This window comes from Stegodyphus dumicola, chromosome X2 (assembly GCF_044657685.1).
Source record: "Stegodyphus dumicola isolate Sdum_Otavi_A_Nest chromosome X2, ASM4465768v1".
In the NCBI taxonomy this organism is placed as follows: Eukaryota; Metazoa; Arthropoda; class Arachnida; order Araneae; family Eresidae; genus Stegodyphus; species Stegodyphus dumicola.
In genome coordinates, this window is record NC_140781.1 from 7,962,012 (window position 1) to 8,250,369 (window position 288,358).

Consider the following 288,358-nt stretch of genomic DNA (forward strand, 5'->3'; position numbering starts at 1 on the left):
TAAAAGTACCACAGCATTCCTTAAAAAAGTGAAGACTGATACAGGTACTGCATATGTACCTTTTCAACATATTCCTAATGTTTCACCTATGGACTGTTGTGCCTTTGGTCTTTTGAAAAGAGCTGTTTCTATGTGCAAACCCATCATGATTGATGGACTCTGGAATGTAGTGGAAGAGGCATAGAAATCCATATGCCTGGTAATTTTATATAAAGCTCTTCTATCATGGAAATTATGATGCAAAATTATAGCCCTCCCCAAAAAGCAATCAGATCGAATATTAAAAAAAATTACATTTTATACTTACATTAAACAAGACAGAAATTGTTTTAAAAATATGAAAACACCATCTGTATTTCTTCTTAGTATTACAATTAATTATAAAATTGAAATATTTTTGGAAAACTAAGCAATAAAAAAACTTTATTTAAACTTCCATAAAATCAAGCCTAAAATACAGCCACTATTATACACAGACATGCAGTGGTGGTCTTAACAAAAGCAGACAGGAAATTATTCTGTTGATTAATATTTGATAGCAGAAAAAGCATTAAAACCATTCATTATCATTCAACATAGCAAGAAAAAATAACTAGAGAAAGTAACAATGACACAAAGTCATACACAGCAGATTAGTATTTCTACAACCTTTCAATTTAAAAATTGTCTGTTTTTCTGAATTACTGTACAAGTCTTTAAAAAAGTAACTTTCAGAAATGCTACTAATTTCTACTCAATTTTGTTGTCTAAAATTACACAATACCTAACTCTATGAACCAAAGTTCACCATTTCTCTTGGGAGGTTAAAAATTTGAATGAGAAAAGACGTAATTTCCAGGCACTGTTTAATGGGTGAAATTCCAGTAAGTTTTGGCTGGGAAATTCCAAAATGATGAAACATGTTAATTAAAAACATTAATTTCATTAATATAAGATTGAAATTTTTTGTATCCGTGCAGTGAGATAAATCAGAATCTGAAGCTTTTCATCTGCACCAAAAAACTTCTAAATTGAGTCTTATTCATCTCTTTTCTTGGCAGATTTTGATTTACTAAATTGAATATGGAGTAGAGAATATGTTTGTCTGTGAATGGGTTAAAAGAAGTGGATCTGAAAAGTAAGATATTAACTATATGAAATTTCTACAGAATTTTCTTGAACTATAGTTATGAAGTAAACAAAAATTAGTGTTTTTAAAAATTTTATCTAAATAAAAGTGAAAGCAAACTACATCTTTCATATGATTCCTATTTATAAACTCTCAGTTTCATTAACTTTTTAGTGATCTGTACAAGTTCATAAAATCGCGAGTCCACCGAAATTCTGATACAGATTAAATGGTGTATGCCCATTTAAAGTGATAATAGAAATTAATAAAATGTTTTCTTTGCGTTCAGACAATTTTGTTTCCCAACAGCAGATATATCACATAAACATAAGGAGCAAACAATGTAACAAAATCATTTCAAACGTACTTTGATTTCTAAGAAACGGGGGGGGGGGGGGGGAAGGGCATATCAGTTACATCCTGTGTTCAATTTTGAATATGAAACAAAATTAGGAAAAGTCTCTGAATAAATAGTACCCCCGATCAAAATATTTAATTTTTAAAGCTTATAAAAAAATCTAAATACTAGTTTTTCTCAGATGTAAGGGTTTTATTTTCCCACCCAAGAAGTCTTACATTATCCATATGTATATATACCTTACGGAATTTTTATTTATAAATTTCATAAAGTTAAACACTTCCAATGTTCAACTTTATTTAAAATAAATTGACTACCCCTTGCTGTCTAACTATTCAGCAGTTGCATGACTTGAATGATACAATTTTATAAGTGAACATGAAATTGTGCGTATCTGTAACACAAAAAACAAAACTGATTAAACAACTTGAAAGATAAATTTAATAATTGAAAGATATATTTAATAAAACAAAATAAATGAGAACATTGAGCTTTTGTAAACTCTGCTTTATGTGAGGTCACAGAAATGTTTCTTTTCACAAACAGCTATTTTATATTTCTACATTTTATCTTACCACATTTAATATAATGATCCAATATCCAGAAAGATCTGAAATCAGAAGTCCCAATGATTCCTGATCTCTGACCTTGTACTATAACAACACAGTTTGTAACAGAAAAACTGTAAAAATGGTAAGTGGCCTCTTTTAATGCTTTTAAACAGTTATTAATTTACTCAAGATATTTTATTGCTAATTTTAATGCAGGGAAAATGTTCAGAAGTATAAAAGTGTGAATTTCCTTATAATCATTTATGTACTCACATGCAATTTTCTGCTTTAGAAGAATATTTGCAATGAAAGACAAAATATAACACCTAGATTAAAATGATCTTCAGCATCTCCAAATGTTCATTTTTGTTAATCCGTTACACTTTTATTACATTTAATATCTTTTAGCTTTGCTTAGTAAAACGAATATGCTTAAAAAAAAAATGATGGATTTAAAAAGGTTCATTGCTTTACATATGTAAACTAATGGTATGTATTCTAATAGACTTGCTGTGAAATTTTCACCTTAGAAATTTGTCTAGAAACTTTTAAAAACAGAACTTGGTTGTCGTGTAAAGCAACTTGTGGAGTATCAAGAAGTATTAGCATATTAGAAGCACAGAAATATGAAAATGCCACATTGTATCCTCTACTTAATATAGACTTTGCAATATAATCAATGTGTTGAGCCCAGAGTGTGTTACAATTTCCTCTTTCTTTTAATCTTTTTTTTTTTTTTAAACGAGAAAGTTGCTAAGCAAGGGAGATAGTTAATAATAAAATGATACAGCCGAACTTTTTCCATTTAAAGCATGCAAATAACTTGCTCAGCAGACAGGGTAACAATTAAAGGACACAACTAATACCCTTTTTAATGAAAATGTCTGGACGAAGGTAAAAATATGCAAGGGAAAGGACATTTTCAACAACAACTGTTCTACATACCTTAAAAACATAACACATTAGTTGAGCCCCCACACTGAATGTTTCCCAGATAATTCTCAGCAGTTCCAGAGCCTAGACATCAGAAAGTTGCTTTGAAGACTAATGTAGGCCACTTCTAATGCAGCTGCTCCAGTATATAATTTCAAATTCTGAGTTGATAGTGATGAGATTTGGTTGCATTTTATGATCAATTTAATCCTACCATGAAAACCAACTGGTTCCAAAAAGCTTGCTTTCATATATGTCCAGATTATTTACGAAGAAAGACTATGTGAAGTAGACAAATGCGACATAGAGGATGATGTGTGCAAGATGAGTGAGTGAGATATCATGCAAGGAAAATATTAATGAAAATGGAACATATGAAAATTTTATTTATCTGAATGAAAATATATTAGAGATGTGAATAACTGAACAACTCTGAACAGAGGACCACCACGAGATGAAGAGATTTTACAATAATACTAGACATACCCAGTCCTTATTTTGAGCATTTATTGTCAAAACTGTAGCTTAAAGGAGGTAATTTTTTTTTTTTTTTCAAAATTGACACATTTTATCTGTTTATATAAAAATGAGGTGAATTTGTCACTATTTCATGACAATATGTACAAATTACAATTTTATTGCTTTTAATTATAATGATTTCTACTTGCCTTCCTATACTAGAAATTCTCAACTCTTGGGTAATTTCTTAACAGGATTCTACTGTTATTTTTACATAAAATGCATAACACATTCAGAATGCCTGAAATAAGTCCCTTAAAATGGGCATTTGTTTAGATATTATTAGTAGTATGTTTTAGTATACAGTTTTGGAAGTGTTTATTTTTTAAAAACATTCCAGAAATACACAAGTTTTTATAGTTAACAGGTCACAAATTCAATTTTTTTCTTCTTCAGACTCATGTTTAACATATTTTTAGGCTATGTTTATAAATTTTAAACCTCTAAGTGGCATGACAAGCTTTATCCAGTCAAGAGATTTTGTCACTTGGTACATTATAAGTTTATATTTTGCTGAATTACATTCTTTGATAATGTTGATGTCATCTTAATGAATGGAAGTTTTATGGAAATAGACTAAAATATGTAATTACACAAATTTAGCAAATAAATTACGTTTAAATACAGGTTTTCACAAGTAGATCTCCAAACACATGCCACTCAGAGGATTAAGAAACAAATCTAAACATAATAAACCACTGCCTTTTAGAGACAGGTAAGCAAATGACCACACACACATACACACACAAACAAACAAAAATATAAATCACAACAAATCAGGTGTAATAAATACTACACAAACAGATCAAACATGGTAACTACCACTGTAAAAATTAAGACATCACATACACAGAAATGCAATGAATAAATTTAAACTCAAGAATATCACAGTGGTGGAAGTTAATTTCAAGTACACATTTTCCTGCTTATATTGATACACAAAAATAATTATTATTTCAAATGAAAAATAATTCATAACAAAACTTTTCCTGAAGTACAAATTGAACAGCAGCTGATTAAGGTTGCTGGTGGTAGAACAAATCTAATAGTACTTTTTGGCTTTCAACTTTTCAATCAAATTGCATATTTTCAAAGCAGGCCCCAATTTCAGACCCATGTATTTCATCATCATATCACTATTTAATAACAAAAGAGCTTTCCCATCTATTTCCTGTAATAAAGAAAAAAAAATACATATAAATGGAGATAAGTAAACTGTCATAAATATTTAAATTACAAGGGATCAATATTTCACGACAAATAACTTACATGACGTCGAAAAAGTTCTGCATGTGATATCATGGTTTGGTCTGTAGCACAAATGTGGTGAATAACATCATCAATAGTCCATTCTGTCGGTTTAGAATTAAATTTTTCAAGAATAAGTGTTGTAGAACAGTCTAAAATTTAAAAAATATAGCATTATTGAAAATATATACCAGAAGATTACTCAAATGTAAATCTCTAAATATATCATACACCTGCTTTTTTTATAAGAAATTTGAATGCTAATTTTTATCATTTTCGCTTTACATGCGGTAAAATTTTTGGTTTGTTAAAAGCTTTTAAAACAGAAAATACTAAATGGTACTTTTCTGCATGCCTCTGAGCTCATTTAAGTCGATGAACATTTGGAGGTAGTCAACAAGATAAACCAATTTTACCCTTTTTTAGTTCAATAAATTATATTTTGCTATTATCATTATTCTGGAAGTGAGTAAGCATCTACTAGCATGGATGAAGGAAGTTATAAGCTTATGTGGTACAGCAAATGTTTTTCCATGGCATGACTTCAGATCTCTCTAAAAAATGAAACTAAACTGCACTTGGAATATTTGAAAAAGATTTATTCCGATTTTAAAAGCTTGACTCAAAGATATCATGATGATACTAAGAAACTAACATAAACTTCAATATTTACTATTTTACATTACTACAGTTGAAAGCACCTATTTTAACGAGTAATTTCAATGAGCGGATGAATTTTATTGATGTAATTGCTGCAATATTGCCTATTACACCATTTTCAGATATTCTGAAATTTCAGTATTTGATAGTGTTACATACACCATTTTCAGATATTCTGAAATTTCAGTATTTGATAGTGTTACATACAACTCCCACTGTCAGAGAGGCCTTTTCAGGAAGTATGAGTGAAATTGTTAAATGTAAAAGAATGATGCAGATTGTGAAATGGTTAATAAAGCTTCTTTTTGGTCCAAAAAATATTTGGAAGAAAACATTATTAAGGTAGTTAACTGATACTTACAATGTAGTTGTTAAAGACTCAAAAGTACTTATGCTTAAGCAATACTTACAGACCAATTTGATTTTCAAGCTTTCTAAAAAAGTAGACATAGCAATATATTGCCCTAGACTGGAATTATAACTTAGACTTTTAAATTTGCAGTTTTATATTCCTAAAATGATTATATATAATTAAACCAAAATGGATTCTAATGTTAAAATAATTTTTTCATTTCTAAACCACCCCAAAATTCTAAACATAATAATAATGAGCATATATGGTAAATTAGAACTCAGTCTGTGTATAAACGTATGAAACACAAGAACACACATAGGAAAATTAAATATTGTGTTTTATATGTTTCACCTCATATTTTATAAAAGGTTATAATTCTCAGTCAAAACATATACAATATAAAGATATCCAGTAATTCACTGCAAAAAGATATTAAACCTTGGAAAATTATAAATTTCCACATGTTACTATTTGGCAATATGCAGGATACTGACAATGAAGCAGATATGTCCAACAATATTGTTCAGGATCACTATATTTTGTTATGAGAATGATTTCATAAGCTGGCTTTATAATTTCAAGGTTGTGACACTATGCTGCTTTAGCATACAGTTCTGTTTGGGAATATTCTCAAGAGGTCTTGTTCTGCTTATTGTCACACTTCAATAGGTAAAAAAAACTTTTACTTGTTGCCAATCAGATTGCAGAAGTCCAGGATTTAACATTACCAGACATTTTTGTCTTCTAAGCAGAATCCCACTTACTCGGATGAGGGTCTGACCGCAATTCTAAGGTTACACTTATGCCCACAAGTTAAAGAGTTTATCTGAATTTAACGAAGTTTAATAATATGATGGGTATTACAAAAGACATCAACATGCAGAAATGGAAAGAAAATGATCAGTAAATAATTAAATAATAGTGGCAAACAAAAATACAGGATTTTTAATGGGTGAAAAGTTTGGTGGATGTGTACCTGTATGAAATGTCATGTCGCTGTAGAAACATACACTGACTCTTGTCGATTCTTGCCAAAAATAAGATCAGCTATGGTGGTTTTTAAATGTGTATGTTCATTTATACAATAGATAAATTTTTAGTTTGTAATCAATCAAGGGAGAGTCATGGTTAGAAATCAAATGTCATACATGTTCAAAGAGATTCAAGTTCGTGATTTCAATAGGTGCTCCGTTTTGAAATTGTGTTTAAAGAATTGGCCGGAATGTGTACTCATTAACTCAAACTTTATCTTCCCATCATAATGGCCTTCAGCCACACAGTCACGAAAAATTAGTGAACATACAGAGCTATCTTTATAAATGCACTGCAGTCACAGCACTAGGAGAGATGTGGAGATTATTATGGCTGTTGACAGAAATAAGTGCCCTATCTTAGAACCATCACCTCTGTATGAGTGCATTTCATTAATGCTTCAGTGAGTTCTAGTCATTCTTCAATTCAATAACAAGAAATCAATTTAGACAAAACCCTGACTCATCTCTTTCATGTAGAATTCAGTTGAGGGGATACCAAGACCAGTTTAAGTGGGGCTATCTGAGCAAAGATGCCAATGGAATGCAAACCACTGATCATCTTGCATACAAATAAATGACCAGCATGTAGCTGTCTGTAAGGAGTTTATGGAAGTAAACTCTTCCTGTTGATTATGCAAAGTTGGAAGCAGGTTGATTTTAATGACTGATAGGCGGCATTGTGTTTGCAGTAGCAGTCATTCTGAGTAGTTACAATCACTGGACATTGAATTTCTGGTCTTCATAACAGACCTCTTTTAGTTAGGTACCAGTTGCACAGGCAGCAAATGACAAAAAAGTTTATAATTGGGCTTTTACTGACCCTTTTTGTGATGTCTATTACTTATTTTTGAAAATTTGGCTGCTTCAAGTTTTCTACTGTAGTCTATAACATTAGAGTCATAGGCTAGTTGTTTTTATACCCAAAATGTTTCCTTGTTAAAAAATCACAACATGCAAAAAATTTTTCCATTGGCAAAGATCCATTGGCTGTGTATATGTACACTGCTCAAAAAAAAAAAAAAAAAAAAAAAAAAAAAAAGGAAGGGGGGGGGACAGTGTTATATCTCCCGTTCTACTGGGGCGATTCACGAAATTCAAATTGCGTTCTTCATGTCTCGAAAGCGCGACTTAGGATATATATTAGATTTATATATAGCACTATTCTAACATAGGTATTTTGACACAAAATCGGACTTTTTCTGAAATAACATACCATTTTTTTTACATATTTCGATTCTACGACTCAAATTATGCCAGAATACCAAGTTTTGTAAAAATCATACGGGTAGTTTTTGAAATATTAGCTCTCAAAATTTTAGTTCCTCAATGTTAATTGAATTTGGAAAATATTTATTTATATCTCTTTTTTTATTAAACTTTTTCGATTTTTCTCTCACATTTCGAAATTTAGGTTCATTCCAAATAAAATTTACCAATTTTTTGTGTTTTATTTTTTAAATTTCTATTTTTAAATAATTTTTATAAATTTTTCGAAAAAAATTTTGAATTATAACCTATAAAATTTTTACCATCATCTTAAAGTAGGTATATTTTTAAGCATATCTGCAAAAAATTAGACTTTTTTATTCAAAATTTTCTAAGATATACACAAATTTACATATTTTCGCGTTTTGAAATTTGGCATCTTTTTTTTTGAGCGATAATAACGCCAAATGTGGTCTATGGATTTTTGTTACGCTGTATTGCCACAGCTATTTTTAACCTTAAATTTCAAGTAAAATTTTACGGAGAATTAATTATATGACATTTTTTCCCTCAATGATGCGTAATAAATATTTATTAATACTATATGAAAAGCTATTTTTTTAAATAAATTTTTAAATATTTTTTTAAATTTCACTCTATCTTTTTTCTTTTTTTTTTTAAATAAGAGTAAATTTTTACCTTCGGCGTTTTATCGTCTGCTACTTTACTTCGTTTAAATCGAATTGTCTAAAACTGAGAATTTTCGTTTGATGTTTATTTGAATTTTATGACATTAACTGCACAATTTATTTTTAAACAAACTGATGCTTTTGAAGTGGCTGAAAGAGCGGCTGGTACTATCATCCATATTTTTAAAGCACAGTATATTTTTATAGAAACAAAACATTTAGAATAATCATTTTTATAAAAGTCAAATTATGATATAAATATACAACCCTCTAGAGACTGAATTTATGGAAGTTCAATGGTTATATAGAAATGATCAGCAGCTACTTAATCACTGGATTTCCGTGAACAAGTAAGAATAATTATATAAACGACACCCAACATTCTGAATTCAATTAACAACGAGGATACGATGTTTATTAAATGAATTCAAGAAGTTTTAAAACATAAAAAATCAACTCATTTTTTAACCTAAAATGTATTTTTGTGCGTAGCGTATTTTCATTATTCTAATTTAAATTTCTAATAATTCTTAAAATTCTAATTTAGAATGTAATTGTCAAGAACTGATTCCTAATCATCAGTAATATAATAAGTAATTATTACGGTTATTAATAAATCCTTCTCATAAAGTAATTGCAAATATTTCAAAAAACTTTCTGTCTGAATGCAAATATTTTTAATTTTATATTAATCAAGATTGCACACGATATTATTTATTTGCACTTCAATTCTTAACGTCAGTTCTAGTAGAAGTTACAAATCAATTATATTTAATTAAGGATTGGATTATTTAATTATGGCAAAGCACACGAGGGCTATCTGCCTAAAGGGAGGGATACCTTCGTGGAGGACTTTCTAAGGGAAACTGGCTCGTATACATGTTACACATCGGGAAAACCACGAAAACACCCATGCAACCAGCCCATTTGCGGGATTCGAACCTCGGACCGAACTACCAGTGATCAGCGTCTTTACCGCTCGGCCGTTTGTGGGCCTTAATGAAATGGAAGGCGATAACTTTATTTAAAATGATTGTCAGAAATACCAAAATGTTTCGAAAAGTTGGATACTTTTTAATATACTTTCAGAATGCTTAAAGAAAAAGAGAAGAAAAATAAATTTTTTCGTAAAATTTAGTATTTGTATTTTTTTTTAATTTAAAACTTTTCAATGTAATGATATTTGATTCTTGCGATTTCAAAAATAAAATATTTGACTAAAATATGAATAACATTTTAAGAAACCAAATGTAGGATAAAATTGTGTAAAGCAATGGGCACAATGACAAAACTGTTTAAAGCAGTGTATGCAAGTCATCCTAAGTTAAAATGTCGGTTATACATCTCTCTTATTTATATATATCTTTTCTGAACGGAATATTGAAAGGCGTGTAAAACTGTGCGTTACTGTATTTTCTCTTTTAATATAGTATGCAGTTTTCAAACTCATCGTAGTCTGGGTTACAAAGTATTCCGAAAGAAACGCAGTTCAAATAAATAAAATCAAATTCTGGAAAATTGATATTAATAAATATATTTAAAATGCTCAGTTCGAAGGAATAAATAGAAAATTTTAAAACAATTATCCGAAGAGACAATGCAACACAAACAATTAAAATAAAAGTATAAAAATTTAAAAATTACCTAAAATAATAACTATGACGAAAAATATATATAAAGAAAACTATTTGAAAAAAAATAAACGCTGCACCTTTATTTACGCAGTTCGAATAGGTAAATAGAAAATTTTAAAACAGTTATTCGGGGGGGGGAAAAAAAAAGTGCAACTTAAACAATTAAAATGAAATTCGAAAAAGAAAAAATTACTTAAAATAATAAGATATAATTAAAAATATAATATAAAGAATATTATTTGGAAAAAAGGAACGATGGTGACTTTTTTCCTCTCACGGGAAAGGAAACTAGGTTGCCATATATTAAGAAGTTCGCCAAGTGAAGTATTCTTGGCGCAAACTGACAAAAAAGTGCGAACATAAATTTGTGAATTTCTCCGTAAATTTCGCTTCAAATTTTACAAAATTTCATATTTAGGCGTAATTTGAGTCGTAGAATCGAAATATGTAAAAAAATTGGTATGTTATTTCAGAAAAAGTCCGATTTTGTGTCAAAATACCTATGTTAGAATAGTGCTATATATAAATCTAATATATATCCTAAGTCGCGCTTTCGAGACATGAAGAACGCAATTTGAATTTTGTCAATCGGCCCAGTAGATCGGGAGATATAGGACTGTCCCATTTTTTTTTTTGAGCAGTGTACACGTTTTACAAATATAAATTTCGCAGCTGTATGTTATCTTTCCTTGAATATATATTTTAGATTTTTGATCAACTCCGACCACTAGTATAGTTATGAAAGGCAAATATTAGCACTTAGTGTAACCTTATTCAACACATTATGGTATAGAAACATATTATAAACATTTAAGTATGCAGTACTAGATTTATAGGAGAATGTAAAGAAAAATAGAAAATTCGGTAGCAAGGATCATAAGTATGCTATAATAAGTACACCCGAGATGAAAAGACATCATAAGATGATGACATATTTTGTTCAAAATAATACTTTACTAAAGAACTGCAATTTTTGAAAGATAAAAACCGATTAAAAGAGGACTAGCCTACTTCATTTTTATGCCTGTTTATTGATTCTGATAACCTACTATGGTCAAGAGGACACATTCAAATTATATTAGTTCAGTGCATCTTCAGTATAAATGAAGAATATGTTGATTAAAAAACTCCACCCATTAAAAGAAAAGGGCTGAAAAAATATACTTTCAGTAATTTTTATTGCAGTGTCACAGAACTTTCAAAGTGACTTTAATACTTTTGATTAATTGTGTAGGTTTCAGGCTGATAAATTTTTGGAAAGGCATGCAGCTGCAGGGTTATTAATTTACTAATATTATTAACTGTTTCCACATTTAAATACATGGGAAAGCAGAAAATAAGTAAAATCTGCTGATATAATGAAAAACCACGAGTAGTTTTAAAAATATGGCAACACAGTTATACTTTGCACTGAATCAATAAATAATGCTACAAATTCCTAACAGTAAACCAGAACACAGTAGAAATTTGTAAGTTGGTTTAAACTCATCAGATCAAGTAAAAAGACCTATCGTAAAATTCTAATCTCTATCACTCCATCAAGATTAGAATTCATGATGTTTCAAGATATTTGACATTTTCAGATATTCTTTTGCAATGCCTACTTTAACACCCCAAGGGGATAATGATTTAGTAGTCATATTTTGGATCTAATTGTGGATTAAAAAATGCCAAGTATGCTTGAGTAGTTGCTTTTTTTTTTTAATGAATTAGAATTAGTTAAATGTTACAAGCATGCTTTAATATGGCATGTTGTGTTTAGTAAGTTTTCATTGTATTATTTTTAACACATTTCTATCTTACATTTAAAATAATTATTTAAATTTTAAAACAGAAAAATATTAGAGATTTTGAAATTTCTCTGCCAGTATCTTAGGAATATCAACATACATTTATATGTGTACACACATGGAAATATCTTTCCATAATCATCAAGCATATCGGTGCAGTTTCTTTCTTCTCTAACATTAACTACACTGATGGAAAATGAAATCTCAAAAAAAAAAAAAAAAAAAAAAGAGTTCAAAATTTGGGAGGTGTGTCTGCACACCTGAAATATGAAGTCTTCAAATTTCCCACTTAACGAACAAGTTTGGCACCAGTAGAACCACTACTCGCTCCTGACTCCAAATTAATCTTTATAATTAGAACTCCTTTTCTTTAAATAACGTTAATCCCCATTTTTTAATTCAAAAATAACCTTTATTAAAGCTCTTAGCAACCATAAACAATTTTTTTAGAACAACAAAACTGAATAATCTTTTCGTTGCCATTCTAAAAACAACAAAAACAAAACGATATTAACCATTATTTTTAAACAATGGTTAACATCATTTTACTTGTTAACGATTATAATGGTTAACATCATTTTATTTAAACTTATGATATCCCAGATGTTCTCAACATATTTGGGTTCTAACTGTAATACTAAGTAGTTAAATTTGATTTCCTCCGAAACAATTTCATTTATCTTACACTGTGCCTCAACCTGAAAAAACCAGATTTATGTGCAATCATCCAAAGTGGAGGAATTTTAACACTTACTCTACACAGTTCGTGTGTAGTAATATTTGACAGTTTTATGGTCTTCAGCCATATTCACTTTAAAATCAAAATTCCGGGTCACCAATTATTGGCTTCTGAATCCAAACTAATCTTTATACAGTCAAAAGGCGTTAATTCGGAATGATCTATAATCTGGACGTCAAAACTAAAAACTTTCTGCACATGCACATAGGCGTTTACCTGTGCGCGTAAGACCTTTTACGACTACGCATATGAGTGTGCGCAAGTGCAAAATACGTTTTTGCGTGCGCGTTTTATGTACAATGGACGTATATGCTAAAATTATCTAATTATCTATTTCAGTTAATGTTGATGATTGCGTTGTTCCTTAATTTTCGAATTGGATCCGGCTTATTATTTTTTGCAGACTGTAAGAGCAATTTTATAAAAGTAAGCTTAAACTTTCGATTATATCAAATAGAATTTCTGATATATATTTGTTAATATGTAAAGGATCTAAAGCGAAAGTATGTTTTGAAATCCGAAATCTGTTTATCAATTTCACGCTGCTCGGCGGGGGGAACGCCGCAGCGGGCGCGTAATGAATTGGAAGTTGATCTGTCAGCACTATCCTTATCTTCAGGGCAGATGCTTTTATTTTATTTGGCTTATAATTCCTTACCAAATTAGTATTTCATCTCGATGTGCTCCGTCTTTGATATGATTTAAAACAAGTTCCTCGTCATTATAATTCGCTTCCGATAGTGAAGAAAGTGACAGAGGTTAGTGAAAACGAAAAAATTTTGATTGACAAATTAGTCGGTGTTCTCGACACAGCAATTATAGAACTTGAACAGCGGAACTTTGTAACTGAACAAGAAATTATGTCTGTTTAATAGAATTAAAGAGAAAGTATTATCACATGAAATGAAGCAAAACTTAAACAACTTACATTGAAAGAAATGTTTAATAAAGTAAAATAAATATTAAGCTTTTTCTTTTTGCAAATTTTGATACCCTTTAGATCATAATTGTTCTTTATTTCATAAATTACGGTTTCATATTTTTAATTTTAGAATTTCTGCATGCCATCTTACGAGATTTAAACTGATGATCTATAATCCGGAATCGCCGAAGTCCCGACGAGTCCGGATTAACGACTTTTGACTGTAATTAGAACTCCGTTGTTTTTTTAGAACAACTAAACTGAATAATCTTTTTGTTGGCACTCCAAAAACAACAAAACTGAATAATCTTTTCAATGCCCTTCCCCCCCCAAAAAAGCAACCAAAACCATGACTTAAAATTTATGTATAAATTCAAGCCAAAACACCACTATGAACATGCAAATCACGTTTGCTTTAAATATGCAAAGCAAACTTTATATTCTGTATTATCTTACAGATTAGGTGCTGTGAGTGAGATTTGACTTGAGAATGCCTTTAATGCTTTTTCAAGCTTTGTTTGGCATCAGAGTGACACAGCGAACTGTAGCAAATCAATTACTTGAGAGACAGCTCCAAGCCAGACACTCTGCAGTGACAATATCACTAATTCCAAATCTTAACAATCTGCAACTTCGATGCAATCAAAGCCAGCTGCCATTCTTCAGCAATATTCCAGGAGACATTTTGTAGCAGGATAACGCTTGTTCACCCAACATTCTCTATAGTGTCAACATGCTAGCTTTCCCTTTAAGATCACGAGATCTTTCAGCTAGCACAAGACGGACATGACTGGATGACAAATCTACCATTATCCACAGCCAGCATGGACCAATGCAAATTTGAACTATCATATCAAGTGCAACTGGCATGGAACTCCATCCCCGAAAATTACATATAGCACCCGCACAAGATAATGCGTGGATGTCGGCATGCTTGCATTAACATCATGGTGACTACAGCAGTTATTAAATACTATAACCTGTGACCTTGAAACAATCAACTATTTATGCTACCTAAACAAAAGCTTTGCTTATGCATTTCGCTCCTCTACACTAATTTCTTCTTGGTGCTAAAATTTCATTTTCCATTGATCCCTAATGTACATACTAGGAGGTCACATCAACTGTTGGTGCTCATTGTACTGATGAGTTAGAAGACTGCATTTAATTTTTAACTACATTTTTATTTCCTTGTAGAAAAAATTTGCTAAATTAAAACAGCTTGGGAATTTTTCCATCTTGACTCTTGCAAACATATATCATAAGTATGAAATATTACTTGAACTGTACAATAATAAAAAAAACTTATTTTGAAAAATGTAAATACCAAAGTGTAATACATACAATACTGTATAATAATACATAGGGAAGAAAAACATTTAAAAAATATTTTTTTATCAATATAACAAATTTTTTGTAAAACTATTTTACTTGCTATGCTGCATTTCATACATCTGATTATACAGACCTAATTAAAAAAAATTACACATAAAATATTAATACGGCTTACCCTCTGATTCACTTCTACAACTTAATCGAGGTTGTTTATTTGGTTTTAAAATAGGAAGAGAATTCCTAGAACTTGTTTCAGATGAATCTGAAGACCAGCGTCTTTTTTCCAAAACAATGTGTTCAGAACTTGGTAAGCAATCTTCAGAGGCTAAACAAATAAAAAGGTAAAGAAAAGGACACATTAAAAAGTGCTGCACGAAAGATTTTTATTATTAAGAGAGGCATTAGGGGCTCGACAACTACTAAATTTATTCCAAGAAACTCACACTTGAGATCAGATATGCTCTAATTATAGTCACTGACACCTTAAATAACTGATTTAAAGTGGGCTGCTTAAGAGAAATATGGACTAATCTAGAAAATGTAAAAAGTTAAATCCAACATTCTCACATTTTAACCTAAAATTTTGTTGCCATTGTCATACATTAGGAAACAGTGAAATCAAATAATTGGTGAAATGAAGGAGTTTTCTAAATATGCTTCCACTGCTACCCTGACTAGCTGATTTGTATTAAATCAATTCTGAACACAGTGATACAAGTGTTGCAAATAACCTTTACCCTTTCAAGAAGGATACCCCCCTAGAAGGATGGTGCTACATGCAGTAATTCTAATTAGTCCATGGTGGTCATCAACAGATTTTTAACAGCCAATAAGCTGTTATTTCCTAGACTTATCACCAACAGACTACTTTTTGAGGGGTCATTTTATGAATTTGATTTAATTGTGACCAGCTGGTGATTTATATATAATATATATATATATATATCACCAGCTCTTCAGGAACTCACAATCAAATTTAACAATATTGATATAGATAAGCTACAGTGTGTATCAGCAAACATGGCAAAATGTATTTTCATAACAAGGGTGATTTCCATCACTTAATATAGTGGCCAGTCATTCTTCCACTATTAACTTTACATCAAAGATATAAATGATGCTACATCAGATAGGTATGATGCTTTGGCAGCTAGATAAGTTACCAAAGACAGTTTTAGTGTTCTTTACTGAGAGGAAAAACAGACACATTTCAAAATGGTCACCTTTCACAAAAACATTCAACAGATTTAAACATATCATTAGACAAGCACATACATATGAATTAATTTGTCATTCAATGCCTTCTCTTGTACATGCACCGTAAACTCACGTGCATCAAAACAAGGTTATGTTTGAATTTTTGTTACCTATTTTATTTGACAATAGTTATTATTAATAGCAACTTCATATTGGTAAGTAATAAAAATACTTTTTCTTATAAATCATTAATAAACAAATTCTTTTTATTAAACCTTTCAACTTTTTAAGAATGGATAAATGGTTAATCAAGAAAGCCACGGATTTAAATGATGATGATCAACCAAGCACGAGCAAAGCTGAACATTATGATTGTGAAGAAACTGTGCTTGAAGCACCTAAAGCAGATATAGAGCGCCAAAATAACAAGCGTAAAGATACTTGGACTCACAGCTATTGTGACGAATATTTACGCTTTAGGTTCATTGCCAGCAGCAGTCAAAATAATTTGCCGCTATGTGTTATTTGTAATGAGCAACTTTCAAATGAAAGTACGAAACGGTCAAAGTTGAAATGGCATTTAAACACACTCCATTCTGAGTACTCTGATAAGCCAATTAACTTTTTTACTGATAAAAATACACTCTTACCTCACCAGTCAATTAAAAACCTCACTTTGACATCTTTTGAAATTTCCAAATTAATAGCTGAAACTGGGTATCCTCATAGTGCTGGAGAAAAATTAATACTTCCCGCTTTGAAAATCGTTGCAAATGATTAATGCGGAATAAAGGAGAAATGTTTATTTTCGGCGATACCATTATCAAATAATACAGTTAAACGAAGAATTGATGATTGCATGAAACATTTAGAAGAACTAGTTGCTCAAGTAAAAAAGAGCAAGTTTTTCCCTTGCAAATAGATGAAAGCACAGATATTGAGGATACTGCAAATCTAATGTGTTTTATCAGATATATTGACGCAGACACCATACAAGAAAATTTTTTGTTTTGTAAAAGGCTACCGAAATTTTTAAGGCTTCCAATGATTTTGTCACTAGTCACGGTATTGACTGGATGAAGTGTGTTGGGCTAAGTAGCGACGGACCACGTGCAATGGCAGGCTGTCATAAAGGTTTGTTTAAACAAATTCAAGAATTAGCAATTAATTGTGTATGGGTGCACTGTAGAATCCATAAACAAGCATTGGCGGTAAAACGAATGCCTTTAAATTTAAACATGACTTTGAAAGAATGTGTCAAGTTTGTAAACTACATATAGTCTCGTCCATTAAATAGCAGACTTTTTATCAAATTATGAAAGGAAATGGGAAGTGATCAAAAACACCTCCTTTTGTATTGTAATTCCCGATGGCTTTCAAAAGAAAACATTTTAAAACGTCTGTTTGAGCATAAAGACGAAGCCTTGGTATTTCTGAATGAACACCCACCATCTAAAGAAGATTCTATTTTTCCATTTAAGGATAGATTCCACGATTTCGAGTGGTTAATAAAAGTAGCTTATTTGTGCAGCATATTTGCTACATTCAACGAATTGAATTTAAATTTGCAAGGCTTTGGTTTAAATATTTTCAAAGTATCGAAAAAAGTCGCTGCAATAATTAAAAAAATGACTCTGTGGAAACAACGACTTTCAAAAGGAAATTTTAAATCTTTTGAAACATTACATAAATTTATTGAAACCCATTCAAACTACAATGAAGATTTACATCTTGAAACACTATCAGTTTCAATTCAAGAACATCTTTCAGAGCTAATAAATAGTTTTAGAGACTATTTTCCGAATATTCCTTCAAATAAAACGTGGATTAAAGATCCTTTTTCTGATGATATTGAAAAGGAAGAAATGCTTAATCTTAATGAACAAGAAGTTGATAATTTAATTAAAATTTCATGCGACACCGATCTTAAAAAAGTGTTTGAAACTGTACCACTAATTAATTTTTGGTTGCACTGTCATAAGGAATATCCAAGCATAAACGAAAAAGGCGATACAATTTTTAATGTCTTTTGTCACCACTTATACGTGTGAAACTGCATTCTTGGCCTTGGTATACTTAAAAAATAAGTATCGAAAGATTGGATGTCGAAACTAATTTGAGAATAAAATGAACATCAAGTCCTAATTTGAAATTACTATGTGATGAAAAACAACATCATCCTTCGCACTAAGGTCAAAATATGCAAAACAAAATTTACTTTAAGTTTTAAATGAAGATAATGGATTGTCTTCAATTACTTATGTTTTGTTATATAATTATTTTGCAATTTTTGTGTATGAAATAAACAAATAACTTGAATTTTGATTTTTATTAAAAAATAAAATTTGGTTTGTAAATAAATGTTTTTTTTATAAGGTGGGTCACAAAAAAAATGTAAAATCTCATTCCGGGCAGTGGTAAAAAAAGTGTGGGAAATGCTGACATATATATAAACCCACGCCAAACTGTCACACGACCTTTAAACTTTAAAACATATTTAGTAAGCTCTAGTAATTACACACTGACTTCAATGGCCCTACTAAACCCATGGCATCATCACACATTATAATTTTTGTTTATGCACCCAAGTTGAGAGCTACAGTTATGCATCATGGAAGTATCCACTTCATATTCCACACTCCCTGAAATTTTAGTGCAATGAACATGGTTTTTAAGGAAATTAAACATCAACAATAGTTCCCTTGTTTTTCTCAATCTTACCCATGTGAATTCTCAAATACAGTCTCTTATCTTTCTTTGCAATTTGATGTGGGAAATAATTAGTTCTCTTAAAATTAAAGAAAGTACCAACAACAAGTCAAGTCAGAGAACAGATGAAGCCAGTTTTCACTTAAAATTTAATTCTCTTTCTGTTTAACCTTTCAAAATCCTGCCAATCAGATATTTATAAAAGTAACTTTTCAGATTTCTATAAATGACTACTTACTTAAAAAATAACATACTGTAAAATTTATTATATAGAATTCTGTATCTATTAATAAATGCATTTTGTTGGTTATCACTGAATTCCAAGTGTTTTCCTTTTTAAATGAAAAACATAAAAGCTCTACAGCTGACGAATTTTGAAGGAAAACCGACCATAAACCTGGAAATATTGTTTGTCACTTGAAATTTATGAAATACAGAGTGGTTTGCATGATAAGATTCAATACTTTTCTTCACATATCAGGAATTCAAGGTCTTGAAATAAATACATTACATGAAGACAAATGATAAAGAAATTAAAAATAATCCAGAAAAAATTAACAGAATATTGTGTACCTAAGACTTATATTACATATGAATGGCATTTATTCTTAACCATAGTATTGGAAACCACAAATGATCATATATCCCACTTCAAAACAGCCAAATCCTGTGAGCACAATTAATGCACAGTTTAATAAAAATTGTGGTATTACAGGTAATGCAGTGGGAACAAGATTGTTGTACTAAATAGATTTATCATTATTAAAAGCTCTTGGTAAATCATAGGAGTACAGCAATAAGTACACATCAAATGAAAATAAAAAATGAAGATACTAGTGTGAACATAGTACAAATGCACTTAAATAAATACAATAAGAATACAGCTAAATAGTCAACTATTGAGAAACAAGCAATACAATTTTGTTCTAAATGCAGAACATTTCATACATATCAGAAGTGCCCAGCATACGGAAAGATTTGTCATCAGCGAAAAAAGCCAAATAATTTTGTAAATCACAGCAAAAGCTATAAAAACAAATTATCAATGTTTACACATTAAAAAAAATAAGATGATAAAACAAAAAATACTGAATTAAAATACTCAGAAAGAACTATCATTTTATGTAGGAATATTAAAAGTTAGTTCAAATGATAAAGATAAATGGATTGTTGATATTAAAGCAAATTAAAATAAGTCTTAATTTGCAGTTTTATACTAGAATTGATGCCAAAGTCCTAAATTAAAAGCTTCTATGAGAATAATAGACACTGTATATAAAGCAGTACTTAACTATTAATATTGAAAAAAATAATAATGTTGCCAAATTTCAGGTTACAGACAAGGAAGTACTTTATCAGAATTAAAATCATGTTTATAACTATGTTTGATCAAAAAGGAAAGTCTGTTTATAATGATGTCTTACTGGAGGAATATAAAGATGCAGTTATTATTATTATATATAATATATAAGAATAAATGGATGAGGTTATTAAGATTAAGCTGTTTAAATAAACACCTATGAAATTCATATAAACTCATTTAAAACGGTGAAATGCCAGTAATTTATCTTCAAAGAAAAATACCAACAGCCATTTCAGATAAGTGCAGAAAGTGCTATAAAGACTCAAAAATTTAAATTTCATTATGAAAGAGCTATAAAGAATGGACAATTTAAATTCTATTATGAAAGAACTATAAAGAACGGACAATTTAAATTCCATTATGAAAGTAATAAATCTAAATAAATGGGTAACTTTAACGGCTCTCAAGACTAATAAAATATGTTTACATCATAGAGATTTAAATTATATAATAAAAAGAGAACACTATCATACATTAACTACAGATGCTGAAACCAAAACATTTTCTGTTTAGCTTGCTAATAGTGCATTTTCCGAAATTCAGCTCAGTCAAGAAAGTAGTATATTATAACTTATGTACACACATGCAGTACATCCTTTAGCACAACGGTGCCCAACCTTGTGCTCGCCAGCCCGATTAGGTACCATGAACCAAAAATATTTTAAAAATAACCATTTATTTATATTTCTTAATTGTTAAAATATGGTAAGCATTTATGGTCATAAATGCACTGAACAATTTTGAACTCCACTTGTCTGATTTCCATAAAGTTCAACCAATATTATTATTCATCTCAAACCCAATTTGCTGAAATTCATATTTCAGGTGTTCACATAAGATTGGAAATATGTTAAACAAAAATGCTGATGTTTTGGAAATGTGTTCACGATAGGCCAAAGGTTTGGCACCACTGCTTTAGCAAATACAAATTCAAAAGATCATGGTTTAGCATGAATTTGCCTCCAAAAATCTGTCAAAGAAATTTAAGCGAAATAGTAGAATGTTTAGGAGAAATTGAATGTATTATAGATGACATCTTAATAGGGTATCTAATGAAAGAGACAACACTGCAAAAGACTCCTTAAAGAGTATTGCAATCAGTGCAAAATAATCTGAAGTTTAGTAGGGACAAATGTAAAATAGGGCATGGGTTAGTGAAGAGAGATTAAAACTAGATTTTTCTAACACAATTGATAAAATGCCACAACCTAAAGATAAGCCTTCTTACAAATATTTTTTAAAACTGATTACATACTTGAAAACATTTTATTAACTGAAGTGCTCTGAAGTGCTATTAATGCATTATTAAGACACATTCGAAAGAAATGTCCTATGACATTGGACTGAAAAATAACAATGCTTTTGAAAAGTTTAACAAAATGATCGTAATAGAACCATGGTAAAATTCTAAGACACTTATAAAAATTGCAGGTTCCAAAGAATTAATAGCTGTTTGCCTGCAACAAAAATTTATCAATTACTTCCAGAGCTTTGATTAAGAATTAAATGAAATTATGTCCACTTTTAGCAATTACTTTCAGATGTTTTAAATTCCATCAATACATATATGGCAAATATTTGAAATTGATCAAACTTGAAACTGATCTGTAGCCATTAAAAAAGTGTAACGAATAAACCTTTTTTATGGCACACAAACAATTGCAATTTACAAAAGTATAATCTAGATGTATGCAAAAGGGAAAAGACTTACCAATAGTAGATACATTAAGTAGTTCTCCGTTTTTAGCAGATGATAATAATGAAGATACAGAAATTTGTACATTTACTCCCTCTAATGAGAAAGTTAGGCTAATTGAAAAAAGAAAGTGAACAGAGACTACACTAGAGTTTATTTCAATATATTTTAAGAGGATGGTCAGAGAAAAGAGGTCAAGTAGAACATAAAGCTATTATGAGACTATCAAGATATACTAATCATATATATATATATTTTTTTTCAAAAGTGGAAAGGGAATTATCCCTTTATCTATGCAAAGAGAGATACTGAATGTAAAACAAGGGTCATTTGGCTACAGATTAATGTGACAAAAGACCCAAGTGTATTTTGTTTAGGCCACTTGTTGACAAGAATATAGAAGATAAAATTATAAAAGTCTAACATATAATAAATATCAGAAAACTCAAGTAAGAGAACCCATGATACATCTTGATGTTCCTAATTCACCTTGGTATTAAAAACACCTTTGCAGGTTAATTTATAAATTTATACTACTGTAAATTAGCTTGGTAGAAAGAGTAACAAGTTAATTTATTTAAGAAAAAAACAAATAGGTATACTTATTAATTGTACATTATTATTTTTACATTGTGAAACTTCCAAAGTCTTGGATACTCAATGGCAGATAGCAATCAATTACATTAAATCTCTTTTGCAAAGTAACAGCATATTATGGAGTGATATCAGATAATGGACCTAAATATGTAAGTAAAGAATTTGTACAGAAATACTAATTTAAATATATTATAAGGGGTGATCAAATGAAAAGGTACGAAACGGCACGGTGGGTACAAATGTAGACTTTATTCAAAATATACACCATAGGCCTGAGCACAACGATCCCACTGATGAACAAGCCGCAGGATTCCTTGTTCCCAGGATTCCTGTGGCCGTGACGAGACCCAGTCCTTCACAGCGTCCTTGAGTACGTCGTCCGAGTTGAAGCGCTTCTCTTTCAGGTGTTTCTTCACTAGACCAAACACATGGAAATCACAGGGCGACATGTCCGGACTGTAGGGCGGATGGTCCAACGTCTCCCACTTGAACTTGGCCAGTTCCATGTGTGTGTGACTCTGGTGACTCTGGAGACGTGGGAACGCACGTTATCACGGAGCAGAACCACACCCTCCGTGAGCAGACACGGTCTTTTCTTCTTGATGGACCTGCGTAGGCATCGGAGTGTCTCACAGTACACATCGGAGTTAATGGTTTTCCTGTGCTCGAAGAATTCCACATGTAGCGGACCTTGAACGTTGAAAAATATGGTGAGCAACACCTTGCCTGCTGATGACATGGCTTTGAAATTCTTAGGGGGAGGTGATGACGCATGCTTCCACTGCATGCTGTCTCGCTTTGTCTCTGGCTTGTAGTGATGGCACCAGGTCTCCTCACCTGTGACGATCCGCTCCATGAAAGCGGGGTCTTCCTGATACCAACAGATGTTGCAGTGCTAGCCCCATACACAGTTGATTTTGCTGGTCGGTGAGCTGCTTCGGAACACAAGCGGCATACACCTTCCGATATCGCAACCTCTCTTGAACAATTGTCCACACAGTTCCATAGCTGACACCCACCTTCACCGCCAACGTTGGCAATGAGACACGCTGATCACTTCTCACTAGGTCGTACACCTTGTCGATGAGATTGCTCGTGATGACAATGTTTGCCTGGACTTGTCTCGGGTCATCACCTACACTCTCATGGCCTGCACGAAAACGGGCACTCCATTTCCTGACAGATTTGTCAGAGACACAATTCTCCCTGTAAATTGTCACCATCCGGCAATGAATAGCTGCCGGTTTCTCACCTTCCGCTGTCAGAAATCGGATAACACATCGCTGCTTCTCAGTCGTTGAATTTTGCAACGCGAATGCCATCCTGTTCTCATATGGGCTGCCGCATCATTTGGATGCCGCTTTTGATAAGAGCCTCTGCTCTTTCCTGTGCATGCGGGCAGTCGCGCATGCTCTGATACCAGTCAGAGACTTCAATCGTATCCCGAGATGTCTCGCTACGTTCTCCCATGCCGGAATATGGAAATATATTTAACTGTTATGTTTTTACGTAGTTTCGTACTTTTTCATTTAATCTCCCCTTGTATGATGGAATGAACTAATAGTGTTCAGTAGAAAGGGCAAGAAAATTCTTAAAGAAAGCTTGAGCAGATCACACTGATCCTTACTCAGTGTAATTAGCTGACAGGAACACTGCAGCTAATGAAATGCTTAGATCACCAGTTCAACAACCTTTGAGCAGAATGATTCTTTCTACATCAGAAAAATTATTAAAACTTTAAGAAAAATATAAATAGAACAATTAAACAAGAAAGAAATAAGCAAAAGTCATGACTGCTACATGTATCTTCCTTAAGCAAAGGAGGCATTTTTAAGCTATTAAATATAATCACTGGAAACCAGCTGCTGTGGAAGGTTTATCAGTTCAAGCAGACCAGTATTTAGAAAAATAGAAAAGACATTAGGGATATAAAAGAAAACATTTCTGCATTTGAACTGAATGTGGAAAGAACAAAACAAGATGTTAATGCACAAAAAACCACAAACTAACATCTAGATCTCTCCAAAAGAAATGTTTAACCTTGTAACAATGTTATAGATGCAAAATTCCACTTAAAAGGATAGCCTTCCAATTCATTATGCGTGAAAATTCCTGACAGCTCCTGATGAATCCAATTAGGGGTTAAAGGTACACTGGAAGAGAAGAAGTCAAGGTACAAAATGAGACGGTAATTTTTTAATTATAATCCCAATATTCTACTACCCAATATTCATGACATTCTGGGGAACATTAGGGTTTCAGGGTCAAACCCGCAACATTCAGAGGGTTACAGGATCAATTACCGAAATCTGCTAACTCAAAAACTCTTCACAGGCAGCAAACTAAAAGTGGGAGAGATGAAAAAGCTAGTCACATGAATTATTTAAAAAAAAAAAAAAAAAAAAAAAAAAAAAAGAAGATGAAGATGTAACATTTTAGATTTTAACACTACTTTACAATTTTGCATTACATTAATAAATAAATTTTGTAAGTTTAACCATTTTTTTTAATAACCAGCATCCTGAATTCCTGCCTGTATCAGAATTTTTTTTCAGGCAAAGCATAATTAACTAAATTCTGTCTTAGAACATATGGAATGATTTCACACATGCTCATAATTACAGGCTTACATGAAATCAGATTGATCATCAGCTGATTTCATCAATGATCGGTCAACTTTGATCGCTGTAAAAGATACACAGCAAATCATCTTCAAGTAATTTTGCAAGGACATATACTAGTTTCACTTATGAGTTTATCTGGTTTAAAAGGTATATATGGTTAATCCTTGCACACATGTATATGTGGAAGGTTATACTGAATTGTTTCATTACTGACATTCAACTTATGTATTCAAACCTAAATAATTAAAGGTTTTCAAAATGTAGCAAATTTTCACATTTCGATTTTATCACAATAAACCACAACATATAAGATTACAGTAACAAGAGTTTAACTTTGTACAATTAGTTCCATATAAATTTGTACCCAGACCGAGAAAATACTTCATAAAGAAATCTCTCATCCTAAAAGAAAGCACTGCTGCACATCTTTACAGTCTCCTTGGCTTTTGTCATTCTTAGCCTCATACTGAAGGCATTTTCATTTACTAATTTACACCAAAACTATGATTTTAAATAGAATCGATCTTGAAAATTTTGAATTAATTTATATGCTTGATTCCCCCATATCAACACTAGTGGTTAAAAGCAGTTTTAATTAAATACCAACAGTGACCACCTAGTTAAGGTCACAGACAAAGCAGATTACAGGGTTGCCACTCAAAGAGGAGAATGAAATTCCCTGACTTTTCCAGGTATGTTTCGAGAAAATTCCAGTCTATCCGCGTAATGTACGTTGGCTGTGCTAAGAGGTAAATTAATTATGGTATTACTTGTACTGTGTAGCAAATTCACTTAATTATTCAATAAATCCCAGAAGACATTTATTCTTAATTATTCTTGGTACACTTTGTTTGATAATTTTGTTTATTTTTCCGCTTAAAAAACTTAATAAAATTTAAGATATATACATTGGATAACCAACTGTACGTTTTATTTAATTATTACTCATGATCATCCCCAGTTCAACACGAGGCTAATCCGGTTCTTATAAATCACAACACAATGCTAAAAGTTAGGTTAGATTTTAGGTAAATTTAATTTGTGTGAGGTGTATTCTTAAAAGGCACCTTAACACTTGAAAACACAAATATAATTATAATAGGAGTTGTTTTCTCCACTGAAGATTGAAATTTGAATCTGCCCAATCTGGAATAAAATAAGGCTTTTTTTGCAGACATTCTGCAGCTAAACGAAAGAAAGAAATCTATTTAATCATATTTTTTTTACTAAATTGAGGTATTTTATATTTATTTCACAGCATACATAAGGAAAAAATATGTGCATTAAATTTCGTGATGTCATCATACTGCTAGAATTAATTTCAGGATTATGCCAGAGAAAATTTCCTGAAATTTGGACTATTATTTACTAATGATAAATAAATTTAGAGAGAAGAAGCAACATTAAATGATATGAATAACATAAAAATAAAGTAATTACTTAAAAATTTAATTAGAATAATCAACGATATTTTAGCGAATATAGTTACATATGGTTATCCTAGATGATTGATTACTATTTTTTTATTTTACTGCAAAATGACAAGGTATTTATTAAAAAAAAAAAAAAAAAAAAAAAAAAAAAGATTTTGCGGTAAAATCCTAGTATACGATACGGCCTTCACATGATTTTGAAAACTGTCGCCAAGAACAAAATGACCCATTTACTGCTCATCATCATGTCGCCAAATCCCGCTGTACCATACATGGAGATTATTCTGACCAAAGAATGTCTATGTAAAAACCGGAGGGAAAATTTGCCATTTGATGACGGAACGGCCAGAACTTCCCTCTCCGCGATGTGTACAGGAAATTGAGAAACACGTGTTACGAAGAAACGTTCTTTGACAAAAAAGAAAACTACGAAAATCCGTTTTTAAATTATTGTGAAAAATCCAAGAAGAAACGTTTTATCAAAGAACGTTTTTTCTGGGATTTTTCGCAATAATTTTAAAAACGGATTTTCGTAGATTTTTTCCCCCCCGTCAAAATAACTAATCCATGAATTAATTTACTTGCGCCAAAAAATATTTTCTTTTCCTTTAGAGTTTAAAGACATTTTATACGATATTCATTTTATGAACTCTTAATAACGTGACCTTCGAACTTCGACACCGGTTTCGAGCTTTGGCGTACTATATCGCGCATGCACAGCTGTTTCCCGCTATGATGGAACTGAGCCACGTCTGTTGCAGAGAGGTTTTCCTTCTTTACAATACATATTTTTTTAATTCTAACCTTCATGGTACTGTATATTAGGATTAAACCCATTTTGTTTTATACGAGAACAGGTACTTTCTTTAGTTCATGCACTGCACATGCGATTCTCGAGGTTACTGGAAACCAAAAGTTGCGTGAAACTTGCTTGCCTTTCTAAAAAGACAATCAAATTGGAGCTGCGAAAATTGGCTCTATGCGAGCTGCCCGAATGACACTCACGTGATACACAATTCGCCAAAAAAGTGATCTCTTCCGACGTCGGCGCAAAACTCGCCTTTTTTGGCGGGATCGTTGTATGAAATTCCCTGACTTTTCCAGATTTTGACTAAAACACTTAAATTCCCTGACTTTTCCCTGAATTTTTTGGTCAATTTCCGAATTCCCTGACTTTTTCCTGTTTTCCCGGTTTTCCAGGTAGCGTGGCAACCCTGAGATTATCATGAAGATAACTGTAAAAATATCAGAAGCTCAATTTTCTTATTACCAAAATCTCAACACAAGGGGGAAAATGACGTAGCTTTACATCTGGCAACATTGCTTATGCCTTTGGATTTTGAAGAAAAGGCTAGGACAATTACAGATAAGCCACACCATTCCAACAGAGAACTACATTATGTCTCAGAAATGGTGCCTTATTCCTGTTCCACATTGGATAATTCTTTGATGACAAACCCTCTTTGGCAGTTTTTCTGTATGAAAGCAAAGTTCTGATGAACACTAGCACCAAATGAACCTGTTTCCATTAAATACAAGTTAAAAATAGCAAGCAACTATATATACACTAACTCCATATGATATACTACACCACCAATTTACACATGCAATACTGGTCCAGTGCGTATTGTTCCAGCATACACTGTTATTGGACACAAGGAGCAAATTTATTTTAAGATCTTTTGGCAAAAGAGAATAGAATAATTCTCAACTTGATAGCAAAGCTCTTGCAATTTTCTTTTTAATGAATCACTTTCCGAATTATCTGTAAGGAAGCCTTTCACTCTGAATGGATACCAGACAATACAAAATTACTCCCTACGATAGGATATTTGCTTTAGTATTCTAAATTTTTACAAACATGAAGTGTACAGCATTTGATTATGAAGAGAGTTTAAAAAGTTTGAAAACTTAGATGAAGGTAGAATGCCCCGAGCTTCAGTTACTCAAGAAGAGTTGCAAAGGCATACAGTTATCAACAAGCAGATATACTAGCCATAGCATTACTTTGATAAATGATATTTCTACAGGACTGCTAAATACTGAGACATTTCAAACTACATATTCTGATGAACTCACATCTTAAAAGGGGAAACTGAAGATAATCCTAAACTTGCATCTGAATACAGTATTGAGGATGATATATTATTTGAGTGCCAGCAAATAAGCATCCCTGACTTTAGAAATGTGTATTAAGATTAGATTACAGGCTAATCAGCCTGAAATCGCTGTAAAAGATACAGAACAAATCATCATCAAGTATTTTTCCAACACTCAAAGTTTCACTTCAGTTCACTCTCCATTGAGTTTATCTGAATTAAAAGTTATATATGGTTAGACCTTGCACACATGTACATATGGCAGGTCATACTGAATTGTTTCATTACTGACATTCAATTTATACTAGCATAACAAATGCTTATTGGAAAAAGATGCTGAACATATTTTAAGGAGATGCAAAGAATGTGTTTGAATCAAAAATAACTCTTCAAACATCTCCATGCATCCACGAAAGGAGTCAAAAGAAAACTGAGACCATACACATACTTATGTTGGATGAGGCAAAAATGAAATTGTTGAAATAAAAGTGTGTAACAAATTTCCACCTACAAGTTCCTCTACTAAATTCTTGCACGACATTTTTGTCCTTCATAATTTTCCATGAATTATGATCTCAGAAGATATTGCTATTTTTGTTAGCAACCAATTCATCTGCGCAATCAATATAATTTTGGGCAAAGAACATAATTTTCCAGATGTTCACTACAAGTCATCTTACAGCTAACTGGCTTTTTAAAAACAATGTGCAGAATTGATCTACACAATAAATTTAAAATTTGGAAAACTACATAAATGTAGATAATAGTAGTAAATAAAAGTTATATGCTGATACTCAAAACTGAAATTGCATTTTTTGGCAATAATTTAAACTATATGATGTCCTGTATAATTCTGGAAATGGAAATATTAGCATCTGTTTTTCAAAAGGTTATAGATTTTAAGCAATTGTAAAAGCAAACAGTTTCTGAATCTTTGATGTGTATTCTTAGAATTATGCTTCTTGCAAGAAACATCATGAGACTGACTTATTTCAGTTAAAATGACTTCTGCAATCTTTTAAATGCCAGACTGAAATAAACAGTGGCTTGAGACTGGCTAGTCTTTAGTGGCAGTTTATGAATGACTTAAATGGGTATATGCAGATTATCGGACCAACTTCAAACTACGGTATCATTGCCAGGTTTAACCAAGGCTGCCCAAGAGTCACAATTCATGCAGAGAATTAATATATGGCATTAAATACATACACCTCTGAGAGATGGAGCAGTGACAGATCACTTCTGCATCTCTCAGGACCTCACTATGGCATTTAGAACAACGATTTCCATACAAATAGTATATAGATGCCTATCAGAATAAGACCCTTATGCTCAGCAACCAATAGTACGTGCCCTTCTCATCAGATTCCAGAAAGAGCTAGGAAACAACATTCTTGACATAGCAAGACTGGAGCTATATCCTCTTCATTGACAAATTCAAATTCATTGTACAGTGATTCTCAACAAGCTTTCATTACGGAACAAATTTTGTAGGGCCTATCACCCTTTTAAGATAATGCAATTGACCACTTTGGAGGAAGTGGAATCCTGTTATGAGGCCATATGCTGGGTGAACAAGCCCTGCGACTTCACAGTGCTATAGGGATGAGGTTCTTGGACCTTATGAGACTCACCAGCTATTGGAGAGGATTTTTTCATGGGTTATAAAGCAAAGCCATAGAAAAACAAAATAATTGATGACTTTCTGCAGAAACAGAATATTTGCTGCACAGTGTGGTCAAGAAAATTGCACATTTAGGATGCTTTGGTAGAGCCATTGCCTCATTTCATCTCTCTCCGAGGACCCTTCAAGGCATTGAAATAATTAATTTAGAACAGAATTTGTTTCCCCAAGCTATGGTTAACAAATTTTTTTGCAGTTTGACATTTCATTCTAAGGCATGAAAAGCTATGCAGCATGGCTATGTTCATTAGGCATCCCATACAAATTAGATATAATATACAAATCTTACACTATCTCTTTAATACTAGAAATCTCATAAAAAACCAGTTACTGTTCCAGATATCACATTTTATATTTGTAACTAGTTTCAGACACTAGTATATATCCAACAGGCATACGAATGAATTGAGAAACATTGATTCCATGCCAGAAATTCCAAAGAAGTTCATTTCATTCATTCCAGATGCAAGAGCTAATGAGAACAAAACGCAAATCAGACACAAGGATGATGCATGGATAATTAACCCATTCAAGACGGCACGTCTAAGCTTAACTTTAGGGGAAAAAATCATTAAAAAAAGTTTAGTCATAACATCATGATTTTAGGTACTATTTTAGATTATTACTTAAGCTATCATATAAGCTAAAATTAGCATTTAATAGTCTTTTTCTCCCTTTATTTCATATGAAAATATATTAAAAACAGAGGTTAATTTATGTGATGACATCATTTGCATTTCCGAAGCGCCATCTGTGAAACTCTTCATGGGAGATTTTTCTTTCGTAAGAGTGCCAATATTAGAAATCAAAAGAACAATGACTGATTTTCTGTTTTGTGAAATTTGATATGAATAAACTTAAATAAATGTTAATCTGATAGAAGTCAGAGCAGTGTTCATCAGCATTTTCTTCTTTAAAAAAAAGGACACTTTAAAAATAATTTTCAAATGAGCTATTCATATTATTATGAAATTCTAATTGACAAAACACATTAATAAACTTCAAATATAATTAAAAAGCACAAGAAAGACTATTTACAAGAAGTATTAGTTTGCCCAGAAAATAATGCAGGTTTTTAACCTATACCTTTAAAGTATCATAACTCAACTCAAAAACAATTTTATTAATAAAAATAAGCATCAGCCGAATCAATGCATTTTTGACAAGGAGATATAAGTTTATTTATGCCGGTAGAATAATATTCTGAAGTTCTGGACGCAATAAAGTTGTTAAAGGCATTTTTGGCCTCATTTTGGTTTCTGAAGCATTTCTTCTGCAGAATGTTTATCCAGATGCTTAAAAAGTGGTAATCGGTTGGCGAGAGGTCAGGCGAATATGGGGAAAGAGGGAGAGTCTAATATCCAAATTCGTTCAATTTCTGTAGGGTCAGTTGCAAGACGTGTGGTCAAGCATTGGCATGGAGAAGAACTGGCTCCTTTTTGTTGACCACTGCTGGGCACATTTGTTACAATTTTTGGTACATTTCATTGATTTGCTGACAGTACTTATCTGCCATAATCATTTCATCCGGATTTAGGAAGCTGTGGTGGATGAGACCGGCCGTAGACCACAAAACAATCACTATAACTTTCTTTCGGTGCAAATTTGGGTTTGGAAAGAGTTGTGGCGTCTGACCGCGGTCCAACAACTGAGCCGAACGTCACCGGTTGTTATAGAAAATACACTTTTCATCGCACGTAACAATTTGATCAAGAAAAGGGTCGTTTTTGTTGCGGAGAAGAAGAGCAGACGACACTTCAAAATAGGGATTTTTTAAAATTTTTGCTCAATTCGTGAAGCACTCACTTATGGAGCTTCTTTGACCTTCCTATAAGATTCAAGTGATCAGAAATCGTTGTTTTGCTTACGCCAAGCTTATCCACTGGCTCTAGAACAGCTGCGCACGGGTTTGTTTTGACTAAAGTCTTCAAATCGTTGGCATCAACAGCTGAAGAAGGTACACGATGCTCTTGATCTTCCAGGTCAAATTCTCCACGGCGAAACTTTTGGTACCACCATTGAACTCTATAGATTCATTAATAATTTCCTCGCCCCATATTTCATTGACATTTCAAGCTGTTTGCACTGTAGCCTAGCTTATAAAAGTAAATTTTCTGAAAATTTCGTTTTGACATCTAAACAAAAACACATAGTAAATATTTATTAAAACAATTTTGGAACAAAAAGATTATTATAGAAGTATAGAGCGAAAATAGAGCTTCATAATATAATATAAACCAATGTAATTCAAAATATTTTTGTTGCTAAAATGTATAGGAAGTATAAATAATTGCGAAAACCTGCATTATTTTCCGAACAATGTGATAACAAAATTTTTCACGGGGAGAGGAAAGCAGGCACTCAAAGAGCTCAATTTCTGACAAATGACCCTATCAGAATGACTAGAAATGTCACTTGAATCACTAATCCATATCATTAAATAGCTCATTTACTATGTGAGTATATCTTTCCTCTGATAAATAACACTTTCTTGGCATAATACATTGGAATCAAGGTTTTCCAAAATAAAAAGGGAACAACACGAAATATATCTGAAAGCAATGCAAAGCACAACAGAACATCACACAGTAACCCTAAAAGAAAATACAAAGTAGAGGGGGGAAAAATTAAAACAAAAAAAGATTCGGAGGAATATCAGAAATTTGAATGTTTATATCACGTGGTGAGTTAGAGACATTACTCTGCTTGTTTACATTATGCTTTCCTCTGCCCCCTGAGCGAGTCATGCTTCTCTCATTTCAAGTAGATAGTCAAATCTACATGCATTTCAAATCTTCTGGACATGCAATGCCATCTTGTGGTAAAAGTTACAGTTTATAAAATGTTCCAAGACACTGGCAGAAATATGCGACGGCTCGGGGGTGAACGAGAAAATGCTCTGGCACGCCAGCGGGCTGACCGGGAAATGAGTGCATTTCTTGCGAGCACATACACATGACAATAAGCACGAGAGTTAAAAGACAGGAATTCCTGATTCATTGGTTGACTCTCAGCAGCATTGTCCACCCAATAATGTTTTTGTCCAAGATGTACCGAGACCTGGAAACTCAAATGTAACAATAACTATCTTAATCTAACTTTCAATTTTGAAAACAGAGAAGGCTTTACCATCCTCCCTCTTATTTAAAAGAACTCTGTACTAAACTGATCATAATCAAATTAATCAAAATCTTGCAACACGGTAAATGAGAGAATCACACCTGGCAATACCATTTACTTTTACCTCAGACCTTATGGAAACATACATATAATTTTCAATTCATATGCAGAGTATAAACTCCTTGGTATGTTATATTTGTACTTGTCTTCAAATATAATAAAATGTGGCAATAATGAACTATTATATGACAGCATTAGTATGCTATCCTGTCAGACAAAATTCAAATTAATAATTATATGTACTTACAGGGTACCATTCTAAAAAATTACAGCTAAGAATGGATTATTTCATAAAGGTCACATATTCCAGTAATTTCAATTACAAAACAAAATGAGCAGCAACATATTTTAAAATATAGATCAGAGGTTCCCAGGGAGGTCAGTATTGGCCCTTGGGTGTTGATAGTCGAATGTGTATTGGCAACGGATCAGCGTAATCAAGATCTCATCGAATACCAAAATGTATTAATAATATTGATAATTTTTTTTACTGATATAAAGCTGAATCGTAGAGTATGGAGAAATCATGGAAAATAAATATAAGGGAAAAAATGCACCAAATTATTTAATATGTTTTTAAAATCAACAAATTTTTTAAGGACTAAGAGCATAAAAAATGCATAAAACTCTGGGAAAAACAAGAAAGCACAATAAAAAATATAAAGAAAGCAAAACTAATGAACAACAGCAAAAATCTGCTCCTATTCTTTTAGCCATGCCGGTTGTTAACAGTAGTTACACTTTAATGGCAATTAGGTAATCGATACATACACACAGCCTTTAAATTTGATAAGAATGCTACAAGCTAATTGCTGCTTCCCCCCTGATTATATATGGTATGCTCTATACCAGGGCTGGCCATAGCACGACTCAAGTCACATGTTGCTCTCATGCAAATAAAATATATGTATACCATACGTAATGGCAAACTACTGAATGTCCAAACTAATCAATCTACTTCATCTCTTTTTATGAAGTTATCAGACACTTCTTTGCATCTGAACCTATTTCACTGCTTTTAAAATGATAGAAATATGGACTTGTGGCTTTTGGAAAATCTAGTTGCAGCTCTTGTAGTTTCCTAAATTCAAATATGTAGCTTTCATTGAGAAGAAGTTTGGCTGCCTCTGCTCTATATTACAGAGAAAAATGTAAGGATCTGATGAAGAAAACTATTCTTGTAAAGAGGTGAAAGAAAGAATGGTTGGGAATCCCTGATCTAAATCTATTAAAAAAATAAACAAAAAAACTTACCACGCCTAATTGGTCCTTTGCTGGCACATTTTGTACATCCTCCTTCTAAAGGCTGACTAGTGTAAAAGTTTTCACAACACATGAGATCTTCAAATAAACTTTCAAGGTAATTCCAAAATGATGATACTTTATCAATTGGTGGTAAACGACAAGTATGTGTTCTACCATCAAAATTTGCTAAATAAAACAGAAAGAAACTTAGAATTGTTAGAATTAAAGTACTGAAAATTTTTCAATTCATAAAAATTTTTCAGATACGTTAAATATTTTTTATGATCCTAAACATTAATTTCAAGCTATTTACAAATTGTAAATGTTTTTTGGGGAAAATATGAACCTGGTATGTTTAGTGTCACCCTCCATATTCATCAGATTTTACCCCCTTAAGCTTTCATCTCTTCAAGTCATTTCAAAATTCTCTGAACAGCCTGGAGTACACCTTTTTGGAGACTGTCAAAAAACATTTTGATAACTTAATGAATAAACCCCGTGAAAAATAGTAATAATTGTTTTTGGACTAACTAAGACAAACTGTCGCAAACTACCCGTGAAGGTCACACTGAACCTTTTTCTTCTAATAGCTGAACTTTATTCCAGCCTAATAAAAGAACCAAGCAAAAACAGTGAAGAAAACAAATTGACATTCCGTCTACACTTGCACATTCATTTTTTAAAAAAAATTTGTAGATGATTTGATGCCGAAGAAGTAGCTGAGATAATAATAAGAATGTTCCAGTTAAGCAGAGTAAAAATGAAGATATTAGATATTGTGATGCAATATTACTATGAAGTTTTAAAGGAATATAGGGGTCTTTAAAAAATAATATTGTGAGAGTTACCAGTAGTTTATTAATGAATACTTTTAATTTCCTTACTATAGATATTGCATCTTTTGAAAATTGAACTTCTTCCAGAATTTTCTCTTCTTGATTTTCGGACATTAATAAAAAAAGGCTAAATATATGCAAGAAAATACGGTACATCTAAGACAAGTACGTAAAGTTTGCTGGCATTCAGAACTACAGCTTGATGAGTTGACTACTATCCTGGTTAACACATCAGGCTGTGTTTCTGATGCGTTCACTACTATCCCAGTTACAAATTTTCAAATTGTTTCAATCAATATGCAAAATAAACATATCATAGTTATCATAACATAAAGTCTGAGATCTGGAATCGTCGGGAATCAACCCGAGATCTTAGATTTTAAGTCTAAACTTAGTAAGATTACATACAGAAATTAGAAAATTAAAACTATTCTTAATTACTTCCTAAAGAGAGCGGTATATTGTATAAAGAAAGATTTATTTTCTTTTAATTATCACCATGGGAAGTTAAAATGTGATTCAAAGATGAATAGGAGGTATTTTCCGGATTTAAAACCATATTACAGATATATGGCATTTGATTGATTAATTGATGATTGAGGCATTGTTATTGCATTGTAAGACTTCAGTTCCGTTATCTTCAGAAGCATTTTTTTATATTCCATTAATCAGAAAATTTCGCTTGCGAAAAGCGAAAGTCATCAACATGAAATTTGGTAGCTAGCTATATATTAGGCTGGTAGGCACTTTAGAAAGTATCTGCAGATACATTCTCTCATGATTTTGCAATGTTCCCTACATTATATCAAAATACTGTCAGAATTTTTGAATGATATTACTAATGCATCGGTTTTTAAAGAAGTTTCTTTACATACAGCAATTTTAGTATATGCGAAATTCTGACATCCATTAGCAGATTGATGGACATATAGTTTAGGGAAAAAAAGTAAAAGAGTTCTTTCCATTTACTAAAACTGCACTTTTCATAAGATTAATAACATTAGACAGAATAAAATAATAACTGGATCAAATCAGAAAGTTAAGGAAAAGCATAATTTCTACTGCTAGCTCAGTTAATCGGAAAATAATTTTTTCTCCCTTCTTGCTGTTATGCTATCAAAAGAAAACCAGTATGAAAAACATCTCACTCAAAATAGATTAATAACAATAGAAGGAATAAAATAAGAAGATGGATCAAATCAGAAAGTTAATGAAAAGCATAATTCATACTGCTATCCGAGTTAATCATAAAATTCTTTCTTCCCTTCTTGCTGTTAGGCCAACAAAAAGTAACCAGCATGAAAAATATTCCACTAAAAATAAAACATTTTGAGGCCTCAGTTATTATTTAGGTCAGATGGAAAAATGCTACCCAATATTACTCAGGGGCCAAAAAGATTCAAAAAGGGCATGATATTTGAGAGTGACATACAAGAATCTGACTTGGATGGGAGAAACATCTTACATGGCACACCTCTTACCTTAAGTATCATATTCTTCATTCCTAGACTTAATAAGGGAGAAAAATTATTGCAGGTGATACAGAGGTCTGGATACTAGATCATTCCGGATATTGGACATTGGAATTTTGGATTGCACTATAGATAAAAATTCTTTCAAACAATAAGAATTTTCTAATATTATAAAAAAACTAAACTGCTGTCGAAGTGGGTAAAAGAATAAAATTTAATCCAATTACTTGGCCAGCCACTGCAAATGCAATGCTTACTTTTTTCATACTAATGACATGTAGCTTTCACAAAAGCATGAATTATGGTACATGGATGAAGAAAAAATGCCTTCATGTATACCTCTAGAACTCATAAACTAAGAACTCATTTATACCTCTAGAAGAATTCTTACTGGCTAACATTTCAGATTAAAATCTTAACCAATCTAGGTGAGTTTTTAAGTACGCTAAAGCAAAACAAAAAGTGTGACCCTTTGACAATAAAAATCCTAAGTGCGGTTGTGCTTAATCAATGAAGGAAGACAGCATCTGGAATGTCAGTATATCATTTCTTGAGTATTCCTCTTGTAAAAACCCAATGAGATCTGTCATTATTCTTTTAATAAAGACCTATAATAATTCTATATAGACAAGCATCTATAAAGACCAAGTTTTCTACACATTCAGCGATTTGTATGGACAAAAATAAGAAAAACTATAGAAACTGCAATAAAAGCAGTTTATAATGAACCTGTCAAACCCCCAAAATAAGAATTCATATCTGAAAGGTGGAAATTGCTGTACAGAAAGAATGCTTTTACTAAGTGTTTTCTTAAAGCTTTTGCAAACGTGTTTCAGAATTTTAGAAATGAATTTATAGAATTTGTTTCTCTTTTAAGAGTCTGTAGTGCACTTCAAATGATAATAAAGCAATTCTTCTCCTTCAAGAGAAGATAATCTTTTTTCAGATAATGCATTACCTTTACATTAATGGCAACACTAATTTAGAGTATGACACAAACAGTTTAGCTTAGAATAAATAAATAAATACAGTAAATTCTTGCCGATAGTGGGTTATGTCATTAATACATTGTGCTTATGGTGATATCGTGTTCTCTAAAGCTATCCTTCTATGGAAAAAAATGTGTTGAGTTCAGACTAAAAGAGTATTTATAATTTAAACAAGCCTAAATATTGTTGTAATTAAATGTCAATTGAATTTTTATATTACTGTTTGATAAATATGTGATGTTATTTTTTTAAAAAGCTGGTGTTTTTTTACTAGGGACAAGCAATGACTGATAAAGCTGTTTAAAAATTTCATGGTAAGTTTTCGAATGCTTCTTATAAACTGTCTTCTTTCTTTTTTATATGCGCCAATTCCACTGCAAAATCAAAACAGTTCCTGAGCCTTTTTTTTCCTAAAAATTCATTTAATTTTCTGTAAGCTGAAGGTGCTTTAACTTCGTCTTCACTTTTGCTGTTTCCACTATCAACTGATATTATAAGATCATCAAATTCTTTATTTCTTGATTAATTTCTTGACTTCTCCTCCTTTTACATTTGAAGATCTTTTCCCAACTGTTGCGTTTTGAAATTTGAAGGATTTCTCGGGCTTAATTTTTCAATTAACGGAAATCTTTTACAACTCTGAACTTCTGGCCAGAGCAGATGTCAGGAAGCATTCAGTGTTGATCAATGTATGCTGAACCACATATGAATGAAATTCTTGCAATGTACAAATTAAATGGAAACAACTAAGATAACACACATACACAAAATCGCTTTCTATAAGGAGTCAATGCAGAAAGAATGTCAAATTCTGATAATGTAAAAAATCTGGCAGCAACCTATTTTAATGCAGCATTCGGTGGAAAATTAGTCACATCATGAGTTTTATCTTGCATGAATTTCTTCACAGAATTTGCTAAAAATCTTCGTAGTTTTTACATATAAGAATTCACAAAGCAATTAAAATTAAAAATGTCAGAAAGTAAATTAAAAATTCCAAATTTAGAAAACAGTTCTTTATAAAAATTGTACATTTTCACATACCTGTTATAATAACTTTTCCTTCACCCTGCCTTAGCAAACAAAAAACATTCTTCTCATTTTCAGCACAGTCAATAAATGTCTGAACAGCTTCTCTCAATACACGATTCATGGAACCAGGTCCATACTTTACAGGTAAACTAGCTACCCTTCTTGAATTAAGGTATGGTCCACTAGTACAACCATGATTTATATAAGTGCACACTAGAAAAAAAAAAAAAAAAAAAAAAAAAAAACAACTTTACTTAAACAATAAACACAATTAAACTTTTCCCGGGGGCTGGGACATATATGTCCCGCACGTTCACTACTTTAAATGTGTCTCAAGAAATTTCAGTAAACTATGGAGATTTAAAATTTACTCCTTAATATGGATTAGGAAGTGCAATACCCTGTCGATTTGTTTTTCTGTTCCTTTCAGTTAAAATAAGTGACTAAATGGCCAAAATACATTCAAAATTGGACCCTATAGCCCACGAGAAAAGGTTAAGTAAAACTTGTACTTTTTTTACTATTAAAAAAAGAATATTTGATTTGTTTTTAATGAAATACAGAGTTCATAAGCTAAAAAATGTTGAAAGTAGTGATTTCAAGCTTAGTGGGTGACTTAAATGTTTACTGGCAATGCAAATCATGATGGCTATTATAATGGCAACACATGCCACTTTGCACCTCTTTCCATTACACAACATTGATATTTAAAGCAACACATACACACACCCACAAAAAACTGGGCAGCAGTGATGTTCAGTACTGTCCTATACAACAATCAAAAACACAAGGCATTCAGTGGTGAGTAAGCAGCTTAAGATAATTTTTTGAGTGAAAGTTATGGGTTCATGGATGCCTTTTTAAATAATCACTTCAGATGAGCATGAAGAAATTGACAATTTACTATAATTAATGATGACATACAGTGGAACAAATAATTATAAACAGGTGAAGGACAATGGAAGTACTAAGAAAATCCTCTTTAACACATAGCTGCATTCATATTGCGTTGTAGTCTTCTGGAAGCTTCACGGAAAATGGCTCCAACAGCTTCAAAACACACTCTCGAGAAACTTCTAGAAAGCCCCCAAGTTGGCAAGAAATCTCTAGATGTTGCAAAGACCCTCTGAAGCGTTTTAACCTATATCTTATATTTTAGTTGAACTACTTAGACAGTTAAAATTTTGTTGGATTGAGAATTGAAAGATCAACAATCCTATACAAGAAATAATGCTTTTGTACAAAACATATGGCCACACACAAACCCTACCACTATTACCTAAAATGCAAAAGTTAAGCAAATAAAGAAATAATATATTACACAAATACAACAATAAAATTAAATGAATTTAAATAATTCACTGCATTATCTGCCCAACTTTGATATGAATCACTGGACAAAGTCCATTCACAAGAGTCCTTGCCCAAACTTTATTTTTGCAACCGGTGATACTAGATATACACTTTCCCATAACAAAAGTGCTTTAAATGATGCAAAGATTTATGTTTTGACATTTTTAAATTTAAAGAAATGAATTTTGTAAAAATTACAAAATCTAACTTTTTACACATTCGTCTAATCCCTATAACATAGTTTTAGGAATATTTTGTACTCATTATAAGAAATAATTACACATTTATCCGATCCCCATATTTAGTTTTAGGAATATTTTGTACTTGTTACAAGAAATAATGACTTCATGACAAAATCTGAGCAATATATTTGATATAAAGATTAGAAGTCATATGTATAAAGATCAAGAATCATATTCAGGTGCCATACAAAAGTTGGAAACAAAAAGTTTTGCATCTGTAAGCAACTAAAAATAAAATATTGTTTAGAAAAATAGTTCTGATGTTAAAAGATTAATCGATGAGCCTTTCTATGCAAATTATCGATCAATATAATTTTTTTTTTCAAACAGAAGATCTTATTCACAGAATCCTATTGAATTTTATGTTTTAGAAAAGACTGGCAGGCTTCAGTATTATTGTATAGCTAACTTGTAATATTATTTGCATTATACCTGTACTTTAATGAATTGTTTTACAAGTAGATTATGATTCTGATGCAATAAAACTACCAGACAATATTAATAATGTATTATTTTCAGTATTATGTATTATAAACTTACAAATACTTGTGTAAAAATTCTTTTGACATACCAAATACAACAGAATTATATATAATCCACTTGTAAATCAGAGAAGAATATCAACCAAATCTTGAATTATCTGAATTTATTTGTTAACAAAGCAAAATTAACCCTCACAACAGAAAGGTCAAATATATAAATTTGAAATTGAATGTCTCGTTCAAGTTTTTCCATATCGGAGTCAAACTTAAATTTTATTTTTTATAACGACTAAAAAACTTTGTTAAATATAAGTTAAGGGGCTGGAGGTATATGTAAAAGGTAGATTACATTAATTTTTACAAAATGCATTTCTTTAAAGGTGCCCAAACTTGAATCTTCATGTTATTTGGAAGTATACGTGTATGACAAATGGCTCCGAAAATAAAGGACTAGTAAGGATCTGATGCACGCACACACGCAGCCACCCCCCCCACCCACAGATACTGATTATTGCTTCAAGGCTCACTTCTAGATAAACACCACGAAGAATTTTCCTTTTCTAGTTGCCCCTATAAAAATGACAGTACCACCACTGCTTATTAAACTCACAGGTTAATAAACTCAACCACTTACTAAGCTCAAATTTCTATAAATAAAAAGAAATACAATGGAAAAACATGACGTTTTAAACTCAGAGTGGTGAAATGCTGGGCAGGTAAGAGTGGAAGAGTTGTATAGCGTATATGAAATGCTGGCCCTGGAACGGGTTAAAGCCACCAAGCTGGAAGGTCAGAATACAGTCACAGCTAACTGGTACATCACTTAGTATCTTCCAGAGATTTTTTTACGAAGATAAAGAAGATATAGTAGACTCATATGCCATGACATTCTCATTCAGCAAGATTGATAATCGAGTTTCTTGAACAAAAACACATCAAAGTGGTATGACTTTTAGCTGTTTTTTAATTTAAAAAATAACTTAATGTACGTGGACATTGTTTCAATTTGAAGATAAGATAGATGATGCTGTTTCAATTTGAAGATAAGATAGATGATGCTATATAAATGCACTGTTTTCATCGATTCTAAGAAATGAATGGCTTGCACCACTTAATCTTTGGATAATTCGCCTAGAAAAAAGCACTGATGCTGGAAGAGACTACTTTGAACACATCAAAAATTTCATAAGCTTGAAATCTTATGTGTATCTAAACAAATTTCAGAGTGACCCTCACATTTGATTATGGAAAGCACACGAGGTTTATCTTACTGAATTTTATCAAGTGTGCTTGTATTCATATTACACATGGGGAAAACTATGAAAATTTCTATGCAGTCAGATTTGTGTGGAGACGAACTCAGATCAAACTACCAGTGTACTTTACTGCTTGTCTCCAGATCAGCCCCTACATTAAAGCTTCAATCTTCTAGATGTTGTTTAAGAGCAAATTTTACTAAAACTGTAAATAAGTTAGACAAACCTTTGAAAGCAGGTACAATTCTATATCTCTCGTTCTAGAAGGCTGATTGACAAAATTCAATATTTGTTTTTCATGTTTCAAAAGCGTGCTTAGGTTATGTATTTGATTTATATATAGCACTGCTGTAATACAGGTATTTCAACACAAAATTGGACTTCTCTAATAAGACATGCCAATTTTTTTCCATATTTCGATTCTACGACTAAAATTATACCAAGCTGCCAAGCTTTTAAAAAAATTGGTTCTCAAAATTTTAGCTTCTCAATGTTAATTGAATTTGATATATATTTAATAATATCTCCTTTTTTTATTAAATTTATTTGATTCTTCCTTTCATATTTCGAAATTTAGGTTCATTCCAAATAAAATTTTCCTATTTTTTATCATTTACTTTAAAAATTTGAATTTTTAAATAATTTTTCAAAAACAATTTTGAATTATAAAAAGTTTTGCCATCATCATCGAGGACGACCAATGAGTGACCTTTCTCGGGGCCTTCAGAACCACCAAGTTCATAAATTTTATACCCCCCCCCCGTGGCCGAGACTGCCTAGGTACAAATCCTAGACAGTAGCTTTGCAGAATTGTCTACGTCAACCTGGGGGGCACTAACTAACAAGCAAAACAAAACAAAAATAACTGCTTTTAAGCAAAAACAGAGAGCAATGCCATTTTTGAGGTTTTTGAACTGTACTGATAAAGACAAATTTTAGAAAGAAAGGAACTTGCATAGTTTGTGATGCGAACCATGATTCTAAAGAATGTAAATCAGTTACAAATATGTCATTAGATTAAAGAAGCAAATGTGTTTCAGGTCATTTATCTAAAGATGTCAAATACACAAAATGTTTTAACAAACACTGTTTGCTCACTAAGTAAATATGTGCCATAAAACTGAGAAATATACATGTGACCAGAAGGGGGGGGGAAAGCATACTTTGAAGAATCAAACCAGTATGACAGAACTGTTGCTAAATATGAAGCTGCAAAGAAATGGGCAGACTATATTATAAACTTGATACAGTGAAAGTTTTTAATCTGGACACGTCGGGACTTCGGTGATTCCGGATTATCGGTTTTTCCGGATTATAGATCATCAATTTAAATCTGGTAAAATGGCATGCAGAAATTATAAAATTAAAAATATGAAAACGTAATTTATGAAATAAAGAGCAATTATGATCTAAAGGGTATCAAAATTTACCAAAAAAAAAAGCTTAATGTTTCTTTGTTTACTTTATTAAACATTTCTTTCAACGCACGCATGCGTAAAGCATACATCACGCATAGTCGAAATTAGAAAATTGCAACTAGAAAACTATTTGATGTGTACTTGTGATATTTATAATGACGAGGAATTTGATTTAAATCATATCAAAGACGGAGTACATCGAGATGAAATACTACATTTAGTAAGCAATTATAAACCAAATAAAATTAAAACATCTGCCCTGAAGATAAGGATAGTGCTGACAGATAAACTTCCAGTTCATTGCGCGCCGTGATGTTTCTGCCTCCCCCCTGCAGAGTAGCTCAAAAACATAAAAAATATCAAATAATAAGAAATAGACAGAACTTACGATTTTAAAGACCAAAAACCAATTAAAGGTAATGACAGAAGAAATATGTGCCACAGCAGAAACTGTGGCAAAATGAATATGAGAATAACTTAGATGAGAAAGAATATGGACTGAGTAAAAATGATTATGATCAAAATCCTTCACGTGAATCCTTATCTAGGCATATATTGCTGGGAAGTTGATAACTAGTACAAAGAAGAATATAAATTAATTGTAACTGAACCTTGTTTAGGATGGATAGTAATGAGATGATTTACTAAATGTATACACATTAGAAGATAGCATTTCTTTTTTGTCCTTTTTGTTTAACCCCTTTGCATCGACTGTCAGGCTACGTGCCAGCATCGAACACACTTACCTACCGGCTGACACGCAGGCGTGCCAGAGCATTTTCCTGTTTACTACCGACTGTCACGTTTTAGAAACTATAATTTCTGCCACAAGATGGCACTGTATGTCCATATGGTTTTAGATACATGTACATTAGACCTTCTACTCAAAATGAGAGAAGCATGACTCACATACACGTGTTTTTGATTATATAAACAAACGGGGAACTAAATGTTTCCGAATGGCGTGATTTATGACGTCTCTTTAAATCGCACTTTATTCGCACGTGGTAGTTGTTTATTGTAAGTAGAAGTTTTATATGTGCTAAAGCGTTGAATATTTCGGTTTACAGTTCAGTTTTTAGAAAATAATTAGATCTTGTTAGACGTGAATTCTTTCTGTTTTTACCGTTGCAATGTCGAAGCGTCGAAAATATTTAACAGAGCATGAAATAGAAATGGTGCAAAATATTTCAGATATTGATTCTGAAAGATTAACTGAAAGACATTTTCCAAAACTTTGTTCAGAAGAGACTGATAAGAAAATGAGACGACGATGCTTCGTTTGTTCACATTCCCGGAAAAATCCTCCAAAACGGCAAATGAGTTATTACGAGTTCAAGGAATGTAACGTAGGACTGTGTGTAGATCCCTGTTTTCAAATTTTTCATACGAAAAGAGAATTTTAAGTAATATATTTAGTTTTCGGATGTATAATGTTAAAAGTCATAAAATGATGAGTAATTAAAATAAAATGTGTAAAATATGCATTTAAACAAGAAATAAGGTAATTAAAGTATATAGATAAAAATATCTATAAAGCATAAGCCGTTTAAATACTTTATAGAGCATTATTAAACAATGCATTGATACTTCAGAAATTTCATGGATTTAGGCTTAGTAGCAAAAAAGCCCCAGGCCCTGGAGAGACGCTCGCGAAAGACACTGCCGGCCTCTGCGATAAGCGTGCGTTTTCGCTACCCGGCTCAAAGGGTTAATGAAAGTGCAACTGCCAGTCTTCAGAATCCAGAAGTTACCAGAATCACCAATCCTCCACAAAGCCTTCTGAAGCAAATGCAAGTGGTTATATGAAATTTTATAAAATCATAAAAACAAAGAGAAAATACTAGATACGTTGTATCACTGACGATAGGAAATAACCTCCTAGTTTTTAAGAACTTGCTGGAAAAAAGTGGTTTTCACAACTGTTTAAAAACTTTATTGTAACTCCATGAAGGGTTAACAAGAAGTTTCTAATGACAGATTCAACAAGGCATATTGGACAATATTTACTGCAGCAAACAGTTTTAATACTTTTTTCTGCTACCAAAATTAGACTAGTGACATTTTGGTCTGAGAATAGAATTTTCTTTTAATTTAAGCATGGAAGGGGACTAAATATGCTAGAACTGATGCCTCCTACATTTTTATAATTTAAATTGAAAACGTTATGAAATAACAGCTGATACACACCAAGCCTTCTTCTAAGTAACTTTGGGTCTACAAGTTACAGGTTATTTGAAGTTTTTATAGCATGAAAAAAGCAACCCCCCAAAAATGTACACGTCTACTGACACTGCAAAGTACCATTTAGAGTAACTTCTAATCCATTTTTGCCAATGCTACTACAGAAATTCACCTAGATGATATGAATAGCAGTTGCATAATATTTCAAATAGTCAAATATTCTTTGTATATGATTTAATAAAATTTGTACTGATAAAATGATAAAAATATTGGCAGTATACAATACTGGCTTACAAGGATGAGTTTCTTTGTATTAAAGAAATATGCATATGAAATACTTATGCATTTTGAAACATACAACATACATGAATGTGACTTTATAATATTTCACGGTACAAATAAAAAGTTTCAAACTGCATAAAAATCAAAGTCAGCGACTCCCCCCCCAAATCAGCTGATTTTGAGGTTAGCATTCATACAAAGTGTCTGCTTACTTAGTTTTTGACTGAAAAACATATATTACTTTGGGTGCTGCATACCAAAATGTTCATGTTGGACCTTTGTTTAGGAAGAAATTTATTGAATCAGGTACAGCAAATGAAATATTCATGCATTAGAACAAAAAATGTATATCATTCCTAATGAGATGGCAGATGTTCACCAATAAATCTAATAAGTATTTACCAAAAACCAGCCTTTTAATTGTCTGCTGATGGAAGCAATTAATCTAAATGTAAATTGCATCCAATAATTGCAACTAAGTTTAATAAGGCAAAGGTATAACACACAAACAAAATTTGCACAACAAAGCCAAATATCACATATAGTATAATATGCAGTGCCATTACAATTACAGGCCAAAAAATTACATTGCTCTGTATGCAAGATTATTAGAACACACATATGAAAATTTCATAATTTTTGATACATTGCTTTTTATGTAATAAATACCACATGCCCTTATCATTATATTTTAAGGCCAGAACATGATCTTATCTATTACTTTATATGCATGACTATTAGTATATACACCTGTATACATGACCAGATAAATTCGCAAGTGGTCAGTATAATGCATAATATCGCATATAGAATCAGGAATCAGCATAACTGCATACTGCAGAGTCCTGATTCTAAAGACTGTACCTACAAGGGATTTTACTCGAGCTATAGTTTCTTACCATATTACAATATGACTAGGATATTCTTGTAGTACAACCACAAGTGAAGAACAATATACTATTTTCTACATATCTAAAAAATTCCAGATGCAAATATTAATCAAAAACGAACTCAAGCACATACACGTACCTGAAGGGCTTGATTTAGATACAGAACTAGTATCTGGTTCCGTAACAAGAACTTTAGAAATAGCAGGTGATGGAGATCTGGAGTCTACCAGATTTTCTTCTTCATCTGAAGCAGAGCTAGCAGATGTAACTTGATCGGATGGTTGGGAATGGCTTTTCTCAGGGTTCTGGCCACCATTTGATACAGTAGTTCTAGACCTTGTACTGCTACTTGGACTTTGGGATGAACGAGGTGATGGTGGCCGCACAGCAGGAGGGGGAGGAGGAAGAGCATTAGATACAGGTACTTGAACTTTTATTTTACATTTTCCACTGGAACCGACTGAGGGGGGTGGAAAAACCTTTCATTAATATAAGAACACAGTGTTTTATACTTTAAAACAAAGAAATTCACCTAACAATGATTATAGATGGAGATTTAAGGAGGAGAAAATAGTTGATTAAATTTCCTCCTAAGAATCATACACTAATAACAGAATGATATTTAAAATGTAAACTAAGCGTAAAATTTATGCTGTTGCATTCCAACAACTCACGTTTGATCCACCAAGTCATAAAAACACAGCAAGATGGTAAAGAAAACTAATGCTTACAGAAGCTTTTAAACTATTAGACTAAGTACAGCTACGAAGAATAAAAGATGGTTCAAGTATCACAAAGATTCTCTTCCAAACTCTTGAGTTCCAAAACATTAGTTATATGTAAGGAATACCAAGGGCAAGAATACTTGAAAACAAGGTGAAATTAATCACAGAGAAATAAAGACAGTATTAACCCTCTGACCAATATATACAGCACAGTATTTTTTGCAATGCATTTAAGAAAGTATATACACTTACGTGTTGAAAAATGCCCAAGAAATTAAAGTCAATATATTCAAAGCAATTAATGTTAGTATAAAGTACCAGGTCCATTTTAGTATTAAAATCAAATAAATAATAATTTCTCATGGGAAATTTGGCGTTTCTTTGCAACTCCTTGGCTGCCTGTAGAATTAAAACTACGGAGGGTTAACTCAAAATCTAATGCGCAAAAGATCTCAATCAAAAATTTTTTGTCAAAATCAAAAGATATCTGAATGGCATGTTTTAATTTTCATTTCCCTTTTGCATGAAAAGTGTTATGGACCTTCATTAGTCCGTCCACTAATGACGAAATTTACGTTCCATGATAAAGGTCTAACACTGGCTCCACAGAAACAAGAAGAAATTTATTCCCAGCTAGGTAATAAATGTATAGAATGGGGATGTTAAAATTTCAATTTTAGATGTTTAAGAAACAAATGGCTCTTGGCAAAAATATTATATTTTAAAACAACTTCAGAAAGTTCTGCAAATTGCTGATATCACATTGTTATTGTCAGTGTTATTTTTCTACAATATTTTTAGTATTACAGAACACCTCTATGATATTCATACATGGCTCTAGACTATTTTGCTGTCTTGTGGAAATGAGTGCCTTGCAATATGACTGTTGAATTATTTGGCAATATTCATTATGGGTATTTAATTATATTTTACTACTACACAAAAATATCGTCTCTATTTTGAGAGACAGCCAGAAAAGCATTCACATATTTTTAAATCTTTCAGCGACATGACCACTTAGTGCTCTTTTACTGCTCATGAGATCTGCTGCCATGTTGCACAGCTTATTTTGTTGTTTAAAATATTTTATGCTAGCCCTCAATGATCTTATCAGTGCTCTGATGAATGGAAGGTTATAGTAACTGAGAGTTAGGTGAGCAATTGAAAAAAATTAAACTAATAACTATATGCAGTGCAAACGCATACATGCATATACATACTTTAGAATTTTCCAGCTTCTGGAGAAAATGGATTTATGTCAGATCACCCTCAAAATCAGTAAGAATTTTATTTAAAATCTATGCCAATTTAAGTTTTGAATCCCCTCCAATTTTAAATTGTTCACAAGGGAATTTGAAGTTTTGCCAATGGGAGTGTAAATAACTTGACTAATTTGATACTATATGACTTAAGTGATTGGGTCAATTGTTGCAGGCTCCAGGACTTCTGATCGATCCTGTGCAGCATTTGCAATAAACAATAGCAATTTACTTTGGCTAACAAGATTGTGATGGTCACACCAGAATAAAATCAGATTTATTCTAGATGTTGAAGCAAACAAATAAAAAATAAAAATTTTTTAAAAATTACTGCTCACGATCAGCGAAAAAAATGGTACTGCAGAGTTTTATTTAGACGATTTATCAAATTGTCCTGACAGTTATTCAAAACAGGGAGAATCTGTAGCTGAGCGGCTGGTCAGACGCGTGTATGCTGTTGAACCGCTAGAAGAGGACATTTGTAAGTTTCACTCCATGTTATATTATAGGATGTTATGGTCTTTTAATGCTGCTTTCAGAGACCTGTAAAGTTGTTCTATTTTGCCACTGCAGTGTGAATGGTACGCTGTTGCATGATTAAGCTTGATAACACAGATTCTCGAGAAGTTCTCAAATATTCAGGAAGAAAATTATGCTCCACGGTCTGTTACTATTTTATAGGGCATTCCAAATCTTTTAATCTAATTGTAGAAAGCTTTGGCAATGGTTTCTACTAATATAATATTTAACTGAATTATTTCAACCCAATTTGTAAATCTATCTTGACTTGCATAGATAGATTTACAAACTGGGTTGAAATAATTCGGTTAAATATTATATTAGTAGAAACCATTGCCAAAGCTTTCTACAACAATTAGATTAAAAATTTCCATTTAATGGTGTTAATGGCCTTATTATGTCAATATGACTTCTTTGAAATATTTCAGCAGGATCTTGATATTTTCTGAAAATTGATTTTGTGTGACGAGAAACTTTGTTTTTCTGATAGGAAATACATGCACAAGCCCATTGTTGTACATCTTTTTTATGTTTGGTCAAATTAATTTTGAAGTCATAAGCTTTATGAATGATTTTATTTCTGGATGTAAAAAATCCGTGAAAGTGAATAAATATTTTCATTCAAGATTCCATTGGAATATATGGCTTAAGTAGTATGAACAAGAAATGGCAAATTCAATTTTTTATCTTTTATAAATAAACAAAATTTGTGACAATCCTTATGTTTGCAGGAGAGCTTGTTGCCAGATCTACTGCAACATCTAGTTTTCCCGATTTTCACTTATTTGTTTTTTTCCCACTGACATGGTGCTTGCCATTTATTTCCAAATTTAAAATGAAAATAACAATATTTTCCATTAGCAATTTGGAGTGTTCTAGATCAACCATGCGAACGTGAGTGAGGGGTATTATATTTCACTCTTGATCTGACATTTTTTTTTAATACTTAATTTTGCCATTTGTTGTTCCAAAAACAAACTTCTGTTCAACAGCTCATCATGTGTTGCTTTGCTGATTTGGACAGTTTCCTCTGAGGCTTTATGCACATCACATATTTCTGTATGTGGATTCTTACCATTGATTTTATCTGCCATTACAGCAAGTTTTGAAGTATTTTCATAACTAACAGTCAGTTTTTCATTGTTTCTAGTAGGTTTTTCAAGCCGCAAAGCTTTAGATAGATTTTCTGATGCGAGTTGTAGCGAGGGATATTAATTTTAGCAACAGTTGGTTTGGTTCCAAATTTCTTTATTCAGACATTTTCAGTACCTTTAAATAGATTCGAATGTCTATTTATAGCATCTGTAAATTTGTTGTCGCTATTGCTTTTGACAATGTCCCATATGTTTTTTTATATATTTAGGCTCTAAACTTGTGAAACTAAATAATTAAACTTAGTTTCTTCAGCTTTTATACCCAAAATCTTAAATTGTGCTTCAATTTGGGGGGGGGTTCATCAATCCAAAATGGAGGTGATACATAAGCTAAGCCTTCAGTTTCATCTGTTTTTGGCATCTTTTGTGATCAGCGGGTCACCAATTTTGTAGTCGCCAAGTAATGATGACACACAAAATATAAAACAATGTTGATACTAATGGAACAATTTTATTAAAGTAAATATTTACAATTATTTACTCTTTCTTATTTTAACACATTTTACATTTATCCACCAACTTATTTCTTATAAACAATGTCACTTTCAACCGCTTGAAATTAATATTACAATAATGATATTTTCGAGTTAGGTTAAATTTAAAAAAGTTTTTTTTAAATAAGCATAGATTTAAACTATTGTTTTTAATATTACTATTAGATAACATTATTAATATTTAACTATTTTTAGAATTAACACGTTTGTTTTACCACAAACACTTTGTTTATGGACATTTCCATATACCTATATTTACACCCATGAAATTGATCAGTATAGGAAATCACGCTTCCTTAAAATAACAATTTAATTGAAAAACACCTACTATCTTAAAACTATAACTACCAATAACTGTCAATTTGACAAATTGTAAATGTTTTTATCAGTATAAAAAATGTTATGGTAGTTTTAGTGTTAACAAACTTACCATATATTGTACCAGTGCCATCTTCATTGATACTAACCACTTTCTTGAAACATACAGTATCTCTTCTTGAATTACTCATGATGACTAAAGAAGCTATTTTGTCAGAATAAAGTGAAACTAGTACACTTCCCTCTAATTCCATAATATTGATAATGCTCATAATGTAAAACTTTCTTCTCGATTTTCTACTCGCATTAACTGAGACTTTTTTAAAAATATTTTGACACACTGACTGGAACTCAATGACTGCTGAATGTTCTTTAGTCTTGAGTCTAACATTTTATGTTTATGCTTTTAGGTACATACGATTTACAGATAATTACATGACATATACCTTGCTCTGGTGAAATGCAATACATTGATACTGGGTTTGAAGCTACCAAAAGATATCTCCGTTGAATTATGGTTTTTTTATTTAGTATTTACTAACTACTTTTATATTTGTCACTAGAAAAATTAATTTCATAAAAACCGGTTTATTATGATTAACTATGAAACTTGCTTAGACGGGTATCCGCAGAGGTAGGTACACATTTTACATCAAACAAAACTTTAAAATTAAAGGACTGAAGGGAAAATAAATTTGGATATGTATTTGTCTCACTACATACATAATTCAGCATAAATTAGAAAACTCTAAAAATAATTTTTTTGTAATTTTTCTCATGAAGTCCGAATTTTGTCAAAAACACAGGTTCCATAAATCTGGTGCTAATAATTCAAAGCTTTTAGTTCTAGATAGTCTTTGTCTTATTAACTAAAAATTAAATAAATGTTAGCCTTCTTCAGGCTGTTAAGAAGCATTTACAATCACAGTGTTTTAAATCTCTCCTTTGTTGCTAAGATTACACTGGGAAGTCCACTGGTACGGTAATAGTTAATAAAATGCCAGCACTGGGAAAAGACGTGACAGATGATTGTCATGCACAATTCCTGAACTCTTGAGATTTTCAGCTATAGTGTGGTATATGCAAGTTTTTTTTTGTGCTTTTTTTTAAAATGTAGGAGGATTACAAGCATAAGATTCAAAGACTGAAAAACAATGCCTTTAACAAAATGAATCACTTGTGATAGAAACAAACATCGTACATAGTAGTCAAGAACATTATCCTGATGTCATAGCACTCGGAGATCCATCAGGAAACACAATCAGATCAGTGAAAGCATCAAGACATTCCAATCTAAACGAATACATTACTTCCTCTGTATGTCGCGTTTGCTTACTAGAACTTTACTTCCACGAACGCCCTCTGGCGAAAGAGACTAAAAGTAGTCTGTTGAACGGCTGACGCGTCTAACAGATGTATAACGATAGACCGTCTCCGTATAAATTATGCTTGTAATCATTATAACTTGTAAATATTTTGTAGATACCTTTCATACGAATTAAAATTTCTTAAAAAGTTTATAGCTGTGTTGCGCAGTGAATCGAAGTTCATCATAGAGACAGATATCGACAAGAAGGAAAGAAGGCAGTTCAGGGCAGCCCTATTTAGAAGGTAAGTGAACTTTCACTTATCTATTTAATGATCAAAAAAGTTTAATAGTACAAAGTTGATAAAATTTTTTAACATGGCGCCCGAACAGGGACTGCGGTTTTCCTAACTATTGAATCTGTCTAAATTGATATCAGTTATATAGATAATACATAAGCATAAATAATTAGTGAATTGCTGATACTTGTTGAATTGTTGAATATTAAATAATGACGGAATTCATCGATACATTGAAAAGGAAACGCGGCCACATAAGGGCTGCCGTTACAAAATTAATTGGCTGAATTGAAACTGAATTACCAAAAACAGAAGTGAATGCAGAGGAACTAGAAATTTCTTTAGAACTCTTAAATGAAAAATCGAACGAGTTAAAACAAATAGATGCCGATATAGAAACATTAATAGACATAAATTATCTTGACCAGGAATTAAACGGTGTTGACGAATATCGTGAAAGAATAACTACATTTAAATACAAAGCTAACAAAAAATTGAAAGAAATTAATATAGAACAACAAAAATTTAATGTGTTACGAAGCACTGAACAGTTAAGTGAAAGTATTATAGAAAACGTTAAAATCGAAAGTCATAATGTGAAGCTTCCTAAACTTACGATTCTGAAGTTTTATGGCGAGAGCTGCGAATGGCTGACATTTTGGAACACTTTTTCATCAGCCATACATCAAAATAAAATGCTTGACGCTATAAGCAAATTTAATTATTTGAAATCCTTTTTGGGAGGTACTGCTTATAACACCATTGACGGTTTCGATTTAACCGAAGAAAATTACGAATCTTCAGTTAAACTCCTCACAGAACGATTTGGAAATAAAGATGTACTGATAAACGCCCATATAGATAAATTACTGAAAATAAGACCTCTAAAGGATTCTAATGACATTCAAAATTTCCGTAAGTTATTCAATTATATACAGAAACATATTCGATGTCTTGAATCATTAAATATGACCTCAGAAACATATGGAGCTTTATTAACGCCTATTTTGCTTAAAACATTGCCCCCAGATTTGGTTTTGGAGTATAATAAAACAGTTCGAAAATCAAATTACGATTTGAATCACCTAGTGGAATTTCTTTCTGAACAGTTAGTTGCGCGGGAACGTACATTCCAGATGGTCCAGCCAAAGGCGGCGCCGCAAAAGCATAACAAACTGAGTGAACCCAGACCTATTGCGAAACACACAGCTTCGGAGTTAACGAACGCAAGTTTGCGGGAGGGACAAACACCATGTGTTTTCTGCGACTCTTCTGATCACGAGTCTATAACGTGTAAACAAGCATCTTTATGGTCTACTGAGAAAAAAAGGGAGAAATGCAAAGCGAAAGGGATCTGTTATCGCTGTTTACGCCCACGGCATCTTAGTTTTATTTGCACGTCTAGAATAAGGTGTGAATTATGTAAACAACGACATGCCACTATAATGTGTTTTAAAACCGAAAACGGAGAAATTAAGGAAGAACAAATTGAAAATAAGGCCTTAACGAATAATTCATCCTATGAAAGTGTAATCTTGCAAACTTTAATTGCCAATGTTTACGGAGATGGTGAAAGCAATTTTACACGAATAATTCTGGATACCGGAAGTAGCAGATCATATATCAGCACATTTCTTGCGGAGAAATTAAAACTAAAATCTTTAGGTCAGGAAAGTGTGACTCATGGGCTTTTTGGAGGAATAGAAAAAAGGGAAAATCACAACAAGTATCTGATTAAGTTAAATAATCCAGAAACAGGATTCACATGCGAAATGGAAGTTTTGAGCCAAAAAACCATATGCTCACATATTCCAAAATTGGAGGATAGGGACTGCTTAAAGAAACTAAGAGGTTACAAAATTTTTCCCAGTGATGTAACTAATGAGAATTCTTGTTTATTTGAAAAACACCCTAACGAAATACACATGCTTGTAGGAGCAGATTATGCCGGAAAACTCTTTACAGGGGAAGTAAAACACGTAACGGAGAGTTCAGTAGCGATGAATACACACCTTGGTTGGACAATATTAGGGAGAACAAGGGTAAAGGGAAAAAATTTTAATGAAGTTCTTTTATCACTACACATTAGTGACAGAAAAATTTGTGACTTGTGGTCTCTTGATTCTATCGGAATAACTGAACCAGCTCTTTCGCAAACAAAACAAGAAATACAAAAGGCTACAGAAAATTATTTTATCCGTACTTTAGAAAGAGATGACGCTGGAAGATATCAGGTGTCACTTCCGTGGCTTCAAATTCATCCTGAGTTGCCAGATAATAGAATCCTTGCAGAAAAGCGTCTGAAGTCTTGCGTGAAAACCCTTCAGACAAAGAATTCCTTAGAAGCCTACGAAACTGTTTTAAAGGATTGGGTAGAAGAGGGAATAATTGAACCTATCGATATTTCGGAGGCAGAAAAGATCAAAGGGCATTATCTGCCACATAGAGCAGTGTTTCGGGAAAATTCGACTACCAAAATTCGACCAGTGTTCGACGCATCTGCAAAGGAGAAAAATTCAGTATCTCTGAACGACTGCCTGGAAAAGGGTCCTAATTATCTTGAATTGATCCCCAAAATTTTGATAAAATTTCGAGAGGGGAAATATGGAGTAATTTCGGATATAAAAAGAGCATTTCTTCAGATAGGTGTGAACCCAGCGGATCGAGATTTCCTCCGATTCCTATGGTGGGAGAAAGGACATCCTGAAAAACTGACTATATATCGGCACCGAAGGGTTGTATTCGGCGTAAACGCCAGCCCCTTTTTACTCGCTGCCACGATTAACTACCATTTGGAAAATGTACCAAAACATCATCAGGAAATAGCTTCAAAGCTAAAGAAAGCCATGTATGTGGATAACTGCGTAGCGAGCGTGGAATCAATTGAAGAATTAAACTCATTTATCAAAGGATCTAGAGAAATAATGGCTACTGCAAAATTTGACCTAAGAGGTTGGAAACATAATAGACTTAAAAATGAAACTTCAATTCTAAACCTTTCTGATGAAAATTATGAAGATGTTGTGTCAGTATTGGGATTGAAATGGGACTTGTTTGACGATACTTTGTCTTGTCACGTAAAATATGAAGAAAACCCTATATTGAGCAAAAGATCTGTTCTTTCCGAATTGAGTAAAATCTTTGACCCAATTGGGTTTACTAGTCCAGTTACTCTCATGCCTAAACTGATTCTGCAAGAGTGCTGGAAACAGAAAATTAACTGGGATACTAATCTGCCGAATGATCTAGCAAGGAAATTTTTCACATGGTCATCTCAGTTAAAATATTTGAAAGACATCAAAATTCCTAGATTGCTTCCCAAAATAGACGAAAGTACCACTCTGCATGTATTTTCGGACGCAAGCAAGGACGCGTATGCGACCTGCATTTTTCTTAGACACAGAGGTGAGAGTGGAGTCACTTGTCAATTGATACAATCTAACGCAAGAGTTGCTCCGCTAAAAGCACTCACCATACCTCGACTAGAGATACTCGCTTGCACTATTGGAGCCAGGCTCTCTCATACAATAAGAGAAGACTTGAAATTAAAAGAGGTTCCAGTTTTTTACTGGACGGATTCCACAAATGCTCTCTTTTGGATAAAACAGAAAGAAAATTGGTCCACTTTTATAGCCAATCGAGTAAATGAGATTCGAAAATTGAGTAACCCAGATCACTGGCATCACATTCCCGGAAAGTTTAATCCTTCGGATTTGCCATCACGCGGTTGCTCTGCAAAAGAATTGAGGAAATCCGAATGGTGGAAAGGACCAGATTGGATTTATCGACCTCCAGAAGAGTGGCCTATTGCAGATGGAGAACATCCTGACTTCGATATAGTAAATGGAGAGAGAAAACGAACTGTGGTTTCAGCCAGCAATAACACGAATACAGATAAATTTAAACTTTTTGACAATATTTCAAAATTCGAAAAGATCATAAAGGTCGTATCTTGGATCTTTAGATTCATTAAAAATGCTACAGCACCACCATCTGAAAGAACTCATGGGAGAATTTCAGTCGAAGAACTAAAAGGAGCTGAAACAGTGGTTTTCCGACTCATCCAACGAGAATCTTTCGAAGGATTGAAAGATAAAAGAATACGTGCTTTAGAACCTACCATGGACTCCAATGGCCTTATAAAAGTGAAAACACGTATCTTTCAGAGAGACGATGATGCTGACTTTCGTTACCCAGTTTTACTTCCCTCAGAACATCCATTAGTATTAAAACTGATCAAATCTGAACATGAAAGGCTAAGTCACGCTGGAGTACAATTCGTTATGTGCGCTTTGCGTGAAAAATATTGGATCATAAAGAGTAGGTTCGACTCTGATTCATATAAGATTCCTCAAGCGCCACTACCTGAAGACAGAATAAGAGATGCTTTAATTTTTGAGATTATTGGTGTTGATCTGACGGGTCCCTTAATTTTAAAAGGAGGCCAAAAAACATGGATCGTCATTTTTACTTGCGCAATATATAGAGCAGTTCACTTAGAGCTAGTCTCATCTCTATCAACCGAAAGTTTCCTGCACACGTTCAGGCGATTCATCGCTCGAAGGGGTAGACCTGTCACTGTATACTCTGACAATGGAACCAATTTTGTTGGATCAAATAATTTGTTTAAGACCATAGATTGGAATTCTATCTTAGAAAATGCAACAGTTAAGAAAATTGAATGGAAATTTATTCCCCCTTCCTCGCCATGGTGGGGAGGGTGGTGGGAAAGATTAATTGGAGTACTAAAGAGAATTCTTCGAAAGGTACTAGGAAAATCTTCTCTGAACTACGAAGAATTGTTGACAATCATTTGTGACTGCGAGAGCATTATGAACAACCGTCCTCTCACGTATTTGTCAGAAGACATAAAGGATTTAAGAGCTCTCACCCCAGCAATGTTTCTAACAGAAATTCCAGAGACTGGAGTTCCTGAATTAGATCTTTTGGATTCTAAATCCATCAATAAAAGATACCTTTACAGAGCCAAATTGAGAAAAGATTTACGAAAAAGATTTCGATCAGAATATTTAGGGCAACTAAAACAAAGCTCAAAATTCATCCGCGAACCATCTTCTGTGAAAGTTGGTGATCTTGTAATAGTGTCCAACAACGAAAAAAGGATAAACTGGCCCTTAGCTAGAATCGTGGAAATTTTTCCATCCCACGACGGACACATTAGATTAGTGAAACTGAAAACTGCACAAGGGGAGATTATAAGACCTACTAAGAACCTCATACCTCTTGAACTCAACTTTACACCTGAGTCAGATATGCAAGTGAGGTACAGAACTCGACGTATGACGAAATCTCAAAAGACTTGAACTACAGGTCAGTTGAGGTCCATCCTCTGTTGATACTGGACCTCAAGGTGGGAGTGTCGCGTTTGCTTACTAGAACTTTACTTCCACGAACGCCCTCTGGCGAAAAAGACTAAAAGTAGTCTGTTGAACGGCTGACGCGTCTAACAGATGTATAACAATAGACCGTCTCCATATAAATTATGCTTGTAATCATTATAACTTGTAAATATTGTGTAGATATCTTTCATACGAATTAAAATTTCTTAAAAAGTTTATAGCTGTGTTGCGCAGTGAATCGAAGTTCATCATAGAGACGGATATCGACAAGAAAGAAAGAAGGCAGTTCAGGGCAGCCCTATTTAGAAGGTAAGTGAACTTTCACTTATCTATTTAATGATCAAAAAATTTTAATAGTACAAAGTTGATAAAATTTTTTAACATCTGTAAGTTCCTGTTTCAAGAATTGCTTTCCCAATTCAAGCTGCAAATGAAAGTCATACTTCCATAGCAATGACCTGGCACAAAAGTGACTTCACCTTAAGGAGAGTTGCTTTCTTCAAGTAAGAAACTACCACAGGAAGCCTGGATATCAGTTCCTGTGACCATTTATTAAAAAAATAATGGAGTCTTTCCAGACACCTGCTGTCACTGATGGAAAAAAATGACATCATTTAAATATGTGTCACAGCAGCTTCCGATTTCAGAACATGGAGTGCTGGAATACTCTTAGCCATGTATCACATATAACAATTCAACCTCCTAATGAAGCCACCCTTGGGACCAGGAAAAATAATTTATTATATAAAGTGATCTAATATTCGGAGTTGCAAGAACAGACTTTTTCTAACACAAAAGAGCAAAATGTTTAAGTAAATAAAATAAAATCATTTAATATTAAAATATATCTTAAAGCAATTACATGAAGGAATAATATAATAAATACCATATCAATCTAAAGATACAAATTTTCAAGTTCTCCTGATGATATTTCTTCAACAGACATCATACATATTTTAACCATGCTGAAACTCTTAAAGCATTTTTTTCATTAGTGCTTTCTAGAAACACTTTCGTGTTATCTTTTTTGGAAGCTCTACCCTACCAACAGCAACTTGCTAATTCCTTTTTGGGATATTGATGAAGAATGGCAAATTCTGAAAATGATTTCTTACCATATGCTTGGAGAGGAGCAAGCGATGAGATTACAATAAGAGATGGTATGAAAGTTGGAAACTACCTCTTTAGGGAAATGATAGCTTGTACTAATTTGTCTTCTTGACTGAGAAATGCTGTGTTATAATTTTTTTCTATGAAGGGGGAATGCATTTGAACTGTGGAGAAAAATCTGGATGAAAAGAAGCATGTTTTGAATCTGAATAATTTTGTTCATATTGTACATATGAGTGATAAATGATAACCATGGTTTATAAAATCCATATATAAAACATGTTAAAAGCTGCAGCCATTTTAATAAAAAATAGCAAAAGGATTTTTAAAAAAAAATAATCGTTATGGATCAGTCAACTGACACATCAAAGTATAGAGAAAAAAATGTTTATGCCTTTCCTGTACACTGTGATGCATCAAATTTTGGTTGATCCAGATAGATAATAATTCTTCAGCTTCTTACATATGTGTGCACATACCAGTATAAACAAGCATACATACCTTTATTTCCTGGTAATTGCAAAGGATGACCACTAGCTTTACACCATCCCACAGGAAATATATCTCTAGAATCATATTTACACCAATAATCAAAAGCTCCTCGCCATCCATCAAATGTGATAAATATCATTTCCTCCTTAACAGTTCCAACAGTTGCAGGACATATTAAATGAGGGTTTTTTCTATCTAATGCTTCTAATTTTACACCAACTTCAAACTTATTGCATTCAGGTGTAGGTGGTTCCTGCAAAAGAAAACAATATACCTCAGTAAAACATATACCCAATAAAAGTAACAAGTTATACAGTGTTTCTAAATCACACTTTTTTTCTTTTAATAATTTCAGGATAATATCGCATAATTGTTAAATCTCAGAAAATTAGTTTTGCCAGAAACCAAGATTATTTAGTTGCCTACCATCAAATAAAGCATTTAAAATACCAAAAAAATCAAAAGTTTGAGTTAAACGGCCTACATTGTTCTGTGCCTTTCGTGTTAATGAAATTTCCACATTGGGCATCATTTGCATGTTTGTTCTTTGTCTGTTCAACAGTACACACAAATAAAAATTCTTCATAACCTTAGCACTGTCAACAACTTGAGGAATTTTATGGAGACAAATATCAAGGAAATGGATCAGGCTCTATGGCCGAAATTATCTTGCAGCCTCAGCATGACTGATTACATGTCTAGTAAAGATATAATCTCTGAATCCTTTAGGAGTTTCCTTCATTTATTTTAAAAGTAATACCCCTTTTTAATATTCTCATATTCTTCATGCAATGCCAGTAAAATAAAATTTTCTGAAGGAATGAGGTTCAGCTACTATGCTTAAGAACAAAACAGCACACGAGACTATCAATAGCTAAGCAAAATAAAGATGTTTCATTATAAATGACAGAGAATTAACAGGGCCAAATCAACAACAACAAACTATTTGTTGCATATTTATAAAGATTGAAATCTGTTAACATGGCCTGATAACTAGGTAGATCCAAGTATCTGGCTCGATATACTTCAAAAAGAAATAAAGAAAACCTTAATAATTTATTTTTCAATATAATTGTGTGTTTCAATACACTTTTCATATCATTTAGTGAGCAACTTTATGCCTCTGAAAGAGTGATCTGAAAGTTCATCCTCAAAATACTCCGTCAATCCAATGTACTCTTTCATCATCATTAAATCTCTTTTCAGAAAGGTTAAAATTTCAGTTTCGAGAACAGACAATTATCTGTTTTTGCTAAATCTGAGCTATAAGGAGGCTAGTCAGGATTCTAAAACTCACATTGTGAATTGTATTAACATGTTGCTGTTTTTTAACTGCTGGACAAAGTTAAGGACTCATGTTGTAGAGACTGTTCTTGTGAAGACATCCATGTAAAATGTAAAAAACAGTTGATTTAAACAGATACAATTTTGCTGCTATCTCCTTAACTTTTCAATCACTCAATATTTCCTACTAGACTTGAGAAATATTTTTTTATGTCAGTGCTTCTAATGCTGAATGTTTATGAGACTCATCATCTATGAATTTTCAGGGGATGCAAATTTGTTTTACCCATTCCTTAACTATAAAATATAAGGGAGATGAACATCCTTACACTAAATGCTCTTTTACTTCATTGAGATTAAGAACATTTTCAGTCAAATATTTTATCAGAACCATGTGTCAAGTACGGTGCTGTAGTAATAATTTTCACATGCAGGTTGTAGCTTTTTATCATTAAAAAAAAAAAAAAAAAAAAAAAAAAAAAAAAAAAAAAAAAAAAAAAAAAACTTTTTTTTCCCCTGTTAGTCTTGACATTTAAAACATTTTATAGACATGCCTGTCTGAAAATGATGAATTTTTAAAAAATTTCATTTTATCTTATGTAATTCTAAAAACAAAAAGTTTGACTAAGCATAAAATCTCAATTCCATAAAAAGGGTAAATTCTTATCTCTAACAAGTTTCACCAAAGGTGACTTTGAGCATGCCACTACTGTAGAGGGGGAGGGGAATAAATTAACAGAATTCTATTTCTCCTGCTGTTGCAATCAGTTGTCAAAGGGAACGGTGATCGTAAACATTCCGTGTGATTTGGTGATAAGCAGATTTTCTACAGTTGATTTTAAGCTAGGTTACTCACCCTCATTCCACAATCTAAAATTTAGAAGCGTTTATGAACTTTGAATGAGTACACAATGGCAAGCCGTGATTAGAAAAAATTAAGGAAAAGTGAGATTTTTTCAAGAAAAGTGGTCAGATCTTTACATTTTTGTTGTAACATAAGGGTAAGGCAGATTGCCTTATTTGCAACAACAGTGTAGCTGTGATGAAGAAACACAACATTAAGATACTAAGCACAGTGAGAAATATTCTGCATTGGAAGGTCTTTTCGAAGTGTAAGGTGAGTGAATTAAATCCAAAACTAAATTTTTAGCCGTCTTTCTTCTCCACTGCGAATAAAGAATTTGAAAACAGTGTTCATGTTATTATATGATAGCAGAAAAAACTGCTTAGCATGGAAACCCTTTGCTGATGGAAAATTAGTAAATGAATGTCTTAAGAGTGCATTTGTTGTGCTTTGTCCATCATAGGCTCAAGTCATATCGAATATCAGCTTGCCTGGTGTGACAGTAGCAAGACACATAGAGGATCTCACAAGACATATATTCAGTAAATTAAAATCTAAATGCAAAAAAATTGAGTTTGATTCTGCAGCAATGAATGACTCAACAGATGCAATAGATACTGCACAAAAGGCCATTTTTATTCGTGGCATTGATAGAGATTTTACAATTGTAGAGGAATTAGCCAGTGTTTCATTGCACTTAAAAGTACAATATGAGGAACAGATTTGTATTCAGAGTTTGACGCAAACTTTGGATAAATATGAGTTAGACTTCAGTAATATACTATAACCACGGATGGCGCTAAATTTGACTGGAGGCAAAATAGGAGTAACAACATTACACAAATCTCATGTGAAGGCAAGAGGATAATAATACTATGATGACTTGTTTTACTATTATTACTAAATACTACTACTGTATAATCCACCAAGAAAATTTGTGCAAGTTCTCAAATTTTGAACATCTGATGAATGTTATTGTAAAAGTGGTTTATTTCATTTGATCTAAAGAACACAATCACAGGCAATTTTAACAGTGAGTCTTGAGTGATTTGGATGCTGAATATGGTGGTGATGTGTATTACGCGGAAGTACATTGGTTGAGCTGAAGAAAGCTGCTTCAGCGCCTGTTTTCTTTGAAAAGCGAAGTTAAAAAATTCATGGAATTTAAAGGGAAATCTATTCACGAGTTCAGTGATGAGAAATGGTTGAGAGACTGCATTTCTTGTCGATATTACAGGTCATCTCAATGATTTGAACTGCCGCTTACTGCGAAGAGATCTACTTGTTCATTATCTTTATTCACTTTAAGAAAGTTTTTGAAACAAAATTAATCTTGTAGGAAAGTTAGTTGCTAAATAAGAATTCCACTCACTTTCCAAAATTGAGAGTGTGTGAAGAACTCTACAAGATTGAATTGAAATAATTATGTACAATACATTTAAAATTTGAAAGAGGAATTCAAAAGCAGATTTTCTGATTTTCATGAAAATGAAATTTTCATCAGAATGTTCTCGCCATTTTCAGTAGACATTAGAAGTGCTCCACCTGAACTTAAATTAGAATTTATAGATTTACAGTGTAACTCTGCAGTAAAATGTAAGTTTCGTGAAAATCCTACATTAATTGATTTTTATTCGAAGTATGTGACCAAAGACAAGCATCCAGGAATTCGTAAACATGCACTCCTCACGTCTTCTATCTTTGGCATTACCTACACATGTGAACAGTTTTTTCGTAAAATGAAAATCCTAAGATCAAAAACAAGAACATGCTTGACAGACAGACAGACATTTGAAGGAAACTATGAATTTCAGCAACACAGATTAAACTGGATACTGAAGCTTAAATCAAACAAAAACAGTGTCAAATTTCATATTAAAACTCAAGTAACTACCATCTCCCGCCAGTAATGCAAGTTTTTTTAAACTGTAAATGCATTTTATAACATCAATTCTGTAAAATCATCTTTATACTTTTTTCATAGTTAAAAAAAGTTGCAGAACATTTTACAATAACTCTTTGCTTAGAATCTTGCAAAATAAACCTTCCCTTTTTATACAAATGATAAACACAGAGCTCAAAGACAATGAATGGGATGTAGAATATTTAAATGCTGAGAAATGTGACCTATTCCATGGTAAGATGAGTTGGGATCCAAAATACAGGTGACATGAGAGAAAACAGCCATTGTCTAAGAATGGGTTTCAGTTCAAGGAGAAAGATTTTAGCTAGAAGAGACAAATATTGGAGGATGAACTGATCCTTCTGTATATCAAAAACAGATAACTGATGGCAGTGGGGTATAAAAATGAAACCCAGAAGCATTTTTTATGTCTTTTGTTACTGCAATAGAAAAATTCTTTTGTAATTATGGGCGATTAATGTGGTCAGTGAAGTCAGTGAACATGGCAGCTTGACTCGGGTTCGAATTAAAGCCATATCTGCATGAGAGTTTTCAGGACTTTCCACATGTTTAAAGGGATACAAGCTAGTTTTCCTTAAAACATCTACACAAAGACATCCCTGCCTATAGTCAGATAGCAATCAAGCTGCTTTGCTTGGTCAATTAACCTAATTTAAATAATGCTGGAAAAAAGAATGAATGTATGCAAAGCATTAGTCAATCAGCAGGGTTGCTGATCTTAAATCGGAATGAATGTGCTAGAGACCTGAAAAGATGAAATTGTTACTACCAGTTAATCCGTCTTAACATGTAGGGATGGAAGCTTTTCAGCAGAAGTGAAAATGGTTACTAGAGCTCCTGAATAATCTCATTTTATCTACACCCTACATATCTGCTATCAAAGTTTACACAAACTGTAGAAAGTTTTTTTTTTTTTTTTAAAAGAGAGAGACACACTACTTGGCTGACTGACAAAATTCATCTAACACTTTTCCTTCGAAAGCACGTTTTAGGATATATATTATATTTATATACAGCATTGTTCTAATATGTATTTTGACACAAAATCAGACCTTTCTATGAATGACATGCTCTTTTTTTAATATTTTGATGTTACACTTAGACCTACAAACAAAATTTTGTAAAATTTCGTGAAAAACTTACACTATAATTCCAGAACACTGTTTGGTGCACTTTTTTACCACTTATTGTCAAAAAGTACAAATAATTTGCTAGACAGACCTTCTCAGTTTATGTTAATCTTTTCACTTTTCCTTTCATTTTGCACAAGCATAAAAAATGCTTGTTTCTTCTTTCTTTAAAACATTTATACCCAATATTTAATTTTTTAAATCACAGCTGTTATTTTTAGATAATTTTTCTTTGTAAATTTGACTTCAGTTACTTGTGTTGTACAAAATACGTTTCTTCAAATAATTGTTTAAAAAATTTCTATTTATTCTTTTGAGCTATATACCTTAAGCATATTTATTCACACTAATTTTTTATATGATTTGCATTTTTTTCAAAAGAATACCTTTTTACCAAGCATTCATCTTGATGCTCTAGAAAATCGCTGAATGAGAAAATACTATAAAACATGGTGTCTTTCAATGGTCCATTCAGAAAAGACACGCAAATGAGAAGGATGCATAACGAGTATTTTAATTTAAAGTGATATGCATACACACAATTTTCTACTGCTTTACACAGTTTTATCATTATGATATGTGCGCAAAAGGATTTTCAAAACAGAGACCCAGCACCAACGCTGCTAACCTTGTTATACAAAAATTAATTAATGTAAATTATAACCTAGGCAACTGAACAAAATTTAGAAATGAAATCTAAACTAAAAAATGCATAAGAATGTGTACACAGCTTTTGGCTAAGGGTGACAGTTAAATTGTAACTATGTAAAAAACATAAAAGGAAGTTAATTAAAAAACTATAACAGTTTAGAACTGACTTTTAAATATTATATTTCAAGGAAAAAATGGAAGAGGAACCCTATGATATCTAGATGAGACCTAAACAACTGTACACATAAAAAAATACATTCTTACATAATGAATCGGCCAATAAACAATACTCAGAAAACATCCATATTTCAAACTAAATATATATTACATAATCATCTCATTAAAGTACATTAGGATTTTTTGTACAGCAGAAGAGATGAAAGATGAGCAATGCCCTCACTGGGACTCGAACCACGGACCTCTCGAATAAGTGCCGAGTGTGCTGCCTATTACACCAATTAATTTAATGCTTCATTGGCATGATTAACAGTGCATGACTAAAGTGCTAATCCTCAACATATGTCATTAAAGCTACAGAAGGTAAATGACATGATGAGGTATTAACCTGACAAGACACATAAATCTTTACAGTGCCATTTTAAAATAATATATAGATATACATACCATTATTACTTTAAAAGTAAATAAATTTATATGCAATTTAAAGTTCTTCACTTGAAATGAATACTATGAAAGAGTGAGAAACAAATTAGAAATTAAATTTTAAACTAAAAATTTGAGAAACAGATTTTTCATCTTCTTTGTTTTTGCAGCTATTCATTTCATATGTGTCCAACATATTCTATAAATAATTGACCTTGGCAATCAAAGTAGACCGAGGATTCATAAATTTAAAATTTCACAGCTGCACTTTACTTTTTACTTCTGAAGACAACATTTGTATCTAATTTTCATTTTCTCTCAAATTTTACTGAAAATAAATACTGCATTCATAAACAACTTTGCCTCTGCAGGTGTGGTAAAATAAAAAAACTCAACCAAGCACTTTTCAAAATACACTCCTATTAATCCAGGACAATCAGATTTTATCATGTATGAAGGGGTGCAAAGAATAACAGAGAACTTTTCAGATGAAAACTTACATTTGCTGTATCATTTTAATAGTGTGAGTTACATATAAATTCAAAACTTCATTATTGCCATCACTCACCTGCGACTGCACGACATGATTGCTGTTATCTCAATTATTCATTTAAAAGTCACTTAAAACATTACTTCCATTTACATCAAATTCATCTCTCAAATAATTTACTATTTTTTTGAAATTTGAAAAGGGGAAAAAATTCATTTGAGAAAATGCAATGATATATTAATCTGGAAATCCAAAAATGATCTAAAAGGAAATATGAATGTAGTTGGTGCTGTGGAATAATTCTCCCCCTACAGAAGCTTTGAAACTTACAAACATACAAAGCAAAGATTATGAACAGATATTACAAGAGCTCCCTCTGTCATGCAAGAGAAACTGTAGGCTCAGTATTTTTCAAAGGATGGCAAATTTAAATGTGGTTGAACAGAACACCATATAACAACTCCATAAAAAGGTACCCATGAGGTGTGTACCGTAAAAAAGAAAAGTGCACATTGTTACATAGCAATTTCATTTGTTAAAAATCTGATGATTATATGAAAAAAAGAAAATCTTCCACACATCGAATTTCCAGTACAGATTGCCAACTAAAACAACAATGAACAAATTGCAAGTTAAAAAACAGCATAACTGAATAATCAAGAATACTGCAAAAATACAATTATTTCATTTTTACCTTATAAATAATAAATGAAAAAAATTACTGCAGAAAACAATGCATATATATGCATGATAGATAAGGCACTCAAAAATAACACTGATTTACAGATGTATTTCTTTTACTCCTTTACATCCTAATTTTTAAATTTGAAAAGAAGTTTCTATCTAATGTAAAAGACATTTGTCACTTCATTTATTGCAAACAGATGCTTATTATAAAAATTCATAGCAAGAAAAATGTTGAAACTATGGAAAATTCTTGTAACTGACTATCCATCTGTCAAGACATTTCATTTATTACCAAAAATAGTGAAACATATATTACACATCTTGAAGTATTAATAGGATTAAGAAAATCCTTACCTTCATAAAAATTTTGCTAGGTGCAATATCTGCACCGTTTAATGTTTTCAATAAAAACATAGGCCATGATGAAGCATTCATGCGAAATCCAAGAGGTGGTTGCAGCATACCCCCAGTTTTTTCACAGTGGCCTATGGGATGGATTTCTGATGAATCAACAAGTCGCCAGAAATCATTCTTGTTATCACCTCCATCTAGCCGCAATCTCAGGAGAGGACCTTGTATCCCAACTACAGTAGCAATACACGTGGATGTTACATTTCGAGGGTCAAAAGCTTCCAGTTTCATTCCAATCTTGAAATCATTCTTAGGAGGCACAGGGTGCTTAAAATTAAAAAAAAAAAAAGTCTTTTAAAACTATATAATTGTACTACAATATTATAAAACAGTTTTCATCCAAGATAAATGCTTAAACTGCAATTAAAATGGCACAATCTCACGGGCAAATTTCAAATATTTTCCTCATATTACTCATTTAAATCATACCACTATAATATTGGAAATAATAAAAATATTTCAGGGAAAAAATGCACACCAAACCAACATATACACGTTATCAGAAACTATTTAATTTCATGAAAAATAAAAACATACATCAGCTTTCTTATACAAATAATGCTTGTCAGTCCATGGTGTATTTTACTTTTCCTTCAGTCACCTATTAACTAAGATTCTGAAAATGCATGCAGGTTTGTTTGATTAAAAAAAAAATTATTTTAAGTTACATTTTATACATATTCTTTTGTGAATCTCCCCAAAACAGTAATTTTTAAATATGAATTCAAACTCAGACTTGATATCATCATCCAGAGAATTAAAAAGTAGAGGAACCTCAACTGAGGTACAAAATAATTTTAATATAAATGACCTATTGTAGATTTAATTAGAAGGAAGGATAAATATTATGCAACTGAATCCAAAGAATTACTAATACTTAAAGATGGAATTAGGTGAATGTTACAACAGAAAAGAGATTCTTAACAATTTCAAAACTAAACCTGTCTTCTATATTTATTGGACATATATGTCAATGTATAATTCTTAACAGAAGGGAACATACAAGGCATTTAAAATGATTGTAGAACTATGCATTACTTGAAAAATTGATGTCAGACATGGGACTTTTACTTAAAGATAAAATGAAATAAGGTAGACGTTTCAGATTCTAACACTGCTAGTAATGTCACAGCCTTTAGTAAAAAAATTTATGAAACTTGCATTTCTTTTACAGGCCCTTTAAGAGAAAAGTTCAAATTAATAAGTTGATTCTCCTAAAAAATCTTTTGAGATGGGAAGCTCTGAGACATGCAAAATTGGCACTAAAAGAAACTCTTAGAATTATACTAATTAATCTAAGGAAAAGAATGTCAACATAAGGAACTGTACAAAGCGGAATTTTATTAAACACAATATTTCAAATTTCAGCTTTTCTACAAATGGTAAATTCAAACAACTTTTTCCAACTTAATAGTTTTTAAACCTTTAGATTACGATAGACAAGCAGAATAAATGACCACAGTGAAAGTAGCATGCAGTACTATGGCAATGATTTTCCCCTACATTTTTCTGGATAAAAGGTTAGGGCAAACCTGATCCCTGATGACACTAGAGACTTAACCCTCCACACATTATGCTTTTGACCTTGAAATTCAAAAGTTCCCCAAAATATCACAAATGGTACTTCTTTAATTATAAATTCAAAATAACAGTTCTCATTTAATCTACTATTCAAGAGCTGGCAGAAAAGTTTCTAATGAATTGGATAGTCATCTCCCATATGGAATCCTTAGAGGTTAAATAATTTTCTATTTTAAAAAGCCAATGCAGATTATTTATTATTCCTTACATTTTCTTTTACTTTGTAAAGTATATGCATTTCTTTCAAGAAAAGTAAAGTTGCAAAGAATGCTACTGCAAACATAAATGATTTCTCAACAGAAGGTAGTATTAAGTATGAAAAATATTACACTTTTAAAGTACCTTATGTAACATTTCACATTTCAACCAACGTAAGGAAAAAAAAAAAAAAAAATAGAATTTTTCTTTACTAATAAGTAGGTGTTTTGTTGTTTGGAGTCTTTTTATATGGGATCAGGCTTTGTTTTTTTTCTTTAATAAGAAAACTGAAAGCTCTGGAGCTGATTTTGAAGGAAATCTCACGATCATCTGGAAAAGATGGTTTTTAAATACTTTTCATAAGAATTCCCAGTCTTCGAACACATCAAACACATCATACATTTTAATAAATAAATCATAAGAAAATAAAGAATTTTAAGTAGATAAAATTAGAAAAGCATCAATAAAATATTGTTTAAAAATATTACATATGAAACATTCATTCTCTACCAGTAATTGAAACTTCATCGGAAAGAATAGATGGTTATATGATTGATATTCTAGATAAAGCTAGATCATGCAAGTTTTGACAATTAATGAACAATTTAATTAAATATTAACTGTAATTATGTTGTTTTAGATGCAATGTAGTAAGAAAACCGCAGCACAAAACAGTATTAACGAAAGCTCTATATAGATTTGCAGACATAAATGAGCATCAAATCAAAATAATAGAAGAAGGAAAGAAAAGAAATGCAGGAGAAACTGACCCAATACAAATAAAATTAAAGAAGTACACATTCAAAAACAAGAGATAAAATTTTATTCTAAATGTGGAACAGCTCATAGATAATATTGAAAGTAAAAATGAAAGAATATGTTATAAGGGTAAAAAAAGGCAAAATGATTTTGTGAATCGGTGTAAAAGCTAAAAAATTCATAATAGAAATCAAATTTGGGGACTTTGTAGTAGCAGCATTGCTTGATACAGGTGCTAATTTAAGCTTGATACAGCCAGACACATTTCAGGTAATAAAAAATTATACAAAGATTCATTACTTAAGCAGATCTGTAAGAATACATATGCTAAATAATGCTACTATCCCATATTTATCTGCTGTAAACTTAAAATTTCATTTAGGAAATAAATGGCTTGCCAACCAATTTTTTGTTACATAACATAATTGGAATACAAGTTATCAAATGATTTTGGTGTATGATTTCATTCAGAAAAATAAGATCCTTATGGATGCAAATAAAAATCAGTTAATTATTGATAACACCTATTTTGATCTCCTAGACAAAAGGTAAACAAGAATAGTCAACCAGATGAGTCAGGTATTGTAGTAGTATTAAATACCAAAATTTTTCCAAACAAACTGCAGAGACAGTAAAATTCAGCATTCCAGCTAATATGCAGGAAGAACAGCAAATAATGTTTTCACCAGATAGACGAAAAATGGGCAAAATAGGTATGACTGACTCAATTCATGAGATAAGTGAGAGGCAATATATATTTTCACCATAATTGAAGAAAATTCAAATTCAAAAATTTTAAGAAAAGGTGAAAAGATTGGTAAGGTATATAAAGTAGAAGAAAAACAATTTGAAAAGCCTAGAGAGCAACAAAATTTACAAATTAATCATATAACTTTGAAAGAAATTAAAAAGTTAAGAAAGGAGGAATTAAGCCCAGATATTTTGACTTAGGTCATTTAGAAGTAGCAGAAAAAAGTAAAATGACTGAAACGTTCATGAAAAAATCAGCTGTGTTTTCAAAGTCATATACTTTGGGTGAGACAGATGCTGTAGTGCCACAATTTAATTTGTTACATAACTTTCCAATTTAGACTAGACCATACACTATTCCTTGCATTGCTAAAAAATATGCGCAAGAGGTATTAGCCAAATTGTTAGAAGCAGGTATTATTGAGCCATCAACATCGAGTTATAGCTTTCCAGTAATTTTTGTCAAAAAGAAATCACCACCTAATGCTGATCCCAGTAAATTAAAGTTTAGAATGGCAGTAGATTATAGATTGCTAAATTGCATAACTGAATCATATCAAATATGCTTACCTAAGATTTCAGACATTTTGCATAATATAGCAGGTAAAAGTTATTATTGTGTACTAGATCTTAAAACGGCATTTTTTTTCAGATAAAATTAGATCAGAAAGATAAAGAAAAACTAGCATTTTGCACAGAACTTGGCAATTTTCAACTAACTTGGTTACCCTTTGGTGCAAAGAATTCGTCTGCTTATTTCCATACTCTAATATCAAAGTGTTTAGGTTAATTGCAGGGTCCAAATTTACAATATTTTTTAGAAGACATAACTGTAGCAGCTAACAGTATAAATGAGCTAGTAATTATTTTACAAAAGGTGTTTGATAAGAAAAAGAAATTAATTAAACTTTAGACCCAGCCAAATTGCAGTTATGTAAACAAGAAATTACCTAGAATTTTCTGTTAATAAGAATGGTTTTGCTCCTTCAAAGGAAAATATTCAGAAAGTAGTTAAATTTCCTAGGCCAAGAAATTTAAAAGAGGTTCAAACGTTCATAGGTATGGTAAATTATTTTCGACACCTAATTTTTAATTATGTAGAAATTGTAAAGCCAATACTGAACTTAATGAGAAAGAATATACCATTTGTGTGGGATGACAGGTGCCAAAATGCTTTAGAGAAAATACAAGAATTTTAGAAAAACCAGCAATAAAAAATATAGACAATGATAAACCTTTGTATTTACTAACTGATGCTTCGAGATCAGCCATTTGTGACATATTAATGCAAAAGAATGATGATAAGTTTTCCCCAGTACAATTTTACTCAAAAATTTTAACACCTGCTGAGGCTAAATATTCTTCAATTAGGAGAGAACTTTATGCAATCTTCAGATCAGTAAAACAATTTCACGAACATCTCTATGGAAAAAAAATTGTAATATTAACGGATGCTAAACCTCTGACTTTTCATATCGATCTTGACAAGCAGCCAGATATTGTAGCACTCTGGTTGTTATACCTACAGGAATTTCAATACACGATGGAGCACATTCCGGGTTTCAAAAACCCAGCAGATTACTTGTCAAGATGATGTAGTAGTAAACAACGTAAATATATTTAGCACTAATGATAATTTGTCTATTCAAAACATAATTAGTAAACCGCATACATAAAAACAATTATAAAAAAATTGCAGGACTACCACAAAGATAGTGTAGAACAATATTTTATAGATAGTCATACAGATGTATTAATGATAAAATTAAAACCTGTAAATGCTAGAAGGAAATACACAAGTATCCAGAATAAAATCCTAATACCTAAGGCACTAGTAAAAGATGTATTACAGACAGTCCATGCACCTCACTTTGGTATTCAAGACATACGAGTTTGTGAAAGTAAAATACTATTGGAGACGTATGTACAGCGATACCAAAAGTTTTGTAGAAAGATGTACAGATTGCTTACAAAATAAGTCTAGACCACACAACACTCTGCCACGTCTAATTCCCAAGACAGATCTTGCTCCTGGAGAGATGATAGCCATAGATATAGTTGGTAAACTACCAAGATCCATAGATAATAAGTTTTATGTACTCACTATCGTTGATCATTATCCAGATATTTGGAAACAGTTCCATTAAACAACTGCACTTCTCAGTCCATTATAAAATCTTTAAATGATTATTTTGCCAGACTTGGCATTCCTAAAATTCTTTTGTCAGACAACAGTTCTTATATTCGTTCCACAGATCACTTATAATAGAGCACAGTAAAAGTTCTATTTATTATCCACAGTCAAATGGGTTGAGTGAAAGAGTACACAGGGTGATGAAGGAATATATTGCAGCAATATCAAACAAAATATTTAAATGGCCACAAAAATACTGATATTTAAATTGTATTACAATAATGCTAAACATTCTGTAACTCAATTTTCACCAGCAGAACTATTTTTTGGTAGAACGTTAAATACTCCCATGAATAGCAATGACTCTCTTTAACTAGCAGATTGCCAGGAATATTCCAAAAGATAAAAGTAACAATTAAGTAGAGATAAAGAACAAGTAAAATTGAATGAGGTCGAATACTTTAATTGTGAAAAAAATGTTTGAAAGGAAGAAAAATTCCAGAATTAAAATTAGGGGATAAAGTTTTTAAGTAAGAATTTACTGATAGAAGGGTTTTACATCCAAAATACAAGGGACCAAATGAAATTATTAAAAAGCTACGAAATGATAATTATGTAATACACTTAGATAACAATACTACTAAAGTTCATGTAAGCAAACTGTTTTTACAAAAGCCTTCAAGAATAGATTCGACAGAAGATGAGGATTAGGAGAATAACACTATTGTAAATTGTAGATCAGAGAATTGAATAAAAAAGTTTTAAAGAAATTGTGATTATGACAAGTATGTGTACAAACTAGACAATGAATGATGATTATGTATGGTATGAGTTAATTTAGTGTAATAAAGCGCTAATTGCACATTTTTGGTAGAATTGGCTGGTCCATATACCAGAAGAATTGATTGTACTATGCATGGTCTAATTAATTGTACTAGGTAACAAATTTAAAAAGTGTTTTAAATATCTCAGTGTCGTACTGATGAATCAAAGTAAAGGCATTTAATTTAGTAGTTGATCTAATACAAACGTAGCTTGTAAAATGTCATGACATATTGGTCTATGAAATGTATACGTGAGAAGTATTTGATCAAATGGTAAAATTAGCTATGCAATGAAAAAGTGAATGTGATCCTAGAATGTAAAGAATAAGGTAATGTAAACAATGGTTAAAAGTTGTACCATCAAAATTGATAATGCAATGTCATTACTTTAAGTGATGAATTGAATATTGTATCATATGTGAATTATAAATTATGTGTATTAAGCAGACAGTGATCTCATTTGTACAGTGATGGGACAATTTTTTCTTCAGCCGGAGGGAATGTGAGAATAGTAATTTCTCACACCACGCAGTTCGACATCATCGCAACATCGGCTGTCATGGAAGCTGCACAACGTGCGGGTTTGTGTATCTGCATATCTCGCTGATGGAGTTTCATCGTTCCTGCATACTCGCAGATGGAGTGTCGTCGTTCTTTTGCATGAAAAGAAGCAGTAGATAAAAGATTGCAAGATTTAGATGAAGATGTTAAGTTTGAAAATAAATCTGTTTTGATATCGTGATAAGGTTCTAAAACATCTGAAGTAAATTATCAAGGTGTGTACTCTGCAAAAAGTGCATTGTCAGCGGTGTGTCTCCACATGATGATTTCCGTGTGCTAAAAGAATGTGAAGATAAAAAAAAAAAAAAATAGATTATGCACGTGTGTATAATTCATGTGGTCATTGCACATAAATTATTATGAGAAAATTCCAACTGCATAGATGCACAATGTGAACAGATTGCGATTTGTTTTCTAATCATACTTACAGCGTTGGTCTACTGTTCCATTTTTAGATTCTCACATTTTGTCTTCTGAGTTATTCTATTCTGATGTTTTTATGTGCTATGTGATAAGTGTTATATATTTAAACCAGAGAATGTTTTTAAAAAATAAATGTGAGATTAAGAAAAAGAAATTTGTCTTCGCAAGTCTCATGTATGTGGGTTATTGAGTAAGAAAAATATTTTATATTTCTTGATACTAGGGTTTTATACACAATGTACTAACCAATTAGAATTCAGGCCAGCAAATATTGGGCAGATGTAAATTGATTAAGGATTTCTAGATATATATATATAGATAGATTGTCACAATACAACAAAACCTAGTAATGTACATCACTACACCCGGCTAAAGGGTTGGATTCATGCTTTTCGTTATGTGTAACGTAAATACAAGCCAGCCTCCCTTAGAAAGTCCTCAGCGAAGGCATCCCTCCTCTTATACAGATAATTGTTATGTGCTTTGATGTAATTCAGTAAGCAAACAAATTAATCCAATCACACCCGGAGAATGGGTTGATTACATGTGGAATATTCCCATCAGTAACATAAATGCGAGCAATTTTCTCTTAAGAAAGGTTTACATGAAAGCATCCATCCCCTTAAGCAGATAGCGCTTGTGTGCTTTTCCGTACTGCAATCATAATTCTCATATATTTAATAGTAAGGTGACAAACACCTTATTAAAGACAAAATAACATTCCTTTTTTAAAGATTTTTTTTTTAACTTATCTGAATTCTCTTTATCTCTTGAGGAGTGTAAGAATTTCAGCAAATAAAACTGGTTGAACTTTTATGCAAAGTAACTAATGTTTTGATTCAATTTAGAAGTTACGTTAGCTTTTATGATACTTAAATACATTCTGGGAGATGTCATCCTAAAAGAGGGTCTAAAGATAAATTGGTTTTATTTAATTTACAATGAATGAAAATCACAAAAACTGTTATGCATGCAATTGCCTCTTATTTATCTCCTCATAAATCAGGCAAAATTATATACATAATAGAAGCACTTCGAAAGAGTTAACAGTTCTTAAGCATTTTATGCACTCCAAAAAAGGGCCAAATTATTCATAAGTATAAAACGGAACTAAACGATAAAAGCGGTTTTACCTGTTTTCTAGAAGGTCATTAAATCTAAAATATTAATCTAATCTTATTTGCTAAGATTAAAAAGCAATAAATCTGGTAAGCTTAAACAGCGTGCAAAAGCGCTGAAGTTTTAATCATAGCAAAAGTTAGTACTAAAAAAGTTATCACTAAAATTATGAGAAAGTGCTCTAACATTTGAGAAAGAGATAGCTTCTATTTGATTTTCAAGTATATTGGTGCGAGACGAAACCTGCGGTTTTCGCCAAACTGATAAGAAGGAAACAATGCATAGCCAGTGGCTAATCTGAGCAGCGACAATGGACCACCCAGAGATCTGCAGATAGGCGACTACTCTAAAGTAGAGCGGGATGCTAGTACTACACTTGTACCACAGCTGGCGTTAAAGAAAGTCATTTTCTAGGTACAGCTGCTGTACTGCCAGGTTTAAAAAGTTACGTAAGAAACATTTAAATGTGATCCAAAACAGTAAACTTGTTCTCAAACATTCCCTTGAGGTTTGCATGTAAAGACTGATTTTTCCTGTTAGAAATGCCAAGTTTATAAAGTGTGGGCCATCTAACTTTTTGAATTTGAATTGGCTATATATATAAACTAATGAATATTTTTCAAAATTACGAGTTGATTAAAAAGATTGGGCATTATCATTTAAGAATAAAACACATCATTCAAATGACTGCCATGGCTGGCCTGACAGTACTTCATCTAATCAACCCAATTTTTCAGTACATTTTGGATAGTTTGGGCTTCAATCGCACAAATAGCAACTTCGATTTCAAGGCATCAATCGTCTTTGGGTGGTTAGCATAACACTTATTATTTAAGGGTTGCCCCCCCCAGAAAAACCTATCGAGGTCAGAGTGGTTTTTGGTCCGGCGGCATCATGGTCCCATTTATCTACAAACACGAGCTAGGAGCTGCCAATACCATCAATAGTGAATGTTACGGTGGAATGCTAAACGAATTTTTGTTTCCAAAAACTGAAAAGGATGACATGAATGACATATGGCTTCAACAGGATAGAGCCTCCTGCCACATAGTCAATGTAACTACTGATCTTTTGCGCACTGCTTTTGGAAATCGAATAATCAGCCAAAATGCAGATGTCAATTGGCAGCCTTGAAGCTGTGATTTGACCCCGTTGGATTTTTTTTTTTTTTGTTGGGAACCCTTAAGGATAAGTGTTATGATAACCACCCAGAGACGACTGATGCCTTGAAACATGAAATTGAAGCTGCCCTTCATGCGACTGAAGCCCAAACAATAAAAAATGTACTGAAAAACTGGGTTGATTGGATGGGATAATGTCAAGCCAGCTATGGCAGTCATTTGAATGAGGCTGTGTTTCACTTAAATGAAAATTTCAATCTTTCTAATAAACTCAGTTTTGAAATTTTGAAAAAATATACATTAGTTTAATAGCTGATTCAAATTCCAAAAGTTAGATGGCTCAACTTTTATAATGAAATGAAGCTATGGGGAGGGGGTATCAAATATTTCTTGACCTGTTTCTTTTAAAGAAAGTAGTTGTAGCTAATTTAGCTTTGAGTTTGTAAATTATAAAAGGGTTGGAACTTTAATAGTGGCAACTATTTATTGACTATGAATACAAAAGTGATTCATGTCACCATGTTTTACAGTCCTTCAATATAGTCACAAGCATTGTGTACAACCCGTTTTCAACGATGTGGGAGGTCGCAGAATACCTGTAGCAGCGCCTGTTTTGTTGATAGATTGAATGGACCGGTCTACTGCCGCAAGAATCTCAGGAACAGTTTGGAAGCGAGTGCCACGAAGTGGTTCCTTCATCTTAGGAATTAAGTCATTCTACTACATTGAAATAATAGTCACAAGGGCTTAGATCTGGGGAGTATGGTGGATGGTAAAGCACTTCCCAGCCCCATCACTTCAACAAATCAGTCACAGCTTGCGCTGCATGCAGCCGAGCATTGTCATGCAAAATGAGAGGAGCGTTCTGAAGAAAGTGTCGCCGTTTTTTTTCTTACAGCTGGTCAGAGATTGTGCTCCAAAAATGAGCAGTAATACTGCGCAGTGACGGTCTGCTGTGGGGGAACGGTATGCATTAGGATGACACCATCACAGTCGTACACGAGAACTTTCACATTGCTGGGGTTCTGACGAAGTTTTGAACATCGTGGTGACACATGATGACGCCATTCGTTTGATTGGCGTTTCAGTTCTGGCTGGTACGATCCGGCCCAAGTCTTATCCAGCGTAAAAAAGCATCTCCTTCGTGCTCATAGCGCTCCAAGTGGGTTCGGGCAGCATCATATCATAGCCATTTCTGCATCTCCGTCAATTGATGTGGAACCCATCGTGAAGCAATTTTTCTCATGGACAGGCATTCCTTCAGAATGTGCAGCACAGTCGTATGCGCTAATCCTGTTTGTCCGGCCAGCTGACGAATCGTTTGGCAGCGATCATTGTCCATTAGTACGGCAAAAGCTTGCATGTCTGCATCGCTGACACTCGGACGACCTGGCCGCAGCATGTCTGCCACGTTTTGACGTCCTTCATTGAATGCTTTCACCCATCTTGCTACGGTTCTGTAAGGCAATGCAGATTCCCCGCAAGCCTCTTGAAGCCCTTGATGACACTGTTGTGCTGTAAGACTTCTGGCACATTCAATTTTTATCCAACATTGCTGTTCTTGTTTTGAAAACATCCTGACAACACTTACTTTAGACCGCGAGCTAATACAAGGATCCGTTCTTCGTGTCACTTCGCATGCGCGTGACGTAGGCAGGACGAGTCTTTTTGCTGAGAGGTAAGGTAGGTATGTAGTTCACGTGTGGTATACGTGATATTCTTTGGTTTTGTTACGTAGCGTTTTTTCAGCTGTGTTGCCACTATTAAAGTTCCAACCCTCGTACTATTGTGGAAAATCATCTTATTTATTACTAATAAAAACACTATAATGATGTCTCAAAATATGCTTTTCTTTTCTGAGATACTGAGGCGCCATAAATTAAATAACCACTCATCTTTTACCATTAAAAAGAAGTTATGAAAAATGCAAAATGTTGCACTTTTTTAAGACACTCGTTTTCTACTACATTGAAATAATTCTCAGCTAGCAGCTGCTATGTCTCATCTGCGAGTTCAAAATCTGGATATTCACAGACTGTAGAAGGTGAAGAATGCTCTCTAAATGACTCATCAACGCATATACAACTGATAAGTGATGAAATTAGGAAATATTAGAAATTTACCCAGTCCACTTTCGAAAAGCTACTTGCAGAAGGAAAGAGGTATGCTTACTACTTTTCTTTTTAAAACCCTGCATACAATAATTATATTACAAACACATTTATATACTTTTTCAGATTTTTACATGTACTTTCTCTACCAGCCAAAATTCATCCCGCAATCAAAAAAAAAAAAAAAAAAAAAAAAAAAATACTGGATTTTGCAAGTAATAAAATAATATGCTTTAAATTATAAAACTTATCAGGAAAACTTTTTAAACAAGAAAAACCACACTTAACAATACACAATTTCTACTCTAAATTGTTATTCTCACAGCAACACACTTTTTTAAGATAAGGAATAAACGACACTAGCAGACAACTTAACACAAGAGTGATGACATATATAATAACATTTTATAGATCAGAAAGAATTTTAAATGTAAAAAAAGGTGTAAGAACGAAACAGTAGCGCAATAAATTTATGAATATACATACCTGCTTAAACCAGGAAGCAGGAGCTGCAACAGCATTACATTCCTTTAGATATATGTCCCAATCAAAGCAACCTACATGTAAAAGAAGCATTAAATGTAACTATTGAAATGAAAAGGAGAAAATAATAAATAATAGCTCTGCCAGTTAGCAAACAAGTAGTAAAATGAGACTGGACAAGTATCTGAAAATGTTAAATTTACAAAGTAAAATGTATTTTATATGCATCTTCAAAACTTCAAGCTTACTACTCAAAATCACCTTCAGACTGTACCTATAATTTATAATTAAATACAAAGTTGAACTATCTTGGCAAAATATGAATTTTATTCTTACATACAAACTGTTAAAACATATCAACACAGAAGTTTGGGTTAAGAAAAATCAAGATGTGTTCATTTACAGTTTATGCTGTAAAAATGCTGCATAAAAACTAGAAACATTGGGAAGAAAAGATGCAAAAAAGATCTTAAGCTTAAAAAAAAGTGCCCTCAAAGTTTTTCAGATTTTATCAACTCCAAAAGTTGTACTTCTTATTAAAAGAAATCTAGAATAAACTCTAAACAGAAAGTATAAGATAAGCTATAAGCCATAAGAAGGATGCTGTTTTTTAAGGCATCATATAAGTTAATTTTAAGAACATGAGGAAAAATCTAAATGCAAAAAATGCAGTAGATATGTGGAAAGAAATGTCTATTTACTATACATGAAAAAGGTAAGTCAACTTTTTCGTACCTCCCATCATCCTCATTTTTTAGTTTCTTGAAAATATTTCTTTGTAAGAAATTTTCTTTTCTTTTTATGATTTTTACCTCAACTGGATGGGATATTCTTAAGATGTTGAAAGATGTCAGAAATATTGGAATCTTTCACAAACATGGTTGCAGTCGTCATCACCATATTTTTCCCTTCACCCCTGAATGGTATTTTCCCAATCTTCCAATCAATGTCCAGCCCAGGTAAGTTTCTATGGCTACAACACCACTAGAAAGTACTCTTCTCCCAGCAAAAATTCCACCAGCTACATCTTCAAATTAAAAGATCAATAGCTCTGTTGAATCATTAGTGCCATAAAATGGTATATTTACAGACTGGAGCTTTTTAACCCATGGGCCATTTAAGGCAGAAGTTACATCATCGCAAATTGTATCTTGCTAATAAATATCAAAAGTAGAAAGAAAATTACTGTCTAGGCTCTTTAGCTTAATTTTGAAGATATTATGTAAATTTTCATGTATTCCTTTTCCCCCAAAAAGGGCATGGCTCAAAATCTGTTCTCTAAAAGGTATCAGAGGTATCATGCCTACAGTAGAAATTAAGTCCTTCTTCAAATATGTTTTTTGCAATAATCTATCATATAAAGCTCGAGAGCAAAGTAGACAATTACTTCCAGGTTCTGCAAAAGTATTGATGGTGAGTTATTAACACTAGCAAGATTCACAGAACTCTCTTCCTTGCTAGTTTCTTTCCACTGCTGTTTAAGACACACACTTCTTAATATTTGTTTTAAGTAATTCCAAACACATAATTACATTGTGATTCTTATAGCAAATGCCACATTTAATAGAACTCCTGCATTTATCTGTACAATGACCAACCTTTAAACAGGCTTTTGTCTTTCTGAAAGTGACATTTTTTTAGTTTTAACACAAGTTTTTTTTATTTTTTTTAATTTTTATTTTTATTTTTTTTTTTTTTTTAGCAGGAGAATCAGCACTTAACAAACTTGCTGCTGTTGATGGTTATTTGTGAACAGTTTTAAAAGATTTAATTCCAGAGGACATTTCATTCTTCAAACAAATCCAGCCACAGGTAAATTTATACATCCTTCGGATTCTACTTCTGATTTCCAAAGTTTTAATAAACAGTTCTGTCTATATTTTGCCTCTGGAACATGGTCAAAATTTGCGCTTATTTGATAGGCTATTAAAAAGTCCTCAGGTCAGTAAGGCTCAACTACAGAATAAAGAAGTGCAGTGCTTTTACCGGTAGTGACACCAAAGGTTTCCAGAGCCCAAATTTATTCCAAATTATCTTGTAATGCCCATAAGTTATTAGAGGAATTACTTGAATTTGCATTTCTCGTGTCCAATTTTAATAATTCTTTAAGACAAACTTCCACTTGTAAGTCATTCTTATCAAAAAAGTCTTCAAACATTGCATAGCCTTGGGATAATTAGCAGCTGTAGCGAGTACACTTTCCGTAACTTCCCTCGCATTTGAACCATCAACAGTTGCTTGTAATAAATATTTAAAATTTATCACTTTCAGAAATTGTAGTATTTTGTCAATTTTTTTCAAACTGACTCCAAAAAATAACCATCTGTTAATTTCGCTATCAAATTTTTATAATTCAAGCTTTGGAAGTTTAAATATACATTTGCATACATTCTCATTAACATATTCATTCAAAACCAAATTTGAAGTACTCACATTTTATAGATTCTGAAGAATAACTTTCACGTTAGTTTCGATTCTGATGGCCTTGCCTCGATAATCTTCAATATCCTTAAATTCTGCTTCACTTTCATTTGCGGTCAGTGTGCTGAAAAACATATGTGCGTGTTTTTCCAATGTTCAACTTTCGAAACAAAAACATTAAGTTCCGACTGTAATTCAGAAGAATCCATCTCACTTTTCTTTATAACTTTCTCTAACACATTGAAGGATTTTGTAAATGCTGCTCTGTGTATCTCTTTTTCAAGTTTAACAGCTTCTTTATACATTAGAATTTATTTTTATACATTAGAATTCCAAACAAACATCTTTCGAGTCCTGCTAAGTATACCAGAAAATATTTGCTTACACATCAAAATAAACTATCTACCAGCAAATCATGTGACTCTAGAGACTAATAAACGTACTTTAAAGCATTCATTTGTTGCTGAAAATAAGTCTAGATCTTTAATAAAACGTCACTTATGTAATAACAAAGCATTCTTTTTATAAGCCTACTTACTACACACACATATTTTCACTAGTTATGTAAGTTGTTTTGTTGCCACTTCCAAGAAACAAAACTAAGAATTATTAGTGACCAAGTGACATTAAGTAGATAACATTAACCACTTGCGCTAAAAAAAAGTGCCACGCACGTCGAGATGCTTTTGTCTCAAACCGTGAGCGATGTGAACACCACGTCGATAGGCATTTATTGCAAAAATTAAAATAACGCGGTACACACGTCTCCTAACAACGAGACTGTTTATTTCTCGAGTTACAGCTCTGAATTGCACTCACAGATGCGGAGTGGCGTAAATGAGACACTTTACCGCTTGTTATATTGTAGCGCATGGCACCGCAACTGTGAAGTTTAATCGTAGCGCAAGTGGTTAAACGAAAGTATGTATAAAATATAAAATACATGTCATATGAAATCCAACAAGCATCTCCTAGCAAGACCTGAGAGGTCACAGTTTTAATATTGAGCTGCTCATTTCCTGATAACAAAAAGGAAAGTTCAAGTTTAAAGATGACAATCTCATTTAATGTCTCTGGCAACAGAATTGTTCAGCTTTTTTTTCATGAAGGCTGGAAAAGTTGCACATTTTGTTTTAATACAAATCACAGTTGATGGGAATGTTATCAAGCATGTGCGAGAGGTTACTGTTGCAAAGTTGTTACAAGCTACAAATTATTGTCTGCATTGCAACTTTAATCCAAACAGCACTCAGATGTTTTTGTGTTTAAAATGTGGGTATTCTGTAAAGGAGCATTAAATATTGTCTGTTTTGTACATATGAAAAGGCATTGGTAAACCTGCCACACTATTATGAAACTGTTCTTAGTATTTCTAGATTTCCTAAAGTTAAGTTGAAATGTGTTTTTCAAAAAAGACATTCCACTTGTACTGTTACTAGTTCTAGCTCTTAATATCTTGGATTTAAAATAAGACAGCTCAACAGATACACAGGAAAAAGAATGCCTCAGTCATGTATTATTTGGTGGGTCGACTACTGATGTGAATATAAATTTCATACAATTTCTTTGGACCACATGCTTGCAATTTTGATATATTAATTGAATGTATTATTTGTAATGGTCTACCGTTTTTAAGTCATTAGGTTATTTTGAAGCATGAGATGAAAAATGAGCAATGCCCTCTTCAGGACCCAAAGCACTGACTTCTCGAATATGCGCCGAGTGTGCTGACCACTACACCATGAAGGCAAGCCAAGAAGGCGGGGGAAATACCATATATACTCCCTTTTTAAAGGGCGACAAGGGAGCAGGGGATCCAATCACCAAATCCTAGTGGTGGAGAATCATCATCCTACACCATTTTTAGTTTGGGTGCCACTGTATAGATATTAGGTTATTTTGAAAGCAGAAGAGATGAAAAATTAGCAATGCCCTCGCTGGGATTCAAACCCTAAACCTCTCAAATACGTGTTGAGTGTGCTGACCATTACACCAAAGGCACGCTAAGAAGGTGGGAGAAATACCTGATACATTCATTAGCCATGGTAGAAATTATCAATCACCTGGAAGAAGCTATAGAAATTCTCGAAGGCACCGAGAGTGCATGTAAATTGTTAATGGGAAGTTGCAAACAAATTGTCACACAGCTAATGAATTAAAAATAAATCAGAATGAATAATTATGGGGAAAACTACAGAAGTCAGTAGTCATAATTAAATATTTTTAATCACTTCAATGTTAAATTGAGATATATGTATATCACATTTACGGGCTTTTCACTCACTTGGTATAATACATCTGAAAAAAAAAAAAAATAAAGTGGTGCTAGCAACATTTTTTTTAGCACTTTACGATAGAAAACTAACTACTCTGCTGAGTCTTCATGAATAGAACACCTTATCTACCCTAATAATTCTAAGCTATCATTTTAAAGTTTACATAATGTACCACAGAGAAGCTTGAATAAGGCAATATTTATCAGAAATATTAGAATGTGCACAGAATGAGGAGGTGCCACTAAATGAATTAGATTTAGTCCATCATTATTTATTCCACAGGCATGTTACAAAAGAATATCATTGGTTATGGATGCTTCTTCTAAACAAAAGAGAACCTAAGTCTTAAGTTTTGAAAAGGCACTCAATTTCACTTGATGCCTATACATATATATATATATATTATGTTTCCTACAAACTGGCTTATTTCTGAAGGATAGATACTTTCTCACATTTTTTAAAGTTAATAATGAAGATACATTAAAACAGTATGGGTACTGTTGAGTTGCACTTGATAGAACAAGTAATCTCTTTTTGCTGAAGCTTGAATTTAATATTCTTCATAATCCATTTTAGATAAAAATGGTGAACATTTAAAATATTCTTCTCTCATAGTTGTTAAATTAATTAATAGTATTTATGTGCATAGCTGTGTAACCAGCATGAAATTAAATTAGCACAGCAGAATAAAAATATGAATTAAGATGACAGGCACATATAATACCAATTTAAAGACAGGAACTGTTACAAATACATTAAGATTGCATTTTGGGAAAAAAATTGATATGCTTCAGAAAAATGTAAAAATTTGAAAAATTTGTTAAAAAAATATCACCAAAAGAAGCAATTTGATGATTGCCCACAAGACTGTTAACCCTATTGGTGTAAAATGTCCTATTATATATTTAAGTTTTATTGCAGTGTACAAAGGAAATAAACTGAATGAAGAACTAGGATGAAATCCGAATTTTTGAAATGGATTCTTTATGGAACACAACAGTATTTGAAGATGAATAAAATATAAAGTAAATCAGTACTCAAAGTATATTTTTCTGTGATACCAGGGAAACAACACATGCAGCAGTTTTCATTTGTGCCGAAGGAACCAGTTCATTTGAAGTCCAATTATTTCAGGCTAGGTCTAGAGTTCCCCCTTGTGGTAAAAGAGAAACAACTATTGCCAAATTAGCAGCTACAACTGCTTCTTGTCTTGCTACAATTGTTCTAAAGGAATTCAAGACTGAGAAGGGATATTATGGAAATAATTCAATTACATCCGTTCATGGATGTGATGGATGTGAAGGGAAAAATATGGATGACATTTGTTCAAAATAAACTACAGGAAATGAGGCTTTTAATAGTTTTTGATGACTGGAGACTGTTCTCACAACCCAGATCTAACAAGGTGTTTCAGTATCTGCATTTTCCTGCTCAAACTGGTGACAGGGCACAAGATAGCTTTTAGAATTGGCAGAAAATTGACCTTGTACTAAATGCCAAACCCGTTAGGAAATGACCCACAAGAAAAAAAAGATAATGGCTCCATCTTCAGTACCTACACTGGTTCTTAATTTGCTGAGTGAGTATTCCACCAGCTCAACGTAGTGAAACTGCTCAAGTTGCTACAATTAACCGTACCACAGCAGAAAAATCTGCAGTTTCGATGATTCAACTGGAATCATTCCAAGGAACAAAAACAAAGCATTTACAAATTTCTTAGTCTAATTAAAGTAAAAGGAATAATAATTATAAAATAATTCAGTCAACAAGAATCAGCAGTAAATTTTGTAAATTTGCAGTACCAGTTTTGAAGGTTTGACCACAGAACCCTCTTCAACTGCAGGAGTGAAAATGACAAAAAGAGATGCCTGGGCTCAAACAATACCAATGAAAACAATAGACTAGAAAAGAAAAAAAAAAAAAAGAGAGAGAAAACACCATTGAAAAATTAAAAAAACAGCTACTGCTGCCATCTATTGATAAAAAAGTGAAAACAACTATGAAGTAATTTCAATAAAACCTGAGAGTATGTTCTGATTGGAATCTGGATCATTCACTAGAACTGGAAGATATTTATGATGTACAATGCCTCTAGAAAACCTAGTTGCAATGAAGATTTTAAAACAATTTTAGTCTCAGAAAAGTGGAAAATATGATTTTCTGACTCACAATGTTGGACAACAGACAATTTGAGTGTTTCTATTAACTTAACATATGATTCGTGCTCTTCAGCACACAGTTTTTAACCCGTTCGGGACAGCAGCCCACGGAAGATAGCGCTCCCTCGGGACGGGAGCTGTTACATGCGAACTGTGCTTATAGACCTGGACATTTTCTCTCGCCAAGGTTAAGATGCAATTTCGGAAAGTACACTTTATGTAAAAATGAAACCATTTTTAAATATGTGATTAAAGATATAATTTTAATCACAACAAAAAAATTTGATTAAAATAACTGATATTTAACAATAAAAACATAAATGTACTGTATTTTACTGTAACTAAAAGTACCTAAATTAAACACTAAATGTTGATACAAAATATAAAAAAATATTATGAACATTTACGCTTAATATTATGAAATACTTGAAGAAATATTATAATAATTAATATTTCAAAGCTGTATGAAAAATTTCAAAGCATGGATCACAGCAGACTAACCGACATTGCATTATTATCATGCATGTTTATTATCATCTTCTAATTCAGAAGTACTATGTGCAACTCCAATAATTCATATTTCTTTTACCCTCACCGTCGGAAAGATCCATAGATGGATCATTCATAACTTTAGATATTTTCTCAGAAACATAACGTGGTCGTTTAGCCATGGCTACACAAATGAATCTAAAAGCAAAACCTATGCTAGAGTATCTCTTATAAAATCCCATTCTAAAATAGAATAGAAACTATAAATTACTTTAAAATGAACTAAAAGGCCACACATTTCCCTTTTCACTTGCTAGCACGTGTTTATGTTTACATTCACGAAAATCCAATAAATCACAGACACTTTATGGCCCCATTCTGACCTCACAGAGAAAAATATTAACATACGAGAGCAATCTTTTGAATAGAACATGGATTAGTAATGCTATCCGTTAGTAAATATTTTGTTCCAAAAGCTCGATGCAACTGTGCGGTGATTGTCCTGCTGCATAGGATTTGCTTTTACACAAGAATACGGCATTAGGCTCTAAAGGCCATTATCTAGCGTCAACACATATTTGCGCCGTTCGTCCCTAATGGGTTAAAGCTCTCTCACTTTGAACAACATACAAGGTGTCCAAATCAAAAGTACCTATATATGCATGCATCCTCAGTTTTCGATGCAGCACATCATGAATAGTTGATCGTGGCACAGATAATTCAGAAGCTGCCTGCCTGATCGACTGACGAGGGCTCCGAAAGGAAGCTTGTTGAACATCTTCCACACGTGAATCAGAATGTGAATGCCAATCACCTCCGGATCTTTTCCGTAAACTTCCCGTTTCGAGAAATGTTTTGTGCCACTTTTTTATGCTCTTAGCCTGGGGTGGATTTCTTTTATAAGCCGTTTGAAATGTTCTTTGCCACTTTTACTATGGATTTGTGTTCTGCATACCAGAGAACAATTTGTGCCTTCTCTTGTGGTGACACTATTTTCCTGTTTGCCGGCTCAGCAAAAGCGCAAGTGAGTCAGACGTGAGAAAAAATATTGTCTCCAAACCCTAGAAATTTAGCTCCCTGCCAAGATCGCCCTCATAGCACTAAAACTTTGTTTCTAATCGACTCTTCAAAAAATAGGTACATTTGATTAAGACACCCTTTATATTAAAATACACTGACAAGGAATACCGTACAAATCCCAGGCATTCATATTCAAAATGGGATCTTTAAGTATGGAATCACGAACTTTATTGATAGAATAAAATATAAATATAAAAAATTAAAAGCTGGATTTTGGGAGTATTTAACATTTTTACTATAGGAAAGATAAAAATGCTGTTGAAGCAAGAAAAAAAAATTACTCTATGCCTATGCAGAAGATATATTGACAGAACACCAGCACAAAAACTAGTTTGCAAAATTTTGATCTGACAACTTTGACCTTGAAGATGCACCACGCTCTGGAAAGCCAGCTAAAGCTGACGAAAAAACAATAAAGGCATTAATCGATGTAAACCAGTGAATAACAAACTCACGAGATCGCTAAGAGATTAAATTTATTGAATTTGACCATTCATGATCATTTGAAAAACCTAGGTTTAATCCCAGACCTCAACAAATGGGTTCCTCCTGTTCTTACGGAAACTGTCAATTCTGTAGTGTACTGTTATCAGCTGGACAAACTGAATGATTCACTTAAGCGGAAAAGATTTGTTATGTCTCCAAAATACCAAATGGAAGAATCTGTAAGGTGTGTCATTTTATCATTTCATGACACTGCTGCCTGTGTTGGTTAGGATCCCATGAAGTCAGATGAACATGGAATTGATGGATTCAGGAGGGCCATACTGAATGCCATTTAGGGTCTTGGCAGCCACTGGCCACCAATGTCCAAGAGGACAGGAATGTTGTCTCGTCAGTCTTGAGGGATAGCCATATCAGACCCTGAATCCAGAAACTTGGGATCATGTGTTGAATGACAAGTGTCCACACAGTCAGTGTGATGAACTCTGCAGCACCAGACTGTCAATATGGCAACCTTTGTTGTGCTTATTCTTGACACTGCAGCAGGGACAGGCTCACCTACAGTGATGTGAAGAATGGTGCACTGAACACAGGAACATGTAGCATCATTAAGGATGTATCTGTGCATGGAGGCAAGGAAGAGATGAACATTGGCAGCTTTCATTTGTCATCGTCATACAGGCCCAACACCTGTTGTGCTGGCTTTGGATGATATTAGGTACACATCTCTGTCACCTTTTGTTCACATAGCCAGTAATGTGGACAACCACTGTAATAATTCTCATATGTTAAGGCTGATGGCTCGGCCCTATTTTTGAGGCCTGTAAGATGTCACTTTATAACAAGCTAATGTATGAGCAAATGTTGCCCATGCTGTCCTGACCTTCCTTGATACAGAGGATGTTCAACTGTTGCTCTAGTCAGCACAATCTTCAGATCCCACTATGAATAGTGGGTCGTGGCTTGCTGAGAGACAGACACACAACAACTGTGATTAATGAATTCCTGTAAAGAGCTGAAGACACATGGAATTAAGACCTTGTATATGTCTTAAGCTCTGTTTGATGCGATGCTTAACCAGATTATAGCTACAGGTGGCAGTTCTGTGTACTAAATTCTGCATGCTACTTTTCCCAAACAATTTGCAAATTTAATCACATCCTTCTCCCATTATACTGTATATGTACAAGAAATACATTCCTGCTAGTTCCTTTATTTCCTTGTACACCAATTTTAATGGTCAGTTAAAGGATTTGTTAGATTAAAATTTCATTCTATATTTTTTACATGGACTATCTGATAATAAGTTATTTAATTTTTTACTTTTCTTCTATAATACATGGGACATTAACACAATACAAAATGTTGATATGACTGCATTTTTACAAATGCTGCCAGTCTGTAGTATTTGTACTTCTGTATGTTCTGCAGAATTTTTTTTAGCTTAAATATTTTAACCCCTTGTGCAAGTGTATCTAAGTGCTAATTCTGGCAGAAAAAATGTGCACTTCTTTCATTAAGAACCCTGATGGTACACCTAAATGTCAAAAGTAGTAGCTCTTCTTTTTCTCAGATGAAGTAACTATGCAATGATACATGATGACAAAAGTGTCATCCAAATAAAAATTCTGTTTGAAAAATCACACAATGAAGCTGTATTATACTGCCAGCAAGCACTGAAATAGAAATACAACAGAAGATACTACAAAAGTAAGATTTATGAAGTAAACTCCTTCCAAGGTTCATGCATTCCTTCTCCAGTACCATAATTAAGCTTATTAAAAAGTATATAAAGCAGATGAATTAGCTGATGCTTGATATGCTTAATGTTTTAATGATCTTGATACTGAATAGCCATATACAAATCATTGAAACAGTGTGACACAATGTTAAATTGCGAGCTAAATGTCATAATGGCATTGAATGCCACTACTTGTATTTATACTAAATAGAATTCATATAGTTGCCCAGACGGTACAGTGGTTATGGGAGCTTACTACGGTACCGAAGGGCCCGGGTTCGAATCTCCGAGAAGACATGGATATTTGTAAATGTATAGGGTCGGTGCGGCATGGCGGCACTCTAAATATGCGACAAGCCAAAAGTAGTCGTGTGTGGATCGCTGGGAGATCCCCATATCGCCCCTTGAGTGCTCTCCCTTAAAATTTGGGGTGGAAAATAGAAGTCCAACCTCTTTGGAGCAAGGCTCTGGAAACCATTGTTTCATGTAATATGGACACGGCAACAACAGAATTCACATGGCACTAACTGCATGAGAAAATGAAAATGACTTTAGATATGTCAAGCAAAATCAGTAGTTTTACAGGTGTTCTTCATATTCTGAAATTAATATGGCTTAATTCATTTCACATTTTCTTATTTGTGAATTTGTTATTTATTTTGCTTTGGATTTAATAAAATAGTCATGCTTTTCATGAAACTGCAAGATTTCATGGCACATTTACATCTGATCTGGCATTAACCAAAAAATACTTAATACAAACAGTAGCTACTTCTTGTCATGGAAGTTTTCTTATTCATACCTTACAATATTTCTTACAGTCAGAAAATAAATAATAACCTGTAATTATTATAGAATTATGATTGGTGCTCTACTGTAAACATTATTTCATGTATAATCAGTTTACCTCTCCATAAACATATATGATGGGCTATGGATGAAAATTTATCAAACACCTTTTCAAAGATGAATATTAGCTGATTCATTTGCTGCCATATCACTGTACAATAAAGAATGATATTTTTCAAAATATTCTATACACAATTCTGGTTCATCTCTTCATCTTTACTACCTCTGTACTTGTGAGTTGGCTTGCCTCCTCCTTTACACAAAGGTGATACTCTGTTTGATATACTGGCAAAAGAATGATTATTACCACAACACATATTAGATGACATGCCAATGGAAAAAAAAAAAAAAATGCTCCTAAAGCACTTAGTAAGCAGAAGAAAACTGATTCTGAAAGAAGCCAATGATGTATGCATGGTTGTGTATGTCATTGATATCAAATGTGCTAACGATAATTGCTCTGGATCTTCCAGTATACAGTCGAAGCAGGGCTGTGGAGTCTGTAGAGAAAATGTAAGACTCCTGGAATTTTAATGACTTTGACTCCCTATAATATATATATAGGCCCTTTTTTAATATAAAATAAGTAATAAATGCTACAGAAAAAAAAAAGGTGGCATAACAAATGATTTATATTAATTAGCATTTATTATGAAATGGAAAAACTGGCAGTTATTTCTAAGAAACAGTATAGCTTTGGCAAGATCTTTGTTGGAAGACCATAGATCCAATTTGATAAACTTCAGAGCTGAAGAATCTTTCCACGCTGACCTGAGTAGGAAAAAGAGCTATTACTGTTAGGGCAACTTCTTTTAACTTTTCAGGATAGATTTTTACAAGTTCTAAAAGAGGTGTCTTGCAAAAGCAATCATATTTCTCTATTTCTTCAAAGGCCACGTAGAAATCTTGTATATATTTTTTCATTTTTATATCTAAAGGCTCATGATTCTTTATTTTCATTTGCTTTGCCTTAGCATTTTCAATATTATCCACAAGTATGTCTCAAAATCTAATTCATCACTGGAAGAGGATGCTAGACTCAGTTGCAATGTTTGCAGTTTGACTGTCTTGATTTGAATACTCCAATTGCTCTCAAAATATTCATTCTAATTGAAAGTTCATAGATGGCTTTCTTCGCATTCTTAATTTGTTTGTCATCCAAAAAAATTCAGTCTTGGATATACATTAGATGAACCCAGCAAGACCTTATTGTCTACCAAACTAGTTTCTCATTTCTTCATTGAAGAAATGATTCCTTCTGCAATAAACCTTCCATTTCAGAAGGAACAAACATCACATTCTTCCATTCTTACCTCTTAATTCTTAACATTGCAGCTTTTTTGTAGCTATATACAGTGTAGAAAGATGAGTTTTCAATTCTGGAAAGATCATTTTAGTCTTTCTGTTAGTGAAGTACCTGCTTCCAAAAAATCCTAATGTCTCTAGAGTGGTGCCCGAACTAAAAGGATGTTGGATGATGACTCTCCTCACCCAGGATTTGGCAATTGGGTTCCCCTAAAAAACCCAGTCGCCCTTTAAAAGGGGGAGTATATAAAGTATTTCTCTTTGCCTTCCTACCGTGCCTTTGTGATGTAGTGGTTCTGCACGCTGGGCTGGTATTCCAGAAGCCTGTGGTTCGATTCCCGGAGAAGGCGATTGCTCATTTTTCATTTTGCCTGCTTCCAAAAAAATCCCAAAGTCAATAAAATAGAAAAAACTATTTATTAATGTATATAATCCATAAATAAAAATAATAACTCAGTTTGTGATTAATTTTTTGAATCCACTTCAATTTCATTTCAAATTTAAACTGTTAAACAAAAACTGGAGTCAGAGTTGACCTGTTTTTAGTGACTCCAACTCAGACTCCTTTTACCCAAAAATCAGCCTAACTCCGATTTAGACTCCACGAGTCCGACTTCACAGCCCTGGGTAGAAGCCTAACAGATTCTACACTGTGGTCAGTACAATGACAGAGACTACAGCTAAAGTGCATCAGATTATTCTGAAAGACCATTTAACAGCTCATCAGTGATGTCTGCAAGTTTACTGGGCTACCTTATGCTACTTGTAAGAGAACCGGACATGGGAATTGCTACCAAATTTATACAATGACTGCAGATCACTAGAGACTAGAACTAGAGATGATATCCACAGATGACTGTCAGGAGTAGTTAAACTGTAAGTTAGAATTGATGCAAAATTTCATTCGTTTCATTATTGGTCATGCAATATGGGAGCACAACTTGAAAGCCAAACAGCTGTAATTATAATAATGGAAGCCTTCCAAATCCTCATGACTAATAAAATGCAAGCAACATCAAGTAAAGTGATGTGAATCACCACAGCTAGTGTAACAGTTCAAAAAATAATTTGTTCCAGATGTTAATGACTGAAATACCAAACTTAGCTGTGACATAATTAAGGAAGATGATCAAGAAGAAAAAACATAACAGTTACACCTTATTTAAATACTACTCATTAAAAAATTTCTTCCTTTTTTAAAACAAAAACAGTGATACAGCACAGTGAGAAAAATTCAGAAAGTATTGCTCGAAATGTAGAAATCTATATCAGAACATGACTTTGAAAATATTTTCCAGTCATGGGAATGACATTGGGATCATGCTATACATTGCAATGGAGACTTTTTTAAACATGAAAATAAAGTGTCCTGTCAATTGAATACTTTTAAATCAATTTCAAAAACTTCTGAGCAGTACCAGAAGGGCAGTATACCTAATATTAAAACCGTATATACTGCTATGAGAATTTTAAATGAATAAAAATTTTATAAGCCACAGAAATAAAATTGCAAAGGATAACAGAAAATTTAATTAGTATAACATATACATACAATACATACCTGTAATCTCATACTGATACTGAACTGTATTTGCTTGTTTTCCTTTATGTTTCTCAAGTTGAGAATTCAATTCTTTTGCTGTGTATTTCTGAAGACATGACTGATTACAGAAATCTTTAATACTAGGTTCCGTAATTACAACAGCATTCTTTGTAATTTCGTTTTCACAGAAGGCACAAGTTACCTTACAAATAAATGAAAGAAGAAAAATTGTGTACATTCAGTGAATATTAAAAAATTATGACACATTACTTACGCTACTATTATACGTACAATACGCTACCCCTTCCAATAAAAAAACATGATGGTCAGCCAACCTTGAACTCAAGATTGATTTAAAAAAATTTTGCCGATACTGTACATTAAAAAAATATGAATTACATATAGTTTCTAAATATCTATAAATAATACATAGAAATATTATTAATGATGTATGGTTTAAGCACCAACAGTGAACCTCCTGACTGGCAACATAGTGAAAATGCAACAAACTGAAATAAGTCATAAAACAGCACTATTCATGCCAAATATAGTTAGACCTAAATAGTTTTAGGTGCATTTTCAAATTTTTCTTACATACGCTATCCCAGAAGTAAAGAAAAAAAATCAAGATAAACTGATATTTTAAGTTTAATATGACCAATGCATTGCATTAAATATATATAAATATTACAATTAGAAATATAAAAAAAAATGAAATTAGCAAATCAATAAAAATAATTTGTCTCCTACTTCATGTTAAGTTTGTTACCTTCAGATTATTTTACCCCCAATTATTTTGTAAATCTGCCTAAAGGGGGGCAGTACATATTCAAAGTAGTCAAACTTACCTTGACTAGTTTATCTATGCCACTGAATATGTACTGCCCCTTTTAGACAGGTTTACAAACTAATTTTGGGTAAAATAATCTCAAGGTAATGGACTTGACATGAAGTGGAAGACAAATTACCGTATTTGACGGCATATAAGACGCACTATTTTTCCTAAATTTGGTCTCAAAAAAGTTACCTGCGTCTTATAAGTGAAGGTAATTGCATTCAATAATTGTTTATTTGGCTATTACGAAATGTGAGAACTAAAAGAAACCACACTATTGAAACTTTTTTTCCTTGTGTGTGGCCGCCTAAATAAGGGTGCATCTTATGTGCCAGTGCGTCGTATATGCCGTCAAATACAGTATTTTTCTATTGATTTGTTAAAGAAAATACCTCTGTAATTAATTTTTATCATGAATGTAGCACACTAATAGTTCATATTTAAAATAATTAAACTTTTTTATTTAAAAAATAAACTAAGTTACAAAACAAAGAGGTTGAATAACATGAGACTTGTGAGGAACAGGCATTTTTGCCTACTATCACACATTTTGATATCTAAAAAGTTTTGTTTGATTTTTTTATATTTTGAATTTCAGGAATATATTTATAGTCATCTTTATGCAATGCATTGCTCAAACAAAATTTATTTTGAATTTTCTTTCTTATGTTCTGGGACAGCATATGTAAGCAAAATTTGAAAATGGGCCTTTAACTGTCAATTTACATTAGTTTCACAGATGCTTTTAATGTTATGCACATTTAAAGTACAACTGTTTGGAATTTTTTAATCACTGCTTATTGAAAATGGGCCTTTAACTGACAATTTACATTAGTTTCACAGATGCTTTTAATGTTATGCACATTTAAAGTACAACTGTTTGGAATTTTTTAATCGATCAATTATAACAATACTTAACTGCGATAATAATAAACACTGATTAATAACAACACACTGCAATAATAACATTCTGATGAATGCAAATTATTTAATTTATTGAAAACACTACCTCAATGTTTCCCCATATTTGCAGTTAGCAGCATTTGAAGTAAAACCATTAAGCTGCTTATCATTTACTTAAGTTAGTAAATATGTAAAAGCTACCGACACCTGTTTCAACAAAAGGAAACTACTGCTATAATTAATTTCAATTTTGGCAACAAACTACAGTTTATTACAGTTCTTAAAATAGAACTTCAATTCAGTATACACAGCTGTAGTAAACTATGGTACTGTTCGTTCTGATTACAATAATAATGACTATTTCTTCACTGAATGGCCAAATATTTTGATATTTTGTGTAGTTTTATTTACATCAACCTACAGTAGTATTAAAATCACAGACTACTTTTAAATGAGCAGGCTCTAATGAGAGTTTAAGGTTGGCTACCTTCCTTGTTCTTTTACCAGCTCTACACAACTTTTTTTCATGTCAAAGTGAGTTTTTTTGTGCCCTCACTCTGTTCTGCATTTGACATGAAAAAAGATATCAGGGTAAATGTATCAGTTAAAGGCTACTTAAAAGCAAGCATTTAATAAGGTACATCAAAATTTGACATAATTCAAGAACAAGTATATGCATTAATGACAGTCTAAAATTTTATCACAATTTATGAATGAAATCTTAGTACTTTTCCATTAAGCACCAGCAGGAAAAATCTACACCAGAGATGGGCAAACTACGGCCCGCCGGAAGGTTCTACCTGGCCCATGGATAGAATTTTAATTTGCCGGTCTAAGGTAAATTAAAAGAAACATATATTTATATTATATATCCATCTCCTTTTTTTCTTCGTTTAAATATTATTTTTTCCTTCCCTTTTTTCAAAGGACTGATGATCATTTTACTTTCTATATTTTTTTCTTCAAAACATAAATTGATGAAAATAGGCATCACAGACAGCTTTCAATTGGTAAGTGTTAAAAGTGGAAAGTTCTTTGTTAGTTATAGCTGTAGACTGGCACTAACAAGCATTATCGCTTTCTCGGGGAGCAGACATATGGGAATCTAACATAGGTGAATTAGACCTCACATGTGGCAGACTGCACATAAGGCTCTAGCCAGCGGCTTTTTCTTTTGGTGCGAGTTCTAATATTATTGATTGGATATGGAAAGATTGGGGACATTAGCATCATTGTGAAGAGTGGTGAAATTAAAAGTATAGCGTAGCTAGTGCTTGTTTGAGTTATTCGTAAAATATTTCAACCTCAAAATGGCTACTAAAAACATAAAGTTGATTCAGAGTGCTGTGCTTTTAATGATGAATGGACCAGGAAATATTTTTTTACAGTTGTAAAAGATAAACCAGTGTGTCTCATCTGCAATGAAGCTGTAGCAGTCTTCAAAGAATATAGCATTTCCTGTCATTTCACATCTAAGCATAAGAATTCCAATTACAAGGCAATGTCCGAATATGAAAGAAAACAAAATGCACAAAGTCTGTAAAAAAAATTATCAGGCCAACAAAAATTTTTTAAGAAGATAAACAGTATTCAGATCTCAAGTTTTCAGTGCCATTGAAACAGAATTGGATATTTTTACCGTGCTTTTCAACGTAAATTGCGAAGCAGTGTGTTCAGATTTGCAGCTTGAATTAATCGAGTTGCAATCTAACAATCATCTCAAGCAGTTTCTAAATATGTCAAAGTTAGAGTTTTACAAATCATTATTGAAAGTAAGTTTCCCAAATTTAATATCTCACGCCCAGAAAATCAGTGCTATGTTCGCTTCATCTTATATATGTGAACAAGTGTTTAAACTATGAATCTTAGAAAGAATTATTTCAGAAGTAGAGTGACAGATAAGCATTTAGCCACGTTCCTTAGAATCAGTACATCTCACTTCGAACCTCAATAAGGAACTTTAAAAAATGAAATTGCAATTTCATTCATCTCATTAACATATTTAAATTGTAATACTTGTATATCATTTTTAAAATTTTAGAAAAATATATCTTAGCCCGCCAAACTTTTTCTTCCGATTTTTGGCCCGCGACCGAAAAGGTTTGCCCATCCGTGATCTACACAATAGAACTGAGAGGGAAAATACTTTTTTTAAAAACAAACAAACGTGGAAAAATTGCTTAATGCTAAATGAAAAAATGCCAAGTAATCATGCTCACCATGCAAAATTTTTCCCAAATTAGATTTGATCCTTGGCTGCCCAAATTTTCCTAAAAATTTCACCACCACACCAATTACTTCAAAGTTTGCGTATTATATTCTACATCTCAGCTATGCAAACTATCAAGTGTTTGAATTCAAATGAAGCTTTATCAACTTCTGATGCTATAAAAGCCATATGGATACCAGGGCCCAGAAGGATGGCATCAGCTGTATCATTCTTGGTGCCAACTACTGGCAGCTGGGCACACAGGTTTGCTTTGAAAATACAAGTTACTAATGAGTTTGTTTTTACAGTATTTCATCTATTTTTCTGCACTTTAAATCTGCTGCTTTTAATATATATTAGTAGAGAACTTTAAATAGCTTTATTTTGCAATCTGTGTAAATGCATCCTATATAATTAGATGTTTTTGTTGTGTTTGGGAATCAATGTTAATAATCACTAAGAATTTTTAATAAAATCTAAAGAACCCAGGCTAGCAACTGCATGCTCATCATTAATAAGAAATCTACAAAGCTCTTTGTTCCTGTTGCTCCAGGCCAATAAAATGTTACACAGTTGTGTTAGTTGAGTAAATTGTTATTTTAACAGGGTTCATAGCTATATTTCAGTTAAAAAAAATAAGCACATATAAGCCTTTTTCAAGAAAAAAAGTAAGCACCTGTCTAATTATACACAACTGCATAACCTTAAAAGAAAAATTAAGACTCGTAATTTAAAATATGAGAAATTCAGTATTTATTAAGAGAGAATGAGCATTACTCAACCATGGAAAACATTACATTCTTTTTTTTAAAAAATTTTAAATAACAGTTCAATTTACAGAACTAGTTTACAATGAGAGAAAAAAATTATGCAGAACTAAATTATATTACAAGATTTAATGATGAAATTTCAGTTCAAAATAGAAAATAAATAATAATAAGCCATATTTATTACATTCGCTTGGCACCTAAAAATAAACAGAACTTATTTTTCTACTCATATTGATATTTAAATAATTTAACTTTAATCAAAATTATGAACATTTTCTAAATTTTCATTGTATAACAGTTTCCCCTTAACAGATATTGCAAGCAAAGTAATTTAAGTAAAAAAAAAAAAGGAAAAAAGGAACTTTTCTGAAATCAGAAGATGTGAAATTGCTTCATGAAGTCATCCTTTAACAGTATAAGCTTAACTAACCGGCATACTTGGAAATTGCGGAATATCTGAAAATTCCGGATAGTTGAGCGTAACTGGTAAAAGACGAAGGGGGTAGATTGTAGCCGGTCTTTAGATTTTTCAGCTAAATAATGCTTTTGACATTTTGATATGTTCATCATATAAAAAATAGCCCAATGGAACTAAAAAATAATCTGCTTAGCAAGCACAGTAAAACTCTTTTATCTCTGCGAAATATAGCAAACGTTACTGCGCAACACATGCGCATTAATTCTTCTGCTCGTGACATCACACAATCGGAATCAATACCTGCTAGTATTCGGAGAATAAATAACTAAACAGGGTTCATAGCCACATTTTAGTTAAAAAAATAAGCACCTATAAGTACTTTTCAAGCACATTTTAAGAAAAAAATAAGCACCTGTCTAATTACATTATACACAACTGCATAACTTTAAAAGAAAAATTAGACATGTAATTTAAAATATGAGCAATGCAATATTTATTACGAGAATGCGCATTGCCTCAACAATGGAAAACAACTTTTTTTTTAAAATTTTAAATGACAGTTCAATTTACAGAATTAGTTTACAATGAGAGAAAAAAAAACTATGCAGAACTAAACTATATTACAAAATTTAATGATGATATTTCAGTTGAAAATATAGAAAATAAATAATAATAAGCCATATTAATTGTATTCGTTTGGCACCTAATAATAAATACAATTTATTTTTCCACTCATATTAATATTTAAATAATTTAACTTAAAACAAAATTCTGAACATTTTCTAAATTTTCATTGCATAACAGTTTTCCCTTAACATATATCCCAAGCAAAGTAATTTAAGTAAAAAAGAGGCACATTTCTGAAATCAGAAGATGGGAAATTGCTTCATTCAGTCATCCTTTAACAGTAAAAGCTTAACTAACCCGCATACTTGTAAATTCCCGAATATTCTGGATAGCAACTGGAAAAAGAGGAGTGGGGGAGATTGTAGCCGTTCATTAGATTTAAATTTAGGCTAAATAAATGATTTTGACATTTCGATATGTGAATCATATAAAAACCAACGGAACTTAGAAATATTCTGCTTAGAAAACGTAGTAAAACTCTTTTAAGTGTTCATAAACAAATCTCAGACTTAACATAAAAATTAATTATTAATGCAAAATACTGCAAACGTTATTGCGCAATACGTGCAGCGTAATTTTCCCATATGTGATATTACGCAATCGGAATCAACACCTGCCGGTATTCGGAGAATAAAGAACTAAATAAAGGAAAAGAGACTTACTAATCTGGGGTGTTTCTGATTCTAATTTTCTACAGACTGTATTAAATTTCCGGAATAGAATCAATCTTCGCTTGGGTTGGGTAGACCGCAAAAACTTTTAGTCCTATTCAATCCAGATTGGACAGTGACAAAAAAAGTCCGCTGCTTCAATATTAGAGATTTTGTGGAGAAACTCCCAACCTCCGTACTGTATAATGTATTGGCAAAGAAAATGAAATTATTTTGACTATTCGATTACTTTCCTTTTATTTAAGCCATTCCGAATATTATTCCTTTGAAAGCTAATCTGTGTAAAAACACACCCATTTTTGGAAGTTTATCTATACTTCAGCATTTACTGCAACTACATTATTATAAATATTCATACATATGCTCAGAATATAAGCATAATGATCACAATTAACACGAATATGAACTGACCACGCGGAACGAGAATGCAAATTATTAAAATCTTGACAGAAATTCAAACATTTGTAGTATTTGGGTGGGAGGAAAATAATACCGAATGTACCGGAATTTTCTACCGTTTTCACAGTTCTTTGGCCAATAGAACAATGTGCACCTGTCTGTACTCTCGCACGCACCATAGGTTACGTTAATGCAGAGAAAGGGGAGAAAGCAATTTCCAGGACTATGATTCACCATCTCACGTTGCATATAAGGAAGAAAAGTTGTTTATTTAGTTTCAGCTTTGGTACGGGGGAAAAATGCGCATTCATTAAAAACAAAGAATTAAAAAAAAAACGCACTAAAAGCAAAAAAAAAATAAGCACTAAAAACAAATAAATAAGGGCTTTAAAGAAAAAGTAAGCATCTATAAGGGCCTTTATATTTTATTTTCAAATATAAGGACTTATAAGCACTTGTAAGGACCGCTACGAACCCTGCTAAATAAAGGAAAACGCCCCTTTGCTTCGTCCAGTTTTCACCATTATGCGCCCATGTCGCATATTTATCATTGATCAGGACACTTCGCGCTCCGCACGATATCCCTCCTATATTCATATTGATTAATAAAGATTTACCAATCTGGGTGGTTTTTCATTCTAATTTTGAAAAGTCAGAGTTAAATTTCCCAAATAGAACCATTCTTTGCTTGGGTTGGTAGACCACAAAACTTTTAGTGCTATTCAATCCAAGTTGGAAAGTGACAAAAAAAGTCTGTTACTTGCTTTGCTGTGAACTGTAACAGTTTCAATATTCGAGATTTTTTAGAGAAAGGGGAGAATCACCAACTGTATAATGAATGCATTGGGGGAAAAAGTTACTATTTGATTACTTTCACTTTATTTATGCCATTCCGAATATTATTCCTTAGAAAACTAACCTGTTAAAACACACTTACCGATTTTGAAGTTTATCTATATTTCAACAGTTACTGCAAATATATTATTATTAATATTCATACATATGCTCATAATATAAGCATACCGATCATAATAAACGTGAATATTAACTGACCAGGCGGAACGAGAATGTAAATTAATAAAATTTTGATAGAAATTCAAACGTGCCTAGTATTGCGTGGGAGCAAAACAATATGGAATGTACCAGAATTTTCTACCGCTTTCGCAATTCTTTGACCAATAGAACGGCGTGCACCAAAGGTTATGTTAATGCAAAGAAAGGGGCAAAAAGCTATTTCTGGGAGTATGATTCACCATCTGATGTTCCATATCAGGAAGAAAAGTTGTTTCGGCTTTGGTACGGGGAAAAAATGTGCGTTCGTTCAAAAATAAGTACTAAAAGCAAAAAATAAGCACTAAAAAAAAAGTTCTTTAGAGAAAAAGCAAGCACCTATAAGAGCTTTTATATTTTATTTTCAAATAACATACTTATAATATATTATTTGAAGGGGTCCTTACAAGTGCTTAAGTGCTTACTTATAAGCACTTGTAAGGACTGCTAGGAACCCTGTTTAACAATCAATTTACTATATCCACGTAAGCACATTTCCATCATGCAATTTTGATTCCACAAAGCATTTAACAATTTTGTAGACTACTATTTTTTTCTGCTACACTGTGAAAGTTAAGGATATGGAACCAAAATAGTATATAAGTTTACTATCGAAACCTCAAGCTACGTCACTTTTGATACCAAAAATATAATGATCTGAAGTTTTTCCATGTCTGTACATGATTTTTATTTATTGGTCAAATATATAAGAACCACAGAATCATCAGCTAAGACTGTATATGATAGCAACTGTTGATAGTCAGCACTATGTAAACCAGACTAATGAGCAACTAAGCTACAATGAAATAAAATTATAAACTAATGGAATTAAAAGAAATAAAATTATCACTGCACTTCAAAGGAAACATGTTTTAACTTTCTGATTGCATAGGTCTAAATTAACCCCTTTTTCATGCACCTTTTGCTTTCTATCTAAGGGCATTATTAAAGATTAAGAAATTTAATGTCCAACCAAAACTAAAATTTCTTTACTGTATCCTAACCTCATATTTTGAAAGTTTAAATTTTTACTGCAGCATATACACCTAAAAAGATGATAAAAATTTCTTAGTGAAACTATTCCAAGATGATAACCCACAGTTCCAGATGACTAAGGCCTTCTGTGGAGATGTCTGGTAAGGTATGAAACAGATTCTTTTATAGTTGCATCAGTCACTCACATGCACATACACACAAATTACAATACGAAATCAATTTTAGTAAAAACCTTTAAAAAAGCTGTTTTGTACTCATGCAGACACATCTCGGAACAAAAATCCTTCTTCTGATGATCAACTGTGAGGCAATACTTCAGATCTCTCTTTTCTGAGCACCATGCACAGCATGGTTTGGTTCGGCCCTTACCAGACCCTAAAAAGAAAATACAAGTATTACAGTGAGCACTATTGTGGAATTATTATCTATTATTATTGGCAGCACTAAAACTATATCACATGGAATGGCAATAGTTATTTTTGGCTTAAATGATGTTCTTAATAATTTAGCATTTAGAGTTCTGTTTTATATGCCATTTTAGTTGATTATTGAGCTTCTTTGAGAAATTATTTACTTACTACATTTATACGCAATTTTATCAACTAGAACTAATTTGTTTTTTATTTTATTTATTTATTTATTTTAAAAACTAGAACAACTTTTGAAACCAGAAAGATTTGATATTGACATGGAATCTAAATGGAAACACCGGAAAAGAACTTTTTTAAAATTTCCTCACACACACGTGAAAGAGGTAATTGATGAAAGGACACTACAACTCTTATGTCATATCATACCTGCAAGTGTTTATCAATAAAGTAATGATTCAGAATCATATTGGTAATGCAATTAATGTTCTAGATTCATTGCATATAACTAATAGAAATATTTGCTCAGCACTTTTTAGCATCTAGATTACAACAGGTGAGTCTCTAAATTAATATTTATAAATATTAACACAACTGAGGAAGGATTCTGAATTTAAGCATGTTACTGCTAAAGAATATTAAAATGAGTATGTTAGAGATGCTGAGGTTTGAAGAATCCACATAGAGAAATTATTAGAAAATGCCACTTTTTTATTGGAAAAAGCTTATGATCAAGCTAGAGCATTAGAGCTTGCTTAATAACATTCTGCCTCATCACTACCAGTAGCTGCTGTTAAACAGTTTGAGAAGAAAAATGACGAACAATTGCCAGCAGTTGCTCCCATTCATTCTGGAAAATGTTTCTTCTGTAGAAGAGACCATCATATATGGAGTGTTTGCCCTGCTAGGGATGTGGCATGTCGAGGATGTAATAAAAAGGCCATTACCAAAAGGTGTGCAAATCCTAACTTATATGCAATACTACTAATTCCATGGCAACAGTTTACACAGTTTCAATCATTCCTCACTCTCTAAAGGTGCGTAACTAAGTTCCATTAAATGGGGTTCAGCTGAATGCCCTGAATTATACTGGCATTTCACTCAGTTTTATAAATCAGTATTTAGTAAAAAGATGTCGAATTCAAGCAAAACCATATTTTGGTAGAATAACCATGACTAACTCTTCAAGAAACTCAGAAATTACAGGTTTTTCTTTAATTACAGTTAAATTGCACACCCATGCATATACTAATGTAAAGGTACTAATTATGAAAAACCTCTGTGCAGACTTTCTTATCAGGCATCACTTTTCAAAAGACAATTCTTCTCTTGAGATAGAATTCAAAGGTGACAGACTGTAACCTCTGTGCAGACTTTCTTATCAGGCATCACTTTTCAAAAGACAATTCTTCTCTTGAGATAGAATTCAAAGGTGACAGACTGTTCATTGGCAACTACTCTCGTAGCCCATGTTCTCTAATTTAAAATCTGTAAGCAGATCCATTTTTTTTCAAAACCAAGATGCCAAACTGAAAATAAAATTCATAGCTACAGAAATATACAAATTACTTAAAGATGGTGTAATTGAACCATAAATTCGCCTTGGCAAATATAAGCATTTGTTGTGAAAGGAGAACCTTGCAGACCCATAATGGTTACAGATTCCCATTTGTATAACAAATGGAATTGCTTCTTTTCAGAGAACAACTGATGAAATAATTTCAAGTAAGAAAGTATTGGGAACCTTTCTCTATCATGGTAACTATATGTAACTATATGTAACTATAAGTAACTATATGTGGCAAGAATGAAACTGAACATAATAATAACTTAGAGATTTATGGCTGCAGCTAAGAAATATAACCGAACTCTGAATAAGAAAGAACGCACATTTTCCATGTAATCTGTAAAACTGTTGAGCTACTGTATAGCTAATAATATAATAAAACCTGATCCTAACAAACTGAAACCACTGACGGATTTACAAATCCCTAAAGATATATTTTTACAGCGTGTACTGGCAATATTTGCTCAATACTGCTGCTGGATTACTAGTTTTTCTGAAAAGATTGACCCTCTTTTGACTAAAAGACCTTTTTGCCTATCTGAAAATGCTGAGAAAGCCTTTAATTCCCTTAAGAGATGACCAAAGCTTTTCAGGTGCAATTCAGGATAATATACCATTCAGAGCTGACATTGACGTTTCTGAGTGTGCAATACAAGCAACCTAGAGTAAAGCTGGCATCCTATAGTTTTCTTCTCTAGAACATTAAACTTTATAGAATAAAAACACTCGTTCACTGAAAAAGAGGCATTTGCTATTATTGTTGAATCTCTACGAAATTGGAGACACTATTTAACCTTCCGGCACTTCTTCAGCTTCACTTTTACAGATCAAAGATCAGTGGCATTTGTATTTGATCAATGGCACTGAAGTAAAATTAAAAATGAGATCATGTATTAACAGTTAGAACTTGCTTGGCAATGAAACTACAGACACTTTATCATGAATAAATGCAACTATAAAACCTCAAAGAGATCTAAATACACTACATAATAAACTTTGTCACCCTGGAATAACTTAAATATATCACTGGATAAGATCTAAAAATTTGTCTTTTTCAGTAGAAGAAGGTAAAACTAATAATTTATGTTTACACTTAAAAACTGAATTCTATATAGCTAAAGGACACTTAATGCTACTGCACCTTTTGAAGAATTGAATCTAGATTTCAAAGGTATTTTTGCCTTCTTACTATTGTGCAAGAGTTTTCAAGATTCCTGTTTGTAATATACCCTGCACTGATATATTATCTGCAAAACATTTTCTCAATTTTTGGAATGGCAGCCTATATACATTGTGATAGAAGATCTTCGTTTATGTCTCATGAATTAAAATCAATCTCAGTTTCACTTTGTATAGCAACAAGTCACATAACTGTATATAATGCTCAAGGAAATGGCCAAGTAGAGAGGTATAATGGAAAAATCCTTCAGCTGGCACTAAAATCAAAGAAAATGGCTACTAAACATTAAAAAGAATTTCAACAGCCTGTTTCACATTTTATCTGGTAGCTCTTATGCACAGTAACTAACGGCACACCATATAAACCTATGTTCATCCATGCTAGATCCTACAATGAATGCTACATGGTTAACACATCTTGGAACCAGTTTATGCTTATGTTAAACTTTCAGATGGTCATGAAATCAATGTTTCAATACATTTGGCACCCAGAGAAGATACTTTTGTACATGTCCATGATACAAGGTTAGATGAAAACCAGCAACTTTCGAGTTTTTTTTTTTTTTTTTTTTTGTCCAACAGAATGAAGATTTAGTCACGAAAACTCCTCTAACCCATATCAAAAACTGTAAGAAAATCAACAGAAGAGGATTCCCAAGCCTGTGAATTACCATGCCCTAGCACACCTGAGGCTTTTGAAAAGACTGCAAATGACTACTTGTATAAAAATGAATCCTTGTGACCTAAAAGGCAGAGATGTCTGCATTCTGATTTGGCAGACTATATACTGATTAATGATCTTTGGGAGATGCAAAGTTGGCATTATTATTTATTATTACTGGCAGCACTAAAATTATGTTACATGGAATGGCAACAGTTATTTTGTTTAAATATGCAGTTTTAGTTCATTAAAGCTTTATTTGAGCTTCTTTTGTACATTTACAACTATTAACATCAACTACACATTAATTTGTATTTAGGAATAAATTTACGGTTTTATATACAAATGTACATTATACTTCAGTTAAAGAATTTGAAGAACAGAAACATGATACACTTGGCATGACATATTTTATACTAAAAAAGACAATTTAAAATGTTTCAATATTATCAAAAATATACTTATTAATTAAATACTTAATGTTCTACATATTTCAATGCATAAAAATGATGTTATTGAGAGCTGTTTTGCCTTCTCTGAAAGTTCACTTTAATTCCATAACTGGCTTTTGTGCTTATCTTCATTTATAAAGGACATTTCTTAAAAGAGTAAAATGAACGGAATATCTTAATATCTAGACAAAAAACATTCCCATTTGAAATGATAATTAAGAAGAAATTTTGGTTTATATTTATCCCAGTGGAATTTTAACATCCATGTTCCAGTGTTTTTCCATTAGTAGATCACTTTCTGAATTTTGCACGGTAAACCAGTCTTAATTTGACTCAATTTACACATTTCAAATAATTCATTTAGAATCCAAGTTTTTTCCTCCCCCTTTAATGAATTATATAATCACTTTATTCTTTCTTGCCAGATAAAATTTCCTATTGCTTAAAGAAAATGGCTTCATAATAAAGTATAAAAATTTACATATAATCTTATTGAACAAAATTTGTAATACCGGGGATGGTGCCTGTGGTTAAGCCAAAATCACACTCGATACATCAACAGTTTAAAAAATGGAGGAAAGAGGTCCCTATATCAAAAATGAACAGCAAAGTACTATTAACAATTTATCTTTACTTTTAAACAGTTTCATTTTAATAATAATTTCATTTGGTCACATAAATTAAATCAGCACTCGGAACAAACATTTTTGCTTATACTGCTTCAGAATTTTGATAGCAGTTAGTGGAAAGCAGATGATTGATGGCTATGGAGAGAAATTTATTTTTAATGGGTGATTTAACAATGATGATACTTCCAAATTTTATATATAATTACATACTGTTATGGATTAAAAACAATTCCTAAATAGTATATTTATAAATTATAAATAAATAGTGTATTCCTAAATAGTATATAACATCATCTGCTATCACTGCTGTTATCCGATGCAATTTCATCTCCTTCTTGAATTTCCTGTAGAAATTTTGCTTTACATTGATGGTTTGTGACAGTAATTTTTTTCAGCATTTTGCAATAAACAAATTTTGTAGACTTAAACCCATATTAATCCACAACCTACTTAGCTTGGAGTTAACAGAATTAAAAATGACATCTTGTTGTTTAATAAATGTGTAGTAATATTCGACTCACAATAATGCAATAAGCTTACAACACTAAAATAGAAAAAAAATATGGTGCCATCTATAGTGATTAAATTTTTATGGCATTATTACGAGCAAGGGAGTTTGGTTTTCTCCTTGTCATGGATTGTCAATCCTTATTCAACAATATATTTCACAAGAAGTTAAAAAATTTTGTAACTTTTTTCTTATTACTTTACGTACTGTCATGTATTTCTCCGCAGTCTACAAAACAGCTCCCTGCCAGTAAGGCAGACAGTGATTTCAGTAAAAGTGTTCACATCCAAATTTGAGTTTGGCTTTTAGCCGGTTTGTCTGATATAGTTTTCAAGGTGTTGAGGTAACATCCGAGTTAAAAACATTTAAACCTATGGTTGTCTCTTTAAACTATGTATGTTTGATTAACTTCAGTAAATATTTCTGCATATAAAGTCATGTTTACAAATAATAACAAAAAAATGTTAAAATTAGATTTATCTTGGATATATTTTTGTCATCCTGTTATTGAGAGCTGTTTGGACTTCAGCGATTCCGAATTATAGATCATAAATTTAAATCTGGCAAAATGACATGCAGAAATTATACAATTAAAAACATGAAACCGTAATTCATGAAATAAAGAGCAATTATGATCTAAAGGGTATCCAAATTTACAAAAAAAAAAAAAAAAAAAAAAAAAAAAAAAAAAAAAAAAACTTATTTTTTATTTGTTTACTTTGTTAAACATTTGTTTCATTGTATTAAGTTGCTTCGTTTTTTGAGCTAATACTTTCTCTTTAATTCTATAAACAGATATAATTTCTTGTTCAGTTATAAAGTTTCACTGTTCAAGTCCTGTAATTGCTGTGTTGAGAATACCGACTAACTTGTCAATCGAAATTCTTTCGTTTTCAATAACCTCTCTGTCACTTTCTTCACTATCGGAAGCGCACATTAAATGCACATGCATAAACGCATTACACACATGTGTAAAGCATACCAAAAAAAAAAAAGTTTGTGGCTTTGAGGTCCGGATTATAGATCATTCTGGATAAAGGACGTCTGGATTACGGACTTTGTACTGTAAAAAGTGATTGCAATTCACAGGAAGGTAGGAATTTTTGAGAAGATTGCTAATAATTATGTTCAAAGGCATATTAAAAGTGACCTCGTTTTAATGTTGAAGGAACTTGGTGAAGAAGGCAATTCCAATTTAAAAGTTGTAGAACTGAAAGATAAACTTTCAAGTTCTCAAGAGTTCTTGAAGGACAAAGATTTTGTCATTGAATATCTTAATACCAAGGTTGAAGAACGGAAAAAAAGTGGAGGAAATTTCAAAATTGCATTTGTCATTATTCGAAAGCAGTAACGAAACTAGTAACAATGTACAATTCATCAAATAAAATTTTGAAAGCTGTACAACATTATATCGATTCCTGTACCTAAAAAGAATTAAACACAGGACTTACTTTTTGATCTAACAGAAAAGGCTTTCAAAAGCTTAAGAATGTACCAAATAAACTTAAATCTGAAATTTTACTTAAATTGATAGGTGCAGATCAAATATTCTAATGTATATTAAAGTTGAAGATTTGAAAGATTATGAAAAAATTAAATCTTTTATTACTAGTGAATGTAAACCATCACCAACTATATGTTTGGAAAATTTTCACAAAGCTAAAAGGTTGAATGGGGAAACTCATTTGCAGGCTGCTTCTCTTTTAAGGTCATGTTGAATAACATTATTGTAAAAGTAGAAATGCAAATTATTTTGAGCCTTTAGTTAACATTTCAGATAAACTTTTCCAAACAATGGATAATGATTTGCAATCCCATATTGCAGTTCAACACGATTAAAGTTGGCTACATCCCCAAAAAACTGGTGAAGGAATGCGATATTTATTTCACCATAAAAAGTAGATGGTTCAATGAGATAAGAGGTGAAAAACGAGCCACTTATTGTAATTCATTCAACAAACATTCTAAATATATTCCATCAGCACTGGGAAAAGATTAAGCTGTAAATGAACAAAGATATTCACTTAAACTGGGAAAATGTTATATTTGTAATAGTAGTTTACATTTGGCTAAAGATTGTCGAAATAGTAACATAAATTTGACAGGTTAAATAAGGAAAATTATAATATACATATCACACCAACAGCTAATACTCCAGGTACACCAAAAGAGCAACTGCCATTAATGAAAATTCTAAGCATCTACAGAAACGGAAGTGTTGTGATGAAAATCTCTTGCAGAAGATTACTGTTCACATTGCAGGGAAGCAATAATAGATTTGGGTAAAAAAATACCAATTTGGAACATAGTATTAATGGCTAATTTAAAAACAGAAAGTAAGGGTAAGTTCTGCATTTGGTGACAATATCAAGGCAACATCAGTAACTCTTTCCATTTATTACAAGAAAACAAACAGCTGTCTGTATTCAGGAGTAGAATCACTTTTCACACTGAAAGATAAATGTTTAATTACATCAGAAGTGTGTGGGGTCACATATTAACAGATACTATATGTCAATCATCAACCTCCAGGACATGAAACTGGAAATGTTAAAACGAGGTTGAACAGCTGACACTACTAAACTGTCAATGGTGAATCTTTTTTACAGTTTACTTGCAAAGTGGGATGAAGAGAGACCAAACAGAACAGAGGATTATTCCATATCAAATGAATTTAAGGTCTAGCAGAGAAAATATTGAAAGTTTATGACCTCTTTTAAGGATGCAGAATTTAAAAAAATAATAATTTCTTTTCAAGGGATGAATGATTACTTCATTAAGAAAATATATGCGGTGAAACTGTAAAAAAGTTTTGTAGGAAAATGATCAAACTAGTCTTACAATTACCACATAATTGCATACTCTGAAATTATTTAGGGATGTGGAAAACCAAGGAAAGAATAAAAATTTCATTTTACTGGCTGAGAGTATCCAAACATGTAGAAAAACTACTATAAAACATGTGAAAAATGCCAATTAAAGTGTCCTAAATGGAGTCGGACAAAATTCCTATCACCCCTTTTGTTTGTGCACTATATACATTTCATACATTAAATACAGATATTACTTGTGAAATTTCATTGTTTTCAGGAAGGAAACATAAGTATTGTCTATTTTTAATAGATAAATCATTCAAAATGGCTAGAAGACATACTTTTAAAAAATCTTTCTGCTAAAGGTACATCTGATGCTCTTATAGAAATTTTTATGAAAACAGGTATTCTAGAAATTTGTAGCAATCTAAGTACTAATTGCATTACACAGCTGACTCAAAAATTTGAAAAAAAGTTAGGATTTCATCCTCTTTTTTTGACCTCATGTTACCCTGCAGCACTACAGGTGTATCTGTACTTAAGTCCATGTACGGTTGTGAAGCTAGAGGTCCCTTAGCAGTGTTAAAATCATCATGATCCGATAAAATACAATTACCTCTTAATTAAGCAATTCAGCAGTTGATTATCTAAAAGAATTTCAACAAAAATAAATTTGGAGAAAGCAGCTGATCTTGCTTCTTTACCTGCTGCAGAAAAACAAAGTTCACGCATATTATTTTAACCATTGTAAAAGTATGGAAGAATTTTAAAATGGTGATCAGAAAATTTCGCATTCAAACACAGTCTGTAAGAGTAAGTTTTTACACTTCAGAGAAATTCATCAGAATAAAAATAAAGTGAGCCGTGCAGCAACCAAAAGTGAAATTGGCCTGGATATTAGTGATTTAAAGCACAGTAAACAAAAGGTTTTACATGAGCTCTTACTCAAGCATATTACATTGCTTGTTCTCTGGTGGGCAAAAAATTTACTTGTTACCTGGAAAAGCCATATATTTATTACAAGATCCCTGAAGCTTTGAAACTCGAGGCAGACAAACTGATTTGAGCCAAGTTCAGCTGAAATAGTCGCATACCCATTTGAATGCACAGCCAAGAAAGATAGAGGTATGTAGTTATGTACTGACATCAGATTGTTGAATATACTGACCAAGCTATTTGATTTTCCAATGGAGAGTAGGACTGATCTACCAGGTAACCAAGAAAGTTCGTGTGGTTTTTGAGAACAGTTACTTTTGGTGCATTAGTGCAGTCAAATTTAAATGTCTACACTCCTTTCAAATACTATTCAGCAGAAAGTTGTTCAGTGCATCACATGTTTCGCTAGATCTGAATTGGCTAAATTTTCGTGCAGAACTGTACAACTTTATAAATCAAGTTTCCGAAGAAAATTTAGAAAATATTTCTGATTTAAATATCTTACTAACTCAATAGTGGATATCTGTAAGAAAAATAAGAAAATAAACAAATTTAAACAGAACAACGCTCTGGATAAGCACCTGCATGGTGGTCCGAAAAACTGGCTGTTTTTAAGACCAACTCGACTGCATCAGATTTCAGAGATGTTACAATCGTATAGAGAAAAATTTGTTACAGATTCAATATAAGAAGAAATTAGCTGAATATAAACGAGAAATCAACATTAATAAAAACTGTGCTTGGGAACAATTATGTGACACTTTGAATATTCATCAGCCTTTTGGCATTCCCTACTATATTGCTGTTAATAACTAGAAACCAGCTTTACAAATTTCCTCTTTGAAATATCAAGATGGGTCTTATACTACAAATATAGACGAGACAGTCAATTACCTCCTACAATATCACTTTCCTTGTGAAACTACTTATGGTGATCTAGCATGTCATTATCAATATAGACCAGATTGCCTCTTAGATCTCTGGAGCAATCAGATTGCCTCTCAGATTGCTCCAGAGACCGTAAATGATTATGATTTTACTCTGGATGAAGTGGAATTTACTCTTAAAATATTAAATAAAGGAAAAGCTCAGGGTAAAGATGGCCTGACAATGGATATTATTTTAGAAATCTTTGAATGCAATAAAAAGTTCTTTGTAGCTATTCTGAATGAATGTCTTCAGAGGGGGATTTTTCTGAATGTTGGAAAGAGGCTGATTTGGTTTTGTTCAACAAAGAAAGAAAGGATAGAGAAGATTCTTCCTCTTTTCGCCCCATTTGCTTACTGCCTTCCTGGGACAAGGTACTGGATAAACTCATGACACAACGGTTACAGTATTATTTATTATAAAATAACCTTTTAAATAAAAATCAGTTTGGTTTTATGCCAGGTAAAAGTACTACCCAGGCTATAGATAATCTAATTTCTCACATCCTTCAAAATAGAAGGAATGGTAAACATACTGCAATTTTATCCTTAGATGTAAAGAGCACTTTCAACAATGTTTTGTGGCCAATTTTATTAAAGGAATTAAAAAATATGAAATGTCCAAGAAATATCTTCTTATTAATATGTGATTTTCTGAATGAAAGAAAAGCTTGCTTTTATGATGGTAATAAGTGGCATCACAGAAATTACCAAAGGGGTTGTCCCCAAGGCTCAATATCTGGTCCACTTTTGTGGAATATTATTGCTAATATAGCTTTAAACATAACCTTACCACAAAATGTTAGTATACAAGCTTATGCTGACGATTTTGTTTTATTGGCCATGGGAAGTGGTCGCAATACTATTGATAAAGCTGTAAGTTTCACCACTCAAGAATTGGAGAAGTGGTCTTTCCATGTTAAACTCAAATAATTTGATCCAAAGAAGAGCTTTCTTTTGGGTATTGCCAAAACTAATACTAGATCAATACATCCTAGAAAGACCAATCAGGAGATTAAGTAAGGTGATGTACGGTAGCACATGCGCAGATATGCAGGTAGACGTAATGGGGGAATGTGTGAGTAGTATAAAGCATGTTGTTGGTGTAAGATCAGTATTTCTGGCAAAGAGATTGCACGCCGTATAGCAGTTAAAATCACACCGAGTTGCTGCCTCAGTGAGAAATGGCGAATAATCAATCTGTTAGACAACATCTGGATGCTTTTACCCGAGGTCGAATCATTGGGAAGTCGGAGGAAGGCCGCAGTGTGACAAGTGTGGCTGCAGAGTTCGGAATTGCTCACAGCATCGTTTCACGACTTTGGAGACAATTTCAAACTACAGGAACAGCTATCCGGGGGTTTAGTAGTGGTCGTCCACGAGGAACCACACCCGCAGATAACCGGTATATTGACTTACAGGCCAGAAGAAACAGGCGGCAGACAGCGGGAGAAATCGCTAGACACACGACACAGGCGACTGGACGACCGATATCAGGTTTTACCATGGCCAGAAGACTGCACGTTGGTGGTCTGTTTGCACGACGCCCTGTACGGTGTGTACCTCTAACGCCTGCCCATTGGAGAAGGCGTTCTCTGTGGTGCCAGGAATACCGGAATTGGAGAGACAATGAATGGGGACGAGTACTCTTTACAGATAAGAGCAGATTCAGTCTCAGTAGCGATTCTCATTGCATACTCATCTGGAGAGAGCGGGGAAGCCGCAATCATTCCTCGAAATCATTGAAAGGGACAGGTATGGAGGTGGCGGTGTTCTCGTTTGGGAAGGCATCATGCTTGGTAGTCGTACAGACCTTCACATCTTCGACGCAGGTTCAGTCAACGGGACCCGTTATTGTAACGAGATTCTTCTTCCATATGTGCGTCTTTTTAGAGGCGCTATGGGTTCGCAGTTCCTTTTCATGGACGACAATGCACCATGTCATCGCACAGTAGCTGCCGAACAGCTCTTAGAGAGTGAGGATATTGAACGTATGGATTGGCCGGCACGATCTCCGGTTTTCAATCCCATCGAGCATGTATGGGATTTTCTAGGCAGACGCTTGGCAGCTCGTACCTTACCACCAGTAACGATTCCAGAGCTTCGATTGGCGCTGCAAGACGAATGGGCAGCAATGCCTCAACAACTCATTGACACCCTCATTCTCAGCATGGGCAGACGCTGTAAAACCTGCCTAGCCAGTCAGGGGAGATCATATCCCCTATTAAAGACCGGATGTTTCTTGCTGGACACCCATCACAGGGATGTTTCGGCCTTCAGTCGCATTGCGCTCCATGCTACTTTTTCAATAAAGCTTCTTTTTATCCCTCTGATTTCTCTTTTAGAAAGTGTTGCTTACATTACTCATGTCCTTACGTATTGGGGATCTTACGGTATTAAATGTGTTGATTTGGAAAGCTTTTGTACAAAGTTATATTGAAAAAACTGTCTCGTCCTTAATTTTTGCACACCAGTGTAGAGTTTCAAAGAATATCAAATATTTGGGCATTACGATCGATGAAAAACTCACTTTTATACCTCACATAGATCAAGTAAAGATCGAATGCACCCATATTCTTAATAGATTTAGTAAAATGAATCTCCAAGGTAAAGTTCTTAAGAGTTTATATAAAAGAGCTAGGGAGAGAAAGATCTTGTATGCATGTGGCACATGGTGGACTTGAACGGTCCAAATTGTAGCAAAATTTTGCAAATTCAAAGAATCGCTTTACTGAGGATTACTAAGTGTTTTAGAACCGTTTCCACAGTAGTTCTTCAGATTTTGGCTGCATGTCCTCTGATCGATATTTTAGCGGAAAAAGAATATGCTATCTTTAAATTAAAAGCTGGTAATAAAATTGTCGATTGTTTCAGTGAGATCTCAGCTAAAGTAATGTCGATATTGAACACCTGTTGTTTAGATGCCCTTCTATGAAAAATATTGTTTTAAGATTTTTGTTTAGATGCCCTTCTATGAAAAATATTGTTCTAAGATTTATTCCAGATATTGCTAAATTTAATACTCTAAAGGATCTATGTAAAAATACAGTGACTAAATTGAAATTGTCAAATTTCATAAAATATGTATCTGTAAATGAAATGAATTTATATATTGATTGTTTTTAAAATTTCCCTGTCGGTTTAAAGGAAAACTAGAATGTTTATGATATTCTGTTATTTTATTTCTTTGTATATGTAAGTAACATATTTTTATGCATGCAAGTAACATGTGTTATATTTTACAAAGTATATAATAATGAACTTCTGTTGGTTAGCTGGTAAATCTCACCAGCTCCTAGACTTTAAGTTCATATTTTAGTTGTTTATTATATTTTAAGTTATTTCAGGTAGTAAGCTGGTAGTTCTACTGCTTAATGGGCCGCCTTGTTTCAGATCTTAATGTTTCTTTAATTAAATAGCTCGACTAAGCCCTGTTAAGCCTCTAATGGCGGTACAGGAAGTTCAACCAGTCATCCATATACACTTGACAAAGTCGAGCTGGAGGAAGGAATCAAGCAGAATCCTCATCAAGCCTGGCAGGAGCTTACACACAGGTTTGAGATATCTGATGAAACCATTCGATCACATCTTCATACTCTTAGGGTGATGCGGTAGCTAAGCAAGTGGGTTGTTCGTGTCCTGTCCAAGGAGAATAAGCTTCAACAGTTCAACATCTGCTTGCCTTTGCTGTCGTCCCCATAATAAAGCCTTGTTCCTGGACCAAATCTTGACTTGTAATGAATAACTGATCGTGCATGATAAATAGAAGAGGCAATATCACTGGTTGATTCTGGTTCGGTCTTACTGGCTACTAAACCAGACATTCAATACAAAAAGCTAATGCTGTGCATTTGGTAGACCAGCACTAGCATATTCCACTATGAATATTTAAAAAGAGGAAAACCATAACAGCTAATGTCTGCAAAGAGTTGCAGTGGTCAACAGAAGAGTTCTCGTCCACAATAATAAGTGTTCATATGGAAAAAGTGACCAAACAGGTGATTTAAACACTGGGTTGGGAAGTTCTGCCTCAGCCAACCTATTCCCTGGACAGAGTCCCATCTTACTATTACTTTTTTTTTTTTTTTTTTTTTTTGCCATGGGCCTTTGGAAACACAAGTTCTGAAAATGCGCGAATGTCACAAAAGCTGTATCACAATTTCTGGTTCCCAGAAAAAAGGATTTCTTTCAAAAAGGGCAGTTATAAGTTTGTGTCTCGTTAGGAATGTGTAACTGAAGCCAATGCTGTTATTTCAAAGAATGAAATAGGCATTTAAGACTTTCATGATCCATTTTTGATGACTGATGAAAACTGCATGAACGTTTTTGGTTACCTGATAATCAATCAAATTGACAAGCAAATATCATCATTTCACTAGACGTTTTAAAAGGTTAACTGAGAGATATCTTTGGAAGAAAAAATCATAATTTAATATCAATCAAGACACATTGTTCCCAATACTGTTGGAAGATGCCTTTTGGATTGAAAAATGCAACTGCTCCTTTCCAAAGAGTGATGAATAATGCATTAAAAGAACATAGTGAGTTTTGAAAAGCCTACAATGATGATATAGCTATGTATTCATCAGACTGGAATTCACATCTCAAATAATTAGATTGTGTGCTAACTACGTTGAGAGATCTTAAATGTTGTATCTTCGCCAAACCTGTCAAGTGCAACATATATATTTATTACTTTTACTAAGCATCCAGCCAACATAAAAATATTAACAATCTGTGAAATGTCTTAAAAATTTTTTTAAGAGTTAACTTGAGAGAGAAAGCAAACCAATATCTTAAGTATGTTAGAAAATATCTGATCCGAAAATGACTGTATATCACTGGAATGTGTCTACACAAGGTGTTTGTGGGGGGACATAATTTTTATTTCTGACAACTACTATATGTTGGATTGCCAGAAATAGCATCCATTGCTGTTTCTGGCAATCTAAGATTTGTCTCCATCAAATACTTCCCACTATTTTTAGGATGTTAGAGGACCTATTTTTGATGGCTTGGACCCAAACACAGCATTATATACACTTCAATTATATGCATCAAGATACAACAATAAAAAGGTCTTGGCAGCAAATATTAAAGGGATAACCATAAAACTCATGTAACGTCCATGATTCTACTGCTAAAAACGTTTAAACTTTCAGAATTTTTTATTATTATTTTTTTTTTATTTTGACATACTTGATACATCTTTACACTGCAGAATTGTTTATTTCTGCAAAATAAAATAATTTTTTCAAAGTTTGAACACTTGTGATAACATTATTATTCAGTTTGTTGGTTAGTTGGGTTGTGTTTTATGGCACAAAACCAGAAAACAAGTTACACTACACTAAACACAAGTAATTATTTAACCAATTACCCCCCTCAAAAATGCAAATCAGTTAAAGTGTAGTTCACAGTTAAAGCTTCAGAAACTTTAGTAAAACCAGGTATAGATTCTCACACAATACACAAATAGACAAAGCTAACACATACAAATGGTAAATACAATGTAAATAAAAATACATAAAATTTTGTAAATAAAAGGGACTAAAACACTGGATCTTATGGAAATCTTAAAAATGCATTAAGTAAAAAATGAAGAAAATAGGTAGAATAACACCAATGACTTAAAATACATTAAATCAAATCATAAAACCCGATCTCTCTCAAAAAGGGAACTATACTCAAATTGGAATTTTCCCCAATTAATGTTATAAAATATTTTCTCCCACCTACTTAGCATGCCTTTATGGTGTAGTAGTCACCCACGTTTGATGCACATTCGAGAGATCCACGGTTTGAGATCTGGCGAGGGCATTGCACATTTTTCATGTCTCCTGCTTCCAAATAACCTATGTCTCTACAATGTTAATAAAGTTAAACTCAAGGAGTTAAAATATCTCTGGTGAGCACAGCTAAAACTAGGGCACTTTATCAAAATATGTGTTGCAAAGATAATACTACATTACAACTTGTACAAAGAGGAGCAATCTCAGCTTTTAGCAAATACTGGTGTGTGACCCTTACTTGAGTTGAAAGAACATCTTCCTTCATATTCTTGGCCAAACCCCAGCTCTCTATTGTAGGTTTTATTCTTTATAATTTATTAAATTATGAAGCATAAAACCTCAATGGCAGAAGATTTGGGACAATGAGACTCCTAAATCTTCTGCCATTTATTTAGGCTTCTCTTCTTGGCTGTCTTTTTTTTTTTTTTAAACTGAAACAGGTTGGCTTGACATTTCGATAGCATTCTTTGCCATTATATCTGCTAGTTCATTCCCTTTTATGCCAATACGTCCCAGAATCCAGCAATAAAGAATTTTAAAACCTCAACTTTTCAAATTTGTCTTTTGATTCAAAATTTCAACAAATAAAGCATTGTCTTTATCAGAAGAAACTCTCAGACATTCTAATGCATTGGAAGAATCAGAGTAAATGATGAATTCTCGAGAACGCTGTTTAGATATAAAACTTATTGCATAATAAATAGCTGTTAATTCTGAAGTGAATACACAGCAAACCTGGTGAAGCTGAAAACTGACAACACAATTCTGAATTACAAAGACCGAAGCAACATACTGTCCAGCCTTTGAACCATTGGTATATGTTGAAGAATATCTGTTCTACTTACTTCTATGTCCAGCAGAGTTATCTGTAAATGACCCCACTTGCATTACTTTTGTCAAACTGACCGAAAACATCAAGACGATACACTGATGCATCATACACAACAAAGGAAATTAAAAATAATTTATTATTTGAACACTGATCCCAGATATGCAATATTCCTCAACAGAGAACGAATCCTCAACGTAAAAAAAAAGGCACACATAGATGACATGCTTTGGAATAGTAGGTCATATGAATAATTGAGCATTAGAAATCAGACAGGATGGTTGTGTCAGTGAGTGGATTCATAAATTATTGCTCCATAATCAATTTGAGAATGGACATGAGATCTGTAAATGCAAAACAGGAAAGACAAATCTGTTTTTCACATGATTTCCTCAAGTTAGAAATATCATAGAAAAATTTAACTTCTTGTTGAATATTATACCTAAGAACTTTGACTATGCAATGGGAATTAATGTACCTTCCAAACAGAATTCAGGGTGTGGATGTTGATTTCATTGGCGCAAAAATCAACACTATTGTCCTCTGGTTTGAAAATGTGAATCCATTACATTCTGTCCACTTACTAATTTTATTCAGAGCCTTTTGCAGTTATCTCTCAATAAAGAGCATGTCTGCACCTTAACAACTCATTTGTAAGTTATCAACATCATACATACAGAGGTCACTCTAAAATTTTTCATATATGTGCAGATAATAAGTGGCAGAAAAATATTAATGATTAGATATGAAAACATGAACAATTTTTTGTTAACAGACGATTTTTTATTGGCCAATTGCAAGCAGTTTAGTGCAGAATAAATTTTACGCAGAAGGAAAAATGGAGTTGGCATTTATGAGTGGTGCAGCCTGCTTTGTAGGAAAGCTTTCTTAATATCGGCAGTAACATCAACTGCATTTTGTCCAAATTGCGTCAAAAGTTTTGAAAGAAGGCAGGCATTCAAAGAATTCCCTTTTCCATGCTTTAAAGATGCATTGAATACAGGTCAGACTTGAATACTTGATGACATAGACAGTGACCAGTTTTACTATTATTTCGAGCTATTTCGATTATATCTCCTTGTCCCAGCTTTTAATAATACTATCCAAAATATTCCATCTTTTGAAGTGTTCATGTATTAATGAAAAGTCTCTTTTTTGCTTTATCTTTATTATCTCCTAGAATCTAATGACTATCCTTTAAAGGTAAACAGACTTCCGCCCTATTGTCCTTGATTAATTTGACTTTTCTCAAAAGAATTTGATGGTTTCAGTACTTAAATTCTCTTTGGTCTTCACTTCTGCCCAATCTTTTATTCCAGTTCTATCTAAATTGCACAGTTCTGTGAGATCTAAATAGCAAAGTATGATGGTTGGTAATCAAGGTAGTGTGATTTTGTACCGGATCTTGTAAGGTACAACCCAGTTTTGTTTCAAAAGTAATGAGCTTTTTTAATGATTGCATAATCGGCTCTTAATTAACAATCCGATTTTTGGAATATCTCTACCAGAATCATTGAATTTGATTTTATGTTTTCGAAATGAGGAACATATATGTTTGAATTTCACTCTAGGAATATATTCACAAATTTTGTCTTTATCTAAAACTGATTATTCATACTTCAATCCAACTTCCATATTTTGTAACTCAATATCCAAAAATATCATGGACCTGAAATTCAATTTCTACTCCTCCACAGAGATTGTGGCTCAAAGTCTCTTGATCTAATGGAACTAAATCTAGCCTCTTTATAGGAGCATTGTGACCCACTGTCACACTCATACAAGACACATATCATTATATTTTTTGTAGCAGAGATGTTTCCTTTTTTTTTTTTTTGGCTAGACGAAATTCAAAAAATTTCACTCATTTCGTTAACTAATTTAGGTTGTTTTTTTTTAGAATGTCTAGTTCTCCGCAAATCATCATTACATGATTTGTTACAAAAACATTTCACAGAACTTTTACACTTTTGGGGACCATGATCAATTTTTAAGCAGTTGACACAAGCCTTTTCTTCCTTAGTAAAGTTTTCTTATCTTTCAATGAAAGGTTGTGCAGCTTAAAGCACTTATAGGCATTATGTGTTTAGTTATCACAGCAGACACAAGAATGAAACTGTTTCTTCTTTGAAGCATCATGCATAAATACGAGCTGCAGTGGCTGGTACCGATTCAACTTTAGAGCAGAAAAACTTGTATGCGCCAACTGAAGAAGCTCCTCATTTTCAACTTCAATCCAGAGAAAATGTAATAAATTTTCCAAATTCTCAGTGTGTGCGACACATTCCTTACGCTGACCAGATCGTTACCATGCCCTCAGGATTTCTTCTGGTAATGAACACTCTACAAGGGCACAGCTACAAAAATCTCACTTTTTACTCCCAATGGCCCCAAATCTCCGAGTTGCATCCCTAACTTATCAGTTGGACAGAGTCATACATTTTTCTTTGGCAGCTTTGATAGTTTGTGAACAGATTTCAATCAGTAATTCATCACGTAAAAATCAGGATTTCAGCTGTTTGATAGCTTCTTTATAATTCACTCCTGAGGGAGGATAACTACCTATGAGCTGTCTCACTGATGATCCAACAACAGTAGCCTGTAACAGGTACTGAAATTTATCGTCATCTGTATTTACATCTTCGTAGATCTTCTTAAAACTTTCCCCAAAATACTAATCAATTTCAGGTTTCTCCATTGAATTTTTGAAGCTCCAATTTTGGTATAAATGTGAGCTCAATACTTGGAGTTGATCAAGATCAATCTCCATGTCAACCTTTAGAAATTGTGCTTCTAAATAATTGGTGGGAATTGTAAATGAATGTCTTAAAGACTTATGCTTTTGCAATAAAACTTCCATCATTTAAAAATAAATATGTTCCAGGATATATAATCAAAAATTATAAAACTCACTCGATAAATTCCAATATGAAATCGTTGCTTCATTTTCATCAAATGGCCATTCTGTCCTGTCGCGTATGCCAACTATTTTAAAATCACTTAGATTCTTAGTTTATTAATGTAAACAAATTACACAGTGAAAACCTTTTTAATTAACAATGGTAATTTTATTTAGCACTTACACATACCCACCGAACATCATCAAGTACATTATACCAAGCAAAGCCTAAATATAAACAAAAAAGCTACTGCCACAAAAAAAAAAAAAAAAAAAAAAAAAAAAAAAAAAAAAAAAAAACATTATAGTAAACATTAAATTATGTAGTATTCATTGAGTTCATGTTCCTAAGCAATTACTATTCATTGTTCATGTTCCTTACAGCAATACATAAACAAGAATTTGAAATGCAGAATCTGAAATAATAAAGAGATAATCAAGTGGTAGTATGATTAATAGCCCCCCCCCGAAAAACCCCCTCTACAGAATGAGATAAGAACTGGTCAAGAGTATCAAGAGTAAGTTTACATGCACATTGAGTAACTCATCTATCTATATCTGGAGCAATTTTATTCTAAACAGCTCTTTCCAAGATAATTTTTTTCATCTTTTCAATGTAACTTTAACCCAGGAGCATATCACTTTTGCTGATGGTGTTTCATGCATATTTCAAAATAAAATTCAGTTTTTCAACAGCAAAAGTAATTCTTTCACTTATATGCTTCTATCTTATTTTAGCAAATACACATACACACATACATACAGAGCTTCTAAACTAATATAAAATACATTAAGGGATGACACAACACACAGCAACAAATATTTTTCACCCATGAATGTATGCTCACAAGTGCCGTAGTTGTACACTACAGGATGCATTCCACTTTGGTACACACACAATCAGCTGCAAGGAAAAAACAGGACAAGCATGAAACATGAAAACAAAGCTTTAATGTAGATACATAAACATCATTAATTGCTTGACAAAACAAAATAATACAATTCGAATTGCATAAATTACAGAATAGTACAATGAGGTACAAAATACAATCAAACAGTACAAAATTACAATCAAAAGGTACACATCATCAGTAACAACTTAAATGAAGTACACCTATAAAATTGTTCAAAATAGCAAATGCTTAATTTTAATAAATGCCTTGCATTATTTAAGGATTTGCACATAGTTCAGAAAATGGAAAGCCTGGCAACAAGATTCTTATTGGATTCAGTGATGATCTCATAAATGAGGGATAAAGATACTGAGATGAGAAATATCGAATGAACATGCATGATAAGTGTTGGGTCACCTCAAACCAATTCTCTCACCTGAGAAACTAGCATGCACATACGCACGTGCTATGCTGAAATGTACTGGTGCACCGTCATGCTGGAACCACATTTTCCAGTACATGTCTGCTTCAACAGCTCTAGCAACACTTAGTGGAGTGATCTCAAATAACTTATCGCAAAGAGATGTTTTGGTAACAGATACTATCAATGAAGTAGTCATCGATGATATTCACTGTAGTCTTTGGTAGAAATGTGGAGTACAAATTGTACATTGTACAAATACAATGTGCGTGCTTACAAATGCTGTCGCATGTAAAAGAGATAATCTGTGAACAACACATGCTGGAAGTTCTAGGTCCACACTCTACTGCAAGAAACAGCATTTGAATTCAATATGCACAAGAGTGATAGATGTAGCTGTAGTGCATTGAATAGTCGACAGTGATAGAGTTGGGGTGGTTCATTGCTCAGTATGACCACCCAACGTCCCGCAACCCTACGATGCGACCATGATCGAAGTCGTTTAGTTGTAAGATCTGATATCGTTATAATGGCATCTTTAATTTCTTCTCTATGGAATTACAATGGCAGCAACAAAAAAAGAAATTTTACACCGTTACTGGTTTTATACTTTGCAAATAACGCACTATGATCGCAATTCCTGTTGTGCCGCAAACGGTGACAAGCTAAAGCCGATAATCATTTTTAAACGAAAGACTATTCCAAAGGGAGAGTTTCCTAATGACGTAATTATTTGTGCAAACGAGAACGGCTGGATGTGCGAAACAATCATGCATGAGTGGCTGCAAAAAGTTTTGCAGTGTCGTATGGGATCTTCTTTCCAACCAAAAGGGTTACTGATAATGGATTCCATGCATGCTCATTTACTTGAGTCAGTGAAAACCAGATGTCAAAAATTGTCTACGACCGAAGCAATAATTCCTGGTGGTTTAACAAAAATCTTACAACCATTACATTTATCAGGTAATATATCCTTCAAAAGCTGAAGTCCGAAAGCGGTGGGAGTGTTGGATGCGTGAAGGATTCCATATGTATACCAAAAGCGGTAAAATGCGCAGAGCATCTTATGAAGAAGTTGCAAAGTGGGTAAGAAGTGCGTGGAAATCAGTAAAAACATCATCAATAATAGCAGGGTTCAAAGAAGCTGAAATTATATCCTTAGATAAAGAGAGTGTAAACCAAGAGGATGAATGTGACGATCTGGAAGACTTGACTTAGATCAGGATTTACTAAATCTTTTTAATTCAGATAATGAGGTATCAGATTTTGACGGCTTCATGTGATGTATAGTTTGCTGTAATTCCTTTCGTAAGTAAAATTAAAAATGTCCTTTTGTCATCCAAACTTAATATTTCGTTGTTGCAACATTTTTTATAATATAGTCTGAGTATTACAAATATGGACTTCTTTAGTGGGTAAATATAAGTATATACGTGAACGTAAATATATTTTCCACATTTCTTACCTTTATTTTTTAGTTATGGTTTCATTTCATGCATTTTTGTTAACTGATATGTCATATATCACGACTTAGGTTGAGATTTTGCATCTATAAATTTAATCTATTGCGGCGTTAACGCTGATGCAGCGTTTCTGTGTAATTTTAATTTTTTCCCCGCCATTTTTCTCATGTGCAGCGTTTACGCTGATGCAGCCTTTTTTCCAGAAATCATGGTAGTCAACTTAGTACTTAAGTACTATTGCAATCATCTTAGTGCAATTTAGCGATTTTTACAAATGAAAATGTAAAAGTTACTTAGCGTGTGCAAGTTTGTAGCTTTCATGCCTTCTTTTTAAGAAAGATTCCTAAACTATCAATATTTATAGTAAGTTTGGTAAACAATATCAACATAGGAAGAGAAAACATATTTTAGCAATTTAAAATAAAAATTTGAATTATTAAATAAGAATTATCTCATACATTAAAAAAATAAAACACATTCTTCAAATCTTTGTGTAATTTTTTTTGGGGGGGGGTGGCTCTTATTCTTTTCTCGAAATAAACAGTGATCTGTTTTCACATAAAAAATCATCAGAGAATTGTGGAAATGCGGCTTCGTGTAATCCTTGGCATCAACGGCTATCTAGAAAAAATGTTTCCTGGTTGTTCCCTTTAGAACATTTTCAGCGAAATTCTGATTTAATACCAAAATTTTACCTTAATGCTTTCCAACGCTAGCGAATTCCACAAGCTTATATTTTAAAACTAAATTTAATGCAGAAAATATTATGATTTGTGTATAAAAAACGTCGGAACTTGGACTACAGCAAAGTAGAGCGTACAAAAAAAATGGTGGCATTGCTTGATTCATACGATTGTTTATATGCATGGTTGCTGGAAAAATGATTATGCACATAATTGCCAGAGTTTGGCTACTTCTACTAAGTTGGTTACGATAGTATGTAAATACCTTCAATTTTTATATTTTGGCATATTATGTAAAATGGTTAATTAAAGACATATGCTGTACAGGCACATTTTCAAAGTTGTAAAATGCCATTCAGGCATAAATCACTAACAAGTTTTGCTGTAGGTTGGAGTTTATGAATACCTGATGTATCTGTTATGCTGTTGTCTGATTTGTCCATTTGTAATAGTTTACCAGTGGATGAGACTTGGTTATGACAAGCTTGTTTTGAACTGATACATGCTTTCGAAAACAGATTTGATGCATGGGATGATGGTATAGTAGATAATGTTCCAGTGGTTTATTTCTGTTTGATTATTGCATGAATAGCATCTTTACTTCTTCAGAGATAACTGTAGAAGTGTGTTACTGATTTCCTTGGTAAGTTTTTCTACGAAGTCAGGAGGGTATCTATTGTTTGTTGCAGTTTATTTATTTTCATAAAGTTTGGGCATTGGAGAGAATTCTTTAGCTCATCTTAAGTAAAAATAAAAAGCAACTGCTTTATGAGGATAAAATTTAAAACATTTATGTGGGATTATTGTTGGGTTACTAGTTGATTAATAGTAAACTGTACTCATTTCTTGGGATCAAGAAATTGAAGCTGTAGATTTGGAAGTTTTTCTGAGATAAATGAAAAGAGTGCTCCAAGTTTGTCTTTTGCATGTTTCCATAGGTGTCGACATATCTCTTTCAAAAAATTGGTTTTAGGGGGGACTTTTGTGAAATTAAAATTTTCTGCTGGTTGAATATAAATTTCACCTGAAATAGGGGACAATGACACTTCCATAAAGAGACCTTTCTGCTGTCTTTAAGTTTGCCAACTGGCTGTAATCACTATAATGTTATAGATAAAATGGAAGGCTTTGTTGATCTTGCTAATAAATTTGAATGCAATTCTTGGTTTTTCAGTCAAGGCTTTCTTTAAAATTATTTGGGACTAAGGCAAAGATGAAAACAAAGATTTAATATTGATGGTAAACATCTTGACACTAGGATCCATTGCTCTTAGAATTTATGTATAAAACTGACTTGGAGAATGCGCACTTCATTTGTTGTTCTTTGTAAGTGTAGTACGATCTGACAAGCTTTTTCTTAAGGGTAAAAGTTCCATTTTTACTAGAGATCTATCTGGATAATCATCATCTTAATGAGTTTTGATTTATATAAAAATTTTTGGTCTTTTGTAATGTAGATCAAGCTTAATGTTTCCATGATAGTGTTTTATGTGAGAGTAATTAGCAGTTCTGCAAAATGCACTATATGATTTACCAGCATTGGTGCCTTCTCCAACAGTGCATTTAATAATAAATAAGCTGTTTTATCCAACTTGCATAAGATGGTACCGTCCACCATCTCACGGCGCTTGTCCGAGGCAGGGTTACGCTTACAAAGGCCTTTAAGATGTTTGCCTTTGACCCCACAACACCGGCGGAGCCATCTGGAGTGGCATCACAGCCGATAGTCATGGCTGCCATCGTATAGCATTCAGCGATGAATCCCGCTTCACTCTTGAAGCAGATGAGCACCATGTTTGTGTCTGGAGAGGACAGGGCCAGCCGTTCCAATCAGCCTTTGCTTTACAAAGGCATATAACCGTAACCCCTGGTGTGATGGTGTGGGAAGCTATTTCTTATGACAGCAGGTCATCTTTAGTCACCCTCCGTACATCTTCAACAGCTCAACCATATGTTGATACCATCCTGCCGCCAGTTGCATTACCCTTCATGGCACGTCATCCTGGGGCTATTTCCAACAAGATAATGCCAAGCCACATACTGCTTGCATATCTCTGGACTGTCTCCATGTGGTTGATACTCTTCCTTGGCTAGCAAGGTCACCAGACCTTTCCCCAATCGAGTATGTTTGGGACATAGTGGGCTGCCAGATTCAGACAGCACAAAATATCGCAGATCTGGAGCAACAACTGATGAACACCTGGCAGAATGTGTTGCAGGATGACATTAGGAACCTCTGCCACTCCTTACCTCAACGAATTCAAGCATGCATCTTTGCCATGGGGGTTCGACCAACTACTAATTTGAACACTCAATGGGTGATTGTGAGCCGTGAACAGGTATGACCTTGATTTTTTTAATCATTTTATCATCTGTGTATGAGCTATACACATATTCAATTTCATCAAAAACAACCAGTTCCTTCATGGTGCTTCGATTTTTTGCAAAAGAGTGTGTTTGCAATGCCAGAGTTATTGCATACCATAAGCTTCTCTAGAACTATATATTACTAGCAAATTTATCCCTATTACGATAGCTTGATGGCTGGAGAAACTAACATGGTATTAGTGATTTGAATCACAGAAATATGCCTGGCTCTGCAGACCACTTTTCCAATTCCTAACTTAGTTGCCAACCTTTCTTTAGCAATGGTTTTCTTTAGTTTCATCAACAATTCCATAATAGATTTAAGCAAGTCTTGCATTTTTTAAGCCAAGACTAATCAACAAGACCCTATAACTAAAGCTGTATATATTTTTAATGATTTATCAAATCACTGGCAAAAGTCAAATTACATTTAGACACATCAAATGAAAAATGGATATGATAAAACAACTGAGCAGTATGGAAGAGCTAAGACACTGCAAATTAGCTTTAGAGCTAAGACAGAATTAACTTGATCTATCAACATCATAATGTAAAAATTAAATATGTTCAGAAAGATTTAAAATGCCAAAAACTTTACGAAAATGCCCAATAATATTCTACAGGCATTAGGTATAAATAAAACACTATTTGAATCAATTCACTAGCTGCACCTCATATTTGACTTTTTGAAATGAGCAACATTATCTAGAAAAACAGAATTTAATTGTTAATGAAAGATTTTGTGAAATTGCAGATTCAGAAACTAGTTAAAAGTCACCAGGCTCTAAAACAATACTGCTGATCAAATCAGCCCTTATTTAAAGTTTAAAACCCAATTAACCTTATAGTAACGGGAAGCATTTCTGCAGAGAATGCAATAAATGTAAACACTGCCCAAAATGGCAATAAGAGTTCAAACCTGCTAATACAATGGATTCGCTTGTTTGGAGATTGTAACCATTCCTCATATATCGTTTTTGGTTCCTTACAATGCTGTTCATAATTCCGCATGCTGTAGCATCACACTCAACCTTCATCTTCGCATAACTAATTTATTCTTCACTTATTTACTATTACTTCATCTGGTTTCCACACTACCTTCTCTAAATTTTTAACACTGAATAGATGGAATTATTTTTGTTTCATTAAGAGGCTGTCAGAAACACAGTTGTCTGTAGTGGTGCACCTTCAAAAGAATTATTGCCTTGACATGGATACACATTTACAACAAGCAAGAGATCACCAAAGATTCTGATACCACTGATTAAGAAGCACGTGGCAAAGAGAATAACTATTATGACTGAAGAACAATAGAAATATTCATTTCTAGGCCAAGCATGGGTATTATATGCATCAGATTGCTAATCAATCTCTAAATTTCATTACTCTAACAACTGGTGCATGTAACTAATCTACTGAATCAAAAAAGTGGCCTCTCAAAATTACGAAAAGTTGGTCTTCTCAAGGAAAATCTAGCTTATCCCCTACTCGAATGCCTATTTCAATGTGAAGTTAAACATAACAGCAAGATCCATTCCAGAAAAGTATGAAGTAAATGCAAAATTATATCCTTTTAAGGTAATATATTACCAGTAATTTCCTTAACAATGCAAGCTTTTGGAAAAAAGTGAGGCCTTTTTCAGGGCTATAAAAATCTGAAAAAAGAAATGAAGTATTGCTGGATATATGTATACAATTTTTTTAAAAATCTTTTATAATAACAGAATTAATTAGAAATCTATTTCAATAATAATACTTTACTCTTTTATGCTTGTTGTTACTTACATATGCTTAAAATCATGCTTTTCTGTACACATGAATTGTACTAATTAGCATATTTAACAACCTATATTTGACTTGCATGTGCTTAACATGTTTAATCGCCTAATTTTTAGCTAAATTTCATATATGCTTAATATCATGCTTAAAACACTAAATTTGACTTATATATAGCTTTATATAATGTTTCATTTAAAAACTTAACAGTATACTGCTAAAACCATTACCATTAATGAGCTTGGCAACAAGAAAATTTACTGTTGCAAACGAGTTCTTTGTAGAAGTAAACCTTTTTAAGGCATCATACAATAAGTAAACATGCATTTACAGAATTCTTAGGCACACAAACATCTACTTTCCATTTTTTACAACACTATAAAAAATCTCTAGAACAGTCAGCATCTGCTACGTCATTTGCTGGTATAACTGATGAAAATGTACAGTGGTGAAATTTGGTATTTGCTGAGGTTATGTCAAAGAGCCTTTTCCCATACTATACTTTGAAGATATGTTTAAGAATAAAACCTTAAAATACATTAAGAGAAATTTTATTATAAAACTTCACCGATTACTGAACATCAATATTCAGTATTCAGTAACTGATTTTATATTCATACACATTTCATTATTTCACATATGAATATTGATTATATTATATTCGTGTGAAGATGAAGACATGAACATTCTGTGTGTTAGAGCATGCATTAGTCGGAATAGGTACCTGGCAATTAAACTGTACCTACATATCAGTGACAACGCTGATTTAGAAAGGATTCCACTAGGTGAACATGATAACCTCTTCAAGATTCGCCCATTGATTGACAAGCTGAATGACAAATTTCAACAATTTGGGGTGTTTTCTGAAAGTTTGAGCATTGACGAACAAATGGTTTGTTCCAATGGACATCACTACCTCAAACAATTTATACGTGGTAAGCCAGTGCGGTTTGGGTTCAAACAATGGGCTATCTGCTGTTCACAGACTGGATATTGTTATCAGACTCAAGTGTATGAAGGCAAATCAAAGAAATTAGGAGATGATGAAAGCATCAGTGGGCTTGGGACATTTGTTGTCCTTCAGATGGTATCTATTCTTCAGACACCAAATGCTCATAAAGTTTACTTCGACAATTTTTTCACAGGATTTTCTCTGATGAAACATTTGCAGGACATTGACGTTAGTGCAACAGGAACTGTTCGATTCAACAGAATGAACAAATGCCTTATTGCAACAGACAAAGAGATAAGGAAAAAAGAACGCAGGGCATATGACTACAGATTTGATTCCCGTACTGAAATTTTAGCTGTCACGTGGAATGACAACAGTTGTGTAAGGCTTCTGTCTAATCATGAAACTATCAAACCAATATCAGAGGTGAAGCCATGGAGTAGAACAGAGAAGAAAGATATTCAAGTACCACAACCCAAACTGATATCAGAATATAACAAATGCATGGGTGGAGTAGACAAGATGAACTGGAATGTTAAAAAATACAGAATCAGAATAAGGGGGGGAAATGGTATTTTCCTTTTCTTACTAATGCCATCGACGTAACACTAGTTAACACCCACGCACTGTATTGTATTTCAAATGATAAAATTCCATTGCTAGATTTTAGGAGGATGGTTGCTAGAGGATATCTTGCTTTATCTTCAGAACTCTCAGATGCAAAAAAAAAAAAAAAAAAAAAAAAAAGGGGGTAGAAGGAATTCTTTCACTAAAGCATCAATTAATCGTGTTCGTACTGTTATCAGAACATCTGGTAATCATTATATCGAACGGACCAAAAATGGTAAACAAAGAAAATGTGCACTGCGCAAAACAAATGCAAGAAAACAATGTGGAAAATGAAATGTTGGATTACATGTAGACTGCTCTGGACGCTGGCATTAAAAGTAGATAGTATCAACTATGATCCCCATTTGGGAACCGGACTTAAATTTAAAATTTCTGAAAAAAAATTGATGCATTTATGAGAAAAACATGTTTTTCTTATTATTTAGATGAACACCAACAGAAATAAAATAGAAATTTGGCAGTTAATGGATTAATAGTTAAAAATACTTTGCTTCTTTGCGTACCACCTATTTTTTTCTTGTGTACTCCCAGTTTGAGAACCCCTGATTTAGATTTTTAGTATATTCTTTTTCTTCATCAAAATCAGTAAAAATTTAGAGAACTTAAAAAAAAAGTTAAATTACCTTTTCCACTAACTCCGTTCATCTTCTACACCTCATGTGTTCTGTGTTTGCTGCATTTCATATAACCTAGAACAGAAACTATTTTATAATCTTTAATACTTAGTTTATATGAAGAACAATGGACGGGTGAAAAAATCTAATTAGTTGAAAACACAAACAAAAAAATTTTAAATGAACGAATTTTTTTACCTCAATGTACAAGATGTGCAAAAATGTAGAAATGAAACAAAAGGGTTTCACTACATTTCCTTTAATGAATTTCATGGTGGTACCGTGTGATAATTCAAGACTGAAAACTAAAAATTTCTGAGAATTGAAATTTTTTTTGCCAGGGTGCCACTCAAAAAGGAGAATGAAATTCTCTGCCTTTTCCAGGTTTACCAGGCACGTTTTAAGAAAATTCTAGTCTAGCCGCGTAGTGCACATTTGCTGTGCTGAGAGGTAAGTCAATTATGGTACAACTTGAAACACAAAAATTTGCCAATTACATACAACTTATTCCCAAAGCATTACTACTAAAACTATAATAGGAGTTGTTTTCTCCACTTAAGATTGGGATTAGAATTTGCCCAATCTGGATTAAAAAACATCTTTTTTTTGCAGACGTTTTGCAGCTAAACAAAAGAAAGAAATCTATTTAATGATATTTTAAAATAAATTCCAGTATGTTATATTTATTTAGCAGCATACATAAGCAAAAAATATGTATATTAAATTTTGTGATGGTATGTCATCATACTGATAGAATTAGTTTCAGAAGTATGCCAGAGAAAACTGTCTGAAATTTAAAAATATTATTAACTAATAATAAATAAATTTAGAAGGAATAAGCCACATTAAATGATACAAATAACATTAAAATAAAGTTAATTACTTAAAGATTAAAAATTGAATTACAATAATCGATATTTTGGCAAATATTAAATTAATGAGCATTAAATGATTAGTCTAGATGACTAGTTACTATTTTTTTTTTATTTTACTGCAAAATGACAATTAAGGCATTTATTAAAAAGAAAAAAAAAGGGGGGTTCAAAGATTTTTGTGGTAAAATCCTAGTATACGGTATGGCCTTGGCATGATTTCGAAAATTGTCGCTAACACCAGAATGATCTGTTTACTGCTCCTCATAATGTCACCGAATTCCATGCATACCGTATACTAGGATTAAACCGATTTTGTTTTATATGAGACTGGGAAGGCATTTTCTTTTGTTCAACATGCACAGCACATGCACATCTCTCGATTCTCGAGGTTACTGGAAACCAAAGTTGTTGGAAAGTTGGTTTGCCTTTTAAAAGACAATCTGACTGCAGCTGCGAAAATCGCCTCTTTGCTAGCTGCCCAAATGAAGCTCACATGATACATAATTTACCAAGAAAATGATCGCTTCCAACGTTTGCGTAAAAATTACTTTTTTTGGGTAATTCTCAGACTTTTCCAGATTTTGACAAAAATATTAAAATTCCTTGCCTTTTCCCTGATGTTTTTAGTCAATTTTTTAATTCCCTGATTTTCCCCGGGTTTTCAGTTTTCCAGGTACAGTGGCAACCCTGTAAATAGGAAAAATAATACAGTAAAAAGTCTGTGATCCAGATGTCCGATATCCTGAATAATCTAAAATCCAGTATTTTGGAGACATTCCGATATTTTGGAGTTTCGAGAAGGGGGGGAGAGAAATGAAAAATTACAATTATGAAAGTGAATTATAAAAGTTCAATGAATTACTTTTTTTGCAAAATTAATAACCATAAATTTTCAAACATATAAACTACTACATTTTATGTAAATATTTTAAATTACCTGAATTAATTCTTTAAAAAATTATCTAATTTCTGCTGCTTTTTTTTATTTTCTGATGTTTGTGGGCTTGTCTTTCTTTTGTGGTGAACTTCATAATTGCAGGAAGGTTGACTTATATTATATAAATATTTTCCTCATTTACAGTTGAAGAAATTTCCTCGAGAACTGCACATGCAGAGGTAGAAGCAATTTGCTTTTCTAATGTAGAAGGTTTTTCAGAGACTTTTATAGGTGATTCATCTGAAATACATGTTTTTAAGTCCTCTTGATATGTTTTCCAACTTCTGTTCATATTCAGTAAGAGATCTTTGTGAATTGGATCAGTCATTGGATTTTTTGAGCCATATTTTTCACATGAGGTTTCTTTAGAAGCCATTATATCATATTTAATAGTCTGCACTGCATCTAGGGAATCAATCTTAAGAGAGGTTCTATAGTCAGTGACAAGTGTATTCATTAAGTTGAATGCACTTTCCACTAATGGGCCATGGAAGCAGCTAAGGCAGGCTTTGACCAATTTAGCCAATGTAGGATACTTAGAATCATCTGTGAAATCATCTTTTAAATTAAAAACTTTAGACCAATATTTATCAATTGTACACTTGACTTGATTTCCACTTTCATCAGATGTGTAGAGCATTTCTTTGGTGATATCAATATCACTCTGGTATAACCTTATTTCAGCTTCTACTTTTGACTTTTCATTATCACTAAAAATATGAACTCTGGTAATACTGCTGAATATAATGCCATATGCAATAAAGTTTTGTTTTGCATAACAAATAACCCAGCTTTTTCCGAGCTAAAGCATCCTTTGCGAGTTGTTCGGAATGCAAGCAAGAATACATCCCTTCAACAATTTTTTTCTGAGCTGCAGAAATATTTCTTTTATTGTATACAGTTTCAACATAAGAAAAATAATCCCCTTTATCAGTTTTATCCAAGTAGTGAAAATAAAATGCAATAAGAGCATCCCACAGATCTTTGATTCTTTCTAAAACGCATAAAATGTACGCCCACCTATGGTCTGGTCTCTTCAAGGGCTTAAGTTTTTTAATGGCAAGGGTTTCACAGATTTTGAAAAAATTTTCTCTTTTACTGCAGCTTTTCATATCAAAATAGATGTCATCAAACAATTCTTCTAAGTATCTATCAAAACATGAAGCAATTTTTTTTGCATAGTTATTAGCTGTGTGACATGTGTCACCATCAATATCTAATAAGTGGGGTGCTTTGTTTGATCGTAGTCTGGTTTCAACACCCTTTTTTTTTTTTTCCATGCATGGTGTTACATGAGTCCATTAATACACTAATCAAGTTTGCCCATGGAATATTATCTTCAATAGTATTAACAACTGCTTTAAAAACAGCTTCTGAATTGCAAGATTCCATCTTTAGAGATGCAAAATTATGAACTACAACTTCATTTTGATTGTTGTCATAAAACTGCACCAATATTGCCAGTATACTTTCTTGAGCATTGCTAGTACTTTCATCCAAATTTAGAGAAAATGGAGTCTCCTTTAAAGTTTTAATGATATTTTCCTTAATAGTTTTTGTGAGCCCATATTTTATCTTATAACATGCAGTAGTCTTGGACATTTCCAATGAGTTTAGTGCCGTCTGATCGCGGCTCAACGGTTTGCAGAGTTCAATTAAATTGGGAGCTACATTGAAAGAAAGAGAATTCTCGGCGATAAACAAAGTTATTAATACCCCTTGGCGTGCTTTTCTTATCACTATATCCAATGGCCGAGCATCAGTCTCCAGTAAGTCATCAGTATTTTTTGAATTAGCATAATTACTTAAAGTCATTGAATGTCTAATGCACTTTATATATTTTATGTGTGTCACAGTTTTAGAATGATTTGTGAAAGCCTTGAATCCTTCCCCACCATACTTCAGCAGTGAGTTACAAAAAACACAATATGCTTGTCCAGCAACATTTATTTTCTTGCACCATGTGCCGATGGTATCCCCATTACCATCTCTCCGTTCAATCCAATTCCACCTAAATGCATTCCGGACACCCACCTTCTAATTGTATAATATCACTATTTATATCGAGAAATTTCATAGTGAAATTCTCTTGCGTACATAAATAAAAAATATTTCAATAAATGAAACGAAAATTTTACGCAGCGGAGAAAAAGAAGTTGAGAAGCGATCAATGACAAATAGCTAATACAGCAAAAAATCCCCCTTCTCTACTTATTGGCGCCACGCCAGGAGAGATAAGACCTTAAACCCAGAGTCACGTGATCGCACATCTGGTTGAACGAAGTCTTTCCCTTTTTTTCCTGCCGCGCCTACTTGCCGAAAAGAATCCAGAAGAGAATGTCCGAGAACCGGGGGAATGAGTCATAACTCGCAATAAGGAAAGAACAAAAAAGAAGTTTTTTCCTCCTTTTCACGCATTATCACTGCCTTTGGAGAAAGAAAGGAAAAGTTTTCACCACACACACTGACCTTGCGTTTTCTGCTTTCAAAGCAAACAAAATTACCCAGATCAAAATAAATAATTCATTATTATTCCTATTTCCTTTTGAATGACGATCCCGGAATTTCCGGGTATCAAAGTTCAAAATCCCCGGAATTCCGGGGTTTCCCCTGAGCACAAACACCCCTGGTATGCCATACGCATGCACATTTGATTCCCTCATAATAAAACATGTGGAGAGTCTCGATTCTTAATTTCACTTTGGCATTAAATAAAATACCTTATTATTGAAGAAACAATCATTTTATCATAAATTTGTGTAATCAATAATTTGACTCCATAGCTGCATATCTGCTTGGCATACATCTCAAACTGAAACAGTTTACATAGAAAGATCATTTATTTTACCCCAATTAATATTTTATATCCCTGATGCCAACCTGGTGAATGATTATTTATTATTTCTGGCTTTCATCACCTCATGTTTATCAGCACGACAACTTGCATAATGGCTGATGCAGCGACGGATAAAAAAAAATTTTTTTTATATTAGTAATTGAATAACAAAGAATATAACTGGTAAACTGGAATGGTAAACTTTTCGGTAGACATTAACACTTGGCGGTGGTTAGAGATTTAAGTTAAATGCGTTAGAAAATGTTGACTAGCAAAGGACTGATTAGGACTCAGATAAGCCTTAAGCATGTGCAAGAAATAGATGTAATATAATGAGTAACTAAAATAATACAATTCAGGACAGAAGCAAGACAAAATTTAGTGAAACAACTTGTCTTTCATTGCCAATCTCATGATAACTGATACCGAAGCTCTTGAACTAGTATTTGCAGATGAATTTCTTGAACTCACTAATAAAGAAAAGTTAAGTAAAAAAAAAAAATTACAATGCTGATGAAACTGGTCTTTTCTGGCAATATGTACCATGAAATACCTTGGCAAACTCTACAAAAAAAGGCTCCAACTGGCATCGAAGATTCCAAAGCAAGACTAACAAAGCATGTACATATGCCACAGGAATGCATAAGTGTAAGCTTTTCATTAATCAGACAAAATACACGAACTCAAACATATAAAAGAGTACAGATTTTCCCTGTTGTATATTGTGCAAATAAAAGAGCTTGGATGACAAGTGTTAATGAATGATCGATTTGAAAATCATTTCATACCCAAGGCTTGGCAACACTCAAATTCAGTTGGTTTATGTGATGATGCAAAAATTATCCTAATTGTTGACAAATGCTCGGCTCATAGCTAACTTAAAGTTTTAGTGAAAGATAAATATATCCATATTATTCTTTCCCCCAAATTAGACATCCATCATTCAGCCTATGGATATTGGAATAGTGTGCACACTGAAATGAAAATATAAAGTAGCATTTCAAAAATCCATGTTAAATTTCTTGGATTATGGCAAGACTATTCAAGAACTTCTGAAATATTTTAGCATGGAATCGTATGGAGCATCACAAGATCGAGGGAGGATGTATCTTCAAATACTTTAAAAAATACTTGGCATAATTTACGGACAGTTACTATTTTTCATGGTGAGGCTGATAAGATAACCACAAATATGAAGGTTTTTGGATATCGCAAATCAAAGGGGAAATTTTCCAGTTAATGGAATTTGTAAAGAAATGTGGAGATAATATAGTTTTTCATTGCGATAACGATACCCAATCATCAATCAATTATAACATAGTATCAGGAAACACCTCCACCGATAGTGAAGAAAGTGACAGAGAGATCATTAAAAACGAAAAAATTTCGACTGACAAGTTAGTTGGAATTCTCGACACAGCAATTACAGGACTTGAACCATGGAACTTTATAACTGAACAAGAAATTAGATCTCTCTATAGAATTAAAGAGAAAGTATATGGACAAAAAACAAAGTTACTGAAACAACTTACATTGAAAGAAATGTTTAATAAAGTAAACAAATAAATATTAAAGCCCTTTTTTTTTTATAAATTTTGATACCCTTTAGATCATAAATGCTTCATTATTTCATAAACCACAATTTCACATTTTTAATTTTATAATTTTTACATGTGATCTTAGTAGATTTAAACTGATGATTAATATCTGGAAAAATCCTGCGAAATGGGTGAAATGAATCCTGCAAAAATAGACTTAATATTGAGATATCACACAAAGTTCCTACAAAAAATTAATATATTAACACCGATCACTTTACAAATCAAAATTATGAATGGTTTGGTTCGACTTATTTCATTATGGCAAAGCACTCGAGGGTATCCACTGAAAGGAAGGGATTCCTTCATGAAGGACTTTCTAAGGGAAATTGGCTTGAAATATGTATTACACATGGGGTAAACCACGAAAATATCGCTGCAGCCAGCCTGTTTGCCAGGATTTGAAACCTGGACTAAACTACCAGTGTTCAGCAACTTTACTGCTCGGTAGCTGGTGGACAAAAAATAACATTTGTAATAAAATAAATGTTAAAACAAACCACAACTGTGAAAAGGAATAGTGGCATATCTTGGTTATTAATTTGACATATGCTTAAATAGCAGAATTAAAAACTCTACAAATGCTTAATCTGCACGACTGTAACCTGCTTTAACTTTTGGAGGGGAATTACCAGTATAGACCACTTGGCCACTAGCAAAGCCCGAATTTGATTGGACTCTTTTCTTATATACCAGGTGTTGATGAAAGTTTTCCGCCACCACAAATATCATCTGCTCAAACAGTTCGCGGTGGCGTGTTTAATCATATTTTGTAAAAAAATTTTGGTAGTTGAAAGAAAGAGACTTGCTTTAGAACACTGTTGTGAAATTTCTAAAAAAATATCGTTATCATTAAGTACAAGGCGTCTGAAATGGAACTACGCTACCAGATCAGAACCATCATTTATTTCCAGTTTTGTTGCATAAAGGCAGCTACAAAATGTCACCAAATCATGTGTATAGCTTTAGGTATTAAAGTTGTAGCACATGACACTGTGAAGGCTTGATACTGAAAGTTCAAAAACAAGGACATTCAAGAAGCAGAATGCTCTGGCCAGGTTACTGATGTTGATATGGACCACCCGCGAGAACTTGTGGAAAAAAGATAAGTATGCAACCACTCAATAGCTTGCTAAGCAGTTAGAGACAGTAGTACCGTGTCCATTAGTCATGTTACGCATCGCATAAACTTGACGTACAAGTTCAAATCTGGGTACCACATGAATTCTGGACTGGATCATCACTTGGATGAAAAGTAGATTTACTTCAACAGCATAGGCCAAAAGTGGGTTGGTCTGAGCCTGGGAAGGCCATCGGCAGCGTCGCAAAGCGTAATTTGACTAACAAATAGAAGTACTGTTCTGTTTTCAGGACCGGAATCAGTAATGTATATATGTCTGCATGTATGTGTGCTCAAGTACATATGTAAGCATGAATGTATGTATGTATATAAACATATGCATACACGCGTGCATACATTTCTGAATCCGGTCCCGATAACAGAACAGTACCCAAAAAGAACATGTTTTGTATCTGGTGAGACTGTCGTGGTATTATTCACAAAGAGTATCTGGAAAAAGGTAAAACTCTTGACAGTAAGGCGTATAGTGAGATGGTAGTCCGTGTTGATGCTGCTTTCAAAACAAATGTGAAAGTAAGTTCCGGTGCAAAAAGGTAATGTCCTATCAAGATAATACAAGACCACATGTGTCTGCATTCACCAGCTGGACTCTATATGGACTTGAAATGGATCTTTTGCACACACCCACATATAGTCCTGATATCGCTCATTTGGACCTAACTTTTTTCACACTTGCAGCTAGCTACATCTTGCTGCTGCTATCTTTCATTCTGCACAGGATGTCCAAAATGAGGCTGATTTTTGGAATCATGGTCACAAGTTTCTGGGCCAAAGGCTTTGAAAAACTACCAAAACATTGGCAGAACCGCACTAAAGATACTGCTTTTATGTTTTTTCTCTAACTTTATTAAGAACATTTTTGGCAGAAAACTTTTGTTACAACCAGATATGTATACACTAGAGGCAAACATTATGACCACCTTCTAAATAACACATTGAGCAACCTTTGGCCTGCAAACCAGCTGCAACTCACATTGGTATAAATGACACAAGTTCTTGATAGATGATTAGAGATAGGTTGTACCAAATGTTGGTTAGAGTAGAGAGAGGGGTACCCCTTCAGTGTTCGTACACATTTCTGCACACAGAAATTAAGTACTTTAAGGATCATTAATGAAACAAATTAAGGACCTGTGAGCAAATGGGAACTGAATAAATTCAATTAAAAATATTATCTATGCCTGAACTTTTGTAATACCATCCTAAAAATAAAATAGATCCGTAAGTAGGATGAATTATTATTAAACATAAATTACCAAATTATTAATAAGTTCGAGAATAAAATCACTTTATAAAATGTATCAAGTAGTATTAAATATTTTACACTTATAATAGTTGGAGACATTTGAAAGAAGATAAGTGACATTTTATTTATGTTTTACTAACAGTTAGCTTTAAGTTGATTTTTTTCCTTTTTTTTAATGTTTCATTTTTTGCCACATACTTGCTCAATTTAGAGGTTTAGTAAACAGCAGGTAGATTTTATGTTCAAGCGGCATAGATTAAAATGAGAAGTAAGATCATAATCAGCCACGATTCATAACAAAAGACTGGATGTTGTCACCACTGCTGCTTGCCTAGAGAGAGACCTGCTGATTAGAACAAACCTGAAAGGCCTGATGTAGGCACTGTTGGAAAGTTTTGATAGTTGGGCTCTGTCTGACGCAGTTAGAGGCATAGCTTCATGTAGATTTCCACCTATTGTGACTCAGTTAATATACTTCAAAGTTCCAATAAGCCATTAAAGCACCACAGGTGATGAGTTCTTTTTTAAGTCTCACAAGATGTGAAGAATAAGTTTATTAAGATTACATAATTTTTGTTTTCCATTTTTGTGTTTTATCTTGCGACAACAGTTAGGATTAATGAAAGGCAATAACTCGCTTTAATATGCAGAGATAATTTTTAAGGGTAAGCAGTTAGTTATAAATAACTAAATTAGGTAGTTAGATAACCTTAGTCATTATGAATTTGCATGGGCACTATAAAATTTTATTTTAAACTTTTTTAACAATATTTGTTAAAAAAAAAAGCCTGATTAAAATCACGATCTAACAAAATTTCAGTTTAAAATACATGTAATTTATGACATTGATTCTTAAACGATATTAGGAAAATTACACATTAAAAGCTACAAAATATTTGTTTTGTAACAACACTCAACAAAATATTTATGTGTCTTTTTTACTTGAAATCTTCCCAGACATTTTGGCTAATTTTTATTTATATAAAATAAAATTAATTTTTAGAGAAAAATTGATGCACATTCTGAGACAATTACATAGGATAATCTTTGACTATGAAAAAATTAAAAAGACATTTATAATTAATTACATAGCTAATTTTGCCTTTAGTAAGAACTGTTTCGTATATTGTGCTTTATAGCATTATACCTTGTTTATTTTTCAGATTCAAAATATTGTATAAGTTGCCAAAATGGAACTTTAAAATATAACAGCCAAAAACACGGCTAATCTTTGGAATATGGTAACAGGTAGTTTGGCGTTATTTTGGTAAGGCGATGAAGGTTACTAGCTAGGACTTTAGCAGTGTACATGGATAAAGTCAAGAGTGTGCGCAATGCCATTTTTGTGCAATTCTCGGATTTTTTTAAGTGAAAATAGGTTGACGTGTACATGGATATCATGTATGTGCAATTCTTAAAAACGCGGCAAGCAGTTTGCGATTCTGCACTTTCTCCTAATTTCGCACCTAATCTTCGTCATGATTAAGCACTTTTGTTCCATAAACGTTTTAGCATAAGCGTAATTCGGCTAGCATATTGTTGGAAAAAAATGTTGAGCAAAAAAAAAAAAAAAAACATGCCTTTACTTTGTGAAAACAAAATAGTGTCCAAAAAAAAAAAAAAACTAGCAGGTTGCCGTAGCAGGGTTGGTCGCCAAATTTTCGCCAAGTTACCATAATCCAAAGATTAACCAAAAACACAAATGTTTTATTTTAATGTTATTTCTTTAAATATAATTTCAATATATTACTATTATTTTAATGAAATTTATCAATGTTACAATGTTTTAAAAAAAATCGTGGAAAAATTCACAGATCTTGGAATAAAAAATTTTCTATACAAAATTACCTTAAAATTGCCAAAATAGTGATAAGTCAGAAAATTAGAGCCATTAAATAAAAGAATTAACATCACCAAAAGCAAAAAGTTGTTTAAGAGCTCTTCATTAGAAAAAATGAATTTCGAAATGCTTATGTTTCACTTCTTGCTTAGAAACTTGAGTATCCCACCATTTATATTAGAAATAGGAACCCATTCAAAAGATTACCATATATGTCAGTGAATCGCAAAAATATTTCTCCAAAATGCTAAATCACACTCAAAATGGCAGTTGTAAAAACAGGCAGAAATTTCAGATGATTAAAATTAAGGACATTCTGCCAATTTCAGCTGAAATTAAAGACTTTTAAGGACCAAAATTCGATTGTAAAAAACCTAAGGACTCTTAAGGACCATATGAACCCTGCCCTTGTATTATCACGAAGTTGTTGTTTCATTTATGGTAGCCTGAGTAGCTGAATGTTATGTAAACCCTATATGATAATTAGTTGCATGACTGCAGTAAATTTGTAAGGGCTTGTGGTGCGTGTATTGGTTAGAAAGTATATTGCTTGTTTTGTGGTTTAGATGATAAAATGGCTGAATGTGATAAGATTAATTTGAAGTTTCTGTATGATTTGGAAAGAAAAGAGCGTTACTTGACTGGTGTGTAAATGAAGGTTTACTTAGCAGCCATTATTAGGTGCCTTGTTTGTAAGAAGGAGATGCGTATGGTTGAACGTCGATACGGAGGATATTTTTTACTCTTATTTTGTGAATTTATGTGGCGACGCCAGTATACAGACGACGTTGTTAGCAGATAAATTTCCTTTTTTATGTTATTCATAGTTTGATTTAAAAGTTTATTGAGATTATATACTTTTTTTCTTGGTTTCTCCTTTGACTTTTTAAGTGAATATAGTTCGATGTGTACATGGACATAGTCAAGGGAGTGCACAATGCCTAGTTTCTGCAATTCTTTGATGTCTGTTAAGTGAAAATAGGTCGACGTATACATGGATAAAGTCAAAGGAGTGCGCAATGCCAAGTTTGTGCAATTCTTTGATTTTTTTTAAGTGAAAATAGGTGTACGTGGATACCGAGTTTGTGCAATTCTTTGTCTTGTTATTTTGGCTTTGTGTAGCAGGGATTTTTGGAGCAAAAAATCGCTGTTAAAATAACAAGTCAAAGAATTTCACAAACTTGGTATTCATGTACCGCCAAAAATCATCAAGGGGTACCCGTAAATATATTTTTACCCAAATGTTTAAGCAGCGGTCACGCAACGTCGACATGGTGGTGTTTGAGCTCTAAGCTGCCACTCCATGACATCCCAAATGCGTTCTATCAAGTTAAGATACAACAAGGTTAGGTAGTAAGGACATTAATTGAAATTCATCCTTATGCTCCTAGAACCACTCTAACACAATTCGAGGCTTGAGACATGGGATATTTTTCTGCTGGAAGATTCAATTTCTGGCTGGGAAGACAGATGATATGTAAGGGTGGAAGTGATCTACAATTATGTTCAGATAGTCTGTAGCTTTCATGATCTGTTCTACCATGACTAAAGATCCCACAGCTGTCCATAAGAACACCTCCCAAAGCATAATACCACCATTACCGGCCTGTGTATGAGTTTTTGTAGCGATGGCGAGCAGCTGTTCGCTTGGAAAATGAAATACCCTGACACGACCATCGATGCAATGAACGAGAAATCATGATTCATCCGACCAGGCAGAAGTCTTTCACTTATCCATTGGCTCACTGTAAGCGTAGTTGATAATGATGCTTGGTCAACAGACACACATGAATGGAACATCTGCTGTGTAGTCCCATATCCAACAATGTCTGTAGAACTGTGGGTTCCAAAGCACTTGCACCCGCATTGTATTGGGCTGTCAGCTGAGCCACTGTTTGGAGCTGATTATGCTTACCAAGCGGGACAGTCTTTGACATCCTTTTTCTTTGATGACACGTGGAAGTCCTACACCTTGGCTTCTATTGCTGGTTTCACTGTCATTTACCCACGTTGCATAAATACTAATAACAGTACATTGTGAACAACCTAGCAGTTATGCATTTTTGGAGATAATCATTCTGAGCCTTCAGCCCATTGCAATGTACCTTTTATCAAATTTTCTTAGATCAGCAGCCTTTCCTATCACTCACAAAAGAAAGCGCAAGAACAATTCCTTACTTTCTCCAACAGCATTTAAATACCATTCCCACTTAACCATGCGCTCTCTACGTCATCCAGATGAGTTCATAGAAAAATGTAGGGATGGTCATATTGTTTTGGTTCATCAGCGTATAAACAACACTGTTTTATTATGGAAATTGTTCAGCATCTGCTGTGTGCATCGGTGCTCATTTTAAAGTAAATATGGACCATGAATCTGCAAAATTTTCATTTTAGATAAATCTCTCCTTTTGGATACATATCCCACTACATTTGAAAATTAATCCCGAGTTTATGTGGTTAGTATGCATGAAGAATTGCTTTTTCCTAATGTTTCAAACCTGCATTTTAACTTATAAACATCCTGCAGTTGATTTATTTACACTCAGCAGAATAAGCAAACTTGTTTATATTAATGGCAAATGAAGATGGATTATTAAAAGCAGCACTTTTAGACTTTTATGGTGTCCAAAATGAAAAGCATTTCTAGCACTTTTGGGTATACTTCAGCATTAAAATGGTCACCACATACGTTTTGGTGAAATCTGGAAATAAGTTTGTCTGGTGTTACATACTGCTGTCACATAAATTATCCTCAATATTAATCCAAGTGTCAGTGAGAGATTCCTCTTTGTCTTTTGTTTTGTCATTAAGCTCTGCAGCTTCCTTAGAAACAATTTAATTTGTTGGCCATTTTTATACTTTTGCTCAGTATACAAAATTCTGTGCTCTTGTATGAAAACCACTGCTTGTTTTTCAGTTGACAGCAAGTTAAATATGGCCAACAATTTACAGAAAAAATTAACAACAAAGAATTTAAAAGACAGAGCGATATCATGAAGAACATAACTCTTATTTTCAAATTTACAGAAAATTAACAGTTGCCAACATTTAAAAAGAAAATATTTAACAACAGAATGATATTACACAGTCAAATGTTAGTGTGAACATAAAAAATGCAGTACATTATAAATATCACTAAAAATTACAGCATCTTTTCTAATGGGGATACTCAGATAATCGACACTGGGCGAGGTTCCTGAAATCTCATTCGCCAACTTGGGCAATACGCGCCTAACAGTGGACAGAGTATAGCTTATATGTTAACTGAGATAGGAAAAAGGAAAGGGATATTTTCTTCTTATATGTAGATACTTTGGGTTTGGTGTTGTCACTTTGCAGATAAATCTTTGTGCTGGTGATCACGACTTTGCAAGTAAACGTTTTGAATTTGATGTTTAATTACTTTCTAAATAAATTAATTACACCTGCAATTAAAATAATTTTATTTTTACACAAGAAAATTACAAAATATGCTCATTTTCTGTACTTATGGCTTATATTTACTTATACAGTAAGACCCCGCCTTGGCTTATATTTACATATACAGTAAGACCCCGCTTAAGGCGGGGGGGGGGGATATGTTAAATCAAAGTAGAGCATAATGCGAAACAGCACAAAACGAGGCTGTCCTAACATGTAAATAATGGGGTTACGGGAAAATGAATGTTTTCGTATCACCACTTGCTGCCTTCTCCCGTAATCTTTATGTTGTGAAGATTATTTTGATGTTTAAATCTATTAAACCATCCTGAAAGTTTCACTTATGTCACTTGCCTCAGCCTGAATGTAATTAAAAATTCTTCTAGCTTTTTCCATTATGATAGATTGGCTTAATGGCACATTGCGTTCAATTTCTTCATCAATCCATATAGACAGTCGTTTTTCCATTTCCTCTATAATGTTATTTCTAGAACGGGTAATTCTAGTTCCAGAGCTTGACGAAGTTGCAATTGCCGATGACAGTATTTTTTCTTTATTCTTAAGAATTGTCCTTATTGTTGAAGTTGCCAAATTCAATGCAGCACTAATTTGAGATTGATGTTCACAAGAATCTAATCTTCTTATCACTTGCATTTTAGTTTCCAGTGAAATGCTTCTTCTGGTTGCTTTCTTTTCTTGTTTTTTATTATCACCCATGATAAAAAAATAGAGATCATTATATTTGTTACTCTGTTAATCGTTATAGTATTATATAAATTTATACTTACAATAATGTCAACAAATGTTTCAAATTATAAAAATGCTTGGTTGATCTTTGGATTATGGTAACTTGGCAATTTTTTGGTGAAAATTTGGCGACCAACTCTGCTACAGCAACCCTCTATTTTTTTTCGCCGCCATTTTGTCTTCGCGAAGTAAAGACATGTTTCTTTTCTTTTTATTTACTCAACACTTTTTCCAACAATCTACTAGCAGAATTACACTGATGCTAGAAATTTTATGTAACAAAACTGCTTAATCATGACAAATATTAACTGCAAAATTGGGAAAAAGTGCAGAATCGCAAACTCCTTGCGCGTTTTTCAGAATAGCACATACACATAAACCATTTACACGTTGACTTATTTTTACTTAAAAAAACATCCCAGAATAGCACAAAAATGGCATTTCACACACTCTTAACTTTATCCATCTACACTGCTATTTTCTCATAAATTACAAAAATTTGCACGAAAATGCAGGAAAATTTTCTTAATCTTTAAACTCGATAAAAAGCACATATATGAAATTACCTGATCACGAAAAAGTACATACCCTTTCCAAATATGAACATTTCCACATATAAAATAAATAAAATATCCAAAAACTTTTACTTCTAAATCATCTATTACATTATACACGTCACCAACAAATTCATACCGCAACCATTACAAATACTTAGTGTCAGATATTTAAATTATTTCCATGCACGTTTACTTCAACTAAAATGTATACCAAATTCCTACAAACATAAAATTCACAAAATAACTATCATTTAATTAAAATATCACTAAACCATGTACACGTCGACTTATTTTTACTTAAAAAAACATCCCAGAATTGCGCAAAAATTTCATTGCGCACACTCTTCACTATATCCATGTACACTACTTTTTTTCTCATAAATTAGAAAAATTTCACGAAAATGCATGAAAACACTCAACGTATACTACTCAAACGTATTCCAAAGTACTACAAATATATAACTCACAAAATCACGATCATTAAATTAAAATATAATTAAATTAAAAAACACTACTTCAAATATAAATAAGCACATACATTAAATTAATAAAAATTAGATTACAATCCTAATTACTTTAAAATAAATCATTGCTAATAAAAATTTTCCAATAATACCACATTAATTTATTTACTCCTTACATTTAGAACAATGCATAAAAATAATATCCTCAAATGATTAAAAATACTAACTTACCTAATCTTCTTCACAATCTTCATTACGTGGCTGCAGTACTACTGCTAATTTCTAAATCCAGTAGTCAACTGGAAGTCTATTCACCAAGTAATAAGAAATTAATAAAATTTCACAACTGATCTTTAGAATATGGTAACTGGTAGTTTGGCGACATTTTGGAGGCGATAAAGGTTACTACCTAGGACTTTGGTAATAATGTGAGAAGCACTCATTTCCAATTACGCATTATTTTGTGTGAGGGAAATGAGAGATCATGAGATATGTCATGTGAAATTAATGGACGAATTTCAATTGTTTAATCGGAAAAGGGGGGGAAATCTGGAAATTTCGTATTTAGCTATATTCTGCGTTGTGTGAAACGTGACATTAATGGACGAATTACAGTTCTTTAATCGGAAAAGGGGGTTAATTTGGAAAAGCTTCATTGTGTGTTGTGTGAAATAGTGTTGATTAATTTTCGGATTGCATGGCGCTATGTAAAGTGAATTGTAAATTTTTAATGTGTTTATCTGATAATAATAATAAGTTGAGATTGTGTGAAAAGAAGGATATTACAAGTTTAAATGGCGGTGCAAGAAATATGGTGAAAATGGACATTTTGTGAAAAGGAGTGTAAGGAAGGATACGTGGTTTGCTGAAAGTAGTTTGAGTATAGGTGAAATTTTATTAATTTCTTATTACTTGGTGAATAGACTTCCAGTTGACTACTGGATTTAGGATTTAGGATTTAGAAATTAGCAGTAGTACTGCAGTGACGTAATGAAGATTCTGAAGAAGATTAGGTAAGTTAGTATTTTTAATCATTTGAGGATATTATTTTTATGCATTGTTCTAAATGTAAGGAGTAAATAAATTAAAATGGTATTATTTGAAAATTGTTATTAGCAATGATTTAGTTTAAAGTAATTAGGATTGTAATCTAATTTTTATTAATTTAATATATGTGCTTATTTATATTTGAAGTAGTGTTTTTTAATTTATTTATATTTTAATTTAATGATCGTGATTTTGTGAGTTATACATTTGTAGTATTTTGGAATATTTTTGAGTAGTATATGTTGAGTATTTTCATGCATTTTCGTGAAATTTTTCTAATTTATGAGAAAAAAGCAGTGTACATGTATATAGTGAAGAGTGCGCGCAATGCCATTTTTGCGCAATTCTGGGATTTTTTTTAAGTAAAAATAAGTCGACGTGTACATGGTTTAGTGATATTTTAATTAAATGATAGTTATTTTGTGAATTTTATGTTTGTAGGAATTTGGTATACGTTTAAGTTGAAGTAAACGTGCATGGAAATAATTTAAATATTTGATACTAAGTATTTGTAATGATTGCGGTATGAATTCGTTGGTGATATGTATAATATAATAGATAATTTAGAGGTAAAAGTTTTTGGATATTTTATTTATTTTATACGTGGAAATGTTTATATTTGGAAAGGGTATATACTTTTTCGCGATAAGATAATTTCATATATGTTCTTTTTACCGGGTTTAAAAGATTCAGAAAATTGTCATGCATTTTCGTGAAATATTTCTAATTTACGAGAAAAAAGCAGTGTACATGGATATAGTGAAGAGTGTGCGCAATGCCATTTTTGTGCAATTCTGGGATGTTTTTTTAAGTAAAAATAAGTCGACGTGTACATGGTTTATGTGTATGTGTTATTGTGAAAAACGCGCAAGGAGTTTGCGATTGTGCACTTTTTCCCAATTTTGCAGTGAATATTTGTCATGATTAAGCAGTTTTGTTAGATAAAATTTCTAGTATAAGTGTAATTTGGCCAGTAGATTGTTGGAAAAAGTGTTCAGTAAATAAAAAGAAAAGAAACATGTCTTTACTTCGTGAAGACAAAATGGCGGCGGGGAAAAAAAAATAGAGAGTTGCTGTAGCAGAGTTGGTCGCCAAATTTTCGCCAAGAAATCGCCAAGTTACCATAATCCAAAGATCAACCAATTTCACCTATACTCAAACTACTTTCAGCAAACCACGTACCCTTCCTTACACTCCTTTTCACAAAATGTCCATTTTCACCATATTTCTTGCACCGCCATTTAAACTTAACTGTAATATCCTTCCTTTCACACAATCTCAACTTATTATTATTATCAGATAAACGCATTAAAAATTTAGAATTCACTTTACATAGCGCCATGCAATCCGAAAATTAATCAGCACTATTTTACACAACACACAATGAAGCTTTTCCAAATTAACCCCCTTTTCCGATTAAAGAACTGTAATTCGTCCATTAATGTCACGTTTCACACAACGCAGAATATAGCTAAATACGAAATTTCCAGATTTCCCCCCCTTTTCCGATTAAACAATTGAAATTCGTCCATTAATTTCACATGACATATCTCATGATCTCTCATTTCCCTCACACAAAATAATGCATAATCGGAACTGAGTGCTTCTCACATTATTACCAAAGTCCTAGGTAGTAACCTTTATTGCCTCCAAAATGTCGCCAAACTACCAGTTACCATATTCCAAAGATCAGCCAAATGCTTTCTTACAGCACCGCACAAAACAAGAAACACAACTACACTGTTTCAGATATGTTATTTGGAAACCTAGCACTGCGCACAATTTCGGGGAATCCCCGGGTTAAAATAAAAGAGCGCTAAACCGAAACAGCGTTAAGCAGGGTCTTACTGTAACTAATATCTAAATAAATTAACTTTAAGTCGATAATTACTATAATTTTTAATTATGGACTTAAATAAATTAATTACACTTCTAATCAGAATAAAATGATTTTACTTTTATAGAATAAAATAATGCCCTTTTTCTAAGTTATGAGACTTCGAAATGCGAATAAGTTAGTAAACTTAATCAGAATGCTAATAAGTTAGTATAAAGTTATAAGCATATTCCACTGATTTCTTTATATAGAAGATTTTGTTGATTAAAAGTTGGGTACTTCAGTGAAAAATCTAAACCATTAGCCAGAACATGAGCAGAATTTTATTTTTTTCACAAAAAATGAATAAAAGTTAATTATATTTGTATCTTCAAATCTTAGAATAAAATTTATATTTATAGATATTTTGACATGTTACTCATGTTCATGTTTAATAGTAATGAATGTAATGTAAAGTGGAACTTCAAATAAGTAAAACAGAAATCTTTGCGTCACTGTATTTGCAACAAATACGTCGCTGAAATACATTCGCCGACCACATAAAATTGCTTCGGGGGCTGCCAGTTTGAAATCACTGTTATAGTCAAGTCAAGAGTGTGCGCAATGCCATTTTTGTGCAATTCTGGGACTTTTCTTAAGTGAAAATAGGTCGACGTGTACATGGATGATACCGTGTATGTGCAATTCTTGAAAACGCGGCAAGCAGTGGGCGATTCTGCACTTTCTCTCAATTTCGCACCTAATATTCGTCATGATTAAGCACTTTTGTTCCATAAAAGTTCTAGCATAAGCGTAATTCGGCTAGCACATTGTTGGAAAAAAATGTTGAATTTTAAAAAAAAAGCCTTTACTTTGTGAAAACAAAATAGCTTCCAAAAAAAAAAAAAAAAGCTAGCAGGGTTGGTTGCCAAATTTTCGCCAAGTTACCATAATCCAAAGATTAACTAATTAACCATATCCTATTCTATACAATCGGTCTCTATCCGAAATTTAAACAACTGCATAACATCGTGAAAAGGCATAGCAGCACGTGTTACAAATCTTATTTCCCTGCAGTTATGCAATTCAAGATTATATTTCTTTGTTTACCTACATGAAAGCTATCTTTGCACTTAAACACGAAAAAAATGAATAAAAATAACCTTCTTAATCTTGTTAAGCAAAATTATGTGCATAAAAGAATCTGGAATGTCCAATATAAACCGGACTGGCTGATAATTGAATAGTGGTTAGAGTTGACTTTAGGGTAATCCTTGTATTATCGGGAATTTGTTTTGTTTATCGCCGCCAAGTTGTTTCGTTTATGGTAACCCGAGTATTTGAATGTTACGGAAACCCTATTATGACATAATCGTTAGCATTATTCCAGGAAATTTTGAATTATGGGATGTTTTGTAAGGGCTTTTGTGGTGTGTGTTGTTAGGAAGTACACTGCTTGTTTCATTGTTTAGAGAGTAGAATAGCTGAATGTAGTAAGATTAATTTGAAGTTTCTGTATGATCTGGAACAAAAGGAGAAAATTGCACTAACTGACTGGTGTGTAAATGAAGGTTTACTTAGTAGCCATTTTCCGGACAGTCCGGAACTATGTACGATATTTCAGTGAATTTATGTGGCAAAGCCGATACAGTACAAAGTCTGTAATCCGGAATGATCTCTAATCCGGATGTCAAAGCCATAAACTTACGCATGCGCGTTTAGCACAAAAAACGAAGGAACTTAAACAACTTATATTAAAAGAAATGTTTAATAAAGTAAACAAATAAAAATTAAGCTTTTTTTTTTTTTTTTTTTTTTTTGTAAATTTTGATACAGTTTAGATTATATTTGCTCTTTATTTCATAAATTATGGTTTCATATTTTTAATTATATAATGTCTGTATGCTATCTTACCAGATTTAAATTGATAATCTATAATCCGGAAAAACCCTTAATTTGGAATCGCCTAAGTCCCAACGAGTCCGGATTACGGACTTTGTACTGTATACGGATTCGAGTTCAGATAATATTATGAAGCTTTTGGATGCTGTTAAGGAATTTTGTGTGCCACAGACTGAAGATGAAGGAATTTCTAAATAAGGTAAGTGGATATTTGCTTTGTGTAGTGCTTATATGCATAACAGGTTTTTCCTTATGTTATTTTGTTTGGTTTAAAATGTAGTTTATTGAGATTACGCAATTTTTTGTCTGCCTCTACTGTAGAATTGAGTGCTCCTTTCACTTTTTAAGTGAAAATATATCAATGTGTACATGGACAAACTCGAGGGAGTGTGCAATGCCATTTTTGTGCAATTCTGGGAAATTGTTTTTAAGTGAAAATAGGTCGATGTGTACATGGATACCAAGTTTTTGTAATTCCTTGCCTTGTTATTTTGGCTTTGTGTAGAGGCGATTTTTGGCGCAAAAATCCCCGCTACGCAAGCCAAAATTAAAAGTCAAAGAATTGCACAAACTCGGTATCCATGTACCACCAAAAATCGTCAAGGTGTAGCCTTAAGTATACTTTTACCTGAATACATTTTAGGAATGTAATATTGTTGTGAAAATACATACATATTTTATTTTTTCGAACTTTCCTCTTTAAGTATGTGATATATATTGCATTTTTGTGATCGCTGCTGCATTTATATAAAGAACATGTTTTCAAAGATATATATCCATTATTACTGACAATTGTTCAAGAATTAAAAAAAAAGAGAAGTATTAAAGTTAATAATGCTGGAGTTACATATATTATAATCTAAAATAATATAATTATAAGTGCATAGATTTACTCAATCACAATAACTAATCATTTACAGTTTGTTCTATCAGTACGGTTTATCTTCTCAATGCAAATGCTACACTTTGCCTTACGTGGTTTTCGTCTAGTAGAGCTTTTCCTCTGATATTAGGCTGAAGAGAGAATTTTTCAGAATGCGCCTTTTGATGCCATTTCCCTCTTGTGGAGAAAAAATTCCTCCCGAGGATGAGGCGATTTTTCGCGATTCAAGATGGCGGAAAAAATTAGGCCAAGGGCCGCGTATCTGAGATTTCCTTTCGATTAGTTTACTTTAGGGTACCCCTTGTATTATCGCGAAGTCGTTGTTTCATGTATGGTAATCTGAGTAATTGAATGTTATGGAAAACTTATTGTGACTTAATCGTTTGCATTATTCTGGAAAATTTTGAATCATGGGATGTTTTGTAATGGCTTTTGTGGTGTGTGTTGGTTAGAAAGTACATTGCTTGTTTCATTGTTTAGATGGTAGAACAGCTGAATGTAGTAAGATTAATTTGAAGTTTCTGTACTATTTGGAACGAAAAGGAAGAGTGCATTAATTGACTGGCATGTAAATGAAGGTTTACTTAGTAGCAATTTTTAGGACAGTGCGGAACTACATAGGATACTTTTTACTCTTATTTTTGTGAATTTATGTGGCGATGCCGATATACGGATTCTAGTTCAGATAATTTTAGAAGTTTTGGGATGCTGTGAAGAAATTTTGTGTGCCACACACTGAAGACGAAGGAATTTCTAAATAAGGTAAGTCGATATTTGCTTTGTGTAGTGCTTAAATGCATAACAGGTTTTAACTTTATATGTTATTTTATTGTTTGGTTTAAAATGTAGTTTATTGAGATTATGTATGTTTTGTTTGCCTGTACTGTAGAATTGGGTGCTCCTTTGACTTTTTAAGTGAAAAATATATCGATGTGTACATGGGCAAACTGAATAGAGTGTGCAATTCTTTGATTTTTTTAAGTCAAAATAGGTCGATGTGTACATGGATAAAGTCAAAGGAGCGCACGCCATTTTTGCGCAATTCCGGGATGATTTTTTTAAAAATGAAAATAGGTTGATGTGTACATGGATACCGAGTTTGTGCAATTCTTGTCTTGTTATTTTGGTTTTCTGTAGCGCCTATTCATGTGCCGCCAAAAATCGCCAAGGGGTACCCTTAAATATACTTTTACCTCCCTTTCTAATGATCTTAAGTTTAAGTGCTAAGCATTTTACAGGAAAAAAGAGTAACTGAATTGTGGATATCACATGGACAACACTGCAATCAAATCCGTTGACAGTCAAAATCTAGGGACCATGTTTAGCAAGCCCAATGACTAATTTTCCAGTTTTGGCAAATGACCGAGGTGGCCGCTTGAATTCTGGAGTACCCTTTTGCATTTACTATTAACTGTATTATTAATCAATTTGTATCTGTGCATTGTGCACAGGTAAAATTAAAGTAAGGATTAAATTTAAGCAGAGGTCTTTTATAATCCCTGCATTTATTTTTCTCCTTCAATTAAATGCATAAAAATTGCTTTGAAAGTAATTTAACTGATGAATATACCATTAAATGTATATGTATTTCTACACACACACTTTAAAAATGTGAGCTTTCCTTTTAACAAGAAACAGCAAAAAAAAAAAAAAAGTTACTACATAAAATAAATTGTAAATTCTGGGGGGGGGAGCAGCTTATGGCATCTGGAAGGTATTTTACAAAACTTAATGTTAGGTTCCAGATAGCAATTCCTATAACAATGAAACCACATACATACTATCAGATCTTGGTTTTTCATATAAATCAATTTGTGAACATGATTTAACCCTCTGTCAGTCCCAGCTGAGATGTATTTCTGCACCAATAGCTATGCAGATGTCCAACAAGTATCCCTAACATATTTTGAAGCTCTTTTTTAAAAACAGAATTTACTTTAGAGTTAAAAAAAACAGAATGATAAATACAAAGCTTTCAAATTGCTTAAGTATCTGCAATTTGAAAGCCATGAGAAAGAACAATAGGCAATCTTAAGTGTGATTCAGGGCAGAAATGTTTTTGCGAAAAATTGGCAAGTCACTATTTTATTTCACGGATGCGAATGTTGAATAATCCTCATCGAATACCGCATTGAAAACACTGCGAAAAAAACGTACAGTTTGTTTAGTGAACCAAGAACCTGGGAAGAACTACCAACATTCCAGTTCTTTAGCCATACTCCACTATAAACTGAATATACCAGTTGAATGCACAACAGGAATATCAATGCAATAATTCAACAATAATCACACCAATTTAAAATAACAGAATAATAAAAAAATGGTAAATGAGATAAAAACCTCTTGTCAGCACTTTACATACTTACTACTTGAGAAGTCACAAAAAGGGGGGGACAATATGCTAACAGCATGTACTATAGGCAATACAACATTGCATGCTATATTAATAAACACTTTAAACAACTAAGAATACTTCTGAGTACACATACACGTGCTGCAACAATCAGCATGTTTCCATTTCAGACAACAGCGTTAAACAAAGCAGTGAAACAGTTCAGTATTAAAATGCGTTGTTTAAGCTGATCAGCATATATAACTAGCAATTTTAATCACCTCACACTCCTTAAAACACGGCACATTCATGTCAGTAAACCGGCGTGTATTAACTGCGAAGTGGCTTAAAGAACACAAACAACAACAAACTAACGGTTAAGAGTTTCTAACCGACGCTTTCGGCTGCATACTTTCTTTACGCGCTTTTATAAAATTTGTTTTTTACCCACGCAATTTTTATTTCTACATTTAATTTTGTTGTTCATTTTGAGGCACAATGAACTCCTATAAATCGTTACATATGTAACAAAATGGCAGAACATTCTTTCATTATAAAATATTTTTTTACGATTGGACAGACTCCTGAAAAATTTATATAGATAAATGCATGATTTACTACAATAAACGCTCTGAAAGCATTATAATATTTTTTATTCAAATGACGAGCACTTGCCTATTCAACACTGGCCATTCCTAAGGCCAGAAGTGTTGGATATTTTACTGTGAAGGCGCCTAATAGGCGCCCACTGTTGCTTCTTATGAAGGGGGACAGACAGTTACAATCATGCCTTCTCCCGGATTCGAATCCGGGCCCTTTGGTACTGTAATAGGTTTCTCTCACCACTATAGCATCTGGGCAGCGCATTACAATATATACGAAATAGTTTCTCCAAACTGAGTTCTAATGAAGGTCTTCAGTCAACGTCAAATAATTTTTAAAGAGAAGTAAAGCTTTTTCAAAGCAAATGCAGCATCTAGCTTATTTTAGAGGTGCCATCTATACAAGAAAACCACGGTGTATGAAAAAAGAGGTGCAAATTCACGGCATATAAAGAAGGAGGTGCGTTTTTTTAGAAATGATCCCTTTTTGTAGTTTTCGATGCGAGTAGAAGTAATGTTAGCACCAGAGAACTCCTAGGGCCGTATCCTCCTACCATGCGAAACGTTAAGGCTTTCGCCGATCGAAAGGCTCCTCCTTCGCACCGCCCACATTTTGATGTCAAACGATAGTATAACAACCAATGAGAAGACTTGTTGAAAAATAATCGTAATTTTAATTTTTTTTTTTTTTTTTTTTTTTTTTTTTTTGGTTTTTGTAAACAGATTCGTAAACAACGTATCTTTTTCCATCTCTGTTTAGAATAAGCCGTCATCCCGGATAACTTCTCGTCAGTTAGAGACATATCTTTCATGGAAAAGCACCATGAAAGATACTATTTCATACACATCACACACATGCATATTTATGTATTACTATTTAGATTGCCGTTATTCATTTCCATCATGACTTTTCTTTCAAGGAAATTAGGATCATTAAATAACTAAATTTAGTGTAATCTTGTTCATTTGAAGCTCTTTAGGCAGTTTTAGGTTTTTTAATCTAAGATGTACATTTTTTTTTTTTTTGTACAGTTTATCATTCAAGGGAAAAATCTGCCTGATTCATACACAAATTTTTAGTTTAAGTCAGTGAATTTAGATCAGGTTTATACACTTTTTGGTTACTTAATATCTGTATATTTTTAAACAGATCTCAGAATTTAAATTCGATTATTTATAGTTTTCATTAACAGCAATATCTTGCTGAAAATCTGAAGATATATTCCAATAATTTATGTATAATTTGAATGACTAAAAAAATTGAGGCTAAAAATATAACATTTAATTATGAATTCCTTAATTGAAATGCAAGTTTTACATGTAGGGCAACCTTAATAACTCTGTTGTGGGTTGTTTGCTTGATTGCTAGAGACTGAATCTATTTGTAATCAACAAAATGATTCATGTGTTTGGACAAAACAGAAGCAGATGTTCAAGTAATATGTTATTGGAATTCGCAAATGTGAAAAAGACGATGTTATATGAAAATGTACTGAGGAAACAAGAAAATTTTAAATACTGAAGAATTAAAAAATTAGAGTAAGTGTTAGAAGATAAAGTATGTTTCTTAAATACTTTAAAAAATAACTCAAAATGTTTTCAAGGTATATCATTTTAGTTTAGTTCTTTTTCTAGTAAAATAGCTAATATAAGAGACTTATTTCATTTACATATATCTCATTAATATGTTAAAAATATAGCTTAAGTAAGTTTTATGTGCATATGGAAAGGAGGGGAAAAAACGCCTCAAATTAAAGCTTGTTTTAAAGCATTAAGTAAATAAATAAAATACACTGGTTCTATTAACACCTCAAAAAAGTATTGTTATGTACTCTAAAAACAAATCCCAAATATCGCATCATAATACATAAAACGTTCAAAAAAAAAAAAAAAAGAAAAAGAAAAAGAGAAGAAATATGTAAAGAAATTCTTCTTTAAAAGAAGAAATATGTGATAAGGAATATGCTCTTTTTATTTATTTGATAACAAAGAAGAGTAAAACATATGCAACATCACATTATGAAAAATCTTGGAAGTCTTTACAATACTATAAGACATTGATTAGCAAGGTAAACATCAGGTGAACATTCTTTTACAGTAGCAATAAATTTTTTATTCAAAATTCTTAATACGCCAAAGCAAATTTACGATCGGTGCCTCAGATGTAAGGTCACACAAAAGTAAATTTGATTTAGCAGACTATGAGAAACTTATGAACTATGTCATTTATGAACAAATTGACTCTCTTCAAAATGTACCAGCAAATTTAACAAAAGCATGCATGAAATTTAACATTAACATTTAAAGCACTAGTATTTAATTACAATTGCAGGTATTAAATGAATTTAATCACGCTTTTAAGAATGCAATTTTCTGGTAAATTTCAATTTTTATATGAAAATAGAACAAAATTAAGAAAAAGTAAGTTTGTAAAGCTACTTAAAACATATTTCCACACAATGAAAACACATTGAAAATAAATTTAAAGTAAATAAATTTATAAAGTAACTTTAGTTAAAAATACAACATGAAGATTTACTACTAGATCAAGCATGATAATGGGATTAAAATGATTTGTCAAATATTTAAATTAATATTTAACTTCTTCAAAATACCTTAAAAATACAGAATATATTTATCTTACTATAAAGAAAAAGCAAAATCATTTATAATTTAGATCATACTATCCAGTTTTTAACATTGACACCAACTAACAAATTTGTCGACAATACATCATAATCAAAACATACAATGTTACTTAAATCACCAATCGTACAGTAGAATTAAATAATAAAAAAAAAGTACATCACTTTCCTACGTGCTGTTTACAAAAATAACAATTTTACAAACAGTATAAACTATTCGTGATAATAAAAGGAACAATAACATCACAAACAGTATTAGCAATATTTTACTGCACAAACACACACATTCCATAATTGATTTTGTATTTATAAAAATCAGATGATCGTCAATAAGTGGCAGTTTTTGGTGGTCGTATGTGCTTAATGCATGATATAATTAAAGAAAATAAGAGTAGACAATCTCCTATAACAAAAGAATATATTAAGTACTAAATTACAATTTAAATTACATTGCAGAGATCAACACAGAGCTCGGAACACAGTTTATGCTACCTTCGCGTACCGTTGTGTGACGAGAAGTCTGAGTGAGTAATGATGTCGCTTTGCTGCTCCGATTAAGAACTGGATTTTACACGTGGCGCCATCTCATGAATAGAAGTTGAAGTATCTGTCGGAACGCCACAGTACTCCCCCCCAAGTACCATCGGTACGTTATAAGTACTTTGGGTTAAATTTAACCTTTCTTCCAGATCTGGTAGTTTTAGGTTGCTCTTTAATGGGATGTAAGCTTTCTTCCGGGAGTGATGTTGATGAGGAAGTTGTTGGATCTTGCACTAGAAATGCTGGTTTGAGACGATCGATTCCAATCACTGATTGTTTACCATTGCAGATGATGGTGAAATGTTTCGGTGTTCGTTTGACAACTTTGAATGGACCATCATATGAAGGTGTTAAAGTTGGCTTAATTGCATCGTTGCGCACGAATACGTGCGAAGATGTCTCAAGCGCAGGATGTACAAAATAGCTTGGCTGGTTATGCGAAGATGCTGGGGTTGGCGAGATATTGCTCATGGTCTCACGTAAACGTTGAAGGAATGTTGGAGGGTCGATAACTGGAGTAGATTCTGGGTGAAAGAATTCACCTGGCAGACGGAGGGTTGCACCACATAACATTTCAGCACAAGTGCTACCAATGTCTTCTTTGAATGCTGTGCGAAGACCAAGCAAGACTAGGGGTAAGGCTTCTGTCCAGTGTGTGCTACTGTGGCACTTCAGACCTTGTTTGAGAGATCGGTGAAAGCGTTCCACCATCCCATTTCCAGATGGATGGTATGGTGTTGTGCGAATATGGCGAATGCCAAGAAGAGAGGTGAGGGATGCGAACAAGTGACATTGAAATTGTCGGCCTTGGTCAGTAGTGATGGTGGTAGGCATGCCAAATCTTGAAAGCCACTGGGAGATGAATGCTCGAGCTACAGTTTCAGCGGATATATTTTCAATAGGAATGGCTTCAGGCCATCTTGTGTACCTATCAATACAAGTGAGGAGGTAAGTGTAACCATTTGAAGGAGGCAATGGGCCAACCAAGTCTAAGTGTACATGATCAAAGCGTCTTGCTGGAAGGTTAAATTGTTGAATGGGGCTGTGAGTGTGACGGGATACTTTACACCGTTGACATCTAATACATGAACGAGTCCATTCTGTGATGTCTTGATTCATTGCTGGCCAGACAAATCTGTCTGCGATCAGCTTTTTGGTGGCACGGATTCCAGGATGTGCCAAATTGTGCAAGGCATTAACACTTCACGTCTAAAATTGACAGGAATATAGGGACGTATTCTATTGTTGTCTATGTCACAGTAAATTTTAAGCGTTGGATCAATGTGCAACGGTTGTAACTGAAGAGAGGTTTGTGGATTTGAGATTAGGTTCTTGAGTTCCTCATCATGCAATTGAGCTTTTGCAATTTCAGAGAAATCTGGGGTAGTGAGGTTGATATCGTTTACCCGAGACAAGGCATCAGCGACACAATTATCAGTACCAGAGACATATCTGATATCTGTACTAAACTGGGCGATGAAATCCAGATGTCGAAGCTGACGAGGAGAACATGAGTCAGAGTTTTTTCTAAAAGCGAAGGTTAATGGTCGATGATCGGTGAAAATGATGAAGTCGTGTCCTTCCAAGTTGTGCCGGAAGTATTTAACAGCACAGTACACAGCAAGTAGCTCTCTGTCATATGTGCTGTATTTCCTTTCTGCAGTAGTAAGTTTTCTGGAGAAGAATGCCATTGGGGAAAGTCCTTTAGTGGTATGGGCTTGAAGCACTGCTCCTATGGCCGTGTCAGATGCATCTACCATTATAGAGAGCTGATCACTAGGTGCGTGATAAGAAAGTGTGGCTGCATTTGCCAGATCGTGTTTGCATTGCACGAATGCTGCAGATGCAGATTCAGTCCAAGGGACAGCTCGTTGATCATTTTTTTTGCTATTCTTCAGAAACTCATGTAGGCAGGCTTGTGTTTTTGCGGCATTTGGCAGAAAGCGTCGGTAGAAATTTAACATTGCTAGAAAACGCTTCAGTTCAGAGATGGTTTTGGGCTGAGGTAGGTCGTTAATTGCTTTGACTCTTTCCGGTAAAGGTTTGACTCCATTCTGGGTAATAAGACATCCAAGAAAGGAAACTGAGGGTTGACCAAGTACACATTTGGATGGATTTAGTTTTAATCCATGATCTTTAAGGCGAGTGAAAATCTGACGCAGATGTTGAAAATGTTCTTCCGCATCTGTAGATGCAACCAGGATATCATCAAAATATGGAATGCAGAAATCGAGGCCAGACAGTACTTGGTGTATGAAACGCTGAAATGTTTGGCCAGCATTGCGAAGGCCAAATGGCATATATAAGTACTCAAAGAGACCAAATGGTGTAGTCACTGCGGTCTTACGCACATCTTCAGCATGCACTGGGATCTGATGATATGCTCTGGCAAGATCGAGGGTAGAAAATATGTTTGTTCCATGAAAAAGATGGGTACAGTCTTGGATATGTGGGACTGGATATCTGTCAGGGACTGTGACGGCATTAAGTCGACGATAATCTCCACAAGGCCGCCAGTCACCATTAGACTTTTTAACCATGTGAAGTGGACTGGCCCATGGACTTTTAGATGGGCGAATGGTTCCCTGTGCTAGCATGAATTCAAATTCTTTGCGAGCAGCTTTTAGCATCTCTGGAGAAAGACGACGAGGCTTGGAAAATACAGGTGGGCCATGTATTTCAATGTGATGATACACTTCTGGCTGATGAGTATGCTGCCCTGATTTGGATGGGTTTAAAATGTCAGGGAATTCTGCTAATAACCGATGAAACCGTGTGCTGCCCGATAAAACACTTATGTTGGTAGGTACATTCGATATGTGAGAAGCTTGGCCCTGTGATGTCAGCTGAGTTGTAGCATCAATTAAGCAATTATTCTTGACATCCACTAGAAGGTGGAAATGTGTCAAGAAGTCGACACCAATAATTGCTTGAGTTACATCCGCAATAATAAAAGGCCAGTTGAAAGTCCGGCGCAAGTTTAAATCAAGTGTCAATAGTTTGGTGCCGTAGGTTGCAATTTGGGTACCATTGGCTGCATACAGTACACGTTTATTAAGTTGGTGAGCATTTGTTTTAGTTCTCGGGAGCACTGATATGTCAGCTCCAGTATCTACTAGAAAACATAACTGAGTTGAACGATCAGCCAGTACTATTCTGTCGATGTGGCGGACATTCTGTTGGCCAGCAGAAGACCGCCCATTTAGTTTCCCGCTTGTACAAAAGTGCATGGAGGGGCACACTTGCGAGCCAAAATTCATATGATAAAAACATATGCCACTTGTGGGTTCTTTGTACTGCGTTCGAGTATTATGACGAGATTGACTTCTGCTTCGGGCACGAAATTTATTACGTGGGCCCTGATTTGATCGATTGTATTTCCGTGAAGCATGAAGACTTGTAGAGAGTTCAGATACTTTTTTGGTCAATTCAGCCACTTGTTGTTCGAGGGATGAACTGGAAGGTGCAGCATTAGCAGCACTGACATAAGCTGGAGTAACAAGTTCATTAATTTTGTCAGCCATTGCTGCTAAACAGGTTAGATCTTCATTGGAAGCAGCAAGAATTATTTGTGTGTTATTAGGGAGACGCGAAAGCCATAGTGACTTCAACAAGTCGTCACTAAAATGGCTTCCTGCCAGATCACGCATTCGTGACAGCAAGTATGAAGGTCGCTGATCTCCAAGTTCAAGTCCTTGTAGTAAAGTACGTAATTTTGAAGATTCACTTTCTGAATAGATTTCAATGAGCCGCTGTTTCAGTTTGGAGTATTTATCACAATCAGGTGGTTTGAGAATTAAGTCATGCACTGAATTCAGAATATCAGACTCAATTGCTGCAACTACATGGTTGAATTTTGTAGAATCCTCACTAATGCGAGCGATAGAAAATTGTGCTTCGATCTGAGCGAACCACAATGAAGGATTATTTTTCCAGAAAGGCGGTGGCTTCACCGCAACGCGTGTGATGTGTGGCTCTGGTGGAATATCGTCGGGCATACTGATAGATAATTTTCACTTTAAATAATAAACACTTAACAGCACAAATATTGTAGCATGAAGATACACTATTGATATTTTACCATGATAACAATAAATATTTTAACCATGCAGAAAAAATTTACGTAATGATACACAAATAATACAGGGTCAGCAATTACACACACAAATAATATTTTTCGGAAATGCATTGGAAAAGAAACCCTTATTTGAGAAAAAAAATGATGCGTTCATTTTGTATTGCGCACACACAAAATCACCACTTCACACTGCTAAGGCACTTTCGAAGGAAAAAGGAAATCACTCCTGTAGCACATGGGAAAACAATTCACTACATTTGAACACTGAGAAAAGAATTTTGCCGTAGCACGTTGCACAAAAGTTACTGATGTGGCACATTTAGCGAAAATCACTGTTGTAGCACATTTGTCGTTGAATGATCGAAGAATTATTGCACGACTGGCGAAGTCAGCGGAACGGAACAGATCACATTGATGATTTGCTGAAGCTCCTTGCGATGATATGCACGACTTTGAAAAAAAAACACAAGCAATATATATCAATACTTCTAGAAATATTTGAAGGGGTACGTTGTAGCATACGTTTAATGTCCATATTCGTTGTTATTTTTAGTCAGTTCTTCAGAATGCCTTGGATGCACGTGGCTTAGGGTCGTTGAAAATCCATTGTCAGTAGCGTGCTCAGTCAAAAGGTCACCACTTTTGGTGGTCGTATGTGCTTAATGCGTGATATAATTAAAGAAAATAAGAGTAGACAATCTCCTATAACAAAAGAATATATTAAGTACTAAATTACAATTTAAATTACATTGCAGAGATACTGCACAAACACACACATTCCATAATTGATTTTGTATTTATAAAAATCAGATGATCGTCAATAAGTGGCAGTTAAATGAAAACATACATTTTGAAGAATTACGAAGAGTAATTTTTCTAACATTCTATGAAAAAATACGAAGCTGAACTCACCTCACGAATACACGCTCCTGGGCCAGGAATCTATTGAGCTCGACAAGAATTAATTATCCATTTTCTTCGTCTTTCTTCATTTCTCGGAAAACGAAATATCCTTATGCAATTTTTAGAATGACTGGAACAATTTGGTGCAGCACACCCACCCATGTTTCTCAAAATTAGATCGGAATCAATCAACAAACATGTCAACATAACAATGCTGATCCAATGGTGGATAGCAACAAGTGTTCTTTTGTTGGCTACAAAATGGACTATAAGTCAGCTCCCCTTTATAAAAGCCCCTATATAGTGTTGGGCTGTACATCAACACTCTGTGATGAGGTAGGCAACGAAACCTTGATTTATGTACACCACTGTATTTTTCCACACAGTTCCTTGCTACTGCATGCTTTTGGTTATAATTTTCTTCTATATATGAAGAGGGATTTACATGCATGGTGCCAAAAGCCAAAGTTCCAACGGATAACCTTTATCACTTGAAATACTAAAAAATAAATATATGGAAATAAAAATTCCTTGAACAGTTGGAGAAATCTAATATCAGATTTCAAAAAGAAAAAAAATTGTCACCCATTACATTGCAAAATCATTTTAAACTCATTAATCCGAAAGAAAAAATTTCATAATTTTTAAGCACAACAATTTGATACATGGAAGATAGAAGTCCATAAAGGAATTGTCTTTTATCTGCATTTATTGAGAACACACAATTTTTTAACTTGCATGTGTTTCTAAATGCATATAAATTAGGTACGTTTCATGTTTAATAAAATTTAGTAATCTGTTTCTTTCATATTCCACCAATATTTTGATTACTACTTACTGAAAAAAAAGGGTATGGGTAAATACTACTAAAGAACTAAAAATGAAATCATACTTTTATTAGCATATATCCACTCGCATGTTGATACTGATAATATAATACTTAGTATAATATACTGTATAAAAATACTAGCACATAAAAAATTACATTTATTTATTATTTCTATAACAAGATATAAATAATCCATCTATAATCTGAAAGAATAATATTATAACAAATACATTCTAAATGCAGACAAAAGTAATCAAAACTTGCTACAGACTGAAAAATTGGTACTCTGTTATCGGGACTGGATTAAGGAGTGTATAAATGTATGCATGTATGTGCCTATATGCGTACACATATACATACGTATGTACATATAATATACATATACACTCATTTCTGAATCCAGTTCCGATAACAGAAGAGTACCGAAAAATCTTATTTCAGAATTACAAGAATTGAGGAAGTATTGATAACTGATATTCAGTTTCTTCCCCTGTCCCTGAAAAATACTTATTTGTGCTTCATTTAATTTCTCAGAATAAAAATATGTTTGACAAAATGTGCTTATTTCCTTCCTGAAATAACTTTATTATAAAATTTTGGGCACATATCTATAAGCCAATAGTTTGTCCCTCCCGGCAGTCCCAAGAAGTTATGAACTGCACTGTCTCCATATGAACGTATCATGAACAGAAGAACATTTTGCATTTATTGCCAAGATCTTCATATTATAATCAGAAACCTGGAAAATATTACTGTCGTACATAAAGATCTTATCTAAAGGCTTAAACAAGAATAAAGGAACTATATGCAATCAATAACAGGAAATATGTTTATCAGGATTATAGAAATACATATGTTCGATAACTTTTGAATGCTTTGAAACTTATTAGCTAAATGATAGCAATCTACTTAATATGAAGTAATATTCTACAATATAAAATCATTGGGGAGTGTTAATTAAAATCCTTGGGTTTACTAAGAAAATAAATTACATAAGCATTATGCAACTCTTATTTCAAATTTATGGAAAGATACATGTTTATAACATTATGAAAGCTGAGTTATTATTCAAAACTAATCCTACTTTAGAAAATTCTCAATACACAGTTTTATAGTTTTACATATATGTAACAGTTATGAGTACAATCTCATAAAGTTAACATAACCTTCTCATTTGTGGTGTCAAAAATCAAGATCCGAAAGAGATTAAAATGACCTACTGACACCTAGTAATTGTTTTTATAAACTGTATTAATCTATCACATGAGAAACTTGCAATATTTTCACATGATGCTTCTAAAATAGGATAATAATATACTGGTAAAGTAAAATGGAGAAAAGAATACTCTTTTTTCAAACAATTTCATAACAACATATCCTTCATAAGAAGAAACAGGGTATTTTACATCAATAGGTAAAAAATTACAATCCCTTTTCACATGAATTTTTAAGCACTATAATTAGATAAAATATTAACAGATGACTTCAAGAATAATATCAAAATCTAAAATCCCAACAAACACTGTGCAGCAACCATGCAACGAACTTTTAAATTAAATGTTAACTTTGTTTTTTTCTTGTATAGCAGTGCTGCAACTAAACTCTGTACTTTTCTCTCAAGTGAAGTGAACTGATTTGTTGTAGTTAGTTCTTCCTCGTGCTTGTGCCGTTATCGCTAGCGTGCATATACGCTGCATGATATGTTTTTGTAGAATGTTCTTTTTTTTTCACTATGTAAATTAAAAATAAATGTGATTGATTGAATAAGTAGCTTATTTGTGAATACACAGAACGCAACCTTGCCGTAATTGGTGACCTATGGACGAAAAATAAGTTACGTTAATTGGTCACATGCTTCGCTGAGCCTTGCTGTGGTAAGCCTATCCCACTGTGGCGACTTCGCTTTCTGGATAATTACGATTATTTTGTTTCTGCTTTCCGGAACTATTTCCACATACTAGCGATGCCTCCACCCGATCAGCAGAGCCAAGTAGCGAAAGTTGCACTTCGCATTCCACCTTTCTGGAAAGCTAACGTGCGGTTGTGGATCGCACAATGTAACAATGCCTTCATTTACAGCGGAATTACGAGTGATGAAACGAAATTTTCTGCTCTTATAGCGAATATAGATGCGGAAACTCTGTCGCACGTCTCGAACATTGTACTAAACCCTCCGGACTCGGACTGTCTGAGAGGCTCATCAGTGAATTTGAAGATTCTGAACACCAGAAAATTAAAAAACTCCTCACTGAACTCCAGTTGGGGGATGAACGGCCTAGTCATCTCCTACGGAAAATGAAAGAGCTTTCTGGGAAACAGCTTAATGATGACTTTTTGCAAAATTTATGGATGCAACGGATGCCAGCCCATATCCAAACAGTTCTGTCTGCTTTTTCTGAAACACTTGATCAGCTAGCAATTATAGCTGATAAAGTCGCTGAGGTTGTTCAACCTAGTGCAATCTGTGCTACTTCTGGAGCTGGAACATCATTGGATCCCAATGCCATCACAAATGAAACCCTAGCCAGGCAGATCGAAGAACTTAAACGCCAAGTTTTTGAACTTACCCATGATCGGAGGACAACTAGGTTCCGGAGTCGCTCAACCTCTCGCTCCAGAAAAAGTAATACTTCCAGTAATGTGTGTTTCTATCATAACCGTTTTGGTGATAAGGCACGCAAGTGTGCTAAGCCTTGCGCGTACCAGCAGCAAAAAAACCTGTAACTCCCGTCATAGCTGGGATGACGGAAGTATCCAAAAAGTCCAGTCGATTATTTCTTCACGACAGGAAGACTGGTCAAAAATTTTTGATCTATTCTGGTAGTGAGATCTCAGTGTTACCTCCTTCTCCTAAAGATAAGAGAAACTGTTGTGAAACATTTGCCCTTTTTGCTGCCAACAATTCTAAAATTCCTGCATATTGATTTGTGCGCAGACAAGTCGACTTAGGTCTCCGGAAGCCCTTCTCATGGACATTTGTGATTGCTGATGTAACTTCTCCTATCATCGGTGCAGATTTTTTGAAACATTTTAATCTTCTTGTTGATTTGAAACGCCAGTGTCTTATAAATCCTGAAACTTCACTGTTTACTTATGGCAATGTTGCTCACAAAAGCCAACCTTCTATTGTCACAGTTTCTGTTAATTCAGATTATGACTCCTTGCTTTCTGAGTTTCCAGATATAACAAATCCTACTCTAATTAAGCAGACTGTTCCTCATAACACAGTGCATCATATCTTGACTCGTGGACCACCTGTGACTTCAAAACCGAGACGACTCCATCCGAAGCTGCACGAAGCAGTGAAATCTGAGTTCGAATTCCTCCTGGATCAAGGGATAATACGTCCTTCCAAGAGTCCATGGAGTTCACCATTGCATGTTGTCCCTAAGCAGGATTCTACAGTTCGTCCGGTTGGAGATTACCGCAAGCTGAATTCTGTGACTGAATTTGATAGTTATCCTATTCCGTACCTTCAAGACTTTGCTCATTCACTCTACGGTAAATCCATTTTCTCAAAAGTAGACATCTTTAAAGCATTTCACCAAATTCCTATTGCAGACGCTGACATTCCTAAAACAGCAGTGACAACCCCATGGGGTCTCTACGAGTATACTCATCTGTGTTTTGGCTTAGTGAATGCACCCCAAACCTTCATGCGCTTTATGCACGAGGTCCTAAGGGGTCTCCCGTTTTGTTATGTTTATCTTGATGATATACTGTTTTTCAAATGATGAAGTGGAGCATAAGAAGCACTTGCATGCTATATTTCAAAGACTGAGTACTTATGGTCTCAAGTTAAATGTTTCGAAATGTGTGTTTGGTGTCACTGAGTTGGAGTTTCTTGGTCACCATGTAAGGATCTTAAGTTTTACTAACGTTTATTTTATTTTAAATCTTTACTATCACTTCTTATTTTCTACTTCCGGCCAGAATTATAAGCGTGAAGGAGTTTATGCAAAGTTGTCTGGCGAACGCCAAGTATTTAAGTGTGGCCTTTTTGTCAAGCAGAAGAGAGGAAGCCGTGAGTTCGAAGCAGGCCGCTTACCTTAGAAGTTACGCAGTTGCTACTTTGCCTTCCAGGCCAGAGGTTTTAATCCTCTTGATAAATTAAACGTATTGTAGTGTTCACAGTCTCTGTGCTACATACGCTTTCTGTTATTATAAGGCCAATCTTATTCTAAAGTTAAATTAGAGTTTAGTTTTATTTTGATATCTTTTAAGTTAGACCCCGAGTGGAGGGTAATTGTATTCCGAAGTACGGAAGTCATTTTATATAAAGAAAAAAATAAAGGGTTTTGTATACCCTTCGTCTGTATCCTGTCTACTTACTACAATTAGTGAACATAGCTTTAGTAAGCTCTCTGTTCTAGTCAGGTCATTGTATGTTTCCGAAGAAGGTTAGAAGATACATTGAACCTGATAGTGGCGCCCGACGAAGAATAACCATGGCCGAGTTTCAAGAAGAACCTGTGCTGCCTGCAGAAACAGCTCAGAATCCAGAAATGCCAGCTGCCGCCCTGGAAGGATTTGGGTATATTGTCCAGACCATGCGCGCTTCGATGAAACCAGAAGCAACGTTTAATGGAAACTCACAGGTAACCAGTTTTTTGGAAAAATTGGATGACCACTTCATGCTCTACCCCGTGCACGAGTTTCAAAAATTTACCTTAGCTACCAGCGCTTTGAGGGGCCAAGCGCTTAACTGGTTCAAATGTATAGGCAGAAGTCTCTTGGGTCAAGCAGGAAGTCCCACCTATACCTACGAAAATTTCAAGACTGCCCTACTAAAAGCCTTCCCTGTTGTAAGGGATCGTGCGAAATTAGAAACAGAACTTTTCAGTATATATCAACAAAGAATGGAAAACATCTCGAGTTTTATTTTAAGAAAAATTCACGTTTTCAAGCTCTTGTATGGAAACCGTCCAGATCCTGAAATAATTCAAGTGATTTTGCCGAGGTTACTACCCCAAGTGCAAGACTTTATTGAATTGAGAAATCCGACTACACTGGAAAAATTATTTGAGCTAGCAATCCAGTTTGAAAGTAGAAGAACGGCGGACGTCGAAAGAAGACGCCAATATCAACAGCGAAACCAATTTGGTACGCCAAGACTACAGCAAACTCAAGCACATGGCTACGGAGAAAAAGCGAATCAGTGGGCAAGGAAACCCGAGCATTCAAAAACAGCCGGCGAACGTCGACAGTTCAATAGCAACCCAGGAAAAAAGTCTCAAGGCCAGTGGAGAAAGAAGGAAAGCACCGAAAGGAAAAATAATTTAAACTAAAACGGATTTCTGCTGACGAGAGGGTGCGGAAATCCGAAGGCCACGAAAACCCCTCTTCCTACAAGTTAAATACAGTAATGGTGAAAAATTTAACTCTTCCGAAGATTGAAGTCTTGGTAAATAATATCCCGGCCACCGCGCTCCTGGATACCGGCGCGCAGTGTTCCTGTGTGGCAGAAGTCTTTTTTAGAAAGTATTTTCGCAAATACCGCATATATAATGCGGATAATACAACAGTATTAGCGGCGCAAGGAGAACAATGTAAGTGCGTAGGTAAAGTACCTTTGTACATCCGTATCAAGGACGAACAAGTAAAGGTGATGTTTTTTATAGTAAAGAATTTGCAAGCACACTTAATACTAGGAATAGACTTTCTTTCAGACGCACAAGCTACACTGGATTTTAATGAAGCGTCTCTTAAGCTGACGATGAAACCAGTGCGTGTAGAAAAGGTTGAACCGCCAAGGTTAAATCTCGACCACCTGCCTAATGACGAGCAAGATACAATCCGACAAGTGGTAAGTGAATTTGCTTCCTTATTTAGTGATATTCCAGGATTTACCCAGGTTACTAACCATAGTATTGACACCGGAGATGCATTGCCGGTTCGTCAAAAACCATACCGGTATGATAAGAATAAGGAAAAAATTATAGAATGGCATATTACCGATATGCTACGTAAAAAGATCGTAACGCCTATCTCAAGTAGTTATGCTAGTCCGGTGGTTTTATGTAAGAAAAATAATGATTATCCTTTGGAGCATCCAAAAAGGTGGAGATTCGCTATTGATTACCGTAAATTAAATTCCATAACGAAATATCCGGTATATCCGTTACCGATTATAGAAGAAATTTTAAGGAACATAAAATCAACCAAATTTATGACAACTTTAGACTTAACGAATGGTTATTTTCAAATAGGGATCAGGCCTGAGGACGTGCCTAAGACTGCTTTTATAACCAAGTCTGGCACTTATGCATTTTTGCGAATGCCGTTTGGCCTTTCAGGCGCCCCAGCAACATTTCAGCGATGCATGGACATTGTGTTAAGACCTGTTCTCGGAAAGTCCACATTTATCTATTTAGACGATATCATTATTACTAGTGATAATCTAGACCAACATGTACAGGATTTAAGACAGGTGTTTTCTTTATTAAATGGGGCCGGTCTAAAAGTTAATGTCGAAAAATGCAAATTTGCAGCCCCTGAATTAAAATATTTAGGTTACAAAATATCGCAAAAAGGGATCGAGACAGATGAATCAAAAATAATCGCTGTACAAAAGTATCCGACTCCAAACACGGCAAAGAAGCTCTCTTCTTTTCTAGGACTTTGTTCATATTATAGGTCCTTTATAAAAGATTTTGCGGCTATCGCTGAGCCATTGTTAAAATTAAAAAGGAAAAAGGCAAGATTCTCGTGGACGGCCGAAGCCAATAGTGCTTTCGAAAAATTAAAACAAGCATTAACGCAAGCCCCTGTGTTGAAATTTCCTGAAAAGGATGAAAATTTAGAAATTTCAGCGGATGCTTCGGATTATGCGGTAGGAGCGGTACTTTCGCAAAATCAGCAGCCAGTAGCATTTTTTAGCCGAACTTTAAATCAAACACAAAGAAACTATTCCGCGACCGAGAGAGAGGCACTTGCAGTTCTGTTAGCAGTGCAAAAGTTCCGAGTCTATTTTGGAAAGGCGCGGATAACAGTATATTCTGATCATGCGGCGGTAACTAGATTGTACTCTGGAAAAAATTTATCCCCAAGTTAATAAGATGGGCATTCAAGCTGCAAGAATATAATCTGGTAATCAAGCATACCCCCGGAAAGGAAAATATCGTAGCAGATGCCCTGTCACGAATTAAATTAGACGAACAGGGTAATACCGTAAAAGTTGCAATGCTGACAGCGTGTACAATAAATTCCCGAGAAACTGTAATAACCGAACTCGGTAAGGATCCTGAGTTTGGAAGTATTTATGAGTATTTGAAGGATCCTGAAAATTTTAGCCACCAAGATATTGCGGCGATAAGAAATAGGGCGGCCCATTACGAACTAATAGATGGTCTATTATTTTATACAAAAACTACGAATTCCAACAACGAATTTTGACCTGTTATCCCAGCTAGTCTTAGATTAAATATCCTGCAAGAGCTCCATGACAGCCCTTTAGCTTCTCATGCTGGTATTCGAAAAACTACGCAACGCGTACGCGAGGCAGTCTACTTTCCTGAATTGCAAAAGTTAACAAGGGCGTATGTCCAGTCCTGCCCAACATGTCAAGCCGTTAATTATATTAATTTCCGCCCGGCCGGGTTTCTAAATAGTATTAAATCCGAATTTCCAAATGAAATAATCGGCATCGATTTATTGGGCCCTTTCCCAAAAAGTCAGTTAAACAAAAGTCGCTATCTCCTTGTTATAGTTGATCATTTTAGTAAATGGACCGAAATTGTTCCCTTAAAACGAGCCTCCGCGAAATTAGTTACCGATTCTATTTTAAATAAATATATTTTAAAATACGGGGCGCCCCTAAAAGTTATATCGGATAATGGTCCTCAATTTGTAAGTAATATATTTGAAGACATGTGCCAAAAACTGGGCATACGTCATTTAAAAATGGTCCCGTATCGGCCGCAATCAAATATAGCGGAACGGGTCAACAGAAATATAGTGAAAATTATCCGTAGTTATGTTAAAAATTTTCATAAAAGCTGGGATAACTACGTCAATGAATTTGCTTTCGCCCTTAGGACCGCAAAACATGATACAACGGGCAAAACTCCTGCTGAGTTATTTCTAGGCAGAAAGGTTATAACACCGTTAGATAAACTATTTTATGTGCAACAAAGAGCCCCAGAATTTAAAATGGGTGATATAGAAAAACTAATAAAAGAAGCAAAAAAGAATACGGAAGTAGCACAAAGAAAACAAAAATTGTATTATGACTTGAAACGACGGGGAGACACTTATAAAGTAGGGGATGAAGTACTAAAAATTAAGCATTCACTTTCTTCAGCACCAGAAGATAAAACTGCCAAATTTTTTCCACGCTTTGAAGGACCATATGTTATAGAAAAAATAACTCACGCTGTTGTAGTGTTAAAGGCAAGAAATGGTGAAACCTGTTCCGCAAACATTCGCCAGATAAAACCATTCTATGACCGTAATAAAATGCAAATCTTTTCAGATCTTTTGCAGGATCCGGTACGGCAGACACCGCAGGTACAAGTTCCAGAGGTGGGAAAACGACAAGTACAAGGGCAAGCCGATGAGAGACAGAAGCAAGTGAAAAGAAAATTGCCCCGCGGAAAAATTGAAGGTACAAAGAAAAAGAAGCCGTTCCACCGTCCAAAAAACAGAGTTCACGAACACCCCCAGAATGAAGAAGGGAGAAGGACGACGTATGTGGAAAAGACCGGGAGAAAGGACGGCAACTATAACCCGGCTGTGAAACGGAAGATTGACTCATCCGACAGAACTCTCCGCAGCAAAAGTCGCCGAACTGCGGAAGGGCCATCAGCGGCGGAGGAAAAAGTACAAGAAAAATTTGAACGGCCAACAACGAGGTCCAAGCAGGATCACGACAGAAGTTTCCCGGTTCCACCAAGACCAGCTGCCTTCAAACGGCCAAGACCACAAGCAGAGGACAGAAGGAAGATGTTCAAGGGTGGCCGTAGTGGTGAAAAACGGAAGCTTCCAGAGGAAAGCACTGAAGGGCGAGCCCGTACAAGAAGGAGGATCAACCAAGCTACGGTCTGCAGCACCTTTAAAGACTGGGCCCAGAAAAGGATGTCTGAATATTACAAAGATAAGTAAAATTTTATGTTACTTTACAAACTTAAGTTAATCTTTCATTCTTACTGCAAGTGGCAGATTTCAAGAAGTTTTACCTCATGCGAGGTCTACCTTTATCGCCAAAAGGGCGAGAAATGAGTTGTGACCGATTTTCTTATTATGTTTTTCAATTACTCGCGCGTAAAACTAAAGTTGATGTATAATAGCGTTGTATAAAGACTTAAATATTGTAAAAAGTTATTGTATAAATTTTATTTAAAACATTCTAACAAGAAAGAAGTTTTAGTCTGAAAGACTTTTTGAAATGTAGTATTATTTCAATGTAGAAAGAATTGGCACTTGCTTTGAAAAGAATAGAAGTTAACAATGTTCTACTAATGTATGTTTTCAAATGTGTAAAATTAACGGCATCTTGATATGTTCTTGTATACATGTGAACTGTTATTTTGAATGTTTAGAAATAACGTGATATGGTAAAAGTGAAAGTAATGTTAAAAAATTTGTTATTCGTGTGACTGTAAAGATTAAATCATGGTGAATATGTGTTAAAGGTTGAATGATGTAGTTAGGCTATCTGACGCTACACTTTAGAGTTAGCCACTTTCAGAATAGTACCTCAGGGTCTAGAGTTGAAATTAGGGTGTGTTAAGAGGTCTCGTATGTTGAATTTTAACACGTTAGTGTTTTGATTGTAGGAGGAAGTGTTGAACACATAGACAGAAACACATTCGTGTTTGGTGTTTTTACAACACATGTCAGAGAGCACGGGGAGAGATAATTAAAATAGTCATGAATGAAATAAGAATGTTAAGAAAAGTATATTCTATATGTTATTTGCAATGTCATTCTGTAACATTTCATTAAACTAGTTTTCCTTCCAGATCTGTGGAAGGAACCAGAATTGAATAAAGCTCCTGTTTTGATGCAGTACAGATGAAAAAGAAAAAAGATTGTTGTATATTCCGGGAGCTGCTATTGTAACAAATTTCTTTCTTTTAAAATTTTCTAGTTTCTAGCTAAGTTATGATTGTAAAAGTTTGGCCTCGCGTTAGTTTCTAGAGCTAAAAGTTTTCAACAAGGTCGTTTTAGACCTCAGTTTCAAACTAATTAACTCTGGCGGGAAGTATGTAAGGATCTTAAGTTTTACTAACGTTTATTTTATTTTAAATCTTTACTATCACTTCTTATTTTCTACTTCCGGCCAGAATTATAAGCGTGAAGGAGTTTATGCAAAGTTGTATGGCGAACGCCAAGTATTTAAGTGTGGCCTTTTTGCCAAGCAGAAGAGAGGAAGCCGTGAGTTCGAAGCAGGCCGCTTACCTTAGAAGTTACGCAGTTGCTACTTTGCCTTCCAGGCCAGAGGTTTTAATCCTCTTGATAAATTAAACGTATTGTAGTGTTCACAGTCTCTGTGCTACATACGCTTTCTGTTATTATAAGGCCAATCTTATTCTAAAGTTAAATTAGAGTTTAGTTTTATTTTGATATCTTTTAAGTTAGACCCCGAGTGGAGGGTCATTGTATTCCGAAGTACGGAAGTCATTGTATATAAAGAAAAAATAAAGGGTTTTGTATACCCTTCGTCTGTATCCTGTCTACTTACTACAATTAGTGAACATAGCTTTAGTAAGCTCTCTGTTCTAGTCAGGTCATTGTATGTTTCCGAAGAAGGTTAGAAGAAACATTGAACCTGATAACCATATGAGCCCAGAAGGGGTTAAACCCTTGCAAAATAAAGTCCAAGCAGTCCTAGATTTTAAGTTGCCTGAAACTATTGGTAATTTGCGTAAGTTTCTAGGCCTAATGAATTTCTATCTTAGGTTTTTGCCTCATGCAGCAGATAACCAAGCTTTGTTAAGTGACATCCTAAAGGGTTCTGGTAAGAAGAATTCGAAGAAACCAATTATTTGGACTTCGCTTGCAACAGAGGCTTTCGAAAAATGCAAACAAGCACTAGCTAATGCCACGTTACTTGCTCATCCTTCTCCAACTGCCCCACTTGCCTTGCATGTAGATGCATCTGATCATGCTATTGGTGGTGCATTGCATCAGGTTGTGGACTCCAAATTGCAGCCCTTGGGTTTTTTCTCGAGGAAGCTCAGTACAGCAGAAACTCGGTACAGTGCTTATGACCGGGAGCTCCTTGCTGCTTATGCATCCATTCGCCATTTCAGACATATGTTGGAGGCTAGAGACTTTGTTCTCTATACTGATCATAAGCCTCTGATATATGCTTTCCGTCAAAGAATGACAAGTGCTCTCCACGCCAGGTGAGGCATTTAGATTTCATCTCGCAATTCACAACTAACATACAGCACATTCCAGGGCCTGAGAATATTCCTGCAGATGTCATGTCCCGTAAAGCTGCCTTAACTCTTCCTGCAGCAGTTGATTATTCTGAAATAGCTAAAGCACAAACATTGGATGATGAGTTGAAGTCCTTATTGTCATCACACACATCCCTGCAGTTAAAAAAATTACTCTCCCGGAATCAAACATTAATCTATTCTGTGATGTATCGACTGGCAGAGTTCGTCCCTATGTCCCAACACAGTTTCGCCAGGATGTTTTTGCCTCATTACACAACATGGCTCACCCTGGTGTACGCAGAACACAACACATTGTGCGGTCACGATTTGTTTGGCCTAAAATGTTATCGGATATAGCAGAATGGACCAAGTGTTGCATCCCATGTCAAAAGGCTAAAATTCATCGCCATTCAAAAGCACCTTTGGCAAGTTTTAAGGAGCCTTCTCAAAGATTTGACCATGTTCACTTGGACCTTATAGGCCCTCTCCCTCCCTCAAATGGTTATTCTTACTGCTTGACTTTAATTGATCGTTTCTCTCGATGGCCAGAAGCTCAACCACTCAAGGATATCTCTGCTCAAACTGTTGCAGAAGCATTTTTCACATGCTGGGTCTCCAGGTATGGAGTGCCCTCTACTGTGACAACTGACCAAGGACGCCAGTTTGACGCTTCACTTTTTCGCTCTCTCACTCATCACCTGGGAATTCAGAGATCCAGGACGACTAGTTACCACCCCCAGTCGAATGGGTTAATAGAGGAATTGCATCGACCTCTTAAGACTGCTATCAAGTGCCATGCCACTGAGCGGTGAACTGAAGTCCTTCCTGTGATTCTTCTTGGGTTTCGAGCTGCTTTGAAAGAAGATTTGGGTTGCACACCAGCAGATTTGGTTTTCGGCACCACCATTCGTCTGCCTGGGGAGTTCCTGGTTCCTGTTCAACAACCGGTTGACACCACAGATTTTGTCAGCCACTTACATGCACATATGCAAACACTTCGCCCCATACCACCCAAGAGACATGGTGATAGCAAAACCTTTATACACCGTGATTTAGCCACAGCTACCCATGTTTCTCTTCGTCATGATATGGTGAGACGCCCACTTCAACCTCCTTATGATGGACCATTTTTAGTTGTTCGTAGAACAGAGAAGGTCTTTTACCTAGACATAAATGGCAAAACTGTACTTGTATCCATTGATCGTGTAAAGCCAGCTTATGTTCTGAACAGGGATAAACCAATCGCTCCACCACCAACTTCACCTCACCGTTTGCAGGGCACTCTGGTACATGATTTGCCACTTAACCCCGATACCCCATCAAATGAGTGTTCATCTGATATCACCACTTCAGCACAGCCTGCAACAAAGGTGCAACCTAAGACTACACGTTCTGGGCGTCATGTTCATTTCCCTGTACGATATCGTTGACACTGGGAGGGGAGTATGCAGCAACCATGCAACGAACTTTTAAATTAAATGTTAACTTTGTTTTTTTCTTGTATAGCAGTGCTGCAACTAAACTCTGTACTTTTCTCTCAAGTGAAGTGAACTGATTTGTTGTAGTTAGTTCCTCCTCGTGCTTGTGCCGTTATCGCTAGCGTGCATATACGCTGCATGATATGTTTTTGTAGAATGTTCTTTTTTTTTCACTATGTAAATTAAAAATAAATGTGATTGATTGAATAAGTAGCTTATTTGTGAATACACAGAACGCAACCTTGCCGTAACTGTAATTCGTTTTTAAATAATACTGCAAATGAATCCAACTAGTTATCTTTTTCAGATCCTGATTTTTGACAACAAAACACAAATGATAATGTTATGCACCAAAAATGTAATTTATTATAAAACCCAGAGAGAAATTTAACTAACATATTCTTCTCTGTATACTATTATATAATTCGGAACTTGATTCCAATTAAATTTTTAGAATGTTTCAGGTGATACATAAAGAATATTAAGCAGAAAATTATTCGTAAAGTATAGACGAATTCGTAAAAAAATGTTTCTACAATTGAAATTGATCAGAAAACCACAAATCACGAGACATGTAGAATATATAAGCATAAATTATAGAATAATTGATTAAGTTATTTACAATTTTAGACTGAAATTTCAACATTTCAAATAAGTAACTTACTCTTAGCTCAGGCGGCAATCCAGTAAAATGTAAGAGTCTTCGAACAAAAGCTGTTAGTTCAGAACAGAATACAACTGTTTATCTCCCCTAAGTAACTTCATAAACTGCTTAACATATAATGCAAACGTATCCAGTCTGCTTCGGAACATTCGTCTTTGAATTGAATTACGATGACAGATTCAGTTTAAAAGATACATCGCTAAACATTCATCCGACGCCATTACTTTTCGATCGCAAGATTTTTAAACGGTTGCACAAAGCAGCCGAAAACCCGTCATGCGTGACGTCACTCTCGTATTGAGATCTCGGCGCACACAAGGAGGATACGGCCCCTAATCCAGGTCTAACCTCTATCGAAACTGATTGATTGTTAAAAATTATTGTACAATACTTCGAGTAATTGTTGATGATAATGGGTTGCGCCACTATTCTTATATGCGCCCTCAGGTCACCAAATGCGGCGATATGTGTTGTGCTTTGGTATTTGGCGCGACTGAGTGTTCTGTGATGGTTTTGGGGTTGATGTTGGTTTCTATGGCAACCCTTTTTACGTGGAAACTTGGATTTACTAGTTGGTTCGTGTGGTATGGTATTAAGTGATTTATGAGGTGTTGGTAAAATTTCAGTCGCGTACCTGGTACAATTATTTTTTCGGGTGGCTGGAAATCCTACAAGTATTTAGAAGAAGGTTTTGAACATTTGTTTGTGAAAAATGGTATCAGTTTTCTGGATAGTGAGTCTGGCTGTCATATAAATACAATGCAGATTACGTGGCGGCATGTTAAAGCTACATTGCCTACTTATAATCGGAAATGCGATTTTGTGTTTTATTTAGTGATTTACATATTTTCCATCTTCGTTCTGAAACGCGAGAAGATGCTTTTAACAAATTTGTGGTGAAATTGTTTTGGTGAGGTTTGAAATTGATATTTCTGCTGTTCGAAGAAGCATTCATTCATGGTAAGTACATTTTATTTTATTCTTGTTCTTATTTCGTAGAATGTTATGTTCATTGCTTTTTTAGTATGAATGTCTGTCGTTATTGTTTTTTTTAATTGTTTGAAATTTATTTTAGTTATTTTAATTTATTTTGTTGATTAGTGCGCAATGCCTGGATTGGGCAATTCGTGGATGTTTTTCTAAGTTCAAATAGAAAGTTGTGTATATGGTATTCTTTGAAATTTATTGTTGTTACGTTAATTTACTTAAGCTGGGTGTGCGCAGTTCATAGATTCCTTCGCTGCGTGAGTTATGAAATTCTGTGATGATTTTTTAAGTTAAAACATATCGCTGTGTACATGAATTCTTGTCAAATATTTTTGGTTAGAAATTTTACGTTTTTGCTATCTAACTTTTGTGTTTTTGTTTCGGATTTTTAGCTTAAATTGTATGTTCTTTTGTAGGTGCGAAAACCACGTTTTTCGAGACATTTTAGGCTTAAAGTTCGAAATGTAGACAAAAATTTAGATAGTAATACAACATCGCGGAGTTTCTCGACAAAAATATTTGGTGAGAAATTTGTCGCCAAACGAGGGCGTATATAGGAGTAGTTCCGGGGTTGCTTGAGAATTAAACGAAATATAAGGCCATTGTCCCATGCAGAGGATAAAACAGGTGGTGATAAGCTGATGATATGAGATTGCCGTTAAAAGTTCATTAAGAACAAATCAAAGCACATAGTTATACAAGCAAGTGGAACAATTTTAGGCAAAATTCACGATACATTAATGCACCCCCCTCCAAAAAGTTACGAAATGTGTACGATGCAGGAAACAAAATGCAGAATCATAATGAATTATTTACAAATTTCGTAAGACTACCATTGATCGCTTCACATAATTACGAGAATTATAATCATAATTATAGATCGGAATTAGGATATTTTTTGATTTTCTAATATTTAATTGCAAATTGTGTGCCAGGTGATGGAAGTAGGCACGAAATTGGTTTAGGCCCAATTCTTCATGAATTGTATTTTCTTGACAAACCACGGGCAGCAGGAGCTTCGTCTGAGGATGCAATTCTGCACAAGTTGCTTTCAGTTGGTTTTGTAAGAGTATGCCCAAACAGGGCAGGTATGCTTGAGCATTTGACACAATATTGTTTCATAAATGTGTAACTTGTTGCTTAGAGACAAAACACATTCCTGGCGATTGAACGGGGAAAGTTTAGCTTTACGGACCCGAAACTTTTGGACAATGAGATACATTCCGGTGACGTCGGAGGTCACGTGATGTAAGAACTGCTAATGTAAACAAACAAGCTTGTGCTGCGGTAGATGTGTTGAAAATTCGGAAACTTTGTTTATTTTTAATTAGTTAAGAAATTTGCATTTCATCTTTAATTAACTGTTCATTCATTTGGTTAGTATAATTTTGGTAACTCTTATATGTTATTGTTATCTTCATGATACTCTTTTGTTCGCTGCTTTACCATGTTTTGATTGTTAATATTTATTTATGAATTCTTTCCTTGATCTGATAATTAATTAATTCGTAAAAATGAATACATAAAATCATATTTACATAGATTGCTCTTCTACACTGAAAAGAAAGTTACTATTAACATTTTTAAGTCATAATTTTATCAGCTTAACGAGAAGAACAGTAAATATAAATAGTTGGTTTCTGAAAATCGTAATACTCAAATTTCCGGAGCACTGTAAATGCAGCTGGCCCTTAAATCATGTAAGGATAACGATGCCAATGTTCTGTGCGGTTCAAAATTAATAGATAACTTTATACAACTTAAAATCTAATTTTTAGCAACTGACTATTATTCTATTGATAATATAAACTGCAAATGAACACATTTTGTACACTATAATATAAATGTCATAAAGAAAAATATAGATTTTTGCAACTGAGTTCACTGCAGTAGTAGCTGTGAAACTAATAATTTTTCATAATACATTTTTCTTCATTTTATAATAATAAATAATAAAAAAATACTATCTGTATACATTTTAAATCTTCAAAATATAAATTTGAAGTTATTTTTAATCTTGTAAGTTACATAATTTATGGGGCTTACCAGCGGCCGAGCGGTAAAGTCGCTGAATACTGGTAGCTCGGTCCGAGGCTCGAAGCCCGCGAACGGGCTGGCTGCATGGGTGCTCCCGTGGCTCTCCCCATGTGCAAGCGCATACGAGCCAGTTTCCCCTAGAAAGTCCTCCACGAAGGCATCCCCCCTTAGGCAGATAGCCCTCGTGTGCTTTGCCATAATTAAATACACCACCACACCATAATTTATGTGCAGAACTTTTTATTTTAAAATCATGTAGCTCAAACAGATTTTCAAGTGTATTTATTGAAAAGATCTACCATAGGAAATAGACTAGTGTTATTCTAATGTATATGTTATCTCAAACTATGGACTGACACAAACACTGATTTTCGAGGACTAAATATACATGCAAATTTAATATTTAAACTAAAAAACTTAGCAATCTCCCATAAAAATTTAGAATTAAGTATAAATTCTTATAAAAGCAACCTTTTATATCAAAATGTTTCAGTATTACGGATGCTTCTAATGTTACAGCTGTTGGTATCCTGAATATCTACAATGGAAGGTATTAAAAAAATTTAACATTCCGATATTTATGTGTATTCATTAAAAACAAATTACAACAGCTAAAATATGTTGATGAAATTAATAAAATTTGAACTGCATAAAATATTCTATGACACTAAGTAATAATAATAAGAGAAAATTGGCTTTGTATTTTGTTCTTGCAGATAAACAGATCTTTCACGAATTCGGCTATTTCAGTAATTTAGAACTATTTAGAACAACTATGAACTATGAATATACTAATAAAAGTTTGGAAAACGTTATTCAAGGTCTCGGGAATTGTTTTCAATTAACTGATATACACTTAATATTCTTAATGAAAACATTATTAATACTGGTAAGCATCATGCATAAGAAAAATTTATAAATCTTACCTCGTTTTCTGCAGAAATTTGCACAGATGTTTCATAATTTCGGCCTTCACACAGCTTGTTATAAGTACCGTGCTATCCGGCATTACTTTGAAACGAATATTGTTGACATAGTTTTCCTTGAATAACAAAAGACCCTTCTTGTTGACATCAAGGAAAGATAAATAATTTCCAAGCGTATTTTTTAACTTCTAGCAATAGTCATAAATTTCTAAATTCGAAAAATAATGAATTACTTTCAGCGGAATATTTGCTATCAACTCCATTGTAAACACAGAACATGCGGATGTTGTTGTTACTAGAGCACGTGACCACATTTTTCCTCTTCTTCTCTTGCGGAATGTATCTCATAGATTGTATGTGTGAGGACCATGGGAGATTTTTGTGAAGGATTACCTCGAGACAGTTGACGCGCCTAGCCCAGAGCAGAGAGGAATCACATGGTTTTACATCTCCATCAATCTTCCTTTTCCTTGCAATGAAAACAGCTGTAGATTTGTCTACATTGATTTCCATTTTCCATCTAATGAGCCAGATCTCAAGTGCGTGGATGTGGTTTTGTAATGCGGGACGAAGAAAAGCATTTCGTGAGAGGATCGCAGAATCATCAGCGTGAAATGTTAAGTCGTGTTAACTTTTGTGGAATACCGTTCACTTACAAACTGAAATGTTTAGGTCGCAGGAGCGATTCATGGGGTACAACGGCTACGATAGCATGGTAGGAGGAGAATGTGTTTGAGATCCGAAAGAAGAAGTTTCTACCTGTGAGGTAGGATTGAATCATTTTCGTGATGTCCCCTGGAAAACTCAGAGTGAGTAATTTGCGAATGAGGCCGTCCAACCATACTGCATATTTCCAAACTCTACCCACCTGTTTGAATTTTTGACATCGCGGAAGTATGGACTAGTTTCACCTGGCAAATAGAACTCAGCATATTTGTTACATTTGAAGAAACAGGAGACAAAAAATTCAGTAGTGAAATGAACATAAACAGTATGATAAATCTTGAAGATTCGACTCAGTAGTAAAGAAGATGCATTCGTCAGAAAATTCACTGAACCTAGTGAAACATACTGAATTGTTGGCAAGACTTACCCATATTTTAAATCATTGTACAAAACATTATACGCTTTTCAAAGCAGTGATTTCAACCGGTGACGGATAAGACGGAGGGCGACCGGGCAGATGCCCGATGGGCCGGAAGGATTTCGGGCCGATCAAGAAACTCGAACGATCCAATCGACACAGATGATTCGTCGAGACAGCCCTGCGCATGAATAAACGTTGTGCGTAGAATTAATACTTGCACTCAAAAGTATATCTTCTAATGATATACAAAATGCACAGATACGGCAAATGGCAAAATCTATTCTGGATAGAATATCAACTTTTAGAATAATTTTGTCTGCTAACGTATATTTGAAAATATTTAAATGTACTGAACCAGTAACGAAATATTTGCAGACGAAAGGATTAGATTACATCCTAGCTTATAATATGGTTATAGAGGTTACAATCTCTTTAAAAGCCATTTCTCGAAACTTCGGTTTAACATTTAACGCATCGAAATCGTTTGTAACGAATTGGAATAATAAACTAGAAAGGCTGGGTTGTCATATAATTACAGAGGAAGGACTACCTGCTAGAAGATGCCGAAGTGAAACAAATGGGCGACGAAGAACTATCCGATTATAATTTCAATTGCCCTATCAAACAATTCGAAGTTACTGTCTTTAATTTTATAATGAATAACACAATTTCATCAATGGAAAGTAAGTTTAAAGGGCACAGGGAGTTGTATGAAGACATATCACTTCTCGATCCCCAAAACTTTTCGAAGCCATTTTTGCCGAATTCTTTCGGCTATTTATATTATTAGAGCACTTTACAGGTGGTGTAATAGTTGATAATCTTAAGGATGAATATCAGGACGTAGTAATTAAATGGGAACTATTAAAAAATTCAATTGAAAATCATTATTTTGAATCTGATACCGAGTCAGAAAGAGAGAGTGCTCTATCTATTAATGAGCATTCATCCAAAGCTAAGTGCATCATTTGAAAAAATTGCGTCTTGTGTGTACATAAATTACTCTTAAAATATAATTTATATAGTAACGCGTGAGCCAATGTCTTTTTGACTTATAAGTTTGTACACACCTTATCTATAATGCAAGTTGAATGCCAAAGAGCTTTTTCAAAATTTAATATTATAAAAAGTATATTAAGGAGTACTATAAGGCAAGCTAGTTTGGCGTCATTGCTGTTAATGAACATAGAGGAGGATATTTTGGCTAAGGCAAAAACTGAAGATGTAATCGAGGAAATACTTGCCAGGCCTCTGGAATTAGAAAATATTTAAATGGCTAATTATGAATCAACCGCTGTTTTGTTTATATAGTTATTTAGGAACTGTTGTTTATTGTTTGTAGCTAATTTGCATATATATGAATAAATTGTTACTTTTCTACAAAGGTATATTTTTATTTTATAAAATTACATTTCATATAAGCCAACATATTTTTTCCTGCCAGGGCCGATTTCTTTGGCCAGTCCGCTACTGATTTCAGGGCTCACCAGCGGCCGAGCGGTAAAGTCGCTGCACATTGGTAGTTCCGGTCCGAGGTTCGAATCCCGCGAACGGGCTGGCTGCATGGGTGTTTTCGTGGTTTTTCCCATGTGTAACGTGTATACGAGCCAGTTTCCCTCGTAAGTTCTCCACGAAGGCATTCCTCCCCTTAGGTAGATAGCCCTAGTGTGCTTTGCCATAATTAAATACACCACACCGCTACTCATTTTAACGAAGTGCACTTGCAGATACTTCAGATAAATTCAGATCAAGGAATCAGAATTGCTGTGGGTAAAAATTATAAACATTCTCAAAATTTTCTTGCAGAAATCAAGACAAACAGTCTAATACATTTTAAGGCTTCGTTTAGAGCATGTTTTAAAAATTATTGAAATAACTTTCACAGTTCTTTGATTGTTTAAATTAATAAATTAAAGTTTACCTACAAAGAAACACAAATAACTTCATGATTATCAAAGTACTACATTGCTTAGCTGAAGCATTGCAATGTTCTAAATTACTAGACTTTATGACTCTAAATGTCTTTGTAACTGTGTCAATAAGATTCGTTTGATAAAAGCTGTCTACTTTTATTTATTTTTTATACACGAAATTGTTATGTGATTTATTTAACAAAATTACCAGAATTTTCAATGTTAAACGTCTTAAGAATTTTCATAAATGGTTTCATGAAAGAAGGAAAAATAATCCATATGATCTTAGCACAAGCATTTTACAACTGTTTCAAATTTCTGCCAAACATTGCATTTGATGGACCAGATGTGGGCACTTTTAGTGATGCGAACACAGATGTGCTCAAAAATGCAGGGAAAGTTCAGAAAATAGAGGAGAGTTGAGTATATAAAAATATAATTTATGTTAAATGAACCAAAGGAATGAAAGGAGAAATTTTTGGTCTGAAATTGTAAGAACAATTGTACTATTTGTTATCAGCTTGAATATCAGAAATCTGTATATAATGTCATGCAAAGTTTTGAAGGAAAGGCACGCAATTGATCTTTGGAATACGTATTAAGTGAATTGACTTTACTAACATATCTTACGGCAACAAAGATTCCTAGTTAATAGTCTAAAGCAGCATCTTAAAAGTTTCGAATTAATAATTAGACGTACACATGCCAGATACAGTTTTTTCTTAAAGATAGATATTTGGAACTACTTTTATTAATTTAATGAAATATGCTTCATAATTTTATTTACTATGAACCATTTTAATGTTTGCTTTAAGAACTTCATAGCTTTTTTAATGACGATTCCATAGTTGCAAATTTAGAGATAAAAAAGGAACTTATTAGTTTATAATTTAATTTATTTTAAAGTTAACTGATTATTTTATATGCACACACATATAATGCATTTCCCCCTCATTTTCGAATGCCTTCGTGATGTAATTGGAATTACACGTGACGCATATTCGCGAGATCCAAAGTTCGAATCCCGGTGAGGGCACTGCACTGCGTATTTCTTCAGTTTCCGGACATTGAAAAATTCCAAAGGACTCTGACAGTTTTGCCTGAACTAAAAACTTTACCAGGATTTAGCGATTGTGTACCCTCATCCCTAGGTGCCCCTTAAAAAGGGGAGTATGTAAGGTGTTTTCTCCCTCCTTTTCACATGCCTTCTTGATGTAACTGGAAGTACACTCAACGCTTATTTGGGCGGTTCGGTGTTCGAATCCCGGCAAGGGCTCTGCACATTTTTCACGTTCTTGTATTGATATAACCTAATGACTCTACATATATTTCACCCATGAATTACATGTCCAAATATATATAACAGCTGTATTTTTTAGCTCTTACATTTTCATACATGTTTTCACCACATTTTCATACATGTTTGTTTCTTTGATTCCCTACTTTAACCGCATTTTTGTTCAGAATTTTTCACTTGTACTAAAGCTTACTAAAATATTACGTACGTAAATTTATTCTGGAAAAACAAATTTCTGTATATATTTGCTTTGCTACTTCATTGAGCCCACTAATGGATGAGCAATTAAGTCACTGAAAACTAGTAGTTCATCTTGCGGTCGATTCCAGGCAAACAGACTGGCTGCATGGAAGTTTCCGTGGTTTAATGCGTATAACATATATACGAATTACTTTCGCTTAGAAAGTCCTTCAGAAAGGTATACCTTCCCTTGGGCAGGTATCCTTTGTGTGCTTTCTCGTACTTAAATAAACCCAAACAAACCTACTATTTCAAACTATATTTTAAAGTTTTGATCACGATTCCAGTTAATAGACATTATACAACATTTTAGCACCTGTTTTTCATCCTTATTTCAAAAGTAAAGCATTTTCATTGAGCTGAAATACTTAGAAACAAAATGGAAAAATTTTACTAGAAATATTATTAGGCAGAAAATCAAAAAGCAAACCTCATCCCCAAAACATTTGAGTTATTTTTTCTGCTAATAGTCATTTTAAAACATTTTAATATGCATTTTTCGTCTCTGAGACAAAAGTGAAGTACGTTCATTCTGTTGAAATAGTAAGAGTATGGAAAAATTCTAGTGGAAACAAAATTCAGCTTAGAATCAAAACCGGGTAAAATAGCATCAGAAGAAGTACGCTAGTCACCAAATTTCTGAAAACTGAAGATTCACCAAATATTTATTTCAGATATAAAAGCCAACATATATTGATAAGTCTATTTAAATCTCTGCGAACGTGCTGGCTGTATAGCCCTTAATAAGGGAAATTGGCTGGTATTTATATTACAGGCTTTCCCCACTGTAATATAAATACCAGCCAGTACAATTTTCGCTAAGATATGATTGTGCGTGAAGATGTATTCACGATTATAAATGGGGCGATTTTAAGAATTCCGAGAAAACGTCCAATGTTAAAAGATGTTGCATAGCCATGCATATTTAACGGCTGTCCAAAATATCTGACGGAAAATTAATGGAAAAGGAGAACGAAATATTAACACTTTTAATGGAAAACGACAAAATAAATGTTGACATAAAAATTAGAGAAACTGTGAACAAAAATACGAAATTCATTACCTATAAAAGTTCTGATGAACTGTTTGTTACTTTTTTGTCCATCTCCATGCATTTAAAAATGCTTGGTTTAATCCTAGTATACGGTACACTCGGGATTTGGCGATATTGACTTTATAAATGATTTAGCGAGCCCGATACATATTTTTTGTAAATATAATCTTATGAACATTGTTCGTAATTCTATTCAATTGAAATAATTCTTCTATGCCATTTAAAAAAGATTCTATGAAATTATCAGAAGAACCGTCGAAAGGTTTAATGCCATCGTATAAACCGCTGAAAAGTTTAGACTGAACTGCTGTTCCAGAGATTGACATTCCATGTACCTATTTACTGGATGATTATATAAACGAAGATCTGAGGTCGAGGCTTTGGCTAGCTGCCAAATTCGAACAAGTCAGTTAACGGCGCAATAATTTCAGACTCCATTTTATTTCCAGAAATATTTTCTTCACGGTTTTGTAATTCATCGTCGGAATTAAATACTGGAGAGCTTCAATACGGAAAGATAACTACGTACAAAAATATAATAATGACAGTTTATTTTGAATTGAGGAGAAATCTTCGTTCTAATGCCGAATTTCTGCTTTTTTTGTTTGTGAATATCTGCTTGGAACGTGCTAACATCGTCTATACAGTTAAATCAGTCCCGGATCTAGGGGGGGGGCAAGCCGGGGTCTGTGCCCCGGGCGGCAACTTCTGAGGGCGGCAAATTCTAGGGTGGCTCTGGATCGTATTTGGAATGTTGTGAAATTTTGATACAACATTAGTAGTTTTAAACCCAGGTTTAAAACCTCTTTTAAGAATATTTATAATTAATTACTCGGAAACCTTTTAATGGAACAAAAAGTTAAAAGTAAGCTAAGTACAACCGAATATGACACTAAAGATAAGATTAGAGAGAGGACAATTAAGGGTCTCCAGGCGTCACTGACAACGTCAGACGACCCTGCCCTTCTGCCAACCCAACATGTAACTTTATTGCAAAGGTACTCCATAAACTCCTTGGTCTTTTGTCCCTGTAAATGACGTCTGAGTCTCTCTGTTATCCTCTCTCTCTAGGCGGGGATATTCAAACGAGAAACAGAACGATAGCATAGAGGGTCTTGTTTTCATATCGACACCTCTTTCGAAATAAATGGGGAAGCATTGTAAATAGTAACTCTTTCCTAACACCCAATATAAATTAACCTTGGACCAATGAAATAATTCAAATTAATGTACGTCGAGAATATCCAAGAGAAATTAAGTAAGGTATTTTAATTTTTTGCAGCTAGTCGACAACATAGGTTTTAAAAATGGATTTATTATTCTTATAATTTTTTAAGTTTTTTTTTAGTTTGGTTTATTTTTTCTGTTCTCTCATTTTCTTTTAACATGCCTGCTTCCAGTATTCCTCACCATATTAAGTGAGACGGAACTACTTAGTTAGCGTACGCGTCCGCGACGCGACCGTAAGACTGCTGAGTGTAATTACATCGATTTTTAGCTTTTCTTATTAAGGTGTTTTCTTATTAAGGTAGACCAAGGAGTTTAAGGAGTACCTTTGCAATAAAATTACATGTTTTATACTATTTAGGGTAAAAGAAATCATGAGAGCGTCTAGAAAGAACTCTCAGGGGCAGAATATAGAAAAAGAGCAAAAGGTAGGACTGAACAGAGAAAACAAATTGCAGCTAAAATGAAAAAAAGGCTTCACAAAAAAGACGAACCGTCAGACCCTGCCACAACTTCCGATGGTGCCGAGATTCTAAAGGATATTGATATTTCTTGCAATTTGAATGACCAAGATGAAGAATCTTCATGTATCATCCTCAGACTACATTTCAACAACTGAGAGCAACCTTCTTCATCGATCTCAAACGAACATCTAGAGGACATAAAATTAGGAGATAAAGTATTTTCTCATTTAGGTGCGTGTGGGTAGCAGAAAGAAGACTTAAAAACTTTTGATTTGTCGGACCCAGGTAGTTGGACAATTACAGAAAAAAAATTAACGATCAGCAACGGTCTTTCTTAAGCAGTCAAGCTGTATTATTAGCCGAAAATTATCCAGAAAACGTAGACCTTAGGTCCACTGAACGTGGTGGAAGACACCTGATATCTTCATCGTGGCACAGAACATTAACAAATAATGAAAAGATTAACAGATCTTGGCTTATATATTTTAAACTTAAAAATGCAATTTTTTTTACACCCTGTGAGATTTACCAGAAACATGCCACTGCCGCTACATCAGCATTGTATATTACAGGATTAATTAACTGAAAAAAGCTTCAGAAAGGTTAATTGAGCACGAAGCATCTGAAATCCACAGAGAGTGCATGATTCGACATTCGAAGTGGAAAATTCGACTACAAAAAATGAAACAGTGTCAGGCATCGATCATGACATTAAGCAACTAATCCACACAGAGAAAGAAAAATGGAGAGAGATCCTACATGAGAGAGATGGATGCTGTATTGTATCTTTCAACAAACTGTCTTTCTTTCCGCGGGTGTGATGACAACCCTAGCAGACTGTTCACAAAGTATTCTCGGCTTAGTCAAGGAAATTTTTTGAATTTAATGTCTCTGCTAACCAAACGTAACTCACTTCTTAAGTACCAGTTAGAACACCTAAAAAAGGGACAAGTGTCATATTTAACAAAGATAATTCAAAATGAAATTATTGATATAATGGCGAAAACAGTTGCAATAGCATTTTAAATTATATTAAAGAAGCCAAATATTATAAAATAATGTTCGATTGCATTCCAGATGTGTCGCATACAGAACAAATGAGCCAGGTGATTCGATGCGTAAAAATATGTGGTGATGTGTGTGAACTAAAGGAGGGCTTCATTGATTTCATAGAAGTTGGTGGAAAGACAGAAGAATGTATTTTTCAACGGATTGTGGAAAAACTGATTCTTGATGGTTTGGATATTGGATAATGTGGTGGTCAATCTGACGATAACGGATCTAATGTGGCCGGTACTTATAATGGAGTACAAGCCAGGATTACAGAAATGAATCAGCTGGCCGAATATGTGCAATGTTTGGCTTACTCTTTGTGTCTTGTCGGCGTGCATTCTGCCTCATCTTGCTCCGAAGCCTAAATATTTAGCTTTTTTGTCGGATCCACTATTCGATGGGATACTACAAAAAGATGTACAAAAACCAACTTAAAAGGTAGCAGCCAGACGAGATGGTCGGCAAAATATGTGGCTGTGAGAGCTCTTCTAACGAATTTACCAGAAGTAGTAAAATCCTTGAAAGAAATTAATTATCTTTCTCTTATTGCAGAATCAAAGTACTAAGCAGGACATCTGCTACATGTTGTAAAAAATTTGAATTTATTATCAACCTGATGATTTGGGCTAATAGTCTTCGTGAAATCAATCGAATAAATATTGGAATTCAAAAGGGAGATACTATTCTTGCGCGTTCCGTCGCATCAGTGAAATGTCTGATCAAACCTTTGAAAAAGTGAGAGAAATTCCTATGGCATATTGGATAGAAGAATCTAAAGCAGCAGCTGAAAAAAATTGAGATTGAACCTATTTTGACAAATAAACGAATTCTAAAGCGCAAAAAGCAATTTGATGAGTTGTACTAGGACGAATCACGAACACTTCATCCTGTTCAGCTATTTTCTAATGCAATGAAAATTGTATTTGATCGTATCTTATCAGAAATTAAAACGAGGGTTAACAGCGCTACTACACTAAATTCAAATTTCTCATTTCTCATTGGTCGTGAAATATTGAATATGTCAACTGAAGAATTGCAAAAGAATGGAACAGATCCTGCACGAAAATATGAGCGAGATCTAAACGCATTTGAGTTCTGCCAGGAACTTGCCGTTTTTAAACACAAAGCGTCAATGTTATTCGTCGACATGAAAAAGGCTAGAATTTTTTTATCTCTTGCGACAGATGTACAACTATAATTTTCAGGATGTCTTTTACAATATTTGTATTGCCCTGCAGATTTATTCTATGCTTCCAACTACATCCGCAAGTGAGCGAAGTTTTAGCAAATTAAAACTTAATAAAAACTATCTGAGATCATCCATGAACCAGGAGCGTTTATCAAGTCACGAAGTTCTGGCAATCGAAAATCAAACAGTACATCAAGTTAATTATGACGATGCCATAGATTTATTTGCAGAGCAAAAGGCTCGCAGAGTAAAATTTTAATTCCGTAATATTTTAAATGCGTTAGGTAAGAACTTAAAATTATTAATGAAATAAGAATTATGAAAAGAAGTACAAATACTAACCTTTCCCTTTCAGCAGTAGCTCGTATTGTTGTTAAGTATAGCTAATGAAAGCTAGTTACGTAATTAATCAGCTCATCGATTGTCCCAACTTATGTTATCTATTGTTTGTAACTAAAGATTATTTTTATTACGAGTGCATATTTGATTGAACGTTAGGACTTACTTATTTAATTATGTTTGTAAGGATCTTAAGTTTTACTAACGTTTATTTTTATTTTAAATCTTTACTATCACTTCTTATTTTCTACTTCCGGCCAGAATTATAAGCGTTAAGGTTTTTATGCAAAGTTTGTCTGGCTAACGCCAAGTATTTAAGTTGTGGCCTTTTGTCAAGCGAGAGGGAGGAAGCAGTGAGTTCGAAGCAGGCCGCTTACCTTAGAAGTTACGCAGTTGCTTGTTGCCTTCCAGGCCAGAGGTTTTAATCCTCTTGATAAGTTTAAACGTATTGTAGTGTTCACAGTCTCTGTACTACATACGCTTCCTGTTAATATAAGGCCAATCTTCCCCGTTTATTATTCTAAAGTTAAATTAGAGTTTAGTTTTATTTTTATACTTTTACGTTAGACCCCGAGTAGCGGGTCGGTGTATTCCGAAGTACGGAAGTTATTGTATATAGAGAAAAATAAAGGGTTTTGTATACCCTTCGTCTGTATCCTGTCTACTTACCACAATTAGTGAACATAGCTTTAGTAAGCTCTCTGTTCCGAGTCAGGTCCTTGTATGTTCCCGAAGAAGGTAAGAAGGAACATTGAACCTGATAGTGGCGCCCAACGAAGAAGAATAACCATGGCCGAGTTTCAAGAAGAACCTGTGCTGCCTGCAGAAACGGCTCAGAATCCAGAAATGCCAGCTGCCGCCCTGGAAGGATTTGGTTACATCGTTCAGACCATGCGCGCTTCGATGAAACCAGAAGCAACATTTAAGGGAAACTCACCGGTAACCAGTTTTTTGGAAAAATTGGATGACCACTTCATGTTCTACCCCGTGCACGAGTTTCAAAAAGTTACCTTAGCTACCAGCGCTTTGAGGGGCCAAGCGCTTAACTGGTTCAAATGTATAGGCAGAAGTCTCTTGGGTCAAGCAGGTAGTCCCACCTATAATTACGAAAATTTCAAGACTGCCCTACTAAAAGCCTTCCCTGTTGTAAGGGATCGTGAGAAATTAGAAACGGAACTTTTCAGTATATATCAACAAAGAATTGAAAACCTCTCGAGCTTTATTTTAAGAAAAATTCACGTTTTCAAGCTCTTGTATGGAAACCGTCCGGATCCTGAAATAATTCAAGTGATTTTGCCGAGGTTACTGCCCCAAGTGCAAGACTTTATTGAATTAAGAAATCCGACTACACTGGAAAAGTTATTTGAGCTAGCAATCCAGTTTGAAAGTAGAAGAACGGCGGACGTCGAAAGAAGACGCCAGTATCAACAGCGAAACCAATTTGGTACGCCAAGACTACAGCAAACTCAAGCACATGGCTACGGAGAAAAAGCGAATCAGTGGGCAAGGAATCCCGAGCGTTCAAAAACAGCCGGCGAACGTCGACAGTTCAATAGCAACCCAGGAAAAAAGTCTCAAGGCCAGTGGAAAAAGAAGGAAAGCACGGAAAGGAAAAATAATTTAAACTAAAACGGATTTCCGCTGACGAGAGGGTGCGGAAATCCGAAGGCCACGAAAACCCCTCTTCCTACAAGTTAAATACAGTAATGGTGAAAAATTTGACTCTTCCGAAGATTGAAGTCTTGGTGAATAATATCCCAGCAACCGCACTCCTGGATACCGGCGCGCAGTGTTCCTGTGTGGCAGAAGTTTTTTTTAGGAAGTATTTTCGCAAATACCGCATATATAATGCGGATAATACGACAGTGTTAGCGGCGCAAGGAGAAAAATGTAAGTGCGTAGGTAAAGTACCTTTGTATATCCGTATCAAGGACGAACAAGTAAAGGTGATGTTTTTTATAGTAAAGAATCTGCAAGCACATTTAATTTTAGGAATAGATTTTCTTTCAGAAGCACAAGCTACGCTGGATTTTAATGAAGCGTCCCTTAAGCTGACAATGAAACAGTTCGTACAGAAAACGCTGAACCGCCGATGTTAAAACTTGACCACCTCCCTAATGACGAGCAAGGAAGAATCCGACAAGTGGTAAGTGAATTTGCTTCGTTATTTAGTGATATTCCAGGATTTACTCAGGTTACTAACCATAGTATTGACACCGGAGATGCAATGCCAGTTCGTCAAAAACCATACCGGTATGATAAGAATAAGGAAAAAATTATAGAATGGCATATTACCGATATGCTACGTAAAAAGATCATAACGCCCATCTCAAGTAGTTATGCTAGCCCGGTGGTTTTATGTAAGAAAGATAATGACTATCCTTTGACGCATCCAAAAAGATGGAGATTCGCTATTGATTACCGTAAATTAAACTCCATAACTAAATATCCGGTATATCCGTTACCGATTATAGAAGAAATTCTAAGGAACATAAAATCAACCAAATTTATGACGACTTTAGACTTAACGACTGGTTATTTTCAAATAGGAGTGAAGCCTGAGGACGTGCCTAAGACTGCTTTTATAACCAAGTCTGGCACTTATGCATTTTTGCGTATGCCGTTTGGCCTTTCAGGGGCCCCGGCAACATTTCAGCGATGCATGGACATTGTGTTAAGACCTGTTCTTGGAAAGTCCACATTTATCTATTTAGACGATATCATTATTACTAGTGATAATCTCTACCAACATGTACAGGATTTAAGACAGGTGTTTTCTTTATTAAATGAGGCCGGTCTAAAAGTTAATGTCGAAAAGTGCAAATTTGCAGCCCCTGAATTAAAATATTTAGGTTACAAAATATCTCAAAAAAGGATCGAGACAGATGAATCAAAAATAATCGCTGCACAAAAGTATCCGACTCCAAACACGGCAAAGAAGCTCTCTTCTTTTCTAGGACTTTGTTCATATTAAAGGTCCTTTATAAAAGATTTTGCGGCTATCGCTGAGCCATTGTTAAAATTAAAAAGGAAAAAGGCAAGATTCTCGTTGACGGCCGAAGCCAATAGTGCTTTCGAAAAATTAAAACAAGCATTAACGCAAGCCCCTGTGTTAAAATTTCCTGAAAAGGATGAAAATTTAGAAATTTCAGCGGATGCTTCGGATTATGCGGTAGGAGCGGTACTTTCGCAAAATCAGCAGCCCGTGGCATTTTTTAGCCGAACTTTAAATCAAACACAAAGAAACTATTCCGCGACCGAGAGAGAGGCACTTGCAGTTCTGTTAGCAGTGCAAAAGTTCCGAGTCTATTTTGGAAAGGCGCCGATAACAGTAGACTCTGATCATGCGGCGGTAACTAGATTGTACTCAGGAAAAAATTTATCCCCAAGGTTAATAAGATGGGCACTCAAGCTGCAAGAATATAATCTGGTAATCAAGCATACCCCCGGAAAGGAAAATATCGTAGCAGATGCCCTATCAAGAATTAAAATAGATGAACAAGGGAATACCGTAAAGGTGGCAATGCTCACAGCATGTACAATAAATTCCCGAGAAACTGTAATAACTGAACTGGGTAAGGATCCTGAGTTTGGAAGCATTTATGAGTATTTGAAGGATCCTGAAAATTTTAGCCACCAAGATATTGTGGCGATAAGAAATAGGGCGGCCCATTACGAACTAATAGATGGTCTATTATTCTATACAAAAACTACGAATTCCAACAACGAATTTCGACCTGTTATCCCATCTAGTCTTAGATTAAATATCCTGCAGGAGCTCCATGACAGCCCTTTAGCTTCTCATGCTGGTATTCGAAAAACTATCCAACGCGTACGCGAGGCAGTCTACTTTCCTGAACTGCAAAAGTTAACAAGGGCGTATGTCCAGTCCTGCCCAACATGTCAAGCAGTTAATTATATTAATTTCCGCCCGGCCGGGTTTCTAAATAGTATTGAATCCGAATTTCCAAATGAAATAATTGGCATCGATTTATTGGGCCCTTTCCCAAAAGTCAGTTAAATAAAAGTCGCTATCTCCTTGTTATGGTTGATCATTTTAGTAAATGGACCGAAATTGTTCCCTTAAAACGAGCCTCCGCGAAATTAGTTACTGATTCTATTTTAAATAAGTATATTTTAAAATACGGGGCGCCCCTAAAAGTTATATCGGATAATGGTCCTCAATTTGTAAGTAATATATTTGAAGACATGTGCCAAAAACTGGGCATACGTCATTTAAAAATGGTCCCGTATCGGCCGCAATCAAATATAGCGGAACGGGTCAATAGAAATATAGTGAAAATTATCCGTAGTTATGTTAAAAATTTTCATAAAAGCTGGGATAACTATGTCAATGAATTTGCTTTCGCCCTTAGGACCGCAAAACATGATACAACGGGCAAAACTCCTGCTGAGTTATTTCTAGGCAGAAAGATTATAACACCGTTAGATAAATTATTTTATGTGCAACAAAGAGCCCCAGAATTTAAAATGGGTGATATAGAAAAACTAATAAAAGAAGCAAAAAAGAATACGGAAGTGGCACAAAGAAAACAGAAGCTCTATTATGATTTGAAACGACGGGGAGTAACTTATAAAGTAGGGGATGAAGTTTTAAAAATTAAGCATTCAGTGTTAAAAGCCAGAAATGGTGAAACCTGTTCCTCAAACATTGATCAAATCAAGCCCTACTTCGATCGTAATAAAATGCAAATATTTTCAGATCTTTTGCAGGATCCGGCACGGCAGACAATGCAGGCACAAGCTCCAGAGGTGGAAAAACGACAAGTACAAGGGCAAGCCAATAAGAGGCAGGAGCAAGTGAAAAGAAAATTGCCCCGCGGAAAAATTGAAGGTAGCAAGAAAAAGAAGCCGTTCCACCGTCCAGAAAAGAGAGTTCACGAACACCCCCAGAATGAAGAAGGGAGAAGGACGACGTATGTGAAGAGAACCAGGAGAAATGACGGCAACTATAACCCGGCTCTAAAACGGAAGATCGACTCATCCGACAGGACTCTCCGCAGTAAATGTAGGCGAACTGCGGAAGTGCCATCAGCGGCGGAGAAAAAAGTACAAGGAAAATTTGAACGGCCAGCAACGAGGTCCAAGCAAGAACACGACAGAAGTTTCCCGGTTCCGCCAAGACCAGCTGCCATCAAACGGCCAAGACCACAAGCAGAGGAGAAAAAGAAGGTATTCAAGGGTGGCCGAACTGGTGAAAAACGGAAGCTTCCAGAGGAAAGCACTGAAGGGCGAGCCCGTACAAGAAGGAGGATAAATCAAGCTACTATCTGCAGTACCTTTAAAGACTGGGCCCAGAAGAGGATGTCCGAATATCACAAAGATAAGTAAAATTTTATGTTACTTTGCAAACTTAAGTTAATCTTTCATTGTTACTGCAAGTGGCAGATTTCAAGAAGTTTTACCTCATGCGAGGTCTACCTTTATCGCCAAAAGGGCGAGAAATGAGTTGTTACCGATTTTCGTATTATGTTTTTAAATTACTCGCGCGTAAAACTAAAGTTGATGTATAATAGCGTTGTGTAAAGACTTAAATATTGAAAAAAAAGTTATTGTATAAATTTTATTTAAAATATTCTAGAAAAAGAGAGAAGTTTTAGTCTGAAAGACTTTTTGAAATGTAGTATTTCAATGTAGAAAGAATTGGCACTTGCTTTGAAAAGAATAGAAGTTAACAATGTACTACTAATGTATGTTTTCAAATGTGTAAAATTAACGGCATGTTAATATGTTCTTATATATAATGTGAACTGTTATTTTAAATGTTAAGAAATACCGTGATATTGTAAAAGTGAATGTTAAAAATTTTTTTTTTATTCGTGTGACTGTAAAAAGACTAAAGCATGGCGAATATGTGTTAAAGGTTGAATGATGTAGTTAGGCTCTCTGACGCTACACTTTAGAGTTAGCCACTTTCAGAATAGTACCTCAGGGTTTAGAGTTGAAATTAGGGTGTGTTAAGAGGTCTTGTTATGTTGAATTTTAACACGTTAGTGTTTTGATTGTAGGAGGAAGTGTGGAACACGTAGACAGAAACACATTCGTGTTTGGTGTTCTTTTACAACACATGTCAGAGAGCACGGGGAGAGATAATTAAAATAGTCATGAATGAAATAAGAATGTTAAGAGAAGTATAATTGTATATGTTACTTGCCATTTCATTAAACTAGTTTTCCTTTCAGATCTCTGGAAGGAACCAGAATTGAATAAAAGCTCCTGTTTAGATGCAGTACAGATGAAAAAAAATTGTTGTATATCCTGGGAGCTGCTATTGTAAAAAAAAAAAAAAACAAATTTCTTTCTTTTAAATTTCTAGTTTCTAGCGAAGTATCTTTGTAAAAGATTGGCCTCGCGTTAGATTCTAGAGCTAAAAGTTTTCAACAAGGTCGTTTTAGACCTCAGTTTCAAACTAATTAACTCTGGCGGGAAGTATGTAAGGATCTTAAGTTTTACTAACGTTTATTTTTATTTTAAATCTTTACTATCACTTCTTATTTTCTACTTCCGGCCAGAATTATAAGTGTTAAGGTTTTTATGCAAAGTTTGTCTGGCTAACGCCAAGTATTTAAGTTGTGGCCTTTTGCCAAGCGAGAGGGAGGAAGCAGTGAGTTCGAAGCAGGCCGCTTACCTTAGAAGTTACGCAGTTGCTTGTTGCCTTCCAGGCCAGAGGTTTTAATCCTCTTGATAAGTTTAAACGTATTGTAGTGTTCACAGTCTCTGTACTACATACGCTTTCTGTTAATATAAGGCCAATCTTCCACGTTTATTATTCTAAAGTTAAATTAGAGTTTAGTTTTATTTTTATACTTTTACGTTAGACCCCGAGTAGCGGGTCGGTGTATTCCGAAGTACGGAAGTTATTGTATATAGAGAAAAATAAAGGGTTTTGTATACCCTTCGTCTGTATCCTGTCTACTTACCACAATTAGTGAACATAGCTTTAGTAAGCTCTCTGTTCCGAGTCAGGTCCTTGTATGTTCCCGAAGAAGGTAAGAAGGAACATTGACCCTGATATGTTATTGAAAAAAAAAAGGAATTTGATTATTCATTGCATTAGTGATTTGTGAATTGTATATATTCGTTTAAGGTTTTATTATTGGTAATGTGACATTTCCATTTTTCGTATTATGCTGAACTGCTTTAGTATTTATTACTGAATTACTTTTCATTACTATCGCTAGTTATTGTTGCAAACATTGCAAAACTACATATTTCAAAGGAAACGTAAATTTGATTATTACAGTGCAAAAATAGTCTTTTGTATGAATATGTAAATATTTATTATGTTATCGGGCTGTGTGTTTATTATGTATCGCCTTTATGTAGGCTACTCAAGAGTAGCCTACATAAAGGCGTTACAGGGAAACGGAATTTTAAACTGCCAGGTTAAAGTTGTTATTTTAGAGAATTTGGTGTGTTCATTATTGAATCTATTTCATTCGTGATTTGTAACTTATATATATATTTTTAAGATATTAATTAGTAATGTGTCAGTTCTATTTTTTGTACTATGCTGAACTGCTTTAGTATTTAGTACTGAATCATTTTCCATTGGTCTAGCCATTGTTGCAAATATTGAAAAATTGCGTATTTCAGAGAAAATGTAAATTTGATTATTACAGTACAAAAATAGTTTTTTGTCTGACTATGTAAATATTTATTATGTTATCGGGCTTTATGAGGACGATAGTAGAGTTCTTGAGTAGGCTACATGAAGGCGTTATTGTGAAATGAATTTTTAACGTGCTGGGTTAAAGTTATTGTTAGTATCGAGAAATTGGTATAAAATTATTCAATCCATTGCATTAGTTATTTGTAATTTGTTTATATTTGCTTAAATAATATTTTTTTATTACTTATTAGTGTGTGATTCCTCTTTTCGTACTGTGCTGAACTATTTTAGTATTTAATACTGAGTTGTTTTCTATTAGTATCATTTATTAGTATGAGTAGGTATTGTTGCAAATATTGATAAAAATCCCTATTTCAGGGGAAATGTAAATTTGATTATTTCAATGCACCGGAGAAGAAACTGCATTAGGAGGGTTCGCACGGGTTTTTAATTATGTAAATTTTGGTATGTATGTCGGGTCACCAGCGGCTGAATGGTAAAGTCTGAACACTAGCAGTTCGGTCGGGGGTTAGAATCAAGCGAATTAGCTGGCTGTATGGGTGTTTCCGTCGTTTCGCTCATACATAACTTGAATATGAGCCAATTACTCTTAGAAAGTCCTCAGCGATTTCTTCTCTTAGGCAGGTGTTTTGTCATAAGTAAAGAAACTAAACCATTTGTTATGTATATTTCTTTTATAACAAAAATGGCACATAAAGAATTTCTTATTATAAAATGAATTTTATATTTTATCTCAAACCCTACATATTTCTATGTTTATTCAAAGAATTAAAATTTGTTAGAGAAACTTTAAGGAAGATGGGTGAGGGCGGCAGTTTTAAGTTTTTGCCCCGCCTAGGAAAAATGCTAAATCCGACGCTGAGTTAAATAGTGTTCTGTTTTGGTTTTTTATTACTTTCCCTTGATTAAAATTATACTGTTGTTTTCCAATTTTCAGTAGCTCCACAGGTGCAATATTTGGATACACTTATTATCGTTATATTTGGATACACGGATTCGGTTATAACGTACTAAGTGCTATAGCGTATATCATTCATATTAATCGATTATTGTGTTCATGGATACAGGTTGGTGCTCAGACTTTGCGCATATGATTGAAAAAATAGTGTTAAGGAAATATTAGCATTACTATGAAATATTGTAATCTATAATTATGCCATACTTAATTGTGTAATATTTAAAAAGGACTAAATATTTTTTTATTGATTGCAAATTGCATTTTTATTACTTGTCGTTTGGTATCTATTCTTCCAAACACTGTGTAATTCGCGTTTTTTTTAAATATTGCTGTTATGTATTGTTCGAGCGTGGCGAGCTTAAGAAATGAACTCGCTATGAGGCCATGGCCTCATAGCGAATGGTGCGAAATACATTTTAAGTAGCATTCGCTATGAGTTACATTTCTTTTATGTTAATGAAGTAGATATTGAGAAATTTTTTGAAGAAAAGCAGATGCTGATACTCTTTGAAAATAAAAATGAAAGAAGTAATAAATGGTATATTTTTGGTTTGGCTTCTGGTATAAGTCACCTAAGATTAGCATAATTCAGTAGGATGTATAAAGAAAAGATCACTATATCATTGAAAATTATGTTTCTATGGACATATTACAAAAGTTGCACATTAAAATAATTATTATACAATTAAAATTAAACAAAATTTATATAGGGATGTCCTAAAAGATAGTGTAATTTTAAATTCTATTTATAGTCTTTTCAATTAAAATCTTATTGTAAAAAAGAATCCATTTGATATTTCTTTGCTGTATCCTTTCCAATCAAGACCTTGCCAAAATTATTTTTTTAAATCAGTGATGCAGAATTTGATGGGGGGGGGGAAGTTCATTAAGTGTCCTTTTTTGTGACTCTCAAAAAGTAAGGCATTGGTTTACAGTTCAAGGTAGATTAGAATGAACCTTTTATACGCTTTCTAAAACTCATACACTATGAACAAAAATTTATTTCTCATATATTTAGCAATTGTACAAGATTTCGTCTTCCTCATCATTTATATAGTCTTCTCTGGAAATACTTCCACCACGGGCTTGAGGTACCTGACTAATAAAGTTTTCAGTTCTTCTAGGAAGCTTTTGCCATGGACTGTCTTCGAAAGTGGCTAATTTCAGTTTCCCAGAAAATTCTTCTTCCGCAAGAACACTTACTAAACGATCAGGATAGTTTGTAATCATGGCATCCACTCCCATTCTGTAAGATGAAATTCGTCAAATTGGTTACTGATAAATAACAAACTTAACTTAAATTTATGCACTGGGAAAAAATTTCAGAATTTCTAAGCAAAACTATAAAACTTAAATCGCAGCTAAATCAAAACTCATATCTCAGCATTCAAAATAATAAAAAGCAGAAAAACGCGAAATATTTGACAGTTACAATCATACTAATTCTGTTTAAATCAAAGAGACCTGGGGGACGGTAACAACGAGCAGTCAAAAGCTTCTATTTTATATTAATGCATCGAAAAATTAACTTTACATTAAAAGCAAGAGAGAGATAACTTTTACAAAACTAGTTTATTAAGGGAGCATATGTATATATAATTTAACTTATATATTCATTAGATAAACGTTATTAAATTTAAAGAAGCTATCACTTAAGATTTCTAGTAACAAAAATACCATAAGATTTTAATATTCAAATACAAATGCCACCATTTTATTCTAAAACATTAATGCTGTACGTTGGTTAAATTTATTTATAGAAAGAAAAAAAAAAAAAAAAAAAAGAAATGGAGGAGAAACATTTGAGTTATTTTATTACATTTACACTAAAACATTGAACTGACTATACAGATCTCTCCGTGTGATATTTTTCTTTTAAAAGTGTGATGTTTTCTGTAACAACCTAAATGTAAAACTTCACACTGTGTCAACATGGGATATCGTATAAATAATCAAAGAATGTAGAGTATGTTTCAAATTTTGCTTGTATTACTCATCTAGCGTAGTTTTTAATTGTTTGTAAACGAGATTTTTCCAAATGCATTTATGCATTCGGAAATGCATTTTACATTCATTCAGAGAGTTTAGCAGGAATGATTAATTTAAGTATATTAAATTTTGTTTCATTAATGCTTGTAACCTAGCTTACATAGATAAATTAAAAATTAACATATATAAACTCATTTCAAAATAACCTACGCTAAATGCGCAATTAATCTTGAGAATAAAAGAGAATGACATAATTTTTACGCTTAGTATAATTTTCTCATTAAACGTTTCATCTTCTGAATGCTACTTATTCAGAAAGACTAGTGGTTTTCCCCATGTGTAACGTGTATACGAGCCAGTTTCCCTTAGAAAGTCCTCCACGAAAGGCATCCCTCCCTTTAGGCAGATAGCCCTCGAGGCTTTGCCATAATAACACACACACACACACAGAAAGACTAGAACTACTTTCGCTTTGAAATTAAAGCCAAAAGTAAGCAATCAAACTTGTGAAAACTTTTTTCTTTTGGAGATAAGAAACGGGTAACAGCTTCTCAAAGATTTGGGGGGGGGACTATCTCGATATGTGATGCAAAATTTAAAGAGGTTAATCAACAATTTTTGAAGTGAAATCGTAATGTATGACTGATAGAGCGTGTTAATTATTACATACAGATACTGAAATGATTTAATCAGAAGGCTATTTGTTGTTTAGAAAGGCTTTTCAGATTTGCACGTTTTGTAATTCGAAATTATGCTCATTAGCTTGACTATAATAATAAGCGTCATTTTTTATGTTAATTTAAAGTCATCAAAACGCATTTGATTATTCCTTATGGCTACAATGCTTTCTCATTGAGTCTATATTTCTCATGTTATGGAAAATTCGGCATAAGCGTGTAAATAATTTCGAAAAAGACAGTGCCATTGTTTTCCTCGCCTTCCAAACAATAATGTTCCTAATGTTTTCTTATAATTTTAGTGTTGCTTTTTATTATTTACTCAAAAATTAAATTAATTATTATGGTAGAAAATTTAAATTACCTTAATTACGCTTCCCGTAATTTAAATAGGTTTAAAAAAGTGTTGGTTAGTTTTCATCTTTATTACCTTTTGAGAGTATACTACATTCGAAACATAAAATTAGCCGAGTAGCCTGGTAGTTTTTACATTTGCCACCAGATGGCCTTACGGGATAAGAAATTCAGTCTTTCAAAGAATAAATATCGATTGAGATTTCTTTTCTACAGGTGTTCCTAGAAATAGCTTTGAAAAGTAGCAGTTTTCTTTTCAAACGTATTGCCTCAGATATGGCGATGATTTGAAGGCTTATAAAGGCTTCTTAAAGTAGGAAAAAAAGACTTTGGCGCGCAGATGCTAAAAGTTAACACAGAACTAAAACACGCGTTAGAAACTGAAATATTCTTTCAACAATTTGAGAAAAATACTATATGAAACCGGTTAGCACGATTTTTATTTTAAAACATTGAAAAATGGATACAATTTGTTTGACTTTTATATAAGGACGTAATTAAGATTTAAAAAGTTTTTATTTCTGCATAATAATTACGAAATGTAAATTAAGATAAATCAGAATTACAGTATTGTCATTGCGAGTAAAATGAAGGACATTCTATAGCAAGGGTACATTTTGTATGATACCTGATATGTTCGTCTAAATATTTTACACTTTCAATCGAATTGGCATTTAACTTTTGTCTAAGAATTGTTTGATTTCTTTTGATTTCAAACTGAGGGTAACGTGCTTTGCTGTAAAGAAATTATGATAATTTTCAAAAATATGTTGCGCGACATGTATTTATTATACCAATTAATGAAGACACAGAGAGCAAATATTCCAATAATAAACTCCTTGCTCCTTGCTTTAATATGAAAGATAAAAATATTATGCCGCATGGACTAGAAACACGCTAATATTAATATATGGATATTTCTTGGAGCATATGCCAAAAAAAAAAAAATCAGAAAAAACACTCTGAAAATTTCTGTAATCTCAAAAATTCCAAACATTATAGGACATATTCTTCTGCATACCACAATATAAAAATGATTGTGACCGTAAAGTGTTGTATGTTTTTGTACTTGTTAACGAAATCAATATATAATTACTTAATATAGTTAAACCGTGAATTAAATACGCAGCATTTTGTTGTAATTAAAGGATATTCGAATGCATGTGCATGTTTATTTACACGGGCCTTGGTACTACTTTTGTACCGAAACGATTTCTTTTTGTTATCTCCTTGTCAAAAATTAATACATTTGTGACCAGTGATAAAAGGAATTCAAATGCTTATATTTTCTTAATAGTTTTGCAATGCTCCTTCACTATGCTGTCGCTTTTACGGAAAGATAAATTATTCGAAAAATTTTAAATTGATAGACATCGTTAAATTAACTTTGCGAATTAAATACATAGCAATCAGTAGTTACAAATGACAATCAGTTGTCGCTTTTCCTAATTTATAGAGTCATTTCTGAATGAGTTCTTCAAGGAATTAACTTGTCAAACTGCATTACATGTCATTAATATTTCTGCGTCATACTGTGTCATTCCTGATGAAATAAATGATATAATAAAATATTGTTTTTTTGTTACATAACATAAAATATTGTTTTTTGTTGCTATCGTAACTGCCAGCATTCGATCTCTAGAGCTTAATTGCGCGTGATTAGTTACTAGAGTTATTTAACCCTGGATTATCTAAAGACACCTTGAGATGGATAGAAATTCTTGCACTGTTCTCTTCTTTAGGACAATTTCGTACGCAATTTCTTGCAAATTAGCGTAATGTACTGCATAAAATATGTAACGGAAAAATGATTTTTAAATTACGCATATAGAAGACAAGCGAAAATGCGATTTGGTGGGGGCTAATTGTGATTAAAAAATAACACATTTGAGTACCATAAGGTACTTTTTGATAATACAAGAGGCCAGTGTAAGGCATTTGAAGCTCTTCGCTAGAAATTTTAGCCTGCTACAAGATATTATTTTTTATGTATTACTAATTTTCAAAATTACTCATTTTTTCCGAACCAAATAAATCACAAAAGTATTACAAAACTGTAGTGCAACATTTATGCAGTATTAACTATATTGCATAATAAACTTAAACAAATCTAAAATGCTTAACACATTTTCAGCAATTTCCCCCTCCCCGTCTTAAAACTTCGCTGAAAATTAGTTCATCTTAGAATCGATTGCATCTTAGATTTCAGATTTCTCTAATTACTAACTGTTCCGAAGTAAATAATTTTCTAATTTTCCCAAATTTCTAAGTAGTTATAGTGCTATTGTTAACAAATTGAAGTAATTTACAACAACAACAACAACAAAATATATATATATATATATATATATACTAAATGCACATGAGGGGTTCATTTATTCATTTATTTTATCTGCTTAGAAATAAAATCTTTATTTTGTTCGTGATGCTGAAATTATGAGGTAAAGCTTTATAACCGATGACATCTTGCAATCGAAGATATACGGTAATTCAAAATTACAGGCATTTACTAACTTCAGATTACACACATCTGAAACACACGAAAAAAAAAAAATTAACCCGAGTTTAGTATTTTTGGGATTGCAATATTACTTCTACACTCATTTCTCGATTTTAATATATTATGCAGTAAGTCTTTACTTAAAAATATTTAACTGGTTTCTTTTTGAATTTCTTTGATCAGTTTATACAGTATTAATCTTGTGCCTTCAAAATTACTCTAATTCTTCCAAAATCTTGCAATATTTGCTTTTCATGCTTGAGAACATTTCTGAATAATACTTTTCTAAATTATCCTGTTAAATATTATTTCTTGCTTTTTGATCAGCAAAGGCCTGCATTAATTTCTCAGAAGCCAGTCTGTCCTTTAGCGGTTATTAGAGGCTTTTATAGAAACATGTCTTAATCATCCTCTTTCGCTCATTAAAGATCGCTCTTAACTTCTTATTATTTTGAGTTTCAGAAAGCTCTTTCCTTCTAAAGCTATAGATAATAATCATGTACAAAAAGGTTTACTGTGCAGTTAACATATTAGGATAGATGTCTTTCAAATTCTTTTCGTAGCTGAATTATACCACTGTTAAACAACATGGGATTTCGCACAGGTGTTTCTAATTTTTCCATATTTACATCTCCTAAGTTTTCTTTTAAGTCTCTAAGGGTTCAGTAAGTTTCATACACCTGCATTTCAGTTATTATCATTATTTAGTTAATTAAAGCAAAGCATGAGCAGGCTATTTGTTACAAGGTATCTTCGTATCTTCGTAGAGGACTGTTTATGGAACAAGCTTATTTACATAACAAACGGGAAAACATGAAAACCTCATGCACCCAGCTCCACTTATCTGCAATTCGAATTCGTATCGGACGACCGTTGTTAGATGGCCAAATTCAGAGGACCATTAAAAGCGCCGTCCCCACTGGGGTTTATCTGAGCTATTGGAGTCAGTTCCATGTGTCGAATAGCTCCGCTGTGCCTGCAGTTAAGATTTTTCAACTTGCTGCCCTATGGGGAAAAACTGGTTTTGGAGATGGGTCGACTACGTTAGTTGTGTTCGTTAGCTCAGATAAACCCCAGTAGGAACGGCCCTTTTTTAAAGATGATACCTGCTGCAGTAGTTCAGCTGCCGACGTCTACACGCGAGTAACTGCTTTCAGTTAGTCGAATTGAATGTTATAATTTCACTGCTATTTACGCAAGATATTCCTCCAATTACGATATGCCAACCTACTCTAATTGCTATTTATTTTTACGAGTTTTATTACCTCTGATGCTTTCGAATGCTTCGCATTCAAATTTTTCATGGACTATGCTAACAAAGAAAAAGATATGCTCCAAATTATTTTCACTTAGGTACACAGAGGGTGGGGCGATGCCTAGGAACCTGAAATTGCGACTTCGTCGTTTAATGAGAGTGGAGTGTACATTTGTAGGCGATCGCGAAATTTTATTTTTTTTTTATGACAAATACTATTAAATTTATATAGCATTATCGCTGGTACGCAGTGCTCGATTGCATTATGCACCAATAAGGTAAGCAAAATATTCGCAATAAATAATGAGAAAAGCGTATCATTTCATAGGTATAGAAATTCTTATTGTGTATTGATTTAATGTTTAAATTAATAAGGTTGTATCGTTGCGCGCCTCCAACTTGCACGCAACCAAGAGGTGACTGTTGAAACTGGATAAATGACAGAGTCTTGCTAAGGGTTTAAGTCCCTTTTTATTCAACGTAATAAATTACAAGTGCGTGCTCTTGACGCTCACAAACTACGCCAACTCGGCGGAAAAATAAAAATAAGAACCTGAAAAGAAACTAATAACAAGACTCTAACCAAAGAATCTCTAAGGAAAAGAATGAAAGCTTCCATAGACGCAATGTAAACCTGTTTCGCCTCTGCGCCGCTATACCGAAGAGCCACGGCTATGCAGTGAAACACCAGCGCAGGGTGAAATTTAGATAACGTCGTCCGAGGAGATAGTAAATTTTTTACTTCGAAATAACTCAAAATGTTTTTTTTCATACATATCTGAGTTTTATGAGCAAAATGCTGTTAGTTGGAATTTTGGGCGAGTTATAGGAATCCTATCCAATTGTTACTTTCAATTTAAACACGAGCCATACGAAGACAAAATTTAAATGAAATAAATTTCTTAGTACTTAACAGGATTCAGAGACTTTTGTTTTAGATAAATTGTGAAGTTGATCTTTTATGTTCTTATCTTTAATTGTTTTGCATGGAACATCCTAAGTTCAACTGCAAAATGAATTTAAAAAAAAAATGAATAAATTTTATATTTTTTTCATTTGATATAATATCCAGCATTAATTTATAACTACTGCAATTAATTACATAAATAACGCTATTTTGTAATTGTTTTCATATCAAGCATATTATTAAATATTAAAATAAAGAATAACATATTTTAAGTAAAACAATATTTATTGACACTTCTCAAGTTTCAGAATATAGGTATGCAAAATAATTTTAAGCATCTTCACAAATACCAAGGAACTTTTTAGACAATTATTTGGAATGACCATTATGAAAACCATGAGCAATGTTTGCAACCAAGAGCCAAAATCATATCACTTAAATTAACAAATACAAAATTACACTTAAAAGGTCTTTTAAAGAATTTCACATAAATTATTAAAATAGCTGATTTCATTATTTTTTCGCAAAATACTCAATACTTCTTATATTTATTCATATAAGATTAAATACTTAATTTGAAAATCAAACCTATAGGTATTATTAAAACCTGGGAAGAAATTTTGTAAATAATTTACTGAATCAAATAAATATTATATCAAACAAATATTGTAGCCATTGGGACAAAAATTATTTCAAATTATAAAATTAGGAATAAATTTTTTTTAAATAAAAATTACAAAAATGATTTTCTTTGATGACACAATTTTCTATTTTCGCTATAAAACTAATAATTGTAAAATTGCTGTATGCTTGGATTTTTCATTTTAATTTTGCAAAAGAGTTATTTAATCCAAAGTTATTCAACAAATGAGTACATTTAATTCTGTAAACTTAAAAAGGGGGGAAACAATGCCATACAATACGTAATAAATTTTTATGAATCCATAGTTAAAATTTTACAGTGAAATTTTAAAAGCAAAATTTGCTTATAACTAACTTAAACAGAAAAAATAATTAAAGACAATCCAGAGCACCCCAAAATAAATTGAAAACACTGAAATACATTATAATTATCCGACAATAACTTAAAAAAAATTACCATGAAAACGTTTAGACAATTATTTGGAATGACCATTATGAAAACCAAGAGCAAAGTTTGCACCCAATAGCCAAAACGATTTCACTTACAACATTACATTTAAAGTCTTCTAAAGAATTTTACATAACTAGAACCAAGTACCTCTGACTACAACAAAGAACCTTTTCAAACAACTCGGTAAAAGATTGCTAATATGGCCGACGGCATGCTGGATGTTATTTCGCACATGCGCAGTGAGGTACGGAGGGTGGATGAATTGCCCCTTTAAAATAAGCTTCAGGGATATACATAATGTGTCTCTTCGGTCTGACGGAGCCACATTTGCCCCGGAGAACCTTTACTTCTTCTCCTTAGATATTCTCTCTAAAAGTAACTAACCTCACCGCGTTTTACAATACCGCTGCTAATTCAGCAAACTTGAAGATCACGTTGAACGATTAACAATACTTCCAAGCAAGCACACAGGCCGAAACGCGGGGTTCTTCAATTTCTGGCTAACTACCTCCGCGCTCGTGAAGTAAGAACAGCACACCTCGAACTCGTTTCCTTTCTATTTAACTCAGAATACTTCCGCTGATAATTTGAATCCTTGCGCGTTCTACTAAAATTTACATACTCTGGCATTGGCAGTTCCAGGGGAAAGTAAGGCTTGACAGGTGTATTTAATTATGGCAAAGCACACTAGGGCTATCTGCCTAAGAGGAGGGATGCCTTTCGTGGAAGACTTTCTAAGGGAAACTGGCTCGTATACACGTTACACATGGGGAAAACCACGAAAACACCCATGCAGCCAGCCCGTTCGCGGGATTCGAACCTCGGACCGAACTACCAGTGTTCAGTGACTTTACCGCTCGGCCGCTGGTGGGCTATAAGGCTTGACAGGAAAGATAGTTTAAACTTAAAATAAATGTTAGTTAAAATAAATATAAACCCTACAAGGTGATATGTTAAATTAAGATAATTATGTTAAATTAATATTTAATTAAGTGATTTAATGTTTAAATAGCAGTGGTACAAGTTATTCTGAATTTTCATATTACTTAAATTAATTGATTCGTTAATATATGTAAAAACTTCTATGCATTCTATTATGCGTATTTAAATGGGAACGGTGAAGCGACATAGTAAGTGAAAGTGAAAAGTCATGAAAAAGAATATGTCATAAAAAGTCAAATTACATTCGTATTTTCGGTGAATGAATTTATATTTCTTCTCAGAAAGATATTTGAATTACCACATATCATAAACAGACATCTGCTACATTTAAATTTAGGGAAACTTTATTTGAATATTTTAACTACTTTTCAAAATACAGAACTGTTCAAGTTATTGTACTGTTTAAGTTATTGTTCTAGTTACTGTACTTATTAAGTTATTGTACATTACTGTTTGCTAACGTAAAATAATTTAACTTATCTGGATCGGATTCTTACTGTAATTGTATCTGGATTAACAATATTCAGCCAGGATTACAGGTAAGCATTTTATATTTAAAACTTTCGCTTAGATGTATAATTCTTTAAAACATAAAACACAGCTTCTGAACAAAGTTGCAGAAGCGATCGGACCAAAATAAGGGTCTGAGAACATACATAAATTTAAAAAATTAGCCTCTAAACATTAGGAACAAGTTGGTAATGCTTTAAATATCGGACAGGGAATTAGATACTGAATAAATGGCCTTAATTTGAATTTCTTCTATTTTAACATTTTTGCTACTAGTATTTCATCTGCTGTCTCCACATTCACCTGCGCTCTTAATAAAAATTTCCCCTCTACAATTCGTGTTATATTTACAAGAGGAAAGAGATCTATGCCTTTCTCCACAATTACAGAGGGTGCTGCAGAAAGAACTCCCAATTTGGGAGTAACATAGCTACGGTTCGGAAGGGTGTACAGTGATGTTAAGCGTACCATCGAATAGCGACTTATGTGCCGTTTCAGAATAGCTTGGTAAAAATAACATCACGCTTTCGTTGTAGAGAAGTTTATTCATAACTGCAGGTTGCCGATAGTATTCAGATGCTATACAGTTAAAACTTTACCTTTCATAGTATCAAGGAATATTTACTCTGCCGCGGCTTACATAGTCAGGACGGACGAAAACAAAGTGTCAGATGTTTTTTTTTTTTTGGATAAGTAACGTTTTTGCTCGTACTTCAATATTTATTTTAGTTGCTGTTTTAGCAGGCTTGCAGTTGTATCTGAGCCTTAGGAGATTCCTCATGGTCAAACTGAAGAAAGAATAACGGCTACATTTTCAGAATCTCAGGTCCTTCATTTTGACATTCCAATCTGAAAATATAATTCCTCTACTTTTATTCGATTATCTGCGACTAATTTAAGTGACAGATCATTGATTCGGAAACCAATGCAAAGTTTTTTAGGAAACGAGCCCTCTAATGAACCCTTTTCATACCAGCGGACTGTGTTCGGTTCGCAATAAAGAAAGCAATTAACGAGTTAATGAAAAACATCATTAAGAAGGAATTCTAGGAAACTGGAGTTGTCCTGAACATGCATAAAACGGATTTGAACAAAATGTTTTAAAGATGTTTTATAGATGATGCAGGAACTGAAGCCCAAGTATTGTTTTCACTTTCATACCTGATCTCATGATACCATCTTGATCATAAAATGGTCATCTCACGCACCAAAACCAGCATATTGCGTGTAGTAAATTTCCTCAGCTTTTGTCTACATATAATATGTAGTAAAATAGGTTGATGGTATAAATATTTCTAAAAAGAAACTTCTTTACCTAATTGTTTATCATAACCTCACATCTTTGAAACTTGCTAAATAAGTTTTCTTTTAGAAACATAGATACCGGAAGAAAAGTCCTAAAGCAGGAGTTTATAAATTCTGCCAGTATGGGGTTAATTCATTAACAGTGTAAGTTTATAACGCTTAAAAAGAACTTCTTTTCTTTTAGAAATCAATCCAATTAATGTGTTTATGAGTACAATAACTTAAGGATTAAATTTTGATCAGGTGAGTTCGAAACATTGTGTGCTAACGTACCTTAAAGTTGTTCTCATTGTGGACATTTTATCGACAGTCCACCAGTATACTTTGTCGACGTAAGTAAGACCAGGTTGATCTCTTCTGCGCAGTGCTTCTCTAAGCCTTGTTGTACCACGTGGAAGACAATTGGTGATACCATCTCCTTGCCATATGTGGTCGGTAAGTTTTATAGCTTTCAGAGCATTGCGAATGTCATCCAAATCTTCGTTTCCAGAAAAATCATATCCTGCATATTAATAATAATACATATTTACATAAAATAATACAACACGTAATTAGGTGAAAATATTAAATAATTTATTTAAATTGTAGAGTCATTAGGTTTTCTTTTTTGAAGCAGGAGTGGTGAAAACTGTGCAGTGCCCTTGCCGGGACTCAAACTCTGAACCTGTCGAATACGCGTCGAGTCCAATTACACTACGAACGCATGCAAAAAGGAAAGAGAAAATACCTTGTATACTACCTTTTTTAAAGGTCGACTGTGGATTAGGAGAGCTAATCGACAAATCCTGTTGGTGACGAATTATCGTCCACCACCTTTCAGTTCGGATGTCACTTGTACAGTCAATTAGAAATTTTTGATGTCAGGAAACTGAAGAAATCAGCAGTTGCTCTCGTCAGGACTTGAACCCTGGACCTCTCGAATACGCGTCGAGTATGGATCCAGTTACACCACAAAAGCACGCGGAAAGGAGGGAGAAAAGGCCTTATTAAATATAACTATTAGTTGCAGTTCTTTTCCCTACTTCCAAACGAAGCTGATAAACTTAACAATCGATGTAATTCTGTTAATATTGCTTTTGATGGAACAACTTGTTTCGAGACTCAATAAATCTTATAATAAATGCATATATTACCGAAGCTCTTGATTATTTGTAACAAGATGTTTAAATGCGTTTTATAGCTTATATTATTAAAAATTATCTGTTTTCACTGCTGTGTTAAAAGATATTTAAATCTATAATACTTGCAACTATTTTTGAAATATGAAACTTACATAAATATTATTCTAAATTAAATCGTAAAATCTAACTAATTCCACAATTGAACGTAAATTATCATCAGTTTAAAGGATCTGGCTTTAAACACACACCTATTTTAATTCTTTAAAGATTCATGTAATAAAATAGCAACAATTATTTTGGTATTTTAATGAGTCCTTTTCTCTTCCTTCAGGTAAATTTGTAGTTTTACTGAAATTTTTGTAGTTGAGCGAATTTCACGAATGTTGATAAAAATCAAATTTAAGGTATATTAAATTTTAAGCAATATACAAAAAATAAATTAATTCAACAGAAAATTAAAACTTCATGGCGAAGGAGAGAATGAGATCAAAAGTTAAGTTATTTTTATCGTTTATATGACTCGAAATAAATTTTCGCAAAGAAATGTTGCAAAAATGCGATCATTTTGACGTGATGTTTGATAACAGGAAGGCAAAACGTCTAAGATTCATTTGCAGTTACCATTTATTTTAGACCATTAGACACAATAATGCGCTAATGAAAAGATAATGACATTTGAAATTATCCACGCAATGAAGAGAAATTCAAGGCAAGTTTGGAAGCACTTTTATTGTGTCTTATTATGAGATAAAATGGGAGTGAATTGATGATGATATGCATTTTTTACGCAGTATACCTTATGTATGAAAATATTGCAAGTGAGATTGAAATTAATTCTGACAAAAGTTTTAAAGACAATTTAAAGCGAAAAATATCTACAGTCTTGTTGGATTGCAGGAAAACGTTTACTGTTGTAGTAAACAAGCACTTTTATTTTGGTGATGTTTATAGGACGCAGGATGTTTTGGTAAAGTAAAGGATGCAAAAAAGATATGAAGGAGCAATAGCCTTTTTACGGAGAATAGATTATAGTGATAAGGTACAGGATCTGCGGGAAAGCTACAGATCCCTTGCCATTTACTTGCTAAAATGATCACAAGGAAAATCTTCAGATACTACTAGAAGCATCTTGGGTTAGCTTTGAATGGAATAGCAAAAGAACTTATTAATCATATCGTAAGGTATTTTCTCCCTTCTTGCCGCATGTCTTCGCGATGCAAATGGATAGCATGTTCGGCTGGCAATCGGAACGTTCGACGTTCGAATCCGGCGAAGGTATTGTAGATTTCTTCAGTTTTCTGACATAGAAAAATTTTGTATAAAAGACTCTACAAGCAGCTCTCGAACTAAAAAGGTAGTGGATGATAATTCGTCACCACCAGGATTTGATGATTGGGTCTTTTCATCCTCAGTCGCCCTTTAAAAGGGGGAGTATATAAGGTATTTTTATTCTTCTATCTGCTTTCCTTAGTGATATAAGTGGATAACACGTCCGGCTAGCAGTTGGGAGTTCGGTATTTAAATCTCAGTGAGGTCATTGCAATTTTTCCCAGTCTCCTGCATCGATAAATCCTAATGACTGCAGAGTATTAATATAAAGATCTTCAGAATTCAAGAAATACGTGTAAAAACATGATATAAAAACAATAAACTTTTGCATTGAGTGTAACTGCTATGCATACATATTCACAATTACATTTTATACAATGAAATGTATTATTCGTTTATACAATACTTTGTTAATTGTGCAGAAACAGAAACTATAGTTTTGTAGTCACAGTTTTGTTTGACTGAAGTGGAAACACTCCTCCGATTGCGGCGATTTTTACTAGAGGGGGTACACCGCGGAAAGGTTTAGTTTCGTTATAGAACACCAAGAGAACCTACATGCCAAGATCTCGGGCGTTTTACCGCTAAAGATGTAATTCATTCTACCTGTCAGGTAGCAGAAAACCAGTAAGCTGTAATATGCATTTGTCAGGTGGCAGAGGGCTTGTATATAAAATGTAAATAAATGTGCAGTAGAAGAAATGTGGTGATATAAATTAAGGAACACGCAACGGCACAGCTCAATTGGTCTGTACATATAGTTTTGTTTGACTTAGATGGAAACACATATTAAATTCAAATGTTGTTCACGTTAAATTAAATTTGTCATTAAGTCAGCAAGCACGGTTTTGAAAAAAATTTGCTGAAAAATTTATGTGCATTGAAATTTTCATTATAACTTCTATTTTAAAGAATAACTGAAATGCGAATTGTGATAATATTATCTATACCACAAGGTATTTTTTTCTTTTTAGTAGGCATAGTTATAATTTTATTTTGTATTTATTGGGTCTCAGGTTTTGTTAATAGATTCCAAAGGATAAGTACCTACATTATCTAATAGAAAACTCGTATCTAAAATCATTAAGATATGTTGAAATAAATATTTTTTTAAGAATAGCATTTATAATGAATAATAAAAAGATACAGAGCTACTGACATTTAATTTATTAGGAAAATCAAAGTGTTTTCCTACCTATTTTGGAATCGTAATATGAGAAGTTTTTGGACTCAGACAATGTTCTTCTGAAACTTTCGATGAATTCTAAATGATTCACTGAAGGAAGTGAGATTAGAATATAGGCCCTCGCTTTCGAAATTCCTGAAAAAATAATTTTCTGTTCATTTATAATGCACATAAACAAGATAAGCTAATATGTATACATTCTTATACTTTAAAAACTTATAAAAGTTATAAGAGAAACTGCATCGCAATTAACAAACTAATCATGGTGCATATAAAAGTATAAATTATAGAGGAAATGGCAAGAATTCTGAATAACTATAATATGAGTTTCGAGTAAGAATCTAAAAGAAAAATTGGCTGTTATTATCTTATATTTTATTTTTGAGGATTTAGGGGAGATTCACAAGAATTGTTTATTTTCTGAAGTTTATTCTTATATTTTCGCCATTAAAATTTGCCTAAATATTTTTGACTAAATATACCAGCCTCTGAGCATTAAAGTTATTCATTTTTATACCTTGATAACCCCATTTCTAGAAATATATGCACAGTTATAAAAAATTGCTGATTTTACGTACCCTTGCTTCCAATTTCCTAAATTAGTCATGGAATTTTATACGCAAAGAATTGAGTCATAATTCTTAAAATCACTGTATTTACATAAGCATGACAATTTCATTCCATTAGGGGTTTGTGGAGTTGAAAATTAATATTTACAGGATACCTAGCACATAGAAATATCGAAACGTGTATGATATTTTTCGTATCATATGCAGTATTAAATCCTTAAGAATGAATCCTTTATACGACGAGCCCACCAGCGGCCGAGCGGTAAAGTCGCTGAACACTGGTAGTTCGGTCCGAGGTTCGAATCCCGCGGACGGGCTGGCTGCATGGGCGTTTTCGTGGTTTCCCCACGTGTAACGTGTATACGAGCCAGTTTCCCTTAGAAAGTCCTCCACGAAGGCATCCCTCCCCTTAGGCAAATAGCCCTCGAGGCTTTGCCATAATCACCCACACACTTTATACGACGAAAGAATTTAAATGACAAAATGGCATTACCATAGATTTCATAAACAAACAGGCAAGTACGCATATCATAGAATTTAAAATCATAACATTATCGGATATCAAAAATAAATTGGCGTACTACTTAAAATGTACCTTCAGAATAGAAGTTGATATTTTGAGGCTAGACGCAAGTTAATATGTAATATGAAAAAAAAAAAAAAAAATTATAAGGAAAAATGGAAGAATATTACATTCTAACTAAAAAGAAGTAGAATATTTAATTGAAAACTGTTACGTCCAAAAAGACAAAATCAGTCTCAAATTACAATTTACATCATTCTTAGTGAGTAGTGAAAGAGTTGATGGAAAAAATATTCCGATCATTTTAAATTTCTAACCCCTTCAAGCAGACACTTGAAACTATGCAAAACATCAGTCATACTTCAAATTAGTGGATTTCATTAACCTTGATTTCCCTTTTATGTTTTAAATCATGAGAGTCGTAACTAAGGTAGCATAATTTCTTCTTTGATCTTCAAAATAAGTTTCTTGACTATTTTCAGAATGCACGTGCAGGGTAAAAATGTTAGAGAAAGTTACAAAACCTTGATATGTAGGTGAAATATAACAAAAAGTATTTGATGGACTGTAGTTTCAGAAAGCTAAATATATCTTTGTCTTACATATAGACTTACGTTGTAGGGAAACCAAACATTTACAAAATAAATTTTAGATCCGCTTGAGACCAGCAGGCGACTTATCGCTTCGTATTATTAAAGAAACTATACTTAGAAGAAGAAACTATACTTACAAGAACTATATTTAAATATTTATTTAGAAGAAAGCATAAATAAATATTTTTGTTAAAAGTTTAAGCTTAACAAAGGCACAGCTCGTGCTCTTAAAATCAACCTCCACTGCTCGCGGAATTCAAACAACAAATAATGTAAAGTAAAATTTAAAATACTTAATGCTTGAATTCACAAAGACATTTCTAATCAAGCTTTGTATTATGGTTTTAACAGAGTTGTAGCTAGGGTTTTCAGCGCTCAGGGACAACTGAAGATTTTGCGCCCTCTACTGCTTTGCCAAGGATGAAAAACATTTAATTCTAAAATGTCGTAACATCAGTTTGGCGCCCGGGGACAGATGCCCCCCTTGCTCCCCTCTAGCTACGCCCCTGGGTTTTAAGTGCCCGTGTAACACGGCTGGCAAAAACTTAAAGTCGATTTAAGTAAGCTTACGAGTTGGGCGAGAAATACAAACGAAATTCATCGTCGCTGCCAAAAGCTCCATCCTTCACTTAAAAAACTCTGTTCTTATACTCCTTAACTAACTTGAATCCCAGTGAGCCAACGAAAGTAAAAAGGACAGTACAGATAAAATATTTAGGTAATGGAATTATTAACCTAAAATCTTACACTGTTACAACGATTCCTCTTGCTTTACTATTAGTTTTCTTTTAACATAAGATATGTGAAAGGGAATAAGTGAGATTTGCAAGCGAGTCAATACCGAATCAGTTAGAAGTTCAATCAATGGTAAAATATGGAAACAGAAAAGTTATCAGAAAATGACCTTAGCAAAGTTTACAATTACTTCTTTGAGACAAAAGTGCTGTTTGCTACCATTCACGACAATTAATATGCACAGAATTTTATACTCATCGATCATACCCAGGCTATATATTTAAGGGAAGTAATTTTGTTAATGCTCAAGCAAACAGTCAAATATTAATCCTCGTTTACAAATTTTACATAGATGGTTGTCTTAGTATTAAAACTCTTTTTGTATTACCTGATTAGAAACAAACTAATCCATGACCACTTGAAAATCGACTCTATAGTAAACTACATTGCTAAATAAAAGCGTTTCTTCAAAACTGGATTTGGCTGTGATGCTGCAAAGTTTTCAGGAATTCTTGGTTACCAAACCATTTCAGAAGATAATTCAGATCAGAAACATTTGCTACTCACATGCTTTAGAGATACAATTTTGTAAGGTAGCTTTGATTGCCAACTTGCTCGGCGTAACTTGCTTGGCGTAACTTGCTCTGCTTAACTTTTGTCCGTCGTCGCTTTTCGTTAAATTGGGCATACAAGTAGTAAAGGAGGGGGACAATGATCTCCCCACTTTTACCTCACTTTCTTGACCGTTCCTGGAGTTTCGATGGCTTGGCAAATGCGGTCAACAGCAGGAGACTGACGTTAATTACGGAAGGGCAAAGTAAACGGCTGTGTCGGGGATCATAAGGGGAGATATATTTAAAAAAAAGTGTTTTTAGATCTCATTCAGTATTAGTATATCAGTATATCATTAACGTAATTAATGAAAGCCATTTGAAACCAAAATAGGATTTGCATTAGTAAATTATAGTTAAGAATAATGGCCCCCATTGTTCTGATTATTACTGGAATAATTTAAAGATTAAATCCGATAGTATCTTAAGATGTTTTTGCAGTTGGAAAAACAAGAATATAACTCATTTTGATTCACCTTTCTTTTCTTTATGAATGACGAATATCTGTTTGCCATACACGTGATCAAATAGGGAATAAGTGTTTAATCCGTAAGATTATAAGTATTGATTAACATTTCCTATAACTACTTCTAATTGAGGCTTTCTAAGAGCAACCCCCTTAATTTTGACTTTCGGCTTTTAATTTTAGACTAAAATATGAGCATAGAATCTACCTTTAAACAATGCGATTTTCGGAACATTCGGAGTTTCACCTGCTAGCTCGTCAAAGTCATGCGTTCTCAGAGACTTAATTTTCTTATCTAGCTTATTAAGGCTCCTTCTGGGGTTGCATGAGCAACTTCATAATACGTATAAGTATATATGCTTTCTGTGAAATTATATTTGTCAGGAAATATGATATATCATAATATATGTATGTTTTATTATTTTACTATAGCTAATGCGCTTATCATTAAAACATGGAAGGCGTAGCCGAAATTTAAGAAAATGTTTGGTTACATCATTTTGACTTTCTTTTATTTTGCTGTCTGTTTTCTTACTATGCAGATTACTAAACTATGAGTAAGTCAATTTTAAACCGGCAAAATTTCTAGATGGAAAATGCTTCGCATTGCAAAGCATTGCGAAGGCATTTATAATCAAATTCCTTACGTTTTATTTACACTACCTAATACATATTCACTTAAATGCAAACTGCTTCCACATTTTTGTAAATATTTCTATTTTTACAAACTGCAAATAGCTAGTTTTAATTTGCTGTAATGATGACTGACAAAATCTAAATATTATTGAGGGATTGGATTTAAACTGTTATCTTGAGATTTAAATTTTCCTAAAAAATACACGTGAATCTATTTATTTAAAAATACATAATAATAAAAAATATTTCTGTAATATTCAATAGATAATGCGAATAAAATACCTAAATTTTATGTTTTTAATCACCACCGGCGAACTCTCCAACAAATTTTGTAAAATCTTTAGAAGAGTACTGAATCGTTAGATATAGGTAGATCTGTATATTTCAATTTCTTATTTGCATTGACTTAATTTCTTTGTTGCGAGATTTAACTGCCAAAATCTAAATATTATCGATGGATTGGATTTAAACTCTTATCTATATTTGGAAGCGTAAATAATGTAATATCTAGATATTGTTGCAAGATTACATTGTCAGGCATTTGAAATCAGCGTGCCTTACGCAACAAAATATTAAACTAAAAATCTGCTTCCTAAGATTTTAAAAGAAAAAAAAATCTACAAATTTTTCTTTCCTTTCAGCAAAACCCTGAATTCGTAAATTTTTGAAACAAAAATGGAGAGGTGAACTTATGACGAGTGTTTCAACCAAGATCTGAAGGGACAGCTTGGAAAGAAAATTATCAAACAAACCACGGGGTATATCTGTGGCCAGTTTTAGGCTTGAAACTGGTCACGACTACTTGGCGAGCCATCTTGAGCATGTTGGTATTCCTTACTAGCCCATACTGCCCAATTTGCGGCTTAAATGAAGAAATGGATAGGACCTACATCGGAAGGTGCCCGGCGCTGCGTGGAGCCTCTGAAGTGAAGGGCTATTGGAAAGTTAGATGTCAAATGATGAGATATTGACTTTTTAGTTATATATTCACAGAGTTCTGTTCTATTGTATAATATTTGTCTTATTCTCTACCACTGGAAATTTAAAAAAAAAAAAAAAAAGAAAAAAAGAAAAAAAAAAAAAAAAAAAGTTTTAAGCAGAATATTGAACAATATCTTCAAATAATAGGCAATTATGCTTTGGCAGTTAATGCTGCTTCGCTAAATAAACTGGAAATACTCTGGCATGCTCATATACAAAGGTCACCCGAGTTAGAAAATTCTCATGCATTTGTGATTCTCAAACCAATTAGGGCTATTTACGGGCTGTAAACATAATAATTTGGTTCAGTTCGCTAAATGTAGCTAGTGTAAAGCAGAAATACCGAAGTTCATCTGTACTATACGTTTAATTCAGTCAGCGTAATCATTGTCAATGTGTATTAATCGTGCCACCTTTAAATGAATTAATATGAAATATCTTTATACTACAAACTGTTTTCCAGAATTTCTCCTTTCTTTAATTTTTCAAATATGAAATATCTGTCACTTTTATTTCAGAAACTAAACTCTTATTTAGCTTTTCAAGTTTCGAAGGTTTGGGAGGCTTGATTTATTTATTTTGACTAATAGTTAAATTTTAGTTAAACCAACTTTCTTTTCATTTTCTTTTTTACCCACGCCTTCCTGCCAGAATGCTAATCAGATAACGTGCGTGTATTCAAATTAAGGGAGAAAGAAGAGCTATTCCAGCGAATACTTTGACTTACTAGCGATTTGATTCTTGTGGCGTTAAGTAGTTCTAGATATTAGGCTTATTTCTTCCAGCTTCTTTGACTCAGAGCCAGTGGCGTAGCAAGCATAACTGGCGCCCGCTGCAAAATACCTTTTTAGCGCCCCCCCCATAAAAACACTTATAGTTATATAATGTATAGAATATATTCGTAATAAAAAATAATGCAAATAATATTAAAGTACTGAATCTGCCATAAATTACTCTAAAATATATTAAGAATAGTCACTACCTAATTACACTAGCATTGGATTCGGAAATGTATCTGTGTCGGCGGAAAAATCAGACATACGATGATCTAGAATTAGTTAAAAAAGTATTATTTATTTTACATATTGTTTTTAAAAATACAATTACATATAATTATTTTTAAAAAAGTACAATTTTTAAACAATTAAAAGTTTATATTATAGATAAGTGGATATATTTATTAATAATATTATAATACATTAATACAATTAATTACTATGGATACATTTTTCTTGCCTTGGATGAAGCAAATTTATCAATTACTTCATCAAAGTCGATCCTTTTAAATTCTTCTCTTTCCACATTTAAAAGTGCCAGATGACTTAGGCGATTTTGTCCCATCGTTGATTGTAAATATGTCAAAATTTAATTTAATTTGCTGAACGAACGTTCATAGCTAGCATTTGATAATGAAATAGTAAGGAGTATTTGAAGTGCGACTCTTAGGTTTGAAAAAACATTTTCTCTATAGATCTGTAATGGAGTTTTAAAACATCTTGCTGACATATTCACTGCTCAAAACAATTAGAGGATATTGTGGTTCGGTATGAAATAACCATATAATCGACAACCTTTTTAAGAAAAGGAAATAAAAGAGATTATAAAGGAAAATTATAATGCTTACAAAGTTGGGAATATGCAAATTTAGCTTGTGACCTCGAAAACTATGCGTTTTAGATAAGGAGTAAGGAGCAACCTGCAGCATTCCTTTTGCAGTAGGAGATTAAAAACAATTGACACGTGTCGAATGCTTTGTAGCAATGAATATACGATGTCTCAACAAAATGACTTAGTTGAATCGGTAGCTCGGAAGGCCATCAATCGTTTACAGGAGAGTCAAACGCAATCTATTGTAGCTGAAGCGTTAGGAGTTACCTAAAATGTCATTTCCAGACTATGGAATCGGTTTCTGGAAACTGGATATGTTTGAGAAATTCGAGAAAAGGTCGTGTTATCGTTTTAAAATAAAAAGCGGGAGCTATACTAGCATTTCGTTTAAAAAAGTAAAAATATATCTCTATTTTAGAGAAATAAAGCGGTCAGAAAGAATGTTTTGTATACGGAGATATTTGGTTGATGTACTGCAAACATTTTATTACACATTTTATCAGGCAATACAAGGAAATAAATAATTAATTGTATTACAATGATTATTAATTTTAAATACATTTTCCAGAAATCGATCAAAATAAAAACTTAAATTTTCCGGAAAATCTTGTTAGGAGACCATTTGGCGCTCCCTTGCGAGCGCCGCCCGGGGCATCATACACCCCCTTGCCCCCTTGTTATGCCACTGGTCAGAGCCTTCCTGCGCGTTTAAATTATCATATGAATCATTAGGCTTGTTTAATTACCTTTTATTTTAAGTTGAACATTACTTGTTTGAGTTAAGCCAGAAGTGTTGGTTTATGTAAGCCCAAGTGGGGCCGTCTGTTCAACTATATGTGATTAAATAAAGGATTCTTTACAGCCTACTTCTGACTTCTCTGTTGTCTCAAGACCTGAGGATAATTCCTCATTCAGTCTTTCTAGAGTTCGTTAGTTTAAGGCCAGTTTACACCTGTTCGAGCAGCTCGCAGCGAGCCGCTCGTCCGTCCGCCTCAACCGAGTGATGCTAGTAGAATGGTGTAGCGCCAGGGTGCCTGGGTTAAAGTGAACCCTACCCCTTGTAGAACAAGTAAGTTGTTTCGAATAACGTTCGAGAAATAATTAAACAGAAAACTACGAACTTAAATAAGTTAAAAATAAAGATACAAATTAAGCTAAAAAGATTAAGTAAAATTTAGACAAAAATAATTAATTTAGGCAACTACTCTATTAACTGCAGGTCAAGCAAGCTGTCGAACTGGTGAACAACAAGTAATGATTACTCCGGAATTTTAATCTCTTGTGGCAGATTCCATAAGTTTCTGGACAGTTTGTAGGCTGGAACCCGCTTTTTCAAGGAAGTTGGTGCTCTGAAACAACCTGAAAATTGCTAATAGAGTTTTGAATAATTCCTGAAATTTAGAACCAAAGATCCATGAGATTATCTCCTCTTGAGCACTAGTGGTGGCTCTGGGCTTCCCCCTTAACTTTATCGCTGTAGCGGGGTCTTCCTGAAGTTTGCACCGGCTGATGTCTTCCATGACGAGCTCTGGAAAATTAGCAATCGATTGCTCAAGAATCGAGGGTCGCTACGAATTCTACCTCCTCTGTTCGTATCTTGTTTTGTAAACTGCACAACCACGAAAGCTACTGACATGTTCCCTACTGCAAAAAATGCAGCGGAGAACATGTCCTCTGGTTTCTTTGGACAAACATTACTGCGATGCAGGCCACCACACTTGACACATCTCGAACCGAGTGAACGGACCTGTAATCTGATAGACTGTTTAGACCAATCAGAGTGGACTAACAACTCGCCTCCGTTTGTTTACAGAAGAAAAGGAATTGGGTGCGTGACTGGGTAGCTCGCCGCGATGAATTAGGAGCATCAAATCAACTATTAAATGAATTTTGGGACGATGATGTCCAAAGTTACGAAAACTTTATTGTATTTCAGATACAAGGGCTTACAATATACAATATATTCTGAAAACCTAATTGAAATTAATTCACTTTCAATATATATTCATTAATCGATTTAAAAGAAATTCAGTTTATTGAGGGAAGCTAAAAGTCAATCGATTTAAAAGAAACTCAGATTATTGAGGGATGTTATGTAGTCAATTGTGGTTATTGAAATTCAGGTGAACAAAGTTTTTCTACTATATATAACTGTTTATTTACACCTAATTAATCATTTACAAAATAATGTAAAAGTAATAATATGTTTTATTATTTATTAATAAAACGAATATATTTATTCATTCAGAATCCACAGAATCAGTAGCTCTCTGTGCATGTAATTAATTATGCAGAGTTCTGGCTGAAACTTTATTATTTCTAGAGCAGAATGCAAATGCAAAATTATCACATGGTTTATTTATTCAAAGCTACCATTAACACGACAGAAATAAACTGTATAATATTTACTTAATTATTCAGGAAATCTTAAATAAATAAGAAGTAGCAAAAAACTTGGGAGCATTACATATATTATCACAAGTAAAAGAATATATATATTATAACATATTTCCAACAGGAAGATACCTATCGCAAATTATTACTTTTGGATCCTACTGAAATTGTGTTTCTGGACACCACACAAATAATATATAAAGTAATATCAACAAATATTAATAATGATTAAATATAGTGATTATACTTTACTTTTAAAATGCTGAAACGGATAGTTTAAGAAAATTAGAATTCATCAAGCATACTTTGTATACACCTTAATACACCTAAAAGTACTTGTACTCAGTGTTTCACATCCAAGCTGAATTGTAACAAATTATACCACAGAATGTTTTTATACAAAGCAACAAATTTAAACATCCCCAATAAAACAGATTTACATATTTTTTTCATAATTCCATTTTTATTTTTATAGTTTATAATACCATATATTTATTGCATCCTCATGTAGGGATGCTTGTAGAAAAATGAATATAAGCTCATTTAATTATAGAAGTATGCATCTTGTTAATGAAGCAGTGAAGTGTTATAAACACTGAACAGTGACGTGTCTTATAACACTTCATAAGATGCGTATGCATTAAAAAATGCCATGGTTTGGCTATCGCTTCATCTCGGCATTTTCGACATCATAGAACTCACTGTCACGACGTCTCTGCGAATGCTGCTCGGAGAAACTTCCCGGATAGACCTTTCAACAGGTTCAAAGTAGAAACGGAAACGCTGACTCATTTCCCCTACGTTTCTACTCAGTCGAAGTGAGCGTTTATATTGTCAAAGTAGTCGTAACGAGCGGCTCGCTACGAGCTGCTCGGACAGGTGTAAACTGGCCTTTACCTTACCGAAAAGAACGAGACTCTGAAGGTTCTCTATCTAAACCTTCGAAATACAAATTCATAGGTATTGATTCTTGTTACTTCCAACAATCATTATTCGGCGTGTTATTTTAACTCATATTTCTTGTGTACTATTTCCGGATTTCATGTTAGTTATTTAAATTCTTTGACTGCTACTGGAGCTCGTATAGTTCTTTCGATGTACATTTAAGGTTCAAATTTTGCCATCTGACACTGCGAGCGTCTTTAGGTCAGTATGTGGCTGCATGGTTGCATCTATGTATTAGTGTTCGTATTTTCCACTATATGTGATTGAATAAAGAGTTCTTCACACCCTTCTTCTTACTCTTCTGTTATCTCAAGACCTGAGTATAATTCTTCATACAGTCTTTCTAGAGCTTGTTAGTTTATGTTAGCAAAAAGTAAGGGACTCTATGCTAGCCTCTGAATAATAAGAAGAACTATGTCATGGAAAATTTCAATTATTCCCTCAACGTCGCAGGCCCCATCGGCCGCGGTGAATCCCATGGAGGGGTTTGAATTTATTGTCGACACTCTTACAGCTGCAACTTTTGACGGAAAGATTTCAATTTTGAGCTTTATTGAATAACTAAATTCTCATTTTCTGCTGCATCCAGTACCAAGAGTAACAGGACGTTACCATTGCCACGTCCGCCCTTTGAAGCTACATCTTTAAGAATGCATTAGTTAAGTCGAGGACTGGATGGAAAGTCCAAATTTTTAATTTGTTACATGGCAAGATGCAGAACGAAGAACTAATTCAAGTAATTTGGCCGCGATTACTACTCCAAGTTCAGGTTTACTTCGAGCTTCAAAATCAATGAATATTGGAAAGCTTATTAGAATTAACCACGAAGTTCCAAAATCGAATAAGTGCTGTGAGAGACCAAATGAGCGAAGTTTTAGGCCAACTCCTCAGCAAAAACCGCAGTTTGAGCCGAAGAAACAATTTGATAAGAGATAAAAAATTCAACCGGGAGTAGCGGGGGAGGGAGGGGCAGGAAAGAGATAAACAAAAAGCAGAGGACAAGTTAACTAAAAAGGGGTGCTGGTAATAAGATGGTGCAGTCACCCTGGAATAAGAAAAATCTCTAGGATATTAAATTAAATATTGTAGTAATAAGAAATTTGGAAATGCTTAATAGTGCAAGTTTTATTAAACAGTATCCTTGCTGAAGCTGCCATTCATATCGGAGCTCAATGTAGTTTCATTTACAAAAATAAGTTACGCATTAAATATTATATGTATAAATAAAGCGAATGAAAACGGAGAACAGCAGTCTAGACTTTACAAAAAGAGGTAAGTTAACTGGCCAAGTCGCGCCAAACATTTTAAAATCGCTCGGCAAAACTGAAATACTTTAAAATTAGTAAAAAGAGGAAACACTCGAAATGCAGTCTATGGTAAATAGAAGGAAAGAACTTTTTAGCGCCCTTAGCATTTACATGATAAAATGCATTCCTCATTCCACTTAGCTAAAGGCTTCCGAAATGAAAGGACTTCCAATAACTCCTTGGAATGATAATATTGATATCTATGTGTGAATTTAAAACATCTCTAGCTAAGAAACTAGCTTTTTCATTTCTATAGAATCCATCATGACCCCGCACATAAGCTAAACGGATATCAGTTCCCTTGTTTCTAAGCGAACTGACAGTTAAAAGAGTTTCGATTACTAATTTGTCGCTGCTGGTAATAGTGTTCAAAAGATGAAGTGTATGTGTGTGATTATGGGAAAACCTCGAGGGCTATTAGCCTAAGGGAAGGGATGCCTTTGTGGAGGACTTTCTAAGGGAAACTGGCTCGTATACACGTTACACATGCGGAAAACCACGAAAACGCCCATGCAGCCAGCCCGTTCGCGGAATTTGAACCTCGGACCGAACTACCAGTGTTCAGCGACTTTACCGCTCGGCCGCTGGTAGGCCTCAAAAGAGGAAGAGAAGAAAGAGAATCAGAACATACAGTAGGTTAAAAAAAGTATTGGAAATTGCCTATAATTGATCATATTTAGCTAACAAAGGAAATGCTTGACAATTTTAACTGGACATAATGAACACAGGAGGCAATAAAGACACAAATCTAAGGAAACTTTCATTTTACTATGTCTTTTACACAAAATATACAAAAAAAAAAAAAAAAAAAAAAAAAAAAAAAATTGCATGTCAAAAATGTATTGACAAGATCATACAGTAAACTGTGGGAACAAAATTTAATACTTCGCATTCATACTTTTGCATCTACAACAGCTTGTAATCTATTTGTCATAGAGAAAACTTGTTGTTGAAAAGTTTTATTGGGAATTTTGTGCCATTCTTGCTGGAGTATACGCTCATATTTCGCTTAAAGTCCATCTTTAAGCGAAATTTTATGTTTCCTGACTTCTACGTCCAATTTGTGAGATAAACTTTCAATTGAATTTATATCAGGCGATTGGAGAGGTGTCTTTAATTGGCGAGGAGCGTTATAGAGTAACTATTGATCATCTGGCAATAGTTCCCTGTATTCTTAGTGTCATTGTCATGTTGAAACCAAATGATGTTCCTAAGCAAAGTTTTTGGGCACTGAATTTCATGTTATGGCGCAATATGTCAACACGTGCGTACGTGCGTGCTGTCATAATAAAATCAGTGAAGCACAGGTTACCAATTCCGTTTGCTGCTATACAGCCCCAAACTACAACGATCCCTCCAACATGTTTTACAGTCAGTGTTAAATGTTTTTTTTTTTTTTTTTTTTTTTTTTTCCAGTTCGGTGTTAGGCTTTCTCCACGCATGTTTTCGTCTATCACTCTCGAAAATATTAAGCTTCGATTCGTCGGACAAAATAACAGTTTTTCAAAATTCTTCTGATAAATTAAAATGAGATTTTGCAAAATCTAATCCCTTTCTCCTGTTTATTTCTAAAATGAAAGGTTTCTTTCTAGTTGCCCTTCCATAATAACTTCCTCCATGTCAGACATTCCGTATAATCTGTACATTAAAAGTTTTATACGAAGTATTAGCAACATCTTTGGCTAATTGGGGGGGGGCAATTATTTTAGGGATTTTCTTAACCTCTTTAATAATTACACTAAACACATGATCTCGACATAACAAAATTTGCATAGCAGTTAGAACTTTGCCAATACTATTTTGACATGCAATTTCACATTTTAGTTGTATATTTTCTGTAAAAAAGGCATATTAAATTGAAAGTTTCATTAGATTTGTGTGTTTATTACCTCCTATGTTCGGCATGTCCAGTTAAAATTGTCAAACATTTCCTTTGTTAGGTACTATAATGAATTATAGGCAATTGCCAATACCTTTTTTATCCACTGTATAAGATACCTTGAGGATGCTGCCTTACTATCCTTGATCCATTTGATGGCAAGATAAATACTGAGAAGTTCTGCTTGAAAAACTGTGCATTCATCTCGAATTCGGTGCTTGAAATAGCAAACCTCAGATTGGTCTTAAAAAATAACAAATGTAAGCCCAACTTTATTGTTCGTTTTACTGCGATCTGTGAAACAAAATGTATGAACAGACTTTTCAGTACTCTCTTTATAATCGTAAAAATGTTTAAGCTCTAAAGTAGCTAGATGAGGAATATCAGGGAAATGGACATTTCCATTATTACAGTCTTCCAAACTATCAGTTACCAATGCCTCCAAAATATTATTCTCATATTCAATTTCGAAATCAATAGGCGGAACCTACAAGAACGAAAGTAGCCTCATAACTTAAGGTTCTATGACCACTAATAATATGAAGAATTGTCCGTCGAATCTTCTTCAGATTTCTTTTGTTAACCTTCTTTGCAAGAACATATACCCAAGCTCGAGAGCCTTACGAAATGAAAGTCACAATACACTGCTTATACATCATTTTTTCTGACTTCATAGCTTACTCCAAAAGTACTTTTTGTCAATTCTGTGAAAACACTTAATAATTTCACATTAAGAAAGGAATTCAGTGTGCTTTTTCCATGTTAATTAATGATCAAGTATGACACCAAGATACTTAACACTTTCTACAAATCAAAATTTCCGAAACAATCATAGCTTTCCTTTTTGAGGGATTGAAAGTGAGTTTATGATTGATCGTCCCAACGGAGACAAAATACAGCACTGCTTGTACCCTTGAAAGAATATTAGTCAAAACAATTGGAAGTAAGTTTTCTCCAAATGCAATTTTTAAGCAACCCTCAAGATGAATTAAAAGATCCTTTATTATTATGTTCCAAAGAGTAGGTCCGGTAACAGAGCCTTGAAGATAGCCTTTTTCTAGAGAACAAACCTTACCTGTGACCCAAGCTGAAGCTCAAGTATCATCTCGTTTAAGAAGCTTTTAAATAGGTTATAAATATTATGTGGTATACCAGCATCTTTTAGAATTTTTAAGATAGAAAGCCACCAAACTTCATCAAAAGCACCTTTGAAATCCAGAAAAATAATAACTATTGTAAACTTAATTTGCTTTCTTTACTGCAAGATATTTCTAAGGTAAATAAGGGCATCTTCAGCAGATTTCAGAGAAACAAAACCGAACTGAGAATCATTATAAAAACATTTCTGGCTCAAATACCAATTTATTCTATTAATGAAGAGAGTTTCAAGACATTTTCCCAAAGTAGGTAAGAGGCTAATGTGTCTAATATTATCAAGATAAGAAGTTCTTGTTTCTAAAGTTTTACGGATCAAAGTAATCTGAGCTCCCTTCCATTGTGTTAAAAAAGACTCCTAATGATTAACAAAGGTTGAAATGTCTGTACAAAAATAATGCTATTCACCGCATGAAAGTGCTGTATAATTTCATTGGAAAGTGAGTCTACCACAGGTGATTTATTCTTCTTGAGATTTTTTAATAACATTGTTAACTTCTGAAGTAGAGAATTGACAGTCCATAAATGAAACATATTGCCTCTCTGACTCAATACGTATAGCTCTATGAGAATTCCTACCAACGCGCGCCTTATCTGTTTGGTAATTCTTTGTCAAAATAGCAAAAATTGTATCAGTCAATGACGAGGCAACACTGCCATCCATAAATTTGATCCCTGAAATCTCAGTCCTTTTAGCAAAATTGGTCTTGACCCCATACTTATATACAGGGTGCGGCAGCGTTCATAGCGTAATTTGACTTGCATTGCACAATGACGTACTGCATGAATGCGCACCAGCTCGTGCCGCATTCGTGTACTAATGAGCTGCTATTTCAAGTGTGCAAGAAAAAAAAATCATTTAACGCTCAGAAACAAGATCTTCCTCACACTACTCCAACTAATAAAATCGTCGAGCTTCGTTTCTCTAGTATCAGTGATAGAACTATGCCAAATCGTTGACTTGCTATTCGAATCCATACCACATAAAAATTGAATGGTTTCTTAATCGTTGAAATTTGTGAAATGTTTAATAATTCTATATCAGTATTAGCTCGAGGCTCAAAATATGCAGAACAAATAGTCAAGTCAGATGCATTCATTTTTATATCCAAAACAACAGTATTATAAAATGTATGATTTAAGTCCAAAAGAGGAGAAAGATTCTGATTACGAATAATAACAGCAGACTTGACAACTTCTGCTTCAGAATTATACTAAACTTTATATTTAATTAAGAAGCCAGGAAGAACACCTTTATAAAAGTGCGGTTCCTGAATCAGTACGACCTCAATGTCGTTTGCCTCCATATAAAATAAATTGCTGAGTAGCAGATTTTGATTTGTACAAATTAATATGTGAATTGACGGACTTGCTCATAAAAATTTTTTGAAGCTGCAAGTTTCATCATAAATATATGGCTGGGGCAAAATCCACAAAATGGCTTATGATTTACATCAATTTTCTGTTTTTTATTGAATCTTTTGCAGTTAGCAGCACACTTGCACTTCCTTTTATCGCATTCTGAACTCTAAAGGGCGATTCAAATAGGAATTTATCTGTGCTAGTGGAATCGGTTCTATGTGTCGAGTAACTCCGCTATACGGGAAGTTCAGATTTTTTAACTCGCTCCGCTATGAAGAAAAACTGGTTTTGGAGCCGTGTCGGTTGTATCAGATGTTTCCGTTAGTTCAGATACACTCCAGTGTGAACAGCCCTTTATGCTCACCAGAGCAGCAATAAAAAGACAAAGAATTTCTGCAATCAGGACTTTTGTAATAATCAGGTGAAACATTTTTAACACCTAACTAAAACAACAAAATCTTCAGCTTTACATATATTCCACATCACTTTAATAAGCCGAAAACTTAATGCACGATTACGCACAGCAAGATGCACATCAATAACTAGATTTCTCTTACGTTGAAACTTTTTAAAAGTAAAACGAACTTTAACGTCTTTCCAATATGCTTTACATACATTAATTTGTTCTTCAATAATTTTTAAGAGTTCATCATCACTAATGCTATTTGACATATTTTTAAATAAGAGTACAGGATATTTTCGCCTTGGAACAGAGGGATTCAAAATAGTTCAGGCTTCCTACAAAACAGAAAATTTTTCTGTATCATACCTAGAAACCATTACTTTCACCATTAGTTTAATGTTTTTAATTGTTCTAGTATTTGTAACTCCAATTTTATATTTCCGAGGGTTGATTTCAGCTTAAAGAAGTTTTTAACTTCATCTATTGTACAATTGTTGCCCAGACGGTATAGTGGCTAGGGAAGCTTACTGCGGTACCGAAGGGCCCGGGCTCGAATCTCGGAGAAGACATGGGTGTTTGTAAATGTATAGTGTCCGTGGGGCATGAAGCCAGTCTTAAATGTGCGTCGAAAAGCCGAAAGTCCTCTCGTGTAGTCTGGTGGAAAGGGACAGGGGTAGGAGACCTACGGACCACTGCCGGGGTGCTTTTTCTCAAAACTGGAGTGAAAAATTGAAGTCCAGCCTCACTTTGGAGTAGGCTCTGGCAATTCTTCCATGTAATAGGGATACAGCAACAACAGCAACACTAGATATACAGTTTTAAGCACTCCAATAACACATCAATCTGAATCAGTCTGATTTGGTGCAACAGATGGTGCCACAAAATTAGCATAGGATTTCGTTTGCATGATATAATTCAATAAGCTTTCTTTGCAAGCTTCGCGAAATTTATAGATTTAACATGCTCAACATACAATGTAATCAAACTTTTAATATTACCCAAAGCCTTTTTTGAATCATCACGAATCTTCTGACTCAAATTACATTCGGATACTATGCTGATTCCACTTTTTGAATTATCCAGAGCTAGATAGAACTCGTTACGACCACAATCGCCATGTTGGCCCTCCTATGAAAGTATTTAAACGCATTATTTCCATTATTTTCACTTATATTGAACTAAGAAACAACCATGGTGAATCCCTTGAAAGTTAATTTTTTAATTTTAAGCGGATGAGAGGATTCAACCCGAAACTCTTCCGGTTTATCACTCTAATTTAAAGCCACATACTCCATTCGTATAGAACAAAATTTTCATTGAAATCATTCGTTTCTTGATTAAAAGAGTTTACAGCTTCTATGGGAAATCGATTCTTATTTCTGCCGGTCATAAATTTCCTGTGTTACCAGTTAATTATTTTTCAAAGCTCTATCATTGTATAATTATTTTTCTCCTTATGTTTTGATGCTTTCCATAATATTTTACTATACTTTAAGGAATTTCATGTAGTCACCAAAAGAATCAAAATATTCAACAAAAATATAATTCAGATGGTTCATAATAACAAGCTTTTCAGGTACGTGTAATTTGATAATATAGATTTCAATTTTTTTTTCATTCATTTCAGTAAATCTGAAGTAAAAGCTTTTTTAAATCTTTTCTCATTTTTAAATTACCTTCATTTATTTTGTTGGAAATTTCCACTGTTAATTCACTCAGTTTTCAGGAATTTTTTTTAAACATCCTCCTTTTTGTTTATTAATTATATTTTTTAAAGTCGGGACTAAGTATTTTTGAGATTTTCCCAAATCCAAGAAGCATTTTAACTCCATCGTCTTCGGTTGCGCCTATAGCGTGTAGACTTGTCGTTTTTGCCATTAAAGCAGGAGTAAAAAAAGGGAGAGAAATCTTCCTTCGTTGTTTCGATTTAGTTGATTTTTGCTCAAAGTTATTCTTTCACCACTTAGAAATTATTTTTTACTTAAGATTTTGTTAAGAGTATATCAAAATTATGTGACTCATCTTTTGTGTTTTTTAAAGAAATACCTTCTTTATTTTGATGTGTTTTTCTTACATTATCTCTCTGATATTCAGAAAGATAAACACTTTTAAAATACTGTCTCATTTATATGGAAAATTTATTATAACATTCCTTCACAATATCACTATCAACTTCCCCATTTCTTAGTAAAATTTCAAGCAACGTTATTAGCTGATCTGTTTTACATTTGGAAACATTGCAGACTTTTTGAGTTAGCTCTTTTAAAAGATTTAATTTATTTTTTAAACCCTTACCTGTTAATAAATTTGAAAAACCTCATATTTTATGAAATCTTTCCATATACATGCCCAAGACTTTTCTTTCTTATCATTATCCTCAACAGTCGATTTCTTATCTTATATTTCTGATTCAGTCCAATTTTTAGCCCTAGACATTTGGCCGCTTAATTGCCCTTTTTCTTTCCCTAATTTTGTTTTTAAATCACAAGATTTTCAATCAGAGTAAGTTTTTCTTCATTACGAGCAGTAGACTAATATCTAAGTTTTTGTTCAAATCAAAAATTAGGAATTTTGGTATTTACACATTATCCCGTCGACCGTTGGCTGAAATTTTGGCAACGGTCGCCATTCGTCAGTCGTTATTGCGGAATTCTAAAGGAAATGGTCATCCATAATTAGCGCCAAATCACGTTACTTGGTCGGTCGATGGGATAAGCCTGTGATTTAAATACAGAACCTTTTGAATATCTTCTATGGTTTAGATGGGATTGGCTTTTATTTTATAGCTTTCTCTGTCGTATCAATAAGAAGCCTATAAAATTTCTGAATGGATTTAAATATTTCAGTTTCCTTTGCGAAATCACCTTCATTACGTAGTCTAATTTCTTTTTGGTAACTTCATAGTCTTTAAAACTTTTATATGCTTTTCTCTCTTTTTAATTTTTTATAATCACAATAAAACATACGTTATTAACAATATAAAAACTACACCATGCAAAATATAATTTGCTTCATACAAAATTTCTTTATATACTATAAATGATCAAAATTAAAAGCTATGACAAAGAAGAAAACTTTAAGATCCAAATCAAGACCCTTTCGTGCCTTATTCACGTTTCCAGGCTTGTGATTGTAGAGCAATATGGACCAGGGAAGAAAAAAAAAATTCTTAATGAATTTACTTCGGAATTATGTGACTTAATTCGGAAACTATAAATGATGCATTATACATGTGTGCTAAAAACATTTATGAATATAAATATTCAGAATTACTCTTGCTCATTATCCTTTCTTATTCCCTTATTTATACGTTAATTCCTCGCTTCCATTTTAAATCGATTATACAACTCTGTTTGCAACTTCCCCCTGTTTTCCAATGGCGGGAATGCCTTCAACACAGCTTGTTTGAAAGCTCATACATATAACTCGGTGCACCGACAGGACCTAAGAACACTTTTCTAATACATTTATGCCAGTTTAAAGCTTATTCTTTTAACACTGATGAGAATATCAGTACCTTCTGAGACTCGGCACAGCGTGCAACATAAAATACACCTCAATTTTTTTAAAAAAAATTGTATTACCACCCTATTCCACCAAATATAACGTTCGGATTGATCGTCGCGATGAACGCTTCTATTAACCGGCCATATCCATCTAATGGATCACTTCCTAACCTGGGGCCAAATCTCGTTGAGGTCAGCACACTTATATCTAATACTGCACCTTCACATGTTCCTTGCACTATTACTACTTTACAGTACGCAACTATCTATACCACCAAATTACACAAAACGAAAAACATTTGCAACAGCCTTTCTTCAATTTTCCTCGTAGGTGCCAATAGTAAAACCTGGAGTGGGTTCCAACTATCTCTGTAGTGTCAATTACCATAAAACTGAGAGGTTACGTTCGGTCTGTGAAGTGAATTATCAGCACAAAAATGTCTAACTATCGAAGAAGCTAACACAGAAATAAAATACTTTTATTCTACTTCACCACTTGTGAGTGATTAAATTAAAACATACAACATAAAATTACCAGGCAGTCTAGACCTGGTTTCAACACAAAGCTGCCTTTTACGAAGGATATAAGTTCAGGAATTTAAATCTAATCTTGCAGAGACTATAAGATTAGGCAGACCAAGACAGAATTTCGAACAAGCACTTACCAAGCAGGATCTAAATTCGGCCTAAAATAATCCTAGCAAGAACAATCTTTTCTCTTATCGACAAGGTAGAGGAAGCAAGCCAAAACTCTCCCACTCCTATTCGTAAAATTCTACTCTTTATTTCGGGATTACAAATAAGTCTCCGCCGTTTTTTTATCAAAAATTGAGCATTTATTATGAAAGAATGGTATGTTATGCTTTATTCAATTTACTGCCCATCGCTAGCCACTACCTTTTACCATCTTTCTGGCAGCATATGGATACCACGTCGGAAGAACACTTCATCTTTCGAGGCTATCATCAAAGCAACCCAATTTTTGGTATCTTCATATGATGTGAAGCGTTGCTCGGACAGCCATGGGTCATCAGTCGAAACAAGTAGTAATCAGAAGGAGCAATATACTGTGAACACAGCGGGAGGGGGAAAACGTCTCATTTGAATGTTTAAGAGAAAGTTCTGACAGGTGCCGTAACATGTAGGTGAACGTTATCATGTAGGTGTAGGAGAATAATTTTGTTATGTTTGAAGTCGTAGTAGGAGCATTTTTCTGAAGTGCTCAGCCCAATCTTGTCTGTGTTCGGTAGAGAGTCTCAGTAATGGTTTTATTCGGTTTGAGCAACTTATAAAACACGACACCAAGTTGATTCTGCCTTATACACAACATATATTTTTCATGAATATTCGGCTTCGTTGTCGATGTTGAAGCATGGCCAGCTGGTCCTAATGATTTCTTCTTCTTTGGGGTATCGTAATGGATCCATTTTTCATCACCAGTGACTATATGATGCAACAAATTCTCTCGTTTGTGCCTGGCAAGCAGCATTTCACGTGTAAAAAAGCGGCGTTCAAATGTTCACGGCTTCAGTTCATATAGAACCCAATTACCTTGCTTTTGAATCGTTTTCAATGATTTTAAATGATGTGAAATTGCTTTTTGAGTCACTATTAATGTAAATGCAAGTTCTACTTGCGTTTGGCGCGAATCTTCACCCAATGATGCTTCCAATTCCGCGTCTTCGTATACTTTCATTCATCAGCTTAGTTCTTTGCCTTCAGCCTAAAATTCGCAGTTCTTAAACTTTTGAGACCGCTCACAACTTCTCTCACTTCAGACAGCCTCACCATATTGTTCTACAAGCAATCGATGCGCCTCAGCTGCAGATTTCTTCAAATTAAGGAAGTAAACCAAATGAACGCAATGAAGCTCATTCGGCTCAAAACTCGATATTTTCGCTCATTCATTATGATGCTGATACAATATCGCTAATATTTCAAGGTTATGTCGTTAGTAGTTTCCAGCCTTACAATGAGACGTTTTACACCAGAAATATTAAGCGTAACTTGGTGGCTCCATTTTTTTCAAACGGCGGTGACTTATTTGTACTCCCTAGAGTAAAACTGTTTACAATTCAAAATCTACATAAATTATGGAATGAGAGAGAGAGAGAGAGAGAGCCTTCTGAGAAAAAGAGGCAGAAAAGAAAGATTTAAATTAAACTAACATTTCATTAGTAAAACCTAAACATAAATGCCACAACTCATATAAATAACACCTTCCTGATGAATTCTGAAAATCTGCACAAACCTGCATTTTACCTGCACTATTGATAACATTCCTTTAAAAATGCTAGATAACTATTTTTGATACGTAATGTGTATTAATAAATTCTTCCAATCTGTTCTTTCGATTTAACCTTGATTAAAGAGAAAACTGTTTTGGCTAAAATTAAGCTTGCTGTTACGCTTTCTGTTTTCATATTTCTCATTCATTTAAATGGCATAAGGAGATAAAACTGCATAAAATATGATTTTGGGAAGCTATGTTTAGATGAATGCATTTATGTAATTTAATTTAATAATGTATCATCACATATAACATGTCCCCTATATCATTTAGCAAATGTGCTTGTTTTCAATATCATGTCATCGCATATCATTTGGAAAATACACAACAAATTTTAATAGAAATTCAGCTACATACTTCATACAAACCTACTATTCTTCCCCACTGCATTAGTCAGAGATCAGCTATAAGAAATACACTTTAAAAATCTATTATATTATCAATTTTATCATTTTATTCTTACGCATCAGTAACAAAATAGCGTCATAGTTTCATTTTGGATGAATAAAAATTGGTTATATTTAATGCAAATAATAATAATAAAAAAAAAAAGCTTCTATGGTAAAAATGGTAAATTGTTTCTATTTTATGCAAATAAAAATAATTTCTTTGCTTTAGTACACTAAAGGTGAAAACAGGATTATGTGTTTAGCTTTAGATAATATAAAAAATTAAATTGATTATTTCATTTTAATTAGACATAAATGGATTGTGTACTGGGCAATTAAAAATAATTTCCTCTTTCAGTTTATTTTCTCGAAGTAAGTGGGCGCATTCAGAAGTCAAACAACAAAAATCAGCGTTATATTTACAAAATTTTCACAGGACTAGATTCGATGGTTTTACCGAACCACCATCCTCAGCTGCAAAACCGCAAATGAATTTCTGAATTAGTATTTATTCGGCGTGTTATTGTGTCTTAATTAAGTGTGCGCATTTTGCATTTTATATTTCAAGGAAATAAAAGTATTTTTTTAACTGAATAATTTTTGCTGAAGTAAAATAGAATGCAAGAAAAACTACAGCATCCACTAAATATTATGTATTTGACCTACATATGAGGAGGAGAAGATAAAGAAATTATGCTATTCTTCATTTTCCGATTACCTGGATGGGTTACGGTCTCAGTTAATCTAGATTACTGGAGTTCAACATTATTTTAAAACATAATTTAATTTGCAATTAAAATAAATTTACTCACTATGTCTAAATAAGCTTTTGTTAGTGAAACTGACATTGAATTGAAAAGACATTTTAGTATGTTCTTCAGCTCCCTGATGCAGATTAAAAGAACTGATAGGAAACTAACAGATTCCTTATACATGAAAATGCAAATTCAGTACAGAATGTCAAAATTACCTCCTTCCCAGTAATAATTCAGTAGTTTCGTAGCCACATCCACACCAGCTCGTAATTTAGCTGCAGGTGTCAAGCCGTGAATTTTAAGATCCATAAATAACAGCACTAAGTTTTCTCGAAATTTTGGGTGCCCTGAAATAGACAACGACATTTGAGTACAAAGGTTTACCATTTCTCAAAGCTCTTAGTACCATTATTACACCATTGATTTTGAAGAAATCAAGGCGAAAAATCTGCTTACTGAGAGACAGTTTTAGTAATTTTTTAAGTGCAATATTTCAGAGTGGTGAGCCATTTTAAGAATTCTCACACAAGTAAAAAACTGCGTAAGCATTATATCTCCTAAAGTTAATTTCGGAAATATACTTCGAATTATCAGAATGAAAGCACTAAGAGCAATATTAAAGTATGCTATATATGCTATCAAATGGACTTAATCACAAACAGCTCAGTAACGCAAATCAAATTTTTTATTACATTTGTAATCATATATTTATAAATACGTTGCATATTTATTTTATTACATTTATAGACTGGAAATTAAACGTGACTTGCGTAATAATCATAACATTTTGAGATAGAAATTGTTAAGTATGTAAGTATAAAAAATGAAAGTAACTGAGCTCATAGTCGTAAATTCTTAGTCTAATTATGCATGTTAACAAAATATATACATACTATGTATCATATACTTTTTTATTTTGTGCATATGTTTCATAAGGAAGTTAAAAATGTTTTCAAAATTGTAATATATATATATATATATTACAATTTTTGATTTTATGGGCCAATTTTTATTTTTATGTTATTGATTTTATGGGCCTTATTCGTTTCATGAAGCTTGATAGCCCTCTAGCTTGAAGAATTCCGACTTTAATTAACAATTTACTATATTTTTCCAATTTATACTTGCTTTCTATGGCTAATTTTTAACATTTTGTGGAATTAGCCATTTTATCTTTCACCTACCCCCAACTTACTTAAAACTCGTTGAGCAAGACGCCATCTTGAACAATTTCTTCATTCCTCAACAGATTGCCACCCCCTCCCACTGAGTCAGGTTTGTGCCAACGGTCAGTCACTTTTCATTGGCTCTTTCACCGTGACGTTTCCTTTCCTTTTACGTCATTCTGCCTAGTTGGTTGGCTACTTTCTTATCTTTTCTGGAGGCAATTGTCCATTTGAGTAAACCTGCTCTTAACAAGAGATGTCGCCAATCCAGGTCTGTTTTTTTAAAGAAATTCTTTCCCCTGTTTTAATTTTTGGTCATAGCAAGACCCATTAAATTCTTTTAATTTTCTTCTTCGCTTTTTATTTAATTTTAATATTTAGTTTTTTACTTCGTTTACAAAGTTTAAACTCTATAAGCTAGTAGGTCTTCCCTAAAAATCTTGTATTTTTGACTAATAGCAAATCGCTATTTATTTTATTTTGTACATTTGCCTAACCAGGCCAAACTGTATAGTTTTTCTTACACCATTAATGTTTTCTTTCATTTGCATTTTCAAGCGGACGCGTCGGGAAATGAAACAGAAAATTGAGACTAAAGTTTTTTTCAAAGTTGTTTCAGTTAATATTCAAAAAGTTTCGTGTACAGTTGTCTGTTTTGACGAAACGCGATATGGAATTAGCTGGAGTCGAAAATCATTATGTATTTCTCCTGAAAAGTCAATAATGAGATTCGAATTGGGCTAATTTACCATTTACCGCTTTTTTTTTTTTTTAATTTTGCTGAAGTCTTATATCACGATTGTATTTTATTCAATTTTAAAGCTTACCTTATTTTAATCAACATGTTACTTCCAATTAGATTTGAGTTTTTAATACGCTTTTCATTTGTAAATATTCTAGTGATAATTTTGTATTTACACTTTTCATTGCACTTTATTTTACTTATGTTAAAAATTTTTTTTTCACCGGAACCACAGTATCAAAGCCACGTTTTAGCGGATGAATCAAGAATATTCTTTTTACATTGTTTTCTAATTTTTGCAGCTCAATGCGCATGCGCAAAATTCTTGACCACAAAGGTCTTTTTTAATTTGTTATCCTTTCTTTAATTATAGTTTCGGCGAAACGCGTAATGGGGTTAGCTTGATTCGACGTTCAAATAAATGAAATTTCCCTTGAAAAGCCAGTTTGGAAGTCGAGTTGGGCTAATTTACCATTTTCCGCTTACCTTTTTATCCGATTCTGTTTTTTTAATGTTTTACATGTTTAATGGTTTGATTTTCATATGTATTAATTTTTTTAAACGTGTTGAACTTTTTGGAGCAACAGCTCTTGGTAATTTTTATGCGAGCTTACTACATTTTTTTATATTTTACTTATTTTGCAGCATATTGCGCAAGATGTTTTCTAGACCAAAATTAGTTTTTCAAAATTGTAATTACTACCTTGCTTGATATATATATATATATATATATATATATATATATATATTACAATTATATAATTATATATATATTGATGTATGTTACATACATCAATTACATTTTATATTTTTATGATAATTCTGTTTTTAAAATTATGTACTAAAGATTTATTTGTGCGAGATTTTATAAAATTGGGGTAATCGCATCATTTATTTGAGGATGGAGTGTAACTATGCATATATTTTTAATTTTTCTGTTTCAATTTTCATTTCATTTTATGGTGAATTTTATCTTTAAGTGCCCGAAAGATCATGCGGAAAGAAATGTGATACAGTTTTCTTGGATTATTCAAGTTTTGATGTTTCAGATTATTCTCTCTTGAAAAATCGGACTGGAACATAAAAATACGAATGATCAATAACATATTGTAAATTTTAATATGATTGGTATGTTCACTTCATAATTTGTTTTTTCTAAAATGGTAAGGGAACATCAGCATCTTCCTAGAATGGCTTAAGCTACTTCTAGTAAATTATTAATCTAAGCTTTCTATTACATATACATTATACATTCCTTTTATTTCATAATGAACTGTCTCAGACTATACATGCATCAGTTCTATTTCTAGTGAACTGTTAAACTGGATATGCCCAGTCGAATGAGAAAGACTGAAAGACTTCCCAGAGGAAAGTTAGAAATATTATCAAATTAAAGTTTGAAATGAAGCACGGAAGAAAGCCATGTAATATGCGCAGTAGTGCTCCAGTGTCCACAAGTAATACGTTTCAATGCCAGCTGTGTAGGCATGAAACCGAAGATAACAACGAGCGCAGATAAAACAGAATATTCGTGTAATATACATAATTATGGTTACTTTTAATTGATTAATCATGCAAGTAATACATTATCAAAATTAAATAAATGAATAACAAAATATTTTATTCCCTACAATTTATTAAATGCTGCGTTATTAAATACTTATTTAATAGGAATTAAGGAAAAGTACATTTCGCTCTAGAGTACACGCTCCCTAATATGTATGAAAGCAAAGGATTCTGATATTTTAGACAATTGACATAAATGAAACGAAAAAAGCTGTTTTTGTTCTGTAAATAATGGCATACTTTTCCAAGGATGTGGAAATAAGAATCCTAGGTTTTCTTAGCGCTAGTAGTACACTAATAATGCTAACAGTTTCCATGTGTATGGGTAGCATCAATACTCGTATATTTACCAGTTCTAATAAATGAGACCTTTAAGAGTAGGATAACTTCAGTAACACATTTTTAATGAATATATAATAAATGCTGGAAATGAGACTGGAAGCAAATTTAAAAAGAAGTGGGAGTATGGAAATAAACATAAATCAAATATTCTTTGACATCTGTCCAACATATATATGGCTGTCAGCATTATATATGAAGCCAAAGTTTAAGGAGCTTTCTGTCGTTTGAAAACAAACAAAGTTTCACAATGATCATTTCCATTCCCCGTATTTAGTTACATCAGCTGGAATACTGTACATAGAAACATCTGACGCATTTGAGCTGCTATATTTCGACTAAGTTACGAACTGTTATCACTTCGCTTGCATTTCGAAACTTAACTTCTTACAAAGCTTAAGGCAATATTTCTGCGTCTCTCAACCTCTAATAAGCAAATGCATTCCTTTTAATCAAGCACGATTATTGACGATTTTCTGTCATATCTTACAATATTTATAGCATTTGCGGCGCATGTCGTGCTTGTTCAAAATATTTCATACTACTGAGGTACTGTATTAATCCAGATACTGCAAAAAGTTGAAAGCCTTTGTTGCACCATTTAATGGTTCAAAGGAAAAAAGAAGTACCTTCGACGAAGAGTTATCGCCCAATCACGATTCCAGAGGCTGCCTAATGTCTCCGCGGTGTCGGCCGATGCGGACGCCGGTGAACTAAGATCTATAGTGTGCGCCATCGTCAGGGAAGAGCTTCAGAAAGTCCTGCTGCAAGTTCAGGGCTATACGGAAATAGAACCCGTAGCACCGAATGACATAGCATCTGTGGTACAGGAAGATGTTATAGAGGCGCTGGCACCCTTCACAGGAGCAGGGAGAAGCAAAAACATTACCCAACGTTCACTTCCAGTTAGGTCGCAGCCAAGACGTGAAGCCAGCCAGAGAACTGCTGCACAAAGTAGGACAGATCTGTGGAGGCCTGACGATAATGTGCCTCTATGTTTTCGTCGCGGACGCCCAGGACTTGTTCTAAGGTACTGTAGGGAAAAACGGCAGATATTTGAAAATGCAACGGCAGATATTTGAAAATGCAAGAGCCGCAAAGACGTCCAACCCTCGACGGGACAGGATACGGAATCTACATACAGCTTCGACGACGAATATTCACAACCTAGTTCTTCCCGAATAAGGAGCAGTTCACCTTATCCGCGACGCTCTTCTCAACCGCCGACAATCGCAGTCACCAGTACGCCGTTCTAGCCGTTGCCCACGCCGAACCAATGAGGAAAACTAGCTCAAGCGACCTGTACAGGAGGTGAGGCCGCAGTTGAAGAAAATCCTCCGACGTACACCACAGCCAAGTTGGAAAAGAAAAACACTTTTATCACCGTGAACGGACAGTGTGTGAAAACCCTTGTTGATTCGGGTGCCGATTATTCTGTCATATCTGAACTGTTACGTCGACAGCTAAATGCTCCTATGTTTGCTGAGAATGGACCTGTATTGAAAACTGCCTGTGGTAAAACTGTAGCCGCCTCGGGACGCTGTGTATTAAAAGTTGATTTGAATGGGACTAAGAAGCCGTTTGAATTCCTTGTGTTTCCTGAATGTAGTCATCAAATGATACTTGGATGGAGCTTTTTCCGTGCCACCGATGCCATTATCGATTGTGGAAATCAAGAATTTACAATTGCAGAAATCCTTCCAGACAATGAATATTTAAATAAGTTAGAGCCCTCCTTGTTTGCTGCAACCGATTATGTAATTGAAGCAAACACCGCAAGGCCAATATGTGCCTCGAATTCAGAACTACGGGGAGCAGATGAAGCTATGATTGTTGAAAATAGATTTCTGATATGCGAAAAAGAACTATCGATACCAGCTTCAATTGTCACTATAGAGGATGGTTGTGGTAAATTATGGGTAACTAATTGTTCTCGACGAACCCAACTGATACCGAAAGGGATGAATGTAGGCTATTTAACGACCATAAAAACGACGCTATTTGCTCCCTAAGTGGTCAGGCTCCAGAAGGTTCCAAGGAACATAGGTCCAGGAAAAGGTTATCTCAAGAAAACTTAAAAGAAATTTTCGATACTGATTTGAACAATGCTGAGAAAGACGAGCTACTGAGTCTGCTAGATGAATTTAGTGACATTTTTGACTTTAACAGTATTGCGAAAAAATCCCGATGCAATGCGGTGAAGCACAAGATTGGTACAAGTGACAGTGCACCAATAAAACAAAGGCCATACCGTGTGTCAGCCACTGAGAGGCGTGTGATTGCAGACGAAGTGCAACGAATGCTAGAAGAAGATGTGATACAACCATCAGACAGTCCATGGTCATCTCCAGTCATGCTTGTGAAGACGAAAAACGATGAATGGAGTTTTTGTATCGATTACAGAAAATTGAACAAGGTAACTAAAAAGGACGTCTATCTGTTACCTCGCATCGATCATGCTTTGGACTGCCTGGCTGGTGCAAAACTTTTCTCTATGATCGATCTGAAGTCAGGCTACTGGCAAATAGAGGTTGAAGATAAAGACAGAGAAAAGACAGATTTTGTGACTCCATATGGTTTCTATGAATTTAAAGTCATGCCGTTCGGATTATGCAATGCTCCAGGCACATTTTAACGGATGATGGACACGGTACTAAGAGGTCTCAAATGGAATATTTGTCTTTGCTTCCTCGACGACATAATCGTGTTCGCACCTAATTTCGAAGAACATCAAAAGCGTTTGAGCGAAATACTGAAATATATCCAATGAGCAGGACTGACGATAAATTCCAAGAAATGTTCATTCGGCAAAAAAAGAGCTGACTATACTGGGACACTTAGTCGATCAACATGGGATATATTCCGAAGGTAGAGGCTATAGCAAAGTTCCCTATTCCGAAAAATATCGCCGATGTCCGAAGTTTTTTGGGCTTGTGCTCCTACTACCGACGATTTATCAAAAATTTCGCAGTTATCGCAAAGCCCCTGCATGACTTGTTGAAGAAAGATGCAAAATTTTCTTGGAACGCGTTACAGATTGAATCTTTCGCAACGCTCAAAAGGCTGCTGACCAGTGGCACTGTTTTGGGACATTTTATTCCAGACTCAGGAACCATGATACATTCTGACGATAGCGGCTATGGTATCGGTGCAGTACTGGTTTAGATCCAGGATGGCAAAGAAAGACCAATAGCCTATGCATCCAGGTACCTTACTGCAGCTGAAAGGAACTATTCCACCACCGAAAAAGAATGCCTTGCCTTCATCTGGGCAATTAGTAAATTCAGGCCATACCTCTACGGAGAACCCTTCACGGTAGTCACAGATCACCACTCTTTATGTTGGCTGGACGATGTTAAGGATCCATCCGGAAGATTTGCACGGTGGGCTCTCAGATTGCAGGAGTACGACATAAATATCGTCTACAAGAGCGGTCGCAAACACTCCGATGAAGATTCATTATCAAGGAAGCTTCTTATAGAACCAATGATTGAGAACAATGAAGACATTCCTCTTTCTTTGCAGCGATCGTAGATTACGAAAAAGAGCAGCAGAAGGACAAACGATTAAAATCCATCATTACAACTCTCAAGAGAGCTGACGCATATCAAAATTATCAAATAAGAAATGGTATACTGTACAAAAGAAGCTATGATCCTATGGGACAGCAATGGCTCTTGGTGGTACCAAAGCAACTTAGTAGCGAGGTTGTAAGAAGTCTTCATGATGCTCCAACCGCTGGCCATCTCGGATTTGCCAAAACGATACTATTGGTCAGGGCCATATGGAAGCACACGGCGGTATGTATCACACTGCCGAGAATGCCAAACACAGAAATCACCGCCGCAACGTCCACTAAAACAGCTTCATCCGATAAAACCTCCTGATACACCGTTTACCAAAATTGGAATAGATCTAATTGGACGCTTTCCTGTTACTCGAAATGGGAGCAGGTGGATAATAGTTTGCACAGATTACCTTACCAGATTTGCTGTCACAAAAGCAATACCGACAGCTGAGGGTACCGAAATTGCCAAGTTTATAGTTGAAGAAATTGTACTGAAGCATGGTGCCCCCAAAGAAATGGTAAGTGACCGAGGACGCAACTTCCTATCCAACGTTGTTAAAGAAGTAATTCATCTATGCAAGACGTCTCATCTTCTGACGACTGCTTACCACTCTCATACAAATGGCTTAACTGAAAGATTCAATAAGACATTGGCAGACATGTTGTCCATGTACGTAGACGTTGAACAGAAAAATTGGGATACTATTCTACCATTTGTAACCTATGCCTATAATTCAGCCAAACAAGACAACATGGGATTCAGCCCATTCTTTCTCATTTATGGCAGAGATATCCAGACTCCTCTCGACGTAATTTTCCCATACAGTATCGAAGATCCCGAAGATACAAGTGATCAGATGCGCAACATCTGATCACTAGAGCTGAAGAAACCAGAAAGTTTGCAAAACTCCATATTCTTGAAGCGCAAACCCCAGACAAGTGCCGACACGACGAGAGACATCGACCTGTTAGCTACAACATCGGAGACTTTGTCTGGGTCTTCACTCCAGTACGAAAGGTTGGGTTATCCGAAAAGCTCCTAAGACGTTACTTTGGACCATATCGAATAACACGACAGCTCTCTGACGTGACGTACGAAGTAGAAAGTATGGAACAAAATAAGAAACGACGGAATTCAAAAGACATCGTTCACGTATTGAGATTGAAGCCTTATCTTGATCCAAAAGTACAACTAGACGATGAAAAAGAAAGCCCAATATTTCCAGGAGACCTGTTACAAGAAGCCAGACCAGATCGCAGCGGTGCGCTGCTTCTTCCTAAGAAGGGGGAAATGTAGCGAAAATTGCTCTTTTCGACCGAGCTCCTCATAGCTTAGCGGAGAAGGCGCAGGACTCGAAATCCCATCAACGGCAAGATACCTGATAATTGGTTTTTATGTAAATTTACTTCTTTTTAATGTTATCTTATTTATGTAAATTTCTTTATTATTCCAGAACATTCCAAGTCTGGAATGTTCCAGCATGTTCAACAACTGTATATAAGTAGCTCTTCATTCAGCTCGAGTTAATAAAAGGTCTTGACTTGAGTATTTGCCTGTTCATTTGTAGGATCCCCTCATCTACGCGACAATATCATTGCTGCAGTAAAATTATTTGAAAAATTAGATTGAAAGTAGAAGAGAAAAGATTAAGATTCGGGAGGAATTAATTTATCATTTACAAACAAAAACTATCTAGACACTTAGGGATGTAGAAAAATAAATAAAACGACCTCGCAGTATAACAAAGAATTAATTTTTATATTTATTATTAGTAACACTTAAGAACCTACCATATAGCAAGCTATTACGAAATACATTTATGATTTAAACACAAGCTAGATAAGTTTCCTTGTAGAACTAATCTTATGTTTGATTCTTTAAGTTTCGATAACGTTTCAAAATGTCCCAAAGTCAGAGAGGTACCAGTAAACGAAAGCTAACCCAAAGTATATTCAACTTCAATTATGAAAGTATAGAAAAATATGAACCTTAGAAACAACAGTATTTTTGTACTTATTTTTCTTTAAAAATACGAGAAATTTTAATGTAGTAAAATTCTTTTTAATCGCTCTTCTGAGATTAACTAAAAATTGAATCAAAAGAGAACACAATGATCTATAATTATGTTGTATCCCTTAATATTGCATATACATATATATATCTACTATTTTTTTTGATGTTTTTTGTTATGCTAATTGAAAAAGATAGTTTCAAGCAAGTGTAAACGGAATGGCCTAAGTTCTGAATCAAACCTGGAAAGTTTGGACTATCTTGATAATGGGGAGTATAGGACACATATGTATCGAACTAGCTGCTGATAACATTTTAAGGAAGAACGCTGCTGACTAAGTAGATTAGGTTATTTAATTACGGCAAAGCCTCGAGGGCTATCTGCCTAAGGGAAAGGATGCCTTCGTGGAGGACTTTCTAAGGGAAATTGGCTCGTATACACGTTACACATGGGGAAAACCACTAAAACACCCATGCAGCCAGCCCGTTCGTGGGATTCGGGCCTCGGACTGAACTACCAGTGTTCAGCGACTTTACCGCTCGGCCGCTGGTGGGCCACTGACTAAGTAGAATACTAGGAAATCCGAAAGTAAACTCATTATCGACGTAGAACATCTATGGTTCACGTGTCAAAGGGTACATCTTTTAGCGAACCAGTTTTGAGGAAATAAGCAAACTTCTACAAGAAAGTCAACAAGAGAGAGGATTCTTTTCAGCTGCTAAAAATAGTTTTCTAAGCAGGAACAAGAGGACACAGATCTGTCGAGAGAAAATTTCAACAGGCTAAAACATAACAAATGAAATATATAAAAATAATAAAGTGAATTTTACCGAAACGTTTTACTTTATTCGTGTACGCAAGAAAAAAATCTTATTTTTGATCAAAAATCTATCATGCGACTGAAAGGAGCAGTTTATACAGTTCATAAATTAGGAAGCTCGTGCTTTTTATTCGTATTGTTTCAAAAATAACGTTTTCAATATGTTGTATTAGAAGGTTAGATTTTATATGCATCATACAACTCAAGTTACAGGCCGTTGTTCTCCGTTTGGTTTAAAAAAAAGATTAAATAGAACGAAAGCTATAAAATTTCAAGCATAATTTCATATTTCATATGGAAAGCCTAAAACTTTTAACTTAATTTTTTTAACCGTGACTCAGTCTTTTTTTAATTTAGTCATTTTTTTTTCTTGCAATCCACAGCAAGATTAGTGTACTAAAATATTACTGAAAAGATTTGTGTGTTCATTGCAGCAGAAAAATTGTATCTTCTTATCAAATACTAATAGCACGGTATATGTATGACATTTTATTCCTGTTATATTGTCCGTTAAGAAATATTTTTAATCATAATGCTATTGTTGAATAATGTTATCTATAACTGCTCATTAAACTCCGAAACAAAACTACTGTTTAACTCTAAATAAATAAAAAAATCTAATGAAAATATCAATTGGGTAGATGATAAGTACTGGATTTTTGATAACAAAATTGTCTCCGTTATTAACGTAAAATTTAGTACCAAATGTATTTGCAATGTACAAATATTATGGCAAAAATACGGTTTTAATAAAGCATATCTTCGATATGAAATCTTTAATAAATAATTAACAGATCTGATAATATTTTCATCAATAAAAGGAAAGAAAAAATGGTGTAGTGGATTTTTCCCACTAATAATCTCTCTTAGTACTGATTTTTCTAGAGAAATTAAAGAGTTTTCTAAAAGTTAATTTAAAAAAAAAATTTTTTCTAGGAAAACTGAGCTTTAAACTTTCAGTTTCTAATTACTTCAGAATAAAATGTTGAAAACTAAGACTTCCTGTCTGTTCCCATGTTTAAAACAGAAAAAAGATCTCTTGTGAAGTATATTTTTCTGTTACATTTGTTGCCACATTCTACATCATCAATCTACAACTCCCATGACAGATCAAGTACAACAGATACAAAGGAAGACAAAGGAAAGAACTAACACTGCTTGCAAAAGTGAGAAGCTTTCCAATAATGAAAGCATCGAAGATCGCTTTTTTTCATTAGGCTTGGGCGGGAATTCATGGAGAATCCGCGGAAGATTCTGAACGCTTCGGAAAACATTGCGATTAATTTATCTCCAGAAATCACGGAGACTAGTCATCCGCAGTTGTCCCCATCGTGTTCGACGGGGAAAAAAGATTTCCGTCTCTCATTGCATTAGTATCTAACAGCATTATGTTACTTAATCACGAAAGGCAGAATGCATTCGAAATGTGTTTCTGGGAAACGGAATCCGAAATAAATATTTCCTTCATTATACTCTCTGATTACTGCATTATACGAAACCGCAACAAGGGGAGTGGCTGCAAAGGGAACTTTGGACCTAATATTGATTAACTTTAGGGAACACCAAATAACTCTCACTAATTTCAAGGATCTATGGCAATGGGTATTATTCTAAAGCCTTCTGATAAACCTACATCAAAATTAGTCGGAAATTTTTAATTCTAACGTGTGGGAAAGGAAAGAGAATGTCTACTTTAATCGATGTTAGAGAAATTAGATAATGACACTTCAAAAGAAGGTACAAGAAAGACAATACAATTAACCTCTTTTTTATCCTAATGAAATTTGCTGAGATTTTACTTTTAAAAGTTAGTTCAACAGGATATTAAAGCATATAGTTTTAAAATCAGATATGAAGCAGCAGAAAAAATTATTTTTAAAATTTTAGCTTTGTCTTTTAGTATACCTAAATTTAATAAGAAGGTTTTGAAGATATAATTATAATTCATTAGCAGTTCTAAAACGGATAATTCTAATTTATTGGCTATAAATTAATAAAGTATCTTAATTTTGAAATTTGGAGTTTTAAAAATTTAAATAACTAATTGAAAAATAATTTTGAAATAAGATGTTAAAGTTTTCATTTATTTTACTTTACAGACATGCTATAATCGCATGTATAAAGGTTCGTTTTTTTATATTGAAATAAAGTTACAAGTTGTGAAGAGCTCATCAGGTCAGATTATGGAGCTAAAGTGCTAACATCATTCTAGTCTTTTCATTGAAAGTAATAAGTGAAATAGAAAATACCTGCAACCTGTTGAGTGGGTAAAAGCATTTTCATCGTGCGGACCACAAGACACACTAGGTTCAAATCTCATTCTGAACAAAGGTCTTCAGTTGGAAGAAAAACTTTACAGAATATTAAATGAATAGATAGAAGAAGATTAATTTAATCATTCTAGTCTTAGCTATAATCCTTTGAACTCTTTTACCAATTTATAAATCGTAGGAAATGAAACTCCAGCCATTAATCAATTTGATAATGTTATTCAACATATGTAATGTTATTTAAAAATTCGACTGTCGATTTCATTGACTGACTGAACTGAAATGAATTTATGAGGGTAATGAGTGTCTGTATTTCAGACGCATTTCGATGTGAATGTGAATACGCCATTAAACTTATCGGACTTTAATTTTGAAAACCGTTTCTTAACTCGACGAGTATTTTAGAAGATTTAGTGACCTACTATAACTTTGAAACTCGTTGTGGAAACTCACTGAAATGCATACCAGGTATGTTGCTTTTAACACTTGATCACGCACAACATTATCCTATAATTTTGAAGTAAATCCCACTTTTTTTACTTATTCAATTATTATTATACATTTTTTATGTATGATGATGAACTTTATATCGTAGAAAATAATAAAATATATTATTGGCAGTAAATTCTACAGAACCATTTTAAACCTTTGACAGACTGAGTGATAGAGAGCTAGAGGATTATGTGCTTTTGATAACTTGTGCTCTGTTCATAATTACATAAGAAATTACGATATCACTGTTTCAATTAGAATTTTTCTACTGCTAGGAATCTTATTTGCATACTGTGGCTTTGTAGCGAATTTTTATTAATTAAGCAGTTATTTATAATTTCAGCCTTTACTATAATTTCTCCTTTCCGTATTCCTCACCAGAATGAAAAAAATATAGCCAGAATTTAAACAACTCAGGTTGTTTGGATTTTAAGACAAAGCGTGTTTCTAACATCACGTGCACGTTACGTTGTTAGTTTCCTGCCAGCTTTGATGGTTTGTAATTATTCGGCATTTTCTTGCTGCCGAAATTTTTTATCTGATGCTCCGGTAGCATAGTGAGCTAGCTTCTAATATAATGATTAATTATGTAATCTTTGACTACTGTTCAACATTTGATTTAAATTTGACTGCTCTATTTAGTTGCATCACCACGAGTTGTCGTTATATTGTAGCAGAAAAGAATGCCTTTGTGTTTTATATTAAAATACAAAAGCAAAATATAAATAAGAAGGTTATTTTTAAATTTCTCATGATATTGTCGTTGTTTCAGATATAGCTGTAATTCGCTTCACATCTGTTAGAGTTACTGGACAAAAGAATAACATTTTCGGACAAAGTGTAACCCTACAGCTTGCTCATTTGCTTTTGCAATTTTCTGGATATGACTATTATTTAGATGTATGTTAATATTCAACTTCTGATTAATACAATTTTTGAAAACTTTCGTTGGAAATGGATTAAAATCTCAGGAAGCGAATTTTATATTATCTTCACATCTTTAAAATATTCAAATGTGTACGTATAAGAGCTGTAAAATTCCTGTTATTTTTTACTTAAAAATGTTGATCAGGATAAATTTATTCAAGTTCTTCAGAAGGAGGGTCCCACGAGTAGCAGAGCAGTAAAGTCACTGAACACTGTTAGCTCGGTTTGAGGTTCAAATCCCGACGAACGGGCTGGGTGCTTGGGCGTTTTCGTGATTTTCCCATGTAAAACGTGTATAAGCTAGTTTCCCTTAAAAGGTCCTCCATGAAGGCATCCTTCCCTTTAGGTAAATATCCCTGGAGTGCTTTGTCGTAATTAAATAAACCAAACCGAGGTTTGAAACCCGTGAACGGGCTGGCTGGATGAGCGCTTTCGTGGATTTTCCCCATCTGTAGCGAGTACAAAAGCCAGTTTCCCTTTGAAAGTCCTCTAGAAGGCATCTCTTCCCTTAAGCAGATAGCCCCGGAGTGCTTTGCCATAGTTAATAAACCAAACCGTTCAGAAGGAGGAAAGTAAAATATAGAAATTTGGTTGCCATTAATTTAGTTTTACAGCAACAGCATTTGAACTGATTCTGTTTTATAACTCCTATGTTTGAAAAGCATTCTTTTTTTAGAACATCTACGATGCCTCTTTTAAGAGTCTATAAAAGAGTTTTAATTTTCTTTCAGAAAACAATTTGAAATTTTGCATTTAATGATAGAGCGGTTTTTATAAAATGATTATAAATTCACATCGCTTCAACTCGACGTAAGAAAGCATTTCGTAAGCAAAAATGTGTCGAAAAACTTTTTATTTATAAAATACTACACATACTTGTATTTGAAGCTATTTTACTCACCGTAAATAATCCTCATTTTAGAGGAAATCATTGCTTCTAAATTTATTGATAATGTGTCGATTAATATATTCCAAACTGAAGGCCATCTAACTTGCCTTGGTTATAGCAGTGAACAGCAAACGCAAAACAGAAGTTGTAAAATAAGATTTTATGAAACTTCTAATATTCATTTCTGTTGAACCTTCTTCAGTACTGTTAAGTTAAATAGTAGAAAAACTGAACGCTTGGGTTAAGAAAGTTAAATACGTATTTGAAATTAAATTACTTATTACAGTTTTATTGTATGAAAAGTTTGAGAAATAGCGGAAAATATGAAATGAAAGGCTAATTTTTATTTTAATACATGAATTATTTCTTGGATCCATTTAAAATAGACGCAATTTGTGTAAAAAAAGTAGAAAAAACATCAGAACTTGGCCTAAGTTATTATTACGTCACAAATTTGGAAATATTTAAGGTACGTATGTTGAAAAATATAACAGTATCTCTGAAAATAAATATTCTGAGTAATTAAAACGAATAATGAAAAATACTTAAAGTGCTTACTAATACGCCTTAATTCCATCATTTTTTGAAAGAAGGCTAGAAATGTATACTTTTTAAATTCTGTCAGCGGATCTCTTTCTAATGCGAAAAAAGTATTTACGCTATGAAAAAAAATCACTATAATATTTACAATTTAAGGATCTGTGACAGAACTATAGAAGAATTATATTTCTAGTGTCACAGAAATTCGTTTCCTCCTGATACTAAGAAAATATCTTTTCTTAAAAATGTACTTCGGATAGGTAGAAATGCTTACTTTTAGATGTTTATTAAACGCATTACTTAAAATTATTAGATGTTTATTAGACGCATTACTTAAAATTAAGTTAAAACTTCATAATCATTGTCAAACACTGTATTGACAGACAGAGCTGTGGCACTGTGTTGATATATTTATATGCAACATCAAATACACTTAAGTAACATGTTCCAAATAAAGTAACACTTTAGGCTGGAAGTCAAGACCAAAAACCTGCGTTACAAAATAAAGTTAGGAGATTTCATGAATCATATTACATTATACATAAATTAAAAGAAAATTATTTGAATTTTTTATCTCAAGTTCATCTGCAGAGTGTTTGCAATGCTATTGAAATCATATCTCGAGTTTACTTATTGCTTCATATTTTTGCGCCCGACCCGCCTAACCAAACAAGTTGGTCTTATGGTCATGACAGGCCATGCTCATTTCAATAAATGAAAAATATTAAACATAATATCTAAATGAGAATAATCATGTGTAAATAATAATTATAAGCATAAAAGTGAAGAAAAGAAACAAATACAAACATTTAGACAAGAGCAGACACTAAAGACAAAAACAAAAAAAGCGAATAACAAACACAAACAATGGTAACAACAAATTATTAAAATATACCAATTAGTGATGGCAATAAAATGCAAATATCATACACTGATCCCCTCTGCCCGGCGCTCACCGTCAATAAATTTCATCACAGATTTACATAATTGAGCGAAATCTTTATAGCATAAAAAGGGATTTTCAAAATCAATATTTTTAATGTTTCTTAAGCCATCAAAGTAGGGACAGACCTCGAGGAAATGCTTAGCATTACCAAACAGATCGCATAGTTTACATTTATCGTCGTTCTGTATCTTAAACCTAGCGAAGTATCCCGGGAAACGCCCATGTCCAGTCAGAAACTGGTTAAATTCAAAATCATTAAAGATAATTTTTTTTTTTCCTAATCAGTTCTAAATGTTTCAAATAGCGACTTTTCCTTTCAGAAGAATTCCATTGTAACTGCCATTGCTTAAAATAAAACGAATAAATAACTTTAGTTGCTATTTTTTTTTAACCCTGAACATAAGGCTTTCCCGAAACACTCCCTATGGCAGCCTCTTTTGCGAGCACATCCGCTCTCTCATTACCGTATATTCCGATATGGGCTTTAACCCAACCAAACTTAATATTAAAGGATAAGGATAGTTTTTGGAAAAGATCTTTAATATCGATAATCAGACCATTATTATTTTCTGCATTATAAAGTGCATTTAAACAAGACATGCAATCTGTAAAAATATAGAAGTTAGAATTTCTTGCAAAATTACTTTTCAATATCCATTTAAGGGCATAGAGGACGGCGATGAGCTCGGCTTGATAAACAGAATTATATTTTTCAAGGCCCAATTTATAGTGATAGATCTCAGTATCAAAATAATATACAACAAAAGCCGAACCCACCCCGCCCTCATAACCCGATCCATCAGTAAAAATTTGGTATTCCGTTAAACAAGGATCATAAATATTATAATTGATAGAAATACGGTTTGCGGGATGGATCACATGTAAATTAAAGACAGAAAATGAGTCAGCAAAAACTGGGATTTCATCATAGTTAAATAAGTCCGAAATATTGCTTCTTAATATAGTTTTATCATAATAAAACTTGTAGATTATCGAGAGAGGCGGAGTGCTCGCCATGACGCAAAGCACCTCACTCGAGACTGTGTGGAAACAACGAGTGAGCGCGAGAAGCCAGCTCCGCTGAATGGAATTGAGTTTCGTACGTAAGTGTAGTAACTCCCCTGCCCTGCGACCCCAAGCCGTAATTCCATACATAACAATGGGTATAAAAACTTTATTATAAAGAAGTCTTAAAATATCGTTTCTTTTATTCAAGATATTGGATGGGTAATTTCTTTTGTAAAAATTTAAAATTAAAACAGTTCGTTTTTGAATATAATTAAGATGATAATTAAAATTGAGTTTTGAATCCAAATAAACACCTAAATATTTAAATTCTTGATTGACTTTCAAAATTTCACCGTTAAATCTTAATATAGGGGGCCGAGTGGGGCGACCGAACTTAGGAAAAAACAAAAATTTAGTTTTGGCAGCATTTGATTTCATTTGCTCCTCAGAGCACCATTGATTAAAAATTTTCATAATGTTATTAAATTTATTTTCAACTTTTTCTAATGATTCAGCTGTAATTAGGAAAACCAAATCGTCCGCATAAGCAACCACATCGACCTCCGAATCAAATTCTGTCTTTAAAAATTTATCGACTATGAGGCCCCAGAACAGAGGAGCACTACAAGATCCTTGTGGACAACCCTTGCAGATACTTCTTTTAATTTCAATCATGTTATTCGGTTTATAGATTATAATCCTATCATTGAAAAAATCCCTAATGAGTCCGAAACTATTTGAGCTAATACCAATATTACACAAAGAGGAAAGAAGAGAAGGCCAAGAAACGGCGTCAAAGGCACCAGAAATATCGACGGAGACCACCGCGACGTGCAAATTAAGTTTATTATATCTTATAAAATCAACCACCCGGTAGAGAGCGCCCTCTGTTGACCTACCAGGGACAAAACCAAACTGTCTTTCTGAAATTAAGTTATTAATAAATAAATGGTGATAAATCCTTTTTGTAATCAACTTATCAAGAGTTTTAGCAAAAACTTTCAGTAAACAAATCGGTCGAAAACGATTCTCTTACTTCGGTATGAAAATAATCTTAGCCATTTTCCAAGCGTTAGGAAATGTGTGTAATTCTAAACATTTATTAAACAGTGTTAAAAGAAAGCCAGGAGAGAAATCAAAAAATATTTTAATAAAAGTCGGGGTGATCCCGTCGAGACCCGGTGCACTCCTTAATCGAATCGCGGAAATAACAGAAACGAGTTCGGACCTGGTGAACTGTTTTTCTTCATAGCCAGCATAGTCATCAAAGCAAATTGTGTCATCACAAAAAACCAAAATCAAGAGCATTATCCAATATATTTTCGTAATAATGTTGAGGATTCAATATATCACTTGCCGAGTAAAAAATATTTTTTTTTACTCTTATTAGTAGCATTTTTAAAAGGTTTGTCATAATAATTTTTAATTTTTTGAAATTGAATGTATTTAAACTCACGTTTAGATTTACGAATTAGTTTTCTGTTATAATGCAAGTTCTCTTTTGTATTCAATTTTTCTCTTAATTCTTTCATCGCAATTAAGGTCCATGACCTGAGATCTGGACCTCAGAGCACGGACTCTCCTACGAGTACGAGCCAGTCCGTCATTCCATCAAGTGGCTAAAGATTTATTTTTCTTCCTAGATTTTAAAAGTTTTTTCATATTTGAAGTCAAAAACTCTTCGAGATCAAAAACAAAGTTATTTAAGTCTTTTTTAGAGTCAATATTTCCGAGAAGATATTCAAATTTCCTAATTTCTTTTTTCAGTTTATTACAAAAGGAGCGAATTCGCCTGCTATCAGCCAAAATAACATAGTCATCAGAACTCAAAATTTCAATTTTTTTAATATCAATCAAAATAAAACGATGATCGCTGTGTGATTCTTCATCAAGAATATCAAGTTGAATATCAAACTGATTCAAGGAGAAGGATCCGATTACAAGATCGGTCCACCCCTGCCCAACCGAGGAAACAAATAAGGTATTTTCTCCCTTAAGGTATTTTCTCCCTCCTTCGAGCATTCCTTCATGGCGTAACGATTAGCACAATCGGTGCGTATTCGAGAGGTCCAGGTTCAAGCTGCGGCGAGGGCATTGGATGACCAGAAAAATGCCCACAGGAAAAAAGCCTACAGGAAAAATGCTCACAGGTATAAAAGTCACAGGAAAAAGCCCACAAGGAAATAGGCCCACATAGGAAAAAGCTCACAGGGAAAAATACTCACTTAGAAATATGCTCACACGGAAAGAAGCTCACATGAAATATGTTCATATGGACAAATGCTCACATTAACTTTTCAGGGTCGGTAAATAAAAGCATGAAAACTGTAGTAAAATTTTGCATGTACTGTAATATGTTATACCACTGCCGTTAAAATTTTTAGGCACTTTGATAATGCCTGTCAGTTGAACATTATGAAGCAGCCTTCAAAAAATCTCCTAAAACCACAAACTGTTGCGAAGGCTCTCATAACGCACAAAATTCATTATTTAATTGTAGCCATCCCAGTATGTGGTTTTTATTTGATGGACTGGAAAAAAATTTAACCTCTCAACGTTTGTTATTATCTAATGCAAATACAGGATGCACTGAAGTAAAAAAAGAAAACATGAAAAACTTACATTTGGTAATCGTGAATCATGTAAGAAACTATGATGAAATCGATGATAAAATTAAATATTTAAAGTAATTTAAATAAAATAATCATTCTAAATTCTCATTCATTATTCATTATTCTTCTAAATGTTTATATTATAAAATGTATAAAATGTATAAAATGTAACTTATATTTATTATTTTTTTAACAATTAAAATTGTAATAATTTTTCACTGTATAATTTTGTTTCATGTTTACTTCCTTCCTCCTCTCCTTTTCTTAATTCAAAATGGCCCATTTGTTAATCTTATTTAGCAACTGAATCTACACGTAAGTTATATAAAGTTTTTGAAATATATACCATAGATGTTTTGGTAGTTTAAAATAAATTTCCTTTAGAAAATTCAAGTAGGTGTACGATGTTCAAATAGATTAATTATTGATTCATTAATGTAAGGATATTTCTATGTGAATTATTTATCAGTGGGCTTATTTCCATGTGAGCATACTTCTGTGCGAGCTTTTTTCCGTGTGACCATATTTCTTAAGTGAGCATTTTTTCATGTGAGCTTTTTTCTATGTGGGTTTTTTTCCTGTGAGCATTTATACCTGTGAGCATTATTCTGTGAGTATTATTCCTGTAGGCTTTTTTCCTAGAACCAGGGCATTGCTCATTTTTCACGACTCGTAGTCAAAAAAACAAAATAACTCTACAAAGTCGTTAAAATTAATCTTTTTAAAGCATTTTTTAATCTTAGAGGTAATGTATAGCTTTAGTGTAATTCCACAAACAAGTAATAGTTATTCTATCAGATTCGGATAACCTTTTAATTTTTAATCATATCTCCTCCGTTCAAGTTTTTATCCTCATTATTTTACTAAAACTACGTTAGTCAATTAAAATAATTAATCATAATGTGCATTGAATTTGCACACTGTAAAGTCATTTTATACACAATGTTACATAATGCAAAAAAGTATATTATAATTCTGTTCACCTTCCCTATAATTTCTGATATGTTTCGTGCAGTAGGACACTTATTTTAAATCACAATGCAGAGAAATGTTCTATCATTGAGAAGTACAGAAGAAAGTAACTCGCTTTATAATGCTCATTGTTGGCAAGCAGGAGAAAAACTGGTTTGGTTTTGGTTTATTCTATTATTCAAAACATTCGAGGGCTATCTGACTAAAGATAGCGATGCTTTCGTGAAGTATTTTCTGAGGGAAACTGGCTCGTATATTCGTTACACATTAGGGAAACCACGAAAGCCAATGCAGCCAGCCCGTTCGCGGGATTCTAACAGCCGAGCGGGAAAGTAGCCGAACTACCAGTGTTCAGCTACTTTCCCGCTCGGCTGCTGGTGGGGCTTAGGAGCTGCTGGTGGGGCTTTTTAACTATTCTAAGTCTGAATAATTAAAAATTTGAAGACTTTCCATATTGCATCAGGAAAGCTACGTTGCCTTTGAAAAGCTTTTTGAATTTTAAAATACGTGTTATCCAGCCTCAGACGTTAGAAGTATTATTTCATGCAAAATTTTGATATTTTATGTACTCACAAGTTTTTCACTTAGTACATGCTTTTAAAATTATATGTGAAACAAAGTCTGCAATTGAGATAGGTTGGAAATAAATTTATAACGACATGATACAAAAAATAAAATGAGCTAAATTTGAAAACAAAACAACACAGCTGGGAGCTGACTGAGAGATAACTAAACAGATGTTAAAATTATTATCTCTTTAAAAAATACGATATAAAAAAAAAAAAAAAAAAAAAAAAAAAAAAAACATAAAGTTAACTGCTTTTGGGCTTTTCTAGGGAAGCTAAGTACTTTTTAAAAGATCATTTGCTATCAATTAGATATAAAAATTTTCATATATGAGATATTTCAGGCTCTTACAGATAAAGAAGCGTTCAACATCTTTCAATAAAAAAGATCGTTTGAAGTAGGAGCGAATGCGATGGACTTTCATTAAAGAAAGTTTTACCAGAAACACTGAAAATTCAAGAATTACAATCATAATTGTAATTTTCCAGAGGCTCAGGAGAAGCCCAAAATCATGTCTATATATTAGGTTAGATTATTGATTAATAACCTATCCTAATCTATAAACATGATTCGTTCAAGAACTATCAGTTATAGGAAATATATCTTCATAAAAGATATACTTTCCATACTTCATAAAGTATATACTTCTTATATAGCTTCACTTTTCATTAGTAAGTATTAACTAATGGAAAACATTATTAAAGACCACTTTCCATTAGTAAGTATTAACTAATGGAAAGTGGTCTTTAATAATGTTGTTACAAATAGAGATAATTAAAAAAACTACATGCAGCCATTTTATCCTCATAAATAGAATGCCAGGCGAACTATGCATGTTCTGTGATATTATCCGCACAGTCCCTGACGAGCATCATGCTTTGTAACTGAATTAGAGAGAAACAATATCAGTGCAACATTTACTTTGCTCTAGGCTACTGATTTTCATGTCTGCCCCGTCCAAGTAGCCTGAAGATAATCTGTGCAATTAGAACGAAATGCCGCAATATATTATTCAAAAGACGCAGAAAATAAATTCATAATATTATGTTTTTTTTTCATAAATGTATCTGATTACGAAAACTTATAATTAAATGTCGAACTATAGTTAAAAATCTAAAGACACAATTTTCCCGAGGAAGTGTGTTAATTTTACAATTCATTGTCAGAGGCGCATTTATGAGATCGTGCTAGTAGCAATGCTAAAGAGTTTCCCATGTAACTGATTAATTTAACAAAAACAGCAAACATATTCTGTGCTTTAAGATGAGGATTCAGGGTTCAGGTTTAGAAGGAGGTTGCCTCCCTGTACATAAATCTACCTCTTCTCAGTATTTGTTATAATACAGTTAAATGCATGTGTATGACTTGAGTATGAGAATGCTATTTACATTCAAATACGATCAGGAGTGCCCATTTTACATGCCTTTCCTTAAGATCAGAATAAGCTACAGATCATTACTTTATCAGGATTACTACGGTATTTGAAATAAATGGCATACAAGAGCGAAATTTCTATGTTTAATCTCACTTACTTCTTAAAAAAAGAGTTTTATCACATAAAATAAGTCTTTCCATAAAATAAGGGAATAAAGTGATTATTTTAAAATTTGAAGCTTGAGAACCAACTTTTATCACAATAATGTAAGCTGCTTCAGTTCATCAACCTTAACCATCTCATCACTACTCTATCTTTTATCTAAACAATAATTTGTTTTAATATTAAATTTATTACTGTTTTATGCAAATTTATTACTGTTTTAAATTTATTACTGTTTATTTTTATGCAGAAATTTATTCGCATAAATCAATTTAAGGTCCTATTGCTTTGTTTCTGCAATGCTTTAAAAATCATCACTAATATATAATCTATAGCATATGCGTAATAAATATAATTTTCATCTGGGGAACTTAAGACCAAAAAGTTTTTGATAAAGAAAGCGAGCATGAAAGGCTGGGAAACCTTTACATAGATAGAGCGCGAGCCATCCCTTACATAAACAGCAAGTTCCAAAATTACAGCCGGTAACCCTAAATCACATTGTTGTCAGCTTAGGCACCTTGCCTCGCTTTGTTCCGAAATTACGACGTCAAAAATAAACTCAATCTCATATATTTTGATCCATTTTTCCATAATACTTTTATTCAGGGCCAAATTTGTGATAGAGATTTTCTTTTCTTTCCGAGATTTAAGCTTGGGAGTGAATGGGAAAAGTGGATGAACTGCAGCATCCAAACTGACTAACAACTTAAAGCATCAGCGCGATAAAAGTTACTCTGAAGGAAGGGAAAAAAATTAAATTTTCCATCACTTAAATCTTTATTTACCAAAATGGTGCTACGCCTCGTTCCGGTTTCATTTTGTACCACGGCGGCTCGGACACAGTAAAATTAACGGCACTAGGTAAAAGCACTTTTATTAACTCTTCAAAAAGAACTTCGAGATGGAGTTGGCTGCTAACGATGACAGGCGGGGTTTATTACATTATCAGACACATTAGCTTATCTGCGGAGCATGTTAAAGGCTGGCCTTTTGGGCGAAGCTGTATTCTCCCAGAAGCAAATTGCATAATCGTTAAACGAATGTACAGGGAGTCGGAAGTTGCTCAGGCTTAATATAAAAATTATATTTTCGGTGACAGTTACGGTTGGGAAAGCATCCATCCGTTACTCAGGATGCCATTAGACGAACTTCTGATAATTAGTGTCTCTTAATGGTAAGCTAACCCGGTACGCCTCATATTTCCAGTGAATTTTAACAAGACAGAACGTTTTCAAATGAAAGATGCGAAGTATGACTTTATTGAGATTTGTGGACTTCGAAATCAAATATTTTTAGCCATACTAAAAGTGTTGCTTAGGTATATTATTGATAAAGATTTTCAGAACAGAGTTTAAAATTTATTGCGTTCAGAAAATTTATTTTCTTCTTGGTTTAAATTTCCGAATTCATACTAAGCTTAAAATTTTCCATTTGCAGAATAGTGTGTCTATTTTTAAACAGTGTAAACTCAAAATTCGGGAACATAATTTGTAGAGGCATTAGGTTTTTTTTAGAAGCAGGCAAGTTGAAAAATTAACAACGCCTTCGCCGGGAATCGAACCACGAACCTTTGGAATACCGGCCCAGCATGCAGAACCACTACACCACGAAGAAACGTTAAAAAGGCGAGAGAAATACCTTATATACTCCCCCTTTTAAAGGGCGACTGGGGTTTCTAGGGGACCCAATCCCAAATCCTGGGTGTGGAGAATCCTCATCCAACACCCTTTTTTTTTAGTTCGGGCGTCACTGTAGAGACATTAGGTTAATTGGAAAAGCTAGAGAGATGAAAAATGAGCACACGCCTTCGCCGCGAATCGAACCACGGACCTCTGGAATACCGGCCCAGCGTGCAGATCCATTACACCACGAAGGCACGCTAGGAAGGCGGGAGAAATACCTCATACGCTCCCCTTTTTAAAGGGCGACTGGGATTTTTAGTGGATCCAGTCACCAAATTCTGGGTGTGAAGAATCCTCATCCAACACCCTTTTAGTTCGGGCACCACTGTAGAGACATTAGGTAAATTGGAAAAGCTGGAGAGATGAAAAATGAACAACGCCTTCGCCGGGAATCGAACGGCGGACCTCTGGAATACCGGCCCAGGTTGCATAACCACTACACCACGAAGGCACACTAGGAAGGCGGGAGAAATACCTCATAAATTTAATAGAGATATTTATAAAGAAATTCTTAAGAAAGGTATACAACTTTCCTCTTAGCTAGTCTAATACATATTTTCTGCAAAGAATAAATATAAAAGATTAAGTCAACGGAAAAAAGGGCAACAAAAGTTTTCGGCACAATCAGGAAATGTAATGAAATTTTTAACCCTCTAAAATGTGCATGCCTGTGCCCATGTTAGCTATTTATAGATGTCAATCAAATGACAAGCAGTTTGAGAAAGTTTCGATTCCCAAAATATGTATAGCTATGTAGCGGTTCTAAATTAAAATTTAGTCGTGCATTTCATTAAAAATCCACCATCGTGTTGTTCCTTGGGATCTTGGGCAAGCACTTCGAACTATTTTATAGTATGCTTTTCATTCGGTATGAATATCTTGTATAAACGTTATGTTGTGGAGTTTATGGAACTGCGGAAGAATTTATCTGTATACATTTACGAAATTGAAATAACTTTCCTGAATAGATACTAATTTAAGAAAATTAATTATACTACGTCTCAGGCGACTGTCTTCGCTAGTGATAAAATGTGGAAATCTATTCTCATGGAGTATATTATTTATTCTTTAAAAGCGAGAAAGGTTTAGAGTATATTTGCCATTTTTTCTTGCTTACAGAATATTGTAAAATTTACTATAAGACTACAAAATAAAAGTAGCTTTTATTTAAATTGTTAAATACTTACTAGTGAGGAAAATCGATATATTATAATTTTTGAATCTCATATTAATTTTATTAATATTGAGCATACTAGCCGCAGAGTGGCTAAGGCAGCTAAATGCTAGTAGTTTGTCTTGTGTTCAAATGGGGTGGTGTTTTTGTAACAAACACTTTGGGGGTGACCGTTAAAATCTGAAACCTTTCAGATTTAAATTTTTCCCCCTCTTCGGATCATTTTTTTAAAGTGCGAATTATTATGCTTGTCCCCGAGCATCCTACAAGTTTTATCATCTCTCAGTCATTCCGATCTATTCTAAATACTCATATTGCCCATCAGCGGCCGAGCGATAAAGACGCTGAACACTGGTAGTTCAGTCCGAGGTTCGAATCCCACGAACGGGCTGGCTGCATGGGCGTTTTCGTGGTTTTCCCCATGTGTAACGTGTATACGAGCCAGTTTCCCTTAGAAAGTCCTCCCCGAAGGCATCCCTCCCTTTAGGCAGATAGCCCTCGTGTGCTTTGCCATAACTGAATAACCCATTCTAAATAATCATAGTTTTGGCCTTTGTGAAATTGACCGTTTAGATCTGAAGAGCAAAAATAGAATCAATTAAAAGAGTTCGGTCCCAGATTTTATTCGTATCTTTTTATGCGTCATTGTTATTTACAGTGAATTCCTTCACCTGAAAGCCTCTCATTTGCATTTAAGTGAATTTCGTTCTTGGAGAGATATGTTAGTTATACCATAGCTAACATAATCACTTTAAGAGGAATGACTTCTTTCCAAGATGTTGCATTTGTGCTGAAACTATTGCATGGGCGGATATTAAATGTTACACATTTACATTCAGTTTCTTCTTTGAACAGAGATGGTTGAAACAATACAAAAGTTATATTCTAAGCTCTGCGAAGAACTTTAACTTGAAAATATATTATTGAAATAATACAAATAATGTATGAAACACGTTTTTTTATTCTTTAACATATGTTCTGCAGTGATTTCAAACAAAAGTTAGTATCACATGGGGGATCTAATGAGCATTAACGTTTTATTAAAATTTGCTTTTCTAGGCTATGACACTAGAATTCAATGTCTTTCCTAAATTACTTAAATACTTCTGACTAGAACGAAATTTGAGGTCCTAAAAACTTCGAAATAGGAGTGAAGCTTTTAGAAATTGCAATAACAGAACAATCAAAGACTTTTGCTGTCTACTGTTCTCATTTATTAAAATTAATTTTTTGGTCCCCCCAGCAGTGAAAGTATTAGGTAGTTTTGCAATATATATAATTTCGCAATATTGTTGCATGTTATATTTTAAATTACTAAAACCTTAAATAGAACTCAATTAAAAAAACACAGAGAAAGCTAATCTTATCTCACCGCGAATTCGCTACAGTCAATAACAGCACTAAGTAAACAACTGAATTGAGATGTTTTAATCCGGCTTTTATAAGCGTTTTAATTGTGCACAAGAACATTCTGGTATTTTCTCGGTTTTTCTGGTACGGGTTCTTAATGAATTGAATGCACAAGTAGATAAAAAGTTAATAAAATCTATTATTATCCCAAGAAATAAAACAAAATGCTGAAATTTCCTCAGAGATATTCGTACAATATTGCAATATCTCACAGTAGTTATATTTTAAATTACTAAAACCTTAAATAGAACTCAATTAAAAAAACACAGAGAAAGCTAATCTTATCTCACCGCGAATTCGCTACAGTCAATAACAGCACTAAGTAAACAACTGAATTGAGATGTTTTAATCCGGCTTTTATAAGCGTTTTAATTGTGCACAAGAACATTCTGGTATTTTCTCGGTTTTTCTGGATAGCAAAAGGGTACAATTACGAAATAGCTATTTATTAATGTTAAATGAGCGTGCTCCTGCATCTTAACATTTCCGGCGTAGCTTTTCCTTCAAATAAGTCTCGTGCTGCATTGCACGGGGATATAAAACAATTTTAATTAATTCTACTAAAAATAGCAAACTAAATACAGAAAATCGTAACAATATATATTTGCAATATATCTATATATATAAGGGCTTTATTTTCCATTAATTAATGCAGATTTTTCGAGAACTAAATTTAAAAATACTGGTAGTCTGGAATATATCTAAGGCACATCTTTAGACAGAACTACGCTGAGGGATTTGAACAATAGAAGTAAATCTTAAAGTTGCTCCCCTAAATAATTGTTTATGACTTTATCATTAAGTTATAGTTCATTAATTTTATGCCGACTTTAATTTTTTGCCTGAAGTCAGGGCCTCACGGTTGCCATCCTCTGCACGTCTTTATCTTAAAAACACCTGTTTGGCCTAACGATTTGCAACACCTGTAAAGTTTTTGTTTTCTCTAAAATTTTCATGAACTTTAAACGCAGGTTTAAAGTACGAGAGGCATATTTGGATATACAGAGAGGTGACATACTGAACGGTGATTAGAAATGGGATGAATCTTAAATTTTCTTGAATTCCAATCCTAAAATGCTTTCGAATCTCTAAAATCTTTCCAGTAAGAATAGTAAGGAGAAAAAGAAGAAAAAGTTTATTTAACTTAAAATTTTTTTAACTAAAGCAGGATTTGAAATCCGCATTTAATGAAATAATTTTAGACTACAGTTTTAAAAATATACTAAGATGCGGATGAGATTAAATAAATGAATAACAGAATTAATTTTTGAGTTCTGATGCTCATTTTCTTAACATAATTGCACACATGATTTTGAATAATTGCTCAGATTTCAATTGAGAGGTCAAAATTAAACAGACGTGGCCGAGTATTCTAACTGATTGGAATACTGGAATCAAATGCGCAATGCAATGTTTATATGCTTTAGCAAGAGTTTCTTAAAACATCCAGGATTTATCAGTATCAGGTTATTTACGTCCAGAATTATCTAAAGAACTCCATCCTTAGTTTTGAGAAAGTGCAAAGCACCGATTATTAGAAAATTCCGGTAGATTTCTCTAGAGAAATCTGAGAGAAAGTCGTACTCTTGATCGTCATGAGGATATGTTGGTGATCCAAACACGCTGAAGATTTATCAATTACCTTTTTATTTACTTATTTAAACGAACTTTTGTACTGGACTTCTATAAAATAGATCTTTCCAAAGTTTTGGGTTAAAAAGCTTAATTGTTTATTAGGTTATTATTCGAAAGCTTGCGCGAAAAAATCGCGAAGATTCGATTTTTTGAATCTCGAATCTTTTCATAAGAGTTTCGAGACTGGGAAATTCTAAATCCCCATCTCTAGCTGTCACCGAAATTTTAAATATTTCTAGAAGCTGACTGTTGTCATTAAATAACACTGATTTATTCACTTGGTACCTTTCAAAAAGCTTGTGAATAACCAAATTGGTCAATGTTTCATAGTTTCCAATTAATTACAATATTTTTTCCTTATTTTTTACTACATTTTCAACAATTTTTAGAAGTATGAAATGGCTACAGCAAGTTTTCTTAGCTGCAACCTTTCATTACAAGACACAAGAAGTTGTGCATAGTGATGAGGAAAAATAGATCAAAGGAACTCAAATCATCATATTGATTGAAGAATGACAATACACCATAATGTCAAGCTTTGTTGTACAAGTTGATATAAATATATTCTTATCCCAAATGTGATAAGGCTGGGAGTATCCGATTCCAGTATGACCCGAGGGGGGGGGAACTGTCTCAGGTATATGGGAGTAACTGATGTTTCACTGCCTTGTGCATTTTCGTAAAGAACAGTTGCCAGTCCTTGTTGTACTTCTTAGAATCACATTTGAAAGCAGGGAAAGCTTTGTTTTAAAAGCTCTGTTTACGTGATGCTAACTTTTAAAACGTTTTAGTTATACAAGTGTTCTATGAACGAATAAATGCTAAAAAATGTTAAGTACGTTCACAGTTTCTTGACATTAACATTAGTAATCTGTCATGAATTAAAAGTGAGTATTATCTATTTCAAATTGCTTAGCAACGTTAATCAAACACTAAATACATTTATGGAAGTATTATATTTATATGTGTTGGTATTTCGGTATGTAGGAGATGAAAGGAATTCTGTTGTAGTAGATCTCATAAAGGTATATACGTAGCTTGAAATTGAAGGAAAAATCAATAAATTGTTCATTTTAAGCTTAGAATAAAAAGGACAGAGGTGGAGAAAAAATTAGCGTTGTTTACTTACTGTTTCACTACTTAATTAATTTGTTTTCTCTAAACAGCAAAGGTCTCGTCTTTTTTGATAAAAAAGTATTTTTTTCCTTCCTAAAACATCTACTTTTAATTGACATTGTTGCAAGACTATCTCATTTAGCTAATTTTTCTTAAGAAAGATCTGTGAGTGAGACAAGTATCACTGGAGCCATTAATATAGAAGAATGTAAATTTTAAGACAAAATCCTTGTTTTCCTATCTCTAGAGAGTGCATTAGCCAATTTTTTATTATTTGCCATTTTTGCTTCTGCTACAGAAACTTTAAACGGAAGTGTTGCACATTTTTTTTTTTTCTTTTGCATACTAAAAATTCCAGGCTTAGTATAAGATTATGATTGTGATTAAAATATTTAAACTAAGAGACAATTATGATATTATTTTGCTTTTGAAGACTACAGAGTGAAAATCTTCTCAGATGTGATACCTTTTTTTAGTTCTTAAGATAAGGTGGAAATTAATTAAGATCACATTGTAAGAGCTTAATGCTGACTATGCGGGATAGTGGCTAGTGACGCTGACTGCTGTAACCGAAAGGCCCGGGTCCCAAGCCCGGAGAAGGCATGAATGCTTGTAAGCGTATAGTGTCTGTGTGGTAAGGGGACACTCGAAAGACACAGGGAGCCGAAATCCTCTGGAGAGGTTAGTAGCAGGGAAAGATGGGTTGACACTATATGCTTACAAGCATCCAAGCCCGGAAAGTGCATGGATGCTTGTAAGTGGTACATGGATGCGGGCATGGATGCTTGTTTGGGCGGTAAGGGGGCTCTCAAAATACAAAGGGAGACGAAATCTTCTGGAGACATTAGTAGTAGAGGAAGATGGGTGGAGACCCAAAGATCGACCACTGGAGTGTTCAGAATCGGTTCCAAACTGGGACAGAAGCTTAACATTACCTAAGCGCAGCAATACCTCAATCACCTACATTATTAAAAATATGCTGGCTTAGTTTCTAAGTGTTTTTGTAATAGCTTAATGAAAGTTCTTTTCTTTTTTTTTTCATTAATCCAGACATAAATACATTTAGTTGTTGCAAATGGAATATCCGATTTTAAGAACGACGGAAAGAAAAAAGAGAATAAAAAGAACAAGAATATTTGTTTAATCAAATGATTTGTAGCATCATCGTTGCATTGTTGCCACCGTATGATACAGTAATTTATACCATGTAAATACCAGTGTTTCTAGAAGTAATTATTCTGAAGCAGGAGACTTGAAAAATGAGCAGTGCCCTCGCCAGGACTCGATCCCTGGACCTCTCGAATACGCATCGAGTATGCTTCCATTACACCACGAAGGCATGCGAAAAGGCTGCAGGAAAATCCCTTATATACTCTCCTTTTTAAAGAGCGACTGGGGATTAGGAGACCCAGTCGTCAAATCTGGTGGTAACGAATTATCGTCCACCAGCTTTTAGATAGGGCGTCACTGTAGAGTCATTACGCTACTTTGAAGCAGGATACGTGAAAAATGAGCAGTGCCCTCGCCTGGGATTCGAATCCTGGACTCTCAAATACGTGTCGAGTATGCTTCCAATTACACCACGAAGGCATGCTGAAAGGCGGAAAAAACTACCTTACATAATGAAGTTCTTCACTGTCCGGTATACTGATGTGTCAATTTCAAAATCTTCTTGGGCAAGCGACACAGAAAGTGCCCGAAAAAATGGCAATATGTTGGGAAAATGTCAGCGAGTATGGGAAATGGGTCGCAATTTCTCATCGCATATATGCTGATCTACGACGTCTCTAATAATACATGTTCTGTACTTAAGTATGAAATGTATTTAACTTTATTTCGTTTTTAATAATGCACCTACTTTACATAATTTATGACGCACTTCAACTGATAATTTTTATAAAAATTTTGTTTACCTGATTAGGCAAAGCACAAGAAGGCTATCTGCATGAGGGAAGGAAGGCCTTCGTGGAGGACCTTCAAAGAGATATTGGCTCTTATCCAAGTTACACATGGGCAAAACCACGAAAACGCCCATGCAGCCCAGCCACTCGACTGGAATTGAACACATGTTGAACTAACAGTGTTTAGCAACTTTAAGTGTTTAGCTCGGCCACTGGTGGACCCAACTTTTATAAAGAATTGCATAATAATTATAGCTGATAAAATGAATTTCTAACCCCATGTATTACATAATCAGAGACAATTTTTAAAAGCTTTGTCTTCAAGTGTTCTTTTAAAATAAGACTTAAGGTTTCAGGCTTCGGGGTCTGAGAAAACTAATTTACGAGTATTTATTTCAATTTTATTTGGATACAATCCTTTTAATCTAGATTTAATTAAAAACCGCCCAGACGGTATAGTGGTTAGGGGAGCCTGACTGCGAGGGGCTCCCCTAACCACTGTACTGTCGGAGCTTCCCCTAACCACTATACCTGTATAAAAGAGCCCGGGTTTGAATCCCGGAGCAGGCATTGGATGTAAAATTGTCTGTCCTTTCATAGGAGGTAACGGTGGCTGCCTATTAGGTGCCTCCATTATAAAATGGTTACCGCTTGTGCCCGCCATTTGTAAAAAAAAAAAAAAAAAAAAAAAAAAAAAACTTTAGTTTTTTATAGTTGTTTGTAAAAAATTTTGATAAATGATAAATTTATTTGCATTTTGTTATCAACATCAGTACATGCTACATTTCATGCGCAACTATGTGTACGTTATCGAAAGATATTTCTTTATAATTTGTATGTTAGTCTATAAGGAATAAAAGGATCTTCTAGTCCATGCTTTCGTGGTGTAGGTGGTTAACACACTGAAAGATCTCTAGTTTGAATAGCGGCAGGAACGAAGTTGAATTTTCATGTTTTCTTATTTAGCAAAGCCTAATCGTCTCTACATTTGTATTTAGGTCAGTTCTAGGTCTGTACACATGCAGTCCAACAGCGGCCGAGCGGTAAAATCTCTGAACACTGGTATTTCTGACTTGGGTTCGATTTCAGGCGAACTGGCTGGCTGCATGGGCGTATTCGTGGTTTTCCCCAAGTGGTAATGTATATAGGAGCCAGTTTAGTTTCCCTTAAAAATTCTTCCACGAAGGCATCCCCCCTTAGGAATATAGCCCGTGTGTTTTGCCACGATTAATTAAACCAAACCTAACAAAACCAAAAACAAACCGTACTTATATTATTAGAATTAGACAGAATACAACGTATGATAAAACGTAATGAAATGCGTTAATAACTTATATTAGTATTTGTGTTTAACTCTTTCTATTTACTTCGAAATTAACACCTCTCTTTGTTTAAATATTTTATGATTTTTGCTTACACTAAGTTAATAATAACATAGCATCCTAATAAGAACGAACGAACGCTACATCATTTGAGACCACCTGGCCTCTTTTGGAGTAACAACTTATAGAAAGCGGCATAAATATGATCCCAGTTGGGCCACGAATGTTGAGGAAGAGTCCATAGAAGTGATAGGGCCATAATTAGATTAATCCTTGTCATGACTATATATGGCACCCTTCACCTTGTTTTTGTTTTGTTTTTTACTTGAAAGATATTCGTAGAATATTAATTTTTAATTTCTATTCTAGGAAAGACAGCAACCGTGTATTGTTCAACCAAATCGTTATTATATCACTCTAGGTCTTCCTATATAGACAAAGAACTAATCTTATATATTGTTGACACTGATAATTAATCTGCATAGCGCAAAGAAGGCAAACTGGCTTTCTGCTGTTCACATACAAGCGGTAAATGGGTGTTCTAATGAAAGTCAGTGTAACATTCCCATCTATAATCAAAAGATGATTTGATAGTACAAATAAGATTTATTATTCTTATTGCATAATGTGCTTTTAAAGTTCAACACTGAAACATTTTTATTAAAATATAAAAATGAGAAGTGATAAATGTAGAATATTTTGATGTGTTACCATTTAAAGAAAGGTTTATGATGCATTTCTATTATTTTGTACTTACGACATAATGTGTACTATTAATAGCAAACATAGAAGCTAATGACATGATTTTTTAATGCGAGAAATCATAGATTTTTAGTAAAACTCTATATGAAAAGCTTTTGCACAAAGCGATGAAATATCGAAATAACTGAACTGTAGTTCATATGCGCACTCGTTTTTTTATTAATGCATATTTATGCGTATTTTCCATATTTTATGCGTATTTATGTATTTATGCGCAGTCGTTCACTATTTAGTGCGATTATTATTAATATTTTTATTACCTGGAGTAGTGAGTTGGCGCATATAGTCAATGAAAGGGACAAATCTTTCATATCGAACGCAGCTTCTGAAGCAATCACAAGGTATTCCATGAAATGTATACTTGGCGGTGCCTTCCCAGTCGAAAGCCACGTCGAACTCCAAGCTGTTGGCTCCCATGTCGAGATAATAATCTGCCTGATAGAGAGCGTTGACCATATGGGCAACATTCCAGATAGGTCGTCGCACATCCTTATCAGTTTCCTGAACTACATCCTGAGCGCATACAATCTGAAAGGATATTAAAGTCTATTGGACTGAATGCAAAATAACAAGATTTCATTAGAGAAGCAATGAGAGCAAAAGGAAACTCTTTTCTTAAACAATATTACTTTTAGTGTAGTTTTGCTGAAAATGAGGGTTATTAGTGAAGACACCTTTTGTTTTCAAAGAATGAATATAAAACATACCAACTTGAAACGGAAAAATTGTTTTTTTTTTCCATGTATTAATGAACAAAAGGGTGCCGAGCAAAACTTTTCTCTGGTCACGTTAGAAAATGAACACAATTTATAACTATGCTTAAAATGAGAGATGATACATTGTCTTGGTATACTTGAGAGCTTTCTGGGATAATTTGCTAGAGCATTTTTTAATATTTATTCTGGTTAATAATAAATCGGATCTTGAACTGAGGGAACTGATTGTCTGCATCAGAAAGACCTTCGAAATCAAAAGAAGCCGCATTAAAATGAGTTTCAGATAAGTTACAATCATAATATTGTAAATACTGAATTGTAATTCTAACGCTCTTTTTCTATAATTAATTATATTTTAATAGCAGAAACACTTCCGATGTTTATTTGGATTTAAATTTCAACATCGTGTTAGTAACTGTTGTTTTTCTTGCATATCCTATTTAATTAAAGAAGCCTTTTTTATGATTAAAGTTTATTTACTCTCGAAATGCAACATAAATATCAGAGGCAGTTTGCTGTTTCCATTAAGAGAAATACGGTGCTTTAATTTTAAAGATCGCGCCTGCCTCTGCATGATCATCCTTTAAATTACGGAATATGTGAAATTAGCTTAATTTTTAGAGAATTTTGGTATAAAGTGTTGCATAAAAATGTCTTGAAATTACGTTTTTTGCAAAGAGAGAATAAATGCATTTAATGACATCATAGATATTTAAACTTCCGATAACGGATACAACTAGTTGTTGAATAGACTGGATTGGGGTAGGGGACCCTGTAACCCACGTTGTTGAAAACCTGTGTCTAACTCTTAACACCCCAAGAACTTTATCAGGTTATGTCATCGGTTTGAAAAGGTATCAATATTGTTTTATGTAATAAAACCATGCAATTTCCTAGTATTTCTAACGCCATATCTGTAGTTCTCAAATTATGTGTCATGAGGCCTTTTCCCGACGCTGTATGTTTTTTCGGGGAGGCACAGAAGTTTTGCAATGTTATCCTTAATTTTATGTTTACTATCCCTTGCTTGTTATGCATTTTACTGTTAAATGCTAATTTTTTTATTACGTACAAATTAGAAAAAAAATATTTCATAAAATAGATCAAAGTCAGGAAAGATTTTTTTAACAAAAAGGAAGCTCATTACGAGAAAGTTTGAGAATCCTTGAAGAAGACATTAAAAACGGACGTTTCTGTTAACAAATTTGTGTTCATTTTATGGTATCAAAGAAGACAATAATCTATTATTAGAACTATTTTGCATGAATTATGCCTATACCTAATTTTTAATTGTTTTCAGCATTTCTAGGTACATGATCTGTCTGAATATTTTAACCTGTCACGAATCTCTAAAATATTTCCATTACATTTAAAACTTATATATATGAGCACAAGTGAAAGATGCAGTTTAAAATAGCATTGTTCGTAAACCAATCGTATTCTTTTAATGAGATTCCAGGGTGTTTGAAAATTGTTATAAAATTTGCAAGAGAGCAATTAAATTTCGTTTATATAACCGGCTATACTCAACTCACTATTTTTCTGAGACTATAGATTCACATCTTCACATAGAAAAATAACAATTTTTAATAAATTACAAAGATTTTTTTGGAGGGTGAAACAAATTAACAAAATAAAGTTAAACAAGTTATTAAAATAAGTTAATAAAACAAAACAAAAAAAATCTTGCTTTTTTTAAATACAAAGCTTTTTGCTTCCAAAAGAATATGTCAGTGAGAGGAGTTTTAAAATAGGCTAAGAATTCAAGTAATGGAAGGAAAACTGGCTCGATAGTGACTTTAAAGCATCTCCTCTGTTAATAGCCGTCACGAGCGGAAAACCTCTGAGCTGGTGAATTTCCCTTTTAGCTGTTTCTAAAACAAAAGATATTATACTCGAGTGCGAAGATAATTATACTCGAGTGCGAAGATAATTATACTCGAGTGCGAAGATAATTATACTCGAGTACGAAATTAAGAGAATTTTCCCATTATGTCAAATTTTTGAAAAATTTATAAGGTATTTCTCCTGTCTTCTTAGCATGCCTTCGTAGTGTTGTCGTCTGCCCGCTGGGCGCGTATTCCAGAGGTCCGTGGTTCGATTCCCGGCGAGGGCGTTGCTAATTTTTCACTTCTTCTTGTTTCAAAAATAACATAATGACTCTACAGTGGCGTCCGAACTAAAAGGGTCGTGGATGACGGTTCTTGGATTTGGTGATTAGGTCCCCTAAAAACCCAAGTCGCCCTTTAAAAGGCGGAGTATATAAGGTATTTCTTGCGCCTTCTTAGCATGCCTTCGTAGTGTAGTGGTCTGTACTCTGGGCGCGTATTCCAGAGCTCCGTGGTTCGATTCCCGGCGAGGGCGTAGCTCATTTTCCATCTCCCCTGCTTCGAAATAATATAATGTCTCTACAAACTAATGGGCAGATTTTAATGAAATTTGGTATGAATATACATTTAAAGTACTCATGATTGATTATCAGTAAAGCTGTCAGTGCAGGGATGTCCAAAATCCACGTTTTGTTATCGAACTGAAAATGAGTATAATATGGGGTATGGTCCCTTCTCAGAGACTGACAGGTAGCGCAGCGTGACTGCATAATTCACAGGAGTCGCTGTGGCAGTCGATCCCAATCCTGAAGCAAGGCAGTTTTCAACTCCAGGATGGTTCTCGTAAAAGGGATGGCGAGATGAAACGCCTTCCCAAGAATGTCCCAGACATGCTGTATAGCAAGGGTTCGTAACCAGGGGAAATTTCATACTTTCAGGAGGAGAATGTGCGCAACCTTTTATTTAGCTGTTCGGTAATTTGTTTTAGTTTATGAATTTAAAGCAAACTACTGTTATTCAAGTTCTGATATATATCAATATTTTCTGCTGTTTAATTATAAACCACATTAAAAATAACCTAAATAAATACATACGTATTTTTCAAGTTTTGGAAAAGAGGAAATGAACTAACAGTAGTGAAAGAGATGCACGGGCAAAAAAGATTGAGAAAACCCTGATGTATAGCGTTAAGGTCAAAGGATTTGAATGATCAGTCCATGAGGCGAATATTCTCACTTTCCAGGTAATCGTCGACCAGCTGTAAGCTATGTGGACAAGCTTGACATTCCATTAACAAGAACCTAAGCCTAACTGCGCCCTTGAAAAGTCGAACATAGTATTCTAAAATATTCTCCTTATACCTAATAGAAGTCAGGGAGCTTTTGTCAGACACGCAGGGGTATGCTGCCGTCCATCATAATGCCTGCCCAAACCATTGCACCTCCCCACCGTAATGATCCTTTTCCTTGTTGAGGGAGGGATGGTTTCGTGATCTCCTTATCTGTCCAAAAACACGTACGTCGAGAATCTGTGTCCAGGCTGAATCTCGATTCATCTGTAAAAAGCACGGTGCTCCGCTGTAGTTTGGTCCAAGGCGCATGCTATCTGCAGCACATTAAATGCTCTCTCTTGTACACTGCAGTGAGCGGAACGCAAACGAAGGGTCTTTTAACATATAGCCTTATCTCACTAAGCCCTCAGGCGACTGCAGACCGTGAAACTCAGGTTCCAGTGGCAGCATACAGCTCACGTTGGAGTTGTAAAGATGTAGGAGTCCAGTGTCACAGCGATGAAAGTGTCAAATAATGATCATGAGGAAATTGGTCCACTTTGTCCAGGTCTTCTCGATAAGGATCCAGTGTCCTGAAACTGTTTCCACAAATACCAGACGACACTGGGCATTACACTGAGCTCTGAAGCCACGTGCGTTTGTGACTGGCCTGGCTCCAGTCTACAGATAATTTGCTACCTAATTTCACCTTTCGTACATTCGTTGCTACTCATTTTACTTGATACCTTTTAAAATTTACCAAACTCTTGCGAGAAACATGGCGAATGTTGTGAAGGAGTACGAGCAAGCCGCGAAAATCCCTCGTGTACTTATCCTCTCTACAGACTAGCTCCGCAGACACGTACACGTTTACGTGTTCGGCTCTGAATATTTATATAATCCTTTGGAGGCATAATTAGTACCTTTGGTTCAATACTTTACATAAAAACAGAAATAATTTGCATGTTCTCTTAATTTTGCACACGAGTGTAGTTTGTGTATTTTCAAGCCAGGTGCTAGGATCGAATTATAATTCGAAGTCTGTTATCTCAGGGAGCAAAGGAAGTAAATTTGTATTGAACATGTTTTGTGCTTGAAGCCTCCCGAAATCTGCAGCAAATGCTGGTTGTTTTATTCGCTCTACTATTGCGTTCATTTAGCATTCTGAGAATTTAGTAGAAGCGGGGAAGAAAATTCGTCCATTAGGTGTAAATGCTAAACTAGTGTAGTTAAAGAAATTAGATTTAAGCTCATAAAATTAAAATCCGAAATATATCGTATTTTACTTTAACTCTTAAACATGAAATTAAAATATAGCGTACTGTACTAAATAGCAAGATGTATGGTTTTATCTAAATTTGTTACTCGGAATAGAAATAATGATTGTTTTTATGAGCAAAAATATAAGTGTCAGTTGTCAGAACTCGATAGAGGATTAAAAGGCTTTCATCAAAACTTATTTCTACACGCAAATCATACTCGGTACATTAGAGTTTAATTATCCAGTTTAAAGTCGTAGAGAATTACTTTGGCAAAAATTTATTTGCCCAAAAGAGCGGTTGCCATAATGGTAGACCTTGTATGGGAGACTGATCTGTATCTGCATTACAAATGAGAAAAGCCACGAAAAACTAATTCAACAATAGAGAACTGATCCGAAAGCGGACTGCCAGTGTTTCGTGGCTTCAAACATTTAGCCACCCTTAAGCCAAATTAAAAAAAAAAAAAAAAAAATTCATCAACTTTTTGAACAACTTTATGCAATTAACCACAGAAGCTGCATTTCTAAATTTAAAAAATGTTCATCAACATTTTGAACAACTTCATGCAAAGTAACCACAGAAGCTGCATTTCTAGCGCCGAACTTTAAATGAGCATTCAATGGTTAACGTAACTGAAATATCGTGATAATGATTCCTGTTTTGGGAAAAATTGTTTGTCCTCTATTCTAGTGATTTGTGATGGAGTTTAATTTACTTTTTCTAAACTTTTTTTAAGTTAAATTTTGTTTGCAGTTATTTGTACATTTTATTTGCAGTTAAGGAAAAATTTCGATAATAAAAGTATACGATATCAATTTAAACAACACTTCTATCCTACTAACGAGACTCTCCAAATGAATGTGACTTTAGTTCGCTCGTATGATATTTTCTTCCTCTTTACCACATGCCTTCGTGATGTAATTTAAGACGCGTCCGTCTAGCAATCGGGAGGTCCGAAGTTTAAAGCTCAGCGAGGGCATAGTACATTTTCAAGGTATCCTGCTTCGGTAAATTACTAATGACTCTAGACGTTATACATTTCGCTCACAAATAAATGACACATAATTTCACGGATGCTGCGTTTGCTCTTTCGCTTGAACCGAAAATATGGCGGTTGGTTCAAATACTTAGTTCAAACCATTTCAAGTTTCAGGAGCAGCATATAATGAACAAATAAAGACGTATATTGTTTGGTTTCCAGTGAAAAAGAGCATGCTCAATCCTTCGAAGTGGGAATTTGGAAACTAATAAAATAAAGCTATCAGACCAAAGTATTCTGTATCAACCATATTTAAAATTTCAAACTGTAATGAAATCTCAGATTTTTTCTGGAAGTTTACTTATATGTAAGAATCCATCACGTTTTGTGAGACAACTTTCATAGTACTTTAAAACATCTGAACTGCATCACAGGCTGTAACCTAGGATAAAAAATTTTTAAACATTTCCTTCTCACGTATCCAGCAAATGATAATTCCGGTTCCAATTGGTTCCGTTTCTAACTGGTTCCAAGTGGTTCTAACCGGTTCCAAGTGGTTCCAACTGGTTCTAGCCTAACTCTCTTGGGAATGAGAAACGCTGGATGCCGCAGGGGGAAAAACATGGCAAGTAGAGGCAGTTTCAAAGTATTAAATAATATTTTAAATAATTTTTCTTCACACTGATTGTCATTACAAAGTATTTTTGAGTAACATTTTTTATATTTCATTTGTTTCAGCATAAGAGATAAACATAAATCATAAGGTGGGTAAATTTTTAAGTTTCAAACAATTTGTCTTATTGGAGAAAATGCAGATTAAATTTAAAACATCAGTGTTTCAAGCTATTTAATCAACAGAGAACTGAACTTACATTTCTTAATAAAGAAATTAAATTTTGTTAACATTTCGAACTTAAAATTTACCGTTAAAATTTCGAAGTCCCTGGCTATTTAATTCTTTTAATACCCATCTTCACCTCCTGTTTTAAGTTAGAAAAAATGGAACAATCTTCTTCCTTTTAATTTTGGATGGGATATGTCAAAGCTCACATATGAAGTTAAAAGTGAGACTTCAAGGATTCTTCAGTAATTAGGATCTACGCAGACCATGAAAAGAAGTTTAGGGTCTGGAAACAAAATTTCTGAAAAGTGTTGCATAACGTATACAAGAGCAGAGACGACAAACGCCCGTTTATTTAACAAAAAGTTAATGCAAACATGTATTTTAAGAAACTATACAAAACGTAATAAACTATCGATGGTACTCTTCGATAAATTTTTATAAAAATAGCCTTTAAAAGCACGTTTTTTTCTCCTTTTTTAATCTGCTGGTATCATTAAAGGATTTGCTATTGATGCTGTAATTTGAGTATGATGTTTTTTCGAATATTCGAATATTTTCGAAAACTCCAATGATCATATCCAAAGTTTAATGATGTTGTTTAGAATTCTAAGTCCAGATTGGATGAATTATCACTTCCCAGATAATTCTCGAAAAATATTTTGATAAAGGAATTAACAGATGATATCATAAATAAATAAATTTATTAATCCGATATGTGACTAATGATTCAACATGAAAAGAAATTATGGTATTTACAATGAAAACAATCAGGAACTTCATGCTACAGCTTATCTTTATTTTTGAAGAGCACTCAAGGATTCTCTGTCTTAACGCATGCAAGTTTTTATTACTCTAGAATGAAAGTTTTGTATTTATATACATATCAACAACCATAAAATGTTTCAGAGCAGATTGGTTAAGTCCGTCTGATTGAGGGCGAAATATAACGGCTAAATGCGATCAGGTGTTCTTCAGTTTTTCTGGTTCCACTGCATTTTTTTTTTTTTCTGAATAAGTATCTGTTTTGTGGAATTTACCATTTGATGAATTCGTCGACTTAAATGTATCATTTGATAATGGAATATTATCAAGTTCATTAGCCGCTTTTTCGTTCAATAATGTTAAAACGATATATTTAGCTGCGGGTAATATAAGGTTTTCTTCAATAGTATGAGCCTGCCCAATCTTGGCAGTTCTTAGACTTACTAGGTAACTAGCTTTCAAAGCTTTTTCACTTGAAAAATGTCGCAAAAGGTTTTTCGTTACGTGTTTACTATTTTTGAACTCCGATAATTTTCTCTTAAAATATTCTTCAGATTCATCATTTAAACTGGCATACTTAGATTCAAGATGTCTTTTAAGACACGATGGTTTCACACTTTCGTTGGAGTTCCCCGCAAACAACACATTGAGGTAGGGATTCATTTCATCTTCATTCCAAGTAAACCAAAATGATAACATTCATTATATTTTTTATAAAACATTTTTCTTTTCTTTTCAATAATCTTAGTGCTAGTAGACCGTCCTAGATCCATCACCTGTGAAACATCACTTTTCCGTTTATTCACTCTTAGCCATTTTTCCAAAAGTCTATGTTTGTTTTATTATTTTTCACAAATATTTAAATGCACAATATATATAAAACGAGTTCTTCAAAAACAGACGACGATATTCTCAAATCATGTAAAAGTAAGGAATACAGAGCACCAAGAAGACAAAATACCTGTAACAATGCTAATAAATCAATTAACTCTAAAAGTGTAACAATGCTAATAAATCGATTAACTAAAAGAATTAATGAAATACTATTATCTTTTTATAGGAACTTATTAAATACAACATCCATGCCTATTACTCTTTTTAGAAATATTATTTATGACAAATTTTATTATGTCTATGGCTCAAAGAATATTTGTGAAAATAAAAACTCATTGTTTTGCTAAAGTCTATGAGCGGCTATTGAACCTGAATAAAGCTCAAATGGCATAAATTAACTAGTTTTAGAAGGAAAACTTAAACAGGATGTTAGGGTATTTAATTATTGAATTTAATAGTTAAAACAACTTTGTTTCTTTGCGTACCACCTATTTTCTCTTGCGTACCACCGGTTGAAAATCTCTGCTTTAGGCAGTTAGAAAATAAACTCATTCTAATTTCGCTTTTGGGTCAACTATATCTAGCCTGATTTAAAAAGAAAATAATATTCACTGAAGGTTTAGATCTCCTCTCAGAGTTCTCAGCAGCGGCACCATTTATTTTAGAAGTTTTAATTTGGGATTTCACCATATTCTCCTTCAAGCATATATTTATTTCTCTACATACTTATAAATAACAGGAACTAGTCATAAAATAGTCAAGAAGTTATTGACTGTTACGAGCTCACATTTTTAGATATGCGCAGACGAATCTAATTTTTATAGTTTTAGAAAAGCAAAAGAGAGATGAACAACTGCAACATTTTCCTAAACAGGAAACACCGTAAAATTAAACATGCTATTATGTTTTAAAATTTTAAATTTGCTTGCGTAAACTTGACAGCTGATTTCTGTTTCTGTTATTTTCCTTGATTCCGCATTTGATAAGCAACAAGTACTTAATTTTTAAAATTTATTCAATCTGTAGAGTCCAGGTGGGTTAACTTCTATCTGTATACTGGAGTAGCAGGAAACTACACAGTAGAAGGGTTCACATACCCTTTATTAACTCTTTAGAATTTACAATGCGTCAACTCAACGCTAACAAACTTCGCCTCTACTTGGGGGGTAACTGAAAGTCAGATAATTGAAACTAAAAGTTGAAATATTGACAAGTGATAAAACTAGCCCCTACAGGGCTCAGCGAGACCCCGAACGTCGACCTCCTTCTAAGCTAGTGGCAGCAAAGCAATGCAATTAAGCCACTTGAACCCTTGAACCAGCAATAAGCAAACGTACCTACGGCAGAGACGGCAGCTAGAACCTAACTTTGCCTTTCTCCTACCGAAACTCGGCTTTTAACTACTTCCTTCCAAATAGAAAATTTGCATTCGTTCACGCGAGTTACAACAAATAACTATTCTGGCACTGACAATTAGTGGAATGAAGGCTTATAGGAAAGTTTCAAATAAAACTTTAAAATATTAGTTAAAATAAATATAAATCCCTACAAATCATTAACATTTTTGTTGGACAGGGCTAAGATTTTGCTTTTAATTCGAATCCCATGCGCAACCTCTTAGTCTGAATGCAAAGTCTATAATTACAGAGTTAGTGAAGCCGCCGATATTTCCTCTGCTTTGTTGAACTGTTCCGTTCTGTCAGTGGGCGTCAACCGTGCTATGAATGTCAAATAAATAAATGCAGTTATAAAATTTTATATCAAAATTCCTTCAAGATCTGTGCGTGTTTGACTGAAACCAAGATTTCCAGAATTTTGCAAAAAGAAATTATTGCTTCGGAATGTTAACCGTTTACATTTAATGTTCTTTTCTAAATAATTAAAAAATCAATTTATGCCTTTCACATTTTCGTATTTTAAGATGCCTTTGATAAAATTTCTTTAACACAGTTTAACACATTAACTATAATTGAAAACTTCTGTTATGCTTTTTAGCTCTTCATCAGAATCAGAATTTAAGGAAACAACGTTAAACAATGGATAAATAGGGGGAAAATTAAATTGTCAAAGAGAGGGTAACTAACATTGAAATGGAATACATGGATTCTATTAGGAGCTTAAATAATCATAAGACTTTTAGAAACCATAAAAAAGTCATAATAATGAACCATATAAGCAAAGAAAACAGTTTTACCTGCAAAAGCAATAACACAGTATAGCACAGCAAACTCCGTAAGCCCATCATCACTTTAATTTGAGACGCAACTGCTTCATTCCCAGGCTATCCCTTTATAGGAAATGAATTTATTTGCAGACCACGTGGGCAATTCATACCTCTGCTAAAGAACTGTTTTTGTTCCAAAGATGCATTCTAAAAACATAAAAAAATAAAAAATGTTATCATTCAATTTTTTTCGTTCTCTACGGCCTTATTTTATCTTCGTCCTGATGTGTTAAGTTTTCAGAAAACAACAAAACAAAGTTATCGCAAACGACGTTTCTAAAACAGAAGTAAACTGCTGATTATAGTGCAATTTTTTTAAAAAAATATATTACAGTATCTGTAATGAAGAACATTTACTTATTTCAATTATTAGTTACATAAATAAAGTTATTTAAATAATATTATTATAGTAATTAAATACCTAAATTAATTATTTTTACCACTATTACATTTATTTAAACTACTACTGAGTAATAAATTTTATTAATTTTAAAATTCCTGATTCCTAATTGTTAATGATAAAAATTTTTCAATTCCTTTTCTTGATTAAAAAATTCTATCTCCCCCCACGAGAGAAAAACATATATTATGATTTATTCATTTTGCAATACGATTCTTATTCTAAGCTTATAAGGTATTTCTCCCACCTTCTTGGCATGCCTTCGTGGTGTGGAGGTCTGTGCGCTGGGCGCGTATTCCAGAGGTCCGGGGTTCAATTCCCGGCGAAGGCGTTGCTAATTTTTCATCTTGCCTACTTCTAAAAAATACCTAATGTCTCTACAGAGGCGCCCGAATTAAAAAAAAAGGGTGTTGGATGGGATGATGGTTCTCCACTCTCCAGGATTTGGCGATTGGGTCTCCTAAAAAACCCCAGTCCCCCTTTAAAAGGAGGAGTATATAAATTATTTCTCCTATCTACTTGGCATGCCTCCGTGGTGTGGTGGTCTGCACGCTGGGCGTGTATTCCAGAGGTCCTTGGTTCGATTCCCGGCGAAGGCGTTGCATACTTTTCATCTTTCTGGTCTCGAAATAACCTAATGTCTCTGAAAGGTGTTTAATTTATCTTCTGAAAGCTTAAACACATGTGAAAAAAAAGTGACCAAAAGTCATTTCTGCTTTTAAATTTTGCTTTTGGCACGGAGGCATGCCACCGTGGTGTGGTGGTCTGCACGCTGGGCGTGTATTCCAGAGGTCCTTGGTTCGATTCCCGGCGAAGGCGTTGCATACTTTTCATCTTTCTGGTCTCGAAATAACCTAATGTCTCTGAAAGGTGTTTAATTTATCTTCTGAAAGCTTACACACATGTGAAAAAAAAGTAACCAAAAGTCATTTCTGCTTTTAAATTTTGCTTTTGGTATTAGTACGGCGATTTCTGGAAAGTTTCCTTTTGAAATAACTCGTTATTATAGCAATGACAGCATCTGATATAGTGAAGAAAATAATGTGATTATATGCTATGGTGTGTGATTTATTGCTCAAGTAAATCCCCCTACTAGCTTAATTAATTACAAACAGCCTACCAGATATGTGTAGCATTTTTTCCCAAAAGAAATGTCATCTAGAGACTGCAAGCATCCTACAGGCTTCCTTTGCTACATCTAAAAAGATCTTACGAAGATGCATTCAGCTCTGCTGCGGCCGTATGCCTTACAGAGACAGCTTGAACGATGTTTAAGTTCCATCTATATGTTTGCGAATGCAATGAGAACATACGGCAATAAAAGAGCAGATGGTATCAATTAATGACAGATGCAGCAATGGGTTTCAAGAAATGAATAATATGATTAAAAATTACCGGCTTAGATGGTATATTAGCTATCGGAAACTGACTGCTAGCTCTAAACCAAGGTTTCGAATTCGACTTGTAAGGCTTGAAGGTATGTGTATTGCTTTGCACCATCCTTGAGGGTGTAATATCGATCAACCCTAAAGGTGTATCTTGGGCATCGTTCTCGTTGCCTAGAATACACCACAATGGTTTTGTCTAAGGAAGACCAATGTAACTTAAACAAGAACTGTTGCCAACGTGTATGTGATATGATGGAGAAGGAGATCTGAATCACCAGACGAATAACTATTAAAAGTGCGTTATATAATATTACTCTGAAAAAAGTAAAATAATCCTAGGCAATGCATTATATTGGAGACTCAGATTCGAGGGACTACAGGAGAGATAGAAAAGGTTGCGTTAAACTTCAAACTTTGAGCATGTGATTATTACTTTTCAACAGTTGGACTAAGATTTATGCTAGATTTATTTTGTTTACGCCTTATAGGAAAGTTTCCTGCAATTTTTCAGCTTCCAAAAATAATTTGGCTTGGGTTACTTGATTATAGCAAAGCACACAAAGGCTGTCTTCCTGAGGGATGCCTTCGAGAAGGATTTTCTAAGAGTGTAAGGATCCTAAGTTTTACTAACGTTTATTTTATTTTAAAACTGTACTATCACTTCTTATTTTCTACTTCCGGCCAGAATTAAATGCTTTATTTTGTTTATGCAAATTGTCTTGCTAACGCCCAAGTATTAAGTTGTGGCTTTTTGCCAAGAGTCAGAGAGAGAAGGAGTTTTAGGAAGCAAGCCGCTTCCCACTGTAGTTTTACGAGTTTTCACTCGGTTGCTGTTTGCCTTTAAGGTCAGAGGTTTAGCCCTCTTGATATTTGAAAACGTATTGTAGTTTCAGCAGCTCGGCGTACTACATACGTACAGTTTTAAATAAAGGCCAGTCTTAGTGCTAGGCATTTGTATACTAATTCAAAGTTAGCTTTTAGCTAGAGTTTTTAGTTAGTAGTTTTATATTTTTACGTTCAGAGCACAAGTGGTTGGTCTCTGCATCCCGAAGTACGGGAGTACCTGTAAAGTAATAGAGAATAAAGGGTTTAGTATACCCTTCCTGCTTGTGTCGTCAATTCCACACAATCTGGAACAGAACTATAGTAAGTTCCCTGTTCTTATTCAGGATACAGTATGTTCCCGAAGCAAGTGAAGAGACATACATCTCCTGACAAGAGAACCACGAAAATGCCCATGCAGCAGCCCGTTCGACGGGAATCGAACCCAGGTCCAGCAACCAATAATCAGCGACTTTATCGCCTGACAGCTAGTGGGCATCCCAGAATTGAACAGTTTGTTTAAAATATGCGGAATGTCGGAAAGTAATTTCTAATTTATAAAAATT

At 33.6% G+C, this 288,358-nt stretch overlaps 2 protein-coding genes across 9 annotated transcripts in view; both read right to left on the reverse strand.

The window, feature by feature from the left end:
* Positions 1–404: 404 nt before the first annotated feature.
* On the reverse strand, positions 405–157,026 carry Scm (Polycomb protein Scm). Of its 7 annotated transcripts, none has more exons than XM_035354954.2 (14): positions 156,813–157,025; positions 133,021–133,086; positions 124,061–124,116; positions 103,886–104,028; positions 94,794–94,977; positions 80,472–80,542; positions 68,348–68,671; positions 60,390–60,633; positions 47,484–47,804; positions 39,250–39,450; positions 34,918–35,094; positions 15,257–15,406; positions 4,739–4,869; positions 405–4,640 (listed from the first exon to the last, which is right to left on the reverse strand). In XM_035354954.2, exons 3-14 carry the CDS (start codon positions 124,089–124,091, stop codon positions 4,512–4,514), a joined length of 2,106 nt encoding a protein of 701 aa, XP_035210845.1. In that variant the 5' UTR covers positions 124,092–124,116; positions 133,021–133,086; positions 156,813–157,025; the 3' UTR covers positions 405–4,511. The 7 variants fall into 7 exon arrangements, with proteins under 7 accessions (XP_035210845.1, XP_035210843.1, XP_085665307.1 ...); XM_035354952.2 differs by having other exon boundaries at positions 124,043–124,116; XM_085809181.1 differs by having other exon boundaries at positions 156,937–157,007.
* A 46,166-nt stretch (positions 157,027–203,192) lies between these two features.
* The window catches only part of LOC118187592 (dermonecrotic toxin StSicTox-betaIB1i-like), a 139,431-nt gene continuing 54,265 nt past the window's right edge, over positions 203,193–288,358 (reverse strand). The window contains exons 2-7 of one of the 2 annotated variants that reach the window (XM_035357842.2): positions 285,153–285,329; positions 274,723–274,990; positions 240,700–240,831; positions 217,387–217,512; positions 214,015–214,243; positions 203,193–203,455 (exon numbers count right to left, since the gene is read on the reverse strand). In XM_035357842.2, the coding sequence (XP_035213733.1) occupies positions 203,224–203,455; positions 214,015–214,243; positions 217,387–217,512; positions 240,700–240,831; positions 274,723–274,990; positions 285,153–285,203 (1,038 nt within the window). In that variant the 5' untranslated portion in view covers positions 285,204–285,329 and the 3' untranslated portion in view covers positions 203,193–203,223. The remainder of the gene's footprint in view (positions 203,456–214,014; positions 214,244–217,386; positions 217,513–240,699; positions 240,832–274,722; positions 274,991–285,152; positions 285,330–288,358) is intronic. The other variant, XM_085809862.1, reaches the window with a different exon arrangement.

Coding starts and splice junctions, on each gene's coding strand:
- Scm (XM_035354952.2), bottom strand. CDS start 124,091: ATGCATCCTGTAGTGTACAACTACGGCACTTGTGAGCATACATTCATG. Junction 60,634..68,347: donor CTAGCAAAATTTTTATGAAG/GTAAGGATTTTC, acceptor TTTCTTTTGCAG/GAACCACCTACACCTGAATG. Junction 39,451..47,483: donor ATCTAAATCAAGCCCTTCAG/GTACGTGTATGT, acceptor TTTTTTTTCTAG/TGTGCACTTATATAAATCAT.